The sequence below is a fragment of the Ceratotherium simum genome, chromosome 22 (assembly GCF_057802395.1).
Source record: "Ceratotherium simum simum isolate JZ-2026a chromosome 22, ASM5780239v1, whole genome shotgun sequence".
In the NCBI taxonomy this organism is placed as follows: domain Eukaryota; kingdom Metazoa; phylum Chordata; class Mammalia; order Perissodactyla; family Rhinocerotidae; genus Ceratotherium; species Ceratotherium simum.
In genome coordinates, this window is record NC_141921.1 from 28,944,664 (window position 1) to 29,233,021 (window position 288,358).

The window sequence follows — 288,358 nt, forward strand, 5'->3', positions numbered from 1 at the left end:
GACTTATAGGATATTAACCCAAGCAGGTGAGGCGCCACTGAAGGGCTTTAATTGAGGGAGTGAGTCACATGATCAGCTAACACACAGAAGCTCAGCATGCAGGAAATCCACTAATGTCAAGTTTCTAAATTAGAGAATTTATTCCATAAACTGATTATAGATTCTCAGGCTCCTAACTGGGTGAACTTTTCTCCTTCCAGCCCTTGATTTTTTTTTAACAGCTTTATTAAAGTGTAATTTACATACCATAAAATTCACCCATTTTAAGTGTACAATTCAATGATTTTTAGTAAATTTATAAAGTCGTGCGACCCTCTCCATTATCCAGTTTTAGAGCATTTCCTTCACTCCAAAAAGATCTCTTATGTCTATTTGTAGTCAATCCCTGCTCCCACCTCCAGCCTCATGCAACCAATAATCTGCTTTCTGTCTCTACAGATTTGCCATTTCTGGACATTTCCTATAAAAGGAATCATACGATATGTGGCCTTCTGTGACTGGCTTCTTTGTGAGTCTGACTTTATTTTTCATCATTTGTATTCCAGTCACTATGTGTCCTCATTATTTCTCTAACCTTTTCATGTACTCCATATTTTCTTAGAAAATAGGAAATTATGGGTAAGCAAAAGGAAACAAGCTTCACTTTTCCAATAAATCTTCCCTCTCTGAGAGATTCCACTATAGTTGACCTTCTCTTGGGCATTCTGTGCAGTCAGAGCAACTGATACCTGTCAGAAGACCTGGGTTCACCTCTTGACTCTGCTACTTTTTACTGCGTGATCTGGGCCTCTTGGAGCTTCTGTTTTCTCATCTGTAAAGCAAGCATAATAATACTACCTACCTCATTGGTTTACGTGATAATGAATAAGAGCTAATGCATACTAAGTACTTAATATAGGGCCTGCCACTTGAAAAGTGCTCCATAGAGATGACCCATTATCATAAATGATTTTATTTGAACATTTTAATGAATGCATAGTATTCCATTGTGTGGCTATCTTGGAGTTGGTTTGACCAGGCTCTTATCGCTCTTGAATGTGTAGGCCAGGAGCTGATAAACTATAGCTTCCTGGCTGTTGCCTGGGAACCTAAGATTGGTTTTCACATTTTAAAATGGTTGGGGGGCCGGCCCCATGGCCCACTGGTTAAGTTCAGTGCATTCTGCTTTGGCAGCCGGTTTGGTTCCTGCACGGACCTACACCACTCATTGGCACCCATGCTGTGGTGGTGACCCACATACAAAATAGAGGAAGATCGGCACAGATGTTAGCACAGGATAAATCTTCCTCAAGCAAAAAGAGGAAGATTGGCAACAGATGTTAGCTCAGGGCAAATCTTCATTGGCAAAAAATAAATAAAATGGTGGGCAGAAAAAAAAATCAAAAGAAGAATATTATTTCGTGACATAGGAAAATTATATGAAATTCAAATTTCAGTGTCCATAAATAAAGTTTTATTGGAACACAGTCACACCTATTTGTTTATACAGTGTCTGCTGCTGCTTTGCAACAGCAGAGTTGAGTGGCTAGCAAAGATCGTATGGCCACAAAACCTAAAGTGTGTACTATCTGGCCCTTTGCAGAAAAAGTTGGCTGATAGTTGGTGTAGGTAATTTTTCATTTCTTCTGCTTTACAAAAAACACTGAAGTGGACATCCAAGGCCTGTGAAACCAGATCTCAGCCATCTCTTCAGGCTTCCCTGTGTCCTGCTACCTGGATGGTTTCACTGTGGCCATCTGGTCTTTGAGCAATTGGATTGCAGCACATTCTTTCCACCCTCAAGGCTTTGCCTCTACTTAAACAGCCCTCCCCCCACACTTTGCCTGGTTGTCTTCTATTTATTCTTAAGGTTTCAGCTTCAAAGTCTTTGCCCAGAGCTCCCCCTCCCAGCCAATCTGTTGTGCTCAGGTTGCTATTCTCTCCCCTCACTAAACTGTAAGTCTTGTGAAGTCAGGCATTGGGTCTATTGTGTTTGGTACTATATTGGACCACAGTGTACATTTGTTGTTAGAATTAATAAACCCTTATTGCTAAATCTCTGCTTAAACATAATTTTATATATGAGGATATATTCTTAGGAGATGAATATTTTTGAAAGTTTTAGATTTTTATGTCTTTTGCTGAATTGCTCTCCAGAAAGGTTGTTGCTATCAGTAGTAAGAAAGTGCTACTTAACCGGTGTTTTAAACTATTACCTCTTACCTCTATGTTTTTAAAGGACAAAAGCTATAGAATGAACATCAACGCAGCTTTAGAAAGGTATGTGTGTGCCTGGGTAAAGGGGGGGAGTTTTTACAAAATTAAAGTTTTGCATGATGATTCCATCACTCCTGCAGGCAGGCACTTGGGAGGAGTAGGGATATTCCTTCTAGCTGCATAACTGCAGCGTGCCCTTGGATAAACATATCACTTACTTTACGCTTTGCTTAAATCGCAATTTCCTAATCTGTGAAACCCGGAAAAATAATACCTGCGTTTTCTACTTCGAGAATCAGCTGCTTGACTATGAGAGTAGTATCCTTACATTCACGCAGCTGGGGAAAAGTTTATACCCACATCAGTTCTTTCACGCTTCTCACAAGTAGTTAACTTACTTGGCAAACAGCTTATTATTGCGAGTTTCTTATAAAAACTGGCGTTTCAAACAGTGAATCGCGTTTCAAACACTAAACCGGGTTTCCAACTATTAGGACAACAGCAAGCGCCCACAAAACAGCGCTTAACGTACAGTCGAACACTGACAATTGATCGCTGCACAGTCATCTCTCCTGTAACGAACCAAACCCTTCCTTTCTTTTTAACCAGACTCTGAGTAGGGGCGCCAGGACCAACGATCACTAGCTGCCCGGGTACCAAAAAATTATGCTTCCGAAATCTCTTGATGTCGATTCCGCACGAAGAGCAATTGAGCTGCCCCACGTGTGCCACTCACGACAGAAGCCCTTTTTGCTTTAGCACGTACAAAAGTAGAGTGGCAGTGTTGGCGAATCCCTCTCTTGGTAAAGGTGAAGAAATCTATGCAATTTCCTAGTCTATGTTCCTGACGTTGAGATGGGAATTGCAAGACCTTGTGAGCCAAACGGAAGTCTTCACAAGAAGACTCTATGATTTGTCGTTTCCTTTTTTATTTAGAAATAAAGGCATGGACGTGAGTTGCTATGCAAATATGCGCAGTGCTTGCTGGGAAGCTGCTGGCGGGCGCCGAGGGAGCGGCGGGGACAAGCGGTTGCTGGAGGGAACCGTGGAGCTCTAGCCGCGTGCTGTGGCAGGGCGTCGCTCCTGTGGTCCGCTGATGCGGAAGACCCGCTTCTCGGCGGCTATGGGTACTTATCTGGGGAAGACACGAATCTCACCCTATTAAAATTGAAAATGCACGAACTTGTACCACTCCTAGCCATCCCTGAAGCGGCCCCAGCACGCGAGCACTGTGGGTAGTGGATCACCATAAGAGCGAAAAACTGGGAGCAACCTGATCTTCACCTACACAACGGATTAGCAGAATGTGGTGTGTTCGTAACGTAGAATGCTATCTGCTGCACTTCCAAGGAGTGAATTAGACATCAAAAAAACAGTGATAAGAGTTGCAGAATAAGGTACAGCATGATACCATGAACGTTAAAAAAAAAAAAAAAAGCAATACTGCACTTGGAATGATTGAAGTAGATCTTTATCAACAAATATTTTAAAACGTGAGTGAAGGTGTTGATTAGGGTACCACATGATACCATTAATGTAATAAAGAGCACACAGGTGTGCACATAAAACCCGGTGCTATATATTTTCTACGGCCACATATTTGTATGTCTTAACTTTTTTAAAAAAAGATCTGGAAGAACACACATCAATTATCACCCCGGGAAGGAGGGAGGGGATCAGGATGGGGACCTGACACACACAAGACTTTAGATTTACCTGTATTGTTCTAATTTTTAAAAAGCATAATGGATTATTTTATTTTGTGTAATTTTATTGTGTAATTAAAAATATTTTTAAAATAGAGTCCTTGCTTTCTATATTTTCTCCATATATTTCATTTTTTAAAGTCAGGTTTATTGAGGTATAATTTATGTACAGTAAAATCCCCTTTTTTCAGCCCAGTTCTGTGAGTTTTAACAAACTCATACAGACATGTGTCTGTTACCACAATTCATCAAAATATCAAACATTTCTCTCACCCCAAAAAGTTCCTTTGTCTCCCTTTCTAGTCAACACATCCCCCTATTCCCAATCCTGCCAACCAGTGCTTTTCTCTGGTCCTGTAGTCTTGTCATTTCCAGAATGGCATAAAAATGGAATCATTCACATATACTTCATTTTTAATATAAAAACAATATGTGCTAATTGTAAAGAAATTTGCTTTCCCCAAACTACTATTAACAGGTTAGTGTTTACCTTGCCAGACTGTCTTTTATGTACATATATATTATATACTTAGATTTTTAAAAACAAATATAGACTGTTAGGCATTTTACTTTCCTTAATACATTTTAATAATAAATGGAGGTCCTTGACGTCTACAAAACAGAAGCTGCAAGAGAAGGGAGTCACATACAGTTTACACTATAATAGGAAGCAGAATTGTAGTATAAACTGGTGGGAAGCCTAGATATGAACACTGTCAATCGTGTCTGTTGGGGGCTCCTCCTATAATGCACCAGTCATGTCTTAAAAACAATCATTTCACGCCTCTGCTCAACCCTCCAATGCCTAACCGTGGCATGATAAATAAAATCCCATGTCCCCACCATATACTACAAGATCCTGCCTGCCTCTCCAGCCCCATTGCCTGCTACTCTCATCACCTATTAAGCTCCTGCCTCCTTGGCCATCTTGGTCTTGAGTAATCTCTTTTCTAGCTCAGGGCCCTCCATCACCCAGCTAAATAAGTTATTCAGGTATTCTCTACTTTTACACGTTTGTGTACTTGCTAGTGCTCTGTTTCCCACTCCAGATTGTAAACTCGCTAAGGACAAGGATACTGTCTGTCTTATCTACTAATATATACCTAGCACCTGGCAAAAGGCTTGGCACACAATGAGCACTCTATTTGTTGAATGAATGAATGTACATTTGAACTGGGTCTTAAAAAGACGGACAGGAGTGCAACAAAAAATAGTATGCCAGACCCTTAGGAGCATTGGCAGGGAAAAAAAGACTAGGAAGATGGCTTGGAGCCTCATGGCAAAGGGGCCTCGAATCTGTGAACCTGGAGCTGGCACAGGCAGTCTTAAGAGGGGACTGGTAATTTGGTGGGATGAGGGTGGGAAGATATAAATAGGCAGGACAGGTTGCTGCTCCAATCCAGGTGGGAGGCAGCTCTTCCTGATTCCTGCTGGCAGTTACTGTACGCTTGCTCTGGGCTGTCGCAGCCCTTTGTACATTCCTTTATATTTGTGGGTTCCTCTCCATGGTAATGTGGGGAACTGGGATCCAGATGGGACTTAGGCTGGAACTGAGTCTTGTTTACATGCCTAGCATCTAGCACAGGATAAATACAGTTCTCACCAAGCATTTGATGGATGAAATAACGGAAAGCATCAGTTTAATGGGTACAGGTTCAGGCTTTGGAGTGAGAATTCTGAGTTCAAGTTCAGACTATGCACTTATTAGCTAGAACCTTGCTTAATCTCTCACAGGCTTCCTTTAAATCATTAAATGATTTATCAGAGGTAAGGGGTTAATTACTATTAATTCCGAATTCATAGGCACAACCATCTCTCTTGTCCCCAGGTTCTTGTGATGCCAACTTCCCTGTTGGAGTCCAACAGGATATCTTTGGGGTGCTGCTGTCCCAGGTGATATCCCGGTCTTGAGATCACCACAAAGGCACCAACGAAAAATGGCGACCTCTAAGCAACCGGAGGGCGTCAGTTACCTGTCATGCTAGCGATATATACAACAGGCAGAGTCTGGAAGAAACAGCTAGGGCAGGGTTCGTGACGCCAGGGCAGAAAGCTCAGAGCTCGCCCACGCTGCCAGGCAACCTCAAGCAGAAAAAAACCCCAGCCGCCAGAGCTGAGCGACAGCCCAGGACCCCGACCACGTGTCGGAGGGCAGTCTGCGCCTGCGCAAGCCAGGCGCGCGCCCGCCGGCCGGAAGAGCCGCGCGTTTCCGGGTTGGAGGCGGGGAGCGGTGCCGGAAGTACTCGGGGAGGGCCGAGCAGTCGGACCGGCTGCTGAGACGATCGCTTCACTGGGGCAGTCTCTGCATATCATGGGGAGATAGACGCTGCTGCCTGTGAGTCTTGGGCCCTGGCAGTTGAGGAAGAAGAGCGGGAGGAGGGAGTCAGGACCCAGACCCACAGTGGGTCAGTGTTTGAAGAACCAGGTTGTGGAGGAGACGGGGCTGTGAGGAATCAGGCTCCTGGGACGGGAGTGAGGGGATCGGGGCTCCGAGAAGACGCGGCTGTGGAGACCCGGGCTCCAGACGGGACTTAGGGAACGGGGACGGATGTGAGTTCTCCAGCATTTGAGGGAAAGCGGTCTGAGAGGGACAGGAGTGTGAGGACCCGGCTCCTAAGAGGAGAGGGTCGGAACGGAACGGGGCATGAAGACACGGGCTCCTGAGAGGTAAAAGCGGAGCTGTGAGGACTTGGGCTCCTAAGAGGCAGAAGCGGGACAGTGAAGACCCAGGCTCCTAAGGATTCAGAAACAGAGCAGCGAAGACTTGGGGTCCTGAGGGGCAGGAGCAGTAAGAGAACACTTGGGTTTGGGAAGGAACAGGAGCGGGCAGTGAAGACCGGCTTCTGTGGGGACGGGATCCGGGCTTGGAGACTCCGAAGTACTTGAGGGAACAGGGCTGTGAGGACCCGAGCTCCTAAAAGCGGAGAGTATAAGGGGCCATGACCGTGAGGAGATCCGCCTCCAAGGGAAAGGGAGAGAGTTGGGAAAAGAGATAGTGATCCATTTTTTCTCGTATTCTCTGAACCCGGAGTGGTAAAGGATGTATTCAGGGGAAGACGACTCCTCCTTCGCGCTGCCCACTTGGCTGTTGGCAGGCGTGTCTTGTGTCAGAGACTTAATCTAGGAAGCCCACATGCAAGCATCTTCGTTTTCTGCTTCATTCTTGCGAAGCTGTGACGTGAAGTTGAAGCAGTTTGAACTCAGTTATATACTTGATAAGTGCTTTAAATTCCATTCCACTCAACCGCGATGGAGCACAGATCTCTGCATCTCCAATAAAAGAATGTCAGAAATGGAATGGCCGGAAAAGATAATCTCTTTTAAACTCCTATTTTACACGTAAGGAGGCTAAGGTCTAACGAGGGCTTAGGATCACAGTCTGACAATGATTAGATCATAGTTTTGATACAGCACCCTGCTGTGCCTGGCAAATAGGAGACTCTTGGTTGATATTCCTTGAATTTTTTTATTTTTTTATTTTTCCCCCCAAAGCCCCAGTAGATAGTTGTACGTCATAGCTGCACATCCTTCTAGTTGCTGCATGTGGGACACGGCCTCAGCATGGCCGGAGAAGCAGTGCATCAGTGCGCGCCCGGGACCCGGGCCGCCAGCAGCGGAGCTAGAGCACTTAACCGCTAAGCCACTGGCCGGCCCTGATATTCCTTGAAAACATGCTTCTAGAATCTTTGTTCTAGCTTCAAACTCAAGAAGGAAATGTTCACAGATTCTAGTACTTTATTTTGAGTTGTATTGACATTGATACAGTGAATGTCACTTACCAGTTAGGAAACCTTTAAATGAAGCCCCTTCCCCCCAAAAAATATAGTAAGCGGTTTAGAAAGTTGCCAATGAGTAAGTTGTATCCTTTGTTTTTAGCATAAGCATTTACTGGAGATGGCTGCTTTTAGATAAGGATAAGGATGGCAGGGAGACTTGGACCAGTCATTTCCCTTCTTCAATAATATCTTTTGCTGAAATTTACTCAGACTAACCAGGCACCATCCTAAATACTTTCAAGTATTATATCATTTAATTCTCACTTACAGCCCCACAAGTTAGATACTGTTAATCCTATTGTACAGATAAGGAACTTGGTTCAGAGAGGTTAAGTACCTTGCCTGAAATCACATGGTACTAAGCGGCCCAGCCCCAGTCAAACCCAGTTATATATTTGACTAAAACTTTTTTCTACTTTTCTAAGTGGATTCTTCACCATGTCCCAGTTTGCATATCAGCAAAATAGAAGTAATAGTTATATAAAGCATATCATTGAATGAAACACTCCCTCCTCTTTAAGACTCCTCTTAATGTCAAATACTGTAACTGATTGGGGTACTTATGTTAGTGTGGTATTTGAGGAGAACTAAATTAAATGTGTTTTTAAAGAAGCATATATATTCAAGAAATAAAAACGGGACCTGAGTACAACTTTTCCTCACAATGGAGTAGAATATATTTAATTTTAAATTTAGGAGGCCAAAAAGACAAATTGGAAGCACAAGGACTTAAATTGGATTAACTTTACAATTGATTGTAACATGAACTAGATGCTTGGTGAAATAGGGCTAACTTAGCTGAAACTACTGTTTTTTCCCAATAGGTTAGCCTGTACTATTTGCAAGTGCCTATACTATATGCAAGTGATCAAAACTTACACCAGATTATGAGGTAAAGCCTGCCCATGTCACCATTTCAAAGTACTTGATGGTTCAGTTTATTATAATTTACTCCTGAGTTAACATCCTCATCTACGTTTACAGAATATACGTATTTCACTCATTTGTGGCTCTAGCATTGATTGAGTTATTATAATAGAATTTCAAAGTACCTGATCAGAAAATCATTGTGTTAGAGCAGATATGAACATAAGACATATTACTTTTGACCCAAGGTCTTCATGGAAAGCCCCAAAATACTCTGGAGGCAATACATCAGCAGTGTTTACAGTCTGCACTGTGAAACAGGTGTGTTGGAGGCAGAAGGCAAACTTTAGAATGTGTACATATGGACTTAATTTAAAATCTTACACTAGTTGTTAGAGCTAGAGGGGACTTTAGAATTTGCTTGGTCCCGTTCCTAACTATAGATGTAGAAACTCTGGTCAAAGGGAGCTCACATAACTCAGTGTCAGAAGTAGGATGGCACCCAGCCCTCCTGACTTGGGTCTTCCCTATACCACAGTACCTCTCATCAGCCTCCTGCTGGCCATTTACCACTGCCATTTTTTTTTCAATCCACTGGGGTTTTTGTTTTTTTTTTTTTTTTTTGTGAGGAAGATCAGCCCTGAGCTGACATCCATGCCAATCCTCCTCTTTTTGCTGAGGAAGACTGGCCCTGGGCTAACATCCGTGCCCATCTTCCTCCACTTTATGTGGGACGCCGCCACAGCATGGCCTGACAAGCAGTGCATCAGTGTGCGTCTGGGATCTGAACCTGGGCAGTCAGCAGCGGAGCTCGACCACTTAACCGCTGCACCACGGGGCTGGCCCCCACTGTTCTTTTTTTAATGTCTTTAATCATAAGAATGGTACCATAGGATGCCACCAACACATAGCAGGATAGGTGAAACCTTTTAGTTTTAATACGTTGATTTTTATAACTAAGATTTAGAAGAGGGGAGCATATAAATAATATTAGCAAACATGTTTATTTGTACTTACCATGTACCACACACTCTTCTAAGTGCTTTAGATACATAACTCAGTGAATTGTCACAACAATCCTATGAGGTACACTTTATGATTAACGCCAATTTTCAGATGAGCAAATTGAGGCACAAAGAGATTAGGTAACTTGCTCAAGGACATAAAGCTAATAAGTGGCAGAGTTGGTACTTGAACCCAGACTGCCACCAGAGTCCTTCTGCTTGATACTGTACTACCTTTCTAAGTCAAAACTGCCTAAACAAGATCAAACTAGTCAAAAAACTAGTGGAAAAAATCCCGGGTTTCTGTTGCTCTCAAGTCTCACTGACTGCAATTAATTGATTCTTTTTGGTTTATTTAGGCTGGGAAATATGAACTTATTTAGTTAGATCTGGAAGCCAGTGAGGAGAGAAACAGCCAGGTAGAGAACCCAGTCAAGTCATGCACCACAGTGAGAGGGCTTTTATACCATCAGGCTGGTAGACTCCTTCTCTCTAGTATTTTGTTTAAATAATGAATTCCTAAACATTTCAGAGGTAAAGGGTGTTGAACACAATCTAGTCTTCTATTCCTCTCTTCTCTTCACTTTTAAAATAAATAATCTGTTAATGAAATAGATGCCCAGAGAACGCCAGGGTCTTATAACTACTGCAAGGTCTCCCCCAGTTTCCTACCCTCTGAAAAATCACATCCTCTTAATACAATAATAGGATTGCAAGTGGATATCTGTTTGAGGTACAGGTCGTTAAAAGGAAAAGCAGTTAGGGCTTGTCATCCTCAGCCTATCAACCACAGTTTAAATGTGACAGGTAGAGGAGGAAGGATAGACTTGGTTAATTAATCGAACTCTCAGCCATACACTCTTGTTTTGATGGAATTATTAAGTATTTTTAACTGTAGATCACTGGGGCCTGGACTTTCCGGACTTAACTTTGTGAATCTCATAGCACGTGATTTCCACATAGTAGGTCCTAGTAAGAGTTTACTGTTATAATTGTTGTCTCAAACGGCCCCACAGTTAATGCCACTGTTTTTACACAGTAGTCCATCCCTGTCTCTTGGCATTCTAAGGAAGTGAGAGTTACAAATTTGAGTAGCCCAAAGGCAGCTATGGTCCATTACATAATGGAATTCAGGTTATTTACGGTCACTTCATTTCATTGTGCTTGGTGAGCATCATCCACAATTGGGCTTGATGAAAGTTGTCAGTAAACAGGTGGATGGGGAGTCATTGACCATTCTGATCAGGTTGTGATGTTTCCTTTTTTAAATTTCCATACCATAAAATTCACCTTTTCGGGGGTGCAGTTCTGTGAGTGGTGACAAATGCATACTGTCATGTAAGCACCATAACACTTAGGTTACCTAACAGTTCCACACACTGCCCCCCAACCAGTTTCTCTCTTGCTGCTCCTTTGTAGTCAAACCTCCCCTGCCCCAAACCCCTGGCAACCACTGATCTGTTCTCCATCCATATGGCTTTGCCTTTTCCAGAGTGTCGTGTAAATGGAGTCATACAGTAAGTAGCCTTTTGAGTCTTGCCTCTTTCACTTAGCATGACACATTTGAGATTATCCATGTTGTTGCATGTATCAGTAGTCCTTCCTTTCTGTTACTGAGTAGTATTCCATTGTATGGATAAACCCAGAGTTTGTTTATCCATTCACCAGCTGAAGGACATCTGGATTGTTTCCAGTTTTTGGCAATTATGAATAATGTTGCTATGAACATTCACATACCGATTTTTGTGTGAATATAAGTTTTCATTTCTTTAGGGTAAATACCTAGGAGTGAGGTTGCTGGGTCATATGATAAGTGTATATTTACCTTCATAAGAAACTGCCAAACTGTTTTCCAAAGAGATTGCACCATTTTACATTCACACCAGAAATGTTTGAGGGTTTCAGTTGCTCCACAGTCTCTCCAGCACTTTTTTTTTTTTAGTTTTAGCTGTTTTAATAGTGGTATCTCATTGTGGTTTTAATTTACATTTCCCTAATGACTAACGATATGGAGCATCTTTTCATGTGTTTGTTTGCCATCTATATGTCTTTGGTGAAGGATCTGTTCATATCTTTTGCCCATTTTTTAATTGAGTTGTTTGTTTCCTTATTGTTGAATTTTGAGAGTTCTTTATATATCCTTGATACAAGTTCTTTGTCAGCTATGTGATGTGTAAATATTTTCTCTCAGTCTGTGACTTATCTTTTTATTTTCTTTTGCAGAGCAGAAATTTTACATTTTAGTTTGTCCACTTTATCAGTTTCTTTCTTTTTTTTTTTTTTTGTGAGGGAGATCAGCCCTGAGCTAACATCCATGCCAATCCTCCTCTTTTTGCTGAGGAAGACCGGCTCTGAGCTAACATCCATTGCCAATCCTCCTCCTTTTTTTTTCCCCAAAGCCCCAGCAGATAGTTGTATGTCATAGTTGCACATCCTTCTAGTTGCTGTATGTGGGATGCGGCCTCAGCATGGCCTGAGAAGCGGTGCGTAGGTGCGCCCCCGGGATCCGAAACCCGGCCACCAGTAGCGGAGCGCGTGCACTTAACTGCTAAGCCACGGGCCGGCCCTATCAGTTTCTTTCTTTTATGGATTGTGCTTTTAGTGTTGTATCTGAGAACTCTGCCTGACCCCAAGTCATGAAGATTTTCTCCTAAGTTTCCTTCTAAAAGTTTTATAGTCTTACATTTTTACGTTTAAGTCTATGATCAGTTTTGAATTTATTTTTGTATAAGGTGTGAGATATAGGTCAAGGTTCATTTTTGTTGTTACTGCTATATTTGTTGTTATATTTTAAAGATTTTATTTATTTTATTTTTTCCCCCCCAAAGCTCCAGTGGATAGTTGTTTGTCGTAGCTGCACATCCTTCTAGTTGCTGTATGTGGGACTCGGCCTCAGGATGAACGGAGAAGTGGTGCCTCGATGCGCACCCGGGATCCGAACCCGGGCCGCCAGCATCGCAGCGCGCGCACTTAACCACCAAGCCACAGGGCCGGCCCTGTTGTTATATTTTAAAAACAAGTATCAGTATTACCTATTTCTTCAGAGGAAACAAACCAAATAGTGCTTTAATTTTTTTCATAGGTAACATATGCACATAATACAGAATTTGGGGTACCTAATGAAAAGTCTTCTCCCACCTTCATCCCATAGGCCACCCAGATACCACCGGGGCACCCCCTGTTATCAGTTTCTTATGTATCTTTCCAGGAATAATTTATGCATTTACAATTGTGTGTCTGTGTGTTTTAGTAAATGATAGTAAATTATTCTCGCTTTTCTGTACCTTGCATTTTCACTGAACAATGTCTTGTTCTTGGAGACCATTATATCTCCATTATATCTTGGAGATCATTTCATGAGCTTCCTCTTTTTTAAAACAGCTTTATTGAGATACCGTTTACATATCATAAAATTCACCAATTTAAAGTGTACAATTCAACGTATTTTTATACATTCAGGGTTGTGTAACCATCACCACAATCTAATTTTAGAATTATTTTTGTCCCGCCTAAAAGAAACCCCATACCCATTAGCAGTCAATCTCTATTCCTCTCCCTCACCTCCCAGCCATAGGCAACCACTAATCTACTTTCTGTCTGTGTAGATTTAGAATTACACAATATGTGGTCTTTTGTGACTGGTTTCTTTCCCTTGGCATAATTTCATGAGTCTCATTCTTTTTCAGTGTATTCTGTTATATAATTATACCCTAATTTGTTTAACTCTATCACTTTTGATGGACATTTAGGTTGAAATTCCTTGTATGTATAGTATTCTATTCGCATACAAGATCAACTATAATATAAATTGCTAAAAATGGAACTATGAGATCAAAATAATATATACTTTTCTAATTTGGGTAGATATTGCCAAATAGTCCTTTATAGAGACCTCTAGCTAATTTATATTTTCTCCACCAGAACAACATATGAAATGACTCTTCATAAAATTTTCAAACACAGTATGTAGAAAACTTTTTCATCGTTGCCAAATGGGGAATAAGTAGTAGCTTGTAGTTTTAATTTGCATTTTTATTATGAATGAGAATAAGGATCATTTTATTATTTTAAGAGCCATTTGAATTTCTTTTTCTCGCACTGTCATTTTTTGGAATTTTCTTTTTGGTGGTTGGATGTTTATTGATATGTAGGTATTTTTTATATATATATAGAAGAAATTAGTCCTTTGTCTTTGATATGTAGGGCATATATTTTTGCTAGTTTGTCTTTTGTCCTTTAACTTTTTTATTATGTTTGTTGCCATGCAGACATTTTTATTTTTATGTAATTGAACATATCAGTTTTTTCTTTTATGGCTCCTGAGTTTTGAGTCATCTTTAGAAGGACTTTATTTACTCTTGAGAATTTTTTTTACCAATTTTTAAAAATTGAGATAATTGTAGATTTATATGCAGTTACAAGAAATAATACAGAGAGATCCCTTGTACATTTTGCCCAGTTTTCCCCAGTGGTAACATTTTGTAAAACTATTGTATAAAATGACAACCAGGATATTGACATTGATACAACCCACCAATCTTATTCAGAATTTCCTGGTTTTATTTATACTTGTTTGTGTGTGTGTGTATGTGCATTAAGTCTTATACAATTTCATCATTTTTATGGGTTCATTTATCCATCACCACAGTCAAGATACTGAACAATTCCATCACCTCAAGATTCCCTGGTATTGCTCCTTTATAACCACACCCACCTCCCTCTCACCCAACCCCTGACAACATCACTAATGTGTCCTCTGTTTCTAAAATTTTGTCAATTCAAAAATGTCATATAAATGGACTCATACAATATGTACTCTTTTTGAATTGGCTTTTGCTCAGCATGATTCTCTGGAGGTTCATCCAAGTTGTAGATATCAATAGCTTGTTTCTTCTTATTGCTAAGTAATATTCCATGGTATGAATGTACCACAGTTTATTTAACCATTTACCTGTTGAGAGACATCTGAGCTGATTCCAGTTTTTGGGTGTTACAAATAAAGCTACTATGAGCATGCATGTACAGGTTTTTGTGTGAACCTAAGTTTTCATTTATCTATGATAATTGCCTAGGACTGCAATTGCTGGGTCGTATAGTAGTTGCATGTTTACTTTTTTTTTCAAATCAACTTTATTGAAGAATAATTTGCATACAATAAAATGTACACATTGTAAGTTTATAGTTCTATGGGTTTTGATAAATGTATCCAGCTGTGTAAGCATCACCCCACTCAAAATGTAGAACGTTTACCTCACCTTAGAAACTTCCCTCACACCTTTGTGCAGTCAGTCTTTGCCCCTCTATCACTAGTTTTACTAGTAATAGAATTTCATACAGGGCCCAGCCCTGAGGCTTAGCAGTTAAGTGCGCGCGCTCCGCTGCTGGCGGCCCAGTTTCGGATCCCTGGCGCGCACCAACGCACCGTTTCTCCAGCCACGCTGATGCAGCGTCCCACATACAGCAGCTAGAAGGATGTGCAACACATGTGTGTGGTGATGGGTTGTAATTAGTATTTTGGTGGTGAACATGATGTAGTCCATGCAGAAATAGAAGTACAATGATGTACACCTGAAATTTTTACAATGTTATAAACCAATGTTACTGCAGTAAACAAAAAATTAAAAAAAAAAAAAAAAAAAGAAGGATGTGCAACTATGACATACAACTATCCACTGGGGCTTTGGGGGAAAAAAAAGGAGGAGGATTGGCAATAGATGTTAGCTCAGAGCCAGTCTTCCTCAGCAAAAAGAGGAAGATTGGCATGGGTGTTAGCTCAGGGCTGATCTTCCTCACACACACAAAAAAAGAATTTCATACAAATGTAATTATACAGTATGTATTCTTTTGAGACTGGCTTTTTTTTTTCACTTAAATATTTTAAGATTCAGCCCTATTGTTTTGTGTATTAGTGATTTGTTCTTTTTTTTCTTTTTTCTTTTTTTAATAAACTATTTCTTAGAACAGTTTTAAAGATTTTTTATTTATTTATTTTTCCCCCAAAGCCCCAGCAGATAGTTGTCTGTCATAGCTGCACATCCTTCTAGTTGCCGTATGTGGTACGCGGCCCCAGCATGGCCAGAGGAGCGGTGCGTCGGTGCGCACCCGGGATCCGAACCTGGGCCGCCGGCAGCACAGTGCGCGCACTCAACCGCCAAGCCACGGGGCCGGCCCAGAACAGTTTTAGATTTACAGAAAAATTGTGAAGATAGTACACAGTTCCTATATACCCTATACCCAGTCTCTCCATTATGAACATCTTACATTAGTATGGTACATTTGTTACAATTAATCAACCAATATTGATAAATTAGTATTAACTGAAGTTCATAGTTAATTCAGATCTTAGTTGTCCCCTAATGTCCTTTTCCTGTTCCAGGATCCCATCCAGGATACCACATTACATTTAGTTTTTATGACTCTTTAGGCTCCTCTATGACAGTATATGTTTAGATTTTTAAGAAACTACAGGGGCCAGCCCAGTGGCTTAGTGGTTAGGTTTGTGCATTGTGCTTCAGTGGTGGCCTGGAGTTTGCTAGTTGGGATCCTGGGCATGGACCTACTCACCGGTGGCTCATCAAGCCACGCTGAGGCGGTGTCCTACATAGAGGAACTAGAAGGACTTATAACTAGGATATACAACTATGTACTGGGGCTGTGGGGAGAAAAAAGAAAAAGAGGAAGGTTGGCAATGGATGTTAGCTCAGGGCCAATTTTCCTCAAAAAAAAAAAAAAGAAAAGAAACTGCAAACCGTTTTACAGAGTGGCTGTACCCTTTACATTCCCACTAGCAATATGTGTGTGATCCAGTTTCTCTACATCCTCACCAGCATTTAGTATTGGCACTATTTTTTATTTTAGCCATTCTGGTAGGTATGTAGTTATATCTCATTGTAGTTTTAATTTGCCTTTCTTCAATGACTAATAATGTTGAACATCTTTTCCTGTGCTTATTTGCCATCTATATGTCCTGTTTAGTGAAATGTCTGGTCATATCTTTTCTCCATTTTCTAATTGAATTACTTTTTTTTTTTTAACTGTTGAGTTTTGAGAGTTCTTTGTACATTCTAAATACTAGTCTTTTGTTGGATATGTAGTTTGTAAATATTTTCTCCCAGCTGTAACTTGTCTTTTCATCCTTTCCACATGGGCTTTCACAGAGGGAACTTTTTTAATTTGATGAGGGCCAATTTATCAATTTTTCCTTTTATTGATTATGCTTTTGGCATCAAGTCTAGGTACTCTTTGCCTAGTTAGAAATGTTTTATAGTTGTGCATTTTACATTTAAGTCTATGATCTATTTTGAGTTAATTTTTGTATCAAGTAGGAGGTTTAGGTTTCAGAATATTTTTTAAAACTCATGTATTTTTTTCTAGTATATGATTTTATATTTAAAATATAAATAATTGAGCCATCTGGAATGGAAGAGTATATGAAGGGAGGAAGGTATATACTCTTGCTCATTCGAGATGGATCAAGTATTTAAATTTTAAACATGAAACCAGATGTTTTCCATATGTACTCAGTTATACACCATCATTTATTCAAGAATCTGTCTTTTCCATATTGATATATGCTATGACCATTAGTATACAGGTGTGGGAACATAAGTTTTCATTTTTCTGGGATAAATGCCTAGGAATGCAATGTTTTACCTTTTTGGGGGGGGGATTTGATTTATTGTTCTTAATTGTGGTATAATTTACATACAATAAAATGCACAGATCTTAAATGTTCAGTGTGATGTGTTTGACAGTTGTATAAACTCTTGTAATAATCACCCACCCGAACATGTTATGATGTTTTAAATCCAACCAAATAAAGGATCAGTCTAGGAAACTAAGGGCAGTGTCAGTCTAGTAATGAATGTCTGGTTATCATCTGCTTTGTTTTGTTATTTTAATGAAGAAGTAGCTCACTTACCCAGAATTATTGAAAATTCAGAAGTATTGTTTGCTTCTCAACAAGATCAATGAGTACTGTAGATTGCAGTCTAGTTTCTTAGGGAGAAACTTTGATTTTTCTCACGTTATAGAGATTCCACTTACTTCATCAAAGTGACTTGTTTCATTGCTAGCCATTGGAGGTATTCCTTAAAGTTAATTCCTAATTTTACCTATGATTATTCACATTTGGTACTGGGCAGATAGGCTATATTTTTTGTCTTCAGGTCTTATTACAGAAATCCTCCCCCCCCCCTCAAAAAAAAAGAAAAATCCCAATTATACAGAAATCTCTATTACAAAAAAGTGTCCGTTTATTTTGAGCAATCTTCAGTACTATTTGGAAAGTCCCTTGGAGGTTGTGGGACTGTTATTTGAGGGGTAGAGTATGTTCAGTATGGTGGACATACTTACAATCTTTAATAAGGATTTTTCATAGAACTTGCTCTTGGGGCTGGCCCCGTGGCTTAGCGATTAAGTGCGCGCACTCCGCTACTGGCGGCGGGGGTTGGGATCCCGGGTGCGCACTGAGGTACTGCTGCTCCGGCCATGCTGAGGCCATGTCCCACATACAGCAACTAGAAGGATGTGCAACTATGACGTACAGCTATCTACTGGGGCTTTGGGGGGAAAAAAAAAGGAGGAGGATTGCAATAGATGTTAGCTCAGAGCCGGTCTTCCTCATCAAAAAGAGGAGGATTAGCATGGATGTTAGCTCAGGCCTGATCTTCCTCACAAAAAAAAAAAAAAAAAGAACTTGCTCTTGGAAAATTGTTTGCTTTTATAACCTTAGAACAACTATTACCATGTTAGCAGTTTTCTCCTATCCTGACTCTTCGATTGGTAACATTTGTGGGTAAGGGAGGAGGCATGGACCACATATGGTTAAAAAAACAGAAAAGTGATCCTGATGCTCTACTGTCCCCCTCAGCTGCCTCTTGGCCAACGAGTTTCTCTTGGTCATTTAATCAGAGCACAGTTAGTTGCTTTCATTTAGGGTAAACCAGCAGAAGATGATTTCTTGTATTAGAAAGTTAGACAACGTGTTGGGGAGGAACTCAGCAATAGGGGCAAGAGTAGAGTAGATGCAGATTCTCATTCAGGTTGCTAAGCTTTACCAAGTTCTGAAAACCGTTGCATGATTCCTGGAGGTTAAAATTCCACAATTTTGGCCAATAAAGTGTTTCATATACTGCTAGTTTATCCCTAACAATAGAACATTTATTTTATAGGAAGAGTCTTTGTTTCAATAATTATCATTAATTAATTTTATAAGTTGTATGTGAAAGAGATGGAGATGTTTTTCTTGGCGCCCAGTAGGAATAAGGAGATATGTTTCTCCACAGTTTGCCTGGAGCCTGGTTGGTGAAGATGTGCCAGGCCATGCATCTGAAATGGTTCTCTGGCAAGGGTGGTGCTTGATGCCAGTTGTTCATTTACAGGTAGCTTTTGAAAATGGCTGCCTCTCATTTCCCCGGGCTCACAGCCGTTGCTGATGTAATTAAAGATCTAGACACTCAGATAGCTGTAAGTAAGCTCCTTGAGGCCACTGTGGGCAGAACTTGATGAATGTGCTTTTGATCTTGGTGACACCAAAGCTGACGTCCACAGAGTCAACCTCATGGCTCTAAAATTTAGGAGTCTCAGCTACTCCAGGCTAGGGACTCTGCATGTACTTAAAGATTGCTAACACTCAGAGAAAATTTGCTCTTGATGACAAAGAAGATCTTACATTTAACAATTGCTAAAAATTGTGTTTATTAGGCATAGCCCTGACATAGACTTAAGCATGTTTTGAAGTGCCAAAATGAACTAATCTGTTTTCTGAAGTTTTGTGATTGGGTTTTAAGTATGTGATTGTGCTATAATTTATTTGAATTTAACATTATTTGATGCTCAAAAATAATGCATGTAGTACTTAACCAAGTATTCTATTTTTACAGTCTTCAAAAATGTCTTGCTCATTCTAGTTTATTTTTGTACAAAAGATCCCTCATTTCATTTACTTTCATCCTTATTTCAATTTTGTGAGCTATTTCATTTAGCTTTTGGAAAAGAGATGGTTTCTATATATTAGGTGAGAGCAATGAATATTCTTCATTCCCTCCATTTTTAATGTGCAGGTATCAAATGGTCACTATCCCAGATATACTGAAGACCCTTCAAAGTCAGACAGATCTCAAATAATTTTACTTTATTACAGGTGCTTCTGGAGCTAATTCTCGTGTTTTCCTTCTACAGTTGATTGGCCTTGGTCCTCACAGCTCCAAAAAGAAACAGGATCTCGATAAGCTCTATGAACTGAAGTCCAAAGCTCGGCAGATTATGAACCAGTTTGGCCCCTCAGCCCTAATCAACCTCTCCAATTTCTCATCCATAAAACCGGAACCAGCCAGCACCCCTCCACAAGCCTCCATGGCCAATAGCACTACAGTGGTAAAGATACCAGGCACTCCTGGGACAGGAGGGCGTCTCAGCCCTGAAAACAATCAGGTATCATCCTCTTTTTGTTCTCTGTAGGCGTCTCTTATCTGTTATTTGAACCAGTAATGCTTTGAGAGATGTCTGTCTCATATGCTACCTCTTTCAGCGGAAAAAGAAGGTCTTTTCCCTCATTTGGACTTCTAAAGTTCTTTGTTGAATTATCATGTACAACATTTATCAGTTTTTATCCTGTAGTATTTATGTATGTGTGTATGCACATATACATAGATACACACACACACACACTAACAAACACCTTGCCTATGACAGGTTTTTATATATTTATATATAAATATATATGCTATATAATTGTTAAATAAAATGAAATAGTTAAATAAAATAATAAAATCATTAACGGATTCATTATTCATTATTCCTGTAATAAAAGTACTCTTGCCTCCAGTCTTTTCTCCTTGTAGTTCATCCAGCTGCTGCCATTATTAATTTTCTGCAGTGATTCTAAAATCTACCTCCCTCTTTCTACCCATGATCCTGATTCTGTCCTCCAGAGTCACAAGAAATAAGAAATCAGTATAATCTCTTGACTTGGGCCTTGTAGGCTGGCTAGAATAGGATGAGGAGACAACATTTCAGGAGAATGGGGGAGGGACTAGCAAAGGTGAATGGGGAGAGTTGGGCAGATAGTCAGGAGGCTGACCTATGTTGAATGTGGAGTTTACTGGAGAAGAGCAGGAGATAAAATTATATAGGTAGGATTATGGCAGAACATACTGGGCCTATACTAGTCAGTTCCCATCAGAACTTTTAGTCAATAAATAGTCTGCAAATATTTAATAGAGAAGTAAGAGTAACCTAATAAAAGTAATATTGTCTTAGGGGGACTTACTTGGCAGTAAAGGGACAAAAAAGATAGGAAAGGGAGTAGCCTGGGAGGAAGACCAAGTCTAAGACTTCTGCACTAAATCAAGACATGTGGTGAAGGCTTGAATTAAGTGATAATGGTCAAATGGAGAAGAATGGATAGATCTGAGACACCGTGAACAAATATGTATTTTAAAAATTATTTTTTTCCCTTATTTCCCAAGTTATACATGTTAATCACAAAAACTTTAGAAAAACACAAAAAATAAATAGCCCATAATTCTACTACCACCCAAAAATAACTATGATTAGTATTTTAGTGTATATCTTTTGATCATTTTGTAATGGCATATATATGTGACAGGACATTTCCATTATGAAAGAGTATGTATGTACTCTATGTATAAGTATGTACAACTATGAACATAGTTGTACATACTTATACAAATATTTAGTTATACAGAGATGAACACATGTTCCCTGCCCTCAGGGAGCTTTCAGCCTATTAAGTCAGAAACAGGCAAGTTTATAAATATCCACAATGATAGAAGGGTGCACAGGGTGCAGTAGAGGCTAAAGGAGGAAGTGGTTGCTTTTCCTTGGGTGGGCTAGGGAAAGCATCAGAAAGGAGGCACCATGAGCTGAGCAGGTAGGAAGAAGGGTGGAAGAACATGTCCAAAGGCACAGAGGCACAGTGCAATCTGTAGTGGTCAGAAAATTGAAAATTATTTAATGTACAGGGACGATGAGGCAGTGAGAAAACAGAAGAGGCTGAAATCAACTGCCTGATAGATGTTGGCCTTTTTCCAAACTGCTCTTTTGCCTTTCCCTAGACTAATTCTGTCTTGATAGTGTAGTCTTGTAGCAATACCACCAAGTAGGCCAGACTGTTAACTCCTTGGAAAGTAGAAACTAAACCCAACAAATGACAGCCTTTCTTCATTATAGGGTAATGAGTTGTTTTGTTTCCTTGATACTTGGCTGAAAAATCTTCTCCCAATTAACTTTAGGTATTGACCAAGAAGAAATTACAAGATTTAGTAAGAGAAGTGGATCCTAATGAGCAATTGGATGAAGATGTGGAGGAGGTAAGGTGGGGTTGGGTACCCCTGAGAGCTAGTATAGAACAGCGGTTAAAAGCACATATTATAGGGCCGGCCCCGTGGCTTAGCGGTTGGGTGCGCGCGCTCCGCTGCGGCGGCCCGGGTTCGGATCCCGGGCGCGCACCGACGCACCGCTTCTCCGGCCATGCTGAGGCCGCGTCCCACATACAGCAATTAGAAGGATGTGCAGCTATGACCTACAACAATCTACTGGGGCTTTGGAGGGGAAAAATAAATAAATAAAATATTTAAAAAAAAAAAGCACATACTATAGAAACAGACAAATCTGAATTTGAATCTTGGCTCTGCCACTTGCCAGCTTCATAATTGTGGATGAGTCACTTAAGCTTTCTAAGACTCAGCCCTCCTGTGTTGGTAGGGTATCACATTTATCTGCAGGGTTATTGTGAGGGTCTCATGGAATAACTTATTTCACCTAGGAGAATGCCTACCACTTTATACCGAACAGCTGCTGCTACTTTTGCCTGTCAGAAAGGACATAGTCTGTTGCTCATAGGCAATCACTTTCAACAATTTTAGTTTTTTCTAGAATATTCCTCTGTATTTCTAAGTAATATACTTAAGCAGATATTCTTTGATTCATTAATTTTATAATAGTCTATAGATTTCCTGTTAAAGTAGATGAGAATTTTGTTAAACCACTCATACACATGCCATACACACTTGCTTTTCCCTCATTTTTCTAATAGTTTTGTCACAATTTTAGATAACTCAGAACTCAGTATTTACATTATTCTGAATATATAAATATTGTTCACCACTAAGCCAAGTCATGTCCATGATTACCTTTCCTTTCTTGTACAACTTATTTTCTTGAAGTTGACAATTGACCCAATTTTATTTACTTAGTTTTCTTTGTGCCTTTTTTATTCTGCTTCTGCTATCAGCTCTCTCATATACCTATCAACATTGTTTTCCAAATGGAAAAATAATCTATTGATTTGAGTCATCCCCCCATCCCAGGAGATTTCACTCAGAAACCTCAATCCTGGGGCTGGCCCTGTGGCGTAGGGTTAAGTGCACATGCTCCACTGCTGACGGCCCAGGTTGAGATCCTGGGCGCGCACCGATGCACCGCTTGTCAGGCCATGCTGTGGCGGCGTCCCATATAAAGTGGAGGAAGACAGGCACAGATGTTAGCCCAGGGCCAGTCTTCCTCAGCAAAAAGAGGAGGATTGGCATGGATGTCAGCTCAGGGCTGACTTTCCTCACAAAAAAAAAAAAAAAAGAAACCTCAATCCTCTTGTGGTCTGATTAATTTTAGGTCATTTGTGGGGCCGGCCCAGTGTCGTAGTGGTTAAGTTTGCACACTCCACTTCAGTGGCCTGGGGTTCGTGGGTTCGGATCCCGGGCATGGACCTACACACCACTCGTTAAGCCATGCTCTGGCAGCATCCCACATACAAAATAGAGGAAGATTGGCACAGATGTTAGCTCAGGGACAATCTTCTTCCAGCAAAAAGAGGAAGGTTGGCAACAGATGTTAGCTCAGGGCCAATCCTCCTCTCATACACAAAAAAATTTTAGGTCACTTGCACAAACCCCTCCTGGACCTTCCTTTTGCTCTTTTTCTGTTTGGATCTCTTATTTCCTAGATCTCACATCCTCTTCTTACTTGACTCCCGTTTTGTTAGAGCAGATTTTTTTGTTAGTTCCTATGAAAAGATAGATGAGAGATAAATGTCTGAAAATATCTACATTCTAACCTCACACTTAATTTTCAGTTTGACTGGGTTTAGAATTCTAATTTGGAAATAGTTTTTTCCTTTCAATTGTGAAGGGATTGCTCCATTGTCTTCTAAAATCTCCTATTAAGAAATCTTATGCTATTCTGGTCCCGATCTTTTTAGGGTCTTAACTTTTTCCTGAATTTTCATATGAGCCTCAGTATCTGTCTCTTTTCATTTGTTGTGCTGAGTTCTTGGAGGCTTCTTTTATTCTAGAGGCTTGTATGCCTTGATTCTGGGATGATTTCATATATTTTTGTTTTTCTTTTTTTGCCTTTGCTGAGGAATATGTAATGATAGGGAAAGGAAATGCAGGTTACAAAAAGCAAACTCCACTGTTATTTTTATTTATTTTTTTAACCAGAGGAAAATATTTGCCCTTTTTGTGTATGTGTGGTTTTTTTGGGTAGCAGCTTTATTGAGATATAATTCATGTACCATAAAATTCACCCATTTGAAATATACAGTTCAGTGTTTTTGAGTATATTCACAGAATTGTGCAACTATCAACACAATCAATTTTAGAACATTTTCATCAACCCAAAAAGAAACCCAAACCTATTAGCAGTCATTCCCCATTTCTCCCCAACCTCCACATCCCTAGGCAACCACTAATCTACTTTCTGTCTCTATAGTTTTGCCTATTCTGGACATTTCAAATAAATGGAATCATGTAGTATTTGGTATTTTGTGACTGGCTTCTTTCACTTAGCATAATGTTTTTAAAGTTCATCCATGCTGTAGCAGGTGTCAGTACTTCATTCCTTTTTATGGCGGAATAATATTCCATTGTATGGACATATACATATTATTTATCCAATCAGTTGACGGACGTTTGGGTTGTTCACACTTTTTGACTATTATGAATGATGTTGCCATGAACATTTACATGCAAGTTCTTTTTAGTTTTTTGTTTTTCTTTCTTTTTTTTATTCGTGTACAAGTTTTTGTGTGGACACATGTTTTCATTTCTCTTAGGTGTATACCTAGGAGTGGAACTGCTGAGTCATATGGTAACTGTGTTTTTTCTTTGAGGAAATTCCTGAGTGTTTTTCCCAAGTGCTACACCCTTTTACATTCCCACCAGCAGTGTATGAGGGTTCCATTTTCTTATCTAAGTTTTTTTGTAATTTCTTCTCTGTTTTTGCTCTTTCTTTCTAGAATGACAGTTGGTTAGAAATTGGATCTTCTGCATTGATCCTCTTAGGTTTTTTGGTCTTTTCTCTCCTGTTTTTCATTTCTTTGTAATACTAAGTTCTACTTGCTGGGAAGATTTTCCTAAGTTTATCTTCTAAACCTTCTAACTTTTTTTTTTTAATATAAAATTTTTAATTTCCACAAGCTTTTTCTTGTTGACCGATTGGTTCTTTTTCTTTTTCCCCAAGCCATTCTGTTTTTATTTCATGGTTGTAATATCTTTTCTTATCTTTCTCTCTGAGGATATTAATTAATTTTTTTGACGTTTTCTTCTTTTCCCTGCGTGCCTTTGTTTCCTCTGGGTCCTTTTTTTTCCCTTTGGGTTGTTTATTTTCTTTTCAGTGTTGAAGACTTTCTTCAAATGTCTGTGATCCTGGCTATCTATTCTTAAAGAATGAGCTACTAAAAAGCTAATTTGAAGCAGAACTTCATGACTGATGGGCTTTGCCCAGTAAAGTGCTGGTAAATGTTTAACAACCAACTCTAGAGAAAAAGGCCCTGATTTTCAGCATTTCCTGATTTCTGTGTTGTAAATATTCCCACAGTGCCCTATTTTAAGCTATGAACATACTGACACTGAATGCAAAATTGGGAAGAAATGCATATAACTGGCATTCATGGGCTCATCTCAGCTGGCTCCGGCGTACCACTGGCTTCACTTCAGAATAATTTGTTCACAAGTCAGCCTTCTTATTGGGGGATTCCCTGAATATCAGTATCTGTAAGTCTTTTCTCTGGAGTCATTTAGCATCTCTAGAGAAAAAATCCTCCAGTCTCCGATCTGGAGGGTTTATCCCTAGCTTCTAACATTCTGGAAGCAAGCCAAAAGAAAGAGGCTGTGTCTTTCCCCTACCTCTGCTGTGTCTGGTGTATTCTAATCCAGAGCTCATGCCCATTCACTTTCTCTAGGGAATAAAACTACTATGTTCTGGGTCAGGTATATGTGGGGAGAAGTCACTTGGCTGCTTTGGGAGTGTGGAGGTGGGGAGACTACTCTGTGTATAGACATGTAACAGTTCCCTAGTTTTTAGTTCCATGCCTCAGCCCAATCTCCTATGATAAATGGCACCTCCAAATCCTGGATCTCTTACGAAGAGGAAATCAGTTCAATTCTTATTGATGTCCCCTCTACAGGTACTTGTATTGTACCTTTTGTCAGCTATGTCAGTTCTACTCTTCCTCTATCTCTTTAGCAAAAATTTACTTTAAAAGTTTATTGTGTCCATTAAGGTTTTCTCTCCTGTTCTTGTTGTCTTTGTAGATTTATATGCCTATTTTTCCCCTTGACTGTTACTTTAGTGCATTTAGGGAAGGAGAGGAGGTCATTTTTTGGGGTTCATCTGCCATGTTTAATCAGAAATCTTTCCTTTAGGTGGAATCCATTTGGTTCCATAGGAAAGAGGACAGGGACAGTGTGTTATGGTCCAACAGAACAAGGAATGTCTGTAACTGTGGATTTAATTTTATTTTATTTTTTGGTCAGCAGAGGAAGCCATGGGGAATGTGTGTTTTGTTTTGTTTTGTTTTGTGTGTGTGAGGAAGATCAGCCCTGAGCTAGCATCCGATGCCAATCCTCCTCTTTTTGCTGAGGAAGACTGGCCCTGGGCTAACATCCGTGCCCATCTTCCTCCACTTTATATGGGACGCCGCCACAGCTGACAAGCGGTGCGTCGGTGCGCGCCCGGGATCCGAACCCTGGGCGGTTGCAGCAGAGTGCGCACACTTAGCCGCTATGCTACGGGACCGGCCCCAAGGGAATGTATTAACTGGTTGAATTTTTATCTTCAGAATTCTGATTTTGCTCTTTACACAGTCCAGGAATAATTGATAATCAAGTGGAAAAAACCCAGGATTTGGACTCAGAATCTTGAACTTGAATCCTGGTTTCACTGCTTAGTAGTTACATGGCCATGAGCAAGTTAGTATCCTTGAGTCTTAGCATCCTCCTCTATAGAATGAGAATAATTTGGATGCCCCATTTTTTTCACAGGATTATTATAAGGACTAGGTGAGAAATAAAAATGCTTTAAGAGACTGTGAGTAAGGAATTATACTGATTCACTTTTGTTTTCCTACCTAATTCAGAAGAAAATAAAAGGGTGAGAGATTGGGCTAGTTGATCCCTGATGGGGAAGGTACAGGAGGTCATCCTCAGGTATGAGTTGCACTCTACCTGGTTAAGGAGTTGATATGTTTCTGTTGTCCTCACTCCTCCTCCTCCCAACCTTAGCCCAAATGCTGATTCCAGGCCTTCTAATAGAAAGCCTGACTAAATATGTGACTCGGGCCATCGAGTCGTCTCAGCAATAGGATCCTGCCCTGCCAATGTCATGGTTACTCTCCATTACTTTTGTCTTCCCCAGATGCTGCTGCAGATTGCTGATGATTTTATTGAGAGTGTGGTGACAGCAGCCTGCCAGCTTGCTCGGCATCGCAAATCCAGCACCTTGGAGGTAAAAGATGTCCAGCTGCATCTAGGTATGTGGTCTTGTTTCTCCCTAAGGAATCCCCACAATTGCTCCTTCAGAACTGTCAGGGAAAGTGAGTCAGAGGAACCTTCATGCAGGATCAGACCTCTGGGCTCTGGGATCTATGTATTCATTCAATAGTAGCGTTAAATAGAAAAGAGAAATCCACCCATGGTATGGGGAATGAGCCCAGGCATTGGGTTTGCCACTTTCTAACTGTATCACCTTATCCTTCCTACTTATGTTCTCTTAGAGCCTGTTTCCTCATTTGTAAAGTGGGGATCATAATAGCCTCCATACAGGGTAATTGTGAGAATTATGGATTATGTTTGTAAAGTGACTGGCACCGGACCTGGCACAAAGTAAGAGCTTAGTAAATATAGCTATTATATCTCCACCATTCAAATAATGGTGTTTCCCTTCCAGTTTCTAGTCTGTTTATGCATTTTTCCCAAGAAAATTAGAATCATAATGTACATGTAACTTTTGTATTCTGCTTTTCTACTTAACGAACACTAAATTCGGGTTTAAGTTTTTCTGGGAGATATTCATCTAACATTGATAACAATGATCACTTAGAAATGATAAGCCTGCCCCCCTCTGCATTGGTTACAATGTGATCCAAAGAAAGAGAACAATTCATAACTACAAAGACAGGCAGGCCAAGTGAATGAGGCAGAAGACGTTAAGGGATTCAATGCAGATCAGCCCACGACAGATCACTGAAAGGCTTCCTTCCCAGTGTCAGGAAGATACTGCTTGGGGAGCCACTGGTCATCTAGGTAGAGTAAATAACACACTTCTGGTTAACACTGCTGGTATTAGTAGCAGGGGACAGATATTCCGATGATCTATTATTGCGTTACAAACCACCCCAAAACAGTGGCTTAAAACAATAACAGTTGTTTATTTTGTTCATAAGTCTGGGGTTGACCGGGCTTAGCTAGGCAGTTTTGCTAAGGGTCTCTCGTGTGATTGAAGTCAGGTGGTGGCTGGAGCTGAGATTGTTTTGAACGAAGGTGTTATTAGTCTCCTAGGGCTGCCGTGACCAAGTGCCACAAGCTAGGTAGCTTAAAACAACACAGATTTATTCTCCCACAGTTCTGGAGGCCAGAGGTCTGAAATCAAGGTGTCGGCAGGGCTGTGCTCTCTCCAGTGCCTTAATTGAAGAATCCTTCCTTCTTACCTCTTCCTAGCTTCTGGTGGTGGCCAGCAGTCCTTGCTGGTCGCAATCCTCTGGCTTGCAGCTGCATCACTGCAGTCTCTGCCTCCATCTTCCATGGCCTTCTCCCCGCTGTGTGACTCTGGCTCTGTGGCTCTTCTCTTCTCACACGACACCAGCCATTTTGGATTAAAGGCCTACCCTACTTCAGTATGACCTCATCTTAACGAATTATATGTGTAACAACCCTATTTCCAGTACATTCTGAGGTATTGGGGGTTAGGACTTCAACATTTCTTTTTGGGGACACAGTTTAACCCATAACAGAATTTCATCATGCCCATGTCTGATGCCTGGGCGAGGAACACTCAAAAAGCTGGGACTCTACAGGTCTCTTTCTCTGTCTCTGTGGCCTGTCTACATGGTCTCATTGTAAGCATTCCCAGGAGAGCTGGATTTCTTACATGGCAGCTGAAGGCTCCCAGAATGAGTGTCACATAACCACCGGGCAGAAACTGCATGGCCTTTTTTTTAACCCAGTCTCTGAAGTCACACAGCATCACTTCTGCTGAATTCTGTTTTTTTTTCTTTTCTTTTTTTTTTTTTGTGAGGAAGATCAGCCCTGAGCTAACATCCATGCTAATCCTCCTCTTTTTGCTGAGGAAGCCCAGCCCTGAGCTAACATCTATTGCCAATCCTCCTCTTTTTTTTTTTTCTTTCCCCAAAGCCCCAGTAGATAGTTGTATGTCATAGCTGCACATCCTTCTAGTTGCTGTATGTGGGTCGTGACCTCAGCATGGCCGGACAAGCGGTGCGTCAGTACGCGCCTGGGATCCGACCCCGGGCTGCCAGCAGCAGAGGGCGTGCACTTAACTGCTAAGCCATGGGGCTGGCCCCTGTATTCTGTTCTTTGAGGCAATCACAAAGACTTGTCCAGGTTCAAGGGGAGGGAACAGAGACTCCGCTTCTTGATGGGAGGAGTGTGAAGGAATTTGCAGACATGTTTTAAAATCACCACAACACAAATTCATAGAGACAGAAAGTACAGTTTTATTTTTGGGTTTAGGGGGCCAGGTAACTATGCCAGTTACTGACAAAGTGGAATAAACAAAGGCTCTGCCCTCTGGGATCTTCTAGTGATGGTCTTACAGGGATGATCACATCCAGTGGCACAGGGAGCTGTGGCATGGACATACCTATATCCATAGTTCTACGTATTTATCCCAGGCTCTGGGATTGCATTATGTCATTGAATGCTCTCATCCACCCTTTCAGGTGGTTATTACTGTTGTCACTACCATGTAAAAGATGAGGAAACTGAGGCTGATGTCACACAGCTCCACAGTGAAGCAGGAGAGCTGGGACTTGGCTCTTAACTCCAGAATGCTAGGAATAGAATGCCTTTCTGTTCCTACACTTCCTTTGGGTTTGAGAGGGGTTACTTTGAGCATAGGAGTAAGACAACTGCAGAAACAAATGACTGTCCTTTTCTGTGGAGCTACATGGAAACCTTAGGGCTCAGTGCTCACAGCTTTGACTCATTTACCCCTTTTTTCTTTGCAAGACAGTCTAATGGTGTCCTTTAAAACCTTGGAGGTGTCACATGCAATTCCCCCGTTTGTATAGAATCTTTCTGCAGGATTGGTGTGAGTACAGTTGATTGCTCAGATTAGTCCTCCCTGACCCTTGTCTGAGGTCACCTGCACCCTGACACTGTCCTCTCAGTCCCCTTATCTCTGTGCTGGCCTCTTCCTTGCAGAGCGCCAGTGGAACATGTGGATCCCAGGATTTGGCTCTGAAGAAATCCGACCTTACAAAAAAGCTTGCACCACAGAAGCTCACAAACAGGTGAGGAGCTGTCAGGGCCCCAGGGCAGCCACAGCTGATCCCTTGAGCTTTGTCTCAGAAGGAGTGCACACAGCTACCTTCACTGCAGTTGTCACTTCCCCACACAGCAAGCTTCACTCTCTGGACCAAAAGTCAGAGAGGGCAGAGGCAGGGGGCTCTGTGGGAGATGAGTCAGATATTTCCGTGGTGCTTCGCTATTCCCATGTGGGTTCTCAATTTTTTATCTTACCTCTGATGGGCTTCACATAAAGCTGTTGCTTCTAGGTTCTTCTATTATGGATGGAACTTGCCCCCTGCATATCTGAACATCATATATGGCCCTATGACTAGAGGGCTGGTTAATGAAAGCCGAAATACGCTCTGGTGGGAGGCAGCCCCCAGGCTGCTCTGCCTGGCGTTCTGGCCTCTGTCCCAGCTTAACCTACCTTTGTTCTCTGACCCTCTTACTGTGGAACTGAGGGGTCAGTGTGAGAACCCAACACCACTTCTGCTGTGGAGCAGGTTGTTCCTGTCATTGATCAGTCTGATAACAATGTTGGCCTCCCTTGACAAAGCTGTTATCCCTTCTGTCTTAATTTGACCGGCTACTCTGATTTAAAAAGTGAGCTTTTTCCTTGATGGGCACAACTGGGCAGTCCTGGCTGAGTGGCCCTTACTGTTCCATAGCTTGGGATCTCTGGAGTGGGTGTGTTTACAGAAGTCACAGAGGAAGCCCTACCAGGAAGCTGCCAATAGCTTGAATCAAAGGACCGAAGTGTTCTCCAGAAGGGAGGCCCTCCAGACAATGGATGGTCATTTTGGCTCTGCTCCCAAATTACCCACTTTTCAGCCCTATTTATTTATTTACTTATCAACAAATATCATAATGTTGGGACAATCTCTTGGTCAAAAAGAGTGAGCAGAGCAAGTCAGTAATTTGGCCAGTGGCTGGTAATAGTAAAATTTGAAACCCACAATCTGACTGTTTCCCTGATGGGTTATGGTGGAAGTTGTTAGTGCCACTTTCCTTCATTGCAGGTCATCAAGTGTGAAATGTCCCTTTATGCGGCAAGAGTCTTGAAATAGAGGCCCCATACCTATTTTCTCCATCATCAGAGAGAGACGAGGGGGCAGAGCACCTAGAAAACACATGCTTTGATGGCTTGTCCACTGAGTCCCCAAAAGGCAAGAGCTGGCTGTCACCTTTTCTTGCTTTTAACTTTTTTGCCATCCTGCTAGCCTAGAGCAGTTTGGGTCTTTTGGTCAATGAAATGGATCCACTGGCTTATCTAAACATTCTGGGGCCTGCAGACTGCTCTCGGGTTAGAAGCAGTCTGCTGAGCTGCCCTCTGCCTGTAGCTTCCCAAGGGCACTAGCCTGTGGTATAGACCGTGCTGTACATCCACACATGGATGACCCAGAAAGTTCCTGACTCTAACCTGTGTAACTGCTTATTTCTCTCTCCTTTCAGAGAATGGCATTGATCCGGAAAACAACCAAGAAATAACACATGGAAAGGTCAGGGAATGGACAACAATGTACTTGGAGATACTTGAGCTGAGACCTCAGCCATCTCATCCTTGGATTTTTTTTTTAATGCTTTACAGAGAAGCATATATTTTTTATTAACAGTGCAGCAATATCTATAATGACTGAGAGGATCTGCCAAAAGAATAAAGCCTCCTACCCCAACTTACGGTCCCTTTTCCCTGCCATCTCAAAGAGGAGCGATGTATCTTCCAGAGAAGATTTTATTTGTGGTTTATTATATAAGTGATTGAATATGGGACAAAGCATTATGGTCTTGTTTGGTGAGACAGTATTAGCAGGATTTGTAGAGGTTTTTGTTTCCTTCTCCCTTCCCCTCTTCCCTGTACTTTGTAATGTCAGTGTTTATATGAATATGACTTTCATTTGCTTTTCCAGAATAAAGAAGTTATTAATCGAAAGACAGGGTGCATGGCTTACAGCCTTTAAAATGCCAGAGGGAGTTAGGAAGAGGACAGGCAAGGCTGGATGTAGCTCTCTAGTCAGCAGGTGGCAGCACCATTATTCATTTCTGTGATTGAGAAAAAACCCAGGGATTTTCCATTATTTTACTCCAAGGAAGGCCATACCATCAGTAGAAGTTTGTGTCCAGTTTCTCTGCCATAAGAATTGGGCAGGGTGACCTCTCATGAGCCCCAAACTGAAGAAGCATCCTGGTTTTGGCAAAACCTTTTTTGACCTGCTCTTCTGGAACTCCTGGAGAAAGTTGTGTTCATCCTTGGCCCTAAGAAAGGATGGCAGTAGCCTTGGCAAAGGCCTGTCTGTGCGGTGCCTGTCTGTTCTTAGTCGTTGGTCTCCCTGATCCTGGTATTTTCACCATCGTGCAGAGGAAACAAGGCCCCTTGAGACCTCAGGGTCATGAACTTCAGTGTTACGTAGCGTCATCCTGTCCTGTGCCCAGCATAGCCCTTGTGGATTGTGAGGGTTCTATGGGCTTTGGGGGACATGGCCCTTCCACCCAGGGGTCACCAGCACGGGCACACCCACCCTGCCCTGCTTTGGTCCTCTGCCTCCTGAGGCTTGGCCTGCGATGGGACCCTGCTTTTCACTCCCTCCCACTCTGAGTTTGGCTCCATGACCCCTCTCTTCACAGCCACATAGATCTCCAAGTGAGCAGCTCAAAGGCTGTGTTGATGTTGCTATTGCTCTTGGCCGAGGTCTCAACATAGCAAGCACCCAAAGAGGCAGGCAGCTTCTCTCCTTCCTCCGGCATCACCTGTCGCTCAGCCACCAGGTCACTCTTGTGGCCTACCACCAGGAAGAGGATCTTGAAGGGTTTCACTTTGTCCAGAACCTCCTGATGTCACTGGGTGATGCTCTCAAAGGATGTTCTGTTGGTATCAAACAGCAAAAGGCCTCCTGCCGAGTTCCGATAATAGGAGCAAGTCACTGACCTTGGCAGCCAAGAAGGAATCCAGAATTAGTTTTGAATCCTCCATTGAGGACAGAAGGGGACAGGGCAGCGGGGCCGTTTAATGGGAAGAGTTGGAGTAGAGTCAAAAGACTTCAGTTCTTGATCAGCTGTGTGACAGGTGAGTGGCCTCATCTAGCTGAGTCTTGTCCTAGCTGCACATTGAGGGGCTTGTTCATTCAGTGAGTATTTAGATGCTGTGCCTGTGCTAGGCCGGGGCTACAATGATGAACAGAAACACAGGGAGCAATCCTGCGACCGGATAAATGGAAAACTGCCACCATGAAAGGGCTGCAAAGGAGAGGTTCACAGGACTGGAAGAGGGGGGTCTGACCAGTTGAGCCATAATTTGAGGGGCCCAGGTGAAGGGGAATGGGGATGTGTTGCAAGGAGAGAGAACTGCATGTATGGCAGCCCTGAGGCAGCGTGGTGAGGTGAGTCGGGCCAGGTCAGCCAGTGCCTTGTAAGCCCAGCAAAGAGTGGGCTTTACCCGAAAAGGAACAGGAGCCATTGAAGGATTTGAAGCAGGAGCATGACATGGTCCGATTTGCATTTTGAAAAGATCACTTGGCCAGCAGTGGTGGACAGATAGATTGGAGGGGAAGAGCGAGGGCAATTGTGGCAGCAGAGATTCATTAGAAGACTGCTGCCTGGCTTGAGGTGGTGGTAAAGTGGAGAGAGAAGGTGAACTTGAAAGATGTTGACGTGGTGTGCTCGCAGGCCTTGGTGACTGAATGTAGGGGTACAGGAGAGAAGGGTGTCACCGAGTCATCTGTAAGGGATCCTCTGACAGTGTGTCCCTCTCTGGTGCAACTCAGCCCCACACCTTGGGCACAAGGCACTCTATTTCGCTAAGCTAAGGAACTACATGCACTTGACTTAGATCCCCAGAGCCTAGCACAGGGCTGAGCACGCAGAGGACTTAACACGTGCTGAGCAGCTCGAGGGGTAGCAGGGCTGATGGATTCGAGGGCTCCAGTGTCGGGAGGGTCTTTGTAGAGTGCTTCCTAGGTGCCATGTGCTGTGCTAAGCACCTTCCATGGATAAGCTCATTGTGTTTTCCCAACAAGTATGAAGAAGAAAGAATATGCCTAGTATGTGTCAAGCACTTTCTTTGCAATATCTTGTTTAATCCCATTTTCCAATGAGGAAACTAAGACTTAGAGAATTTAAGTAATTTACTCAAGATCACACAGCAAGTAGTGATGGTGCTGAGATTTCAGCCAAGTCCATCTGACTCCAGAGCCGGCACTCCTTAACTGTGCCCTAAACCGTCTTCCTCAGTCCTGTGGAGACAGAGATGGGAGTGACTAAGGAATGGGAACAGCATATGCAAAGGCCCAAAGGTATAAAGAAGTCCATGCATCAATGTGACTAAAGCACAAGGTGCAACATTAGGAGAGAAGGGCCAGAGATGAGCAGAAAGTGAGCTTGGGGGGTGGACAGCCCTCAGGCTTAATGGTGTGGTCCAGTGCCCATGCTTTGGAGGCTGCCATATGCATGCGCATGTGCATGTGAGTGTGTGTGTCTTGCAGCAATGCCTCCGGGCTTCCCACCCCTCTTTGGCCTGAGCAATATCTCTCTTAATTGTTAGTCATTTTAGGGCTATGAGAAAGTTTCCATCTGACAAGAGGATTCTGATGCTAAAAGCAGGCATATAAACAAGAAATTTGAAAACCACTGTACAGAATTGGGAGCCAGTGAAGTTTTAGAAGGAGGACTGATGTGACTATATTTGCATGTTAAAAGCCTTGCTCTGGCTGCCAGTGTGGAGAGTGGAATTGGAAGCAGGCAGGAGGGGGACCAGCTGGGAAGTTGCTGCAGTTAATTTGGACTAAAAGGAATCAGGCTTGAGAGGTTTTCCTGAGAAAGAATTAACCAAAAGGAAGGGGTAGGGGGTGGTCGCAACAACCGGGGTGTTTTGAGGACAGAGCAGGAGCCATCTGGGACGAGGAGGCCATCCTGTGGCAGGTTCCCTGTGCCTGCGTGAGGTGAAGCCGGGAGGAGAGCAGAGCTGGACTCAGGTCTTACAATTATGTGTAGTTAGAATAGAAAAGTTCCCTAGAGTCACCCAATGGAGCCCCTTATTTTACAGCTAAGAACAGCGGGGTCCAGAGAGGTCATGTGATGTTTCTGAAGTGTGCTCTTGGCCTCCAAGGCCCCTTCTCTTGCCCCTTCTCTTCCTAGGATGTGGGCTCTCCCCCTCGGGGGTGGGTGGTGTAGAAGGCAGGGGGCAGGGGCCAAGCCCAGGGTCCTGCCACTGCCATATTCACCAGAACCTTTCCTGGCCAGCTGTGACCCAGAACTGGAGCTTCACCTGGACCCCAGGCTCTACCTCCACAAAGTGCATGGAGAAGTCCACCCCCAGCATCTGGGTGATGCCCTCAACAAAGATGTCCTCCCATTAGTGACTCAACAAGGATGATATGCCCCCGGTCGAGTCTCCTAGAAGGATGATGTGGAACTGGTACTGCCCGAGAGCGAACAGGGGATGCAGGAGCCCAGCACGGAGCAGTGAGGCCAGAGCTGAGGCACAAAGCATGTGGCCCTGTGGCTGGTTCAGACTTGCAGCGAGAGAGCTCAAGCCAGAACCCAAAGGCGATCAGGGGCTTCTAGGTTTAGGCTCCCCAGGACACGCCCAGACCCAGGCTTAGTGAAGCCTCTGGACACCTCTGCAAGGACATATCATAGAGTGCCATTTGAAACCACCTTGCAGGGCCGGCCCCGTGGCTTAGCGGTTAAGTGCGCGCACTCTGCTGCTGGCGGCCCGGGTTCGGATCCCAGGCGTGCACCGATGCACCGCTTGTCAGGCCATGCTGTGGCGGCGCCCTATATAAAGTAGAGGAAGATGGGCATGGATGTTAGCCCAGGGCCAGTCTTCCTCAGCAAAAAGAGGAGGATTGGCAGATGTCAGCTCAGGGCTGATCTTCCTCACACACACAAAAAAAGAAACCACCTTGCAGAGCTGGTTCCCCTAAAGACAGAAGCAGGGCTTCCCCAAAATAGAAGCCCTGGTCCTATATCCCCAGGTGGCAGCTTGAAAGACTGTGGGCAGCAGGCCACAGCTCCCATATGCTAGGACGTCCCTTCTTCCTCTCTGCTGGCCTGAGTCCCAGCCCTCGGACCTGTACCTGCAAGAATGAGGGTCGTGCAATGCAAAGCTTGCCTTTCCCTACTGAGACGTCACAGAAGTCATCCTAGCCAGGGGCCCTGGAAAGATCCTCCCGCACCTGTCAACAACAGACTGAGCACCTGTTCCCTGCCAGGGCCAGGATCCTAAGAATAAATATTCGTAAAGCGAGGGGGAGAAGTAACACAAGACTGGCCATTCCTCTTGATATTTGTTGAGGCTGAATTAAGGATACAAGGAGTTCCTTATACTATTTTATACTTTATACTAGCTGCTTTATTCTTGGGTATGTTTGAAAATTTCCATAATAGTTTTTTTTTTTTTTTTTTTTTTTTTTTTGCTGAGGAAGATTTGCCCTGAGCTAACATCCATTGCCAGTCTTCCTCTACTTTATATGTGGGACACTGCCACAGCATGGCTGGTGAGTGGGGTAGGTCCGCAACTGGGATCTGAACCCACAAACCCTGGCTGCCAAAGCGGAGCACGTGTAACTTGAACCACTTGGCCACAGGGCCAGGCCCTCTGTAATAGTTTTAAGAAGCCCACTGCTCCCCTGCCCAAGGCAGCCTCCCCAAGAGAATCAGCCCTGGCCTTGAAGAACTACAGTCTAGTGGGGCAAAAAGATAAAGACAATAGAGCCTGAAATCTCCAAAGAAGGGAGCCACTCAAGTGCCTGAAGGCTCAGAGAAGGAACTGATACATTAGGTCGGACCAAGCCTTGAAGGATGAACTGAATTTTGACAGAGATGGAGGAAGGACATTCCAGGCAAAGGAACAACCATGAAAGACACAAAGGGAGCTTGTTGGCAGAAGGAACTTAACATTTATCGGGCAGTTAACATACATCATATTTAATCCTCTAACAAGCCTGTGAGGTGGGAATCGTTCTCATTTTACCATGAAGAGACGGAGGCTCAGAGGTAGAGCGTAGAGGCTGGGTCCCCCCTGGACGCCTTCTGTTCCAGCCTGTGCATGGCGGGCAGCATGGGTCTTCCCTCTTCACCCACTGCTCCCAGAGCAGGCAGGGTCTTCAGAAAGGGTCCCCTGGGTGACAGACTTTGGCTCTGTTCCTTCTCCAGGGCAAAGGGGGTGGATTCAGACCTGGATTGCAAGGTTTTCAGGCTGAGGAAGCAGCTCACAGAAAGGCCTAGAGGCCAAGGAGCCTGACCTGTCAAAGCTGCTGTGGCTGGAGGGTTTGGCCAGGGTGCTGCCTTGGAGAGGGAGCTTTGCTTGCTCAGAATAGCCTAGGGATAGACCTAAAGGGATGATTCTAGAACTTCACCCTTAGCAAGAAAGCAGAGCGCAGTCCACATCTCTAGAAGGGGGTCAGGATTGTAAGAACTTTGTTAGAGTCTGGAATCATTATTTCTCCAAAGTAGTTACTTTGGTAGTGTCTGTTCCGTTACAGTGATTAATAGCAAAACCCTCAGGGGAAGGAGCAGGGGACTCCATTTCGGGAATTCCCACCTTGTGACAAGCACTCCCCTTGATTTCTCATCTGATCCTTTCTACAACCCTTTGAGTTAGATATTAAAGCCCCATTTTATCATTATCATTAGCCCCATTTATCATTAGCCCCATTTTACAGATGAGTCCGCTGAGGCTTAGGATGATGAAGTGAGTTTCCCAAGGTCCCACAGTTATACATAGTGGAGGTGGGATTCAAACCCAGGTCTGACTGCCAAGCCTGCCCTATTTTGGCAGCTGGGATAATGTGATAGTTAAGAGGAGGTGATATCACCGAGAGGCAGGTGGGCTGCGGCTGTCCAGGCAAAGGAAACAGTGCAATGCCCCGGGCTGCAAGTGGTTCGGAATCTGGCTGGGCAAAGTGGGTGGAGATGCAGCAGGCCCCAGATCAGGAAGGGCCTGGCCGGGGTGGTAGGGGGAAGAATCTGGATTTTATCCTGTAGGTGATGGGGAGCCAGAGAAGGATTCTAGCAGGGGAGCAGCCAGGTCAAATCTGTACTTTAAAAAGATCCCGCTGGGGCAATGTGGGTGCTGACACACAGGACACCCTAGAGGCCTGAGACCTCAAGAGGGGTGGCACGATCTGCACTAGAGACCAGGGGCCTGAACTGTGACAGTGATGACAAACTGGGTGTGGGGCCTGCTCCCAGGACAGAGGGCCTGCTTCTGAACAGTGGTGGGAGGTGAGGCTCAGCTCTTAGGTGGGCCTGCCCCTCTCGGCCTCCTCCCCTCGCTCCACTGCTGTCCTCTGCCTTTCCTCTAGCCAGCGGGCTGGGAGGGCTGCAACCTTCGGCTTGTCCAGAATCACACCCTTCAAAGCCACACAGAGTCTCCAGAGGTTTTGCTACACTAAGGGGGCTTGTGAGGGTGGGCTCAGAGCCCTGAGGCAAGGTAGGACCTTCCAGGCCTGGCCCAAGGCTGTGGACGAGGCTAGTGGAGCACTAAACCAGCCTGGGTTCACCAATTCAGCCACCTCAGTTTCCCACCCCTGACGTTAGGTCCCTGTCTGTGAAATGGACAAGATCGGCCGACCTCACACGGTTGCTGCGGGGTTGTTAATAAGCCACTAGCAATAGAGATAGCCACAGTGCGTGAGCCCGTACGTGTGGTAGAGGTTCACATAATGCAGCATTTAATCCTCACAACAACGCTGTGAGACAGAAACTATTATTATCCCCACTTCACAGATGGGAAACTGAGGCTGAGATGGTTAGAGAGATGTGTGACTCCAGCCTGCTGAACATTCCTCAAGGGGGTCAGCTGGGGACAATGGGCATCGTCTCTGCCCTGGAGGTAGACCCTGCCCTGGGTGGGCTGGGCTTCAGGCTGCTTCTCTAGTGCTGGGCCAGAATGCCGGGGGGAAGCTCAGTTTTTATTTCCTCTCTTTCTCTGGGGACTTAGGGGTTTGTTTCGAGCACCTGACGGCCAAGTCCATTCCCAGAACCAGCTGCTCACCTCCCAAACAAGCTTCAGATCAGACCTGTCCTACGGGGAAGCTCCAGAAGATTAGAAGCTACAGGCCCAGCTGAAGGTCACTCCCTGCTTCTTCACTACATTCTAGCTGCTCAGATCTCCAGTAAATCCTAGAGGAGCCCAGCTCTTCCTTGCCTCGGGGTTCCTCCCATTACTGGCTTCACATAACCTCTCTGGGCCTCAGTCTCCACGTCAGTAAAATGGAATAATGATAGTACCTGGTACCTACCTCACTACATAAGAAGTGCTCAGTCAATGCTGGCCCGTTCCTTCTGCCCAGATCTCTGCTCTTAGCTTGGCTTCTCCTCCTCCTCCAGGTCTCAGCTCAAAGGTCATCTCCTGAGAGAGGCCCTCCATGACCACCTGCTCTAAAGAGGCCCCCGTCACTCTCAGTCGCATCTCCCGGATCTGTGGTCTTTATAGCACTGAGAACTGGAAATCATTTCATTCACTTATTGCCTCATTTTTTTCTCTCTTCTACTAGAATGTCAGCCCCAGGAGGGATTTTCTGTCGTATGCACTGATATGAAGACGACACTGATGTGAATATGATACGATTTCCAGAGCCCAGAATAAAGTAGATGCTCATTTAAAATTTGATAAAGGGGCTAGACCAGTGGCATAGTGGTTAAGTTCAGTGTGCTCCGCTTCGGCGGTCTGGGTTTGTGGGTTCAGATCCCGGGCATGGAACTACACCACTCATCATGTCATGCTGTGGCAGCAACCCACGTGTAAAGTGGAGGAAGATTGGCACAGATGTTAGCTCAGGGCTAATCTTCCTCAGCAAAAAATAAAATTAAATTAAAAAATTGATAAAAAAAATTTGGTGAAAGAATGATAACATGCTCTAAAGCAAATCATTTCCGGGGGCCAGCCCCATGGCTTAGCGGTTAAGTGCGTGCACTCCACTACTGGCGGCCTGGGTTTGGATCCCAGGCACGCACCGATGCACCACTTCTCTGGCTATGCTGAGGCCGCGTCCCACATACAGCAACTAGAAGGATGTGCAACTATGACATACAACTATCTACTGGGGCTTCGGGGAGAAAAAGGGGAAAAAAAAAAAGGAGGAGGATTGGCAATAGATGTTAGCTCAGGGCCGGTCTTCCTCAGCAAAAAAAAAAAAAAAAAAAAAGCCAATCATTTCCCTCTCCTGACCCAAGCTTTCCCATCTGTGAAATGGGGATAACTGTGCCGACCTTGCAAGATTGTCATAAGGATGAGTGATGATGTTTTAAAAAGAGGAGGCAGTCAGTGCATAGTGAGACCCACCCGGCCCAGTCACCATGGGAGGAAGCTGAGAAACTCACCCTGACTGAACACCTCCCAAGAACCCTAGGAAGGAAGGACTATCAGTCACTTGTTATTGAGAAGGAATGTGAGACTCAAGGAGGTGGAGTGACCGGCCCCAGGTCACAAAGTGAGTTAAGTGGGTGTACTCTTTTTGCTGTGGCAACTGCCCGTGCCCTTCCCATGCCCAGTGGCACAATGACACCCCAAGCGACACCCTCTACACTTACTGAGATTCTTCCCAACATAAACAACATCTCCTCCATGAAGCTTGCCCTGATTGCTCCCAAACATTCTCTGACTAGCAGTTTCTGTTTCAAGGTAGACTGAGATGGAGATTGTTGTGCAGACATTAGGAGATTCTTGAGATCAATACCTGCTTGGGGGAGGGAAGGAAGGAAGCAGGACTGAGCAGAGGAGGAATTTAGCTGTGATGTTGTCACAACAGTGGCCCCCCCATAGAGAGTGTTAAGCTGGGTTTGACCTTCAGAGTTGTCCAGTGTTGGGATAAGAGGTCTGGGCCTTTGAACAGCTCCCCCCATTACACTGACATTGGAAGTGGGCTGCCCCTGAGGGGGTGGGCACTTCCCAGAAAGGGCTGCAAGTTGAGGACCATCATCAGGCAGCACTCCCAGCAGCCGGGTGGGGCGGCCATAGGTTGGTTCTTCAGCCCTGAAGGGGATCTTGGTGGCTAACCGTGGCATCCACTGTGTGCCCAACACGGGAGCTGCTCATTCACGTTCATCCCTTCTCCCAGATCCAGATGCAGCCCCTGGCCTTGGAGTAGGGGCAGGGGCTGCAACCCTGGGTTTGAGGCCACACTTGAAGACTCATCCAAGCCTCAGCACCCAAGGAGTCTCCGAGGCCGGCTCGCCCTGAAATTCCCTGCACCCATCCTCGCCTGTGCAGCGGCGTCCAGACGCTGAGCATCTCAGCGTCCAGACGCTGAGCATCTCAGCGTCCGAGCCCAGGAACGCTGCCAGAAATGGCCACATCCCGGCCAAGAGAGGAAGGAGTGTTGGTGACAACTCTGGGCATTCACTTCTCCCTGACTGGCAGGCTCTGGCTGAGCATATCCCATCCATTATCTCATTCACACCCACACCTTCCCTGAGAGCTGGGGTCTTTTATAGCCCCATTGACGAACAAGGAAACAGGATCAATGACAGAAGCTGCACACCCGGCCCTAGACATTTCTGGTAGAAAGGGGCTGAGCTCCCGAGACGCCAAAATCCAGGAGGTGTGACTTTGCCAGGATACTGTTTATATTAACCCTTTGGATATATTTCGCCATTTGCCCTCCAGAGGGATGCTAACTCTCCCCTCCCACCAGCTGCTCTGAGGTTGGCACTGCTTTAACCCTTTCCCTCCCAGAGTCAACACTGGCATGGGCCTGGGTGCTGCTTCCTGCTGGGGGGCCTGGCGATTTGGGTCTTGTGGATGAGCCGCACACCCCACCGGTCCTCCTCCAGCTTGATGTCCCCCTGCTGCAGGGCCCGCTGGATGGCGTCAGCGAGGGTGTCGAAGGCCAGATCCACATTGCAGTTGCTTTTGGCTGAGGTCTCCATGAAGGCCATGCCCAGGGAGGCGGCCAGTTCCTCTGCCTCCTGAGCCGAGACACAACGGGTGCTCTGCAGGTCACTCTTGTGGCCAACCAGCAGGAAGATCGCCTTGTCGGGGCCCTGAGTGGCCATGACCTCCTGGTGCCAGTCTGGGATGTGTTCAAAGGACTTCCTGTTTGTCACATCAAAGACCAGCAGGACACCCACCATGTTCCGGTAGAAGGACCTGGTGATGCACCTGATAGGGTTGAAGAGTGAATTGGAAGAAGCTTATGCCTTCAAGACACCCCCAGAGGCTGCACACCCCCCCATCCACTGACTGCCTCATACTCCCCATATAGCTCATTTCACACTGTCCTGCGCCTTTGTTCCCCATATCCGGTGTCTGTGTCTCTTCCAAGAGACTGCGTCCTCCACAGTTAGGAAGCAAGTATAAGGTGGTCTTTGTTTCCCCATTCTTTGCCTGCAAACTCCTACGCATCCTTCAAGGCCAACATAATCTCTCTTCCTTTTATATCTCCTTGACACCTCCCTCTGCGTGCTCCCGTGGGCTCTCTCAGCACCCAGCTCATTCACCCCTCCAGCTTTCAATGTCAGATCTTCCCACCGCTCCCCGCAAACCCTGAATGTTCCTCTAGGGTGGCACCAGGTCTCAGGGGCTTGGCCCCCCGCCAGCTGTATTGGTAGGTTGAATGACTCAGAGAGAAGGACCAGAGACCAGGTTGACCCCTCTGAGGGGCCCCCATGGCCAGGGGGACAGGCATCAACCCCCTCGGTCAGAGGTCCCACCTCCCAGCCCGTGGCCCCCGCGCCCGCACCTGAAGCGCTCCTCGCCCGCGGTGTCCCAGAGCTGCAGCTTGACGCGGGGCCCGGCCGGCAGCTGCAGCGCGCGGCTGTAGAACTCGACGCCGACCGTGGGCGTCGACTCCGCCTCGGGCTCGGGCTCGGGGGTCCGGGGCGCGCCCGCCACGTAGCGCCGCAGCAGCGACGTCTTGCCCACCGCGGCGTCCCCCAGCAGCGCGATCCGGAACTGGTAGCGGCAGCCCCCAGCCTCCATGGCCCCGGCTCGCCTCCCGCCCGCCCCGCGGTCATCGGTCCGGCCCCGCCCCGGGCCCCGGGCCCGCCCCCGCGCCAGGCGGGCCGCTGAGCGGTCACCGCCGCACGGAGGACTGTGGGGCCCGGTGGCGTTTTCAGCACAGGGGTCACCGGACCCCGAGGAAGCTGGCCAAGTCACTTCCTCTCTCGAAGCCTCAGTTTTCTCCCCTGTGAAATAGGATGATGATAACCTCTCCTGCAGAGGACGAAGAGATGCAACTAGACAGCATGGGGAGGAGGACCCTACAGGAGGGGTCGGCAACCAAACGCCCTGGCCCGAGACTACCAGCGCCAGGGCATCCACTTCATTCACTCATGCGTTGGGATTGTTTCTCCCTCCAGCTCCGCTCTCCTGTTAATTCCCCAGTTGGGCCCCTGCTTCGGGACCTGGAGAAAGCTAATGGTGTCTAGGTGCTCTCTCCACACCCAGCTGCCCTTTTCCCGGAGCCCCATGGGCCCTGGCCTGGGGCCTCTTTTTCAACGTTCAGATTCAATGTGCAACAGCCCCCATGGCTTCCTCCGTGCCCGCCGTGGGACTTGGACACTCGGTAGAGGAGGCAGGACAGACAGACAACTGCAATTCCAGAGGGAGTGCAGTTGGCCTGTGTACTGGACAGCTAAAATTTATGAGGCCAGATGGTCAGTTCCCTACGTTCTATGGACAACAACCCTTTGAGAGGGCTGTAGTGAGCCCATTTTAGAGCTGAGGAGACTGAGGCTCAGATGTGTGGCTTGTCTCAGGTCACACAGCAGTCCTAGGACTCACATCCTGGTTTGCCTCACTCTTGGTCACCCCCCATGAGGCCAAAAGAGGTGCCTGCAAATCAAATCCCAAGAGTTGCAGGACATCATGGTCAGCTCCCACTTGGGTTAGGGGCAAGGGCAAGGAAGGCCTGTCTGCTTCCAAGATCCACTCCCCCCTTCGCAGTCTGGCCTCTGGAAACCCAGGGCATCAAGGCTGCAGTTCTGGCTGGTCCCAAACAGCTCGCTCGTCTATTGGTTTAATCCCACTGTTGCGCTGTGGGTGGATTTTACCAGTTTAACTTGTTTTGGGAAATTGGAGGTGGGGGGAAATCCTCACTGCTGCAAACCATCATAACATCACATTTCCTGCTCACACAACCTTGTGAGTAGGTGTTGTTATTCTGCCCATTTTTATAGATGAGAAAACTGAGGCTCAGAGAAGTTAAATAACCAGTCCTAGGTCATTCAGCAAGGAAGACTGAGACTAGCTGCCAAGTCCATCCAAGGCCAAAGCCTTGTTTGCTAATTCTGTTTCTGCCAGACAGGTTGGGGATCTGGGAAGTCCCAGGTTTTCTTCTGGCTGACTCAAAACAAATCAATGAGAAGCCATTTTGTCAGGTCTCCATGTAATCGCTGTCATTGGTCACCTGCATGGTAGAGCCTGAAGGGGCCCAAGTCTCTGCTCGCCTCTACCTCCAGGAGTAGGAGAGAGAGGAGCCTGAGAATCCAGGAACCACGAGGAGCCTCAGGAAGGGTGTGTGTGTTGGGGGAGGAATCTCCCTGCCAGCTCTGCCCAAACCAAGAGAGTTGGCCCCACTCCCACCTGCCCCAATGATTTCTCCGGTGGGATGTTCTCCTCACCTTGCTCAGTTCAGCTGGATAAATATTTTTTGCCTGAGGCCCGGGTGGATGCCCCTAGCCCCTTCTTGACTTCCCACTGCTGCTCTGAGCTCTAACCGTGCTAAGCATCTGTCCTCTTCTCAGCCCTCTGCCAGGAACACTCCTCTTCTGCTCTTCAGACCCCTACTTCAGGCCTCAGGTTAGATCTCCATCCTCAGGAAGTCCCTCACTGACTGGCCAATGAGGTCATAGGCCCTTTGTCCACTGTGATGTCTGTCTCCCTCCTGGGCTCTGGCCCCTTGAGGGCGGGGACCGATGGTTGTATCCTCAGTGCTTGGCACAAAGGAGGAACTCAGTGAATAACGAATGAATGAAAGTGAATAAGTGCTATTAATTCATTCATTCATTCCTTATTCATTCAAATGCAATAGACCTAGGCTCAGGGAGCTACAGGGACAGAGAAGAACTCTTGGAGGAGGTGATGCTGAAGCAGCATCTCAAAGGACAAGTGGGAGCCGGGAGGCCAGGGAGGAAGGGCATTCCAGGCAGAGGCAGCTGGGCAAAGGCAGAGAGGCATGAACCAGCTTGAAATGCAGTTTGAACCCAGCCTTCCCAGAAGCCTCTGTGGTCAGTGCATGTGGGCAGTGTGCATTGTCAGCATCCAGCTCCTTGAACTTCCTCTCCTAGACGCTCCTGCTGTGGGCTGAGGTCACGTGTCTGCCTCTGACTGCACCTGGCACCGGAATCCACATGTCAGCTGACCTTGCCCCAGACTCACTACGTGACCCCGGGGGAGAAGTTATTTCCCCGCCCCAACCCTGCTTTCCCTTCTGCTGAGTGAGGCAAATCACGGAGCCCACTTCACAGGGTGGTTCTGGAGGAACTGTGTAACGCAGCAGGTAAGGTTATGCACATGTGCATTAGACAGATCTGGGGTTTACTGCCACTTACTAGGTATGTGGCCTTGGCCAGATTTTAGTCATTAATTAATTCATTCGCTTAGTAATTATTTCAATAAGTGCTGGCCATCTCATATACCAGGCACTTATATAGCAGTGAAAATGAAGACACAATCCCTGTTCTTGGGGAGCTCACATTGTAATGGAGAAGACAGAAAATGAATACATACCTAATGTGATAACAGGGAGCAGGAAGTGCTATAAATAACAGTCAAGCAGTGCAACGACTTGAAGGGTGGCAGGGTGCTATACAAAATAGGGGGGCGTGAGGAGGTGATGTTTGAACAGAAACCCAGGGGAAGTGAGGGAGTGAGGGAGTGGAGTGGATGCCTGTGATATTCAGGGAGGATAGTTCCAGGCAGGAAGAACAGCAAGTGCACAGGCCCTGAGGTGGGAGCAGGCAAGGGGTTCTCAAGAAGAGCAGAGAGGCCGGGAAGAGGGAGCAGAATGAATGAGGAAGCAAGTGGCAGGCAATGAGAGCAGACAGGAGGAGGAGCCAAATCACACGGGGCTTCAGAGGCCATCATGTGGACTTCAGCTTTTACTCCAAATGTGTTGAGGAGTCAGTGATTTGGGGGCAGGTGAATTACATGATTTAAATTTTTTTCTTGCTTACTTTTTTTTTATATCTTTATTGAGGTATAATTGACACACAAACTACACATATTAAAAACGTACAATATGACGAGCTTTCACATAAGTGTACATCCATGAAACCATTACCACAATCAAGTAATGAACATCCTGGGGCCAGCCCCATGGCCTAGTGGTTAAGTTTGGCATGCTCTGCTTCGGCAACCCGGGTTCAGTTCTCGGGCACAGACCTACACCACTCATCGGCAGCCGTGCTGTGGCGGCATCCCACATACAAAATAGAGGAAGATTGGCACAGATGTTAGCTCAGGATGATTCTTCCTCAAGCAAAAAGAGAAAGATTAGCAACAGGTGTTAGCTCAGAGCTAATCTTCCTCAGGAAAAAAAAAAGATAGTGAACATCTATCACCCCCAAAATTTCCCCATGTCCTTTTCTGAGTCTTCTCTCCTGACCCCCCACTCCCAGGCAACCACTAATCAGCTTTCCATCACTAGAGATTAGTTTGCATTTTCTAGAATTGTATAGAAATGAAATCATACGTATGTAGTCTTCAGCTTCTTTCACTCAACAACATTATTTTAAGATTCTCCATTTTGTTGCATGTATGAGGTTTGTTCCTTTTCATAACTGGGTAGTAGTCCACTGTATGAATCTACCACAATTTGTTTATCCAAGCCCCTGTTGAAGGACATTGGGTTGTTTCCAGTCTGGCTATTACAAATAAAACTGCTATGAACATTCATGTTCAAGTCTTTGCGTGGATGTACGCTTTCCTTTCTCTTGGGAAATACCAAGTAGTGCAATGTTGGGTTATACGGTAGGTGAGTGTTTTACTTTTTAAGAAACTGACAAAGTGTTTTCAAAAGTGATTGTACCATTTTACAATTCTGAACACTGTATGAAAGTTCTAGGGGCTCTACTTTCTTGTTATCACTTGATACTCTCAACCTTTTTAATTTTTAGCCATTCCAATGAGTTGGTAATATTATCTCATTGTAGTTTTAATTTGCATCTCCCGAATGACTGATGATGTTGGTCATCATTTCATGTATTTATTTGTCATCTGTTTATCTTCTTCGGTGAGGTGTCTTTCAAATTTTATGCCCACTTTTTTTAATTGAGTGGTTTCACTTTTTATTATTGAGTTTTAAGAATTCTTTATGTTGTAGATACAAGTCCCTTGTTGGATATATGTTTTGCAAATATTTTCTCCCAGTTTGTCTCTTGCCTTTTTTTTTTTTTTTTGTGAGGAAGATCAGCCCTGAGCTAACATCCACGCCAATCCTCCTCTTTTTGCTGAGGAAGACTGGCCCTGCGCTAACATCAGTGCCCATCTTCCTCCACTTTACATGGGATGCCACCACAGCATGGCCTGACAAACAGTGCATTGGTGTGCACCCGGGATCCGAACCCCAGCTGCCAGCAGCAAAGAACGTGCACTTACCGGCTACACCACAGGGCCAGCCCCTGTCTCTTACTTTTTATTTTCCTAATAATGTCATTTAAGATCAAGAGTTTTTAATTTTGATGAAATGTAACTTATTAATTCAACATTGTATTGGAGGTGCTAGCCAGTACTATAAGACAAGAAAAAGAAATAAAAGGCATCCAGATTAGGAAGGAAGAAGTAAACCTGTCTTTATTCACAGACATGTGAAAAATCCTAAAGAACTTACAAAAAAGCTACTAGAACTAATAAGTGAACTAATAAGAACTAATTAGCAAGGTTGCAGGATACAAATCAATATGCAAAAGTTAATTCTTTATCCATATACTAGCAATGACCATTTGGAATTTGAAATTGACAAAAATAATACCATTTATAATAGCATCAAAAATATGAAAAACTTAGGGATAAATTTGACAAACAGGGCCAGCCCCGTGGCTTAGCGGTTAAGCGCGCGTGCTCCACTGCTGGCGGCCTGGGTTCGGATCCCCGGCGCGCACTGACACACTGCTTGTCTGGCCATGCTGAGGCCGTGTCCCACACACAGCAACTAGAAGGATGTGCAGCTATGACATACAACTATCTACTGGGGCTTTGGGGGAAAAAAATAAATAAATAAAATTAAAAAAAAAAGCTACAGTAATCAAGACAGTGTAGTTTTGAGTACAGAAACAGACCCCTACACATGATTTTGATCAATTGAATTTTTTTTTTTGGTGAGGAAGATCAGCCCTGAGCTAACATCTGATGCCAATCCTCCTTTTTTTTTTTCCCCTGAGGAAGACTGGCCCTGAGCTAACAACCGTGCCCATCTTCCTCTACTTTATATGGGATGCCACCACAGCGTGGCTCCACAAGTGGTGCATTGGTGCATGCCCGGGATCCAAACCAGCGAACCCCGGCCCGTCACAGCAAAGCACGTGCGCTTAACCGCTTGCACCACCAGGCCGGCCTCCAGGATCAATTGATTTTTGGTCAATTGACTTTTAACAAATGGGCCAAAGCAATTAGGTGGAAAAAGATAATCTTTTCAACAAATGAAGATGGAACAATTAGATAGCCATATGCGATAAATAAATAAACCTTGACTCTTATCTCACACCATACATAAAAATTCACTCAAGATGAATCATAGATCTAAATGCAAGAGCTATAACTATTAAACTTCTGGAAGAAAACATAGGAGAAAATCTTAATGTCTCTGAGTTAGGCAAAGATCTTAAAAATAGGGCATAAAAAGCACAAACTACAAAAGAAAAAAATCAATATATTGGACTTCATCAAAATTAAAAACGTTTGCTCTTTACCATCCTGGCTGGTGTGTTGAGACCAGACTATAGGCAGCAATGGCAGAATCAAGGAGACTAGTTAGGAGACTCCTGTGATCCTGTGGTTCAGCGATAATGATGGCATCACTGGAGGTGATAAGGAGATTCTTGACACATCTTAAAGGTGGAGAACACAGGATTTGCTGATGGACTGGATGTGGGATGTTAGAGAAAGAGAGTAGTTCAGGGTCACTCCAAGGACCTACTGAGAAGAGGAAGACCAGGTTTGGAGGAGGAGAGGCTGTGTTCTGAGAAGCCTATTTATTAGCCATCCAAGCGTAGATGTCAAGGAAACAGCAGGATATAAGGTCTGGAGCTCAGAAGAAAAGTGGGGCTGGAGAAACACATTTGGAAGTCATCAGAAAGTTTCTTACCGTCCCAGAGTGTGTCGCCATCTCCATAAAATGGGAATAATAGTAGTACCTACTTTTTAAAGTGTATGTAAGGATAAAAATTAACAGTGAAGCACAGAAGAGGTGCTTAATTTCTGACAAGTACTATTTGTTTTTATATTGACACATTGATTCCATGGACAAAACATACACATGGCACAATGATTATGAGTGTGGTCTCTGGGGTGGGCTCCCGGATTCCAGCTATTATATCGCTTGCTAGCTGTGATCCATTCCTCAGTTTCCTTATATGTAAAAAGGGCATAATTATAATACTTATACACAGGGCTATTATGAAAACTAGCTGAGATAATGGAGCATAGTTTACTTAGTAAGCACTCAATAAAGTTATTTATCGATTAGAAAAGAGACAAGCTTTGAACAAATAACGCATTCATCTCATGTGAGTAATCGATCGCCTCTTCCTAAGAAGCCCTCCCCAGGACCACAGAGCCCCTCCTCGAAACCCACTCAGCCGCTGCTCCTCCGCATGCCCAGGGCGGTCTGGGCGGAGCCCCTTCCCAGCTCACGGATTTAATTTCCCGACTTGGAACGTCTTCCCAGAGCCAGCCTTGATGATTCAGCGGTTAAAGTTCTGCGCGCTCCGCTTCAGCGACCCGCTTGGGTTCCCCGGTGGGGAACCACATCAGTCGTCTGTCAGTACCCATGTGTGGCAGCAGCTCCACAGAAGAACTAGAAGGACTTACAACTAGAATATACAACTATGTATTGGGGCTTTGGGGAGAGAAAAAAATGTCTTCTCAGACTGAACCCCAGAGGGCATGGCGGGTCTGATTCATTTGAGAGCCCAGTGCCCTGTATAGGACATTAACGGAGCGCTGAAAGAAGGCAGATCAGCCTCTTCCGACCCTGAAGAAACTATTTACAGGGTTCCTCCATTGCCTGCGAAAGGGATCCCGCCTTGCACTTGCGTCGGGCTAGGAGCCGGAGGCACCTCCCCTGGACGGAAGGCGAATGGACTACAACTCCCAGCGGGCTGCGCGACACGCTGCTCCAATTGTCAGGCGCGCCGCGAGGGGCGGGGTCTATATAAACCCCCTCCCGGGCCACCGTCGTCCTTTCGCTCTGCCGCCGTGTTCCTGGTGTGTTGTGTTGGAATTGCGGTGTGCTGCGATCCACGACCATCCTCCGCCGTACCCTGCTTTAGCCTCGCTGCCACCGACTCCGCACTCGCAGCTGGGGCTGCCTCCGGAGGCTGCGGGATGTTGAGCGTGGCACGGAGGAGCCGGGCCTACCGGGCTGCTGGGACCGAGGTCCAGAAGGCCACGTCGGCCACATGCGCAGTGAGAGGGGCCGGAACCCACGAGGGCAGCGCCCTTCTCCCACCTCGGCCTGCGCAGCCCTGCACTCAGGTGTGACGGGTAAGTAACGCGGGCAGGTGGCCGGGTGCACGGCAGTGTGAGCCTGAAGTGGCTGAATTTGGGGGGGGCCGCGTGGTGGTGTCACCAGACCTTGAATTGAATCTGCCTGTGACAGCTACCTGCTAGGTCATCTTGGGCAAGTGACTTCACCTAAATTTTCAGGCTGCACAACACGTTAAGGAGGTCACCCTGGTGGATATAAGGACAAGGTTTTCTGGAGGATGGGTTGTATAGTCATTCAGACCCTATTTTGAATCCCAGTTCTGTCACTTTCTATATTGATAGGCGACCTTCAGTAAGGGAACTTAATTGATCTAAACCTTATATCTGTAAAATGGGGATGATAAAATGGTGCTGTGAAGATTAAATGAGACAAAACACTGGCACATAGTAAAATAAAGTGGTAACTGGAATCTGTGGAATGTCTTTGTTCCGTTTTTTGGTCTCCAGAATGTCCCGGAGATGAATTTCAGTAGGCAGTAACGATGTGCACAGAATTTAGGTGAGTCTGGGCGGGCTTCGTGGCTTAGCGGTTAAGTGCGCGCGCTCCGCTACTGGCGGCCCCGGTTCGGATCCCGGGCGCGCACCGATGCACCGCTTCTCCGGCCATGCTGGGGCCGCGTCCCACGTACGGCAACTGGAAGGATGTGCAGCTATGACATACAACTATCCACTGGGGCTTTGGGGGAAAAATAAAGTTATTTAAAAAAAAAAACTTAAAAAAAAAAAAGAATTTAGGTGAGTCTGATGGCTGAACAGCACTTGGGTTGGTCCTGTGACCTAGATTGCCCTGTGGCCCTTATCGAAGCTGCAGCTGCTTCCACGTAGCTGCTGTGGTCAAAAAGGAGCCCAAAGTGACAGTTTTCCTTGACGGTCGCCGTTCTGTTTGCTGTAACTGATCTGCAACATTTCGGGAAAAGACAGTTCCCATTGTACCTGCCATTTCTCAGATATAGACAGACCTTTATTAAAATTCATGTTTCCAGAGGCCGACAGAAATGTTCCGTTGATGGGGTCTTGCATTTAGAGTTAACAGAATAAGGCTTTTGAGAATTAACTTGCCAAGACAGTATGGAAGGGCAGATGGGAATCGGTTGGACATCTGTACTGGGAAAATCCAGTGGCAAGTGGCAGATGCTTTGGGTCATTGCCCTCAAAAGCTTAAGGCATCAGTACCTGGACCAAAGAACAGTCAAACCTTTATGCTTCTGAAGACCAGACAAAAGGAACAATAAGATTACTCAGGACAATTTTGCTCTCATCCTAGCTGTGCCAGATGGAGGCTGCAGGATGACTGAAGTTGCTTTCTGGTTAGTGAGGACTCCGGGGTCATGACAGTGATGGAACACAGCAACCTCAGAACAAGGTAGGTTTCTTATGGAGACTTAATTTGAGAGCTACTTGGTGGGTCAGTACAGCATGTTTCCAAGGGCTGTGGCTGGTTGTAGCCATGGGATCTCCAACTGCATGCGAGAGCAACCTGGAGAGACTTTGACAGCTCAGGTCAGCATAATACCTGCAGCTGCCACTCACCTTTCCTATAATACCTCAGGAGCTGGGCTGGAAGCCTGCTACCCAAGTCCAGGTGTTTCCATTAACTTCCATGTAGATGCATATATTGGATCAACTTTTTGGTTTAGAGCTTTCACACTTTTTTCTGCAGGTTGCCTCAAGTTTCCTGGCAATGTCTGATACTGAAGAATCTGAAGCTACCGGCTTGTTGCTGTTGCTGTGCTTTAGAATAAGGTAAAGTTAGATGTTGAAGACAGCCTGACCCTCCGGTTCCCTTTCCCATCGGATCTGAACACTGGTCTTGGTGGTCGTAAAAGGAGGAAAAGTAATGCTGAACCTGGCCTCACGGCGCTTGTAGTCTGGTATAGGGCATGTGGGCTAGTTTCAAACAAGATTGAATTCTCTTTGAACTTGTTTTCTCCTTCCCTGTAAAACGAGATAATCTTATGTTTAAAGGGAGGATGTACACGAGGCTCTGGGCAGGGGGTATAGTGATTGCTGGTTAATATTTCTGTATTGCGACAGGGTTTATCAGTGGCTTTCTTGCCTCTTGATTGTGTCCTCCTTTTTTAGATGTTACCAGGAAGCTGTGTTCATCTGCAAGTATGGGTCTACAGAGCTGAGTAAGTTCAATGACCCCCTGAAGCTTTATCACAGCCTCCTTGGAGCTTCAGGTAGTGCTTGACTATTGTGAGCTCTAAGCAGTGCAGTAACTAGATATAAGGCTACTTGGGTCTATGTAAAAAATCTTAGCTTTTTAATATATCATTTACATCTGGCCTTCCCTGTGTGCTATATTTGCTAGCTGCTCATGGCCAGAGAACAAAAGTAAATGTTTCCAGTGTGACTTGGTCTATAGATTTGCCCACTGTAAAGGCCAACAGCACATTCTGCTGTGAGAATGTAGCAGAGGGGACAGCCCTGTGCTTTTTGGCAGCAGAGGCTGGTTGTTGTGAATGTGCTGTAATGGCTTGAGCTCATGCTTCATTATTTGGGGTAACCTTAAATCATGGAGTCTTACCCATCCCTCCCCAGGGAGAATGGGAGATGGATTGGGTAGAAACAGTTCCATCTCGCTCAGGGTATTTTTTTTAGGGTGACTGGTCCAGGATGAAACCTAATCTGAGTGGACATCTGTGGATGATAAATGCGGATATGGGACTGAGACCAGCTTTGAGGAAAATGCGTGGGTGGCGTTGACTAACTGGGGCAACACTAACACACTGGCTTATACTTTGTTTTCAGGAGAGAAGTGGTACGAGAAGAGGCAAGCTGAAACACAACATGTTACTTTAGGTGGAAACAGTGACTTGTTTTTTTTTTTGCTAATGCTGTACCTGGAACATAAATGACCAATAAAAGACTGAAAATATGTTTGTGTCAATTTTCTTGATGTCTCTCACATTGTTGGTTTTTCCATATCTAAATACTCCATTAGACCCAAGCTGAATTATAGTCTTAATCTCTTCATTAAAAAGGCTGACCTCTCAAGACAATATGATCAATTCTATAACTGCAATTATATGTATTTCTCCTTTGTTGAGCCTAAGATTGGTGCTTCCTTAAGAATCTTGGAAGGTTTCTTGTGGCATGCCTCAAGCTGTACCCCCCTCTCCATTCCTCTAGCACAAAACATGATCAGATGCAGATTTCTAGCATAGACCCAGTCTTTTCAGGAGGGTACTAGAGATGACAATGTTTAAGTTGGAAAGTGGGATTTCCTGATTTATTTGGAAAATACAGAAGTGATGTGTAGAAGGTTGGCATGGAGGTCTGGTTTAGTAATGATTGACCTTGACTAAGCTCAAGGTATCTTTGTGAGCCATTTGCTATATGTAAATAAATTCATAACTATTCAATGTATTTAGGTAATTAAGGTCAACACAGGTGGGCTTGGCACATAGATGGCACAGTAATGCCCTTCAACAGGTCTGTCCTTAAAACAATCGAGGCCTTTGAAAATCTACCTGGTCTTGGACCAAACTCCAAGTCTTGAGCGTTTTGGTCTAGATTTAGCTGATTCCACTTCCTACTACACACTGAGCCATGCCACTTCCCTCCTGGCTGGAATGCCTAATGAAGTCTTTACCAGCCACCAGACTTGAAGCAAATTTGTTAAGAGGGAAGGGGGTATCTGAAATGGCAGATAAAACTGTCCACCATTTGACATACAGCAGGTAATCCATGCATTCTGACCCCAGAGAACTTTAAGGACTTAACATGCCTAGCACATGAAAAGGGTGGGTTTATAAAGTCACATGATCCACTTTGGTTAATAATTCCAAACTCTCCTTATCTCCAGGAGTGTAGATAACCCTGCCTGGATAAATGATTGTTCAGACAAATTGGAACCTTGTTCAACCCCTCTTCAACAGATGGCCCCTTGGTTTTCATTTAAAATCAAATAGGTCACTATCAAATGAAGGCAAGTGTTGCCGGAATATTCATAATCTCAGGAAACAGCTGATTACTAAAATCTTACAAAATATTCCCAAAAGGGTAAAAGTTCTTGATATATATATATATATATATATATATATGTATGTATTTTAAAAAGGAGTCTCTCGTCTCCCTCACATAGTCCATTCTGGCTTGTCCTTTGTCCTGGCTACATCATGGCGGGGATCTCTGAAGACACTGTGTCCAGGGGCTGCCAATGACATTCCATCAGTGCATCGTACAGCTCCTCGCTCTGCTCCATGAACTCCTTGTTGGCTTCAGTCACATCCAGCTGCGGCATCGGGTCTGGAAGAGAAGCAAGGATGCGTTCGGGGAGCGCCAAGGGGAGAAGCACTCAGCAGCCACAAGAGACTTGGGTTCAGTTCCCTCCTCCCAGGACTTCCTGTTTGCTAGGGCAAGTTCCCTATCCTCTGTGTCACAGTTCCCTCTTTCCTCACAGGGGCTGATTGACCACTGCCTCGCAGGGTTCCTGTGAGGATGGAAATAGGATAATGTGTACTTAGAGAATGTAACATGTAGTCAGTACTCAAGTAACGGCAGCTGTCACTCCACATTTATTAAAAGCTACCCCTGTATCTCTACCAACACGTACCCTGGATTTTCTGGTGTGGTCCTTATTTCAATTTTGGGTTTGGAAAATCTGATCAAAATTACTAAGTCCAAAGCGCTATTCTTAGAATATTAACATAACATTGAAAATGAACCTTGGCTGCACACATCTTGGATGGATCTCACAAATAAAATACTGTGTGAGTGTTAAATGAAAGAAGCAAGACAGTACATAGAGTATGACTGCATTATATAAAGTTCAAAAACAGGCAAAAGAAACCATATTGTTTAGGGATACACATCTAGTGATAAAACTATAACAAGAAGGAAGGAAATGGTTACCACAAAAATACCATAGTACTTTTCCCTAGCAGGGCTATAGTTTGTGATTGGAGGAAGGATGGCTTCTGGAGGCTGGCAATGTTCTACTTGACCTGAATGAAGGTTTCATAGGCAATCGCTTTATAATTACATGTTAACCTATACATTTGTTTTATGTAGTTTTCCATACATGCGTTATATTTCACAATACAAGTTTTAAAAAATACTTAATCACTATGACTGATAACATTTTATACTTTTCCTTTTAGTCTTGTTTGTGTTGGTTTAAAGTGCATACACACAAACACACCATTCATTAAAACACGTATTTTAAAACTCACTGGAAAATTAAAGACCTAAATAAATAGAAAGACATCCCATGTACTTGGATTGGAATACAGTATTGTTAAAATGGCAATACTCCCCAAAGTGATCTATAGATTCAATGCAATCCCCATCAAAATCGCAGCTGCCTTTTTTTTCAGAAAAGGACAAGTGATCATAAAATTTATATGGAAATGCAAAGGACCCAGAACAGCCAAAACCATCTTGAAAAAGAACGAAGTTCAAGGACTCACACTTCCCCATTTCAAAACTTACTGCAAAGCTACAGTAATACAGACTGTGTAGCAGTGGCCTAAGGACAGACATATAGATCAATGGAATAGGATTAAGAGTCCAAAACCAAACCTATACATTTATAGTAATCTGCTTTTCAACAAGGGTACCAAGACAATTCAATGGGTAAAGAACAGTCTTTTCAACAAATGGTGCTGGGACAACTGGATACCCACACACAAAAGAACGAAGCTAGACCCTTACCTCACACCTTACACAAAAATTAACTAAAGATGGATCAAAGACCTAAATGTAATGGCTAAAGCTCTTAAAAGAAAACAGGTGTAAACAGGCAATGGTTTCTTAGATATGACCCCATAAGCACAAGCAACAAAAGAAAAAAAATTGGACATCATATAAATTAAAAACTTTTGTGCTCCAAAGGACATTATCAAGTGAAAAGATAACTAACGAAATGGGAGAAATAATTTGCAAATCCTATATCTGATAAGGGACTAAAATCCAGAATAGAATATAAAGAACTCTTATAATTCAACAATAAAAAGACAACCCAATTTAAAAGTGGGCAAAGGACTTAAATAGACATTTCTCTAAGAAAGATATACACATGGCCAGTAAGTATACGAAAAGATGCTCAAAATCATTACCCAGGGAAATGCAAATCAAAACCACAATGAGACACCACTTCAAACCCACTAGGATGGCTATAATGAAAAAGAGTAACAACTGCTGGTGAGGATGTGGAGAAACTGGAACCCTCATATACTGTTGGTGGGAATGGAAAACACCGCAGCCCTCTTGGAAAAGTGTGGCAGTTCCTCAAATTGTTGAACACAGAGTTTTACCACATGATCCAGCAATTCCACTCCTGGGTATGTACCCAAGAGTAACGAAAATTTTTCCTGTCCACACAAAAACTTATACGAATGTTCATAGTAGCATTATTCATAATACCAAAAGTGGAAACCACCCAAATGTCCAACAACAAAATGGATACTCATACAATGGAATATTATTCTGCCGTAAAAAGATATGAAGTAATGACACCTGCTACAACATGGATGGACCTTGAAAACACTATGCTAAGTGAAAGAAGCCAGTCACAAAGGAACACAGGTTATATATGATTCCATTTATTTAAAACGTCCAGACAGGGTAAATTCAAAGAGACAGAAATAGATGAGTGGTTGCCAGGGGCCGGAGGGAGAGAGCATATGGAGAATAACTGCTAAGAAGAAACAGGGTTTCTTCTGGAACTAGACAGTGGTAATGGCTGCACAACTTTGTGATGATTCCTAAAAACTATTGAATTGTAGACTTTAAAAGGATGAATTTTGTTGTGTGAATTATATCCCCCAAAACAAAAAAAAAAACCTAACTAGGATCTTATCACATATTCTATTTTATATCTGATCTTGTTTCATTCAGAACATTTTCTGTCAATATTCCTAGAAAAAGACATGATTAAAAAAATGACTACTGGGCCGGCCCCATGGCTTAGCGGTTAAGTGCACGCGCTACGATACTGGCGGCTCGGGTTTGGATCCTGGCGCGCACCGACGCACTGCTTCTCCGGCCCTGCTGAGGCCGCGTCCCACATACAGCAACTAGAAGGATGTGCAGCTATGACATACAACTATCTAATGGGGCGTTGGGGGGGAAAATAAAATAAATAAAAAATTTAAAAAAAATAAAGAAAGAAAGAAAGAAAGAAGATTATCCTCAATAACGTGGGTGGGCCTTATCTAATCAATTGAAGGCCTTAAGGCCTAAAACTGAAGTTCCACAAAGAAGGAATTCTGCCTTAAGACTGTAGCATGGAAATCCTGCCTGAGTTTCCAGCATGCTGGCCTGCCTTACAGATTTATATATACAGATATCCTCTTGGCTCTGTTTCTCTGGAGAACCTTGACTGATACAAGTAATAAGTTTAAACTTTTTGTTCTTGTGGTTTATAGGCCATTTGTGTTTCTTTCCAGCTTTTCCACCTACTCTTAAGAGTCTGTTTCCATTTCCAACCCAGCCAGTGCTGAATCTTTTCACATAAGTATGATGCTCATTCCTGCAACCAGAGGGATTTTTCTTTCTCTTGTAATTTTAATCTAAATTATAAGAGTTGAAGCTTTGAGCATTTACAAAGGCTTGATATGGAAACTGTAAGAAAGCAGGACTGGCCTGGTTACTCCACTCAGTGAAGGTAATAGCTTATGGGAACAGACTAGTAAACAGCTTGATCAAGGGCAGGCAATTGCATGTGTTGAAGTCTATGGATACACATACAATAAAAGCACCCTTCCTCACTCTGAAGATGGCCTGGAAGATGGCCTAGTGAAGCCAAGGAATAGATGAAGAATAACAATCGCTGCTGTGCCCCCTTCACTGTATGGTTATTATGTCAAGACAGTAGGCATAACTCAGTGGGGTACAGAGCACAATGTCTGGGGCAAGACTGCAAGAGTTCCATGACTGACTCCACCTCTAGCTACTAAGTTGCAACTTGCAACTATGTTGACCTTGAACAAGTAATTTAACTTTTTTTTTGGTGAGGAAGATCAGCCCTGAGCTAACATCCATGCCAATCCTCCTCTTTTTGCTGAGAGAGACAGGCCATGAGCTAACATCTATTGCCAGTCCTTCCCCTTTTTTAGCCAAAAGAATCAGTAGATAGTTGTATGTCATAGTTGCACATCCTTCTAGTTGCTGTATGTGGGACGCGGCCTTAGCACGGATGGACAAGTGGTGCGTTGGTGCGCGCCTGGGATCGGAACTCGGGCCGCCAGTAGCGGAGTGCGAGCACTTAACAGCTAAGCCACGGGGCCGGCCCCAGTAATTTAACTTTTCTACCTCAGTTTTCTTCTTTTTTTTTTTTTTTTAATTTTTTATTTATTTTATTTTTCCCCCCCAAAGCCCCAGTAGATAGTTGTATGTCATAGCTGCACATTCTTCTAGTTGCTGTATGTGGGACGTGGCCTCAGCATGGCCAGAAAAGCAGTGTGTCGGTGCGCACCCGGGATCCGAACCCGGGCCACCAGCAGCAGAGTGCACGCACTTAACTGCTAAGCCACGGGGCCGGCCCTCTACCTCAGTTTTCTATTCCATAAAATCAGGATAATCGTAGTACTTATTTCAAAACTGTTGTGAAGGTTAAATGAGTTAATACATGTAAAGTGCTTAGAACAGTGCCCTGCACATAGTAAAACCTCAGTAACTATTATCTATTATTAACTAAGCCTGTTTTCCTTTCTTTTTTTTTTTTTTAATTTTTATTTATTTATTTTTTCCCCCAAAGCCCCAGCAGATAGTTGTATGTCATAGCTGCACATCCTTCTAGTTGCTGTATGTGGGACATGGCCTCAGCATGGCCGGAGAAGCGGTGCGTCAGTGTGTGCTCGGGATCCAAACCTGGGCCACCAGCAGCGGAGCGCGCGCACTTAACCGCTAAGCCACTGGGCCAGCCCCTCAGTTTTCCTTTCTGTAGAATGGAGATTAGAATGGTACCTACCCATCACAATGTTGGCAGGTAGCAGCGCTTAGCAAAAAATATGTTGGCTATTATTGTATTACTAACAAGTGAGAGAGAGACTGGAAAATTCTACAGTTATACGCAGATTTTATTATAATCAGGTTAATCATCTCTAAAAAGGAGGCAGTATTTCCTGGAAGGAACCAGAGACTGAGTAAAGAAAGACAGGGACTCCAGGCCTGACTTTGCCCCTAACTCCACTATGTGACCCTGAGCAGACCACTTGGGCCACCAGTTCCCCATGTGTCAACTGGAGCTCCTACGTTCTGTGCCGCCCATCTCCCAAGGTCACTGCTGTTAGAATCAGATGAGAGCACAGATGTGAAATTGCTTTAAAATGCTATGAAGTAGGTAAGTTTGTTCTTTGCCTGAAGGTGGTATGTTTCCTTAAAGGGATATTTTGCTTACAGATCACATTTTCCCTATGACTGTCTCAAAGAATAATCCTTAAAATAGAGTTAGATCTTAAACTTTGAGTCTGGGGCCTGCCCGGTGGCACAGCAGTTAAGTGCGCTCGCTCCGCTTCGGCGGCCCAGGGTTCATAGGTTCGGATCCCGGGTGCACACCAATGTACTGCTTGTCAAGCCATGCTGTGGTGGCGGCCCATATAAAGTAGAGGAAGATGGGCATGGATGTTAGCCCAGGGCCAATCTTCCTCAGCAAAAAGAGGAAGATTGGCATCGGATGTTAGCTCAGGGTTGGTCTTCCTCACAAAAAAAACCCTTTGAATCTTTTTGTACCACATCTGTTCAGAAACAAGTTGAAAAAAAATTTGTTTTTCATAATTTTTTTCAAACCTTAAAAAATCCTATAAGTATTAATATCTCACTTAAAAAATTTTGTTTGGGGGCCAGCTCAGTGGCGTAGCAGTTAAGTGCACGTGCTCCACTTCAGTAGCCCAGGGTTCATAGGTTCGGATCCCAGGTGCGCACCGAGGCACTGCTTGTCAAGGCATGCTGTGGTGGCGTCCCATATAACGTAGAGGAAGATGGGCATGGATGTTAGCCCAAGGCCAATCTTTCTCAGCAAAAAGAGGAGGATTGGCATCGCAAGTTAGCTCAGGGCTTGTCTTCCTCACACACACACAAAAAAATTGTTTGAATGTTAGCAATTCCTTCAGTTTTACTTTCCTTTTTCTTCAGTTAAATTCAATAAAAATGACAACAAATGCTTTTAATTAAAAAAATTAATAATGGCTATTACTATGTAGCAGGAATAGGGGTGATTTTCAGTTACTACATAATACTCTACTGTATTTTCCAAATTTTCAATCATAACTATTACCTGAAAATGAGAAAAACATGCAAAATACATAGAAAAACATTAAAACATGAAATAAAACAATGATTTCTAGAAACTGTCAAACAAATACAAGGTAACAGTACTTTTGCTAGAGACCTACATCCTGGAGCAGAATGCCACTGTCTAGGGGTGACTGGCTCCCTCCCCTGTTGAGCTGCTTCCCCCTGGGCTCTCTCAGATCTGCACTCACACTCTCTCTTACTGTAAATATGTATGTGTACCGGCTCTCTCACTAGAATGTAAGTTCCTCCAGGGCAGAATTGACCTTGCATTCCTTCAGCATCTAGCTGAAGGCACAGTGCCGGCCATAAAGCAGTCATTCCATAAGGGCTGACAGAGGAATGAGTGAATGGACTCCTTTCTTACCTTCCAATGCATCATCTCCAACTTCTTCATATGTCTGCCAAGAGACCAGAGAGATGGGTGAGAAACAGAGTGAAATCCTGGCCCATGATCAGAATGGCTTACTTTTTTTGTGTGTGTGTGAGGAAGATTGGCCCTGAGCTAACATCTGCCAATCCTCCTCTTTTTGCTGAGGAAGACTGGCCCTGGGCTAACATCCAATGCCCATCCTCCTCCACTTTATATGGGACGCCGCCACAGCATGGCTTGCCAAGTGGTGCATCAGTGCGTGCGCGCCCGGGATCCGAACCGGCAAACCCCAGGCTGCCGCGGCAGAGCTCGTGCACTTAACCGCTTGAGCCACCGGGCCGGCCCCCAGAATGGCTTACTTTTAACAAGAGAGACTAGGTTGCTTCATCTTTCCCCATTTTTTCCTGAAGCCCAAGCTCCCGTCCTTACCAATCGCATCCTGGAGAATGACCTATGTCTCTAGAGGATGACATAAGCCAAGAGGGCCATACTTGCCAAATCACGGTTACCTGCATGGTGCTCTGGGTATAGCCATACTGGGGATAACTGTAGCTGTAGCTGCCTGTGTTCTGGTCATAGCCCCACTGGGCATAGTAGTTCTGGTACTGCTGGTAATACTGGTTGTAGCTGTAACTGTACATCTGACTATATTCCACTGGCTTCACACGACTCCTTAAATGAAGAAAGAACCAAAAATAAACAAATGCAAGCAAACATTTCCAAAACACTTATTAAGTGGCCAAGGATTAATTCCCACAACAACCCTATGCAATAAGTATACCATTATTCCTATTTTTTAGATGACGAAACTGAGGTACAGAGAGGTTACATAATTTGTCCAAAGTCACACAGCTAGTAAGAGATTCAAACCCAGGCGGTCTGGCTCCAGAGCCCATGCTTTAAAGCTAGGAGCTTTTTTGTGTGTGTGAGGAAGATCAGCCCTGAGCTAACATCCATGCCAATCCTCCTCTTTTTTGCTGAGGAAGACTGGCCCTGAGCTAACATCGTGCCTATCTTCCTCCACTTTATGTGGTACGCCGCCACAGCATGGCCTGACAAGCAGTGTGTTGGTGCAAGCCCGGGCCACCAGCAGCGGAACGCACTCACTTAACCGCTATGCCACTGGGCCAGCCCCAAAGCTAGGAGCTTTTAATGGTTAGGTTTGTTTCTCTCATCAAACTTCGTCAGTACTGATTTTTCCTCTTCTCAAGATCTTAGGGGCTGCTTTTCTGCTAGCCACAAAGGCTCAGGTAAACATGGCCTGGAGAATCTGGATTTAGGATGATCCAAGATGCATTTCAAACTACAAAATATTTAATCACCTCTTCCCCACAAAAAAATAAAGAGAAGTGTTCCAGCAGCCTTACTGTGATCACTGTAGTCACAGCTACCATTTATGGAGTAGGTACTCAGGATTTGTGCCAATTATTTTTCATATATGGTCTCCTATTTTAAGTCCTGCATAATCCTATGATAGAGCTTTCATTTATTATTTCCATTTTACAGATGAGAACACTGAACCTCTAAAAGGTTAAAGTGATTTACCCAAGGCCACACCTAGGACTGGAGCCAAATTGAACTCCGAGGGTCATGCTCCTAACAGCAGACCATTATACACTGCACCTGCCCTGACCGACTCAAGATGTCTTGCCAGTCTCCTACATCCTGCATCTGCCAATCAGGGCTGAGTCCCAACATCAGTGGAAAACTTTCTTATCCTGATTGCACAGCTGCCCCAGCTGCTGTTGACAGAACGTCAAGCCTGCATGCCACTGCTTTCAAAAACATAAAAAACCATGTGTGTAGGCTTATGAAACAGGCCTGGAGGATGACCAGCAGTCCTAGCTGAGAGGAATCAAAAGAACATAACCCAACCCAACCCAACCCGGACATGACAATGCTTCTCCAGTCATTGCACTCGGAAGGGCCAGTCTCTCGTAGGGGCACACCAAACACGTGCAGGAGGCAGAGGACAACACCACCATGCCCGCTGCTTTATAAGGAGAGTCATAACTGCCACATAGTGTGGAACATACTATGTCCTCGTGATTGGTGCATTCTATCTCCACAATGAAGCCCAAGAGGAAACCAAGTCATAAGCAGGAGCTGAACTACTATACGAATCTCTGTCACAGCAACCACAAATGCTCAAAGTCTGAATGAGCTCTTCCCAAGTCCCTTGCGAGTTCAATGTCTGTTTGGTGAGCAGGACTCAGCCAGAGCAGATAAACAGACTCCACGTCTGAACACCCCCAACAGGGTGGCCTGATGAAGTCCAACTGCAGAAACTCTCTCTCCCTGCGCAGCACCAGGCTGGAAACTGACAATGTTTGCCTCCACGACTCCCCTTCCCTGCTTCCAGGACATCTGCCACCCTCCTGACATGTTCAGGTAACTGAAGGTACAGTCTCCCTGGCCTGGGTCTGTACATTAATGTTCTGTTTCTCCACACTAGGCTCTTACAGTCTAACTCTCAAAGGGAACTCTTATCTCCTTCAATTCCTAGTGCTTGAGGGCACCTCCTCAGAGGCAGGAACCAAATACGACAACATTCAAAGAAGAAACAGATATAACAGAATATAACCTCCTTGCAGAAGGGACTTTGTTTCTCTTGTCTAGGACAAGGCCTACAAAGTTGTAGGGACTCAGTTATTGTTGACTGACTAAATGGTAACATTTCAGAAACAACCAAATAGTCAACACCAGAGGAAGTGCTAGAGAGAACACACAAAAGAATATCCTGCAGCTGTTAAAAATGTTACAGTGATGATGACTGTGCAACTATATGGAAAGGTGACTACCTATACTGAGTAAACTGGGGAAAAAAAAGAATGAGCATTGTTATTACAATTAAAAATGAATAAAGAAGTAAACGTACCACATGTAAAGTGACCCATATATAGTGTGTGTATGTATAGCTATATACCATGGATGCCTACAGAGAAGCCTGGAAAGGAACTCAGAAATTATAATTGTCACTTTAGGATAATGAGGAAATTTTTCTTTTAGTTTCTTTAATGTTTTTATATATATCATAGAGTTTAGAACAAATAACATTTTGGGGGGGAATCACTTAGGCTAATCTTCCATGTGTTAAAAACAGTTAAACTGCAAAGAACCTTTGAATCTTTTGCTGCTTTCAAAAACACGGCCATTTGGAAGTTCTGCCCTAAGAATGCAGCCACTCTTGTACTTTTGGTGGTTTCTCAGCCTTGGCACCACTGTTTTTGGGGGGCGGGCAAAAATTCTTTGTTGTGGCGGCTGTCCTGCACACTGTAGGATGTTTAGTAGCATCTCTGGCCTCTACTCATTAGATGCTAGTAGAACCTCCCCACCCCAAGCTGTGACAATAAAAATTGTCTCCAGATGTTGCCAATGTCCCCCGGGGGGAAAATCACCCCCAGTTGAGAACCACTGCTTTGACCAAAGGATGGAGGATTCGATGCAAAGAATAGTTGTCTTACATCTGAGTGAGAAACCTGCTTGGAGCTCTAAGGGAAGAAAGGTTTTCTGCCTAGCATGACAGGTACAATAGTGACGCATATAATATAAAGTGTTTGGATCATTAATTCTTAGCCATTCCCATAGCAAGGGACATTCACAGGAAGTTTATAGACTTTATTGATATAAATGAGGCTAAAACTGAGTGTAATTTTTTTCCTTCTGTTCAATTCTTATTAATTTCATGGATAAATTTTTTTGGGGGGAGGAAGATTAGCCCTGAGCTAACATCTGTTGTCAATCCTCCTCTTTTTGCTGAGGAAGACTGGCCCTGGGCTAACAGCCATGCCCATCTTCCTCAACTCTTTATCTGTGGGACGCCTGTCACACCATGGGTTGACAAGCAGTGTGTAGGTCCGCGCCCGGGATCTGAACCACTACACCACTGGGCCAGCCCCTCATGGATACATTTCTAAGAGTGGCACTAGTGGGCAAAGAACAGGGACATTAAGCATATACAGCCAAACTGCTTTTCCAGTGCTGCTATCAGCAATGTCTGAATGTACCTGCCTCCCCCAGTCACAGCTCTCTCCTCAACTATAAGCTTCTGGAGGGGCAGGGTTATACTCGTTCATCTCTAACACCCAGCCTAGCAACTATCAGTCATTCATTATTGGTGACCTGAACTGAATCTCCTGCAACCTCCTATCCAGCATGTGGATGCTCCAATTATCAACAAACAGATGAAGAGAATCCAAGTCAGGGTCAGTCCAGAAGCCCTCCACCCTCCCTGCCAGGGCAGGACTCACGCTTTAGGGATTGCCACGCTCAGCCGCACTGGTTTAGACCCTAGTCCTACTGCTCCCTGGCACTCCGTCAGGGCTCGCTTCTGTTCTAGTTCATCTGTGAATTTCACAAAACCATAGCCCCTGCAGGAAAAAAACACACATTATTTAGATCACAAACGTGATGAAGGTCAAGTCCAAAAATGGAAAACGGGCTGAGAAGGGAGACAGAGAGTCCATCAAACTATGTAGGAGGGGATGAGATCCCATCGGTGGAAGTGTGCCACAGAGCAATGTGAGATTTAAGCCTAGGAGGCTCCTGAGTTCTGTAGGGATTTTCACTTTCAGTTCCCCATTCTCCCCCATACCTTCACTTATGAGGCTCCTTCCCTCCCAATCTACTGGGAAGTATTATCATTATCATTACAGTAGTAGCAGTGGTAGGAATAGTCATAGAAGTTCATTCAGTAAATATTTACCAAGTCTGCCCTGTATGCCAGGTACTGTGCCAGGCACTGGGATTGATCAGTCACAAGTGGACAAGGTTCCTACTCTCCTGCACTTATTCTACTTGGAGGAATAAATGAATGCTAATATTTAATGAACACTTATTATTTCCCAGGCACTGTGCTGAACATTTTCCCAGGGTTAGCTCAGACTGTTAGGAACGGTCCAACAATTTCCTAAAGGTAGTATCCACATTTTACTGAAGAGGGAACCAAAGTTCAGAGACGTTTAATAACTTGCCCAAAGTCATAGTAGAAGCAGGATTCAAATCCAGGTCTGTCAGACTCCCAAAGCCTGAGCTTACAATTACTGCTCTGATCAAGAGTGAACCTTTCCCGAGGCTTTCCCACCTCTGAAGTAACAATAATAAATAAAACAGTAAACACCTATAAAGCATTTCTTATTCCTTTATTTATATCATCTAATCCTTATATCACCCCTATGAGCCGATACTATTCATCAGCCCCATTTTACAGACGAGGAAATGGGGTCAGAGGTTCAGTACTTGTCCGCTGCATTATCCCCGGCTAGCGCTGGAGCTGCGATTCAAACCAGGCAGCCTGGCTCCAGAGCTTGTGCTCTGAACCACCATGCTACACGGTCTCTGTATAATACCTCTACCTCTCTATAACACCATTTTTCTACGAGAAGAATGCTGAAACTAACAGGGTAGCATCAATAATAGGTAAGGCCTTACTTAGATACTCCTGTCTGGTCCAAAACAACCTTGCCTCCCCGACAGGAGGGGTAGACTTTGACGAAGAATTCATAGAGCATGCCATCGTCCACATCTGGGGTCAGGTCCCCCACAAAGAGGGAGTACTCAGGGCTGAGAGGAGAGAACAAGATTCAGAGACAAAGACCAAAACCTTTGTTCTGACGGGCTCTTTGGCCCATTCTAGGTAAACCTTTCCTGGGCTTCCTTAGGGAACAACGCACCTGCTGGGTCCTTAACCAGTTCCTAACTTGTTTCATTTGGCAGTCGTGGCACAAGAGTTATGGAAGTAGTCCCCTGCCCCAAGTCCTTCATCCACTGTACAAAGCCTGCCTGGCTTCAAGTTATTACAGGAGTGCAGATGCGGGGATAGGGTCAGAGGTGCTCAAAAGATAAAACTAGACATTCTGTATTTATTGCATATTTTTAATTCAAATGGTGAAAGACAGAGAGAAAATGAGAACTGGACCTTATCTCCTAAAGACCTAAAGAGTAGCTAAAATGAAATCCCCCAACTTGTAGAACAGGGGTTAGTAAACTTTTTCTGTAAAGGGCCAGATAGTAAATATTTAAGGCTTTGTGGGGCACCTATGGTGTCTGCTGATTTTTCTTTGTCTGTTTTCACAATCCTTTAAAAGTGTAAAAACCATTTTTAGCTCGCGGGTGATACAAATCAGCCATAGTTTGCAAACCCCGGTTCTAGAACAATTCTTAAAAAAATAAAAGAATTCATTATTTTCTTATTTCAAGTATGATACATATTCCTTGTATAAATCAGAATACACAAAAGGACAAAAAAAAATTACAAATAACCCAACCACTCAAAGGTAAATCACTAAGAACACATTGATATATGCTTTTGTCTTTTTTCTTTGGCTTCTTCTTTTTAATTTACAAACACTAGATATGATTCATTTGTTTTGTTTCTAGCATTTTTTCTTTTTCTTTTTTTTTTTATTTATTTATTTTTCCACCAAAGCCCCAGTAGATAGTTGTATGTCATAGCTGCACATCCTTCTAGTTGCTGTATGTGGGACGCGGCCTCAGCATGGCCAGAGAAGCGGTGCGTCGGTGCACGCCCGGGATCCGAACCCGGGCTGCCAGTAGTGGAGCGCAAGCACCCAACTGCCAAGCCACGGGGCCAGCCCCATGTTTCTAGCATTTTTTCACCTTTAACATACTGCCAACATCTTGACATGTCAGTATTCTGCTATAACATGACTTATTAATATATAGCATTCCAATTAACGAACATATTGTAATTTAAACCACTTTCCTATTATTAGATTATTTGTTTTTCCCCAAATTTTGCCTATATATGTAATTTTTTTTTGTTGTTGTTGGTGAGGAAGATCAGCCCTGAGCTAACATCCATGCCAATCGTCCTCTTTTTGCTGAGGGAGACTGGCCCTGGGCTAACATCTGTGCCCATCTTCCTCCACTTCATATGGGATGCCGCCACAGCACGGCCTGACAAGCAGTGCATCAGTGCGCGTCCGAGATCTGAACCTGGGCGGCCAGCAGCAGAGCGTGCACAGTTAACCGCTATGCCACGGGGCCAACCCCTATATGTAATATTTCAACGAACACTATCGAGGTTAATCTTTGCTCACAGCCTTGAATAAATTCTGAAAAGTAGAATTATGGGGTCAATGGGTACAAATCTTTCTAAAGCTCCTGACACTGTTCTAAAGATTTCAAACGGCAACGTGAAATGCTGAATCAATTTATGTTGCTACAACAGGTCAATTCTTACTGAATAAAACCACAATCCTGTGGGGAGTTAACAGGGTGGAAGGCTAGGGGAAGGACCACATATTGGGAAGACATGGGCCTCGATACAAAGCATACAGAGAAGATCCAACAATGCGGAATAGGAGAGTATCTTTCTTCAGGAGGGAGGCAAAGTGGAGTCACACTCAGCTCCCCATCCTCCTCTTTGGTTGTGACAGGCACAGTGAGGCATTTTGTCTCTATGTGGACATTTCCTGGGGCTTGAAGCTACCTTGGGACTACTCTGTACTTACCTGTTATCTGGTTGTTTCCCATAAGTGGCATAGTTCAATTTAAAACGTTTTGCCTGGAAATTTAAAAACAAACAAATTAAAACAGAGAAAGGTGTTTCAAGAGTCAAACAATATTTCAAAAAAACTGAAATAAATTACCTTGGCCAAAACATCTCCCCCTCTCTAAGCCTCAGCTTTTTCTCCTGTATAAAATGAGGGGGTTGCACGGATGACCGCTAAGGGCACTGGCAGCTCCACGGTTCTATGAGCCCACAGGTGTGCCAGCTTGGTTCAGCTGTAAGCTAAGTAACTGTGGGAAGAGCAGAATGTAACTCTCTTGAAACCTGTCCTCACTGCTGCCAGCCTGTTCTACTTTCTCAAGCAAGTAAGAGATCTAGAGTTTCAAGTCTTCCACTAAGGGAGGCAGCAGTGCAGAGTGGAAAGGGCACGGATTTTAGAGGCAACCAATCTTCAGTTTGCATCCTGGCTCTGCCACTTACTACTTATGTTCCTTGGGCAAGTTATTTCACGTCCCTGAGCTTCAGTTTCCTGGTCTGTCAAAGATAACAATGCCTACTGCTCAGGGTTGTTATAGGATTAAATAAAATAATATAAGTATACAGTAGGAATTCAATAAATGATAATTATCAATGACAATAAAAATGGTAACATCATCATTATCTAAGTATCCTTACAGGTGTGGCTCCTGGAAGGGGTTTCCCATTAATTTTATGCAAACACTTCTCAGCTGTGGCCAAATCTGCGAATTCTACAAAGCAGTAGCCAGCTGGGATCCTGGAAAGAGAGCAAACAGAGAAAGCGAATGATTAAAGATACAACTCCCAGATGAGAGACTGGGTCTTGGCCTGAAGGGAGGGAGAAATGCTTTTCTAATCAGAGCCCACACTGTTTTTGTTCCCTGCCATATTCCAGTTCAGAACTAACTTACAAACATGACTATAAAGACTGCCAATCTGGGCCAGTCCAGACTTATTTAGTAAACGTTTATTTATGTACTGTTGTATTTATGTACTGTTATGTATTTATGCACCTATGAAGTACTCTTGCCAAAAACGTTTAATGCATTCCAATCAAATCTTCAGATCTAATGTTCAGTTTACAGGAAATATTAGGGATAGAACAAGTAAAACACCACCACAAGGAAACAAATAAATCCAGAATGTAGGACCAGAATCCAGAATGTAGGACCTTATGTAACACAATCAATCTTACCTCTTTATAATTTATTTATTTATTTATTTATTTTCCCCCAAAGCCCCAGTAGATAGCTGTATGTCATAGCTGCACATCCTTCTAGCTGCTGTATGTGGGACGCAGCCTCAGCATGGCCGGAGAAGCGGTGCGTTGGTGCGCGCCCAGGATCCGAACCTGGGCCACCAGTAGCGGAGTGCGTGCACTTAACCGCTAAGCCATGGGGCCAGCCCAATCTTACCTCTTTAAAAAGTCAATGTTATGAGAAAAAAATGAGGTGGCCTTGTCTACATTAAAAAGAGACTTAATAGAAAAACTAAACGCAATGCAGGATCTGATCTTTGATTGGATCCTAATTCATTGAAAACCAAACATACAAAAAGCCATGAAAGATAGTCTGGGGACAATTACAAAAATTTAAATGTAGACTGGCCATTATATGGTGTTAGGAAATTGTTACCTTTGTGAGTGTGAAATGAGCACTGTGGCTATGTAAGAGAATGTACAGTTTTTGGCCATGTTTGCTTAAATATTCAGCTGTGCAGTGTCACAGTGCCTGTAATTTACTTTCATACGGTTCAGCAAAAAGAAATATCAGTCTATCTAAATCTATTTTCAACATGTATATTATTAACTAGAGCTCAATTGTTTACAGTTCTTTTTTTCTTTTTTGGTTTACACGCAGTGATATCTTTAGATAGATTTAGATAGACAGATAAGGAAAACATGGCAACATGTTAAGAACTATTTTTTTTTTTTTTTTTGTGAGGAAGACCAGCCCTGAGCTAACATCCGTGCCCATCTTCCTCTACTTTATATGGGACGCCACCACAGCATGGCTTGACAAGCAGTGCGTTGGTGCGCGCCTGGGATCCGAACCAGCGAACCCCGGGCCGCTGCAGTGGAGTGTGCACACTTAACCGCTTGCACCACCAGGCCAGCCCCAGAACTATTGAGATTAGGTAGTAGCTGTATAAGTGTTCACTGTACTATTTCTTTGCAGTTTTGTCTGAAAATTTTCAAATTAAAAAAAAAGTTTTTTTGGATGACCTACCACAGGCCAGGCTGATACAGAGTTGAAGAACACGGTTTCCGTCCCCAAGAAACTTACAATCTAGTTGGAAAGACCAAGTAAACCCATGGACCTTACCTAATGGGGGATATCTGTGAGATCCCCAGTGTTCTATTTTTGAATGCATCACTAGCAGACATAAGTAGGAGGATGTGACTATACCCTCTGACATCCCTTCCTACTAAGAGATTTATACAGAAAAGTTAATTTTCCTTAATATCATCCTTAAAGCTATCACCAGTGAAATAATCCAAACTTTCCTGGAAATAACTACTTCAGACCTTCATTTCAAATAACCTTATGAACACAAAGCCAAAAAGGAATTGGCAGGGGTGGTACCTGAGTCCAAGGACCACAGGACAGCCTGTATGAGCTCCATTAACATTCATTGATCCTAAGAAGAATGGTGGGCCAAATCCGTGCCTTCTGTCTTGTGTGTGCTAGAATCTTAAGGCTCACAGATGTATAAAGACCACCACCAGTAAGAGCTGACCATTACTGGGCTGGCCCCGTAGCTTAGCGGTTAAGTGCGCGTGCTCCGCTACTGGCGGCCTGGGGTTCGGATCCCAGGTGCGCACCAATGCACCGCTTCTCCGGAGGCCACGTCCCACATACAGCAACTAGAAGGATGTGCAACTATGACATACAACTATCTACTGGGGCTTTGCGGGGGCGGGGGAAGGAGGAGGATTGGCAATAGATGTTAGCTCAGAGCCGGTCTTCCTCAGCAAAAAGAGGAGGATTAGCATGGATGTTAGCTCAGGGCTGATCTTCCTCACCAAAAAAAAAAAAAAAAAAGAGCTGACCATTACCAAGCACTCACTACAGGCCAGGCACTGTGCTAGTCACTTCACATGCACATCTCATCTAATCCTCACATAACTCTATGAGGCGAATGAAACCCATTACTCCTATTTGGATGAGGAGACTGAGACTCAGCAGGATTATGCAATATACCTTAAACCACACAGCTGGTATGTGCCAAAGGTTGAATTTGAATTCGGGACAGTCTGACTATATTCTTTTCCTAACATTATGAAAAATTCCAAAAATAAAAATTGAAAGAATTGTACAGCAAATACCCATATACCCACCACCTATAATTAACATTTTATTATACTTATTTTATCACATAACTGTCCAACTATCCATCCCTCTACCCATTTATCATCCTTCTTATTTTGATACATTTTAAAGTAAGTTGCAGATATTGGTATACTTCCCTCAATTAATTTTTTTTTTTTTTTTTTTTAAAGATTTTATTTATTCAGTTTTTTCCCCCCAAAGCCCCAGTAGATAGTTGTATGTCATAGGTTCACATCCTTCTAGTTGCTGTACGTGGGACTCGGCCTCACGTTGGACGGAGAAGTGGTGCCTCGGGGTGCTCCCGGGATCCGAACCCGGGCCGCCAGCATCAGAGCGCGCACACTTAACCGCTAAGCCACGGAGCCGGCCCTCCCTCAATTACTTTAATATGCATATTAGTAACTAGAGTTCAATTATTGTTTAGTTTTTTTTCTTTTTTGGTTTACATGGAATGAAATGCACAAATCTTCTAGACACTGAGTTATTTCCACCACAGATTAATTCTGTGTAATTTAGAAGTTTATTTTTTTTTTAATAATTTTATTTATTTATTTATTTTCCCCCCAAAGCCCCAGTAGATAGTTGTAGGTCATAGCTGCACATCCTTCTAGTTGCTGTATGTGGGACACGGCCTCAGCATGGCCGGAGAAGCGGTGCGTCAGTGCGAGCCTGGGACCCGAACCCAGGTCGCCAGCAGCAGAGTGTGCACACTTAACCGCTAAGCCACAGGGCCGGCCCTAGAAGTTTAAATAAATGGAATCATAGAGTAACACTTCTTTCATTTAGCATAATACTTTTGAGATTCATTTCTGTGGTTGCTATATAAGCAGTTCCTTTTTATTGCTAAATTATATTCTATTGTATGAATATACCAGTATTTATTTATCTATTTACCTATTCATGGATACCTGGGCTGCTTACAGTTTTTGGCTATTGTCATAAAACTGCTATGAACATTCTTTTTCTTTGTGGATGCATGTTTTCATTTCTCTGGGGTGAATACCTAGGACTGGACTTGCTGGGTCATAGGGTAGATGTATGTATATAAGGCACTGCCAGACACTTGCCCCCAGTGATTGTGCTGTTTTATAGTCCCACCAATGATGACAGACGTGGTTGCTCCACATCTGACTGCATTTTCTTTTTTTAATTTTAAAAATTGTGGTTAAATATACATAAAATATATGATTAACCATTTTTAAGTGTACAGTTTAGTGCTACTAAGTACATTCACATTGTTGTGCAACCACTAACTGCATTCTTTTTTTTCTAATAATTTTATTTATTTATTTTTTCCCCCAAAGCGCCAGTAGACAGTTGTATGTCATAGCTGCACATCCTTCTAGTTGCTGTATGTGGGACGTGGCCTCAGCACCGCCGGAGAAGCGGTGCGTCAGTGCGCGCCCGGGATCCAAACCCGGGCCGCCAGCAGCAGAGCGCGCGCACTTAACCGCTAAGCCACGGGGCCGGCCCATTAACTGCACTCTTAATCATTATGCTCTATTGTATATTATTTTTCCTTGGGTCTTTTTCCCTTATTTTCTCTGGTCTTGTTTTTTCAAATTTACAGTCATTTATTTTACAGTATTCTTATAAGCCATTTCAAAGTCTTTGTCAAATGAGTCAGGATGTAAATGTAACATGTCTCTAAGTACCACCATAAGAAATAGCTAGAGTTTAGTAATCACGGGTAGGGTAGTTCCAAACCTTATTTCAACAAAGATTAAAATGTGAGAACCTATGTCAGTGCTTTAAAAAGTAGAAAGCATTACTGAATGTATTTTCATACTAAGAGCTGATTATCTGGGGTTTTCTGTCCACAAGAGCAAAAAGAAACATATTTAGGCCAGCATGATCTACCAGTCAGAAAATCCATCCCTGGGTATTGGGGTTCTGAAGACACAAAGTACCTGTTCACCAAACAGCCACAGGGTTGGCCACACTTCCTATCTCTCATCTGTATTGTTCAACCATTTGAGGATTTAGCAAGCTGCTTTAGTAGAGTAGCTGGCACAGAGCAGATGTGCAACAAACATTATCAAATTCATAAAGGAATCCTCTCATTTCTAACTAGAACCCTAAGGGAAACTAAGATCCCCAAAGAGAAAGAAGAAATTGGAGGCAATAGAGCACCACCATCTGAAAATATTCTCTGCCTTTTGTTTTGTTTGCTAATTTACTGTCTCATTCCCCCAACACAATGTAGTAAACTCCATGAGCAGAGGGACTAGGTCTGGCTCATTTCAGCCATGTATCCTGAGAATGTAGAACAGTAGCACATAGCAGTGTCTCTACAAATAAATTTTTAAAGGAATGATATGAGTTAAGGGCACTCCTGGCTATGAGGACAGACTTGAATTCCAGTCCTGGCTTGTCATTTATTAGCTGTGTAACTTTAAGACAGTTATTAAGCTTCTCTAATAATAGTACCTAGCACAGAGGTTTTTGTGATTTCCTTTTTTTTTTTGCTAAGGAATTTTAGCCCTGAGCTAACATCTGTTGCCAATCTTCCTCTATATTTTTAAAAACATTTTATTTATTTATTTTTTTGTGAGGAAGATCAGCCCTGAGCTAACATCCATGCCAATCCTCCTCTTTTTGCTGAGACCAGCTGTGAGCTAACATCTATCGCCAATCCTCCTCCTTTTTTTCCCCCAAAGCCCCAGTAGATAGTTCTATGTCACAGTTGCACATCCTTCTAGTTGCTGTATGTGGCACGAGGCCTCAGCATGGCCGGAGAAGTGGTGCGTCAGTGTGCGCCGGGGGTTCCGAAACTGGGCCGCCAAGCGGAGCTCGCTCACTTAACTGCTAAGCCACGGGGTGGGGCCCGCTTCCTCTCTTTATATGTGGGTGGCTGCACAACATGGCTGACCAGTGGTGTAGGTCCGTGCCCAGGATGTGAACCCACAAACCCAGGCTGCCAAAGCAGAGCACCAAACTTAACCACTACACCACCCCACAGCCCCTAGGTTTTTGTGATTTTAAAACGTGACTTTAAAGGGCTTATTACCTAGCAGATCACAATCTGTTTATATTTACTGATCATATACCATATGCCAGGCACTGTTCTAAATGCTGAATGTGAATTAACTCATTTAATCCTCACCATAACTCTATGAGGTAGGTGCCATTGTTACCTCCATTTTTATAGTCAAGGTGAAGGAAACAGCGAGGTTAAGTAACTTGTTCAAGGTCACAGGGCAGACATAACTTTCAAACACCGTCTGGCTCCAGAGTCCATTTCTTCAGCAATACGCTAAACTTCCTCTCAATATGCCTCCAATTGTTAGGTTTTATAACATTATAATAACTATTACTAGGAGTAAGAAGCCGTGACTAAGAAGCCGTGACTCTCCGCGATGTTTACATTCTCCCGAATGACACTTGCAGCATGATGGATTAAGGGAGAACCGAGAAGAGGGAAGGAGAGAACGTACCCAGTGAGGCGGTTTCGGATAATTTTAACGCTCATCACGGTCTCCCCCATGGTGGCAAAGGCTCTGGAGATGAAGTTCTCATCCATGTAGGGCTCCAGCTGCGTAAACACAAGAGCAGAGCGACTCAGGCCAGCATTCCGGCTCCTCATTCCCGGTTCCAGAGACCCTGCCCCTAGGCCCAGGGTGGGCTACACGCCGCGGGCTGGGGCGGGAGATGAAGCGGTTTTCCTCAGCTGAGCGGTTTTAACCCCAACTCCCGCGTTCCCAATCCCTTGCCTCCCTTCCCTTCAAACTTGCTCCCTTTAGGGAGCCTTCCGCTTGGGTGTAGGAACCCCACCCCTCCAGTCCTAGAACCACAGCGCCCTTCAGTCCTTGGGATTCCTTCCATTCTACCCCCACAAAGAACCTCCCTTTCCCTTCCACGAACCCAGGCGGGGCCCCAAGACCCTCCCCCTCAGACTCAGTGTCTTCACCTAGACGTTGGGACCCGCTTCTCCGTCACCCAAAAGGACTCCCCTCTCCACTCACTTCCACCCTTTTGGGATCCAAAGACCCCTTCCCCTCAGACCCTTCCTCCCTCCTGGGACCCGGGCGGCCGCCCTCACTCACGTCGCCCATCCACAGGCTGGCCGCCATGCCCGCAGCCGGGCCGGGACGCCACCGAGCATGCGCCTACGGCGCCTTCTGCGCACGCGCTGAAACTCCGCTCCCAGCGCCTCGCCGGGATATACCGCGCCGGCTTTTCGGGCGAACTGGCTGGGCGCGGGCGGAGTTCAGACTGGAGCACCAGCCCGCGCAGGCCAGTGGGTTACTCGAACAAGAGGCTATCTAGGGTTTCTGACTAAACACACACACATATGTACATCTAAAGTTACAAAAGTAATATATGTTCATTGTAACAAGTTACAAATATAAGCACATTTTTTTAAAAAGTGAAAAGTCCCCTTTGGGAGCCTGGACGATCCAGTTCCACTAACTCTGTGTGCAATGGGGCAAGCCACTGGTCCGCCCCAGCCACGCCTTCACCCTGCGTTGCTCAGTTTGCAAAACACGAGACTTTTGTTGAACCTGGAATGGGATTTTTCCATCATTCCCTTGTATAGCCCTGGGGAGGGGAGAGGGGAGGGTTAAAAAGAGTGGAAATTGGGGCAACCCTATCATCTCAATAACCAATCAGTCCCCAAGTCTTGTCACTCTACTTTCTTGAGTCCCACAACCACTACCCTAATCCAAACTGCCAGGAGCTCCAACCTGTTCCATAGCAGTGACCTGCTCATAGAAGGCCCTCAGTAAACACAACTTTGATGACTAGATAATCCCGACAGTGTGACTCTCCTAGTCTGGGAGTGTCAGTCTCAATTTGGTGCCCATTTCTCAGAACGGGAAGCTTCTGTACGTGGTGATTGTCATCTCTAACAGGGAAGCTCACTTTACCTACCTGAGGAGCACTTCAGGGGCTCCCTCTGGGCTGATGGTCCACTAAGGCCCTTCCTTACCAGTTTATACATCCTAAGCATGGGGTGTTGGGCCCCAATGTCAAGCACTCATCTGTCTGAAAAGTGAGATCCAATCACGAGTTGCCAAATTTCCAGCTTTATCCTACTCACTGCAGTAGTATGTAGTGGTTAGGTGCTTTGGCTATAGATTGAACAAATGGAGTATCAATCCCAGCCCTCTCTCAATAACTATTTTGGCAAGTTCTTCAATCTCTCTGAGGCCAATGTGGATAATAATAGCAGTGCTTACCTCATAGGGTGTTGTGAGGAGAAAACGAAAAGTTGGGAAAGCACGTGGCCCAACGCCTGGCATCCCGTAAATTCTCCAACATGGCAGTTGGAGGTCTTCAAATTATAACCGATAGCTATTTATTTAGTACTATCTGCCAACTCCTGTGCTCTGCTCATTGCTTACTATTTTTAAAATTTATTTTACATGTGGAGGATTTTTAAATATTTACTTTTAATTTAGAATGTAAGCTTCATAAGACAGGGATCTTTGTCCATTTTGTTTCTAATCAAATTCAATTTTGTCTGGAATATGGTAGGCAGTGAAAAAAAAATTGAATTTATGACATAAACAATAAACAGCAGTCCCTTTTCCCATCTATCCCTACCCCCAACTCCCACTCCCTTGAGGCAGCCATTTCCAAATCTTTTCTCTAGAATCTATCTGCATATTTCTAAATAACATACTTTCTCTTTGTTTGTAGTTTCAGATATTTCAACGACTGCCCCTCATATATACACTTCTTCATCTTCTTTTTTTTTTTTTAAAGATTTTATTTATTTAATTTTTTCCCCCCAAAGCCCCAGTAGATAGTTGTATGTCATAGCTGCACATCCTTCTAGTTGCTGTATGTGGGACTCGGCCTCAGGATGGACGGAGAAGTGGTGCCTCGATGCGCACCCGGGATCCGAACCCGGGTCACCAGCATTGCAGCGCGCGCACTTAACCACCAAGCCACAGGGCCGGCCCGTCCATCTTCTGATTATAGTTTTTGTCAAAGCAATGTTGAACATTCACATTATTATGACTTTGTAACTATTATTTATAGCTGAACTATATGGGATACTATGGTTACATTTGTTTTGGGGTAACCAAACAATGGTTGGGGGATGGGGGAAAGATAAAATTGAGAGAACTTAATGTTTGAACCCACAAAAGGCGATTTACACTTCTGTTATAGACATTGGCCCTGAATTAATACTTATACCAAAAAACTAAGCATGTGAAAAACAAGGTAATTATTAACTACAAGGAATAAAAAAATGTACAATAGTCATAATAGCAAACACTTATGGTGTGTTTACTATGTGCCTGACACTGTTCTAATGCATGTAACAAAGCATCTGCAGAGAGCTTTGTAACTCTTACGTGCAAGACAAGGAAAAGGAACTGAGGTTCTGGGCTCAGGTGGAGGCTGATTTAGATTCCAGCCTCGTCTGTGTACTTGGCACCTTCTTAACTTCAAGCAAGTCACTTGAACTCTCAGGGACTGTTTCCTGAGGGACAGCAATTCCTATTTTGCAGGGCTGATGTGAGGATTAAACGAGCTATTAGTGCATGTAAAGTGCTCAGCACAATGCCTGGCCCGTTTTAAGTCCCATCCACAAATGCTGTTATTAAGAACAGGGTACTTTGAGGCCGGCCCCATGGCTTAGCAGTTAAGTGCATGCGCCCCGCTACTGGCAGCCCGGGTTCAGATCCTGGGTGCGCACTGACGCACCGCTTCTCCGGCCATGCTGAGGCCGCGTCCCACATACAGCAACTAGAAGGATGTGCAACTATGACATACAACTATCTACTGGGGCTTTGGGGGGAAAAAAAAAACGAGGAGGATTGGCAATAGATGTTAGCTCAGGGCCAGTCTTCCTCAGCAAAAAGAGGAGGATTAGCATGGATGTTAGCTCAGGGCTGATCTTCCTCAAAGAAAAAAAAAAAAAAAAGAACAGGGTACTTTCAGTCTGCTCTATTGTCAAAAGGGAAAACTCTAGTAAATCTAATCCAAACGGACTTTTTTGGAGGGGGAGAGGGGAAGAGTAGCAGACACACAAGTACTTCTTTACAAAGAAAATATAATCAAAAATGTGATTTTCCCTTCTAAGAAGTCAATTTCTTTTTTTTTTTTTTGTGAAGGAAGATCTGCCCTGAGCTAACATCCGATGCCAATCCTCCTCTTTTTTTCCTGAGGAAGATTGGCCCTGGGCTAACACCCGTACCCATCTTCCTCTACTTTATATGGGACACCGCCACAGCATGGCTTGACAAGCGGTACACTGGTGCGTGCCCGGGATCCGAACCTGTGAACCCCAGGCCTCTGCAGTGGCGTGCGCACACTTAACCAGATGCACCACCAGGCCGGCTCCAAGAAGTCAATTTCTAATCAGTATAGGGCCGGCATCAAAACTAAAAATTCAAGGGGAAAAAAAAAAAATCACAGAATACATTTTAAGTTACTTTACATCATATTCATTTTTCTAAGAAGTCACTAACATCCAAGAAGAATCCTCCTGGCACTAATAAAACTTTCCTGTTACACATATACAGACCTTTTATATCAGCAATGTCCATTGTAACTTTCTGCAATTATAGAAATGTTCTATATATATTTTTCTGTTTGCATAACCCAATACCATAGGCACTAGCTACATAAGCTTACTGAGGACTTGAAAGGTGGTTAGTGCAACCGAGGAATTTTAAATTTTTACAAATTTTAATTGACTTAAATGTAAATAGCCACATGTAGCTAGAAACCACCATATTGGACAGGTCAGCTGGATATGATTTGGGTGCTCAAATGCCTGTGAAAATCTACATTAATATGCATAAGTTGTCTTAAGACTTACTGTGCAGCTAATCATGTTTAATCAATTACATCAGCTGTTGAAAATGATACAAGCTTAGTATAGAGATATACTGTACTTAAAAATCTTGGTTTGGGATTAGGATAGTAAAAGATCCACCCCATGTTTCTCACATTATGCAGCATAATTAAAAAAAAAAACCCAGGGGCCGGCCCCTTGGCGTAGCGGTTAAGTGTGCGCGCTCCGCTGCTGGCAGCCCGGGGTTTGGATCCCGGGTGCACACCTACGCACCGCTTGTCAGGCCATGCTGTGGCGGCGTCCACATAAAGTGGAGGAAGAAAGGCACGGATGTTAGCCCAGGGCCAGACTTCCTCAGCAAAAAGAGGAGGACTGGCATCAGATGTTAGCTCAGGGCTGATCTTCCTCACCGGAAAAAAAAAAAAAAAAATGCAGTGATTCCTGAAACATAAATACCTAAGCAAAAATGAATCAATTTTTCTCTCTTTTTTGATTTGTATGGAACAGCTGAACATCAACAGCTGCCTGGCACACAAACCATTCTTGACATCACTGAAGTCCTAGACTTGACCAGGTTCATTGGCGTAGGTTTAGTCTGTCCTTCCCAACACAGCAGGTGCTCCCTTAAAAGAGCAGGGAGTGTGCAGAAAACAAATGGCCTGTTTTATAAAACTCTAAATTTATTCAAAGTGTTAAAAGATTTCACTCTCCCCTCCAAAATATTTTACATTTAAAAAAATCAAAACTGTTTTCTATTTTGTCAGCCACTGTCCAAGCTGCTGCTTCCCCTCCTGGGGACCAGCCTCTGCCCCTCCAACCCTCTTCCCCTCCCTCCCTTTACTCGCAATATTGCTATAAGTTTGTTTATAAAAATCCCCCTTCTCCACCCCCCTGCCCCCACATGGCCTGCCCTGCAGGTGTAGCTTCCTTTCCAGATTTCAGGCCTTTGGCTGCAGGTGAGGCAGGTTGGATGGGTGGATAGGAAGGCAATACCTGAAGAGCAGAATGCTTTGTGCTTCTGGGAGAAAGGCTGATTGGCTTTATTCTTGATCAAGTGGAGGATCATTGTGTGTTATTTTGCCCCATGGACACCTGTTCAGGGCCAAATATTTGGCTTGGGGTTGCCCATGGCCGAGCAGCCCTGCCCCTTCTCCAGTTTCCCTCAGGCACAGGTCCATGACAGCTGGGTCTGATGACTATACCATGTGTCTGCCTGTGGACTCTGAAGGACAGAAGAGTGGCACATGACTACAGTAGGACTTGATGGAACCCCAATTCTCAGAGTGTGGGCACCACACACCCAGGGGAGAAAGTTTTCGTTTTTGGTAGGCAAACCAGGATTAGCCAGGACCATGGGAGTTAGGGATGAGTGAGAAAGGTCTAACCACATAGCTCTGGGTGAGCAGTGTTCCTTCTGACAAAACCCCTTCCCCTCTTCCATCCCCCCTTCATCCTGTAGGTCCCAGGATGATTCCAGAGAGGAGGAAGAAGAGGGAAAAGATTCTGTTCTGCTGATGGGAAAGAGGCAGGAGATGACAGAGTCCTCGGGCTTGGGAGAGGCCTGCTGGAATCTGGAGCGGTCACGGCTTCCTTGTTCTGGGAGGGAGGGTGGTGAGGCCGGGAGCCAGGCCCTCAAGGCTTCATCAGCTCTGCTCTTTGTCCTTGACTAGTAAGACTGTGTGCTGGCCCCCACTGGACACAGATAAGACCACACGGTTCTCCAGCTGTTTGCCTGTCATCTCCACGGGACTCCAGGCATCCTCCTCCTGTCCCGTGCCCAGCTGGTAGTTGGTGCCCATGCCCCAGGCAAAAACACGACCTACAAGGGAGAGAAATGGAGGCAGCTGTCTCTAGGATTTCTACTCCGCCTCTCTGTAGTGTGAGAAGACTAGGACATGAACGTGAATTCTAGTCTTGGCCTGTAGCAGCCTGGCAATGTCCCAGTCTCTGGGAGTTCAGGGAAGATGGGAGACGCCAAGGAAATGATGGATAAGAAAGAGCTTTGTCAACTAGAGACCACAGTCCTTACACATTGCCAAAGACTTCTCCTTGCTCCTAGGGATGGCATTCAAGGCCCTACATGACTAGCCATTCCCCAAACCCCTACACCCGCCTCCATTCTCAGGACCAGCAGCCTTTGAGATTGCTCTGGATGTTCCTGTGCTTGGGACGCCCTCCTTTGCTTATCATAAAGGATTGAACCTTCAAGGTGTAGTACAAGCCCTACTTCCTCAGGAACTCTCCCCAGATAATCCCAGATCCAGCATCTCCGCCAGCCCCAGACTTCTCAAGGCCTCCATGGCTGTCCCACTCACCCACTCAGGCTTTGGCAACCACTTGTTCACACTCTCCTCTGCTGTGCTTGCCAGGACCCTGACTACTAAGCCTTCTTTCTCCTAATAAAATTCTAAGTACAACTCCCTGGGAAGCTAGCCCATACTAGGTTGTAAATAAAGGGATCACCACAGTGGAAAATGTAAACAGAAGCCTGAGTTAGGAGTCTGGAGACCTGGGGTCAAGTCCTACTGCCTGTCTGGGCCTCAGTGATATATCCCTCTTTGCTGTTTTTCTCCTCTACAGAACAAATCGCCTTATTAAAATAATCTGTTTGCTCATTTTATGTTCATCAAAGCCAGAGCTTCTGACAATCAGGAGAAAAGCAACATCATCAGACACTGCTCTCTGAATCTCAGCTCCATTTGACGATAGACATCAGAGGTGGCTGGGCAGTTTGGTAAGAATCACGACCCCCAAGCCCCAACCAGACTGAGTGTGGGCAGCCCTACTCACCATCCTTGGTCACAGCATACCCCACAGAGGCCCCACAAGCCACTGAGGAGACGGCGGGCAGCCTGGAGATGAGGGTGGGTATGCTCTTCTCCTCAGCACCCTCCCCAAGGCCCAGCCGCCCATACTCAGCCCGGCCCAGGCTGTATGCTTTTCCTGTGGGAGGAGGGAGAGAGATGAGGAGTAGTAGAGGGCGTGTTCCAGGTAGGCCAGGTGAGTTCCTGTATTGGTGGGAGCTGGTCCCCATTCCCAGGGCGGTGAGAAAGACGTTTGCAGTGTCTCTTGCAGTTTCAGGGGAGGCCTGGGACAACCCCCATAGCCCCCACTGAACTCATACCTGGAAGAGCACCAGGACTCTGGGGGAAAGAGGGTGACCCTTATGGACCCATATCTGGCCCAACCTGGAGCAGGCCCAGGTTCCAAGGACCATGGTCTCAGGAATCTGGCCAAGCCTGTGCCCAGGGAACACTCTACCCCCAACCCAGACATCCCACCTTCCGAATCCATGCAGACTGTATGGTGCTGGCCACCAGAGAAGCCCACCCAGGACTTGGTGGAGTTCTTGAAGGATGTCAGGTTCTGCGGTACAAAGCAAGATTCTGTGCCTGGAGTTCCTGGCGGGGGGGGGAAACAGGGATAGAGCTGTCAGGAGTGAAGGTGTCCAAGGAGCTGTCCCTTCATCCCTTCCCACAGTGAGCCCCCCCACCCCGGATATGGATATTCTCACTTTACAGATGACAAAACTGTGCCTCTGAGGGGTTAGGTAACCCCACCAAGGGTACACAACGAATGAGTGGTAGAGCCAGGACTGAAACCCAGGTCACTCTGGGCTATGTTGGATGCTGGGCTTGGGACTCACCAAGCTGATGGTAGTTGGAGAGGCCAAAGCCATATACATGGCCCTCTTGGGAGATGGCAAAGGTGAAGTAAGCGCCACAGAAGGCATCCTGGAATCTCACGTGGCCCCGGCTTCCCCTGGACTTCAGCATCACACACTTGGGGACCAAGAGTCGTTCTGTAGGCAGAGAGGCCAGAGTCAGTGGCAGACACACACAGCCTCTCCTCTCTGCCCTGTGTGTTTTCCTCCATTATTAGAGGCCTTGGAGGGAGGCTAAGCAGGGACTCTTCTCCCTATCATACAGAAGAGGAAACTGAGGCCGAGAGAGTACGAGTGCCTCACTCAGACTCCCATAGCCATAGGAGGTAACATTTACATGGAACTTACCATGTGCCAGTTCTATGTTAACTCATTTAACTTCACAAGAACCCAGTGAGGTAGGTTTAGAGGCAGGTGGGTTTAGAGATGAGGAAACTATGTCCAGATTCCACAGTCAGTAGGTGGAAGAACTAGGATTCAAACCCAGGGTGGTCTGGCTCCAGAGTCAGAGTTCTTAACTATCACCGCAGGTCTACCTGATGCAAGCCTCAACACATACAGAGAATCCCTCCTGCCTTTGACCTTCACCAGCGGGTGGCTTGCCAAGTTGCCCTGCCAGAGGGACCTAAGCCACCTACCAAGGCCCTGCCGGCCACCCCGATTGGCAAATAATTCAGGCACGCGGCCCAGCTGGCCCTGCTCCCCGCAGCCCAAAGTGTAGAGGTCGCCATCAGCTGTCAGCATCACCAAGTGGTCGTTTCCTGAGGGTGAGAGGAAGGCAGGGGATGCAGGGCTTGTCTGTAAGGCCCAAAACAGAGCCAGCCTAGAACAAGGTTCTCCAACTCCTGCCCGGAGTGAGTACCCCCAGGCCAGCCTGGTGGCGCAAGTGGTTAAGCGCGCACGCTCCACTGCGGCGGCCTGGGGTTTGCCAGTTCGGATCCCGGGCGGGCACCGACGCACTGCTTGTTAAGCCATGTAGTGGCGGCGTCCCATATAAAGTAGAGGAAGATGGGCACAGATGTTAGCCCAGGGCCAGTCTTCCTCAGCAAAAAGAGGAGGATTGGCAGATGTTAGCTCAGGGCCGATCTTCCTCACTAAATAAATAAATAAATAAATAAATAAAAAAGAGTGAGTACCCCCAGACTCACCTGAGGCCACCTTCACCACAGGCACACTCAGCTGTACTTGCACGGGCACCATGCTCTTCTTCATAGGCTCCAAGAGCCCGATCACACCATTATTGTCCTGGAAGGGAGGGGCAGAGCACTTATGAGCTGGTCCTGCCTGCCCTACACCAGCCAGATCCAGGCTTGCAGGCAGCCACAGAGCTGTCTTGTGAAGCACTGGTGGCAGATGGGGATAGAGAGGGGGCAGGAGCCAGGCCACACAGTGAAATACTTATGAATGATATTCTATGTGGTCTGTGATTTGCATTAAAATAACAAAGGAGTGGGGGAGTGGATGGGAATAGAGAGGAAACAAGTTTGGCCACAAGTTGACAATTGTTGAGGCAAGTAGATCGGTGTTCAATACATTATTCTGATTATTTTTATGTGTTTAAAATTCTCCATAAAAAAATGTTAAAATAAACCTGATGAGGAAACACCTCATCAGATTCCTTTATTTTTCACATTTCAAAAGAAATCAAATACCAAAGTACCAAAACAATTTTAATGCTGAATCTGCTTTTTAAACTACACTCCCCTGTCTTGGAAATTCTGAGACATGACAATTTACTCCCCTGCCCCAAAACCCCTGAGAAGTGTGGAAGAGGCCTGGGAAGGGGGAGGGGAGGGTTGAAGGCAGGGAGATGGGTGAGGACAGTAGGCTTCCTGGATCAGCCTCAGCCCAAAGACATCCTTGACCCACCTCTTTCTCAAGACACACAACACATTTCATAACATCAGATTCAAGGAAACAGCCAGTGGTGTGGACAGGCCTGGATGAAGAAGCCAGAAACCTGGGTCTCGACCCAAGCTCTGCCTCTGGCCTTGATTTCCCCACCAGTAAGTACAACAGGGGCGTGGAGACGGGTTATCTTTGGCGCCCTACCAGTCAATTCTGCCTGCCAGCTCCCACGCAGTCTTCCAGACCCAGTCTTACCCGGAAGGAGCCCCAGAGGAAGACACGGCCATCCTCGGTGAGGGCTGCTGTGTGACTGTCTCCTGCTGACACCTGTACCACCTTCTCTTGTAGCTCCACTTTCCCGGGGACCATCTCTGAGCCCTCCACTGATGTGTCCCTTCCCAGAGCACCCTCATCATTGCAGCCGAAGGAGTAGACCTGTGCCCAGGATGTCCCCATTAGTGCAAGGTCTGGCCTCTTGGTCCATTCTTGTTTAGGCCACCCCCTGCTCAGCTGGCCACCTCCATCTCCATAGAGAAATGTGTGTGGCTCAAAGCTCCTTTCCTAAGCCCCCCAACCCCAGGCCCTGCCCAATCCTCTGCCCCATCCCCCCAAACCTACCTGGCCACTTTTGCTTAGACACACGGTGTGCATGCCCCCAGCCTCAGCCTGCACAATATCCTCCGGAATGGGCACCAGGGCTGGCTTCTTCCTCTCCATCACATTCTCACCCAGCCCCAGCTGGCCCACGTCGCCCTGGCCCAGTGTCAGCACCAAGCCGGGTTCTGTGCTGTGGGACCTATGTGAGACTGAGGGGTGAAGAAGACAGCCCCTGAGTGTGTAGGATGATGGGAGAGAGAAAGCACTGCATGGGCTCTGGGATCACACAGACCTGGGTTCAAACCCCTGCTCTGCCACAGACCATTAGTATGACCTTTACAAGCCTAAGTTTCCTCACTTGTACAATGAGGATAGCAACAGTACCCATCTCATAGGATTTTTATGGAGACTGAAAACTGAGTACTGTATTAACACGCGAGGGAGGAAATGGAAACAAGGAGACATTCAATCTTGGGAAATGAATCTTGGTGGAGAGTGGAAGAGAACAGTGGGGACACAAGATAGTTTTCCTGATTGGCTGTAAGTTTTTGGTCAGGAGCCATGATGCCAACAGTGAGGGCTCAGGTAGTGTCTACCCTTTACTGACTGCTTACTCTACTAACGTTAAATTGCTTTGTAGTCCCCTAAATTATGCTACAGACCTTCCATATTTAGGATCCCGTTTTACTGGAAAGGGAACAGAGAGGTTAAGCAACTTTCTCGGGGTCATAGAGTAAGTAGTCGAGTTTCCACTGAAACCAAGGGAGCCTACGTGGGTCAGAACACAGCCTCTAGCCTCCCTCCTCAGGCTGTGACTTAACTCCCATACATATTCACACTGACACCCTCCACTCCTATCCCGGAGCAGACAGGCGGCTAAACAGAAGGGGCAGCAGTAGAGCCGACACAGGCTTCGCGGAGAGGTGCGCGCCAACCACTGGGCAGCAGAGGGCCATCTGCTAGCCAAAGGCGACCGCCTGAAGCCCCGGACAGCCAATGGCGTCCAGCCCCACCCCCAGGGGGTGTGGCCACGGCAGCCAGGGCCGCTGCGGCTGCGCAGAGGGTGCGCTGGGCAGGGAGCCACCGGGTCGGGTTTTCTGGTCAGGAGGGCTCGGCCCACAGGCACCTCGGCAGGAGCGGGCGCCCGGAACGCGGCGGGAGGCAACGGCCCTCACTGCCTGGTTACGAGGGTCTGCAAAAGACAGACACTGTCTGAGTGCGGGTCCACAGTCCCCCCGCCCAGACTAGGGGTGGATTTCTCTCCTCCCCGTCTCCCTCCAGGATCCCAAGAGAGGAAACCACAGCCACCTCCCTCAGATGCTACCAGGATTTTATCTCTATTTCCTCACAGCAGCCCAGCAGGTTGGTGCTGTTCTCACTTCTCTTTTATGAATGGGCTAATCCAAGCTCAGCAAGGTTAGTGTGTTGCCCAAAGTTACACAGCTAGAAAGTGGCGGAACCAGGACTTGAACCCACGTCTAGAAGTCAGTGGTCCTAACCATAATGCATTACTGCCTAGGGCAAAGCTCTGGGGTCTAGTTTTCTGCCAGTACTGCTTGAGTGCTTTTAGGATCAAAGGTCTTTGATCCTTTACGATTCCCAGACGGCGGGATTCAAGGAGCTCCAGGAGACTCTCCAGCTGGGTGGAGCGCCTGTACTTCCAGGCCCCTCAGCTTCAAATGTCATGGAGGAAGGAGCCTAGTCCCAGATTCCGGGGGCTCCAAGAGGCCACCCATACCAAGAGAGATGCCCCGGCCAACTTACCCTTCACCTTCTTGCTTTTGGGGGGGGCATCTTCTGGAGGTGACCTTCTCTTAGCTATACGCTTGGGTGGCATGTTCCTGTCCTGAAAAACCCAGGCAAATACTCCATGTCAGAAATGGCAATCATTTTCCTGCTCTATTTAGGCAATATTTATCAAAAACCCTAAAAAATGTGACAGGAATTGCCCAGAAATTCCACTTCTCAGAACTGATCTGAGAAGAACAAGAACAGAATAATGGATACACCCAAAGATTAAGTTCCACAAATATTCTCTACTGTCTTCTTCACAACACTTAAAAAACACAAAACAACAAAAAATGGAGCAACCCATGTGCTCAGGGACTGGCTAGATAATATGTGGTATATTCATATCATAAAAGTGATGCGTTCAGAGATTTATTTATTCAACAGGAAGATGTTCACCATTGCCAAGTAATATAAGCAGACTGAAAAACAGCCCATCACCCCGTTTTTCACACACACACACAAAAAAAGCATACACATGTAAAAATATGTGTAGAGGGGCCGGCCCCGTGGCACAGCGCTTAAGTGTGCGCGGTCTGCTGCTGGCGGCCCAGGGTTCGGACCCCGGGCGCGCACCGACGCACCACTTGTCAGGCCATGCTGTGGCGGCGTCCCATATAAAGTAGAGGAAGGGCACGGATGTTAGCTCAGGGCCAGTCTTCCTCAGCAAAAAGAGGATTGTCATGGATGTTAGCTCAGGGCTGATCTTCCTCACAAAAACAACCAACCAACCAAAAAATATGTGTAGAAAAATATGTGGAAGGAAATACATACAATATTAACAATGGTAACCTCTGGAAAATGGGATTATGGACAATTTTTACTTTTTTTTTGTTACCTTCCTATATTATCTAAGATGTTCAACAAGGAGCATTACACGTATTTTTTATTTTATTATAAAAAATTAAAACATTGAAGAACAACATTAAGTGAAGTATCCTTCATAACTCCCACCTGACCCTGAGATAACCACTAATTACTTTGGTGTTGCATTACTGTTATTATCAGACCAAAAAAAAAAAAAAGAAGCTATTTTCATTAAATAAAACCAAACCAGACCATCTGTGCCCTTTGATCCGAAAGTGCCACTCCTGGGAGGAACCTGACCTTCCTAAACAGTCCAACAAGAGATAAACACTCACACGAACATACAAACACCAGGTGTTACAAAAGGGAGAAAGGAAATCACCTATGGGTGACAAGAAGGGTTGCAGGACCTGGGATGACCCAGGGCAGCTGAAAGCCTCAGCCCTGAGTCCTCCCCTTCCTTTAACTGCAGCCGCCTCCACAAGGTCTCCATGTCTTCCCCAAGGCTACTGAGAACCGAGACGTTCTCCTCAGCTCTCTCAATTCCAATCCAGCCCAAACTGTGTCCAAAGCCTTTTGCCTCCACACATGCAGCTTTGGAAAGAAATCTTTATTGAGCCCTGGTCTTTAAGGTTGTGAAAGACAGTCAAGTTGTCTAAGCCTGGGGCTCCCCAACTCTGGACTGTGAACCCTTTGGAAAGGATGGCTCGGGCCAGGGCACTTTTGAGCTATCCAGATGCAGAAATGGTATAGCACGGGGCAGTTAAGAGCACAGCCTCCAGAGCTAGAATCTGGGCTCAGCTACTTTCTAGCTGTTTGACTTTGGGCAAAGCTATTTAATCCCTTCATGATTCAATTTCCTCATCAGTAAAATGGGGATAATAATAGTTCTTACACCTTTGTGATGTGTAGGATTAAATGAGTTCATACTGTAAAAGTAATTACATAGAAAGTGCTCAATAGGGGCCAGCCCGGTGGCATAGCGGTTAAGTGCGCGTGCTCCACTTCAGCGGCCCAGGGTTCACAGGTTCGGATCCCGGGCACGCACCGATGCACTGCTTATCAAGCCATGCTGTGGCAGCATCCTATATAAAAGTAGAGGAAGATGGGCACGGATGTTAGCCCAGGGCCAATCTTCCTCAGTAAAAAGAGGACGATTGGTATCGGATGTTAGCTCAGGGCTGGTCTTCCTCACAAAAAAAATAAATAAATAAAAGAAAATGCTCAATAAATTAATACTGGTGTTATTATAACACCGAGGGCCTGCACCAGGTAATGCTCAGGTACAGCTCTAAAGTAATCTAACCCACCTCTCCTCCATTTTATAGGTAAGGGACAGAGACTCTACCCAAGCCTACAAATGGAATGAAAACTCCAAGAGCCCTTCTCAGGCTCAGCTGTGGGTATAACCGCCCCCCATTCCTTCCTTCTCTCCTTCCAGTAGATCCTAGAGCCTCAGTCTCTCCAGGTCCCCACTACTCCATGGTCGATGAACACAAGGCCAGTGGCCTCTGAATTTCTGGGCACATTTCTGCTGACTATCCTGAAGGAGGAGAACCAAGTACTGAAGATGGGGAAATAGCCAAAGGCCTAGAATCTGTCACGCCTGTGCAGGTTGATCCTCTGCAAGTTGAACTACAGGTTGTGACTGGCCCAGTTCTGCCTGTGATAAGGTGGCAGTTCTGAGCCTCACCCAACTTTTATTCTCCCAGGGTGGGACTCCTCCCCTCCAACCTGCCTCTTTTTTTTTTGAGGAAGGTTGGCCCTGCACTAACATCTGTTGCCAATCTTCCTCTTTTCTTCTTCCCAAAACCCCAGTACATAGTTGTTTATCACAGTTGTAGAGTTGTAGCTCTTTTATGTGGGACGCTGCCTCAGCATGGCTTGATGAGCAGTGAGTAGGTCCGTCCCCAGGATCTGAACCGGTGAACCCCGGGCTACCGAAGCAGGACACGGGAACTTAACTGCTACGCCACTGGGCCGGCCCCAATCTGCCTCTTTGAGACCCCTCTTTTTTTTTTTTTTTGTGAGGAAGATCAGCCCTGAGCTAACATCCATGCCAATCCTCCTCTTTTTGCTGAGGAAGACTGGCCCTGAGCTAACATCTATTGCCAATCCTCCTCCTTTTTTTCCCTTTTTCTCCCCAAAGCCCCAGTAGATAGTTGTTATGTCATAGTTGCACATCCTTCTAGTTGCTGTATGTGGGACGCTGCCTCAGCATGGCCGGAGAAGCAGTGCATCAGTGCACGCCCGGGATCCAAACCTGGGCCGCCAGTAGCGGAGTGCACACACTTAACCGCCAAGCCATGTGGCCAGCCCCGAGACCCCTCTTTCCACACTAAAAATGCACATTCTGTGGGATTAGAGGGAATTGGATTCACCTGCCAGAGCTGTGGCTCAGTTGTCCCTGCATTTGTGACCACGGTCAGGCAGCAACCTCAACCTCTCTGAGCTGTATCCTCATCTGTAAGAAGGGAGGCCGTGACTACTTCTCAGGGCTGCCGTCAAGACTAAATGAAATGTTTGTACAAGACTTTGCAGTGCCAAGCACACAGTAAAGTACTCAATACACAGCAGCGTTTATCCTTTCATTCCACAAGTATTTATTGAGTGCCTAGTACCACTGCTTGGCTTTGGGCCAGGTGTAGCAAGGAAAAAGGAGACCTCTCCCTGTTCTCATGGAGCTGACATTCTAGTAGGAAAGAAAGAAACCACAAAATTATTATAGATAGTGCTGTGTGAAGGATAGGCAAGGTACTATGATAAGAGAGTAACTTGGGGTCACACAACAACGTGAATGTACTTAATGCCACAGAACTGTACGCTTAGAAAGGGTTAAAATGGTATATTTTATGTTATGTATATTTTAGCACAATAAAAAAATAAATAAAAAGAGAATAACTGGGACGGGAGGAGGAGAGTGGTCAGGGAGGTGACATTTAAGCTAAGACCTGAAATACGAGAGAAAGCCAGCAGGGGAAGACCTGGACAAAAGCAGTCCAGGAAACAGTGTGAAGTGTTTAGGAACCTGGGGAGGCCAGTGCGGCTGCAGCTGGAGGGCGACTGTCAAATGGCACAAGGTGAGCAGGGGCTAGATCATGCCAGGCCTTACAGGGAAAACAGAAAAGTTTTAAGAAGAATGTCTTCATCCGATTTGCATTTTTAAACGACTGTTATTCTGGCTACTGTAAAGAAAATGGGATGGACTGGAAGAGGAAGCCATTGCAGGCATCCAAATGAGAAATGAGAGGGACTTGATTTGGTCTGAGGCAACAGAGAAAAGTAGATAAAACAGATCAACTTAGGAGACAGACTCGATTTGCCAGAGGATTAGATGTGGGGAGTGAGGGGGAAGGAGGAATCAGGATCTCCCTAGGAGCTTGGCCAAACACAAGGACTCCCAGGCTTTGGTTTCAATGACTAGGTGGATGGTAGACTGCCATTTAGTGAGATGAAGAACAGTGTGGGACAAGAGGAGAGGAGGGACCGAGAGCTCCATTTCACCAGGTGTTTTCATTAAGTCTGAAGTGCTTGGCAGCCAACCAAGAAGGGACGTTAAGTAAGCAAAGCTAGGTGGGTTAAGAGGGTGTGGGATATAACAGGCAGCCCTTGTTTCAGGTAGATAGCTTGTACCCCTGGCCACGCTGGCAGCCAGTTCACTGTGTCCAGGGCCCTGTGCTGCCAAAGGCAAACCTCCCGTCAGTTCCTCAGAATGACCTGTAGCAGTCAGCTGTGCCAGGGAGGGAGACTGTGAAGTAGCATGGAAAAGTACTCACAAGAAGAAGTTAAGTGAAAAAACAGGAAACAGAATTGTCAGCACACTGCTACTAACGCTAGGATGACCTGTAGGCAAGGCCTGGAGTGGAGACAGAAAAATAAATATGAGGTGGTTGGTAGCATGGGGCACTAACAAAAAAAATGTGTATTGTGGATTGGAACCAACCCAGTGAACATCTCCTTAGCTACCTGGGTTTTGGCGAACATTCTAGGGCATCTCACTGCACGCTAGCCACATGGATCCCACTTTACAGCTGAGGAAACTGAGGCTCAGAAAGGTGAAGTATCTCACCCAAGATTAGAAGAGGAAATCAAAGCGTCAACCAAGTTGGTCAGACTCAGAGGTGGTGCCCTTGCCTGCTTCCTCCCCATACTCCCCAGTCTCCCAGCCAACCTGGGAACTGCCTCTCACATCCTCTCCCCCAGAAAAGACTGCAACTTGTCTCTGGTCTTCCTGCTCCCCATCCCCATCCCATTCTACAAGTCATTCATGATCTTTCTAAACCTCAAACCTGAAACAAGCTGCTTCCTTGCTCAGACTCCTCAGTGGTTCCCTCTGCCTGGAAGATAAAGCCCACATTTCTTAGCCTGGTATGAAAGGCCTCCAGGGTGCAGTACTGACATAACTTCTGGCCTCATCCCTTATCTGTCACATCCTCCTTTCTCTTCCCACACAATCTGAGACTGTTTACTGTTCTCTCCATACCATTTGCATGTCTGTCTTCCCATCCCTTATCCTACTGGAAGAACTGTTACTTAAAGTCACTTCCACTGGTAAACCACCTCTGATCCCTTTCCCAATCCTAAAGGAATCATTCTCTCCCAGAAATATTAGGACAGACTTCTGGATCATAATTACTGTAATTTACATGGCTATCTACCATATCAATCTACTCCTTAAAATATAAGCCTCTCTGGGGCACCGGCCACTCCTATCTTCTATATGCCAACAACCTTTACTTCTCACAACAAGCTGAAGAAGAAGGCACTATCACTCCCATTTCACAGTTGAGGGAACTGAGGATCAGAGACCTAAATCTACTTGCCTAAATTCACACAGCCAGTAAAGGAGAGCCAGGAACAGAACCCAGGTATACCTGATTGATTAAAAAAAATAATAACAACAGGTCGGCTAAAGGCAGGCCATGATCCAGCAGGGGTCAAGGCAGCCTGGGTGGGCCTCCCCAGGATCCCCCATGAGCTTGGCCAAACAGAAGGAGCACAGGGCAGAAGCCAGCTGAGAGGGAGAGGATGGTGAGACCAGAGAGGAGACACTGAGGCAACTTGAGAGGGTGGGCCAGGTGGGTGATGGACATGGACACTGAAGGACATGGGGACGGACAACCGGCACAACTCCCCGCTGTAGTGCGGAGAGCACTGGCTTCACTGTCTGGCAGACCTGAGTTCTCTTTGAGCCTGAGAATCTTCATCTCTCAAATGGAGAACTCTAGGCACTGCAAAGTGCTATTGTGGGCAATCCCGAAGGCAGGGCAAGGGCTGGGAAGGCACCTTCTAAAAGCTGGAGCCCTGTACCCATTACCTACCTGTGTATCCTCTACTGCACAAATCCGTCCTTCATACAGACTCCCTCTCTCACTGCTCTGGAGGTGTTTTCTTAACCAGACAGTGAGTGTCTAGGCTGAGAATAAATAGTAGTCTTTTGTCCCCACCCCTCACCCCCTAACAGCCAAACATAGCTTCCATCTTTAAGGAGCTTACAGTCTGGGAGAAGAGTGAGACACAGTCACAAATAATTTCAAGTCAGATACAGAGTCAGCTTCCACTAATAGGCACTATGGTGTGCCAGCCTCTCCTAGAATCCTCACACCTGCCCTCTGAGGTAAGCGTGACCACCCTGGTTTTACAGATAAGAAAGGTGAGGCTCAGGGAAGGGTGCCCCAGGCCACACAGGGGTGGTATGAATTCCCAGGTCTGCTGACCACTCCCTACCAGGGCCAGAACTCCCCACTCCCATCTCTCCCTGGGCTTTAGTTTCCTCATTTGGTGAATGAAGGCATATCACACAAGACAGTCTAACAGGGGCCTGGTGTTCCTGCTGTGACCCCCTGTGACCTCATTTGTGCAAAGGAAGACAGAGCCCTCTCTGACCACAGCAGCTGTCTCCTCCCGCCCCCCTACGTCAGGAGGCAGACATTTGCCTGGTAGACGCAAAGGCTGAAGAATCTCTTTGTGAGACAGGTCTCCAGGAGGGATGGGAGGAGAGGGGCTCATCTGTCAACCAACATTTACTGAGCTCCTGCTGTGTGCCAGGCACAGAGCTGGTTACTTCACCCCAGGAGTGACTTCCTGGGGGAATCCCCCGATACACAGAGCTGTGCCTGGGCTTGTGTGTGTTCATTATTCCCAGGCGAAAGGGGCCACAACGTCCACCAGATGTTAGAACCACTGCTTAGGGAATTCATAGGATATTAGTAATCCTCAACACATGCCTCTGTCATTTTACAGGTAAGGAAACCAAGGCTCAGGGAGATTGGATGAGTGGCCCAAGGGCACCCAGTAGGAAGTTGCAAAGCAGAACAGAATTCCTGCTCTTAGGATGTCTTCACAACAGGAGCCTGATGAACTCCTAATTCATCTTTCCAGACGCCATTCCAAGGCCCTTCTTGGGTGAAACCTTGCCTGCCTCCTCCAGCCCCACCCAGTGTTCTTTGGTCTTGCATTCCAGCCCCTGCTGCCTCATCTTGTTACTCCCCTCCTTGTACCCTGTGCTCCAGATGCAAACACCTCTGGTATTCCTCACCACAACACTCACCTAAGCCTTCACACCTTGCATGTGCTGTGCCCCCTGCCTGGACCACCCTTACCCCTCCACCTCCAGTCTGCCTGAATAACTCCACTGTTCCTTCAAAACCCCGTTCAAGAGTCACCTCACCTGAAAAACCATCCCTGACCCGCCTGGGCAGGATTGGGTGACCCCCTCACAGTTCCCCTAACACTCCATACACTCAACTTCCGCTAGGGCACACAAGTCGCACTTGGTTGGAGCACCTCAATTAATATCTGAGGAATGAATGACTTGCCAGCAGCAGCGCCCCTTCTCCACGGGCATACTTCGGTGATCACAGTGGACCGTAACTGTGTCCCCCCATGGGTCTCCCCAAGGAGACGGGGAGCTCCGTAAAGGCCACATGGGGCCGTTCTCACCACTGTTGCCCAGCCCTGCAGGCGCGGCACGGAGGAGACGGCCAGTGAATAATGTGTTGACAGAAGAGTTGATGCGGAGTTCATAGCACACCTCTCCAACGGATCAAGAGTCGTCGTCCTGGCGCATGTGGACGCTGAGATTTGTCCCTGCCGCAGACCCTCACCAGCCTACCCTCGAGCTCCTGAAGCGGACCCTCGCCGGGCAGGATTCCTTCCCCCTCTGCAATCCGCATTCTCCAAACCGATGCTAGACACAATCACTTCTCCCGTTCTGGAAACGCAGTCCCCGGCAGGGCGGCCTGCCCCGGCCCGCCAGGCGCGGGTCTGCGCACCCCGGGCCGGCGAGGTCACCGCGGCCGCGCGCCCCGCAGCCTGCCGCGCTCCAGCCGTTTGAATCTCCCGCCCGCGCGGGCGCCGCGGGCCGGGCATGACAAGCACGGCGGCAGAGGGGCCGCGCGGCCCTCGCTCGGGCGAGGCGGGGCCCGGCCAGCGCCCGGGCGCCCCGCGGGGCCGGGGACACACGCGCCCGCACCCGCGCCTTCCTGCCGCCCGGCTTCACGTGGGGCCGGCCCCGCGCGACGCGGGCACGAGCGGGGGACGGCCCCGGCCACCCGCGGACGCCTGTGCTCCAACTGTGGCCGTCCCGCGCGCTGCCCTCCGCCCGGACCCTCCGCCCGTGACGGGAACGACCTACCTCGGTGCAGGTCGGCCACAAGGAACTCCTCGGCTCGCCTGCCCGGCCGCGAACTGCCCCAGAGCATGCGCTCTGCAGGCCTCCGGCCCCGACCCCGGGCCAGAAAGGAAAACAAAGAGCCCGGCGGCCCCTGGCGGCCGCCCCGGGAAGTGCAAGTGGCGCGCTCTGGCTGGGGAGCTCTTGACTAGGCTCCCTCCATCCTGGCTCGGGTGCAGTGGGTGTGTATTTTGGAGACTCCAAACAGGGACAAGTGGACTGACAACCAGAAAGACTACTTGGAATCAGGGTTTGTTTGGGGAAATCTGGTGTGGAAGGGACTGTACGGAGAAAAGAGATTGATCTTTCCTGCTCTCAAGAGGGTCTTCATCAGAGAAAGATGAGAAATCAGACTATCAGCAACTACACAAGGCTATGACAAAGGTATGCAGAGGAGCGTCTGGCTCAGCCTGGGGCTTAAGGAAGGCTTTCCAAGTTACGTCTAAGAGGGCAGGGCATCCTAGGAGAAGCATCCTTTGCAATGACAGGAAGCAACGAAAGCCTGGGTGGTTGCGTAAAACTGCCAAGGTTTGACTGGAGCAGAGGGTGCCTGTGGGAGTGTCAGGGGAGAGAACTGGAGAGGCAGAGACAGACCATAGATGCAGGGTCTTCTGTGTCTAAGGAGTACAGCCTCTATCCTGAGGCAACCGGAACTATGGAAGGGGTTTGAACATGTGAGTGACATGAGCAGATTTTTGTTAAACAAAAGGGAGAATGGACGGGGGTGGGGAGGGGAAGGGGAACCAAGAGTTGGGAGAACAAGAGGAGTAGGGGAGACTAGGTAAGAAAAGGGTGTGAATTGAGGATGGGAGCTGGAGATGGAAAATAGGCACCAAGCAGACTACCCTCTCTTGTTAACACATTCCTTCTTCAGGATGGATACAAACAGTTCTTCAAAATTTCAGGTGTTCCCTGGGGTGACCTTTCAGGCCATTTGATTGTCTAACGGTTTTCCAGGTCAGGGCAGTAACCTCTGCAGAAGGGTATTTTCTCCATTTCATATTGATTTTGACTCTGAAAGTCATTCTATCATACCTGAACTCTAGATTGACACTTCTGATGACTGTTTACCAACTGAATTTCTTCTACTATGCAGAGCCCACCCCAAAGCACTCCCCATCTTCAGGGTCTCTTACCTCTCCAAGTTTACCTCTGCCTCCATCATGGACTTCTCTTTTGGATGATATACTGTGAAATTTCTCCAAGTTTTAACCCTGGGATCTCTGATCTCTCTCTGCTGTCTTCCTCCAAGATCTTATTCATTCATGTGACTTAATGTAATTATAAAATGATTTATTAGCACCTATTTTGTAAAACTTTTTATTTTAGTAACTACAGAAACATGTCCATCTATGTGCATTAGCTCATTTGTTCCTCACAAAAACCTCATGACAGTTGGAAAATGAGAGAAATGAGGTTCTAAGAGGTTAAGCAAGTTCTCTGGGGTCTTCATGCAAGTGGTAGAAGGGGACCAGAAGTCTTGTGCAGGGCTGAGCCATCACCTTTTAACTGAGAGGGCAGTCCCTCTGGTCTGGTTCTGACTTCCACCCTACCTTTCAGTCTTACATCACCACCCAGAAGACCCAACACCCAAAATAAAACTTGTTTCCCATGATCTAGACTCCAACTTCATCCTTCAAGCCAAGGTTAAGGTACTCTGAGAAGTACAGATTCAAACCTTAAATTTTCTGGTTCTTCCCTCTCCTTTCCTCTTCATGTTTCTATTTCTGCCCCTCTGGTCTAAAGCACCACCCTCTTGGCCTCTGTTCCCACCTCTCATCCCCTCCCTTCCATTTCATTCCACCTAGATCCCCAGGTTAAACTCTCTAAATCATGGCTGTGAGACCTTGTGCTGCTTAGGCATTTCTTCAGTGCTGTGCTTGGAGCACCAGATGGCCAGTGCCCCAGGCTGTTGATTTCCCATTTCCCCCTTATCCTCCTTCCTACCTTCTCACCTTTATCTAGGCAGTTCTCCCTACCAGGTGCCTTCCTTCCTGCCTATCTGAAATCTTGATATATATTAAGGCTCAATTCAGTCCTCATCTCTGTGAAGCCTTCCTTCGCCCCACTTATCTTTTCCTTCTCTGAACCTAAATATCTATTTTAATTTTTTTCATACTCTATTATTGTTTTATTTTTTGAACACAAACCATAGTAAGGCGAACAGTCAATTGAACCTGACCCAGAATGGACACAGATGATAGAGTTAGAAGGACATTAAAAGTTATTAAACTGTATTCCATAAGTTCAAAATTTAAGTAGACACATGGAAGATATAAAAAGACCCAAAGTGAACTTCTTGACAATATCTAAAATGACAAATACACTGGATGGGAATAACAGTAGATTAGATATTGCAAAAGCAATGATTAGTGAACTTAATGGCATAGCAATAGAAACTACCCAAAATGAAACACAGAGAGAAAAAAGAATTTTAAAAAAGTGAAAATGGCATTAGTGAGCTATGGAATAATTTTAATTGGCCAAACATACAGGTAATTGGAGAACTTGAAAACAAGGAGGAGCTGGGGACAGAAAATATATGAAGAAATAATGGCTAACAAATGTCCCAACTGTAAACCTACACATCTGTGATGGTTTATTTGTGTCAACGTGGCTAGGCTATGGTGCCCAGGTGTTTGGTCAAACATCAGTTTAGATGTTGCTGTGAAGGTATTTTTTAGATACAATAACGTTTAAATCAGCAGACTTTGAGGAAAGCAGATTACCTTCTATACTCTAGGTGGGCCTCATCCAGTCAGTCAAAGGCCTTAAGAGAAGGAATTCTGCCAAGACTACCTCTGGGCTCAAGACTGCAACATCAACTCTTGCTGAGATTTCCAGCTTGCCAACCTGCCCTACAGATTTCAGACTTGACAGCCCCTACAACCACATAAGCCAGTTCCTTAAAATAAATCCCTATCTATCTATCTATCTACACACACATCCTGTTGGTTCTGTTTCTCTGGAGAACCCTCACTAATACAAAATCCAAGCTCAAGGAACTCCAAGTGCAAGTACATCAAAATCAAACTGCTTAAAAGCAATGACAGAAAATCTTAAAAGCAGTCAGAAAAAAGATGTTATGTACTGAGGAAGAAGACAAGGATACAATGCAACATGTTATGTACATAGGAACAAAGATAAGGATACAATGCAAACAAGAAGACAATGGCGGGGCCTGCTTGATGGCATAGTGGTTAAGTTCATGTGCTCTGCTTCGGTGACCTGGAGGTTTGTGGGTTCGGATCCCAGGCGTGGACCTTCACACCGCTCATCAAGCCATGCTGTGGTGGTGTCCCACATATAAAATGGAAGAAGACTGGCACAGGGGCCGGCGCAGTGGCGTAACGGTTAAGTGCGTGCGCTCTGCTTTGGCGGCCCAGGGTTCACGGGTTCTGGTCCCAGGCGTGCACTGATGCACCACTTGTCAAGCCATGCTGTGGCGATGTCCCATATAAGGTAGAGGAAGATGGGCACAGATGTTAGCCCAGGGCCACTCTTCCTCAGCAAAAAGAGGAGGATTGGCATTGGATGTTAGCTCAGGGCTACTCTTCCTCACAAAAAAAAAAAAAAAAAAAAAAAGAAGAAGAAGACTGGCACAGATATTAGCTCAGGGACAATCTTCCTCACCAAAAAAAAAAAAAAAAAAAAAAGCCAATGGAGCAACATCTCTAAAGTATTCCAGCAAAACTACAGCTAGTAAAGTATATCCAGCAAAAACATCTTTCAAATTGAAGGTGAAATTAAAGTATTTTCAGACATAAGAAGCCGAAAGAATTAATCACACACACACACAAAAATCACCAACAGACCCATAGTAAAAGAAATGTTAAAGCAAGATTTTTGGGCAGAGGAAAGTGATACCAGATGAGAATCTGAATCTACACAAAGGAATGAAGAGCACTGGAAATGTAACTACATGGGTAAGTATAAAACATTTTTTCTAATTGTCTGTTTAAACAAAAATAATAATGTATTGTGGGTTTTATAACATATAAAAATAAAATACAATAATAAAGACTGTGGGGTGAGAAATATAAGATTGTTATACCATAATAAGTGAAGTGATATAATATCAATTGAATGTAGACTTTGATAAGTTAAAGATGTATACTATAAATCCTAAAGCAACCACAAAAATAACAAAACAAAGTCATGGCTAGTAAGCCAACAAAGACGATAAGACGGAATCAGAAAAAGATACCCAGGGCCGGCCCTGTGGCTTGGTGGTTAAGCGCGCGCTGCGATGCTGGTGGCCCGGGTTCGGAGCCCGGGTGTGCATCGAGGCACCGCTTCTCCGTTCATCCTGAGGCCGAGTCCCACATACAGCAACTAGAAGGATGTGCAGCTATGACATACAACTATCCACTGGGGCTTTGGGGGGAAAAAATAAAATAAATAAAATCTTTAAGAAAAAGATACTCAATTTTTTTTTTTTAAAGGTAGAAGAAGAGGACAAAAGGAACAAAGAATAGATGAGACAAATAGAAAACATGTATCAAGGGGCCAGCCCTGGTGGCCTAGTGGTTAAAGTTCAGTGTACTCCACTTCAGAGGCCCGGGTTTGGTTCCCGGGCGTGGACCTACTCCGCTCTGTTAGCAGCCACACTGTGCTGGCAGCCCACATACTGAAAAATAGAGTAAGACTGGCACAGATGTTAGCTCAGGGTGAATCTTTCTCAGCAAAAAAAAAAAAAGGACAAAAAGAAAAGAAAACATATATCAAGATAAGACTCGGGGCCGGCCCGGTGGTGCAAGCAGTTAAGTGTGCGCGCTCCGCTGCTGCGGCCTGGAGTTCGCCAGGTCGGATCCCGGCTGCGCACTGATGCACTGCTTGGCAAGCCATGCTGTGGCGGTGTCCCATATAAACTGGAGGACGATGGGCACAGATGTTAGCCCAGGGCCAGTCTTCCTCAGCATAAAAAAAAAGAGGAGGATTGGCAGATGTTAGCACAGGGCTGATCTCCTCACAAAAAATAAAAAAAAAAAAATTAAAAAAAATATAAAATAATAAGACTCAAACCTAAGCACATTAATCATATAAAAATAGGGGCCAGCCCAGGGGCGTAGTGGTTAAGTTTGCACACTCCACTTTGTCAGCCTGGGGTTCACAGGTTTGGATCCCTGATGTGGACCTACACATCACTTATCAAGCCGAAGGCCAAACACTTATTGGCCCAGGGCCAATCTTCCTCACAGACATATAAACAAACAAACAAAGATCTAAACACTCCAATTAAGAGGAAGAGATTGTCAAATAAATTTTAAAAAGCATGGGCCGGCCTGGTGGCATAGCAGTTAAGTTTGTACATTCTACTTGGGCAGCCTGGGGTTCGCCAGTTCGGATCCTGGGTGCAGACCTACTCACCACTCATCAAGCCATGCTGAGGCAGCATCCCACACAGAAGAAACTAGAAGCACCTACAACTAGGATATACAACTATGAACTGGGGCTTTGGGGAGAAAAACAAAAAAGAGGAAGATTGGCAACAGATGGTAGCTCAGAGCCCATCTTCTTTCTCTTCTTCAAAAAAGCAAAACCCAACCATACACTACCTACAAGAAGTGCACTTTTATTTTTTTTTTTTACTGAGGAAGATCAGCCCTGAGCTAACATCCATGCCAATCCTCCTCTTTTTCTGCTAAGGAAGACTGGCCCTGGGCTAACATCTGTGCCCATCTTCCTCCACTTTATAATTTTATTTATTTATTTATTTTTCCCCCCAAAGCCCCAGTAGATAGTTGTCATAGCTGCACATCCTTCTAGTTGCTGTATGTGGGACGCGGCCTCAGCATGGCCAGAGAAGCGGTGCGTCGGTGTGTGCCTGGGATCCGAACCCGGGCTGCCAGCATCGGAGTGCGAGCACTTAACCACTAAGCCACGGGGCCGGCCCCTTCCTCCACTTTATATGGGACGCTGCCACAGCATGGCCTGACAAGCAGTGCATCAGTGTGCACCTGGGATCTGAACCTGGGCCGCCAGCAGCGGAGCGCGCGCACTTAACCACTACACCATGGGGCCAGCCCCAAGAAGTGCACTTTAAATATAAATACACAAATGAACAGATAGAAAAAGACATACTGTGGACAATAGTAAAAGAAAGCTGGAGCAGCTATATTAATAGCAGACAAAGTAGCTTTCAGAGCAAAGAATATTACTGAGATGAAGGTAATTTCATAATGATAAAGGAGTCGATCAAAATGCACAATCCTAAACATATATGCAACTAATAACAGAGCTTCAAAATATGTGAAGCAAAAACTGATAGAACTTCTAGAAAAAACAGACAAATCCACAACTATAGCTGGAGATTTCAATACCCTACTCTCAATAATTGATAGAACATGGCAGAAAACCAGCAAGGATATAGTAAACTTGAACAACACTTTCAATCAATTTGAACTAACTGACATTTATAGAACATTTTACCTTGCGTCACACTCCACCTTGCTTTCTTCCAATAATATTAAAACACACATTCTTTTCAAGTGCACATGAAACATTTACCAAAATAGACCATATTCTGGGTCATAGAACAAATCTCAGGAAATTTAAAAGAATTCAAGTCATATGAAGTATATTCTTTGACCACAATGGAATTAAAGTAGAAACCAATGACAGAAAGACCTTTGGAAAACTCCCAAATATTTAAAAACAAACACACTTCTTAAGTAGTCCATAGGTCAAATGTGAAATCAAAAAGGAATTTGAAGAATTTGGAAGTATTTTGAACTGAATTAAAATGAAAACACAACATACGAGAGTTTGTGGGATATTGTTAAAGCAGTATTTGGAGGAAACTTATAGCACTAAATGCCTATATTAGGGGAAAAAAAGTCTCAAATCAATGACCTCAGCTTCTACTTTAGGAAACTAGGAAAAGAAGAGCAAACTAAACTTAAAGTAAAACAGAATAAAATAATAAAGATCAAAGCAGAAATCAAGGTAATAGAACACAGGAAAATAAAGTCGTCAACCCGTGTTTGCAATGTGCCAGGCACAGTACTAGGCACTGAGCTTACATATATGGTCCTACTCCTTGAGGATTGCCCAACTAGTAGGTTAGATGAATATCAACTGAAAAATAATCACATCAGAATGCTAATTATCATGATGGAATGCTCAAGGTGCTGGCTCTGCCTGGGAGAGAAGCCATTCTGGATGCTTAGGGGATGAGGAAGTGAGGACAGAGGTTAAGAGTTCAGGGTCTAGAGACACAGACCTTTAATTCCCACTCTGACCTTGGGCAAATAATCTAACCTTGATTGTCTTCTTTTTCTATAACATGGATTTAATACAAGTCCCTGCACTGCATAGGGCTATTGTAAGGATTAAAGAGTGCCTAGCACATGGCAAATCCTCACCAAATGTCAGGTACTAGCATGAAGATGTGGGTTCCATCCATCTGAGGCAAAGACACACACAAAGACAGAAATGGGTGAAAGAGGGTGGCACAGCCAGGGAAGGGCTCTTGCTCCCTAGGAAACTGTACTTCTCTCTACTTTGGTATTTTCCAGAGTCAAGTAAAGCTAGGCACATAGTAGGTTTATAATTCATTACAACTGAAACTGAGTTTTTATGCTGTAGTGGTTATTCCATTAGCGTAATACAAGAGTTCTGTGGTTTAAACTAATACTTAATATTTTTTCAGGTGTGATATGTGAGTACAGGTTCTGTAGTCAATTGCCTTGCTCAGATGCATGCTCTGCCCCTTACTGGCTGTGTAATTTGGGCAAGTTCCTCAAATCCTCCAACTTCAATTTCCTCATCTGCAAAATGGGCACAAAGAGTACCTACTTGACAGAGGTGCAAGGAATATTAGATGAAATAATGTACATAAAATCTTACCACATGGCCTTGTGCAAAGCTAATAGTGTTATCACATAGTCTTGGAGTTATGTTCAAATACCAGTTCTGTTACTTACTAGTTAGGTGATCTTGGGCAAGTTACTAATCCCTGAATCTTTCCTTTTTTCTCTCCTGGAAAGGTAGGGTGGCTTTCAATGAGATAAGCTTGGTTTAGTAGTGGATAAATGGTGGTAGACTTTACTCATTTAATAATATTGGATACTATATCCCTAGTTGTTTGCTTGAGAAGTCAAAGAATTATATTTAACAAGCTCATTGTACTCATTAAGAGACTGTAAGCAGCTTTTTACAATATCTCATTTAATTCGTACTAGAACCCCAAGAGCTAAGTACTTTTATCATCCCCATTCTATGGATGAGGAAACTGAGGCATCGAGGTTAAGAGGCTTGCCAAAGGTCACACGGACAGCAAGTGGTTGTATCAGAATTCAAACCTACGCAGTCTGACTCCAAGTTTGGCAACAAATGATAGGATTGTTGATATGCAGAAAAAGGACAGAACAGTCTGGAGAAAGTCTACAGGCAGGTAAATTGCAAGCTGAAGTTTAGCAGAAAACAATGGGACCTAGAACACCTGCTGATAGCTGTTTCAGCTACAGTTGGACACTGGGAGAGAGAAATGCATTGATTCCCTGCCCAGCATGTTCTCTACCCTGATCATTTGTATAAAAAAACCCTACAAAGTCTCTGGTTGCTAAGGAAAAAACTAAGCACTATTCAGACAGTTGACTGAGCACCCTCTCCAAAGAGAGTATGTGGTGATACCAAGATGAGAGCCGGACAGAGCTGGTCCTGGGGATACAAAGATAAACAGGATCCTGCCTTGCATCTGGCTCCCTGCCAGCAAGTCAGCAGGGGTTTAATGCATTTGTGCAGAGGCTCTACTTCCTAATTATGGATTTGGGCAATTATTTAGCCTTTCTGTTTCTGGGTTTTCCCATCTGAAATGTATTAGATTAATACCCACCCTAGTTTTAAAGTACATACACAAAACGCTTAGAACAGATAATCATTACAAGTGCTACTTGTTCAGGCAGATGACCTTAGATGTCTCTGTACTCCTGTTTAAGAATCCAACAAGCTCTTCCAGGTTCTTCTCCATAACCAAGTGCTGAATATTCACTAGCTCCCATTCTCACACCTGTCCTCTTGCCCTCAACAGTTAAAAGACTGTCCACTTGGACACTCCACGTGAGTTTGGGCCAAAATCCACCCAACCCCCAAAATACCCACTTCCCTTAAACCCGACCCTACCGGCTTCAGGGCAGGTCCACCTCCCCCTCTTGTTAGGTTCACTCACAGCCTGACTCAGGATCTAGACTCTACCTTTTAGGGGGTTCCCCGCTTGTCTCCATCCTTTGGGGCCTTGATTTCCCTCTAATGCTGGCAGCTTGTACATGGGTTTGGCAAGGGTTCCATTGTGACTCATATCTCAGGCAGGCTGACAAATTTTCAGGCTCAAGTGTACCACTTACAGATAGTAGAGGCTTAAACAGCATTAACAGCTGTGATTTTAACATTTGTACCAATCTTGTAGTTGCTAATGTCATTCTGCCTGTACTACATAGTGGGTAAATTTAAGACCAACACTAGTCTAATTAGGAACCCAGATCTATCATTCAACACCTGTGTCTAGTGGCCCAAGGTATAATCTGAGACCACACCTACATCCATTAGGAGAAAAATGCCTTAAGCGTTCCCCACCTTTGAATTTAACCAGCTGTTGACTATAATGAAAATGAGATTTACCCAGGGAGCCATATTACCTGGGCCCTAAGTAACAATGCGTTGGGAACCAAGATGCATTTTCCAACAGTAAACAAGTACCATTAAGTTAAACACAAGAGAGCGAGAGGATACACAAGACAGACAAGAGCTCAGGGCCTTTAGTTAAGAGCCAATCAGACATTAACTTTTCAGTAGCTTTTCCATCCACAGAATGCTCTTTGGCTGACAGCCATCACACTTCCACATAAAAAAGGAACACACAAATATGCATAATCATCTTTATTATAATTCATAAATACATTAGAAACTGACATGGATTTCTTAAATAATAAAAGACATCTTTCCCATGGGCTTCTGCTTTCTGTTCAGTTATATAGTTATAAAATCCACTTTTCTTGAGAAAGGTAAAAAAGGTCAAGTAATATCTTTATCATTACAAGATTTCAACTCAGGCACTCTGAATGGGTCTTAGGGTCTCCTAGGTCAAAAGACCACAGTCTTAACAGACCTGCCCATACTCAGTGTCTTCTCTAAGTCCTTATAAATTCCAATGGGAACCTGGCCAATGGAACATACTAGTACTCTACCAGTTCTTAAGGTTTGGTTCTGGGGCTACACATTAGAATTTGCCTTTTTAACCTCCTCTTCTCCTCTGATTTACTCTAAAGGGGCAGTTTTTAAAGGAGCCAAACGCTCCCAAACTTAAAAGATTTTCATATTGTCCATGCTTGTCTTCCAAAAATAGTATATTAATCACTTTACCAACTCTCTCTGCCAAATAAAGGATCTAAAAGCATTAAGCATCAACTGCCAAAAAGTTTGACGAGGTTCTTCTCTCCTGAATGAAAATGAAAAAGAAAAAGGGGATTAGACTCATATTTACCATTTTACTTAAAATCTAAACTTTAATATACTAGATGTTTCCTGCATGGTTTGTCTCCTCAGTCATTGTCCGTAGGACTCTGAGAAGCTGTAGGAATATGCAGGCGCAGACTCAAGGCCCGGCTTCATCTCCAACGTTGTGGAAAAGGACTGTACATCATGGGGCAGCGCCCTATGCTCCCCTACGCCACCTGGACAGAGCCCGGGGAGAGTGACCTCCCGGGGTATCCACGTTGGAATGCCTCTGATTAAACAGCATTATAACCCTCAAAACATTTAAGAGATTTCATTTCTCCTCATCCCATACTATACATGTAGATTTGAGGAAAGCCTGTTAAAAGTCCAAACCAGTCACTGCTATTAACTATTTCATGGTTTACCTACTGCATCCCTGTTATTCATTGTTGTAGGAGTATGCATACACATATGCACAGCTTCATCTCCAATATGGTGAAAAGAATTGTACACGATGCCGAACCCTTACCTCCCTTACACAGATTGAGGTATACACAGCGTATGGCTTTTGTGCAAGCTTTGCTAACTGACTTTGGTTATGTCACCCAAACTATCACAATTTTTTCATTTGCAAAATAGAAACCTCTATCACACGAGAATTAGAGATAAATACCTTAGCAGTTTTACTGAACTGAATAAAAAGCCATCTTCCAAGAACACTGAGTATACATCTAAGAAACTGTCAATATGCCCACAAAATTTTAGCAAAGTTTCTATCTGGATGTATTAAACAGCAGCATCTTCATGAAAGGCAACGGAGCTCAGAGTGATTAAATGTTTTATGCAAAATATTGACAGGCAAACACTGATAAGCCAAAAGCAATTTATAGATTTACTTACCCCAAATCAAGTTATTTGGAATCTCCAGCACACACTGCAAAACAAGGTAGGTAAGAGCTTAATCCAGTAGTACCATAACACTGATCAAAGCAAATTTTTTTTCACTCCGGATCTACCTAGATCCAGATACGGTGCTCTAGAGATCTGTTTCCTGCATGGTTTATCTCCTCAGTCATTGTCCACAGGACTCTGAGAAGCTGTAGGAATATGCAGGCGCAGACTCAAGGCCCGGCTTCATCTCCAACGTTGTGGAAAAGGACTGTACATCATGGGGCAGAGCCCTATGCTCCCCTACGCCACCAGGACAGAGCCCGGGGAGAGTGACCTCCCGGGATATCCACGTTGGTTACTGTAGTATTTAGCTTAGACTATTGTGCTAAATTAATTTCACCCAGCTGATAGCGACTTCCCAGAGATACCCATGTCGGGACGGATCCCAAACTCCCAAAGTGTCAACGAAACTCGAGTTCAAGACCGATCAGCAGTCACGTACCAGTAATCTGAACTAACTTTCAGTCAGGTACCCCAGACATATCTAGAAACCCCAACAAGCGATTAGCACGCTGCCAAAAAAAACAGTAAATGCAGAGCCGTTGAGACACCAATTAAAGCTCATGTATCTTTCAACTGATCATCTGGAGTCGAGAAACTGCCCAAATCATAAACCAAGTGACAGCAGAATCAAGAGCCATCCATCTCGAAATCAGAACTCTGAAACTCGCATGGGCGTCAAGAATATCTCCTGCGTGCACCTCCACTGAGGAGACCAACGCGCCTCCTGCGAGGCAGGATAATAAACGGCGTTAACAGGCAACAGTGAGAAGGGGGCTGCGCATTTCGCTGTCGGCACGCTGGATGGCAGTCCTGCAGGCCTGGGAGTTCCCGCGCTAGCGCCCGTCGGTCACGGCCCAGACCCGCGGCTCGCTCGGCCTCGGCCGCCCACATCAGGCCCAGCTCCACTGCAGAGAGAGTTAGTTAGCCTGCTAACTAACTAATTCGCCGCTGAAGCGAATCCCTCTACGTAGTACAAAGGCTGGCTAGCTGGCCCGGGGTAGTGGGTCTAGAGCTGACGAACCAGGGGGGTACAAACACTCACCAAGACCACCACAGCATAGCGACAGTCCTCTCCGAAAAGACTTGGTTGTGCCAAGACATCTCTATTTATACCTTCTGAAACGCGCGGAAGTCAAGGAATGACTATTGCGCCTGCGCCGCGCCATGCGCAGTTAGGGAATCAGAAATACGCTAAGGGTGCTGGGAATCTACTTCAGGTTAAGCCCCACCCCTACCTGGCTCAGAGGTCTCTCGCGACACTAGAGTATTCGGGTGGACCTTGCTGGGGAATGTAAATTACAGAAACTGAGTTTTGTTAAGAAGGTGGGCGGGTGTGGCTGGGCGGCGCCAGCGGTAAAGTGGTGCGTTCTGCTGCCTGCCCGGAGTTGGCTGGTTGGGATCTGTGGGAGCGTCCCATGTAAAGTGGAGGAAGATGGGCACGGATGTTAGCCCAGGGCCAGTCTTCCTCAGCAAAAAAAGAGGAGGATTGGTGGATGTTAGCACAGGGCTGATCTCCTCACAAAAAATAAAAAAAAAAAAGGGCCAGCCCCGTGGCTTAGCGGTTAAGTGTGTGGGGCCCGTTGGGATACCGGCGCACACGGATGCACCGCTTCTCTGGCCATGCTGGGGCAGCGTCCCACATACAGCAACTAGAAGGATGTGCAGCTGTGACATACGACTATCTACTGGGGCTTTGGGGGGAAAAAGGAGGAGGATTGGCAATGGATGTTAGCTCAGAGCTGGTCTTCCCCAGCAAAAAGAGAAGGATTAGCATGGATGTTAGCTCAGGGCTGATCTTCCTCACAAAAAAAAAAAAAAAAAAAGAAGGTGGGCAGATGGGCACCTACCAGATAGCAAATTTACTTCTCTACAATCAGTTCGCCCAATCTGGAGGATATGGGGTTACATAAACTTGCCAAAAAAACCCTGGAGTAATACGTATGCAGGATAGAAAAAGGCATCTAGAGAAATTCATGGTCTCAAAAGGGATTGAATCTACCTTGTCACATGTGAAATAAACGTGATAAATGCCTAAGTAGGGCCGGCTCCGTGGCTTAGCGGTTAAGTGCGCGCGCTCTGATGCTGGCGGCCCGGGTTCGGATCCCGGGCACGCCCCAAGGCACCACTTCTCCGTCCAACGCGAGGCCGAGTCCCACGTACAGCAACTAGAATGATGTGAACCTATGACATACAACTGTCTACTGGGGCTTTGGGGGGAAAAAAATGAATAAATAAAATCTTTAAAAAAAAAAAAATGCCTAAGTAAATAAGAGAAGTGCTTCTACACGAATTGGCTAAAATTAAAAACGTCCTATGCACAACAATGTGAATCTACTTAAGACTACTGAACTGTACATGTTAAAATGGTGAACTTTATGTTAAGTATATTTTAACACACACCTAATATAAAGCAGTGAGCAAGTAAAGAATCCTGAATCTACATATTACATGTGAAATGTTGCAAATGTGATAGAATTTCAAATATGATGTTAAGCGAACAAATGTTAAATTGACATACAGCCATCACAGCTGGGCTATAATGAATAGAAACATTTATGGTGTTCTTCCTATAAGATTTTGTGCTGGGTGCTTTACATAAAATTACTTACTATCACGGCAATCCTAAGACATTGGAATTATTATCCAGATTTCAAGATGTGAAACAGGCCCAGAGCAGTGGTTCTCAAAGTGTAGTTAGCAGATCCTGGGGTCCCTGAGACTCCTTTGGGGGTCCATGAGGTGAGAACTATTTAATAATAATATGTATTAGACTTAGACTTTCTTTGCCTTTTTCACTGTGTTGACTCTGCAATGATGTTGTAAAATGAAATTGTGGGTAAAACTGCTGGTGCCTTGGTACATTTCAAGGCCTCCTCCCTAAACTGTACTGGCAGTCATTGTGCTCTTTATCATCACAAATTTACAGTTTAAAAAAAGTCAGTTTCACCTAAGAATGTCCTTGATGAAGTAAAAAGCATTAATTTTATTAATTCCCAACTTTTGAGTATCCATCTTTTTAATATTCTGTGTGACAAAGTGAGAAGTACACATAAAACACTTTCGCTGCATACAAAAGTACAGTGGTTGTCTCTAGGAAAAGCGCTTATGCAATGGTTTGAGCTGAAATAGCTGCATTTTTTCATAGAATACCATTTTACTTGAAAACAGCTGACATCTTTACTAACTTTATATCTGTGTGAGACTGGATTTTCTTCATTTACTTAAACCAAAACAGCATACAGTAACTGAATGCAGAAGCAGATATGAGAATTGAACTATCTTCTTTATTAAACCAGATATTAAAGAGATTTGCAAAAAATGTAAAAAATGCCACTCTTCTAATTATTTTTGGAAAATAGCTATTCTTCATAAAAATATATTATTAATGTTAACATGTACTAATGGGTTATTATTTGAAATGTATTATAAATATTTTTAAAATTTCTGTTATAATTTTAGTACAATAAATATCAGTAGTATCACCCACAGATATAAAAGTTCTTTGGGATTCTGAAAAAATTTTTAAATTGTAAAGAGGTTACAAAGCCAAAATGTTTGAGAATCAGTAGTTTAGAGGAGGGAAGACAAATAATTCTGCTGTTTCTCTGGCAATATTACCAGTATTCAGTTACTTTTCAATCACTCATTCAACATGTACTTAGTGGATATGACTTATTTGCTAGGCATTGTGCTAGACACTGGGGATTCTGAGATGAAACACTTTTTCTTTCCTTGAGAGCGCACAATGGGGGAAATAGACATGACAGCAAATTATACTAATACTTGATGAGTGCTGTATGGCATGGATAAAGTATTCTGAGAATGCTGGAGGAGAGCAATTAACCAATCCGATAAAGGCTGAGAAGGTTTTCCTGGGGAGTTAAAGTTTGAGCTAAAACTTGAAGGACTAGCAAATGGGGGGGTGTGGATGATGACAGCATTCCAGGATGATTAACTAGCAGGCCTATAGTCTCCCAGGAAGGGTGAGAAGTCAGCTCGATGAGAAACATTAAAGGGAGAACTGCCTAGACTTATGCGTGTGTGTGTGTGTGTGTGAGGAAGATCAGCCCTGAGCTAACATCTGCCAATCCTCCTCTTTTTGCTAAGGAAGACTGGCCCTGAGCTAACATCCGTGTCCATCTTTCTCCACTTTATATGGGACGCCACTGCAGCATGGCTTGACAAGCATTTTAGAAAGGTAACTCTAGTGGCAATATTGGAGGATAGATTGGAGAAACTGGAGATTATAAAGTCCCATTAGGGGCCAGCCTGGTGGCATAGCGGTTAAGTGCATGCATTCCGCTTCAGCTGCCCAGGGTTTGCAGGTTCGGATCCCGGCGCGCACCGAGGCACTGCTTGTCAGGCCATGCTGTGGCAGCCTAGGGCCAATCTTCCTCAGCAAAAAGAGGAGGATTGGCAACAGATGTTAGCTTAGGGCTAATCTTCCTCACAAAAAAATAAATAAGTAAAAAAATAAAGTCCCATTAAATTATATTGACTTTGAACTCAGATGGTAAACAAAGTGAGAAGAGATATAGGAGTCGAGAGATATTTCTGAGGTAGAGATTGCACAGAATTTAGTGTCCCACTGGACTTGCAACGTAAGAGAGGAGCTTGCAGATAATACCAAAGTTTCAGGCTTGGGAGCCTGAACATATGGTGGTCTTTAACTCTGATAAATGAGAAAGTAGGCTGTGAGGTAGAGAGTAAGGTCCACACTGGAGGTTCATATGTTTACCTCAGGAACGTTTGGATGTATATATGTCTAAAGGGCAATTGGATTCAGCAAGAAATCTAAACTGTAGATAAAGATTTAGAAGTTGTCAGAATAAGAGTGGTGGCTGAAGTCACCTTGGGAGAACAGGGAGAGTGATGAGAACATGTGAAAACCCAACATTTAAATGGTGATCAGGGAAGAAGCCAGCAGGACAGAGAAAGCATGATCAGAGGAGAACCAGGAGACAGTGGTGTCTGAGAAGCCAAGGAAGAAGTTTTGAGGACTAGGACATGGCCCAAAGCATCAAATGCTGCAGAATAGTCAAATACATTAAGAGTTGACAACAGGCTTTGGATGTGGCGGTTAACTGAGAAGTCACTTGTAACCTCAGGAAAGCCATTTTATTTCGGATTTAGTTTAGATTTTAACAAGTTGAGTGAACATGGCTTTAGAAATGGAAAACTATGTGCAGACCAGAGGTCATAAACCCGTGTCAAGAAGCCTGTTCAGTTTACATCTCCATCACTTCTTTTTCCTCCACCTGTCATTCATTTAGCTCAACTTCTAGGACTGTACGAGAATCGAAGTTGTTTAAAAGTTAGAATAGATTATGTGAAGGGAGTGTAGGAAAAGCAGGAGATAGGGCAATAGGATGAAGAGAAAATAGGGTAAAGGGAAGATTTTTTTTTGGCAGGGTAGGAGGGAGATAAACATTAAACAAATGAATGAATGAATGAATGGTGTTTTCTCAGTACCAGATGGAGGGAAATTGTGAGTGTTTGTTCCTCTCAGAGGGCTTCTATGCTTCATGAAGGAGGCAGACATTCTTGGGGGAAGAAATTAATGGTATCCACAGAAGAGGCAGATAGAGCAAGTTGTCCAGGTTGCTGGTGGTTCCTGCTTTTCCCTTCATGCTTCCTAGGGCTGGAATTGAAACAGTGGTTTAGATTGTGTTTTGGTTTTAGGGCTTGGCTTTTCCTTGTTGTACATTCTCATCTTTTTTTTTTTTTTTGCTTAAGGAAGATTAGCCCTGAGCTAACATCTGTTGCCAATCTTCCTCTATTTTGTACATGGGTCACCGCCACAGCATAGCTGAGTGGTATAGGTCCGCACCTGGGATTCAAACCCTCGAACCCAGGCCACCAAAGCAGAGCATGCGGAACTCAACCACTACTCCACAGGGCCGGCCCACCATTCTCATTTTTAATATGTACACTTCCTATCCCCTCCACTCCCATTCAGTATCCACTGGACTTGCCCTTTCTGAGTGGTTTTCCAAACTCCTCACTCTCCAACTACAGTCCTTCCTCTCCTGGGGTACAGTTATCTAAACCCATAAGGTCTCTTAAATTCATTCATTGCTTCAGCGAACACTGGGCGATGTGCACCATCAAAACATCCTTCTGGAGACAATGCTTAACGTCAAAAGGGTAATTTGAGGCCTCTTTGGAAGGCCAGTACAAGGAAAATCCGGGGGCAGGTAGAACCCAATGACACGAGCAGTTCTGACTCATGGTTTCTTTTAATCCTTGGTAAAGGGTGGTATGGTAATCAAGGGGAGTCTCTGAAGTGACAAGCAGAAAGTGAGTCATTGGTGAAGCCACCTGGATGGAAACTGGGCGCTTGCCAGAAGGGAGTACATGAGGTATCAACTGCCCTATTGTGATGTCAGCTTGAGGCCTAATTATATGTAGTCCACACACAGTAAATCCTTGTACGGACAACTGATTGGGATGCAATTGCTTGTCCTTGAATATATGCAAAGAGTGACTACATAATTTGCTTTGACCTTGGCGAAGCAACTTCACCTCTCAGGTTCTTCACTGGTAAAATGACTATATTTCCATGTACCTCTCAGACTAGGGGTGGGATAAAGAGCATAAAGGGCCTAGTGCAGAACCTGTTGCAGAGTATGGGGATCACAGTTGCCTTCCCTCTCTGCTGGCTATTCTTTTTCCATATGTGTGTACAGACAGACACGAACATGATGGACCTTCATCTCCGGCTACAGTTAAGGTTCTTACTTTTATTTTTCGCCCCCTGTCTTGACATGAGTACAGCCATGTTTGGCCGCTCCATTGACCTACAGCCACCAGCACAAAAAAGAAATACAAAGCTGCTTTCTGTGTGGTGGGAACTGGCCCTTCTCTCACGGAGGGAGTTGCAAGTTGTAACATTTCAAGGCTCTTGGAGCGTCGTAGCACGGGATGGACTGGCCATCTGTGCCGGGCTGGGACGATAACCAAAGAGAACAATGCACGTACGCAACTACTGGGCTGGGACGTTAGCCAGGGGGCTCAGTGCACGTACGTCACTGATAACCATTTGTGCATGGGAACACTAAATGCTTGCTCTGCAAACTCTGTAATTGCTTACTCTGAAAATTACTGATGGTATAAAAACTGCTGGAAACTGAGACCGGGTGAGAGTTCCACCTAGAGAGAGTTCCACCTGTGGAAGGGACACCTTGCCCAGGACGTGTGATCCTTGCCCAGCCGCGTCGATTGACAGAGCTCTCCCGGCAGTGGGGCGTGGATGTTGTGAGTAACTGATTTGATGTGAAGTAATTGATTTGATATGAAGTAATTGATTTGATGTGTTCTCTTTTCGGTTAACCTGGTGTTTCTCTTTCTGGTTGATTTGTGTCATTTCTCTTCAGCTGATGTGGGTATTTTCCCTTTCCAGTCGGGCTGATGTTTTTCCCCTCTTAATATTTGACCTATTTGGATCTGTTTGCAGACTGTCACCTTTACTATCCTCTATATAATAAAATATACCTTCAGTCCATTTGTTTGGAGTGGAAAGTGTCTTTTACGTCTCCGATCGAATCCCCGAACCTCTCATAACACCCCCACTCATCTATTGCTTATTTAAGGTGTCTAGTAATATTTTAGGTATCATTTATTTTTTCGTGAGGAAGATCAGCCCTGAGCTAACATCCATGCCAATCCTCCTCTTTTTGCTGAGGAGGACCGGCCCTGAGCTAACATCTATTGCTAGTCCTCCTCTTTTTTTTTTTTCCCTTTTTCTCCCCAAAGCCCCAGTGGATAGTTGTATGTCGTAGTTGCACATCCTGCTAGTTGCTGTATGTGGGACGCCACCTCAGCATGGCTGGACAAGCGGTGTGTCTGTGCGCACCGGGATATGAACCCCGGCCGCCAGTAGTGGAGCGCACGCACTTAACCGTGAAGCCATGGGGCCGGCCCCATAGGTTTCATTTTTAAGCTGGCTTAAATCTTTTGGAATAAGGTCGAACATAAAAAAATAAACACTTCACACCAGGATAGTATAGTTTGGTTTTGTTAAATTCTAAAATACTTTAATAATTAATATTGATAGGAAGACTGATATACAATGCAATTATTTATTTTACAAGGAGATTCTGTACATCAGGGAAGTATCTTGAAGTACAATACATGGGGCCTTTTATTTCTTTACATTATGATTGTGAATTGTTACTTACATGGAAAGAGAACACAAAATCCTTTATATATATATATATATATATATATAAAAACACCTGAAAAGACTTGACCCCCAAAGTATCTTGTTTCAAAAGAACATGAATGAGATGAAAGATGAACTAGATTCCTTGGTGGTACATAGAAAGCAGACAAGTAGCTCAGGAAATCAAATCCTGTTTCAAGCTTGGCACATAAAGGGAAAGCAAGGCAGTGAGGGAAGGGTTTGAAAATGTCCTCTCAAGCCACTGAGAATGCTGATATAAGCCAAGTAGTCTCCAAACCAACAAGATAAAAAGGTTAGAAGAAGTCAAGTTAGCAGTTAATGTGTGGCCACCTTATATACAGACCTCTAACAACATGGTAGAAGTGTCACATATTTTCCCTCAGTCATACCAAATGTTAATGAGCTTCAAGGAGATGTGGACCCAGTACATCTCCCCAGCCATAAAGCATTTACGGTCACTGAGAAATCCAAATACCTCCCTATTCCCCATACAGAGAGAAGACACTACCTTTTAAGGTCACTTTAGCTTTTTTGTTTTGAGCTGATATTCTGATTCTTCAGTAAATCTTACATGGACATGAAAAGAGAGAAAGAGAAAAATCTACTGAAAGATTACACACAGAACAACAGGGAGTGCAGAATAAAGCAGAAAAAAAATCTATGAAACCACCACAATTTTCTGAACATCAAAGTAAAGGGAAAAAGCCACATTCATCAGTTAAACAGAAACTATTCTTTTTCTTCCACTTAGTGTGGATAGAAATTAGAGGGAAATAGTGAGGCTGTATAGTTTTCAATAAAAAAGAAAGCAACTGAATCTTCTGTTTTAGAAAATCATATTAATATATATTACAAATACAAAAAGGGGCGGGGCCGTGCCAATGCTCAGGCACTGGGGACAGCTTGGAAAAGGAGGGCTGAGTGAGGTGGAAGCTGCCAGAGAGGGTCAGCAGGAGGATCAGTGCTTGGAGTGAAGAGGGACAGGGCAAACAGCACTGAGGAGAAGAGGGGAGCAGCGGGTCATGATTTTGTCCCTCCCAACTGCTTCTCCAAAGGCCTTTTCCCATCTAGCACCCCACATCCTTAAGACCTTGCCGTGATTCTGGCTGGAAGTGTGGGTGCCGAAAGCACACACTCTGCTCCCACAACTCTGCTTTATGGGGGAGAATACAACTGTTGGTCAGAATGATTGAGTATCATTTGGTACAACAAAGTACAACCGCCTATAAAATTTAAGCCATGAGTTAGTTTTCTGCCAAGTTGGCATTAACATAAAGGCCTTTTTTGGTTTTGTTTTTATGTATATAAAACATATATGCTTTCTCATTTTCCCAACTTGGAATCTGGTTGCAGCTCAGATTGTTTAATAGACAGGAAAAACATAAGTTTCCACCATTTCTTCAAGATTTTTTTTTTTTTAAATAAAAATCAGGATGACTTGTGCCAAAAAGGAAGAACATGTCAGATCCTGAGCTTCTCTCAGGCTGGGCTGCCTGAAGAGGACTATATTGCTGTATTATAAGAGGTATAGTGCAACGCTTTCAACTGACATGCCAGTGTGGTATGAAGGCTTCCCTGGAGTGGGGGCCACTTTGCCAGAAGGTTTTCCCCACCACCAATTGGATTTGATGGCTGGAATTTAGCGCCTACACAAGTGGGTCTCACAACCGGATCAGGGCAGGTAAGGTGAATGGTGCAAACTGTGCCACAGCACAGGCAGTCATCTTGGGGTGAGGGTGTGGTGTAGCCAATAAAACTTGGAACCTGCAAGTGGCCCAGAACGTTGGCGGCTGGTGACGGAAGACCCCCTCAAGTATGCTGCAATATTAAAAAGTACAAAAGCACTGACAAAGTGTTTAGCTTTGCCCAAGGCAACACATGAGAATCTATTCCAGTGAAATGCTACATTCATAGAAGTGCTGTTCACCCCAGAACTAAATCCCAGAGGACTCAATTCTGGCTGTGCTGGGAAGTGCTGAAGTTCCCTCCATGTCACTCTGGAGACTGAAGCAGCAAAGCAGCCCTGTTTTGGGGGGTTGTTTAGTTCCTCTCTCAAACTTTAGCGTCATGGACGATGGTAGCTAAAACAAATGATCAAAAAGAACCAAGTTACTAGATATCGTAGATGGCTTTGCTATTATTATATTAATAGTAATTAAATGTTATGCTCTAATTAAAAAAAAAATAGCCTCTCCTCCACTCTAGTTCTACCTGAGCACCTGATACTCCTGACTGTCTTCCTTCCTTCTTGAAACTCTCTTCTCTTGCTTCTTTTTTTTTTTCTAAAGATTTTTTATTTATTTTATTTTTTTCCCCCCAAAGCCCCAGTAGATAGTTGTATGTCATAGCTGCACATCCTTCTAGTTGCTGTATGTGGGACTCGGCCTCAGGATGGACGGAGAAGTGGTGCCTCGATGCACGCCCGGGATCAGAACCCGGGCCTCCAGCATCGCAGCGCGCGCACTTAACCACCAAGCCACAGGGCCGGCCTCTTCTCTTGCTTCTGTAACACAATCTGTTCCCTAGTTTTCCTTCTTCTTTAATTGCTTTTTCCTCAATATGCTTTCCTTATTCATTTTCCTCTGTCCACCCTTTAAATACAAAACAATTTTCCTCTTAAGAACCACTATCTTTTCTCATAAATTTGTATCTTTAGACCTTGCTTTCTCCCTGGACTCTAGGCTGAATATCCAACTGTCTTCTAGGCACCTCCACCTCAGAGTGTCACAGGCTCGTCAAACTCAATATATTTAATTTATTTTCCAGTTTGTTTATTGTCTGCATGCCTCTTTTACAATAAAAGCTCATTGAGGACAGAGATTTAATCTTGTTCCCTGTTATATCCCAAATACCTAGCACTGTATCTATCATGTAGCACGTGCTCAATAAATATTTACTGAATAAATGTCCTAAACTGTTCACCTGAACTCCTTACGGACTTCACAGACCTCAAAAATCACAAGTTAGGAATCTAAGAGTCATTTTGACTACTTCCTTTAAGTTATCCCTGGAATCAACAGATTGCCAAATATTGTTGATTCCATGCTTGAAATGTCTTTCAAATCTCTTTTGCATTCTCACTATCACTTCCCTGGTTTGAGCTACGAGTACGTTCACTATGACTATTTTAGTGATTTCCTGACTGGTTTCCTTGCTGCTAGTCTCTTCATCCTTCCATATCGCCTTCCACAGCTCCACCAGAGCTTGTTCTGAAATACAGAGAACTCCAATGGTTCCAACATCCTGGCATGATGTCAAAGCTCTTCAAAGTGTGACTGTAACCCATCTCGCAGGTCTCATCTTCACCACACCACCTCATATGTCCTCTGCTCCAACTACATTTTCTGTTACCCAGAACAACATGCACTTTCGTACCTCCCATCGCCTTGCTAAAGCTGGTCTTTCTGCTCAAATGTTCTTTCCTTCCTTCCAGTCCAAATAAATTCTTTTACATACTTTAAGATCCAGCCTAAATGTCACCTTCTTTCTATGACCCTTTTTTTTTTTTCGGTGAGGAAGACTGGCTCTGAGCTAACATCTGTGCCACTCTTCCTCTATCTTGTATGTGGGATGCCGCCACAGCATGGCTTGATGAGTAGTGTGTAGGTCCGTGCCCAGGATCCGAACCCGCAAACCCCAGGCCACTGAACTGGAGCGCACAAACTTAACGACTATGTTACCAGGCCGACCCCTATGACTCTTTCCTTTATTGTTGCTCCCTATACTACTTTATTACTATTACTAATAACAATAAAAAAAAAGCTGACATTGACATAGCTAGGAAATGGAGTTGGGATATGAAAGCTGGCAGATTCAGGACTCAGAATGACTGAGGCATTCATCATATTGATTGTACTATAGTTTAGTAGCACACAGCTCTTTTTCCAGATTAGACCACAATCTCCTTGCTGGCTAGTATGGTTTATCATTTGAGTTCATATTACAGTATCCTGAATAGTTATTGCTGTTCAAAGAATTTGCCTTTTCTACTTCTTTCTTTTTTAATTTTAATTTTATTTATTTTTATTGTTTTCCCCCACAGCCCCAGTAGATAGTTGTATGTCATAGCTGCACATCCTTCTAGTTGCTGTAAGTGGGACGCGGCCTCAGCATGGCCAGAGAAGCGGTGCATTGGTGCGTGCCCGGTATCCGAACCCAGGCCGCCAGCAGCAGAGCGCGGGCACTTAACCGCTAAGCCACGGGGCCGGCCCTCTACTTCTTTCTAATTCTGACTTTTCTACTTCTTTCAGAACAAGAAAATTCTGTAATTAAAATAACCATTTTCCTGTATTGTGGAAAAACGTTAAACGATATTTTATTTTCCAACTTTGCTTGGTCCTTCTTTTTATAGAAAACTGTGATTGTCATTATATCTTCTTTCATTTAGCCTCTTTTTATAAATGTTCTGAGAGTCACCTAGATACTTCCATTGATTCCATTTGTGGCTAGCTGATTCTTTAGGCATTGGGCGGGTCCTTAATCACAACAGGAATTCCAAATCAAAATACTTCTTGGCTTGTTTCATGAAGACAGCTAATTAAAATGAAGTTTATACACTAAATTGGTAAGATCAACTGTGCTAGCAATAACTGAAACCAGAGAGGGCAAGATCTTGTCTAACTCAGCAACAACTTCCTCATACATAACCTGGGACAGTGAGGTGCAGGGAGGAGAGCACTCAGGGGCCTCTTAGTCATTCATTCCTTTCTCCAAATCCTGGTTCTGCAACTTAGCAGGAAGTCAAGCAAGATTCTTAACCCTTCTGAGCCTGTTTCTTCACCAATAAAATGGGGATATTAACACACCTTGCAGGTTTATCGTGAGGATTAAATAAGATAATATACGTAAAACGCCACACTCAGTATAGGCATTTACAACTGCCTCTTAGTTCTCATCCCTTTCTCTTAATGTAGTCTTCTTGCAATCACCACTCACTGAGTGTCTTTCTTTTAACGATGTCATTAGAGTCTTTCCTATCTGAACAACTCTGGTATGTTTGTTTTTTGGTGCAACTCTACTTAGCTCACAGTATTTGAGTCTTTTGGGTCTTACCGTGTAAAATGTTTGCTCTCTTCATGAACCTCCATCTCTGAACTTTTAAATTCATTTAATTCTTTTCTTATGGCAGCCTGTGGAGTAGAAACCAAAATGTTTCAGCATCTTGTGTTTGCTATACTATAGCAGTGAGATCTGCCATCTAGTCTCTATTATGCTTAACCTTATGAGCCACTGCAACCCACGGCTGGCAAGCCAGAGGGAGGAAAGAAACCAGGTCAACGTACTGGGTGAAACTCTGAGCCCGATGAACATCCCCTTCCCTGACACCATTCATCTCATAACAAACCTAAAATCTCCAATTAAATCAAAACACTGGAAAAGCTTAAAAGAGATACTGCAGCTTTTATAGTTTCCACAGTATGTAAAAATGCTTTTCCTGTTATAAAAGTGAAATATGGGGAATTACTAATATATTCCACTCAAACTCCCTCCAACCAAACATTACTGTTAAAAATGTGTTTTATTTCCTTCCATATTTTTGTACTCTGTGATGTAGTATGGATTTTTTTTCAGTTTTGGTGGTATAGTCATTAGCATAAAGTTTTGGTTTGTATGTCTCAGCATTTTGTATCTTGATTAGAAGTTTAATACTATATCAAAAGTAGAAATTTTGTTTATGGTCACCCCTTCTAGTTAGTGTCTTGCATCCTTCAAATAAAGAAAAGAAAGAGAGACAGACAACAGACAGAAACCTTGTCAGCAGGGGTCAGTTTGGTCCAAGGTTTGTCAGCTCGTCGGTCATAATCTTGAGCATCTGTTACCTCCACATATTCGTTAAACCTCAGAATCTTCCTGGCAAGTAGTTCAGCCACAGTCGGCCTTTGACTGAGCTGAAAGAAATGGAGTCTCTTAGTTCACTATGCCAGGAATTAGGCATCAATCATGCATTCAAATTGCTTCTAAACCACTGCTTCAACCTTTGCTGCACACTGGAATTATGTGGGAACCTTTAAACACTACTGATCCCTGGGTCCAACTCCTGTGATTCTGGGTATCAAGATTTCCAGTTTTATTGAGATATAATTGACTGACAGTACTGTATAAGTTTAAGATGTAGAGCATAATGATTTGACTTACATATATTGTGAAATGACTACCACAATAAGTTAACATTCATCATCTCATATAGATACAAAAAAAAAGAAAAAGGAGTTTTTTTTAAGTTCCTTAATGCACAGCTAAGCTTGAGAACCACTGCCATAAACCAGTATAACCAGCACGTCCAGAGTTTCTCAAATTTTAACATGCATACAAATCATTTGGGGATCTGGTTAAAATGTAGGTTCTTTTTGCTCTGCTTCTTTTTTTTTTTGGTGAGATTAGCCCTGAGGTAACATCCGTGTTCATCTTCCTCTACTTTACACGTGGGACACCTGTCACAGCATGGCTTGACAAGCGGTGTGTAGGTCCATGCCCAGGATCCAAACCTGCGAACCCTGGGCTGCCGAAGCAGAGCACATGCACTGGGCAGGCCCCCAAAATGTAGATTATGATTAAGCAGGTCTGAGGTGGGACCTGAGATTCTGCGTCTCTTACAAGCTCCCAGGTGATGCCAATGCTGCTGGTCTGTGGACCACATTTTGGGCCGCAAAAGGGTTAGGGCTATAAATTCATATATAATACATTAGAAAGTGAATGCATTTAATATGAAAGCAATATCTACTAGTGAGTAATATTAAGGGTGAATTTTCTTGGCATATGAATTAATGTCCAAGACAGCGGATTCTGTAATAAATTATGATTTAAGGTTGCACGATCGGCTAACTTGCTGAATCTGAAAGTATTATGTCCAGCCATGGCCTCTAGCTACCCTCTATCTACCAAAGATAATTCCTCTATTCCTGGGGAAGAGAAGTAGGAGAAATCAGGAAGAAAATGTCTACATGCTTCACTCTCCTGGGCACTCTTTTAAGTTTTAAGAAATATCTAGAGAACTCAGACCAGAATCAGAGGCAATTACAGTACAAACCATTATGGTGGGAAGGAAAGGAAAAAGGATTAAACCTAGAGCTTAAAAGCGAACACAGGGGGCCGACCGCGTGGTATAGCGGTTAAATGCGTGCACTCCGCTGCTGGCGGCCCGACATTTGGATCCCGGGCATGCACCGACGCACCGCTTGTCAGGCCATGCTGTGGCGTCATCCCACATAAAGTGGAGGAAGATGGGCACGGATGTTAGCTCAGGGCCAGTCTTCCTCAGCAAAAAGAGGAGGATTGGCATGGATGTTAGCTCAGGGCTGATCTTCCTCACAAAAAAAAAGCAAACACAGGTCTGGTACAGAAAAGAGTCTACCCTAATTGATCTGGGACCAAGTAGAAAATCCCAGTTGGTTTTCATATTTTTCACCTATTATTGAGGGTCAGTTCAGTTCTATCCCTGATTAGAAAACAACCAGTTTGCTTTGCAAAATTGAATGCCACACACTTCTCCTGTTACTGTCTCTATATTTCAACAGGTTTTGGAGTCTACAGCAAAATCCAAGGTCTACTAAATAAGAGGTCAAAATTTATCCAAACATTTTATAATTTTATTTATTTATTTTTTTCCCCCAAAGCCCCAGTAGATAGTTGTATGTCATAGCTGCACATCCTTCTAGTTGCTGTATGTGGGACACAGCCTCAGCATGGCTGGAGAAGCGGTGCGTCGGTGCGCACCCGGGATCGGAACCTGGGCCGCCAGCAGTGGAGCATGAGCACTTAACCGCTAAGCCACGGGGTCGGCCCATATCCAGTCAAACATTTATTGAGCACCTTCTTGTGCCAGGCTTTCTTTAAATAGTAAAAAACAATGCTTTTGATAATGCTGTGTTGTTTTCTTTTTTTTTTTTAAAGATTTTATTTATTCAGTTTTTTCCCCCCAAAGCCCCAGTAGATAGCTGTACGTCATAGGTTCACATCCCTCTAGCTGCTGTACGTGGGACTCGGCCTCGCGTTGGACGGAGAAGTGGTGCCTCGGGGCGCCCCCGGGATCCGAACCCGGGCCGCCAGCATCAGAGCGCGCGCACTTAACCGCTAAGCCACGGAGCCGGCCCATGCTGTGTTGTTTTCTATATTTGTATCGTGTATTATATTTTCATAGCAATCTATGGCAATTCAAGTCAAATTCATTTCTTTCCAAACAAGTTATTCAAATATAAGACATGTAAGACATGTAGTCAGTAGATGTATTAAAACCGAACACTTGGGCAGCATACCTTCCTAGTGAGCCGACGTTTAATCTCTCGTTTTTCTGCTTGACGATCAGCTTCGTTTTTAGCTATAGTTGACAGTCAGAAACAAAGAATATTATGTCAAAATGGCAATTTGCATATCAAACTTTTCAGTAATTACACCCCCATATCTCTTAAAGGCTCCAAGTCAGAATAAAACACTAACTTTGGAGATGGCTAATCAAGACAATTTTCTCGTCAACAGGTGTAGTCAAATACTTAAGAGCAAGAGTCAGTAAACAAACTATGGAACCAAATCTGGCCAGCTGCCTGTATTTGTACTGCCCACGAGCTCTTTACACTTTTATTTTTTATTTTTATTTTTTATTTTTTTAAAGATTTTATTTATTTCTTTATTTCCCCCCCCAAAGCCCGACTAGATAGTTGTATGTCGTAGTTGCACATCCTTCTAGCTGCTGTATGTGGGACGCGGCCTTAGCATGGCCAGAGAAGCGGTGCGTCAGTGCGCGCCCGGGATCCGAACCCCGGCCGCCAGCAGCGGAGCGCGCTCACTTAACCGTTAAGCCACGCGGCTGGCCCTACACTTTTAAACAGTTACATTTTGAATGCTCAAAAGTAACTACTAAGAAGGGAGAAGGGAGATCCCATTAGGCTTCGTGTGATATGTGTAAAAAGGCTCCCACAATTTAAAATTTACTATGTGATTAAGTTGTATATATTCAAATAGTGATGAGAGAACAGGGGATGGATTGGTCAAATTGAGCACGTCCACAAGTAACCCTATGAAGCCTAATCCTCTACAGTGTGGAGGTTTTTAAGCCAAATTTCACCCTATAATCTGGAAAAACTCAAATCAAATCTGTACTAGATTAAAATGCTATTTCAGGAAGTTTATTATATACACAGAAAGCAAATTAAATACATGGTCCTATTTCGTGACTTTAGAGGTATGCAAGTCTTTTTTTTTTTTTGCTGAGGAAGATTCACCCTGAGCTAACATCTGTTGTCAATCTTCCTCTATTTTGAATGTGAGCTGCCATCACAGCACGGCCACTGATAGAGGAGTGGTGTAGGTCTGCGCCCAAGAAGCCAATCTGGGTCGCTGAAGTGGAGCGTGCTGAACTTAATCACTAGGCCACTGCGGCTAGCCCAAAAGTCTTAAGAAGACGAAAAGGGCAGGAAGTCTGCTACACTTGGGACTTGCTTGGGGCCTCAGCCCTCAGATTCCACTAAAACAGGAAGATCTCCTTCAAATGCGCTGCTACTGTCTTACTTCCCTGAAGACAGAGAAAAGTTGGGCAGCATCTACCACACACTGTCAAATCTTTCCAAATGCCCAAGGTAGTCTCAGGATACTGTGAGAACATTAGAACAAAATTTCTGGAGAATCCAGTACACTAAACAATATCATGGTATCTTGTAAAGGAAGTTTAGGGGAACTCTGTTCTCTCAGCAGATAAAATATGACTAGTCCTTCCTTGGCTGGAATACTCTCTCCTTGGCCCTTACAGAAAATGCTTCTCTTCTCTGTTATGTATGTTCAAGTCAGAAATATACAAAGAAAATCTATACAACTTTATAGCTGGACTCACGTTGTAGTATATTTCGTTGTTCTAGTTCCTCTGGTGTTGGTCTCTGACTCAGTCGTCTAAAAAGGAGATAAGTAAGAGTATTGTCGATATTAAACCTTCCAATCTTGTTTATAAAGATTTGTTTCCATCTTAGTTTACATTAGCCCCTACACTAACAAGAAATCAATAAATTTTCAAATTGTTTTCATAGTTCATTTTTTTTTTTTTTAAATTTTTTTTTTTATTTATTTATTTTTCCCCTAAAGCCCCAGGCGATAGTTGTATGTCATAGTTGCACATTCTTCTAGTTGCTGTATGTGGGACGCGGCCTCAGCATGGCCGGAGAAGCAGTGCGTCGGTGCGCGCCCGGGATCCGAACCCGGGCCGCCTGCATCGGAGTGCACGCACTTAACCGCTAAGCCACGGGGCCGGCCCTTCATAGTTCATTTGTTTATCTGATTGTTTATGAAACAATTTTCACGTTGGAAGTATCAATACAGATATTACAACATAAAAAAGAATTGTACATGCAAACAGAGGGACTGTATTCTAGCCCTAGCTCTGATGTCAACAAGCCCTATCGCCACAAAAAAGCTCGGTTAGCCTGTGAGTATACTCCTCTGTAAAATGAAGGTTTGGACTAGTGGCTCCCAAACAGATTTGCTCACATCTTGAGCATCAAACACAGATCCTCAAGGCATATTAATAGAAATTCTGATTCAGGAAACCAGGATGAGGACTAACATTTTATATTTATATATATTTTTACAATGTTTCCCATATGACTCTGATGTCCCTCTTTTGGTTTTTAAACCAGTGGTTTAGGAACCACTGGAATTTGAGGTTGTCTCTTTTGGAGTGATATTCTATAACTCCATGATTTTAATTTCTGTCCTCTCTGTGAAATATTTGATGAAGTTTCTTATATCATCCACAGTTCTGAGATGTTACTCACCAATGACAACTTGTCACTTCTGGAATCAAAAAGTTATTCATCTCTTACCTTTAATTTATACTTCTCAGACAGTATTTGAACTACATGCTAATAATGCTTTAGATGCCTGCAAAGAGAAACTCCAGCCTCATTTTATAAACAATTTACAACTTCTTTATGTATTTCAAAGTTTTTTTTGGTCCTTCTAAACAAGACTTTCCTTTTTAAATGTTCATTAAAAAAATAAAACCAGCTTTTGTAAGGGATAAGTGACATACAATAACCTGCATGATTTGATATTCTAATATACATATACACCCATGAAACCATGACATTCATAATAAGGAACATATCCATCCTTGCATTGGTCTAGGGCTGCTGTAACAAATTACCAGAAATGGAGTGGCTTAAAACAACAAATTTATTCTCTCACAGTTCTGGAGGCCAGAAGTCCAAACTCAAGGTGTTGGTAAGACTGGTTCTTTCTGAAGGCTCTGAGGCAGAATTTGTTCCATGCCTCTCTCCTAGCTTTTGGTGGTGGCCAGCAATCCTTGGTGTTCTTTTGTGTGAAAATGCATCACTCCAATTTCTGCCTCTGTTGTCACACAGTGTTCTCTATTTGTGTGTGTGTCCAAATTTCCTGCTTCTTATGAGGACACCAGTCATTGGATTAGAGCCTACCCTAACCTAGTATGACCTCATCGTAACTTGATTACATCTGCATACACCCTCCTTCCAAATAAGGTCTTATTCATAGGTACAAGAGGTTAGGGCTTTTTAGGGGGGATACAACTCTACCCAGTACATCCTCCGCCACAAAATCTCCTCATTTCCTTTTGTAATTTCAACCTCCCTGCCCCCAGGCAAACACTGGTCTGCTTTATGTAACTATAAATTAGTTTTCATTTTCTAAAATTTTATGTAAAATCATACAGTATGTACTCTTTCTGTCTAGCTTCTTCCACTCAGCATAATTATTGAGATCCACCCAAGTTGTGGCTTTATAAATAGTACATTCTTTTTTATTGCTATGTGGTATTCCATTGCATGACTATACCACGATTTGTTCATCTATTTGCCTTCTGATGGACATTTGGGTTGTTTCTATTTTCTTTTGGCTATTACAAATAATAGCTAACAGAACGGCTGGATCATATGTTTGATTTTTTAAAGAAACTTACAAATTGTTTTCCAAAGTAGTTCTACTATTTTACGTCACCACCACCAGTGTATGAGAATCCAACTGATCCTCGTCCTCAGCAACTCTTGGTATTATCAGTCTTTTAAGTTGTGCAATTTTAGCCATCCTACTGGGCTTACAGTGGTATCTCATTGTGATTTTAATTTGCATTTCCATAATGACTAATGATGTTGAGCATCTTTCCATATGTTTATTTGCTATCTGTATATCTGTTTTGGTGATGTGTCTATTGAAATCTTTTGCCCTTTCCCCTTTAAAATTGGGGTTTTTGTTTTCTTACTGAGTTTGGAGAGTTCTTCATATATTCTAGATATAAAACCTTTATCAGATACATGATTTGCAAATATTTCCTCCCAGTTTGTAGCTTGTTTTTATGTTTTCCTCACAGTGTCTTTCAAAGAACAAAAATTTTAAATTTTGATGAAGTGCAATTTATCAATGTTTTTCTCTTAAGAATCATGCTTTTGAAATCACATCTGAGAAATCTTTGTCAACCCATATTCTTCTAGAAGTTTCATTTAAGTCTATGATCCATTTTGAGTTAATTTTTGCATATGATACAAGGCATCCATTAAAGTTATTTTTGTGCCACCACCATTTGTTGAAAAGACCATCCTTTCTCCATGAAATTGTCTTTGTACCTTTGTCAAAAAATGTGTTGTATATATGGGAGATCTATTTCTGGGCTCTCTCTTTTGTTCCATTGATTTATTTATCTTTATGTCAATACCATACTGTTTAAGTTACTTTAGCTTAATAATATGTCTTAAGATTGTGTTAGTCCTCTAACCTTGTTCTTTTTCATAATTGCTTTGATTATTCTATGTACTTTGTATTTCCATAAGAATTTCAGAATCAGTTTTTCAATTAAAAAAAAAAGCCTACTGGGGGGGTATTTTGATTGGAATTGCACTGATTCTATTGATATCTTTTTATTTATTTATTTATTTATGTATCTATCTATCTATCTATCTATTTATTTATTTCCCCCAAAGCCCCAGTAGATAGTTCTATGTCATAGTTGCACACCCTTCTAGTTGCTGTACGTGGGACGCGGCCTCAGCATGGCCGGAGAAGCGGTGCGTCGGTGCGTGCCTGGGATCCGAACGTGGGCCACCAGCAGCAGAGCACGCGCACTTAACCACTAAGCCATGGGGCCAGCCCTCTATTGATATCTTAATAATACTGAGACTCCTGACCCACGAATATGGTATTTCTCGCCATTTATTTAGGTTTTCTTTACTTTCTTCAATAGTATTTTATACTTTTCAGTGTACTCGTCTTATACAATCTTTTGTCAGATTTATCTATAAATGTTTAAAGATTTTTGATGGTATTATAAATGTTAATTTCTTGTATTTTTAGATTTCAATTTCAGATTGTTCATTGCTAGTGTCCAACAAGCTCTTCTAAGAAGACTATGACCTGTGAAACAACACTCAAAGATGAGCAACTGGCTTTGCAGTAAAGGAAAAAGAAATCTATTATCAAAGATCCCCATTCTTAACTAATTCCTAATCTTGATGCTCTCTTTTTTTTCCCTTTTTCTCCCCAAAGCCCCAGTAGATAGTTGTATGTCATAGTTGCACATCCTTCTAGTTGCTGTATGTGGGACCCCGCCTCAGCACGGCCGGACAAGCAGTGCATCGGTGCACACCCGGGATCCGAACCCAGGCTGCCAGTAGCGGAGCACATGCACTTAACCGCTAAGCCACGAGGCCGGCCCCACTTGATGGTCTCTCGTTGACACTCAGAGGGCCACAGTTCTGCATTAAGATTGCCGTCTTGGCCAACAGCAAAGCCAGGTGTCTGAGGCAGGAGAGGAAAATATATTTTAATTAATGGATATTCTTAGTTGATTATTTTGTAAGGAATATGCCAAGAGTTCCCCCTCCTTTTCCTCACTCCACCAAGAGAAACATCTGAGATGGGCAAACATCTGTGTATATACCTGGTCACTATGTGTATTACATGTGCAGGAAGCTGGCCTGCACTCAGTTTCTCTATCTTTTGGTTCTAGCTGACTTGAAAATTATACTAACACTTTGAAAGGTGGTGGTTACATGGAACAAGTGAAATAGATATAATGAAAAATATGGGTGCGATCTTTAATTGGGTTGGCACCTCATTGCTGAGCAACTGGATAAGTGACAGAGGAGTCTTGCTGTCCTGGAAACCACCTGGATTCTCTAGCAACTTTTAAAAAAACATATTTATGTCTATCTTCTGGTGTAAACTGTGAGATATATCTATCTCATGGCTTAAAGCTCTGAGGGCCATCTAGTTCCTTAATTTCCAAATTCTTAGAGGATACCTGAATGTGTACATGTATCTTTTATAATTTTTATTTCTTTCTTTCTTTTCCCCCAAAGCCCCAGTAGATAGTTGTATGTCATAGTCGCACATCCTTCTAGTTGCTGTATGTGGGACTCAGCCTCAGCATGGCCGGAGAAGCGGTGTGTCGGTGCGCGCCCGGGATCCGAACCCGGGCCGCCAGCAGCGGAGCGCGCGCACTTAACCTCTAAGCCACGGGGCCGGCCCTACATGTATCTTTTAAAATTATGCTATTTCTAAAAACAAAAACAAAAAAAAGGATAAATGAATGCTCCACCACAAAGTCAGTCTCCAACACACATACCAGCATAATCAAATCAAATCAATCTATTCTAAGCAAAGGCCTACCGGATCAGTGTGTTCCCAATCTGATGTCGTATTTCATTCCACTCCTCTTTGCTTTTTCGAGGCCAAGAATTCATGTTCAACTCTGGTTCACTGGGTCTGTGGTTCAACTTCATTGCCAGTGTGTCTTTCCTCTTCACTTTGTTGGCCAGAGCACCTTTATCCACGGGAAAGAAAAAAATGTAGAAGCTTAAGGCTCAACCTTACCTGGAGATAGGCAAGAGTCTCAGCAAACAATATCATAACTCCCAGCTTTCTACTTGGCCTCCAATGATCCAGCTAACGTGGAGGTGGGGGTAAAGCTGAAGACATCTAAAAATCTTTTTAGCCAGATGGATTCAGATGGGCTAAAGACAACTTCTCCCTTCTACTAGTCCTCTATATTTTTCTCCTTACTAAGAGTTGCTTGAGGAGAGATAATCTACACACGGGATAGCCCTCTGGATTACAATATAAAGGCATTTGCACTAGCACACCTCATAAGATTCCTATTCTTAAAGCTGCTTCCCTACCTTTAGGGAATTAGGATTCCCTTATGTGCAGATTTGTGTACATGAACATCTTTTTTTTTTCCTTGTCCCATAAACATAGTAAGTTTATTAGACTGAAGGAGAGCATCACTTTTGTCTTTTTTTGTGAGATCAGCCCTGTGCTAACATCTGCCAATCCTCCTCTTTTTTTGCTGAGGAAGACTGGCCCTGGGCTAACATCCATGCCCATCTTCCTCCACTTTATATGGGACGCCACCACAGTATGGCTTGCCAAGCAGTGCGTCGGTGTGCACCTGGGATCCGAACCAGCGAACCCTGGGCCGCCACAGTGGAGCACGTGCACTTAACCGCTTGCGCCACCGGGCCGGAGCCCACTTTTGTCTTTTAACATAGCCCAAATACCAACTTTCCTCTACTCCACATTCTTTAATACCATCAAGGTAAGTAACTTTTTAAATCAAAAACAAACAGATAAAAACCTGACTGACTCAATCTATTTGGCTCCCTCTCACTGGTTTGTTTTAACAGCAGGCATAGCAGGGACAAGTTTTTCACAGTGGCTTCCAACATCAGTCAGTCAGATGACTCGATGGGAGAGGGTACCTGTTTCCATTCATCTTACACTTGCTAAGACCAGTAAGTAGCTTTATCTGTAAAATAATTTTCTCCTTTGCTTTTCCCTCCCTTACTATGATGGCTTTCATCTTCATCCTCTTCATCTCGGTACTGAATGGGACCTTCTGAATCAGAATCACTCTCCTTCTCCTCCTCCTCCTCTTGCAGACACTGCGGTAGTTTAGGAACCACTGAGGTAGAGGCCGCATCTTCATCGAATTCAGATGGGTGGGTTTGCTCCTCTTCTTCTTCATCGTCTGGACTAACAAATTAACATAATTATATTTTCCTTCCAGAAACTTAAAGGATAAATGATTTGCAAGGCAAAGTATTGAATAACTATGGAAAATTCCATGAATGAAGTAATTTATAATTCCTTCCCTTGACTTTTAGCAAGCTTGCTAAGAAACTTTTTAGCACCTTTAGTCTAAAGGTCTCTGGATCAAATCCCAGCTCTACAAATTTATTTACTAGCTTGTAAGTTAGTTAACTTTTCTGTAAATGGGAATGATACCTACCTCATCGCTTTTTGTGAGAATGAAATAGACAAATTCTAGAATGCACTAGTGTCTGGTACACAGAGCTCTGATGATCTACACGTGAAATGAAAGTTTGCTTTGGTCTGATTAAACGAGAAGACTATGCAGCATCTAACACTGTACCTGGCTCATGTAAGATACTCAATAAAAACAATCCATTTCCCTTTTGTTTAACAATGGAGTAGGACAAAATGATAATCTAATCCAAGGAAGCAAAGAGAAGTAAAGATAAAAACTAACTCCCCCCCTTTACACTCTGGAGGCATAAAACTATGCCTTAGTCTACTTCAAATTCCCAAACTGTCTCTTTCCAGGACATGAAATCAATAATACCAGCAAGCACAAAGATTATGGCAAAACAAATAAATAGGATGCTGCAACAGCTCTAGAACAATTCTATAACAATTAGTAAGGCAAATCTCCAACTTACCAAAAAGTGTTAATCTTCAGTCACAATTTGTCTGAATTTTTAAAAGACGGCCAAAGTAGGTATAAGTACCAATGCTGGTGTGGACAGATTCAGTGTGTGGGGCCAGATGAGGGAGAGAGTAAGATGACTAGTTCTAGTCTATGGGGCTGAAATACTGAGCTGTCTTTCAGAACTCCCTTCTGTTTTTTTTTTTGTGAGGAGATCAGCCCTGTGTTAACATCTGCCAATCCTCCTCTCTCTCTCTCTTTTTTTTCTTTTTTTGTTGAGGAAGACTGGCCCTGGGCTAACATCCGTGCCCATCTTCCTCCACTTTATATGGGATGCTGCCACAGCATGGCTTGCCAAGCAGTGCGTCGGTGCGCGCCCGGAATCCGAACTGGCGAACCCTGGGCTGCCGCAGCTGAGTGCGTGCACTTACCCACTTGTGCCACCGGGCCAGCCCCAGAACTCCCTTCTTTTTCTCTAGACTTCTCTCTGTCCCTCTCTACCAAGTTTATGTGCCAGGCACTAGTGCTTTCAGAATTGTCTAATTTCATTCTCTTAAGCCTATGAGGTAGGTATTATTCCTGTTTACGGATAAGACAACTAAAGAGCAGAAAGGTTAAGTAACATACACGGCTACAAGCTAATAAATAAGAGGTAGAGCTGGGATTTGAACTCAGAGCTATCTTACTCCAAGGTCAATGATTTCAAGCACCATGTTACGCTGCTTCCCTTGTATCACACAAAAAATATAGGGGCTTTAATTTTCAAGTACACAAATTTATAATATTTGTATCATCATGGAAACTTATGCCATGGAAACAATGTTATAGGAATCAAGAGGGTAAATAAAGTCCAAATTCTAGAATGTGTCCTATTTGTTGAGTATTTTTCTTAAATTTATTCACATTTTCTTTTGTAAGTAGTTTTTTTCCAAGAAGGACTACCTAGAGAAAAGAAGAGGAAACAAGAGGCAAGCTTTAAAGGCACTCACACTTTCAGCATTTCAATAGTGATGGGAAGTGACCTGGTCCGACCCAGGGTACTGCTGTCCTCAGAAAAGTTGTCACTGTTCTCGAAGAGCAACGAGTGGGCTCTATGAGAGCCCTCCAAGGGAGGAGTCACGGGAAGTGGGCTGGTCAAGGCCTGCTGGATTCGAATATGCAGTGGGACTGGGGGCAGCCTAGGTGGTACATGGGGCTCCCCAAAGCTGTGGTCCAACATCCTCTTAGGTACTTCCTTTTTCTGATCTTCCGGCTGGGGAACCTCCTGGGGTAGGTCTAAGGAAGGTGGAAACTCAATTTCTGGCACAACTTGAAAAGTCTTAGCAGAGAATGGAGGTGACTGTGGGGGTTCTGGAGGTATATGAGTAGGAAGTGGGGGGGATGGAGAGGGAGGTGGGATCATCAGCAGTGGTTCGGAGCCCACAGAGCACGTGCTCTTCTCTTTCTGATCACTTGGTGATTTTGTGGTGGCAGCGGCAGCGGAAGACTCCAAGGTGGGTACCAAGGTTGATGGAATACCTCTCTTAGGTGGTAAGGGTGGGGATGGTTTTGATAACATCGTACCACTGTTTATTGCTTGGGATAGTTCAGCTGGAAAAGAGAGAGCAACATCTCAATTTAAGATGGTTTTACAATGCTTTGAGGGGCCAGCCCAGGGCCTAGAATTAGAGCTGAGCTCAATCTTAATCTTTCAGGCAAATTATACCATTTCATGGCTTTGCCATTTCCTAGATATCTTGTCCCGAAACAAAATTTATATTTAAATATCTAGAAGGCCTAATAAATGTATAGAGGTGTAGAAAGACTACTACCTTAATATTCTGATGAGAAATTTCTTCTTTGCTGTGATAATAGATACGATAACTTTTTATGACTTGATCTTGGTGTAGATAAAGTTAATATGAATAGAGAGAAAAAATGTGAATAATAAGTTCTTTTGTCTAACAGTAATCCATTAAAATCTAAACATGCAGATGGCAATAAAAAAACAAACACTATCAGGCATTGTTACCATATCTTGATAAAGAATGATATCTGGATATCTCAACTCTATTATGAAACTATCAATAATGACATCTTGGCTTTTTATAGCAAATGCAAAGGCCTTTGAAGAAATCAAAGTGCTTTTCTATCTTTGACTTCATATTCTCCTTATATAAGAGACTATCTTTACTATTTTATAGAAGGAAAAACTGAAGCCACAGAAGTTAGGTGGCTTGCCCAAGATCATACTATAAACTGGCAAGGGCTCAGCTAGTTCCCAGGTCTTGTTATTAGGCTCCATTCCCTGGATCCCACTGTCTTTCATTTTTATTAATGTCCACACCTCTTGTTGTCCTTTATGCCCAACCCCCCAATCTCTGCTTCCCACTACACTATGGGCTCCTTGATGACACGGTAACCCTTGCCTCTATCAGCATACCCACAGGATTGGCACAGTGCCTGGCACATAACGGGTCCTCAATATATGTTTATTAGATGAGAGGCCCCTATCCTATATCATGACAGTATATATCCCTATGTGATCCCCCAAAGCCCACAATGACTCAGGTGTTGATTCAGCAAAGCCCCTTTGGAGTGCTCCAAATGGACTTTAAGAAGTGGATCATTACATCATCCAGGGGACAACCTTGCAAAATAATTAAATAGTAGTTCTCTTGATCACCAGCCTCTAATCCTCTACCCAAATCCCTTATTTTTGTACCACCAACTGTTTTCAAATGGTTCCATGTGTCTTACCTAGTGAGCAGCACCTCGAGGTTCCCTGAAATAAAAATTTATTTGCCCTAAATCTCATTCCAATGGCAGCAAAATAAAAGGCTAGATAATCTGATAATGTTTTAATGTCACTCATCGTTAGCAAATTTTTAAAAGGACTTTCTAGAAAGATATTGCATACACATAGAAAAGAGATTCAAAAAATGTGAATTTTAGGATCAATGAAAGAGATATTTTTGGTAATAAAACAGACTTTCGCTGCCTCTCTAAAAAACAGCAGTTAGCTATTTCATCTACAACAAAACCCACCACCAGCAAGACCAAATTTGAGTATCTTAACGTTTGAATTAATAGGGTAAATTTAAAGGTAATTTAAGGAAAACGTACACCTAAAGATGTTAAGGAAGTGAACGCTGGTACATATACCCTGACAACAGCATCTGGCTGTAGTTCTGTGGGAAAGATGCCAGAATGTTCGTTGGAGGGGTTACAAATTCCCTTCTTCTGTTTGGTTATTTATGGTGGTCCTTCCTTAGTCCTAATATCCCTAATTAGTCTTTAGTCCTAATACTGTTATGCCTATTAGTAGACAGCAATGCCTAAAGCAGTGGTTTCCAAAGTTTGGATTTCAGGGACCAACATAATTAAAAAGAAATTCTCAACCAACCTCAGGTTGTCAATTTTTAATACTCTTAAGTAAGGTTTGATATTTAGTAAACTATTTATGAACATAATCCTTTCATGAAAAAAATAGCCTTTTAACATCAAAGAATTAGGAAGGTCATAATTTCAGAACAAAGGATAGTCCTTTAAATCAAATCTATTTAACCTCAATAAAAACTCTGTGAATGGTCCTATTTTTCTCCTTCTGCTGAGGACTACTCATCCCTCAGTTGGGCTATTCACCTTTGGCCCTCTGCAGGTTAGCCCAGGGTATACTACACATTACCATTTTTTATGTTGTCTTACCCTGAAAGGGTGGAGCACTATTGCTTAGCGCAGTGGTTCTCAATGTGTGGTCCCCACATAGGCAGCATCAGCATCATCTGGGAACTTATGAGAAATGCAAATTCTCAGGCCCTACCCAGACTTACTGAATCAGAAACTCTAAGGGCAGGGCTGAGCAATCTGTATTTTACCAAGCCCTCCGGGTGATCGTGATAACACCTGTTAGACAACAGTTTGAGGACACAGATGTACAGGACAGAGGTCTGCACTCGACAGTTGAAAAGCCTATGTTTGGTTTCTATCTCTCACTAACTGCAGCCTTGAGTGAGTCACAATTTCTTCATGTTCTAATTGCCTTCACTATATAATAGATAAAATCAGTTTCCCACTTCACAAAGAGGTTTGGAAAAATAAGTATATGAAAGCTTCTCAAGTTTCTCAGACATAAGTCAATACGGCACTAACCATCCAAGGTGGTGATAATAATAACCTTCATCCTGCTTTTATCAAGCTACTCCAACCTGTCATGCACACAATGAATTCTAAGCCTGTTTTTCACAGTTCTAGTCACCTCACATGACTTGGTGGTATTAGCCATTTAATGAACATATTTTATTCCTCCATTCGATCATTAAAACGAACTTTAAGCAGTACTAAGCCTACGATCGTTTTTCCTGAAAAACTACCTTCCTTCCTCTCCTCCTTTTCTTGAAAATTCTCTAAGAAGGTGTGCATTTATGTAAAGAAAACAGACCTAAATAGGACTTCATGTAAATATAAAAATTTTCCTAAACCAATAAAAATTTACTGGTTATCTTCCCTGCTTTCTCTCTTCCACCACTTATTCTATTAAGCGTAGCATTCTTAACTCTCCCAAGATAAAACATGATTTTATCAGGACACTTTAAATAATATCTTTTGCAGTTCCGCATGAAGATATTATGCTAGACACTGAATCACAAGTTACACTGGCATCTATACAATCATCTTTTTATCTATTGGGTTTATGCTGAAGGAAGGCATTGGCAGTTTAAAGTAGGTTAAAAAAAAAAAACACTTTTCTCCATGCAGGTCAAACCTGTTGTGGTCTTCACATGTCTAGTCCCCTACCTACCAACAGTATTTCAGAAACACTGCTTTAGGAAAATATATATTAATCTCCCCAAACTTGAAACTATCTTTTGTGACATCTGATCCCAGCCTGTTTCCATTCCTAGCCATCTGCCTCATTTTTAAGTCTTTTCTCTATATTGAGGGCATTCAAAGGGACAAGATATGAACTCTCTCACAGACCAAATCAGTATTGTACCAGTTATCCAATAACACAACCATCCAAAACCAAACCAAATCCAAAACAATGGAAACCTAAAGACTTACTTACCAATGACAGGGTTGCTATTTCTGTGAGCTGGTTTAGGGGGAGGGACAGGGGGCTGCTTGGCAGGGACCGTATGAGTGAGGCTTGGGGTACCAGTAGTGTTAGTGCTGGCAGGAGCAGCAGGTAGAGTCCTGGGTGCTGGGGAAGGGGGGACAGAGGAGTTAACAGTTTTTGCTAGGTTCGTGGCAGCAGGTGCTGTGGCGGTGGTGGCGGAGGAGATGGACCTTGCCGTGCTGCCAGAGGAGGGGGCATCCTCTGCTTGTTCTTCATGTGCTTCGTGAGAAGAGGACAAGGGTCTTTTAGGGGGAAGCAAAGGCTGTTTGGGTGCATTCTCAGGAACGGACTCTGCTTCAGAATTATGTTGGCTTCCAGTTGAGCCTGTGTAATAACAGACGTAAAAGAGAAGAGAGTAACAAGACAAAAAAGCTAATACATCTACAGACTTACAGTCAATTTCATCAATTATTTAATTTATAGATTAGTTTACAGGCAAAGGTTTCCCAACCTCAACATACTTAAGGTATATGACACTTTCTCAATCAGTAAGAGAGGCTCGTTATGGTAGTGATTCTTCATATAAGAGCCAGGCCACTGGAGAGGCACATCAAAATCCCTTGGGTAGAGGAGGAGGAATGTATAGCTTGGCAAAGTCCTACAGGTATCAGATTTTAACATCCTCTTCTGCTCTTGAGAATCACAAATTTAGGTATCTTGTGAATGCAAGAATGAGAGGGGGGAAATTCCACTTAAAGTTGCAACTAGTTGAGAAATTGCTAGAGGAGAAGACAATTCCCTCTGAATTTTACATCTCTGCTGGCTCTCTTGCAAACCCTTGAGATAAAGGAGAATGACTAATCCATGGCTCTTAAACTCAACAATCCAAAGTTTCTTACCTAGTCGCTTCTTTGGGTCCTCTTCTGGAACAGGTTTCCTAAGACTTGCTATTCTTCCTGGCTCTTCCTCTACTTGGACTGGACTAGAAGATCCAGCACTCCCTATGGGAGTGGTATGGCCATTCTTTAACACGGCATGGCTCAACTTCCCTGGATCCTCATCACCTGCGAGATCAAAACAGAAAGAGCAAACTGACGGAACTGGCATGGTCAGACAGGGAGAAGAGCTGGTGATTTCTAACCTCTCTCATCTGCTTTCCACCTCTTCCTGTTTTAGCTTATTATTTAGATCTAGATTATTTAGATCTTTATAGTAGTAATGGAAACAAGTAATTCCTTCTTCCAATAACCATCTGATTGCCTATTATGTGCCAGGTACCTTGCTACATAAATAAGAGAGACTTATTATACATAAGTATTTACAATGTTAAATGTAAAGAGCTATAATGGATGAAGTGATGTGGCAGGAATAAAGATGAAACGACTCTCTTGAGGTGGGAATGGGGTAAGGAAAGCTTCACAGAAAAGTGGTAGCTAAACTGGGCCATAAACGAGGAGTAGGAGCCTACCACACCAATGACAAGATGAGGAAAAACAGTCTATTTAGGAAGAAGGAATAGCATGTATGAAGGGGCGCAATTATTCGACATGTTTGGGAACTGGCAACTAGTTTGGTCTGGCAGAAGAACAGATGCACATAAGAAATAGCTATGGAGGGCTGGCCCCGTGGCTTGGTGGTTAAGTGCGCGCGCTCCGCTGCTGGCAGCCCGGGTTCGGATCCCGGTTGCGCACTGACGCACCGCTTCTCCGGCCATGCTGAGACCACGTCCCACATACGCAACTAGAAGGATGTGCAACTATGACATACAACTATCTACTGGGGCCTTGGGGGGAAAAATAAATAAATAAAATCTTTAAAAAAAAAAAAAGAAATAGCTATGGATAGGACTGGAGAGGCAGGCAAGAGCTGGGCTATGAAGGATACAAATACCATGTAAAAGAGCCTGGACTGAATCTTGTGGGTAATAGGAAGCCAATAAATTAAAGTAGGAGAGAGATCTGATCTGATCTGATCTTTTAGAAGGTTAACTCTGAGAACTGTGAGGAGGATGGGACTCAGGCCCTACGGTGCACCTCTGAGTTTCTTCTTACAGAATAAAGCTTAGGTCAATTCTCTGGTTAGCAGAGTGGCATCTTGTCAAATGGCTGTAACTCCTTTATTAATTGGGCCTTTGAGCTTGTAGGCTAAAAACAACTTGGATCAAGAGCCAATAGGAAGCACAGGACAAAAGAGACTGAACAAGAAAGAAGCGTATGAGGTTTGTGGTGTGTGAGCAAGAAAGGTGAGAGGCAGGAGAGGGCATGGGGTGAGGAATGGCTATACCAAAAACACAAGGGCCAGAGGTGCTGCAGCAGAGGCACTATAATTGTAATTAACCACCTAAATACCTAGGTTTTGTGTCCTACGGTACAAAACAGACTTATGAAAAAACAAAAGTTATACATGCTCATAACTAATCATATAGAAAATTCAGAATAATAGAAAGAAAAAACTCCCCCATATTTCCATCCCAACATCCAGAAGTAACCAATGCTAATAATATTTTACTATTTTTCCTTCAAGCTTGTTTTCTCTGCTTAGTTTTTACACAGTTGAGATAATAAAGCTTCAACATACATAATTTAATTAAATTTTGCAAATAAGCAATACATTCACATGATTTAAAATCTAAGAAGTATAATACTCCATCAGTTTGATTCCTTTCTCCCATTGTCCAAAGGATATATTTTTAAAACTTGGCTTTCAGATTTTGTCTCACACAAAGTAACACTAATGAAGAGAAATGAAATGTAACCAATATACTATAGTCTTACTCTTCTGATAAGCTGCTTCATAAAAGTCACACATTGGAGAAAGTCCTGACATTACTAAACTGGCAATGATTGTTGAAATACCAAAACATGATTTTTATTACAGACAAATAGAAGACTAGGGCAGCAGTACAGGCATGGGGACAAATTTGGTCAAAAAAGAGGAAATGACACACAGCACTGCAGCTAGCACAAAGCTGAAGATGTACAGAGAGACTGAGAATGTCTGCCCCACAGATCCTTCACCAGTCACTCAGTTTCAGAGTTCAAGACCACAGCCAGATACGGCAGAAACTTGGAAGGAAGCGCACAAACAGTTCTCCCCTACCCCCAGCAGGAAAATGGATTTTCATATAGGAAATTAGGAGGTAATTATCAGAAGAAATAAAATCACTTCTTATTTATACCCCTAAGTTTGAGATTCCTTAAAAAAATCAGTTATTTTCACTTATGTTTTAATATTTTTCCTTCGTTAGATATTTTCATTCCCACAAAAATATTTGCCTTCCTTAAATAAATCAAATATAGAGGGTAAGGCATTGAATTCTATAGAAATATCTTATTATTATTTAGTTTTTTCATTGTCAAGTATAACACCAGTAGAGAAAAAAAAATGTTCAAAACATAAATGTAAATTTCAATGAAATATTACAAGAAAATTTGTGTGATCATCATGGACATTAAGAAATAAAATGTCTCCAGACTCCTGAGAAGCCTCCCTCTCTCCCTAGTAACATACCTCTCCTTCCTCAACAAAGCAATCACTTTCCTAACTCTTGTAATAGTCCTTTCTTTGTGTTTTGATTATAGTTTAACCACTTAAGCATGCATCTCCAAACACTGTAGTTCATTACTGCCTGTTTTTCCTTTACATTTATAGAAATGATACAATATATATTCTTTCATGACTGATTTAAATTGCTCAATATTACTTATGAGATTCATATTACAGCAGGTAGGTGTAGTTTGTTTTCACTGCTGTATAATATTTCATTTTAGAAATGTACCACAAGTTATTTATATATTTTACTATTGATGGACATTTGGGTTGTTTGCAGTTTTGCTCCATTGTTAGTAAATACTGCTGCTAGGAGCATACTTGTACATGTCTCGATACATATGTATACACATTTTTGTTGAGTATACACCAAGGACTGGACATACTTGCACATAGGTTTACATATCTCCAGCTTTCAAAGATTATGCTAAACTGTTTTTCAAGGTGATTATTCTATTTTAACACTTCCACTAATAGTTTTATGTGAATACCACTTATTTCACACCATCACCAACTCTTGTTCTTGGTTGTTTGATTAATTTTAGGCTTTCTAGTTTTTATGTAGGGTTATTTTATTTTGGTTTGAATTTGTATTCCTTTATTACTGATTAAGCAGGGCCGGCCCCGTGGCTTAGCGGTTAAGTGCGCGCTCCGCTACTGGCAGCCCGGGTTCTATCCCGGGCGCGCACAGACGCACTGCTTCTCCGGCCATGCTGAGGCCGAGTCCCACATACAGCAACTAGAAGGATGTGCAGCTATGACATACAACTATCTACGGGGGCTTTGGGGGTGGGGGGAATTACTAATTAAGTAAAAAAACATACCTTTTTAATTTGTTTACTGGGCATTTGTTTGTACTCTTTAGTGAACTGTCCAATGTCTTTATAGACTTTTCTATTGAATTTTTTTCTTTTTTTAATATATTCTAGATGCTTGAACAGTTTTTTTTTTTTTTTTGGTGAGGAGGACCAGCCCTGAGCTAACATCCAATGCCAATCCTCCTCTTTTTTGCTGAGGAAGACTGGCCCTGGGCTAACATCCGTGCCCATCTTCCTCTACTTTACATGGGATGCCGCCACGGCATGGCTTGCCAAGCGGTGCATCAGTGCGCGCCCGGGATCCGAACCAGCGAACCCCGGGCTGCCGCAGCGGAGCACGTGCACTTAACCGCTTACGCCACCGGGCTGGCCCCATGAACAGTTTTTTTTAAAAGCTCCCCTTCTTCCCCCAATAACAGCAATAACAAAATGAAGAAAGAAAATTCAAATACCTAGTCAGAACCAAAGACCAAGTATACAGAGACAGGCATGTGCTATTTATTTGCAAACTCACCCTGCTCAGAGTCTTCCAACAGGACCCCTCTTTTAACCAGCTCTTCTCTCGGTTTTCGCATAGATATTTTTCGCTCTAAAACTAACATTAAATTGGAAAACAGCACTTAAACATGTGGCAGTTAAAGGTCAACTTTAAGCATTCTAATTCCACAAGTAAAAGAATAAAGTGGTTCGATTTTCTAGTCTTAGGAAACAAAAGAACAGGAAAACTAAAGTCAAATTAAAACTTAATTTCTTCTTTTTTTTTTATAATTTTATTTCTTTATTTATTTTCCCCCCAAAGCCCCAGTAGGTAGTTGTATGTCATAGCTGCATATCCTTCTAGTTGCTGTATGTGGGACACGGCCTCAGCATGGCTAGAGAGGCGGTGCGTTGGTGTGCGCCCGGGATCCGAACCCGGGTCGCCAGTAGTGGAGCACATGCACTTAACCGCTAAGCCACGGGGCCGGCCCCTAATTTCTTTTATATCTTGGGCTATTGGGAAAGTATCAGTTCCCAAATGAGCTTATATAATTTTAGCTTTCTCTTTTTTAATTGAAATTTCAATAATAAGGTATTTATGGATGACCTTTCTCTAGGAGGAAGTGGCCACAGTAGAAAAAAAGAAGCATCTTAGATTTGCTACAGAGTTCAGGAATTCCATTCACCCCTCAATAGATAAACTTTAATCCCATCAAAACACCAACGTGGAAATGAGGCTATAGAATATAAGGCTTAGTGAATGATCACTTGGTTTTTTAATTCTAAAAGATTTAATTCCCTCTTCAAATAGGGGGCTATAGAAGCTTGGGAAGAGAATGAAAAAGTTAGGTACTTCCAAAATAGTGAACTTTTTAACTCAGAACATATATTTAAATCTTAATATCTCACCTTCTGATGTCTCTTTGAATTTATCACTACTTTTTTTTTTCCGCCATTTCCAGGGCTTGAAGATCTTGCCAAAGCCCGAGAACTTGCTCTTCCTTTTGGTGGGAGGTGTCGTGTCTCCTGCTTCCACACTGTCCATGACCATGCCTGGGTCTGCAGTGGGCTGGCCTGCTTCCTCTGTTGCATGGTGAGACAGAGAGGGAAGAGGAGAGCCAATTTATTATTTCAGCATAATCTCGAAAATGTCCCTTCCCCTCTCTTCCTGTGGTAGTTGGAAAGGATCAGAGCAATGATAAACAATCATGCAGACAGTCAGACCCCTTGACATCACATGGACACATCAAACATCAAAATCTCTAACAGATACTTTACTAAGGAGGAAAAGGAACCAAACCAAGCTGACATCATTTTAGGACAAAAATTCAATGAGATGATCAAAACCAGTTCAAAATTTCTTAAAGGTACACACACACACAAATGTGGATGTTTTTCCAATATGCATGGGATCTTGCCTCAATGCAGGTTACTGCTGTTGCCATTTTCGTCCTCGGGGGAAGGTCTTTCACACCTAACACTACTATCTCCCGTGTCACTGAAGCAGGGAATTCCACCGTTAGTGAGTGAGTCATTATTCTCTGTTAAACATTGCCCTCCTCTTTCGGAATATAAAAAATTCAGGGAGGGGGTTACACCTTAAGTGTTAATATCTTACTTGTATCTGTTTATCAATCATTTTCTCCCTTCACAAAAAAGACCCCAGGTAATTCTGGAGCACTGGAAGGGGCTTGGGGTAGGGGGCATGGACATTAGAAAGAGAGTGCTTTAAAATGGAGGGAAATCTTTTTGGAAAGTAAAGGTGAGATTCCAGTGCCTACCACAATATTGCTTTAGGGACAATTCTGATTTTAAGGATCTGACAAGAAATATAAGTGACATGATAAATGTGCGGGATTGAAATGAAAGGCCATGAGTCCCTCATAATGACCACACATGCAGGGTTTAGTTAGCTTTAGTGGTAGAGAAAGGAGCAGCCAAGACTGGGCCAAAAATAATAAAAAAAAGGCAGGAAGGCAACAAAAAAAGCAGGAAGGCAACACAATACAGCTTTGCACTCCACCTACTGTCCCAGGGTTCTCTGGAGGAGTCTAGAGGAGAAGAAAAAAAGAGTCATGTGGAGTAACAGTCCTGGAATTAAAGTGGAACCTTTACTTTATAGAAATACATCACGGATCACATATTATATAATCGCATGTAATAAGTTAACATGTTTATTGTAAACAATTCACATGTGAGGCAAATAACGCTTTTTGGGGGTGGAGATAAAAGGGTATAATATATGCACTAAAAAAATCTCTTCTTTTGCTATGGTGGATATTTTTTCATAAGAGAAAATACACAATCAACAAGCATCAATTTTTTTTCTTTTTCAGAAATACTTGTCAAATTCAATCTTCTTTCAGTTCATAGACATGTGTCTAGGGAAGTCCATTGATAAAGGTCAGTTTTACACAATCATAATTACCAGAGTGACTGCCGCAATGACTGTTGATGAATTATTATTATTTGCCTATTATTAGGCAAACCACAGGGTCCTGGTGACTGAAGTGTAACAGATCAGGATAACACAGGACAGTGACTCTTTTCTTCCTAGTTGCATGATTTATTCATGGGCATCCTGGGTCTCAGCTGCTTTAATTCTTTATATGAAATGCAACAGAATCTGACTATAACACTGGACCATATATATTTTTTTTTGCTGAGGAAGATTTGCCCTGAGCTAACATCCGCTGCCAATCTTCCTCTTTTGTATGTGAGCTGCCACCACGGCATTGCCACTGACAGATGAGTGGCGTAGGTCCACACCTGGGAACTGAACCCAGGCCACCAAACTGAACCACTAGGCCACTGGGGGTGGCCTTGGACCATATTTTTAAGAGTTTAGTTGCCAGAGACATTAGAAGAACTCCTGCCATAACAATTTCCCCTCAATGGTACCCTGGGATAGACCCCCAAGAGTGGCACTATAGTGAACACATGGTATTGCTTTTAAGAGTTAGTGCTTTAACTAAGACAGTATTCTCCCAACTACAGAATGTCAATGAGACCTGAAGACATTTCAGAGCATTCATAATATCACAATATTTAATACATGTTAATGATAATGCTTTCAGAAATGGAGTCAAGTACAATAAGCTGTTCATTCTCAAATAGTAGCCTTACTTGAAGAGGCAAGGAAGGACTGAAACTTTAAATCTCCTGCTAACCCACCCACTGAGTGAACTTCATTCGGTTCCAAAAGAAACACAGGAAAATGACTTTGTTTAAAAGTAACAGGGAAGATAATATCCAAAAAAAGAAAAAGAAAAAAAAAAAACAATGAAAAACAAAACCAGACTAACAATATGAAAGAAGAGGTATTAGTGCTATGTGATGCTTTTACAAAGAAAAATAGCCAAAAAGCTTTAGGAATGTTAGTTGTTAACATATTCACAGAAAAGCTCCTGTCTGTCAAGTCCTTAAATGAAATATAGCCAATCATGCCTGCTTCCACTATCTTCTCAGATATCTAATCACTTTCTAAAGTAGGACTTAGTTCATCTCTTTTAATTCTTCATTATATTGAACAATACATTTATGTGTCCTCTTTTTCTTATACATTCAAAACAACAAAATCTTGATATCCTTTCAAACATATTTATGCCTGCCAGCATATGAACTCAAAACAAGTTCAGTTTATCTTAAAAAGTTGTGATACACCACGTTAACAAAATGAAGGATAAAAATCACATGATCATCTCAATAGATGCAGAAAAAGCATTTGACAAAATTCAACATTCATTTACAGTAAAAACTCTCAACAAAGCCTGTACAAAGGGACTATACCTCAACATAATACAGGCCATATATGACAAGCCCGTAGCTAACATCACACTCCGTAGTGAAAAGCTGAAAGCTTCTCCTCTAAGATCAGGAACAAGACAAGGATGACCCCTCTTGCCACTTTTATGCAACACAGTATTGGAAGTCCTAGCCAGAGCAACTGGGCAAGAAAAAGAAATAAAAGGCATCCAAATTAGAAAGGAAGAAGTAAAACTGTCACTATTTGCAGATGACGTGATATTATATACAGAAAACCCTAAAGACTCCATCAAAAAAACTCCTAGAACTAATAAACAAATTCAGTAATGTTGCAGGATACAAAATCAATACACAAAACTCTGCTGTGTTTCTATACGTTAATAACGAACTATCAGAAACAGAAATTAAGAAAACAATCCCATTTCCAATTGTATCAAAAAGAATAAAATACCTAGGAATAAATTTAACCAAGGAGGTGAAAGATCTGTATACTGAAAACTACAAGACACTAAGGAAAGAAATTGAAGATGACACAAATAAATGGAAAGATATTCTGTGCTAATGGATTGGAAGAATTAATATGGTTAAAATGTTCATACCACCCAAAGCAATCAGATTCAATGCACTCTCTATCAAAATTCCAATAGTATTTTTCACAGAAATAGAACAAACAATTCTAAAATTTGTATGGAACCACAAAAGACCTCAAATAGCCAAAGCAATCTTGAGGAGGAACAAAGCTGGAGGCATCATGCTCCCTGATTTCAAACTATACTACAAATCTACGGAAATTAAAACAGTGTAGTATTGGCATAAAAACAGACATATAGATCAACGGAAGAGAACAGAAAGCCCAGAAATAAACCCATGCATATACTGTCAATTAATTTATGACAAGGGAGCCAAGGATATACAGTGAGGAAAGGATAGTCTCTTCAATAAACAGTGCTGGGAAAACTAGACATGCAAAAGAATGAAACCAGACCGCTATTCTTACACCATACACAAAAATTAACTCAACATAGATGAACGACTTGAATGTAAGACTTAAAACCATAAAACTCCTAGAAGAAAACATAGCGGTAAGCTCCTTGACATAGGTCTTGGCAATGATTTACAAGTGGAAATAAACAAGTGGGACTACATCAAACTAAAAAGCTTTTCCACAGCAAAGGAAACCATCAGCAAAACAGAAAGGCAATCTACTGAATGGGAAAAAAATATTTGCAAATCATATATCTGATAAGGGGTTAATATCCAAAATATATGAAGAATTCAAACATCTCAATAGCAAAAAAACCAGTTTAAAAAATGGGTAGAATGGGCCGGTCCCGTGGCTTAGTGGTTAAGTGCGTGCGCTCCGCCGGGTTCAGATCCCAGGTGCGCACCTACACACCGCTTCTCCAGCCATGCTGGGGCCGAGTCCCACATACAGCAACTAGAAGGATGTGCAGCTATGACATACAACTATCTACTGGGACTTTGGGGGAACAAATAAATAAATAAAATTAAAAAAAAAATGGGTAAAAGATCTAAATAGACATTTTTCCAAAGAAGACATATAGATGGCCAACACATACATGAAAAGATCCTCAACATCATTAATCCTCAGGGAAATGCAAATCAAAACTGCAATGAGATATCATCTTACACCTGTTAGAATGGCTATTATCAAAAATATATAAGTGTTGGCGAGGATGTGGAGAAAAGGGAACCCTTGTGCACTGCCGGGAGGAATGTAAATTGGTGCAGCCACTACGGAAAACATGGAGGTTCCTCAAAAAATTAAAAATAGAACTACCATATGATCCAGCAATTCCATTTCTGGGTATTTACCTGAAGAAAATGAAAACAATAACTTGAAAAGATATATGCTATGTATACCCATGTTCACTGCAGCATTATTTACAATAGCCTAGATATGGAAACAACCCAAGTGTCCACAGATGGATGAATGCATAAAGAAATGGTATACACACACACACACACACACACACACACACACAGAGTAATATCACTCAGCCATCAAAAGAACGAAATCTTGCCATTTGTGACAACACGGATGGACCTCGAGGGCCTTACGCTAAGTGAAACAATTCAGACAGAGAAAGACATATACTGCAGGATCAATCTCTTATATACGGAATCTTAAAAAAATAAAAAAAAATAACCAAGCTCATAAATACAGAGAAGATTGGTAATTGCCTGAGGTAGGGGGCAGGGAGTGGGAGAAATGGGTGAAGGGGTCAAAAGATAAAAAAAAAAATTTTTTTTAAAGATGCGAGTCATTTATTTAAAAAAAACAGTTATCACACATGGAAAATACCAAGAGCTTATGATAAAAATGAATGTATCTGGGGGCCAGCCTGGTGGTATAGCAGTTAAGTTTGCACACTCTGCTTCGGCGGCCCGGGGTTCTCGGGTTTGGACCATCAAGATCTGATGATGGCTTACACACCGATCATCACGGTGTGCTGTGGCAGTGTCCCATATACAAAACAAAGGAAGATTGGCACAGATGTTAGCTCAAGGCCATTCTTCCTCAATCAAAAAAAAAAAAAAAAAAAAAGAGGAAGATTGGCAGCAGATGCTAGCTCAGAGCCAATCTTCCTCATACACAAAAAAGAATGTATCTGCTAACATATCTATTGCTAAGAATAGCCCTCCTCTTGCTTTATGTAAAGAAAGTCATTGAATACAAAAAGCAAAGACAGCAGCAACTTTTTTCTTTGATGCTTTATGCAGATGTGTTTAATTTTCATGTTTATAAAAGTTTTAGAAGTGGATATGCCTCTTGCCTCATGCAGCGGGGTTCGGCCACACCCAGCCCTGACCCAGTTATTATCCCAAATTCATTCATGTATATTCTTATATTCTCCACACCCCCCATCTCTCCTCCCCACTTTCCATTATAAACAGAACATTATTTCAGTGACTCCCATATCTGTTCAAATCTCTGAAATCAGCCCAGGTGCCTTTTCAAAATACAGAATCTCCAGGAGGCGAGATGTAGGAATCTAGCTTCAAAAATCTTCCCAGGTGATTCTTATGATCAATCAGGTTTGTTAAACCCAACCCGGATTATTATCTGGAAATTTTACGCATGTTAGAAGAGACAGGCAGACATTCTCTGCCTGTAACCTACTTCTTTGCTGAAGAAAAATAAACTAGAAAATCTTGGCATCATTCCAGTGTTTCCTACTCAAGCAAAGTATTCCTAGAGAAGAACTGTGAGGGTCTTGCCTGTGTTTCCTAGTCTCAGATATAGTTTAAATTAAAAATAAACAATAAAGGGGCCAGCCTGGTGGCGTAGTGGTTAAGTTCATGCACTCTGCTTTGGCAGCCCGGGGTCACAGGTTCGAATCCCGGGCTTGGACCTATGCACCGCTCATCAAGCCATCTGTGGCAGCGTCCCATATACAAAGTAGAAGAAGATGGGCACAGATGTTAGCTCAGAGCCAATTTTCCTTAAAAAAAAAAATTAAAAAATAAACAATAAAAAAGTTTGCAGTTATTTTTTCCAGATTTATATTATGTTCCATGTGCTCTTGGAAAGAAAGTGTACTGTGCAGTTGCGTGTAGTGTTCTATACATACCAATTAGGTCAAGTTGGTTAATCAAGTTGTACAAATCATTAACATCCTTTCTGATTTGTTGTCAGCTTGTTCTATCAGTTACTGAGAGAGATATGTAAACATCTCTACCTGTGAAAGTGGATTTGTCTCTTTCTCCTTTTAGTTCTATTAGTTTTTACTTTATATACTTTGAAGCTATGTTATTAGGTATATACGCATTTAGAGTTACTATATCTTCCTGTTGAATTGACCCTTTTATCATGGAATTCCCTCTATCACTCTAGTAACACTTTAGCCTTGATTTTGTTTTTCTATCTAGTTTGACAATTGTCATAATTTAGAGTGTTTATTCCATTTATATTTAATGTTTTTACTGACACAGTGGAGTTTAAATCTACCATTTTGTTATTTATTTTCTACTGGTCTCATTTGTTCTGTGCATCCCTGACTTGTTACAATCTACTTTAGTACTTTTACTATATTCTGAACAATGCAAGAATCTTACATTTTAACTCTATTTACTCTTTGTGTTCTTATCATATTTTCTTCTACAAATACATAACAATAAACCACAGAAAACATTATTGTTGTCTTAACAAGATTTTTTACTATTTCCTAGATATTTGTGTTTTTGGGTATTCTTCATTTCTTCCTGCAATCCTGTGTTTGCAACTAGGATAATTTTATTTCATCATTTTTGAAGGATATTTTCACTGGGTATTGTATTTTCAGTTAGCAGGTGAGTTTTTTTGTTTATTTAATTTCTAAATGTCATTTCATTGGCTTTTTTTTTCCTGTTGGATTGCTTTTGTATATTTCATCCTTTGGATGCTATCTATTGGCTTGCAGCATAAGTGATATAGCTGGGATTCAAATCCAAGTCTCTCTGACTTCAAAGTCTGTGATCCTTTTGACCATGCTGCCTTCAGAATAAAGATTAAGCTGAAATCTTACAACATCTGGTTTCATTCACTAACAAGTTTTTAGAATATAATTTACAAATCTGGCACATTACATGATTTAATTCTTACAACAACCTAGACGATTGGTATTAATCTCTATATAATTTACTTTAACAGTTTGGTATTTATCTCAAATACCACTCAATATCAAAATTTATAAAGAGTACAATACCAAATTTTATAAAGAGTACAAATTCCAAAGTTAGGTTTCTTTTTTTTTTGTGAGGAAGATCAGCCCTGAGCTAACATCCGTCCTAATCCTCCTCTTTTTGCTGAGGAAGACTGGCTCTGAGCTAACATCTATTGCCAATCCTCCTCCTTTTTTTCCCCCAAAGCCCCAGTAGATAGTTGTATGTCATAGTTGCACATCCTTCTAGTTGCTGTATGTGGGACGCAGCCTCAGCATGGCTGGAGAAGCGGTGCGTCAGTGCGCGCCCGGGATCCGAACCCCAGGCCACCAGTAGCGGAGCGCTCGCACTTAACCGCTAAGCCACAGGGCCGGCCCCAAAGTTCGGTTTCTTATTAAACCCTCCTTATAAACTAATTTGCCACTCAGTTATAATTACTTCAAATATCAACAGGTACTTTAGCAATCCTTTGTTCACTTCTCTTAGAAGTTATTACTTTGTATTTAAATTGGATGTAGCAATTAACTTTTATGATTTAGATCAGTATTGTAAATTATTTTTGCATCAGATTATTAATTTTTCTTTTTTATTTGTAAATCATATCCTGTATTTGGAATCTTTCTTCACTGACTGCTGTGCCCCTTATTTCTTTAGATCTTGCTTGAAGCTGAGGCAGATTCCTCATGCTGTTGATAAGACACATGGGAGAGACAGACAGGACTCCAAAGTCATACTCTTAAGCACTTCTGTTGGAGACTAGTCTGGGAGCTCTGGACACTCACTCCACTTTTAGCCATTATTCAAGAGCAACACCTATAACCGATTAAAATAAAGTGTTGATAAAGTTCTTCCTACACATTCTTTGCTTAGGTGCCTGCTGAAAGAAAGAAATTCTGAATCAAGAGAGTGTCCTCACAGATGAAAGATATCAGAAAAAGAAGAGGAAGCAGATTAATCATTCCTAATGAAAAGGGAAAAAGGTAAATCATCTTCTTTTCCCTCCAAACCCATTATTTGACACCAGACGGAAATAACAAAAACTTGATTCCATCAAATGTCCTACATATGAAGGGCGGGACCTTCAAGTAATTAAACGATACTGGGGAGGCAGCCACTCAAGCCTTCCCTATTTAAGTCTAAGAGTATTTTCACGAATGGAAGGTGGCCAACTAAAGACCTACTCTCAATAGTCTGCGTAAATCCAACTCCAAGGAGCCTTTGAAACAGGAACTGGTCTCCCATTATCAAATTCCATTTGGGCACATACTCTTTTATTATCTAACTAGGTATTATTTATAACTAGAATAGTGGCCAGGGGGATGCACATATTTTTCAAATTTTAATTCCAACTTTGTATAAATTATATAAGATCATTTTTTCTAATAAAAGCATAAGTTCTCATAACATTCACACAAAAGTCTAGAAAACTCAGCTTGAGGGCCGGCCCCGTGGCTTGGTGGTTAAGTGAGCGCGCTCCACTGCTGGCGACCCGGGTTCGGATCCCGGGCTCGCACCGACGCGCTGCTTCTCCGGCCATGCTGAGGCCGCGTCCCACATACAGCAGCTGGAAGGATGTGCAGCTATGATACACAACTATCTACTGGGGCTTTGGGGGGAAAAAATAAATAAATAAAATCTTAAAAAAAAAAAAAAAAAAAAAAAAAAAAAACAAAACTCAGCTTGAGAAGATGGAAGCTACCCCAAGATGTTATTTCTGATAGTGTTATTTACGGTGGTAAATAATTAGGAATGTCTTAAATGTACAATAATAGGTATATGAAAAAATAAATTGAAAAATTTATATAAAACACTATACAATCATTAGAACTAAGTTTCTAGAGTAATTAATAATCCTAGGTTAAAAATAGAATAAAGGGCTGTCTGGTGGCGCAAGCAGTTAACTGTTCACGCTCCGCTGTGGCAGCCCGGGGTTCGCCGGTTTGGATCCTGGGTGCACACCGACACACCACACTTCTCAAGTCATGCTGTGGCGGAGTCCCATATAAAGTAGAGGAAGATGGGCATGGATGTTAGCCCAGGGCCAGTCTTCCTCAGCAAAAAAAGAGGAGGATTGGCAGATGTTAGCTCAGGGCCGATCTTCCTCACCAAAAAAAAAAATAAATAAAAATAAAAACAGAATAAAATTTACATGTAAATTATACATATCACATTATCTAAACTCTGCTAAAAGATGTTAAGAAAAACAGAAGGAACTAAATCAAAATGTAAATATATATATATTTTTTTTTGTGAGGAAGATCAGCCCTGTGCTAACATCTGCCACTCCTCCTTTTTTTTATTTTTTGCTAAGGAAGACTGGCCCTGGGCTAACATCTGTGCCCATGTGCCCCCACTTTATATGGGACGCCGCCACAGCATGGTTTGCCAAGAGGTGCGTTAGTGCGTGCCTGGGATCCGAACCGGCGAACCTCGGGCCACCGCGTTGGAACACGTGCACTTAACCGCTTGCGCCACCGGCAGGCCCCAAAACGTAAATATATTTTGATGGTAGGATTATAGGAGACTTGCTTCTTCTTTTTAGCTTGCTATATTTTTTGTGTATTTTTTTTTTTACAATGAACATGTATGGTTTTTACAGTTGGAAAAAAACCAAATTTACTTTTTATAATGCAAGTAGGAGTTTTCAAACCACGACAGTTAATAAATGAAGTCCAGCATATACACAAATGCACAAAAGAAAATAATTCTTCCTAAATATTAGGTTCCCATAAAAACGAATTACTTTCCACATGAAAATCATAGTTTGAAATATTAAGCAAATTACACCACTCAAGGATAATTACTTTGGTTCTGGAGTAGTGACACACATTGAAGTGAGTAGATTTGGATTACCCAAACAACACTTTCTACTCCTACTTTTTTTTAAAGTGTATCACCCTTGTTTGCCATGAGTACAATCTTGTGCTAAAGGAGCTAGAGACCAAATTTAATGGTGATCTGAATTCACTAGGTATAAATTTTTCAGCTGTAGAATGAAGGGTTTTAAAGTATGCATAAATGCTTGATAGCTGACTAGATCTAATTGAAGCCACTAATCTCCATAGCATTCCTGGATCCATTAAAACTGGTACACTAGTTCAGGATTCTTACTATGAATTTTTGTCTGATAGGAAGAAAATTCAATTGCATCCCTCAGAAAACTGCAATGGAAAGAAAGAGAAACAGACAGATGAATAAATTATATGACAAAAAGTATATTCAGGTATCTAGAAATCATCCCTCTTTTGTATTTTTTTTTTTTTTTAAAGATTTTATTTATTTATTTTTTCCCCCCAAAGCCCCAGTAGATAGTTGTCTGTCATAGCTGCACATCCTTCTAGTTGCTGTATGTGGGACGCGGCCTCAGCATGGCCGGAGAAGCAGCGCGTCGGTGCTCGCCCGGGATCCGAACCCGGGTCGCCAGCAGTGGAGCGCGCTCACTCAACCACCAAGCCACGGGGCCGGCCCCTCTCTTTTGTATTTTTAATGATACAATTACACCTCAAATTCCTTCTATACGCATAATTAAAGGGTTGAAAGAGGTGAGTTTGAAACTGTTCATAAGCAAATTTGCACATCAGCCATTTATTCTCAGTAACTCTGATTTTATGACCATCTCCCTTCCACTTCCAATTTGACAGAAGAAACAGACTTGGAGTCACATTTGGATATCCTCCTGCTTCTGTTTAAACTAGTCATGGAATTTAAAATGGCTTTATGGCCCCATTCTGTTTGCCAGGAGCAACAAAACAAGGTAGTTTCCCTTTGTTTGCCAGAAAATGGTATAGGATGCTAGCTATAGTTTTATGATTATGTGTTCCAAAGAAAATGCCTTTTCCTTTGAGGCATGCAGCTGCAGGCCACTAGGAAAGCATGTCACAGAGTTGGAGGTCTTGGTGTTTTTTGGAGGGAGTGGAGGTTGGGAGAGGAAGATAACCAACCAAACTACAGTTTGGAGTTTCTGGTTTGAGTGGTACCCTGAAACTATGCCCTGGTTTTTAAACTCCTTACTTCCTCATTCAAGTTGTAGCACCTTACGTTTCACAGGCTTGTTTCTTATATCACGTATTATGCAGAGTTCTAGCAGTTTCTTTCTTCAACCTCCAGATTTTTCCTGGTCAACATTTAATTCAAGTTTTTTGGTGCAAGTTTAGTTGTTCCAGATGAATTTCTGGGGTGATTTTTAAATAAATGTATATTATTATTAAAAAATTACTTAACACTTTTCATCTTCAGATAAAGTATTCATCAACTATTCACTGTAGATACATATTATACCTACATGACTTGCTAGAGATAAGGGATAAAACAGGGTTTAACAATCAGCCCTAGGTCAAAGACAATGTTCATTTTAGAATCCAATTTACAACCAATTCTTAACCATCCATGTTGAAAGGCAAGGTAGGACACAGACAACTGGAGTCAATAGGAAACTTAGTTTTCAACATATCCTTCACTACACTCTCCCCTTCACTAGGCTTGTGTTGCTTGTAATAAGCAACAAAATTATTGGGTCGGTCTGTCTTACCTCATACCATACTGGGTTTAAAAAAAGGTTCAGATTCAAAGTGTATAAAGTTCTCCCATTTTACCCATAAAACTTTTATAATAGTTATTTGTCCAAAGATTAAAAATCTATAATTTTGTATAAGATACATATTCCATTATCAAGAGGTAACAATTATTTTTTTCCTTAAGTTTAAGGTGTACAGCATAATGACGACATATATTGTGACCAATTATTTTTATAATCTAATGGTTCTCTCTAATTATCTTTTTTTGTGTGTGTGAGGAAGATCAGCCCTGAGCTAACATCCGTGCCCATCTTCCTCTTTTTTTAGCTGAGGAAGACTGGCCCTGAGCTAACATCTGTGCGCATCTTCCTCTACTTTATTTGGGACACCACCACAACATGGCTTGACAAGCAGTGCGTCGGTGCCCGCCCGGGATTGGAACCCGCAAACCCTGGGCCTCCAAAGCGTAGCGCGCGAACTTAACTGCTATACCACTGGGCCGGCCCCTGAAGTAGTTTATTTTTAATTAATCCCTTTATTACTCATTCCTGTGTTAATATTTTCATATAGCCACATTAAATTTTATGCATCCAGTATGAATGAGTTTACCTCCGAATGATGATATATTTCTAAATCACCTTTCCCAAAACCACTCCCATTATCATGTGCATGAGAACCTATAACTACAAATTTCAGAGCAAAATGAATCAAATGGTGATGGAAAAGGAATGTAGGAAAGATGAAATATTACAAAACAGTATCTTTTAAAGCAATATATTCTTATGCAAAGGTATAAAGTGGAAAAAAAAAGAGGCTAATTAGTGAATGAAAGGTATATGAAGGGCAAAAAAGAAAAAAAAAGCTAGAGTAGGGGAATGGAAAAACAGAGAGAAGGAAAGTTCCAGAGTAAAAGTTGGGTGGAGCTTATTAAAATTCTTTGGTCTTGTGCCTAATTTAAGGGCATGTGCTAATTAGCTGGTTGTTTTACTAGGCCACATAGTAAATGATTCTAGTGAACACAGAAACAACTTTTATGTTGATCACGAACTACAAAGTATTATTTGAAAGTTTTATCTGAGTAAATCTACAGGCTTCTCCTATGGACATATTTCACTTAAGGATAAGTTTTTTATATGAACTGCTGAGGATAACTGCTTATTTTCTTGAATGGACACCACAGCATAAATTCCTACTCTGCATTCAAAACTTGATTAGTTCACCAGTTGTTAGAAAGATCCTGGGGCCAGCCCCGTGGCTTAGCGGGTAAGTGCTTGCGCTCCGCTGGCAGCCCGGTTCGGATCCCCGGGCCGGCACCCACGCACTGCTTGTCTGGCCATGCTAAGGCCGCGTCCCACATACAGCAACTAGAAGGATGTGCAGCTGTGACATACAACTATCTACTGGGGCTTTGGGGGGAAAAAGGGAAAAAAAAAAGGAGGAGGACTGGCAATAGATGTTAGCTCAGGGCCAGTCTTCCTCAGCAAAAAGAGGAGGATTGGCATGGATGTTAGCTCAGGGCTGATCTTGCTCACAAAAAAAAAAAACAAAAACAAAATAAAAGAAAGAAAGATCCTGCGGTAAAAACAATAGTTAGATACTGACATAACATCTCATAAATATGCATATGAGTCTTCACGCAAAGATTATTCATTTGAAAGCAGACTCTTCTTGGTTAACAGCTCTGGACTTCCATCGTAAGCCAAGGGAGTCAACAACCTTAAACAAAGGAATACAGTCGGCCCTCTGAATCCACAGTTCAACCAACTGCAGACCCAAAAGCCTACAATGACTGCCTCGATACTTTTTTTCTTGTTATTATTCCCTAAATAATACAGCATAACAACTATTTATATAGCATTTACATTGTATTAGGTATTATAAGTAATCTAGAGATGATTTAAAGTATGCAAGAAGATAATAACAACAACAAACAAACACATGGAGACAGAGATTGGATTGGTGGTTACCAGAGGGGAAGCGGGGAGGGAGGAGGGCAAAAGGGATAATTCGGCACATGTGTGTGGTGATGGGTTGTAATTAGTATTTGGGTGGTGAACATGATGTAATCTATGCAGAAATAGAAGTATAATGCTGTACACCTGAAATTCATACAATGTTATAAACCAATGTTACTGCAACAAACAAAAAATTAAAAAAAAAAACAATAAAAAAAATAAACAACTACAGAGACACAGAAAAAAAAATAAAGTGTACGAGAGAGCATCCCTTGGTTATATGCAAATACTATGCCATTTTACATAAGGGTTTGAGCATCCATGGATTTTGGTACCCGTGGGGGTTCTGGAACCAATCCCCTGCGAGTGCTGAGGGAGAACTATATGTCTTATCTTAAACAAATTTATAAATATTTTGGATTATTTTAATATTTTAAATTCTCAACTAGAAAGTAAACTTAAGGGCAGACAGGAATTCTATACAGGGTCTGCCATGATATTCACAGTGCCTTGAAAATAGTATGAAATCAATTCAATATATTCATTCATTTATTTTATATCACTTGGCTTGCCAAACCTAGTACCATCAATTTTAAAGCTCAAAACTACTATATTACAGGCCTAGAACTGTAAACAAATGATTTAAGTCTTAACTTACTTCGTAAATTTATCCTTCCAAAGAATCTGTTAAGACATTCCAGACACCTACCCATTGAAATGCTTTTTAAATTTCATTAAGAAACTGTTATGTTTGGTAAAAGCCTTTAAAGCAATGGTATAGTCCTCAAAGTTGTCAATGTTAAGCTTTCATGACCTGGTCCTGATTCGCTCAGATAGAATACATCCTGAATTATAAATAATACAATAGAGTCTGTCCATTAAAACAGCTTATAGTCACCTATGGATTATCTAGGTAATAGGAACTAAAACCCAAAAATTAAATCCAGAGAGAATATAACAATCTTAGGTACCTGAGTGATTTCTACTTCTTTTTCATAGGTCTCTTATTAGGGTAATTGGTAGGCATAAAAATTGATGAATTGGACTCACTTTTTTTTCAAAAGTATAAAAAATATCATCAGACTTTATCTACTGAGATGAAATTTTTTGTATAGTATATAGATGTTAGACGGGCATTCTTCATAAAATATCACCACTCATCAGTAAGTTGTACCTGCTTATCCACTTCTTGCTTTTCAAAGACCTTTTATTCTGATCCCATAGATAAATGCCTAGCATGATTTACATCCTTATTATACTTGTTAACCAAGAACTACTCTTTGGAGGAGAAACCACAGGAGAATTTAGTGGCCCAAAGGAGAATTTACCAAATTCAGGAGAGTGGTTACCTCTGGGAGCAAAGAAGCAAAATATCATCATAAGGGAATGTGGGCATAGAGAGAGGAGTGGAGTGGGATATATCTTTTTTTTGTGTGAGCAAGATTAGCCCTGAGCTAACATCTGTTGCCAATCCTCCTCTTTTTGCTGAGGAAGATTGGCCACGGGCTAACATCTGTGCCCATCCTCCTCCACCTTATACGTGGGATGTCTGCCACAGCCTGGCTTGATAAGTGGTGCGCAGGTCTGCGCCTGGGATCTGAACCTGTGAACCCCGGGCCACAGAAGCAGAGTGCGCGAACCCAACCACTATGCCACCGGGCTGCCCCGGGATATATCTGTTTTTAATTTCATTTCTTAAGATGGGTAGTGGCCTGAGAGAGTCTTTTATATTTTTCTCTATATCTTTTTCTATTTATAAAACATTTCATTAAAAGAAAGTGAGTTACTGAATTGATATGGACCCAGCACTGGTGATCAAGGTAAAGTGAGTCAAGTTCTGACTTCAGTCCTAAAAGTCTGTTGCTGAAAGACTCACTTTGCCATCCACATGCCTCAGTTTCAGTAAAACATGAAAAATACTTCATAGGAATTTCATCTGGGAATTTCTCAGGGGAAAATATACCTTTAGAAACTAAATCACATTAAATCATGAGACACATTTGGGAGTGTTACCTACATTCCCACACGTTTATACTTTTTTTTTTTAAAGTCACCAACATTTTTCATTTCTGAAAAAAAAAGCAGCCTAGGACTGAACATGTTTTCTGCTGCTTCATAACTCAAAGAGAAGGTATACACCTTCTTCTTTATTTTTAATAGTATAACGTCAAGAAATGATTCACAGGTTTTCCCCCACTTTGCTTACATTTAGCAACTCTTTAATGAACCATCCACTTAAAACTATTTTTCCCACCTTTCCATCTTCATCTTATACAAAACCCTACAAGGTTGGGAAAATGAGTCTTCAGTGACAATGGACTTTCATTTCACTTACAAGCTTTGAAACTCTGAGCTACACTTACAGTTATCAGCTTGGTCTCCATCTATCTCTGAGACAATAACACTTCAAATGCAGAGCACGGACTTCAGAAATGTTTATACCAAAGTGTTGCCTTATGAGAAATGGAAACAACAGCACAATGGAAGAAGCCTGAGATTTAACTGGAAAATGTATAACTGAGTCTAAAAAATTAAGTCAAATCTTTTTTGTGTGTGTGTGTGTGAGGAAGATCAGCCCTGAGCTAACATCCATGCCAATCCTCCTCTTTTTGCTGAGGAAGACCGACTCTGAGCTAACATCTATTGCCAATCCTCCTTTTTTTCCCCTTTTCTCCCCAAAGCCCCAGTAGATAGCTGTATGTCATAATTGCACATCCTTCTAGTTGCTATATGTGGGACGCCACCTCAGCATGGCCGGACAAGCGGTGCGTCGGTGAGCGCCCGGGATCTGAACCCTGGGCCACCAGTAGCGGAGCGCGAGCACTTAACCACTAAGCCACGGGGCTGGCCCCCTAAGTCAAATCTTAAAAATGGTCCTGTTTATAGAAGTCAACAATACTAGTTCTATACCACATATATATATATACACACATATATATACCCATATCTCAATTGCGCAAGTCCTGCAAAATACTAGTAAAACACCACTGAATTCTAAATATGACCTCCTATAGCACTTACTTATCTTCTGCAAGGGCAAGAAATTAACAGATAGTTTCCTAGCAATATCTTATTAAAAAACCTTGGAAGGGATCAAGTAAAACAAAACTATGAGTGGTAAATTAATGTAAGTGAATGAAAGATAACTCATATGTTTTCATTCATTTTTCACAAAGTTATAAACCTCACAAAATTATAAACATTAAAAGCCTTATGTTCAAATTCCTATAAAATATTCAACTTCACCTGTAGATCTGCCTTGCCTCTGTCAAGATTTTGTTTCTTTGCCTTCTATTACTCACCAACAGCATCTGGATTTACCGGTCTGGAGACGTCAGCTTGCCCCATGATTATATTGTCTGATGTGTCCCACAACAAGAAACTGTCCCGGACCAAAGCAAACTTTTCTTAAAAGATAAATCCACGTAAGGAGAGGACATGCACTCCTCTCTCGGTGTCACTGCCAAACATCAGGAAATGGCATGAGGTCACATAATCTACTCGAGTTTCTGTTTCCCTGTATCCCGGCCTGGGCACTTGTGGTTCTTATGAATATGTCTTCACGCTGGCTCTCTTCGCACAGGAATGCCTGTCATTCCAGAGTGCACACTGTGAAGAGTTGAAATGCAGGAAGGGGAGGAGACTGCCAACCACATTCTAGCTGCTGAGAGGCACAGCCCTAAGACTCCACACCCACTTTTCCTAACAGTGAGCTTGGTTCAACTTCCTAGACTCATAGCCACAGAAGAAAGGGAGCCTGCTCAAGAGTCTACCAAAGAACTTAGAAATTTAATCACGCAAAAAACATCAGGGTTATGCGTAGCAGACAAATGGGAGCAGAAGTCTATTCAAAGGTATGCTTTAGATACAGACTTGCCTCACAAGTACCAGACTGTTCTGACATTTCACTGCTTGCTCTAAATGGTATTTCCTACCTGTGAGTGGCATACCCAAAGCAGGATGAGATCTATGTACTGGGAATTAGTAACATTAGGAATAGTATTTTAAGACTGAATATACCTTTTCTAAAGATAAAAAGAAAATTTTCTGAAATTTTTGCTTACTAAAATAGCAAACTTGAAATAAATATTTGGAAGGTATTATACAACATTTCTCTTTCTGCTAAAGCTCAATAACCACCATATATATGATCTTGGGGAATACAAAATTATAGGGAGTAGCCCTACATGCTAGGTATAATACACATGGAAATATCAGCTAACCACATGCAGCTTGCATACTAATTTTTCTTTTTTATTGAGATATAACTAAGTCACATATAGCCAAACACATAAATATTAAGGATACAGCTCAATCAATTTTTATTTACATACATACCTGTGTATGCAATTTAGAAACTATATTTTCTAAATGTAAAAAAGCCACTCTTTTTTTTTTTTTTTTTTTTTAAAGATTTTATTTATTTATTTATTTTTCCCCCCAAAGCCCCAGCAGATTGTTGTATGTCATAGCTGCACATCCTTCTAGTTGCTGTATGTGGGACGCGGCCTCAGCATGGCCGGAGAAGCGGTGTGTCCGTGTGCGCCTGGGATCCGAACCCAGGCCGCCAGCAGCGGAGCACGCGCACTTAACCGCTGAGCCATGGGGCCGACCCTAAAAAGCCACTCTTAACACAAACTTACCACAGTGTTTGGCCACATACTCTGGATTATTTCACAACCACCTGAAGATAAAATGGAGAACTAACAATTTTGAGCGCTATAGTAAGGAGTTTTACATTGGTTATTTCATTTAATCATCACCACTACCAACCATGCATTGTAAAGGATATGGATATTAATTTACCCTATTATCAGATAAGAAAACTAAGGCTAGTGAAGTCAAATTCTGTGTCTTACGTCACCAAGTTTATAAGTGCCAAAGCCCTAACAGTCCTTCAACAAATGACAGCTACCAAAAAAACAGAGCTTTTAGTGTCAATCTTTTTTCTCCAAACCGAGATCATTGAAAGATTTCTAGTATCTAGACTTTCCCTCTGCCTTTCCTTAACACCTCCTTTTTTCCCATTATCTTATCCCCATTATCTGCTTTTGATACAGGGGGAAAAAAAAAGGAGTAAAGGTAACAAATAAGAAAATGACAATGCTAAAGCATCAGTAAGAAAAAAAGTGTAGAAATACTCAGGCAATATTTAATTGTTAATATTGGCAGTAGTCAGAAAAACATTATGGGAGCTGGCCCGGTGGCGTAGCAGTTAAGTTCGCCTGTTCTGCTTTGGTGGCCCGGGGTTCACCGGTTCGGATCCTGGGCATGGACCTACTCACCGCTCATCAAGCCATGCTGAGGCGGCATCCCACACAGAAGAGTTACAACTCTACAACTACGATACACAACTATGTACTGGGGCTTTGGGGAGAAAAAAGGAAAAAAAAAAAAGAGGAAGATTGGCAACAGATGTTAGCACAGGGCCAATCTTCCTCAAAAAAAAAAAAAAAAGAAAAGAAAAGAAAGAAAAACATTATGATGTTGACCATGAAAGAGAGTAGAAGGAAAAATACGTTGAAAGAATGCTCCAATAATGTCCAACACCTTCGAACCCTGGCACTTAGATTTTTAAAATTTATTTATTTATTTATTTATTCCCCCAAAGCCCCAGTAGATAGTTGTATGTCATAGCTGCACAGCCTTCTAGTTGCTGTATGTGGGACGCGGCCTCAGCATGGCCGGAGAAGCGGTGCGTCGGTGCGCACCCGGGATCCGAACCCGGGCTGCCAGCAGCGGAGCGCATGCACTTAACCGCTAAGCCATGGGGCCGGCCCCCTGGCACTTAGATTTATTAGCCCAAAAGTAGAATATGTGCAATAGCAGTTTCCACTATTGTAAAATGGAGAGGCCAAAGGTGGCAAATGCATTGCCCATCACCCAGTAGGTGCTCAACATACTGTAGTTATCATCATTATCACCATGGAGATAACATAGCATATTGTTTAAGAGGATGAGCTTTGGAGGCAACTGAAATTTTAATTCCAGATCTATCGCCAGGTGTTAACACTGGGCAAGTTACTTCACCTCTCTGAGCCTTGGTTTTCTAACTTATAAAATGGGCACAAAAATATTTACCTGTACTGGGAAGTTGTAGGGATTAAATGACATGAACATAAATAAAGCCCTTTGCAATGTGCTTGGCACACAGAAAGCTCTCAATAAATGCAAGCAATAATTAATCCCAGTTGTTATAGTAAAAAACAAGTCCAGAAAGGAGAGGCCCGGTCAGGAGCAGCCAGACAATAGTGCACGGCAAAAAAACTCAGTCATTACAAAGAGGTGAGTCAGAAACGGAAGAGGATGACATTTCTCTATCATGATTCCAGAGAGTAAACTGGAAGAAGCAGGCCAAGAAGGAAGTCTGTACGCAATCAGGGTTGGTGTACAGAAACATCACGCACGTAGAACAGCTCAGACAGAAGTATTACTGTGAATAAGTTTAAACCAGGCACATTAAACACACACACACACACACACACACACAGAGCCCAGAAACAGTATCGCAGAACTAGTTTATGTTGACAGGACCATACCAGAGTAGAACAGATATGGTTCCTGGGATAGCTGCTGTTTACCGTATGCCAAACTGCCCATCTCGGCTTGGCTCACTGCCGATTCTAGGGTATTGTGAAGGCAGCAATAAAACTTAAAGATAAAAGAAACACAGGATTCTTAGGGATATCTGGCTTAATCTCCTACTCCTTATAGAAAAAGGAAACTGAGGGTCAGAGAGGTTAAATGCCTTGCTCAGGGTCAGGACTAAAACCCAAGTCTTCTGATTCTAACTCCAGGACTGACTTTGGCTCTTGTATAAATGGTCAAGGAAATATTTATTTCCTAAAGATACAGTATTCATTTCCCAAGGAAATCCATACTCTACTACAACAACAAATCCCTCAGAAATGCTAATTCTGTTGCCTATGTACCAAGCCAATACATGTTCCCTCACCAGCATGTTTCAGTTTCATTCTAACAATCAATATTTACTTTGTGCCAAATGGTAAACTGACAAACAGAGAAAGAAGAATATACTGGTCCATTGATGGCTTTAAAATTTAACATTCAAGCCTTGAATTAATTCTAGTTTTCCATGCATTATATTTTAGAAATGCAAAGGGAAGTCTCACTTTAACTTTATAAGAAGTAGACAACTCTCTCTTAACTGTTACCTAATAAAAGATACTTTTCCTCCACAGCTTTCAAGGAACGGGTGAAGTAACAGACTAAAATTTGTGAATATCTTCCTATTTTATTTAGGGAAAGAGCAAGAAAAGCCTTATAAAAATAAAGTTTAATTAATAGGCAAAGGAACCTAAGCTACAGCTTAGACTTAGACAGCACTTGAACCTCTTTAACCAGAGCCTTGTTTCATCAAAGAACTGTTTCTAAATACCGTATGTAACCTACAAAGAGCTGAGCATTCAAAACCTTTAGTGATATTTATAATTCCAAAACTTTTTGTTGGCAAGCACATCATGCCATACACTAATATGAGAACATGCTTTAAATTTTCAATAAACAGTTTACAAGATCAATCACAAGAGTATAATGTTTTCATTTAAATGTACTTTTATGCCGAAGTACCAATATAAATTGGATTACCTAGGAGAGTAAGCTCCTGGCTCTTTTAATTACATCTTCCTCAGCTTAATTCAGCATGCTACTTTCTTACGGCCTGAGATGTCTCAAGCAGGCGAGCTCTAGCGAGAGGTTAGGAAGAAAGTCACTTTCCTCTAGGAAAGGCTGACCAACGGAAATTATTAACAGGTCACACACATACATATTTAAGTAAAAGCCTAATTTTTAACTTTGGATATATAATTGGGGAAGGTAGAGGCTTCCTTTTCTTTACCTCATGATCTAACTCTGATCTAGTCTAGCTGGCTCTGGATAGTTACACGAGATAACATTCTACAATTAATAACCTGTATCTCACACTCCACGAGGAAAGCCTCGCTAGTCACTTGTAAACTCTTTATCGTCTCATCTATTTGTACAAATTGTTCCCTTGGCCTAGAATTTCTTTCCCAGATTCATCTAGGGAACTCCTACTCATCCTTTAAAAACTGGCTCAAATGTTGCTTCCACTATTATGAGCCTTTCCTGAGTTACTCAAGCAGAATGCCAATAAAGATTTACTGATCACTGATTATGTGCCCAGCAATGTGTTGGTGCTAAAAACAATAGTTTTGTCCTTAAGGTGCTTACAGTTCAAGTAAATAGGGTCTACAATAGAGTATGATGAACATTTAGGTACCATGCAAACACATGTTGGTGAGGGTGGGGGTGTCTAGCTTTGTCCTGAGAGATCAGAGAAAATATCTTGAAAGAAGTAACATCTAAAATCTGAAAGAGTCATGGGCCGGCTCCGTGGCTTAGCGGTTAAGTGCGTGCGCTCTGATGCTGGCGGCCCGGGTTCGGATCCCGGGCGCGCCCCAGGGCACCACTTCTCCATCCAACGCGAGGCTGAGTCCCACGTACAGCAACTAGAAGGATGTGAACCTACGACATACAACTATCTGCTGCGGCTTTGGGGGGAAAAACATGAATAAATAAAATCTTTAAAATCTGAAAGAGTCAGTCACAGAAGGGATGACAGAGGTGAGAAAAAAGTACAAGCATCAAGAGGTAAGACTGGAGAGGTAAAGAGCTGATGATGACTGACTGTGCTGGACATATCACCCTAAACTGCAACCATCTTCAGACTTCTCTAATAGGCTGGAAACTTCTTGTGGGCAGGGACCATGAGGTATATTTATCCTTAAACCCTCAACTTTTGGCACAACTTAGCACACAGTGGACATGCAACAAGTATTTATTGACCTTGAGTACAAAGGAAGAAACAGGATTCTTCACTTTTAAGCTTTGCTCATAGAATCTAGTAACAAAAGGCAATTAAGGTGAAAAGTGCTACAGACAGAGGCTGGAAGAAGTGTAGAGACCATGGACTATTTTATCATTCCAAACAATTCCTGAGAATTGCCATGAAACTTTTGCTTTTGTGGGGAAAAAATGGCATATTCATGACAGTTTTTGAGAATTAACTGCTTTGTAAGTAGGAACAACTGTCAAAGGAGACAAACCTGTCAGGTGAATGTTTACATAAAACCTCACAGAGTCACTACTGTTCGGTTCAAGATCTTCAGCAGAAATCATTTGTACTTCCTGTGAACTAGCCTGAAGAATAGGCTGAAAGAGACAGAGAAGGTTAAAGGTAAGGCAGGGCCACTGGTATCACTAGATACTCATACCATTTGCCCCAAATAAAACCAGTTTCTGTCTGTGGCTGGCTCACTGGATGCAAAAAAACAAACACACCTGCTTCCTATTCTACACCAAATACTGTAACTCTTGTTCCCTGCCTACCCCCACTTCCAGAAGACAGCATGGCTTACCCGTGGAAGAAAGCAGAGGCTTTGGAATCACATATAACTATGTAAAATTTCAGCTTTCCCATTTACTGATTAGGTGACTCTGAACAAGTTACTTAACTTATATGAGCCTCAGTTTCCACATTTGTAAAATGGAGATAATTACCCATAGAGTTGTTGTGAAGATTAAATAAGAGAATCGCTAAAAAGGCTGAATATTGAAGGTGCTTAATGTATTTGGCGCTCTCTCCCCTCACTTAGATTCTTTATATAAATGACACCCCCCCATGTTTGAATTGAAACACCATTGTTCTTCAGGAAAAACTGGGGAGATTCTGATATGCTTTTATGTCACAGCAGCTATATATATGGCAGACACGAAGTAATGTATATGTTTATAAGCCTACAATATGTTGGACTATGTTTATGGGAGAAGGAAGCTGAAATTACCCCAGCAGGACTGCTTTCAGCTCCATGGAATTAAAGACCTCAGGCTAGGAAACTGGCACTACGAGATTCTTTTTTGCTTTCTCTTAAAGTTTTTGTTTTGAAGACAATAAATTCTTAAGGATGCACTAGGGGTCAGCAGATGCTTCTAGAACTGAGGAGAAGAATTATAAGAAATTATAGTAGGGGCCGGCCCGGTGGCATAGCAGTTAGGTTCGCGCACTCCTCTTCGGTGGCCCGGGGTTTGCAGTTTCGGATCCCAGGCACGGACCGATGCACTGCTAGTCAAGCCACGCTGTGGCGGCGTCCCATATAAAGTAGAGGAAGATGGGCAAGGTTGTTAGCCCAGGGCCAATCTTCCTCAGCAAAAAGAGAAGGATTGGCAACGGACGTCAGCTCAGGGCTAATCTTCCTCACCAAAAAACAAAAAAGAAAAGAAAAGAAGAAATTAAAGTAAACAGGAAAGTTTTAGTTAAGAAAGACGAAAGAGTTTTTCTATGGTTGGGTTAAGGATCTGGGGAGTTCCTTGGAGTACAGTAGAGTCAGTGGGAAAGGCAGCCTAGATAAAAGTGAGAATTAGATGAATGGAGATGAGAGAATGTGGAAAAAAATAACTGAGCAAAAAGATTTATAGGTTGTGGAGATGAGGGAAAAAGAGAGGTGAGAGGAGGATATAAATGACATTGATGGAACTTTAAACCACTACGTGACTTCGGGCAGTAGAATTAAATTATTGCCAAGCTTCCTTCCAGTTCTGAAATTCTACAAACCAATGATTTAAACAACTCAATGTTCTGTTTCAAATAATGGCTCTAAGAAATGTTTTATTACGGAAAACAACAGCGGCCACGGTGCACTTCATATAACTAATTTAACTCAATGCTTGCCATATAATGCAAAATAGATGTTTAATGAATTGGATTATTATTATTGGGAAACCACAAGCCTCATTTATTCAATCCACAAATATTTCCTATGCACCTCTAAAGTGTCAGGTATTGTTCCAGGTGTTGGGGACACAGCAGTGAATATAATGGGGGAAAAATCCAGGCCCTCTTTCTAGTATGTTACATGGTGATAAGTGCTATAGAGAAAAATTATTCAGGAAAGGGAAATACGGTGGGCTGAGACAGAGTGCTAAATTATAAACTGTACGAGCAGAAGGGCCTCATTGAGAAAATGACATATAAATAAAGACATAAAGTAAATTTAATCCCTCAATCAACTTTCTGTCATCTTCCTAATACTATAGTTCTTTCAGTTCTAACAGAAGCAAAATAAAAAGCAAAATTTCCAAATGTACTAAAAATAAATATTAGTTATAGTATATTTTAGTGACTGGTTACTGAGGTAATGGTTATCGAATGTGCTGCTCAGTTCTCAAATATCTAAGAATGCACTGTCCAATACTGTGGTCACTAGCTACATATGATTATTTATATTTATATTTAATATATTTATATCGGATACAATTTGCACTTCAGGTTCTCAGCTGTACTAGCCACATTTCAGATGCTCAATAGGCACACATGGCTACCACACTGGACACAGATATAGAACATTTCCATCATTGCAGAAAGTTGGATTGGACATGTTGAACCTAAAGGACTTTTAAAGCACACTTAGAAGTCTTCCAGTAATAACAAAACAAAAGAAACATAACTCCACGTTTCATCAGCATGTGGTGTCTATTTTCCATGGCACCAAGTACTAAACGCTAACTACTAAAGGCAGTACACTCTGAAGGAACCTTGACAACTAAAAAAAAAAATGTTTCTTTTTATTCAGTACAAACTACTGAGGTATTTACACTCTTTAGCAACTGAAATACTACTTCTTTTTCTAGTAACACTTCATTAAACTCTTTGACTACTAATAACAATTCAAAGCCTCAAGAAGAAGAATGGTTTTATTTCACTTTAAAGACCTACTGAGAATTATATCCATTTGTTAGCAATTGAAAATTAACAACCTCCATCTTACTAGCCATCCATTTAATATTCCTTCTACTCCAAACAGTACTTCTTCACGAGCTGAAGGTAGATTTTATGTAGTTATAGTAAAAGTGATTGAGGAGTCTTACTCTTAAAGAAAAAAGTACTTAATAAAACCTCATTATATTCATAAAAGTCCCAATTGGCCTCTATTAAGGAACCAGAAGGTATCAATGATGTGTAGAAACTAAGCAGTGAGAAATCAAGAAGCTGCCCATCACAGGGTTTTGAAACACGTGAAATGTTCCCCAGTAAAGTGGCATTCATTGCTGGTGACTCAAGAGAGATGACTATTAGCCACTCTCTCTTTCATAACTCTTTCTAACTCATCTGGCCCTCAACTTCACTTTAAGTGAGTGACAGAGAAATCTAAACATTACTCACATTCAGCCACATATCCAGTGGGAATACAAGAAATTTCTAACAATGAATCTCCTTAAACATTCTTTTCCAGTACATGTACGGGAGAATATAGCCTTCATCTTCTACTAAATAAAAATTCTGAGTAATGAACACCTGGTTACACTATGAGTGAACAGTAATTCCTGCAGAGAAAAAAAGGATGACTATATAAATGGTGTTTCTATCAAACTTGCTGCAGCCAGTAATTCAAATGCACTTTATTCTTTGTTTTCCATGTATGGAAAAAAACCCCAAAAACATAAAGGGCTGAAATGATTCTTCTGGGATTTATTCACTTGGGGCAAAAAGTCTTCTGTATCTTTCAACAATTTTATAAATCTTCCCAGTCTGACAGAATCTGTTTGTGGAACACAGCTTTCAAATTTGATATCCTCCTATTTGTGTTTGGGGCAGTAATAATTTCCTCTTACTTGCCTCCAGTTTTGTCTCTTTCTAATCTATTCTCAACGGTGGTGCCACATGGATCTTTATAACAACACAAATTTAATAGTGTTCCTCACAGCTTACAAAAAATCCTTCAAGACCTGACCTATCTAGTCTTTTCTGTCACCACTTTCCCATGTCTGCTCGTATTTAGACCTATTGAACCACTTGGAGTTCCTAAACTAAGCCCAGGTCTGTCTACCTACGCATTTGCTGTTCTAGTTGCCTGAATGTCCTCTCTCCTCACATTCCCTAATCTGGTTAACTCCTGCTCCTTTAAAATTCAGTTTGTGTGTCACTTCCTCTGGGAAGCCTTCCTTGAACATCTTCCTTTCTACACTTAAGACTGAGTTAGGCACCCCTCTTCTATGCTCCAAAGTCACCTTGAATATACTTCTACATATAGGGGTACATATTACTTTTATTATAATTATCTATTTGCTTACTGTCTCTCTTTTTTTTTTTTTGTGAGGAAGATCAGCCCTGAGCTAACATCCACGCTAATCCTCCTCTTTTTTTGCTGAGGAAGACCAGCTCTGAGCTAACATCTATTGCCAATCCTCCTCCTTTTTTTTTTTTTTCCCCCAAAGCCCCAGTAGATAGTGGTATGTCATAGTTGCACATCCTTCTAGTTGCTGTATGTGGGACACGGCCTCAGCATGGCCAGAGAAGCGGTGTGTCGGTGCGCACCCGGGATCCGAACCCAGGATCCGAACCCGGGCTGCCAGTAGCGGAGCGCGTGCACTTAACCGCTAAGCCACGGGGCTGGCCCACTTACTGTCTCCCCTACATTCTTTGAAAACAGAAATTGTCTTTATATCCTCAACAAGTAACATACTGCTCAGAACATAGTAGGTATTCAATAGATATTTGAAAAAAATGGAAAGAGGCAAAAGGAGAATAGGATTTTTCTCTAATTTAGCCTATAAGTGTCCCTTTCAGGTTATGGTGTATTTATTTATTTTTTTGGTGAGGAAGATTGGCCCTGAGCTAACATCTGCCAATCCTCCTCTTTTTGCTGGGGAAGACTGGCCCTGGGCTAACATCCATGCCCATCTTCCTCCACTTTATATGGGACGCCGTCACAGCATGGCTTGACAAGCGGTGCGTCGGTGCGCGCCGGGGACCCAACCAGCGAACCGTGGGCTGCTGCAGCAAAGTGCGCGCACTTAACCACTTGCGCCACCAGGCCAGCCCCCGGTTATGGTGTATTTATGTTGGGAAACATGCCAGGCCTGTAGGTAATGAACATATAATAAATTACTGAACAGTATCATGACAAAAAGGAAAGAAAAAGACAAACACAATTGAAATTATTTTGCTAGCTATGCATTACATGTTATTATAAATTCACTTCCATAAATGTTTACAGCAACACAATCTTTTAATTATAGCTCCTTTTAGATTTATAAAAAACTAATTTAAAAAAATAGCTCTGCTTTTCTTCTAGTTCCTAAGAAGAATACTTACAGGGATTAAAGTAGCACCATCAGTTTTTAATCACTCAAAGCTAATTTCTGGTCTGTTTCTTCTCCCCTACATTCCTGTTTTCCTGGTTTCTGATCATTTCACTAAATCGTAAAAGTTTCCATCAGAAAAATCAGAACATAAACAAGTAAAATAATACTAAATTCAAAATGATCTACTCTGTTACATATGAACATCTCTAACAAAAAATTTGATGAAAAAGCTAAAATTTAGAAAAAATAAACTAAGTTCAACTTTCCGTATATTCCTCCTCCCCATTCTCTATGACTAATAATAGCTAACATTAATGAACATGTATTATAATGCCAGGGACTATTTTAAGTGTTTTACATGTATTAACTTGTGTAATTCTTACAACAAGCCTCTAAGAAGGATATCATTTATTTTTTTATTTTTTTTTAAAGATTTTATTTATTCATTTTTTTCCCCCCAAAGCCCCAGCAGATAGTTGCATGTCATAGGTTCACATCCTTCCAGTTGCTGTACGTGGGACTCGGCCTCGCGCTGGACGGAGAAGTGGTGCCTTGGGGCGCGCCCGGGATCCGAACCCGGGCCGCCAGCATCAGAGCGCGCGCACCTAACCGCCAAGCCACGGAGCCGGCCCGGATATCATTTATTAACCCCATTTAATGGATGAGGAAACTGACTCACACAGGAGTAAACTTGTCCAAGGAGTTCATAGCTAGTAAATGGCAAAGCTAGGGTTCATATCTAAGTAATCTGGATGTGAATCTCCACTCCTAACTACTACACTATAGACCTAAATATACTTTGAATTCACACAGTACTTCCTACATGTTTAAATAAGGACATTTGTTTTTAACCTTATAAAAATTCTAGGAGGTATTACTTTTAACAAAAGTAAAATTCAGGCACAGAGCACTTATGTGAATTGCCCAAAATGACAATGTGATATTAAAAAAACAAAACTTGGTTCTCTCAGCTCATCCCTGATATTTCCAATATGACCATCAACAAGAATGATGTTTCATAGCACAAAATAAATTATTTATTTACTTATTTTGTGAGAAGATTAGCCCTGAGCTAACATCTGTTGCCAATCCTCCTCTTTTTGCTGAGGAAGAATGGCCCTGGGTTAACATCCATGCCCATCTTCCTCCAATTTATATATGGGATGCTGCCATAGCATGGCTTGATAAGCGGTGCGTTGGTCCGCGCCCATGATCCGAACCTGCAAAACCCAGGCCGCCAAAGCGGAGCGCACAAACTTAACCGCTACGCCACTGGGCCGTCCCCACAAAATAAATTTTTAAAGGAATTTCTTAGAAAATAAATGAAAGGTCTTTAATCAAGAGAAGTTGGCTATTTGGGACAGAAACATTTCTACTACTTCTCAAACTAAATTTACAACGAAAATATTCCAGCCCATGTCTCATGAGAAATCCAAATTACTGAAGCATAGGTTTACAACACCTTTAACCCACGTTTACGCTACTGGGGGCATTATTACTAGCAATATACAAGTAGGTTTCCATCAACCACGTACTGTTGATCTATACTCTCTAAGGTAGTTAGGAAGCCTCTAGTTTTTCCTCTTTCCCCATGTTCACCAATTCTGTTAGATACATGACAAAAACAATAAAACAAAAAACTCTCCTCAAAGAAATCACTACTAAACTGTTCAAAGAATACAGATACAGAAAAGGAAATACAGGTGCTATACAAGCAAGTTTTGTTGTAATAATTTCCTTAAGTACAAGTTATGCTGAATAACATGGCATGAAATCCTAATAACACAACTATTTTTATCCATATAAAAACACTTATTCATTCTGCCTCACATTAATAGTTCTTAACCTCCTGTTTGCGAGCTGAAACTTTATTGTATTCTTTTTTTTCCTTCACGGCAGCTAGAGCAGTATGCCAATAAAAATTTGCTGAATGAGTTAATGAATCAGTCAGCCACCTGATCATCCATCCACCCACCTTTTCACATTTTGGTTGGGGTTATGGTATGTAGTGAGTATGACAATAAATTATCAAGCAGAACTAACTGAACTTCATTGTAACCAATGCTAAGTCATCGGCCCTGTATACATTAGGAGATTATACCCAGAACTAAACAAGCACACACATTTAGTATTAAGTAAGCCAAGCTCCTCATCCTGGCAAGAATGTCTTTTCTGTGGTATCACTTTTTTCTTTTACTATTTAAGACATAATTCTTAAGGGTTCTTGCTATTCAAGCCCTTTGATTATTGAGCTCTAAACTGAAAAGGGAAAAGACTGATCCCTGAGGGAAAAACGGACAAAATAAAGCAGCCAGACCCACCTGTTTTACAGCATTTAAATTCTTTTGGGAGATCAAAGAAAAACAGAAGATACAGATCATTAAAAGAAATTTAAATATGAAATTTTAAAATGTCTTAACAGTCAGGTCAAATGTAGTGTTTAATCTTTTTATGCAGCGGTAAAACGGAAAGCTGTAGCTACAGACTACAATCTGATCTGATGTCATCCTGGCTACCAGTAGATAGATAAACACTGTTTTAACGAGGAAAAAACAAAACACAAATCTTCAGTGAGGAACTGAAGGCCATCAGCATCATTCCACAAGTTGGTCCATTATACTACTAATACCTTCTTTTAATGGAAGCCTCCATTATGGGGGAGGGGTGTGTGTGTGCACGTTTTGGACTCCATTAATGTTTCAAATTGCAATCTTGTAAAAACTATCCTGACTTTGAGACCTTTCACGATAGAGCTTTTGAGCTCTATCGTGAAAGGTCATTTTTAACATGAGTGAACTCTGAGCAGCCACAAGAAGCTAACCAGTGATGCTGTTTTGAAACGAATGGTTCCTTGCCTAAGAGAAATGTTCATACTAGTTTCATTACCAACTTTTAAATTCCATTCACTATACTTAACCTGAATTTGAAACAAAGTTGAGGAAAAACATTTTTTATTTAAAGAAATTTACTTGTCACTTAATATTAAAACAAAAATTACAAGAACTTGGGGTCGGCCCCGTGGCTTAGCGGTTAGGTGCTCACGCTCCACTACTGGCGGCCCAGGTTCGGATCCCAGGTGCACACCGACGCACGGCTTGTCCGGCAATGCTGAGGCGGCATCCCACATACAGCAACTAGAAGGATGTGCAGCTATGACATACAACTATCTACTGGGGCTTTGGGGAGAAAAAGAGGGAAAAAAGGAGGAGGATTGGCAATAGATGTTGGCTCAGGGCCGATCTTCCTTGGCAAAAAGAGGAGGATTGGCACGGATGTTAGCTCAGAGCTGATCTTCCTCACACACACACACAAAAAATACAAGAACTTTAACGTTTTTATTTTAAATAAAAATAATACACGCTTTTAAATAGGAATATGCCATAATCACTGCGTTGTGCATACTGCTCTTTATTAAGGTTATTTTTTAAGGTAAGTAGCCAAGAAAAGTTTGAAAAAGTAGAATAATGAAGGGATAATACTTTAGATTTTAAAATATGACTATAATAATAAACACAATGTGAAACTGATGTAAAAATTGACAGATGTTTCCACAGAACAGAATACATAGACCAAAAACACACTCGAGACCTTACAAAACTTAGCTTGACCAAAATGGCATCATAAATCAATAAAAAGGGCAGTCTATTAATTACTTAACTTTAATTTTTTTCTAAGTTATATTTTATAATCATTTTGTCAAATATCAAAAGCAAATATAAATTCACTTGAATTATTAAAACTGTATTAAACCTATTTTGTAAATTTAGTAATAAATTACTAATAATTTTTCCCATTTCTTGACACATCTATTTACTCATCTACAGCAAACTTCTAGTTTTATCATATAGATTATGTACTTAAGATCATTCCTAGCTATTTTATAATTTTGGTTGTTATTGTAAATGACTTTTAATCCCTTTAGCTTTTTGATAATTTATTATACTTGTATATATACATTTTTAATGATTCATTTTTGAACATTTATTTTGCATTTAGTCACCATTTTACTGAACTCTTTTTCAGTTGATTTTCTTTGGACTATTTTTCTGAAGAGAGACTAATATTGGCCAACAAATATATAATTATCTTGTTCATTATTGGAACCATATTACTAATCAGTGTTTACCTTATTGCACTAAGAACTCCCAAAATAATGTTAAATAAGGGTAACAGTGGGCATTCTTGTCTTGTTCTTGCTCTAGTGGACATTTCTTCAGTATTTCACTGATAAGTGTCGTAGTGTCTGCTGGTTTCAGAGAGCTATTCTTTATCATATTTAAGGAGTACGTAAGTATGTTGTAAAAGAAAAAAATGAACTAAAAGGATATACACAACATTCAGGTTATGGGTCGTCAATGGGCAGTTGTGGTCAAAGAAGATTGTATCTAACTTTTACAAAATATGTCTTAGTGTTACCAATTTTTAAATCAATTTAGTAGAAATGTAGGTGCTTGATATTATTTAAAAATAAAAATGAAATCCTACTCTTAGTATAATAAAAGCTTGTAGCTGGAATAGTTGAATTTCATCAAAAATTTCTGTCATCTACAGAGATGAGCATATCATTTTCCTGCTATTTTTTGACTTATTGATGTACTAATGTATTATTATTTATAGATTCCTTAATATAATATCCTTAGATCCTGAAAGAAATCCTGTTGGTCATATTCTTATAATATACTCAGAGATTTGACATATCAAATGTCAAGAGTTTCTTCTTTATACCACTTTATATTTTCTAATTTTTCTGGAAGAAATATGTATTATTTTTGTAATCAGAAAAAAATATAATGACGATTTGTTGGATTTAATCTGCAAGTACTTTACATAGATGTTTTACAACTATATTAATTAAGTGAGACAGGACAAATGTCAATTTTATTTTTGAACTATCTTTGTTAGCTTCTAGTTATCAAGATTTTGCTAATTTTATAAAATAGATGGGTATATTTTCTATCTTTTTCTCTACTCTACTTTTTTTCTCTGTGGTTGATATAGCATTATAATTATCTGCTTCTTTAAATAATGAATGAAATTACCCATAAAACCCACTGGGCTTAGACACATTTTAACATTTCTTCTATAAATATTAGTCTATATGGGATTTTCATTTCTTGAGTCACTTTGGTAAACTATATTTTCCTAGAAAATTACCCATTTCATCAGGAATTCAATAAAGGTGTCAAAGTAATTCAGTGGACAATAGAGAATATTTTCAACTTCATACTATATCCAAAAATTAACTTGAGAGTAATCATTGCCCTAAATAGAAAACCTAGAATTATAAAGTATCTTGAAGAAAAAATAGAGAAAAATCTTTGTGACCTTGGGGTAAGCAAAGATTTCTTAAAAGACAAAGAGCATTAACCATAAAAGAAAAAATTGGATTTCATCAAATTAAAAACTTCTGCTAATAAGACATGTCACAGGTTGGGAGAAAATATTTGCATAACATGTATCTCAGAAAGAACTTGTATATGGACTATTGTAAAGAACTCTTGCAACACAATAAGAAAATAAGCCAATTTTTAAAAAGAGCAAAAGAATCAACATACAAAAATCAGTTGCATTTCTATACACTAACAACGAAGTAGCAGAAAGAGAAATTAAGAATACAACCCCATTTACAATTGCAACAAAAAGAATAAAATACCTAGGAATAAACTTAACCAAAGAGGTGAAAGATCTGTACACTGAAAACTATAAAACATTGCTGAAAGAAATTGAAGAAGACACAAAGAAACGGAAAGATATTCCATGCTCTTGGATTGGAAGAATTAACATAGTTAAGATGTCCATACTTCTTAAGCCATCTATAGATTCAATGCAATCCCTATTAAAGTTCCAACAACATTTTTCACAGAAATAGAACAAAGAATCCTAAAATTTATATGGAACAACAAAAGACCCCGAATAGCTAAAGGAATCCTGAGAAAAAAGAACAAAGCTGGAGGTATCACACTCCCTGATTTCAAAATATACTACAAAGCTATAGTAACCAAAACAGCATGGTACTGGCACAAAAACAGACACACAGATCAATGGAATAGAATCGAAAGCCCAGAAATAAACCCACACATCTATGGACAGCTAATCTTTGACAAAGGAGCCAAGAACATAAAATGGAGAAAAGAAAGTCTCTTCAACAAATGGTGGTGGGAAAACTGGATAGCCACGTGCAAAAAAATGAAAGTAGACCCTTACCTTACACCATACACAAAAATTAACTCAAAATGGGTTAAAGACTGGAATGTAAGACCTGAAACTATGAAACTTCTAGAAGAAAACATAGGCAGTACGCTCTTCGACATCGGTCTTAGCAACATATTTTCAAGCACCATGTCTGACCGGGCAAGAGAAACAATAGAAAAAATAAACAAATGGGACTACATCAAACTAAAAAGCTTCTGCACAGCAAAGGAAACCATCAACAAAACGAAAAGACAACCTAACAATTGGGAGAAGATATTTGCAAACCATACATCTGATAAGGGGTTAATCTCCAAAATATATAAAGAACTCAAGCATCTCAACAACAAAAAAACTAACAACCCAATTAAAAAATGGGCAAAAGACCTGAACAGACATTTCTCCAAAGAAGATATACAGATGGTCAACAGACACATGAAAAGATGTTCAAAATCATTAACTATCAGGGAAATGCAAATCAAAACTACGATGAGATATCACCTCACGCCCGTCAGAATGGCTATAATTAACAAGACAGGAAACAACGTGTGTTGGAGAGGATGTGGAGAGAAGGGAACTCTCACACACTGCTGGTGGGAGTGCAAACTGGTGCAGCCACTATGGAAAACAGTATGGAGATTCCTCAAAAAATCAAGGATAGAACTACTATATGATCCAGCTATTCCACTGCTGGGTATTTATCCAAAGAACTTGAAAACACCAACGTGTAAAGATACATGCACCCCTGTGTTCATTGCAGCGTTATTCACAATAGCCAAGACTTGGAAGCAACCTAAGTGCCCATCAAGGGACGAATGGATAAAGAAGATGTGGTATATATACACAATGGAATACTACTCAGCCATAAGAAACGATGAAATCCAGCCATTTGTGACAACATGGATGGACATTGAGGGTATTATGCAAAGTGAAATAAGCCAGAGGGAGAAGGTCAAATACCATATGATTTCCTTCATTAAGTAGTAGATAATAACAACAATAAACAAACACATAGGGACAGAGATTGGATTGGTGGTTACCAGAGGGGAAGGGGGGAGGGAGGAGGGCGAAAAGGATAATTCGGCACATGTGTGTGGTGATGGGTTGTAATTGGTATTTGAGTGGTGAACATGATGTAATCTATGCAGAAATAGAAGTATAATGATGTATACCTGAAATTTATACAATGTTATAAACCAATGTTACTGCAATAAACAAAAATTAAAATAAAAAATAAATAAATAAAAAGAGCAAAAGACCTGAACAGACATTTCATCAAGAAAAGATATGGATGGCACATAAACACATGAAAAGTTACTCAACATTGTTAGTCATGAGGGAACTGCATATTAAAACCACAATGAGATACCACTATGCACCTATGAGAAGGGCCAAAATTCAAAACATTGACAACACCAAATGTTAGTGAGGATATGGAGCAACAGCAATTCTCATTCATTGCCAGTGGGAATGCAAAATGGTACAGCCACTTTGGAAGACAATCTGGCAGTTTCTCACAAAACTAAACACAGTCTTACCATACGTTCCAACAATTACACTCCTTGGTATTGACCCAAATAAACGAAAACTGAGGTCCACACAAAAACCTGCACACCCACGTATAGAGCAGCTTTATTCATAATTGCCATAACTTGGAAACAACCAAGACGCCCTTCAGTAGGTGAGTAAGTAAATTGTGGCACATCCACACAATGGAATATTATTCAGCACTAAAAAGAAAGGAGCTATCAAACCATGAAAAACATGGAGGAACCTTAAATGCATATTACCTAGTGCAAGAAGCCAATCTCAAAAGGGTACGTACTGTATAATTCCAACTATATGATATCTGCAAAAGGCATGAAAGGAATGAACTACTAATACATGCCACAATATGTACGGATCTCAACAGCAATATGCTGAGTGAAAAAACCAGACACAAAAGGCTACATATCATACAAATCTTTTTATATAACATTATGGAAAAAGGGACAGAACTCAGATTTAAGTGGTCGCCAGGAGCTAGGGATGGAGGGAGGAGACTGATTATAAAAAGTAAGCAGGGGGGGCCGGTCCCGTGGCATAGTGGTTAAGTTTGGCGTGCTCCACTTCAGCAGCCCGGATTTGTGGGTTTGGATCCTGGGCATGAACGTACACCACTTATCAAGCTATGCTGTGGTGGCGACCCACATACAAAATAGAAGAAGCTTGGCACAGCTGTTAGCTCAGGGCGAATCTTCCTCAAATAAGAAAAAAAAAAAAACCGCTGGCCTGGTAGCATAACGAGTGGCTGGGTTCGCGCATTCCGCTTCGGTGGCCCGGGGTTCACCCCGGTTCGGATCCTGGGTGTGGGCCTGCTCACTACTTGTCAGGCCACGCTGAGGCAGCATCCCACACAGAAGAACTAGAAGGACCTACAACTAAGATATACAACTATGTACTGGGGTTTGGGGAGAAACAAGAAAAAGAGGAAGATTGGCAACAGATGTTAGCTCAGGGTGAATCTTCTTCACACACACAAAAAAGGTAAGCAGGGAACTTTTTGGGGTGAAGGAAATACTCTTCATCTTGATTGTGGTGGTGGCTACACAATCTTATATGTCTGTCAAAAAATAGAACTATATACTTAACAAGGGTAAATTTTTTTGTATATAAATTGTATCTCAATTAACTTGACATTAAAAAAAAAAAGAATCCTAGAGAGCACCTTGTAACTGCTTAACCCAGACTGAAAGCTCCATAAGAACAGGGATCATGTCTTATTCATGTTTACACCCTTAGTGCCTAGGATATTACAGCTATTATGTTTACTACATGCTTGTAATGAATTAATTACAAGCATTAATTCATTTAATTCTTATAGAAACCTTGTGGGAAAGGCAAAATTCATAAGCTTATTTTATTTTATTTTTTATAATTTTATTTATTTATTTATTTTTTCCCCCAAAGCCCCAGTAGATAGTTGTATGTCATAGCTGCACATCCTTCTAGTTGCTGTATGTGGGACATGGCCTCAGCATGGCCGGAGAAGCGGTGCCTCGGTGCACACCTGGGATCCGAACCCGGGCCGCCAGCAGTGGAGCGCGCGCACTTAACCGCTAAGCCACGGGGCCGGCCCTCATAAGCTTATTTTACAGATAAAGTGAAGATCAGAGAGTAACTCTCTTGCCCAAAAGGACATAGTCAAGAAATGGCAGAACTAGGATCTGAACACAAGTTTGTCTGCCTCCAGAGCCTGCAAGCTTAACTGTTATGATATGCTGCCTTGTTGATTTTGCTCATTGCTTACTGAACAAATGAATGGATGAGGAACGAGAGAATTGTGCTGGAGTTTGGTAGGGTAGGTTGAATCTAGTTCGTAAGAAAAATAAAATATGTGTTATATTTTAAAAGGTCACATTATGTAGAGATGCAATGTGGTTATTCTAGGTATAGCAGTTAAGCTGTGCATGTAGAATGACCATTATTTAATTCCTTTTAACAATGTCTTTTTCTTTTGCCTCCTTTAAGAAATTAGTTTTATATATTTTATTTTTAACAATGAGAAATATAAAGAAAAAACAAAAATGTCCTTAACCCTTCAACTCAGATAAAACCCGTTTACATTTTGAAAAATAAAAGTAATACATGTACATAATTAGAAAATGCAAACCATATAGGCAGATATAAAATGATAAGTTAGAGCCATCTATCTCTCCTGTTGCTCCCTTTTAATTTTCATTCTTATAATTTTATAATTTTCATTGACTATGCAGAGATTCATGACACACTGATAAGGGCTTAATATGTAGAAATAAATTTAGATGGAAACCAGTCTACACATTTGGTCAACTTATCACACTTGCTATGATCTTCTAGGGAGTAAGCAGTAGTCAGAAGTGATGAAAAGTGGTGAGAGGATATGGGAGATAGCCCAGAATGTCGGCGTTACTACTTTTCAGGCTTATATTGCTATTATGGCTCGTCGTCTTCTACTGACAAAAAAAAAAAATTATATGACGTCTGTGTTATTAAAGTTTATAGAAACTGGTGTTCTGTGTACTCTGGTTTCCCTTAAGATTGGTAATTCTATCTTATGCAGAAAATTTTAAACCACCGTAAGAAATACATACAAATATGTATTGTGTGCTTACTACTGGGTAGTGGGATATAACAGTAACAAGCTCTCTCCCTCCATAAGTTTATAGACTTATCAAGAAATAAGATGACAGAAGATATTTAATATATATTTGTAATAATGCTATATTAAATTTCTGCCCAAACCACAGGAAAAAAATAGAACTAATATCATTTTTGGCATTGTTTAATTCCAGAGGAATTTATCTCCTACACCCTAAGGATCTCAAAACTAATTAAGTTCATATTCTGTCCTTCATTCTTAAAGAGAAGGGAGGGCAGGACTATATTATTAGCACATTTTGAGCTTCAAGTGGTAACAACAAAACATCACAAAATTTTTTCCCATGAACTGTGATATGAAGTGCATTAGCTTTGAGCATGGCTCCTTAACAAATGTCCTTGAACAGCTAGGAAAAACCCCTTTATAACATATTATGGAATGGTTTACAAATTCAGACACAAGGAGGAAGAAAATAATTGACTTTATTTGTCAATTACAGTCTTCCACTGTAACAAACTGCTTCTCATATTTCCTATATAATACAAATTCAAATCTAAAGGAGACACTATCTTGTAAATTTGTTGCCACAATACCAAGCATCTGAATAAAGCCTTTGCAACTAGTTTCAAATTCAGGATTCATACTAATAACCTACCTCATTAAATAATCATTTCATCAAACACGTAACAAAAAATATTTTTCAACAAATTGTATTCACTTCTGTGGAAGGGAGGGTATGTAGGAACTTAATGAAGTAGTCAGAAGATTTAAAACATTTTGGGAAGGCAATTTAGTATACAGATCCTCTCCTACCCCAACAAACCTTAAGAAGTTTCATACACCAGGGTTTCAGTCCCTTTAAAAGCAGCAGGGTATGAAGCATCACAGTAGCATAAATTGTTCACATATCTTCTCTGGACCCTTCCTTTCCCAGGACTTGTCTACAGTGTAGCAATTACTTTTTTTTTTAAACTGGTAGCATATACCAATGTAGATTAACAATACTTTCACTATATTCTACCATGTCCCTTTGAAAAGGGGGATGAAAAGGAAGGGAATAAAATAAGGAGAAACAGGGTAAAAGCCGTTTGATTCCTTTGTTCACTTTCCCTACTCCATGACCTTGAATGTCTGTCCACATCAACCCTGGCAGAATTCTGGAAGTCTGTTTTCTGGAAGGGATAAAATGAATGGTCTCTGGACTGGAGGACACAAAAGGCAGTTGACGGTGGGAATATAGTACTAAAAACTGAGGGGAATTAAGTGAACACATGCACAATTAATGCTGAATGCAGCAACCCCGTCCCCTCTCCCCCAGTCCTCTCCACTCCTTACAGTCTAAAAAGTAATGAGAAGACTCTGCTCCTTAGACCCTGATACTGATGTGGGGATGTTCCTCAACAGTAGGGACAAGAAGCTCACCCTACAATAAGGCCCAAAGGCAACCAGCTTACGCATTTAAAGCTTCTAATTTAAAGCTTTGCACTCTTAATCACGAGCAGACAGTTAATTATTACTAGACATCAGAGGAAAACTCAAACATAAAAGATATCAAAACAGAGAAAAACAACTTTAGGGGAAAAGAGACTATGTAGGGAAAAGAAAATTTGTTGTAGCAATAAAAGGATACTATGAAATAAACATTCACAGAATAAAAAAGACCTCCTAGAAACTAAAAATAATAGTAGTAGTAGAAAAGAAAATTATAACTAAAGATAAAGATGAAGAACTCTTCCAGGAGGTAGAGCTAAAGGAAAAAGAAGTAAAAATTAGAGAACTATTGCAGGAGGCCCAACATTAAGAAGCTATTGGCAGTCAAGAAAGAGGAAACAAGAGAGCCACCACGGAGAGAAGCAGAGTCCCCAGGTGAATAGAGATATCCCAGGATGACAGCTGTATACTACACAGAGACACATGTCCAGATTGGAGCAGTGTGACTCAAGAGACACACTGAAAGCTGTCATCACCAAGATCTCTGCTGCTGTTTATGCTCTTTTTATTTTAATTTTTTTAATTTTTTTTTGTGTGTGTGAGATCTGCCCTGTGCTAACATCTGCCAATCCTCCTCTCTTTTTTTTTTTTTTGCTGAGAAAGACTGGTCCTGGGCTAACATCCGTGCCCATCTTCCTCTATCCTCTTTTTAAAGATAAGAACATAGTGCCCAGGTGAGCCTGGCCCTCAGCTTGTCTTGACTAAATACTGATGAATTTATTCTCAAAACACTCAGCAGCCTGATAAGCTCTGAACACTCATTTCATCCCACAGAAGTGTTCTTTAACCTACTCCTGAAAGCTGTAGGTAGGTCACGGTCAACTTAGGAGAAACCACAGCGCTGCTCACTCCCTCTGACCATATTTCTGCCAAATCTCCAAGACCTGGTCCACACCCAAGCTCTGCCCAGTACAATTTCCAGGACTAAGTCTTGACTCTGCCCAAAGTTGCTTTACTTCCATAGAAGAGACTTGGTGAACCTCTGGAAACTCAAGCAAGTAGGTTCCATCAATCCCTGGGGATCCCCGAGATCCTTTCAGGAGTCCAAGAGGTACAACTATATACTTAATACTACTAAAGAACTATTTGTCTTTTTCACTGTGTTGACACTTGTGCTGATGGTACAAAAGCAATGGTGAACAAACTGCTGGTACCTAAACACAAATCAAGGCAGTGGCACAAAACTTCCATAGGACTCATGTTCTTCACTACTATATAACTGCAGTTAAAAACAATGCCAATTTTAATTTAAGAAGGTCCTTGATTAGGCAGTAAAATTATTAGTTTTACTAAATCTCAACCCTTCAGTACATGCCTTTTTATTATTATGTATGAGGAAATGGTAAGTATGCATAAAACATATACTTAAGTACAATGATTACCTTCAGGAAAGGCACTTGGTGTGACTGAACTGCAAGCTAAACTAGCCAGTCTTTTTCATGAAATGCCATTTTTTTTTTTTAAAGATTTTATTTATTTATTTTTTCCCCCCAAAGCCCCAGCAGATTGTTGTATGTCATAGTTGCACATCCCTCCAGTCGCTGCATGTGGGACGCGGCCTCAGCATGGCCGGAGAAGCGGTGCGTCCGTGCGCTCCCGGGATCAGAACCCAGGCCGCCAGCAGCGGAGCGCGAGCACTTAACCGCTAAGCCACGGGGCCGGCCCTGAAATGCCATTTTTACTTGAAAGGTTAAATGACAAACTATGTTAATCAAGCTTAGATATTTGACAGATATTTTCTCAAAACTGAATGAAGTAAGCCTGTCACTACAAAGAAAACTGACAGTACTTATTGCCAAGTGATATAAGTTAGGCTTTCAAGAGAAAATTAGAATTTTGGAAAACATATCTACCAGAGTGAGCTTGACAGCTTTTCAATATTTAAAGACTTTTCTGATGAGATCAGTGGTAGTATTAACAAATATGATTTTTAAATATTATATAATGAAATGTGTAAACATCTGTCCATGTAGGAAAAGTCCTAGAGGGCTTATGTCCGTCTGTCCCACTGGAACTTGACGGGTATAAATCCCTCACTTTTATTTTCAGGATGAAACGAATAATTTTTTTTCAACATATCTACATAACTGTTAGCTAACCTAATTGTAACAAAATTCTCAGCCCATCTTACAGGAGCTCCATCTTCTTAGAAACAAACTTATCCTACATTTAGAATTCTTTTCTTTGTCAAATGGCATTGAGTGGACCATAACTCAGTAAACTAAATTCTTATCATATGTATGTTTTATAAGCAATTAAGAAAAAAAATAAGCATAATATTTAGAAGAAAGAATGGAGGACACAAAGAAGGATTCTGGTTGTTAAATATATAACTATAAATCATTCCCATTTTTCTCTAAAATCCACATTATGATATAAATGGTAATCAAGTTACAAATTCCAAGACTTAAAGTAAAAGAGGAAAAAATCTTCTTACTAGCACAAAACAAACTTTTTCTTTCTTTCTTTTTTTTTTTTGTGAGGAAGATCAGCCCTGAGCTAACACCCACGCTAATCCTCCTCTTTTTGCTGAGGAAGACTGGCTCTGAGCTAACATCTATTGCCACTCCTCCTCCTTTTTTTTTTTTTCCCCAAAGCCCCAGTAGAGAGTTGTATGTCATAGCTGCACATCCTTCTAGTTGCTGTATGTGGGACGCGGCCTCAGCAGGGCCGTGCGGTGCGTAGGTGTGCACCTGGGATCCGAACCCGGGCCGCCAGTAGCGGAGCTTGCGCACTTCACCACTAAGCCACGGGGTCGGCCCTATAAATTTAAGTTACGTTTAAATTTAATTAGTTTAAGAATAAATTTAATTAGTTGTATTAAATTAAATTTAAATTATGCTTAAGTTAGGTGAGGTAAGGAGGTCAGTCAGAGAGAAAAAATAAGTTTCTAGTAAAAAGCTTTGGAGTTGTCATACATTTCTCTAGTTTGTCATATGGACATGTTCTTTAGGATTTGTTACCAGGCAACTAAAATCAACTCAATTTACCACATTGTTCATAAATAATCCCCTTAACGAATTGGTAATGAAACTACAGGTTCATGAATAAAGTACTGACTGCCCTCTAGTGTTCAAACTAAAGATTTCACCAATGAACTGGATGTAAAGTACCTTTCAGGAAAAAAAAAGCCAAGGTCCTAAAGAAGCCATTAAGAGTTGTTAAAATCAGAGGAGAAATTTGGATCTTGCAAGGTTTTCAACAGCAGTTTTCTCAAAGCAAGACAATAGCTATTAATCTGAGCTATCTGATTATTTGTACCAGTAGCCCAAAGAGCCTAACCTCAGTCATCTATGGTAACTGGGCATGAGTAGAACATAAACTTAGTAACATTTTTACTTTACTTCTTCAAGTTACACTGGCATGAAACAAGATTCAGAGTTCTTCCCATTTGGTGAAGAATCACAAAATGCCTGAATCGAAATCTTCCTCCAACCTGCTGAGGTTAAACAAGGGAAAATATCTCTGGTTCCTTTTTTTTGCTGATGCATTTTTTAAATGGGAAGTACTTCCTAACAGTCTTTCTAGTCTATAACAGTTTTTTTGTTGTTGTTAATGGATATCCTAGACTGTATCTCTCTTTCAAATTCGAGTCAATAGGAAAACAAGGTTCAATACACAGTAACTGACTTTTTAGTCAAAAAGGCAGAAACTAAATTTTTGTCTATCTAGATTTATATTCCCTTAACCATGTTGTTAGGTAAAATATGACATACAGGCAAACTTACTGGAAACAGTGTACCTCCCTGCTATTATGATTACTTCCAGGGTACCTTTCACTGGCCAAGTACTAATGAAGCACTATAAAACACACTTGTTTTGGAAATATTAGCAGAATAAATTTTCAACCAAATACATAAGTTGCTAAGTGTTCAAGATAGAGAATTTAAAATTTCTTATTTTAACTTGCCAAGTGGTTCTTTGTTTTATTTGAAGTAACTAACATTCTAGAGCAGCAAGCAGCACTCAAAGCATGGTCTAGAGACCACCGGGGATTCCTAAATAGCAAGGTTAGAATTACTTTTTATAATAATACGAAGATGTTATTTGCCTTTTCATTCTCATTATCTTCCAACTGTACTGTCAATTTTCCAAAGTCTAGAGGGTATGTGATACCACAACAGACTGAATGCAGAAGCAGACATTTGAATCCAGCTAGCTTCTATTAAACCACACATTAAAGAGATTTGCAAAAATGTTAATGCCACTCTTCTTGCTATTTTTTTTGGTTTATTTTGGGAGTTATTTTTCACTAAAAATATTATTTATATAACATAATGGGTTTAATGTTATTTTTAAGTGAATTAATATTTTAAAAATTTCTCAGTTTTAATTTCTAATATAGTAAACATCAAACAAAGCTCTCTGGGGCCCTCAATTATATTTAAGAGTATAAAGGGATCCTGAGACTAAAAAGTTTGAGAACCACTAATCTAAAGAGCAGCATACTGAACACGAAAAAAATTAATTTACTCTTAAAGCTTTAACGGAGGTGAGGATGAAACACAAATTATCATTTACTAAGAAAAATGTAGGTGATACTCACCAAATGGATCTTCCATGCCACTATTAACCAGTTTAGGGAGGTGGGGTATAGTTTCTAAAAAGAGAAAAAGGTAAACGATATACTTAAAACATAAAATTCATCACCTTTTATGTTTTTTAAAAAATAAACCCAATTCAGTAACAGTGATGATAGTTTAAAACTAGAGCATTATAGAAATGTACAACTTATTAAGTGAGTATATTGCCAACTGGGGTTTATTTTAAGGGAGCTGAGATATAGATATATAATATAAAAATATCATAAAACACTTAAAGCTAATTTTCATTTTAAAATATATCATTCTCAGTTTCCTCAAATAAGTTCCCTTTCTAATCTCCATCTTGAATTTACTAGTGTAAGGAAAAAGGCAAGTTTTTATGTAAAAACAAAACAAAATAAAACCAACTCCACAAAACTCATATAAACACCTGAGAAAGGAGATGAGGAATATCTTAGAATTGGTTTCGCCTAAAGCAAGTAGAAGTTATTTTAGATACAGGAGGATGGTTCAGTAAGTTGTAAGTTTAGAATGCTCAAGTATGAAAATAAAACAAAAAAAGGTTTTGAAAAAATTTTGTAAGTATAGATATCCAACCCCCCTTACTCTTTAATCAAGACAAGGATCAAATCTGCCCAATCTTGCTTCCTATCTATTTCATGGTTTTGATCCCAAGGGCATTCCCTAATAAACAGTCTGAATACGAAACTCTTAATTCAGAGTCTGCTTCTCAGAGAACACAATCTACTAAAGTTGGTGCCAAGAGTGATCTAAGAAAATTGGGAGTATGAAAGGGTTTCAGAGTTGAATCGCTCACAGCCTAGGGTGATAAGGACCCTATCGCTGGTGGTAGGTGTAACACAGATAATCCCTGGCACAAGGTGCTGGTCCAATTCTTAAACTTTCACCAGTGGTGAACAGTGATGGTGGATCTGCGGAATCTACTTGACTGGATGTATCAGGCACTTGAAGAGCAACGGGAAAACAATAACTATAATGACAATGGAACTGAATGGCTATTGCTAAACTCAAGTGATGCTCTAGAAAAAGATAACAAAAAGCTAAGAGTGATTAACAGTCAACTGCACATCAAATATGAAAGCCACAGGCTTCCTTGGTAACATACAAAGAGGCTCTTTTCTGTGGTGGCAGCAGGACAGAAAAAGCTGAAGACCAGGCCCAGGAGCTAATCATCAGAGTAGGCTAGCTCCAAAGAAGGTTAACACAGCCAAGGGAGGTATGCTATGCCAACGTCAGGTCCCTGACTGGGAAAGAATGAGACCCTAATACATGAGATGGAGACAAGTGAGTTGACAGTCCTCCAAAATCTCAAATGCCCAAATACTCCTTGAGCCCTCGAGACTACAAAAGTGCCCCACCCTCCCTATAAGAGCTAGCACTCTCCTTTCCCTTGAAGAAACTGCAGAGGCCATCACACCCTGCTCAGAAAAAGAATAATGCCCCCTTAGGATCTGCCACCTCCATGCCTCCTTTAACTTGTAGTAGGTCACAGCATAACCCAGCCCAGGTGTGGCTGACAGGTCAGAAAGGAATTCTCACTTAAGGGAGCAGCAAGACTTAGCCAGCATGTACTGGCAGGGGCCAAGGGAGTACACATGGACTGAATTCTGAGGATGCTTGAACGTGAGGACCAGAACATAAGACCGAAAAGGGAGAGGTTATCGATTACTCTCCGGAGATACAAGATTTAACACTCTAGTAAAAACCTCAGGATACGATGTGAACTTACCACTAGAAAGCTTCCCAAAAGCTGAAAACTGATGGCCCATGTTAAGTAAAGTAGCAATGCCAAACTGCAGTGGCAGAGAGTGGAGGAAGGGATTAAAAGGCTCAAGGAAGTAAGCTTGCTGAAACAGTCAGAAAACCCATCAAATTGTTATGTTCTTTGGGGGCCGGGAGGCTGCCGTAAGGAATGTGCTGGTGAGAGGGGCATCAGTGTCATTAAGAAGTTTAACAGCTGTTCTCCATAGAAGAGGCTGTTACAAAACTAACCTCACTGATAGCAATGGTGATGACAAGACCCTGAAACAAAGGAGACCAGGCCATGGTATTAACTGTTAGAAGCCAGATGGACACAATTACCATAAAGCCCAGCAAAGTCAGAGGGGCAGTCAAAGGGACCTGACTCACAGATTTATGGAGATAGTTAATGGAACATGACGTCACTAGAAGCAAAACAGACAAGCAGCCAATAAGAGCACTTCTCTATCTGTAACATCAAAAGAAATCAAGGATGGAAGATCAGGACATTGAGGGCGGTCATCCCAATAAAAAATCAGAATCATGTGCCCAGTTTCTGGACCTGAGCCGGTTTCAGTTCCTGAACCCATTGACTGAAAGAGGCCAGGTACTCAGGAGAAAGGAATCTGCAACACCAAAGCAAGTATGACAATTCCCTGAGAAACCTATGGCTCTAAGAGACCCATATGCTATAGGTCTCAGGGACCCACACTCAGAATGTCCCTGCACTTGAAGTTTAATGCCCTGTAATTGCTATCTTGAAACTCTTAATAATTTTATCTACGAATTTGTGTTCTGTAAGTGAAGTCTGATGGGGAAAATGAAGCACCTGCCAGAGACTTGAAGCTTCAGCACACACACAGTCGACCTCCTCCTGTCTTCCCAGGAGTGGCCCGTTGGCCACACCCTCTGGCCCCATCGGACCATCCTTTCCCTGCCTGGGCTGGCAGTGCCATGGTGCTTTTGGGCAAACCCCCTCACCCACTCTCAATCCAGGTGTACTGGGAATGCAAATTATGTAGTTGGCCCTGCTTATGGCCATTCACTCAGCTAACCATAAACTGGGGAAATGGGAACACTAACGTTTTGAGGACAGGTTGACATTGATACCTGGAGTCATCATAAGTGTCATCATGGACTTACAAGGACCAGGAAATAAACTGAGTCCTGGTCAAGATCTAGCACAAAATGGGCCCACTGGGTCTGTGGACCCTCTTGGTGGTCACTTCCCTGCCCCCTGAATGTATAATTGAAACAGACATACTCGGAAATTAGTGCTACCTCCATTTTGAGTCGATGGCCTATGGGATAAGTTGACACACTGAGGAAGACCAAGTGGAAGGAAGCCTCTAAAGCTGCTCCACCTGCAAACATAATAAATACAAAACAAAACAATACTGTATCACAGGGGTGAGGAGGGGAGATGGCAGAAATTAGTGCTCCACCCCTAAAGGATGCAGGATTCACCAGTGTAGTCCCTGAAGAAACCAGACAAATCCTGGGGGAAGGTAGCAGATCACCACAAACTCAATCTAATAGTAGCCGCAACTGGCGCTGCCATGCCAGATGGGGTATCTTTGCTAGAGCAGATTAACACAGCCCCAGGAGCCCACAGTACGTAGCCAATGAATGGAGGAATAAGCTTTTTTTTTTTCCTTCAATCGCCATAAGAAAATAGGATCAGAAACAATTCACATGGAAGGAATTACAGCATACATTTACAGGACTATGTCAATTCTGCCACCGTCTTGCCTAATACAGTAATCTAAAAGATATAAATCATCTAGACTTCCTGTAGGACATCACACTGACCCACTACATTAATAACATCATGCTAATTGGGTCAAATGATCAAGAGGTGGATAGCACATTGAAGGCCTTGACAGGACACACGCACTCCAGAGGGTGAGAGATAAATGCTACAAAGATTCAGGTACCTATTATATCAGTAAAATTTTTTACAGGCCCAGTAGTCAGGGGCTCGATAAGACATGCCATTCAAGTAAAAGCATCCAAGTAAAGAACTGCATCTTGCATCTCCCACCATTAAGAAGGAAGCACAACACCTGAGAATACTGCTCTGACTTATATAATGGGTGACACAAAAAGTTGCCAGTTTTGAGAGTAGCCCAGAACAGGAAAAAACTCTGCAGGTCTAGGCAGTGGTGCAAACAACCTGGCAGATCCTATGGTATTGTGGCAAATCCCAATGGGAGAATCACTACACAGACTCCTGGGATTCTGGAGCAAGGCCATGCCACTTGCAGTGGAAAATTGTATGCCTTTTGCAAAAAAACTCTAAACATACTAGTAGGAGTTCTAGTAGATATGCAGCACCTGACCATGGGACACCAAGTGACCATTCATCCAGAATCACCCCTCATGACCTGGGTTCTGTGAGACACACCAAGTCGTAAGGTTGGGTGGCTCCAGCAACAATCCAGTGTAAGATGAAAGTGATACATCCAGGATCAAGCACAAGTAGGACCACAAGTCACAAGCATGAGCAGCAGATAGCCCAAACCCTCATATCATCCGCTACTGTTGCACAAGCGCCCCTCCCTCAGCATACACCTTTGGCCATATGGGAGGTCCTTATAGCCAGCTGACAAAGAAAAAACCCTCACCTTTTTCACAGATGGCTGTATGTGGGTACAAGTCAAAAATGGACAGTGGCTGCACTCCAGCCTCACTCGGGGTGACAAGGAAAGACAGTGGTAAAGGAAGACCCTCCCAATGGCCAGAGCTCTAGGTAGGACATGTGATTATCTACTTTGTGTGGACAAAGAAGTGGTTTGAGGGTAGAATATATGCAGACTCATAGGCAAATGTCCTGACATGCTGGTTAGGAGGCATAAATGGAGAAAGATTAGACAATTGGGGGAAGGAGGTCCTAGGGTAGAGGCACATAGGAGGACAAAGGAGTAGACACAACATTTGATGATCTTTGTATCACATGTTAACAGTCACCAGAGAACATCTACCATGAAAGAGGCACTAAACAACCAACTAGACAATGACTCAACCAGTTTATGTCAGCCATCTTTTGTCATGGCCTCCTCAGTGCTGACAAAATGGGCACACGAAAGAAGGTGGTCATGGTGACAGGGATATACACTATGCATGGACAACAGCATTAACTCCCACTTACCAAGGATGCTATCGCTACTGATACTGCCTGAAGTCCAAATGGCCAGCAACAGAGACAAACACTAAGCTCCCAATATGACACCATCTTTTAAGGAAAACAACGGGTCACTGGATGGCAAGTTAACTGTATTTGGCCCCTTTCACTCTGGAGAGGTGAACAATTTATTCTGAAAGGAATAGGGACATATTCTGGGTGTTGGCTTGCCTTTCCTGCCCTCAGGGTTGCAGTGAATACTACATGAAGGTTTAGGAAATGTTTAATCTACCAGTAAGCATCAACCCACATTACATTATTTCATGACAGGGGATCCATTCTGTGGTAAAGTAAGTGAAGGAGAGGGCCCAGGACCATGGGATCTACTGGTGGTATCATATACAGCATCATCTAGAAGCTGCTAACCTAAAAGAGCACTAGAATGGCCTGATACACAACTGAAGCACCAACTCAATGCAATAATTTATGACAAAAGAGCACCACATTCCAGGATGCAATATATATCCCAAATCAAAGACCTTAATATGCTGCTATGTCTTCAACAGGAAGAATACATGGATCTGGAAAATGGAGGGTAGAAACAGCATACTCTGATTATCATCAATCCCAAAGACTCACCTGGGGAATTTGTGCTTCCTATCCCTGCAACTCTGGGTCCTGGAGAGTTAAAGATCTTGGTCACCAAAAGAGAAACACTTCCACAAGAGACAAAAGAGCCCCAACAGACTATAAGCTATGGCTATCACCTGGGCATTTTGGAGTCCTTGTATCCAGGGATCAGCAGGCAAGAAGAGGAATTACCAACTTGGCAGGGGTAACTGATCCTCATTATCAGAAAGAAGTAGGGTTGCTGTTCCACAATGAGGACAGTGACAATGTATTTAGAATCCAGATGATCCACTTGGGTGCCTACTGGTATTCCATTCTGACAGTACAGTAAACAGACAATTTGGACACTCTGGCCTGGGAAAAGCATGGTAACCAGTGGTTCAGATCTCTCAGAAATGAAGGTTTGGGTCACACCACCAAGTAAGCCATCAAGACTGGCAGAGACAGTAGCTGAGGGCAAGAGGAATCTGAAATGGAGAGTAAGGGAGGTAATAATTATCAGTTGTAACCCTGAGACCAGTTGCAGCAGCAGGCCATCAAGTTCACTACACTAATCTTATAAGTATTCCTCAGGAAGAGATGCCCACCAGAATCCTGGAGGAGCTGCTCTCTCAAGATATATATAAAGAAGTAGATGAGGAGGCCAGCCTGGTGGTGCAGCGGGTTAAGTGTGTGCGCTCCGCTCTGGCAGCCCGGGGTTTTGCAGGTTCAGATCCCAGGCGTGCATCCAGCCATTTGTGACAACATGGATGGACATTGAGGGCATGATGCAAAGTGAAATAAGTCAGAGGGAGAAGGTCAAATACCGTATGATTTCCTTCAGTAAGTAGTAGATAATAACAACAATAAACAAACACATAGGGACAGAGATTGGATTGGTGGTTACCAGAGGGGAAGGGGGGAGGGAGGAGGGTGAAAGGGATAATTGGGTACATGTGTGTGGTGATGGGTTGTAATTAGTATTTTGGTGGTGAACATGATGTAATCTATGCAGAAATAGAGGTACAATGATGTACACCTGAAATTTTTACAATGTTATAAACCAATGTTACTGCAATAAACAAAAAATTAAAAAAAAAAAAAAAAAAAAAAAAAAGATCCCAGGCGTGCACTGACACACCACTTGTCAAGCCATGCTGTGGCGGCATCCCATATAAAGTAGAGGAAGATGGGCATGGATGTTAGCCCAGGGCCAATCTTCCTCATTAAAAAAAAAAAAAAAGGAGAAATGGCATCGGATGTTAGCTGAGGGCTGATCTTCCTCACAAAAGAAGTAGATGAGATGAATGAAAATGAAGACACAAAACACCAAAACTTATGGGATGCAGCTAAAGCACTGCTTAGAGGGAAATTTATAGCTGTAAATACCTACATTAAAAAAGAAGAAAGATCTCAAATGAACAACCTAACTTTTACCATAAGACACTGGAGAAAAAAAAAGTAAACCAAAAGGAGGGAGATAATAAGGATTAGAGTGGAAATTAATGAAATGGAAAATGCAAAAATTAACTCAAAATAGATAAAAGACCTAAGTGTAAGAGCTAAAACTATAGAATTCTTAGAGGAAAACATAGGTGTAAATTTATGACCTTGGATTAGGCAACAGTTTCTTAGACATAACACCAAAAGCATAAGCAACAAAATAAAAAACAGATGAACTTATCAAAATTAAAACCAGAAAATAACAAGTGTTGGGAGGATGTGGATAAATTGGAACCCCTGTGCACTGCTGGTGGGAATATAAAACGGTGCAGCCACTGCGAAAACAGTATGGCACTTCCTCAAAAAAATTTAAAAATTAAAAACATAATTACCCCATGATCCAGCAATTCTACTTCTGGGTATATATACCCAAAAGAATTGAAAGCAGGAACTCAAACAGATATTCGTACACTCATGTTCACAGCAGCATTACTGACCACAGCCCAAAAGTGGAAACAACCCAAATATCCACCAATGGATGAATGGATAAACAAAATGTGGTATATATTATTCAGCCTTAATAAGGAATAAAATTCTAACATATGCTACAACATAGATGAATCTTGTGACATTATGCTAAATGAAATAAGCCAGACACAAAAGGAAAAATATTATATGATTCCACTTACATGAAGTACCTAGAGTAGTCAAATTCATGGAGGCAGAAAGTAGAACGGTGGTTGCCAGAGGCTGGGGGTAGCAGGGAATGGAGAGTTACTGTTTAATAGGTAGAGTTTCAGTTTGGGAAGACAAAAAAATTTTGGAGATGGATGGTGGTAACTGCTGCACAACAATGTGAATGTACTTAATGCTACTGAATTGTACCCTTAAAAAATGTTAAAATCGTAAACTTTATATTATGTATATATTACTATAATTAGAAAAAGAAAAACGGCTGAATCTTGGTAAGAACAGTGAGTTTTATGGCATTTTAACTTGCCTGATTCCCATTTCCCTCTTCCCAGCTTTGGAGTAGCCTTGAAAACCAAGAGCCTCACATCTACAGTAGCTATGAAAACCAGCAGCCTAGCAGCCACTGGAGGGAGCAGAACAAATGTGGAGCTCCCTAAAAGCCTCATCCCCAGAGAACTATTACTACTGGATCTGACAGCACCAAGAAGTTCCATTCTCATTTATCTTTATTTGACCTGACTCAGCTTGTTATGTGTGACCAACCCTATCCTAAGGTTATTTTTCAAAAACAATCAGTGGCAATTGTTTAACATCCTACTTGCCTAAGGCAGTGATACCAGTTAGGGGCTAACAGGACACTGACCAAAAAACTTAAATGTTCAGGAATGAGATGTCTATAAGGAGACCTGGAAAGCTCTGACATATTCCTGGATATCTAGAGGGACATATGCATTTGCAGGCTGTGGAAATATGCATTTACTGGCTTAGGGAAAGGCCTGAAAAGGCTGACCTTGAGGTTTTGTGTAAGCAGGAAGTGACGGCTAAGGCAAAGTTGTAAACTGCCTGCAGCAACGCTGAAGGTATACTCCAACATACATACAGAGCACCCTCAGCAAAGGCTGAAAAACTTACTGGTTCAAGGCTTTTAAAGAAATCTCTGTCTAATCATTAGCTAACCACTAAGTCAATCAAGCAGAGACTTCAATGGCTGTACACACAAAGAATACAGGCTCTACAGCTTTAGTCCAGGAAAGTCTCTAAACAAAGAGCAATAAGGAACCCACAGGAGGGAGGTGAATCTGATTTGCAGACTTGTCACATTATTTTAAATGCTCAGTTTTCCAAAACAGTTACGAGACACACAAATAAACAGGAAAGTATGGTGCATATACAGGGGAAAAAAGCAATCAATAAACCTATACCTGAGGAAGCCTAGATGTTGGACTTACTAGACAAAGACTTTAAACTATTATAAATATTTCAAAGAACTAAAGGAAACCATGCCTAAAGAATTAAAGTAAAATATGAGAACAATACCTCATCAAATAGAGACTATCAATAGAGACAGAAATTATTTTAGAAAAAAAGGAATAGATATTCTGGAGTTGAAAAGTACAATAAGTGAAATGAAAAATTCACTAGATAGGCTCAACAGCAGATATGAGCTGACAGAAGAAAGAATCAGCAAACTCAAAGATGGGTTAATTGAGATTATCTGATCTGAGGAACAAAAAGAAAAAAGAATGAAGAAAAATGAATAGAGCCTCAGAGAACAAACCTTCAAACGTATAAACATATGCATAATGGGAGATTGATGAAATAATGGACAAAAATTGCCCAAATATGATGAAAAATACATCCAAGAAACTCAACAAAATCTAAGTAGGATAAACACAAAGAGATCCACACTTAATATTCAAAGCGCTAAAAGAAAAAGACTGTCAAACAAGAATTCTATATCCAGCAAGACTATCCTTCTAAGACAAAAGAGAAATTAAGACATTCCCAAATAAACAAAAACTGAGAGCATTCATCAATAGCAGACCTGTCCTATAAGAAATACTAAAGGGAGACTTTTATGCTGACATGAAAGGAAATTAGATGGTAACTAGAATCCACACAAAGAAATAAAGAGCAAAGTAAAGGTAACTACAGAGGTAAATATAAAAATACAAAAGACAGTATAAATGTATTTTTTATTTCTTCTATCTAATTTAAACAACAATGCATAAAGCAATAATTATAAAACCATGTTAATGGGCTTATAATATATACATATACAGTTTATATGAGAATAATAGCACCAAGAAAGGGAGAAGGAACAGGGCTATACTGAAGAAAAGATTTTGTTTATGTAAGCCTGAAATTAAGTTGGTATTAATCTGAACTAGATTGTTTTAAGGTAAAATGTGAATTGTAATCCCCAGAGCAACCACTAGGAAAACAGACTAGCTAGGAAGTCAAATTAGTCAAGTGTTAACCTTCCAAGAACAAGTATAAAGGATTAATGTGAGCTATGGTCATTAGAAGCCTAAACACAATGTGTTTGTATGTGTAAACAAAGCTCCATTCAACCTCCCATGCTAACAGATCTGAGGTTAGCACTTTGTTTCATACATACATACATGGCATTGAATAAACGTCTGATAAATAAGTGAAATGGCAATAATCATTAATGAAGAATTGAAAATCTGAAAATGGTTAATAAAAATAAAAGAATTGACTGGCAGATTGAGGCAGAATCAATAGTACCTCAAATGTTAATCACATCACTAGATAATCAAGGGTGATGATCCTGGTTAGCTGATGGAAAGTTTCAATTAAAACACCTCTGTCCTTAGAGAATCACAAACAGAAGGGTATCTTGCTGAAAGAATCCTGAGTAGTTAGTCTTTGCGGAATAGGAGACTACTTCGTGTCTCTACCTAAATGAATGCCTATAGAAGACAGAACTATTCCCATGGCTTCTATAACCACCTATGTGCAGAAGATATCCAAACCTATACATATGTTCAGTCCAGATCTCTCTCAGAAGCTCAGGGTAAAAGCCAAAGTACTTTCACAAAATTGTGCCATTTGCAACAACATGGATGGACCTGAGGGTATTATGCTAAGCGAAGTAAGTTAGACAGAGAAAGACAAAAACCATATGATTTCACTCATATGTGGAAGATAAACAAACACATGGATAAGGAGAACAGATTAGTGGTTACCAGAAGGGAATGGGGTCGGGGGGAGGGCGAAAGTGGTAAAGGGGCACATGGAAATGGTGACGGATAAAAACTAGACTATTGGTGGTGAACACAATGCAGTCTATACAGAAACTAATATATAATAACGTACACCTGAAATTACACAATGTTATAAGCCAATATGATCTCAATAAAATAATTAAATTAAAAAAAGCCAAAGTACTTTTAAGAGCTTACAAGGCCCTATGACCATGCTCACATACCCCCATCATGTTCAACTACTCTCCCCCTCCCTCACTAAGTTTCAGGCAGGTGCATCTCCTGCTGTTCCTTGAACCTGCTAGGCATGCTCAGGGCCTTTGCTGTTCACCCTGCCCAGAATGCTCATCTCCCAGATACTCATTCCTCAATTACTTTAGGTCTTCGCTCAAATGCTGCCTTCTCAGTGAAGCCTTCCTTCATCATCCTACTTTAAATTGCAATCATCAGCATCACCCCATCCCACTCCTGCTTTATCGTTTTTCCCAGCTTTATATTCAAAGAGCACATATTCTCTACCATACTATATAAATTTACTTTTTAAATTGGGTTTATCATCTCCTCTTACTAACACTAAGCTCTTTCAGGACAAGTATTTTGCCTAACTTTGTTCACTGCTATATCTCCAATATCTAGACTAGTACCTGGAAAATAGCAAATGCTCAGCAACAGACATTTTTTGAATAAATGAGCTCCAAATTCACATGTCCAACTCACTAAACATCTCCACTTCGATATCCACAAACCTCCATTCAACATGCACAAAACAATTCATTATCTACCTCCCATTCATCCTTACTCCTTCCTCTTCCTGCAGTTTCCTAGCTCACCACCATCTACCTAGTTACCAAACCGGAAATTTCATCCTCCACATCATGAGTTATTTCCAAAACATATCTCACATCCGTCCCTTATCTTCATTGCCTGAAGACAAAATCCAAAATATTCTACTGCCTCTGGACTTTTTTCCCTCTAATCTATGTACCAGAGACCTAGTAACTGTTAAGTGTTCCCAAAACTGGGGTCTATGGAACTCTTAAAAGTCTTTGTTTTCCTCCTAGTTCAACTGAAGTAGTCTCTTGCAGGAATCCCCTCTTCTTCTTCACCTCTAAATGTTGCAAGGCCTCAGGATTTGGCCCTTGAATCTCATCTCTTCACTCTTTTCACTCCCTCCCTCCCTGTAACACCACTGGCATCTTGGCTGGGACAATTCTTTATTGAGTATTCTTTACTGAGTCCCGTACACTGCAGGACATTTAGCAACCCTCACTTAGTATCCCTCACTGCAGTCCATTAAATGCCCACAGCCTCCCTAGTTATTATGACATCCCAAATCAGTCCCCTAAATTTATAAATCCTCCTAGAGAAGTAGCAACACCCCAAATATGAACCCTGACTAGTCATCTCATACAGTTCAATAGCTATAAATACTGTAATACACTGATGACTCTCAAATTTATATTTCCAGACTGAATCTCTCCCCTGAACTTCAGAATGGTATATCCACAGCCTACACAATATCTTTATTTGGAAATGTAATAAGTTTCTCAAACATATTATCTTTTAAAAAACAAACTCTTGATTCCCTCCTCCAACCTGTTCCTCCCTCAGCCTCCTCTATTCAATAACTAGGGCAATAGACATAGAACACTTACAAAAAGAGCTAAAGTGTGTTAGTTGCTATTTTGTATCACCATCATTTCAGTAAAATGGCATCCTAAGTTTTCCAGTTGCTTAGGACATAAATCTTGGTGTCATCCTTGACTTTTCTCTTTCTCTCACACCCACATCTAAATTATTATCAAATTTTATTGCCTCTGGGGCCAGCCCGGTTGCGCAAGAGGTTAAGTGCGCGCACTCCACTGCAGCGGCCCGGGGTTCGTTGGTTCGGATCCCGGTGCGCACCAACGCACCACTTGTCAAGCCATGTTGTGGTGGTGTCCCATACAAAGTGGAGGAAGATGGGCACGGATGTTAGCTCAGGGCCAGTCTTCCTCAGCAAAAAGAGGAGGAATGGTAGATGTTGGCTCAGGGCCGATCTTCCTCACAAAAAACAAAACAAACAAAAAATTTTATTGACTCTGCCTCCCACATAAATCCATAATCTTTTTTTTTTAAATTTTATTTATTTATTTATTTTTCCTCCCAAAGCCCCAGTAGATAGGTGTATGTCATAGCTGCACATCCTTCCAGCTGCTGTATGTGGGACACGGCCGGAGAAGCAGTGCGTTGGTGCGCGCCCGGGATCCGAACCCGGGCGCCAGCAGCGAAGTGCGCGCGCTTAACCGCTAAGCCACGGGGCCGGCCCTAGATCCATAATCTAACCACTTCTCACCACTCTACCACTACATCTTGCCTCAATTCGTGCAATCTACCCCCTAACCAGCCTTCCTTCTTCCACTCTGGCTCCTATATTGTGTTATCCTCAGAGTAGCCTGGGTGATCCTTTTAAAAAGTAATGCAGATCATGTCTCCCTATTACGTGTGAAATTAACTCCAAATATCCTACCATGGCCTATATGACCTGGCTCTGTCTACTTACTGATTTCATTTCCTACCACTCTTGCTCTTGCTCACTCTGTGCCTGCCACACTGACACTACTGCTGTTTCTGTAACTCAACAAGCACATTTTTATCCCAGGGCTTTGCAGTTGCTATTCAGCCAGCCTGGAATGCTCTTTTCCCAGAAATCGCATGATCTGCTCCTTCATTTCAGGTGACAACTCAAATGTGATTCCCTCAGAGGAGCCTTTCCCTGACTACCCTGTCTAAAATAGCACACCTCTTTCTATCACATTCTATCCCTTTACCCTGTTCTATTTTTATTTTTAACGTATCACCACCTGACGGTATATTGTCTAAAATATATATAGATATATTTATCTAATTTCATATTGCGTGCCTCTCCCAATGCCAAAAGTATCATTAGAGCAGTGACTTTACCTGTTTTGTTCACCACTGTATCCCTGTGTTCAAAAAATACTTACTGAATGAATAAATGAACACCAGCACTAAACTGTATGACTTTGCCAGGATCAACAAGAAATGAATAGAATGGACTTAGGTAAGCACCCATGATGCATCTGAGCCAAGAGAAAACCAAAGGAACAAAAATTCTCTGGCAATGTGAATATTGCAAAATAGTGGAAGAAAGAAATCATCTCATATCACTTAATAGCAGAGAAATGCTAACCTCAAAAGGAATTACACACAGCAGAAATTTCATTTCAACACAGAATTATCCATCCTATTAAGTTAATGATAAAAATTTTAACAGTTTTTTTTTTTTTTTTTTTGAGGAACATCAGCCCTGAGCTAACATCCATGTCAATCCTTCTCTTTTTGCTGAGGAAGACTGGCCCTGGGCTAACATCTGTGCCTATCGTCCTCCACTTTATATGGGATGCCGCCACAGGATGGCCTGACAAGCAGTGCGTCAGTGCGCGCCGGGGATCCGAACCCGGGCCACCAGCAGCGGAGCGCGCGCACTTAACCACTACGCCACGGGGCCGGCCCCCTTTAATAGTTTTTAATTGTTGTAAATTAGAAACTTTCTTAGTTTTATAGTCAAGAGCTGTAAGTTTATACCTACTTTTATGTTTGTAATATTAATTTAACAAGATAATGAAAAATTTTAAAGCCAATACTAGGGATTAACAATACAAGCATTATCTGAGTTTAAGAAACTCTGTTCTAGAACAAAAATCCTATCACAACATTGCCCTGCTTTATAACCTTTCATTGCTAAGATAAAGTCCAAACTCCCTAACTTGATAGACATGATACTGTGTGACCTAGCCTATTTACTTTCCTGATCTCATCCTCCTCAGTTCCTTTCCTTTGCCTAGTATATTTTACCCAAATCAAACTATGTTCCATTTCCTGAATGAATCATATTCCTTCTCACCTGAACCTCTGCACATGCTGTTCCCTTTCCCTTAAAAGCTCTTTCTCTCACCTCTTTATAAAGCTAATTTCAATACACCCTTCAGGTCTCAAGTTTAGCAAATACATCCTCCAGGATACCTTCTGTATTAGTCCGAGTTCTTCAGAGAAAAAGAACCAGTAGGACAGATGTATATATACATACATGTACATATGTATATAAAAAGATTTACTTCCAGAAATTGGCTTATGTGATTGTGGGGACAGGCAAATCAGAAATCTGTAGGGCAAGCCACCAGGCCAGAAACTCTCTGGCAGGAGCTAATATTTCAGTCTTGAGGCAAGGAAGACTTTTCTACCTCAGAGAAACCTCTGTTTTGCTTTTAAAGCCTTTAAACTCATACGATGAGGCAGACCCAGATCATTAAGGATAATCTCCTTTACTTAAAAGTCAACTGACTGCAGATGTTAACCACATCAACAAAATACCTTCACAGCAACACTTAGATTAGTATTTGATAGAATAACTGGGTAGTATAGCCTAGCCAAGTTGACACATAAAACTAACCATCATACCTTTACTGTACAAATAAATGCAACCACCCTGCAGATCCTTTGGAGCTGCACCAAAGATCTATAATTTGTTGTTAGTGCCGTGGAGTCGATTCCTACTCCTAGACACCCTGAGTACAGCAGAGCCGAACCTGGCGCAGTCTTTTGTGCCATCCTCTCAACTTTTGGCGCTGTATCAGACAATGCTCCGCTGCTATTCATAGGGTTTTCATATGAATGAAATCTTTTCAGAAGTGGGTGGCCAGGTCCTTCTTCCTAGTCTGTCTTAGCCTGGAAGCTCCACTGAAACCTGTCCCCTGCTGGTATTTGAAGTACTGGTGGCATAGCTTTCGGCATCTCAGCAACACGTAGCCACCACAGTATGACAACTGAAAGATGGGTGGCGTGGTTCCCTGACAGGGAAACGAACCTGGGCTGTGGCAGTGAGAGTGCAGAATCTTAACCACTAAACCAACAGGGCGAGCTTGAAGCTACACCAAAGATCTATAAAGCATGAGCTAAAATACAGAAAAAGCTCTTTTGAAGCAAAAGTTTTATCATTCCAGCAAATGCAAAAATAAATTCTATGTTTATAATTAGAAAAGAATGGCAACTTTTCTAACTCTTACACGCCTTGCACGTCCAGTAAAGTCAAACACTATAAAGTTGGAAATGCTTCTCAAATCCATCCTCTCCTATCCAGCCCCACAGCCACTCTGCCTTTATCCAGACCCTTACCGCATCTCACAATTTGGTGTCCTTGCTACTAATATAATAGCTAACCTTTATTTAGTGCTTACTACACGACAGGTACTGTTTTTAGTATAGTAACTCATTCGATCTTTTAAAAAGTAATGTCATGAAGCAGGTACTATTCTTATCCTCATTTCATAGACAAGGAACCTGAAGCACAGAGATATTAAACAATTTGACCACTACACTCACATTATCTCTATTCTGAGACACCACAATCTGCCTCACAGGGGCTAGGATTATACAACACAATGATGTAGATCAAGTATTTAATGTTGTGCTTGACTTACTGGGTACCTGATAATATGTTTACTGAACCAACGAATGAATGTTCAACAGATATACACTTACTTCTTTCCCCCTTGAGAGCAAGAACTGAACTAAAGAAATACCTTCACATTCATTGTTTCATTTGTGTTATTACTTCCAAGACATGATAAAGACATCTTTTTAAAAACTTAAAACACAAGTGTCACATTTTGTGCAGACAAAAAGACCACAAAGTATCCTGAGAGAATAGGGCAGATTCTATTATTTTTAACATAAACGAAACTTGACATAAAAGCTAGGGCCTTTGGGGATCATCTAAGGCAAAGAGAAGTTATATAATCACATCTGTCTGAGCCAGACAAGATATCTGTTTCAGTAATTCCTGACTTTTTTAACTTCTGAGCCCAATATCAGTCTCACCTACTCTTCTGCTCTTACTGATGGTGTTCTCTCCAGATGTTTCTTCTGTCTGAAGCCACAGATACTCTTTATCAAGCTGAAGAGGAGCCCTTATTTATCACTTCGGAAATACTTTGCATTTAAAACTCCTGATATGAATAATGGCTAAATACTATATAACAGTAAAAATGAACTACAGACACACATATTAACACGGATGAACACACCAACATAATGTCGAGTAAATTAAGTAGAAGAATTCATGCAGCACGAGATCATTTATATAAAGTTTAAAACATGCAAGACAATATATGGTGTTTACGGATACATACATATGTAAAAAAAGTATAAAGACATACACTTGAACGATAAACATCGATTTTAGAGTGTGATTTAATCTAAGTAGGAGAAAGGAAATGCAGTCATCAAGGGGAACATGGGGCTCAACTCTACTGGTGGTGTTTTGAGTCTTAATCTGAGTGCTTAGTATACCAGTTACTTGTTTTACTATTTTTTTATTTAGATTTTAGAAATTTAATAAAACAGTATATATAAAATGTATGTGTACAGTTTAAAAAATTAAATCAAAATTTAGTAAATAGAAGTTGTTTAACTTAGTCAAAATTTCCAAACTTTTTCTTTATAGTCTAGGCTTTTTCTGTTTTAAAAACTCTTTACAAAACCTGAGATAAGACAGATATTTTCTTCTAAGCATTTTAAAGTTTTACCTTTCACATTTAGGTCATTAATGCAACTGGAATTGATTTTTGTGTATGGTATTAGATAGTGATCCGTTTTCTTCTTATGGCTAACAAATGATCTCAGTCCATTACTGAATAATTTATCCCTTCTCCACTGATCTGTAATGCCACCTTTGCCACATATCCAAGTTTCCCTATATTCATAGGTCTCTTTCTCAGTCTCTATTCTTTTTTTTTAATTTTTATTTATTTATTTATTTTTTTGAGGAAGATCAGCCCTGAGCTAACATCCATGCCAATCCTCCTGTTTTTGCTGAAGAAGACTGGCCCTGAGCTAACATCTATTGCCAATCCTCCTCCTTTTATTTTTTCCCTTTTCTCCCCAAAGCCCCAATAGATAGTTGTACGTCATAGCTGCACATCCCTCTAGTTGCTGTATGTGGGACACCGCCTCAGCATGGCCGGACAAGCGGTCCGTCAGTGCGCGCCCGGGATCCAAACCCGGGCCGCCAGTAGCGGAGCGCACACACTTAACCGCTAAGCCACGGGGCTGGCCCCTCAGCGCTCTATTCTATTCTACAGGTCTATTTCTTGATCCCAGGGCCAAAACCACACTGTCTAATAATTACAATTTTACAATAAGTCTTCTAATCAGGTAGGGCAAGTTTCCCCATCTTGTCTTCAAAAGTGTCTTGGCCGCTCCATATACTTTTTTTTGTGTGTGTGAGGAAGACTGGCCCTGAGCTAACACCTGTTGCCAATCTTCCTCTTTTTGCTTGAGGGAGATTGTCCCTGAGCTAACAGCTGTGCAAATCTTCCTCTATTTTTGTATGTGGGACACCACCACAGCATGGCTTGATGTAGGTCCACACCTGGGATCTGAATCCATGAACCCTAGGCTGCCAAAGTGGAGCACGTGAACTTAACCACTATGCCACTGGGTCGGCCACTCCATATACCTTTTAGAATCAACCTGTCAAGTTCCATGAAAAAAACTTGTTCGAATTTTGATTAGAATTACATTCTGGGCCGGCCCTGTGGCTTGGTGGTTAAGTGCGCGCACTGCGATGCTGGTGGCCCGGGTTCGGATCCCGGGTGCGCATGGAGGCACCACTTCTCCGTTCATCCTGAGGCCGAGTCCCGCATACAGCAACTAGAAGGATGTGCAGCTACGACATATAACTATCCACTGGGGCTTTGGGGGGAAAAAATAAAATAAATAAAATCTTTAAAAAAAAAAAAGAATTACATTCAATCTAAAACTCAAAACTTCAGAAAACTGTCATCTTTATAATACTGAGTCTTCCAATCCATGAAGACTATGTGTCTCTCCATTTACTTAGGTCTTCTTTATTACTTCTCTACTTGGATCATCTTTGTCTTTCAAATAGAGTTTTTGGGGAAAACCTAATCTAATTTATTTTTATTGTCATTAAGAGATATTGGTATTCATTTCTACTATCTTATTTTCCATTTTTGATTTCTTCCACTTTTCAGGGTTTTTTTGCCTTGTTAGATTGATTTTTTTCTCATTCCTTTTTCTACTAATTTCTATTTATCTTATTTTTATTCTTTCTATTCTATTTATATTCTTTTATTTTTACCCTTGAAAGGCTAACATGAATATTTTACCTGAAGTCTAAAGTTAATCAATATCTTTACTGTCCTTAATTATACAAGAACTCTTGGAATGCTTTTACTTCAATCTCCTTCCCTATTTATACTTATTTGAGTACTTTCCATTTTTACATCCACAAATAAGACATTGTTTTATTAAGTCAATCCTTCTTGAGATTTTCTTGTTTCCAAGACGCATTTTCCTTCTTCCTGAAGTACATCCTTTAGAAGTTCCTTTGGTGAGGTTCTGTGGGAATATATTCTGTTTCTTTGAAATTTTCTTTCTTTTAGACTTATTTTTGAAATGTAGTTTTACTGGGTATACAGTTCTAGGTTGACAGGTGTTTTCTCTTAGCATTTTGAAAATATTGTTCCACTGTCTTCTTGCTTCCAGTACTGGCTTAACTGAAATACCAAACACTCTCTCAAAAAGTACATATCTTGCTAGAAGAAATTATGTATTCCTGGTATCCATTACAAGACTTTATTCTTGATAATCTGTGCTCTTCAAAAAAGAAAAAGGAAATAAAGAGAAGTAACATAGTCTAACAACCAGGAAAAGGCATTTTAAAGTCAAACTGAAGTGGCTCTCAGACCTTGAATAAGCGACTTGCCTGATCTTTAATCCTCAAAACAACCATAAAGTAGGTATTATTAGCCCCATCTTAAGATGAATTTAGGGTATGTGAGAGGTTAAGTGGCCTATTCAAGGTCAATCGCCTAATAAATAGTGGAGCCAGGATTTTTTAATCCAGGCAGCCTGACTTCTGAGTTTGCATTTAAACCACAATACTATGTTGCCTGATAATAAATCAAGGGATTTTAACTGATCTAAGATCTGTAAGAGGTTTACCCTTCTGTTAAACCAAAGAGCTAAGGAATTCCCTTGTTCAAGAGATTCATATGTTACAAGCCCTGATTAATATAGGTTCCCTCTACCTAAAATTCTAAGATGATTAGAATTATTTAAAGCAACAAAAAAGGTACAGCCACTAGTCTAATATGTTCTTAGAAGATTCTTCACTAGCTAAACTGCCAAGTGGTTTTTAAGACCATGTAATTCAATTAGCAAATTACAAACAAATGGATGCTGACACCAGGGCATTTTTAGAAAAAGCGGCAAACCCTTGATAGGTGAATGGGTACATGTCAGTTTGCAAAAACTAGAAAGTTGCTGCTACCATAAAAAATGGTAGGACAAGAAGGGAGAAAAGGCTGTCAAGACACCACTTCTCTTTTCGCTAAGCCTTGTATGCTCTTCATCCTATTCCCAATACTGTTCCACACCCCACCACCACCACTTCTAAATTCTTCTAACAAATCCCTCCAAAATTCCCTTCTGGCTCTGCAAATTCAGAAAATGGAAAGGCAATATATTGGTGATTTTCTTATTCCATGGAAGCACTAATTACAAATGAAACCAGCCAAACAACAAATCAGCTAAGTTACTTAATTGAATGCTAAAAATCTTGTTTTGCATAAACATTGCTTTTAACTAAACATCAGACATTCATCAATGCAAGGATGTGCTGGGCCACAAAACATAAATAAAAGTGGATTTACAAAGGACAACTGACTATAATGTTTATACTTCCTAACCAAAAGCATCTGGGTTTTTCTTTTTTAATATCAAGTAGATTTAAAAATAAAATTTTAGAGGCATATGAGACATTTACCAGTCTGGTTCACATTTAACTGGTAGCTGTGACAATGTCCATAAAATCTAGGGCAAATAATAAGAAAAATCATTTCAGTTTTATTTTATATCTGCAATACTAAAAGCCTTGGTCTACAGTTTACCTGACACATATTTAATGCTGCTCTTGCTAATGGTAGCCATATGTCCTGGTGTTATTAATATCAGTGTATGATAATTGTGAAATATATCTATCCCCTTCCCAGCTTTAGCAAAACCTTTCATATGTATCAGTTCCTCAACTTTAATAACTGTGGTTAGATCAAGCCAGTGAAAGAAATGCAGAAGTGTGCACTATGGGCTAGTAACTTCTGATATGAAAAGCAAAAATGATTCTTTTGTCTCAATCATCCTAGTAAATAAATAGCCTTTGTTCTTTGTTTCACTTTGAATATCCAAGATAGCCTCAAGTTGTAAACACAGATATAAATGAATCTACCAAGATGTAAACCATCAATGGGCCGGCCCTGTGGCTTGGTGGTTAAGTGCGTGCGCTGCGATGCTGGTGGCCCGGGTTCGGATCCCGGGTGCGCATCGAGGCACCACTTCTCCGTTCATCCTGAGGCCGAGTCCCGCATACAGCAACTAGAAGGATGTGCAGCTACGACATACAACTATCCACTGGGGCTTTGGGGGGAAAAATAAAATAAATAAAATCTTTAAAAAAAAAAAAAAAAAAAAAGAAAAAAGATGTAAACCATCAAGAATGAAAATACTATCCTTCTGCCTTTTCTATTCCTTTCTTTTTTTTTTTTTTTGAGGAAGATTGGCCCTGAGCTAACATCTATTGCCAATCTTCCTCTTTTCCTTTTTCTCCCCAAAGCACCAGTAGATAGTTGTATGTCATAGTTGTACATCCTTCTATGTGGGACGCTGCCTCAGCATGTCTTGACGAGTGGTGTGTAGGTCTGTGCCCAGGATCTGATCCAGTGAACCACAGGCCGCCTAAGTGCAGTGTGCGAACTTAACCACTATGCCACCAGGCCCGCCCCTCTATTCCCTTCTATGCTACTTCCATAACACTAGACCCATGTTATTCAAAATAACCTTCTCCCTCCTGACAAAGCTCAACAAGTGAAGATATTTATTTACTCAGGCAAAAACTAAAGAACAAAAATTTACTGGGTAAATGATTAAGAGAACTCAGATTATCTTTCATTGGACAAATCAGCACAAGTTAGTTTCAAATATCAATCACTCACACAAAACTGATTACTCATTTTGGTCACAAAAGATAATACTGCAGAATAATTTAATCTCCTTATCCTTGTGGCTTCAAATGGGATTAATAAAATCCACCCTCAAAGAATTGCAAGAATTTCATGAAATAATATTTGTTAAAAAATAAAATAGTAAAAAATGGGCTGTGCCTGCATATAGCAGGTACTTAATAACTGTTCAGTTAAGTAAGTAGCTATTAAGAGCCAATTACACGTCAAGTACCATGCTAGGGAGCATACAAAGATGAGTAAGTTTATGGTCTTTACCCTTAAGAAGCAATATTAGCAGAAGAGGAGAGGGTCATGTTAACAAATAGGTATTAATACAATATGATATGTGCAATAATGGAAATACAGGTAGCAAAGGAAGAGTTCCCCTTTCCTTTTTTAACCACATGAGAGGTTGGGCTGGACTTCCAGGTATTGCTAAAGCTCACCCCATTCCTTTATTTTAGTTCTAAAACGAAACTCCAAGTGGATTTTGGCTCTGTCATGATTCTAAGCTTGATCAAAATACATACTGTCTAAAAATGCTATCAAGATAATGAGATCGACTACATTGGCAGAGAAGGAACAATTAAAGTATTATTTCCATTTATTCCTTGGACTTGACTTAAAAGCACATCATTAGAGAAATAAAGAAAATTAAGAAACAAATGGTGTATCATCTGCTCTTCTAGAGTGACCCACGATACAACTGTTCAGACAGATGCTACTACGTTAACATAAGGAGTTAACACTTCAATCTACATGTATCTTTATTACCTGTCACCAGAGAATCTACCCTTTTGACTAGAAATTGGAAAGCGTTAGAAAACCTCTACAGTTCCCTAAAATTACTTTCTTTGCTATTTCTGAACTATTTTTGTTAATACTCTGCACAGAAATTTGGTAGCTACAAACAGAATCAGTTCACAAAGAACTTCGTTTTTGTTGTATCACAAAGAAAATGAAACATTATAAAGAGATTTATAATCATGCTCTCAGTAAATATGGAATTTTACAAATGTCTTTTAAGAAGTCTGTTCCAAAAAAGTTACACTTAAGAAAAGTTTACATTTAAGCACAAATAGGGCCGGCCCCATGGCTTAGCGGTTAAGTGCGCACGCTCCGCTGCTGGCGGCCCGGGGTTCGGATCCCAGGCGCGCACTGATGCACCACTTCTCCGGCGATGCTGAGGCCGCATCCCACATACAGCAACTAGAAGGATGTGCAACTATGACATACAACTATCTACTGGGGCTTTGGGGGAAAAAAAAAAAAGGAGGAGGATTGTCAATAGATGTTAGCTCAGAGCTGGTCTTCCTCAGCAAAAAGAGGAGGATTAGCATGGATGTTAGCTCAGGGCTGATCTTCCTCACAAAAAAAAAAAAAAAAAGCACAAATAATCAACATTTAACATATTACTTAAGGGTAAAGACATAAAAATGGGACTAATTTCCCCTTTCAAGAAAAACTGTGACCTCCTCCTCCTAGTTAAACATGGTCCTTCTGTTACCACTAAGAGGTATGAATCAGCTCTTTAAAATAGAGGTGCGGCTCACTGATAAGCAAAAGTACTCTCAGGATTTACCATTAATGAGTTATAAAGGACATTACTTTCTGGAAAAATACTGACCTCAGCAAGGGCAATACATCATCACTGAGCATGAAAAAATCTAAACCCAGAAAAACGTAGTACTGTTTCTTTCTGGCATTATATACATCACATTTTGAGAAAATCCCACCAAACAAATCATACTTTTAAAAGCTACAGTATTCAGTGATATATCAAATCTTTTTAAAAAATAATTTTGGCAGTAAACATTAGCTATGACGAGAATATTATCTATAAAATCTCCAAATATAATTCTATCCCAAAACTAAAATGTAAAGAAACAAAATTCCCATTTGTTGTCAACTTGACCGTTTAAAATAATTATGTGATGCTGACACATGAACAGATAAATGAGAATGATGAGAGGGAATTCACTGAAGAAACACAAGTGGCTAATAAACATGAAAATATGTTCAACCTGATTACTAATAAAGAAAACATCAATGTAAAATGAGTTTTGTTTGGTTTTTCTTGCCTATCAGAATGGCTAAAAATTTGAAGATTTAAAATATCCAATATGGAGAGAGAGGCAGGGGAAAAAGAGATATTAATCAAACAGTATAAGACGAATAAGTTCTGGAGACCTGATGTACAGCATGATGACTATAGTTAATAATAATGTATTATATACTTGAAATTTGCTGAGAGTAGATCTCAAGTGTTCTCACCACACACACAGACACACATGGTAACTGTGTGAGGTGATGGACACATTAATTAGCTTAATTGTGGTAATCATTTCACAATGTATATATACATCAAAACATCACGTTGCATACCTTAAATACATACAACTTTTGTCAATCATATCTCAATAAAGCTGGAAAAAATATCTATATTGTTAGCATTCAATAAATGAATAAATTATGCTAATGTACACAAAAGTATACTCTCAAATTGAATCAAAAGGTAATTTGGTGTTATCCTTTTGGAGGGCATTTTGGCAGTATCAATCAAATGCAAAATCTGTAACCTTTGACCCAGCAATTCCACTTTTAAACTAGCTCTACTCACAAAGATATTGTGGCAGTATTATGTATAATGGCAAAAACTGGAGATACTTGAAATGTCTGTCAACAGGAAAATGGTTAAAGTATGAAATCTTCATACATAGAATACTATGCAAACATTAAAAAGAATGAAGGATATCTACTATGTTCTGACATAAAAGGATATACTCAACCTACTGTTGAATAAAAAAAAGAAACAAGTTCCATAACGATAGGATACTAACCAAAATTGTTAGTGTTAGGTAACTCTTAGTGGAAGTTTGGAAGATACAGGAGTGGGAATAAGAAAGAAACAGCAGGGTGATGGTAAGGACTTTCAGCTTTTCATTTTATGTATTTCTATACTATCTGAATTTCTATCATATATTTCCTTTGCACTTAAAGATTGTTTTTAAGAATTGCACATCAGAATTAATCATCTTATTTCTTCTTCTGGAATACTTGAGACTAAAGCTGGACTTCAGGCAAGAAAAGTTTCTTTTAATAGATGAAGTTTGATTACATGTACCTATATGGTGTTAGAAATCAAGTAAAGGGGCCGGCTCCGTGGCTTAGCGGTTAAGTGCGAGCGCTCCGCTGCTGGCGGCCGGGTTGCTGCTGGAGGCCGGGTTCGGATCCCTGGCGCGCACGGGCGCACCGCTTCTCCGGCCATGCTGAGGCCACGTCCCACATACAGCAACTAGAAGGATGTGCAACTATGACATACAACTATCTACTGGGGCTTTGGGGAAAAAAAGGAGGAGGATTGGCAACAGATGTTAGCTCAGAGCTGGTCTTCCTTGGCAAGAAGAGGAGGATTAGCATGGATGTTAGCTCAGGGCTGATTTTCCTCACAAAAAAAAAAAAAAGAGAGAAAGAAATCAAGTAAAAATGACCAATCGAAAGACTAACTTAAGTGGACTTTTAAAAAAAAATAGTTTCATGTATGCCTGGATCATAGGGATATCAAGTATAAAGATTTCCTCATGAAATAATATTTAGGCTCACTATTTACAAGAATGTAATATGGCGTAATTGATGTTTAGGAAGTTAACACTTTTAATCTTTTTTAGTTAAAAGAAAGAAGTTGCTCAACAATATCTCTTCAATATTTTTTGTTCTGCCCTCCAAAAGCACTAGCACATACTAAAACACTTTATTTACTAAATCCTCTAAACCTTTTATTAATTCCTTAATATAAGCGCCCTGAAGAGAGTTAAATGCTTGTTTTTCTACTTCATTAAAATGGTGCCTTTCCTCCAGAGAGTTAAGAGGCTAGAAGAGAGCTTCTGCTTTTCTACAAAATAAAACAAATGTAAGCACAAAGAGGAGATAGTTTAAAAATATAAATAAGCCAGACACAAAAGGACAAATATTATATAATTCCACGTACATGAGGCACCTAGAATAGGCAAATTCATAGAGACAGAAAGTAGAACAGAGGTTACCAGGGGCTGAGAGGGAAGGGCAATGGGGAGTTATTATTTAATGGGTACAGAGTTTCTGTTCGGGATGACAAAAAGGTTATGGAAATGGATAGTGGTGATGGATGCACAATGTTGTGAATGTACTTAATGCCAATGAATTGTACACTTAAAAACGGTTAAAATGATAAATATTACCACAATAAAAAAACATAAAGTGTGCAATGATTAATGCAGCAAAAAAACCCAGACTTCTCATTTATCTGATGCCACAGTATGCAGATATATTCATTTAACAGAAAGGTCCTTAGTGGTCTGTGGCTACAGTAGAAGGATGAAACTCCTCTCCCAATTATACAAAGATGTTGTCCCAGATACCAGTTATCTCTTACCTAATTTTACGTAAGCACATAGAATATGTAAAAGACTGTTAGTAAATTTCCCAGTCTTACTGGTATCACCAATAGGTAACAGCCATTGTGCCATCTTTTAATACATACAGTAAAGATGCATCCATATCCTGAACCATAATGCTCTCCCTCAAATTTAACCTCAGAGGAATGGACAGGAGGCAAAGTTGGGGGTGTGCAAGTAAGAGGAAGTTATGACTAGTTCTATACAATTCCTCTTTGGTATCTACTGGCAGCATTTTTAATAGGGATTTATCCACGACAGAGGGGAAGAAGAGGTAAGGCTATCTCCCTTAGGAATCCTCCTCCTTTCTACTGGTCACTCATTGGAGGGGGGAAAGCGTTTCAGGGCTCCACTTTTTAACCTGGTTTAATAAACAATCGACCCACCCAAGCTTCCCAAAGGACAACCATTTCTCTACAAACCCGATTCTGAGGTAAAGAAGAATGAAATAATCATCAATACCAGTGTGAGAAAGAAACTTTTTTTTTAATATTCTTGATCCCTTATAGAGAAGATTTTTAATTTCTAATGACCTAGGTGGATATGAGTATCTCAAGATGAATAAGAACATTTTAATTTAGTGTTTTCCCAAGCTCAAAATGTCCTCACAAAACAATTGCTACTAGGAATACTGGGTAGCATTCTGAAACAAATTAACTTAGAATAACATTTTTATCCCACATATCAAAATTAATTTTTCCAAAAGTAAAAAAAAGTAATAGAAAAAGAAGTTGAGAAATTAATAAAGTATTTACTCCACTTATGGGGAAATAATTTTTTAATGATGGAAGAAATAAAGAAATTACAAAGGAAATAGTGAATAGCTATGGCATGAAATATGTAGGTTTCTGTACAAAACTAAATTAAAATAAAAACGAATACCACAGACTGGGGGAAATCTTTCAATAAACTTGAAAATAAATATTCATAATAAAAGGCTTACAAAAGTATCTAAGACCATAAAGATCTAAACAGTTAAATGAGCAAGAGACAATAACAGAGTTTACATCACATGAAAAAATGTTTGACTTTCTTAATAATTAAAATGTTAAAACAATAATTATGCACCATTTGTAACTATTAAACTGGAAATATATTTATTTTTTTATTTTTATTGAGGTAACTGGTTTATAACATTATATAAATTTCAGGTATACATCACTATATTTCAACTTCTTTAAGACCACATCGTGTTCACCACCAGAAGTCGAGTCGCCATCTGTCACCGTACAAAAGTGCCCTTTTGTCCTCCCCCCTCCCCTTCTGGTAACCACCAATCTATTCTCTGTATCTATATGTTTGTTTGCTGCTGTTGTTTTAAATTCCTTGTATGAGTGAAATCACATGGTATTTGGCTTTCTCCATCTGACTTATTTCGCTTAGTGTAATACCCTCAAGGTGCATCCATGTTGTCATAAATGGCAAGATTTCCTCTTTTTTTAATGGTTGAGTAGTATTCCATTATATATATACCATATCTTCTTTTTTTTTGAGGAAGATTAGCCCTGAGCTAACATCCGATGCCAATCCTCCTCTTTTTGCTGAGGAAGATTGGCCCTGGGCTAACATCCGTGCCCATCTTTCTCTTTATATGGGACTCCACCACAGCATGGCTTGACAAGCGGTGCGTTGGTCTGCGCCCAGGATCCGAACCTGTGAACCCCAGGCCGCAGAAGCAGAGTGTGCGAACTTAACCACTATGCCACCGGGCCGGCCCCATACCATATCTTCTTTATTCATTCATCTGTTGATGGGCACTTAAGTTGTTTCCAAGTCTTGGCTATTGTGAATAACACTGCAATGAACATAGGGGTGCATATACCTCTTCAAATTAATGTTTTCATGTTCTTTGGATAAATACCCAAAAGTGGGATAGCTGGATCATATGGTAGTTCTATTTTTAATTTTTTGAAGAATCTCCATACCGTTTTCCATAGTGGCCGCACCAGTTTGCATTCCCACCAGTAGTTTACGAGTGTTCCCTTTTCTCCACATCCTCTCCAACACTTACTTTTTTTTTTTTTGAGGAAGATTGGCCCTGAGCTAACATCTGTTGCCAATCTTCTTCCTTTTTTCCCTTTTTCTCCCCACAGCCCCAGCAGATAATTGTACATCATAGCTGTACATCCTTCTAGTTGCTCTGTGTGGGACGTGGCCTCAGCATGGCTTGACAAGCAGTGTGTAGGTCTGCACCCAGGATCCGAACCGGTGAATCCTGGGCTGCTGAAGTGGAGCACACAAACTTAACTGCTACGTCACTGGGCCGGCCCCTTCTTGTCTTCTTAATAATAGCCATTCTGATAGGCATGAGGTGGTATCTCATGTGGTTTTGATTTGCATGGAAATATATTTACTTTAAAATATTAAAATCCGGGCTGGCCCCGGCCCCGTGGCTTAGTGGTTAAACGCGCGCGCCCCGCTACTGGCAGCCTGGGTTCGGATCCTGGGTGCGCACCGACGCACTGCTTCTCCAGCCATGCTGAGGCCACATCCCACATACAGCAACTAGAAGGATGTGCAACTATGACATATGACTATCTACTGGGGCCTTGGGGTAAAAAAAAGGAGGAGGATTGGCAATAGATGTTAGCTCAGAGCCAGTCTTCCTTAGCAAAAAAAAAGAGGAGGATTAGCATGGATGTTAGCTCAGGGCTGATCTTTCTCACACACACACACAAAAAATTAAAATGCATTATTAGTAAGGTTGGTTGTGAATAAACAAGTACTGTAAACTGTTAGTAACACTGCAAATTAGAATACTGATGTTGGGGCCTGCCCCAGGGCGTAGCGGTTAAGTGTGCCCGCTCCGCTGCTGGCGGCCCAGGTTCGGATCCCCAGTGTGCACTGACACACCGCTTGTCAGGCCATGCTGTGGCAGCGTCCCATATAAAGTGGAGGAAGATGGGCACAGATGTTAGCCCAGGGCCAGTCTTCCTCGGAAAAAAGAGGAGGATAGGCATGGATGTTAGCTCAGGGCTGATCTTCCTCACAAAAAAAAAAAAAGAAAAAAGAAAAAAGTTACATGCACAAAGACCTATGTGGCAGCATTATTTGTCATGGTTAAATCAATTGAAACCAACAACATAGGAATTCTTAATCCAATTTATTTTCACAAACAGGGACTGTTTAGTGGGGAGAATAAAGAGGTTAACACACTGCAGAGGGAAGGGTGCCCTGCAGAGAGATGGACAAATCTCTGACCTTTGGGATCACTCCAGGTAAGGATGAATCATTAATCTTTTATATCAATTTTTAACACTGTACTTCCAACCAAAGTGTAAAGATGAGAGTAAGCAGCTGGGCAGGGAGAATCAAGTATCCTGGTTATCAACTCAATGGCATGTGCGGGGCAAGGCAGGGTGAGAGAGTTCTCTGTAACAGATTAAATATGTTGAGTTCCACCAGAATCAGCCATCCATAAAGGAAACAAACTAACCAAGCAATGCACTCAAGTTCTGTCAGACAATCATAAAATTGTTATCTACCCTTAAATAAAATACAGTCAACATCCATCTAAAAAATACTCCTGGAAACTTGACTAACAAGTTCACATTTGAGAGAATAAATGTAGAGCATCTTTAACAATTAAGTTTTTAGGGGGCCGGCCGGGTGGCGCAGCGGTCAAGCGCGCGCGCTCTGCGGCGGACCGGGCTTCACAGGTTCGGATCCCAGGTGCGCACTGACGCACCTCTTGTCAAGCCATGCTGTGGCGGTGTCCCATATAAAGTAGAGGAAGATAGGCACAGATGTTAGCCCAGGGTCAATCTTCCTCAGCAAAAAGAGGATTGGCATCGGATATTAGCTCAGGGCTAGTCTTCCTCACACACACACAAATTAAGTTTTTAAGTCACAGGTTTGATTCAAGATTAGATTTGATTTTAAATGTACACCTGAAAAAACACCCAGTACCCTCATATACTACAAATAAATTTCTAAATTCAACACACTGACAGTTCACACCCTGAGAGGCTTCCCTTACCACTGAGTACTCTGGAACAGAAGGAGCCACTTTAAATGAGTGCTTTCTCCCTCGTACAGCACTGATCACAGCACTACCCCCCTTTCCTTTGCCAGATATAATAATATCTTTTCTCATATTTATTAAACATTATACAGTTTACAAAGACCTCTCACATAGATTATCTCATCTGACACCTCTGAAGAAATGGTTACTACTCTTATTCTATAAATGAGGAAACCAAAGTTTAAAGAGGTTAGCTGACTTGGATATTCACAGCAAGTAAGTGATACAGCTGGAACTAGAACCCAGGTCTTCAGACCCCAAAGGTAGTAAATATGCTATATTAAGTAAATATGTCAGAACTTTCAGATGGTCAAAACAAATACCTGGTGCTTTAAATATAATAGAGAACTTAAACTGAAAACCAAGCTTGAATCTGGAAGCTGTATAGTTTCAACCATCTCTTCCTTAAAAATCAAACAGCCACTAAACATACTTCCTCTCCTAAAACCCAGTGGAGTGTTTTTGGTTGTAAATCATAAAATCCCAGAATTTGAGAAATCAACTAATCCAGACTCTTTCAGAGATGAGAAAATTGAAGCACTAGACTTGTGACTTGCTCAGAGACAGTGGCACCAGAGCCTTCCATTACAATATAGTGTCTTCTTCTAAGGCCCACATTAACAGTATTCAAGAAATGTTGTCTTACTGAGAATGTAGGAGACAGAATGGATGGACTATTGGATAAGGTATGTCTGACTTCAGTCAGACTAATTACTGTTCAGCAGCCCTTTTGCTCATCTCTGGTTGGCTCCCCTACTTTTTCCATGACTGCTATTCCAAACTTGAACACTCTGTGAAGTCAGCTAGCCCACTCTATCCTTTTATTATTCTGCAGATAAGTTAACCTATTCCTTCAGAGAGGAAGATAAAAAAAAGAGGTCATCAGATATTAACAGACCCTCTAAGGCAGAAATTATGATGCTGAGCTTTGGTGATGAAATATACCTGGATTCCAGATCGCTTTGCTTACTTATAGGGCGCCTTTGGGAAATTTAGTTGATCTCTCTGAGCCATAATTTCTTCAACTGTCAAATGGGAATTCCCACCCATTCTACAGAATTTTTGTAAAATTAAATGAAATAACACATATAAAAGTACCCAGACCAAAGTCTGGGTACAGAATAAGCAGTTGGTAGCTACTTCAATTTCAACGTCCATCTCCATCACTTCCAAATATATCTTCTCGCATCCTTTCTTCGTATTTCCTTTCCAAGGCTCAGCTCTCTATGAGCTGTAGATTTTATTTCCTCTCAAGTCTTCTTTATTATCTCCTTTTTCTCTTGTGCAGATCTTCAATATCTACCTCTCTGCTGGCTCCTTTTCCTTTACCTTCAAACATGTCAGATCTCTTCTATCCTTTAAAATCAAAACAAAAAAAGGCCCTCAATCCTGCCTCTTTTTAGCATTTACTCTAAATATCTCCTAAACCCTCTAAACTACCCTGAAGATAGCAAACAATTACCTTTCAACACAGATCAGATTATATCAATTACCTGCTTAAAATCCTTAGACGGTTTAGCTATTCCCTAATCATAATCTTTAGCAAAGCATTTTGAATCCTCAGCACCCAGCCATCAACCTTTCCCTTCACCAGCCATTGTACTCCTCAACTCCTCAACCCCAGGGGTCCAGAGACCCCTAAGTATTCCATAACTTTCTAAAATTATATGCATATGTTTGCTTATTTGCAGATTTCTGGGGTGAAAATCTTTTGCTCTTCTCAAATTTTCTAGAGGGGGTATCTAAACCAAAAAACGTTAAAAATCAATGCAATACCCTCTAGCCATACCAGACTACTCACTCTTCCCCAGACGCACACCTTATACTTTCCCATCTCCTTTCCTATGCCCACGCTGCTCCGTCTGGCTGGAATAAGTTTAATAGTAACTGGTCTACCAGGTGAATTCTTATTCATCCCTCAAGAAGAAGCTCCAAAATCACTTCCTCTGTAATGCCTTCCTTCACTGTCTACCAAAACAGAATCCTTCAGTCCCTTACCTATATTATAACACGTCTCTATTTAACACTCACCACACTGTTAGGTGTTGTGATGTGTAAGCTTTTCAAGGCAGAGACTATATACCTTCAGCTTTGTGCTGCCAGAACATAACGAAGATCCTAGCATACAATGGGCAAAACAAAAAATCTGCTGAATAAAAGAACTATTTTGGCATTGCATTTGTGTTCTGGTATTCTCCACAACTGCCCCTGCCCACTTTGTTATTCATTCACTCATTCAACAAACATTTATAAAGTTCCAATGAAATACCTGGAGCTGTGTGCTACGCAGTAAGGATGCAGACTGGGACACAGTCCCAGCCATTAAGACAGTTAACTATGACAATATAGAACAAATAATAATGGTCTTGTTTGATAAGTGCTATAAAAAAGGTCTACACAAAGGATTATGGTAGCACATGTGAAGATGTGACTAACAGTCACAGAAGTTAACATCAGACTCTCTTAGACCAGAGAATCCATCTATTCTCTTTGTCTCTTTCTTTATAAACAATCTTCTTCCAATGCTCCTTTTCCTTTTCTAATAGTAGTTAACAATAATTTACTACAGGAATTTGAAGGGTATAATGCCACCAAATTCTTATCCTACTCACTTCTGGAAACAATTCCACAAGCTAGGTACAGCAGGAATCATTATCCCCATGTTAAAAATGAGAAAACTAAAGTTCAAAGAGGTTACTGCTCAAGGTTGCACAGTAAATAAGAGGGGATTTTATTTATTTAGTACTTATTAACTGTGTGACTCCGCCCTCTTCCCCTCCAACCCCCAAGCAGTCTATAAGCCCCAAGAGGGAGAAGACTTGTTTTCACTCTTTGTCTTCAGGGTCTACAACAGTGCTAGGAACACAATGGATGAATTGGTATGGAATAAAGTAGACCAACAGCAAAAAAACAAGGGAAAAAAGTTCCTTCCCATTATGATGGCATAAGAGATTTAAAAGAGGCTCCTACTAGTTAGGAAGACTAATTGTATTGACTCAATTCTATTGGCATGTTATGCATTTTACCTAAGAAGAATTTAAGTAAGGGAAGTGAAGTAGGTTTCTATTTCTGATGTCACATTCATGGCATGTAGTGACATAAATCCAAGACTTAAACTGCAGGTCTGAAACTGATTAAAAGTTTTTACTAAAAGCAAAAACTAAAGAAAGCATTTTCTTTATGAATCTGGACTGTTTAGCTAGAAAAGTATCTGAATTTCAGTTCTTTCTTCAATGCTAGTTGCAGCAGCCAAAGCTGCTATCTATATATGTCCTCCAACATATTTCTTAATAAAACTTGAAGCAAAGATTAGTCAAAATCTTTTAGTAAAAAATCTTTCAGTAATGATTAGTCAAAACCACAGGCCAGTAACTCATCACCCTTTGACCCCCAGGGCTCCAGAATTTTGCCTAGGCACAAGGTAATCACAGCAAACCATAAGACAAGGTGATGGGACCAATGTTCAGTATGACATGTGATTCAGTATGACATTGTTTATGGTTCTGGAAACTCCAGTTCCTCATAAATCAGTCTGCTCTGATTGGAAAATATTTCCATTAGTTTCTCTAATATTTAAATTTTAGCCAAATCACAGGCTGTTGGTGGTATAACGAGTAACCGCAATAGGTGTGAGGTAATGGAAAGAGCACTGGATTTGAAGTATGGTTTACTCTATAATTTCCTATCTAGGTTAACTATGTGACCTTGGGCAAGTCACCTGACATTTCAGAGGCTGTAAATTTAACATTTAGCAGCCATAAAATGAGAGAACAACCACCTCACAGAATTGTAGTGAGAATTAAAGTACATAATGTATATGAGCTATTTTCAAAAAATAACACTGAAAGCATTGTCATGTTTGAACAAATAAGTAACAGCCTGTCATCAGCAACTGCTGTTCCTCAGATTATTTCTAAAATTTTTAGAGAAATTCTGTGGATGCTTCTTCAAAGCACAGCCAGGAAAACAAACAATCTCCACTCACTGCTGGATTAAAAACTGAAGAACAACTGCATTCAAGACCTCCACCCCTATACAATATAACTGTGCAATATTACCGATACCATCTGGGATTCTCAGAGTAAATCACTTCCATTCTGAGACACCTAATCAAGCACAAAGGGTTTTCTTTGCCTACTTGGCTAGAGTGGGAATTTAACCTATATAACTTCAGTAACTTTCCCTGATTCATGTAAAGGGGTCCTGGTTGTCCTCATTTCAGAGACTTGAAATATTAATCTATTTTTCAAAAGAAATATCTGCAATGGCCCTTAGAAAGCTTTATTTTAAGCTGAATCTAGCAATGCACGCTTCCAAAGGGACATACATAAAGTTACCACTAACTAACAAAATTTGATCAAACCCACACGATTCACCGGTTGCAATAAGGATCAACTATCTCTCCTCCGTCCAACTGGCTTGATTTCTTTTACTTCCGTTGCTTTCTAGAAGCCACTAGGTTTCTGGTTTCTCTATAAAGCAGATCCTTCTATTAATGGACGTTTGCTTTCAACTTTGTTTTAAACAAAAGAAATAAGGAAAGGACTGGGGGGCTCGGGGGGCGAGGAACTGGGCGGCTGGACGAAGCACTGTAGTCTTTTTCTGCACGCAATGAATGGAAAGGCTGCTCGCTGACCCATAAATCACTTTCTCTCCTCGGAGATTCGAGAGGTGCGTGAACTACCATTCTGCCCATCCGCACTGGTTCTCTGGCTCCCCGATCACAGCTGCGACCCACACAGACATCGCAGCAAATTCCATCCCTTCCCGGTTTCCCCGAGAGGGAGGCTCACTTCTTTTCCACAGGCCCATCCCCCTACCGAGAGAGTGGTGCCCCAAAGCCGCCGGGACTGACGTTTAGGAGTTGGACAATAACCTCGAGGTTTTCAACAGAAACTCCGTCTGCCTCTGCCTGGCTCTGAGGCCTCCGCTCTGACCAGCCGGGATACGGAGGTCCAACGGAGGACGGTTTTGAAAAATGGACTTTGACTCGATCCAGTTACCGTAACCGGATCCCCAGGGACAGGTCCCCGTCAGGGACTGGCCGGGCGGGCTCCCCCGAGGAGGCGACTCCACGCACGGGCACAAAGCAACCCAAACAAAAGGGCCCCGCCAAGTCGCAAGGGGCGGAGAGGGCGAGCCTGCGCGGGGCGCGCTGCGAGCGAAGAAGCCACGGCGGGACCGTTGTGGGAGGGCGGAGGAGGAGGAGGCGGCAGCCCCTGCCCGCCCCGCCCTGGCCTGACGCGACCGCCGCCCGGCCGTTACCCCCGCTGGACCGCGACCCCCTCGCGGAGCCAAGAACGCGGCCCGAGCCTAAGAGACGCCCACAACCCGACCCCGCGCACTTCCCGCTCACTTTCTCTTGCTCGCTGAACTCACCGCCGCGGCCTCCTCAGCCTCCACAGTAGTTTTTCCCGGAAATCCTACCTGGCCCGCCGGCCGCCAGAGCCTTCAGCCCCCAGGAGGTGGGAAGAGGGAGCGGGCCGGACAGTGAGGGGTAGGAAGTGCCGCCGCGGGGCCTCACGGGACTTGTAGTCTCCAGCAGAGGCCAGTTGTGTCCCGAGCCGGACAAAATGGCGGGAACCTCTCGCCCTTTGCTCTCCGGGCGCTGGGCCCCACACGGCCTCTCTGGGCATGCGCCACCCGCTGCAGGCGTCCTGCGTGTAAAAGAAGTTGGGAACCTTTCCTGGTACGGACGGGAGCAAAGGTCTTTGGACTTAGGAGGACAGAGTTCAACACTGGGCTCCAGGCAGTGCCTAAGGAGGGAGCTTATGCAAGTGTGCTGTTGTAGGAAAACTGCGTCCAGTCCCTGTCTGGCTAAGTTTCAATTATAATCTCCCCAAAAGGAAAAACTATTTTTCCAGAGGGCCAATCTGAAGTGCAAAAAACTTAGAAGCAAGTTACCCTCAATTTTGTGCATAAGGAAGAAACCCAGGGGGGCCGGCCCGTGGTGTAGCGGTTAAGTGCGTGCACTCTGCTGCTGCGGGCCTGCGTTCAGATCCCGGTGCTCACCAACGCACCGCTTGTTAGGCCATGCTGTGGCGGCGTCCCATATAAAGTGGAGGAAGATCGGCAGGGATGTTAGCTGAGAGCCGGTCTTCCTCAGCAAAAGGAGGAGGATTGGCATGGATGTTAGCTCAGGGCTGATCTTCCTTCACAAAAAAAAAAAAAAAAAGGAAGAAACCCAGGAATCGTTCTTGACACCTCCTTCAGCGCATTAAGTCCAGTTATTCTACATCTCAAATATCTCAGTTCCTTTCCATTTTCTCCACTACCATAGCGGAGAGGAAGCTACCATCACCTCTCTCCAATTCTGGCTAGTTTCATGACTCCAGGTTATCACCCTCCAAGCACCTTCCTTGCTGCTGCTAGAGGATCTTTCTAAATGCCAAACCCATTGTGTCACAACCTAAATTAGACCTAAGTGTACAACCTAAAGCTACAAAACTTCTAGAGGAAAACACAGGAGAAAATCTATCTATGTGACCTTCAAACACACAATCCATAAAAGAAAAAAATTGATAAATTGCACATCATCAACATTAAAAATTTTGCTCTTTTTGACACTTATGAAATGAAAAGGCACGTCATAGACCTGGATGAAATAGCAGCAAAACCTATATCCAACAAAGGATTAGTATTTAGAATATACAAAGAACTCTCAACTCAATAAGACAAACAACCCAGTTTAAAAAATGATTTGAACAGATACTTTACCAAAGGAGATAAACGGATGGCAAATAAACACATGAAAGACGTAAGGGAAATGCAAGTTAAAACCACAATGAGATAACACTACACACCACGACTGGCAATATCAAGTGTTAGCAAGAATGCAGAGCAACAAGAATTCTCATTCACTGCTGGTCGGATTGTAAAATGATACAACCACTATGGAAAACAGTTTGACAGTTTCTTTAAAAATTAAATATACACCTCATATATGTCACAACCATTACACTGTAGGTATTTACCCAAGACAAATGAAAACATACATCTACACAAAGACTTCAACATGAATGTTCATAGCAGCTTTATTTGTAATAGCCAAAGTCTAGAAACAACTTAAACGTCCTTCAAAAGGTGAATGAATATTTATACAATGGAATACTCTTCAGTAATAAAAAGAAATGAACTATTGATACACACAACAACACGATGAATCTTAAAGAGTACATTCTGTATGACTCCAATTATATAAAATTCTAGAAAGGCAAGCTATAGTGACAGAAAGCAGATCAGTGGTTACCTGGGGACCAAGGAGGCAGAGGAATGGCAGGGAGGAATTATAAAGGGGATGGGGGACCGGCCCCATGGCTTAGCGGTTAAGTGCGCGCGCTCCGCTACTGGCGGCCCAGGGTTCGGATCCCCGGCGCGCACCGACGCACCGCTTCTCCGGCCATGCTGAGGCCGCGTCCCACATACAGCAACTAGAAGGATGTGCAACTATGACATACAGCTATCTACTGGGGCTTCAGGGGAAAAAAAAAGGAGGAGGATTGGCAATAGATGTTAGCTCAGAGCCGGTCTTCCTCAGCAAAAAGAGGAGGATTAGCATGGATGTTAGCTCAGGGCTGATCTTCCTCACAAAAAAAAAAGATGGGGAAACTTTTGGGGGTGATGGGTATGTTAATCATCTTGGCCATGGTTGTGGTTTCAAGGGTGTATGATGAATTTTAAATGTATCAAAACTCATCAAACTGTGCACTTTAAATATGTGCAGTTTATCGTTTGTCAATTATACTTCACTAAACCTGAAAAATAATATAGTCGAAAAACTGTAAAAAAAAGAAAGAAAATCCTTCAATGACTTCCCAGTACTCTTAGGAAAAAAACAAAAATGATTGCCATAGAAGCTCTAATTGTGGAGCTTCACTATCTTCCATGGGGAAGGGGACTAATAGGGATGGCAATTGTGAAACCCCAGGTCACTAATAATGGTGGTGACAGTAGTAGTAGTAATAGTAGTAATAATAACACTGCTACTTTTTCTTGAGTATCTATCATGTACCAGGTATTTTCCATATGTCTTAATTAGGATTTGCCCCAGAAAGCAGAACCTGAGAAAAGTACTAGTTGCAAGTAATTTACTTGGAAGGTGATCCCAGGAATTTAAAGTGAAAGTCCACAGTAAAATAGGGAAGGAGGAAAAGCCAAAACAAGGATGCATTACCAAGGTGATCACCGCTGTGGGCACCTGGGCCCAGATCCTACCAAAACCATCTGAGGATTGCCTAGAATGCCTCTCAGTCCACCTAAGGACTGCCACAGAGAAGCATTTACCCATTGGCTCCCGTCCACCATTGGTTAGGATTACCTCAGGGGGCATCAACTCCTCTTGCACTTCTGAGCAGGCTCCCCCCAGTGTCTCACATCCTGGTTTAGGAAAAGCTCCAGGATAGAATGCAGCAAGACACGGGAGAATTGAAGCCCTCACTGAAGTGTTTTCTGGAGCTACAGCTAGAATCTAAGGTAAGGCTGAGAGGCTATGAGGTAAGGCAACAGAGGTCCCAGACCATCCCTTGCAATGCTCAGATTTGCCATGCTGTACATTAGATCCAATCTATCACCTAGTCTTCAATGTAATGGCTGACTACAATCTTGACAAAAGACTCAGTGGCATTCATAATTCTTTGCAAAATGTATGTTGTCCCATATGTCTTTCGTGCCCTATAACACACTATACTCAATCATGTGGATGATTCTCACAAATAATAGTAAGTGAAAGAAGCCAGACCAAATGAGTATATACCGTATGATTTCACATATGTAAACTAAAAAACAGGCAAAAATATTCTGTTGAAAGTCAAGATTGCAGCTGCCCTTCAGCGCGGAAGAGCAGTGTCTAGACGAGCATGAGAAGAGGTTTTCTGGGTGCTGGTAATATTCTGTTTTTTATCTGGATCTGGGTGCTGGTTACAGTGTTAGCTTCAATTTGTAAAATTCCATCAATTGGGATATATATACTTTTCTGCGTATATCTTATACTCCCGATATAATTTTTTCTTTTTGTCTGAGGAAGATTTGCCCTAAGTTAACATCTGTTGCCAATCTTCCTCTTCCTCTTTTTCTTTTTCTTTTTTTTTGCTTTTTTATGTGAGCCGCCGCCACAGCATGGCCACTGACAGATAAGGGTGTAGTTCCGTGCCCGGGAACTGAAGCCAGGCCGCCGAAGCAGAGCACATGTAACTTTAACCACTAGGCCATTGGGACTGGCCCCCGATATAATTGTGTGTGTGTGTGTGAGGAAGATTGGCCCTGAGCTAATATCTGTTGCCAACCTTCCTCTTTTTGCTTGAGGAAGATTGTCCCCGAGCTAACATCTGTGCCAATCTTCCTCTATTTTGTATGTGGGATGCCACCACAGCATGGCTTGATGAGGGGTGTGTAGGTCCACGCCTGGGATCCAAACCTGCAAACCCCAGGCTGCTAAAGCAGAGCATTCAAACTAACCACTATGCCACCAGGCCAGCCCCCAATGTAATTTTTTAAATGGGAAGTGGCTTGGGCCAGGTCTCTCATCTTCTGAGAGACCAGTTAACAGTAAAGACTATCTCTAACCATGAATATTTCTGGATTTGGAGATTATGGGCACTATGGGAGCATAATGTTAAGAGCATGGGCTTTGGCACTAAAAAACTGTTCTGCCACTTTCTATCTGTGTGCCATTGGCTAAGTTATTTAAAGTCGTTAAGATTCAGTTTCCAGGGCCAGCCCCAGTGGCCTAGTGGTTAAGTTTGATGTGCTCCACTTCAGGGGCCCAGGTTCAGTTCCCAGGCGCGGACCTACACCACTCATCAGTGGCCATGCTGTGGCAGCAACCGACATACAAAATAGAGGAAGATTGGCAACAGATGTTAGCTCAGGGTGAATCTTCCTCAGCAAAAAAACCCCACAAAACTTCAGTTTCTTCATTGTGCAATGGGAAGCATAATAGTACCTAATATCTATATATCAGTGTGAGAACTAAATAGAGTAACATACATAAAGTGCCCAGCACTGTACCTGATATCTGTTAAATGCTCAATAAACGATAACTGTTTTGGTGGGTAATATTAGTTTTTGTCTTTCTACTTTTTTAAGCTTCCAAGTTTTCAACATTGAACATGGACACAGGCTGCAGGTGCGAGGATGTTCATTGTAGCACTGTGTGAAATTGCAAACAAATAAACAAAAAATTGGAGACAATCTAAATATCTATCTACTGGAGAATGGGCAGATCAACTGTGATATATTCATAATATAGAATACTACAAAAACAGTTAAAGTGAATAAATTAAAGCTACAGGAATCAACGTGGATAAAACAAAATGTTGAGAGAGAAAAACAAGTTGCCGAAGCTTGTATATAGCTTGATACCATGTATATTAAATTTTAAAACATTCAGGCAAGTGATTACTTCTTGAGGAGAAAGGAAAAGAATGGGTGAAAGGAGGGATACACTGGGGCTTAAAACATAGCTCTGATATTTTATTTCTTAAAAAAACTGTAAGAAAATAAGGTAAAATGTTAAGATTTGACAAAGTTGGTGAAAGGTACTTGGGTGTTTATTATATAAACCTCTCTATTTTTCTATATGCTTGCAATAGTTCTCCATTTTTTAAAAAAAAGGATGGAGAGAGCAGTTTGAGAAATATCCTTCGTTTTTTTTGGTAAGGAAAAAATAATAATTCAATAATTTATTTATATCAACACCTGTTGTTATTGCCAACCTGAAATCAATGGCTTTGGTGGTGGTGGTGGTGAGGGGGAAGTACTGGGTTTTATTTTATTTTGTTTTTTAAACAGCTTTTTTTTCACTTATAGTAAATTTCACTCTTTTTGGTGTTCAGTTCTATGAGTCAAATGCATACACCTGTGTAACCATCACCCTAATAATCTAGGTAAGAACTCTTCCATCACCCCAAAATATTCCCTCGTGCTATTTTTTTTGTCAACCCCTCCCCACTACCCAACCCATGGCATCCACTGATCTGTTTTCTATTCCTTTAATTTGGCTTTTTTCCAGAAAGTCTTATAAGTGGAATAAAAGAGTAGATAGCTTTTTGAGTCTGGCTCCTTTCACTTAGAGTAATGCATATGGGATTCATCCATGTTGTTTGTTTCTTCTTATTGCTGAGATATATTCCATTATATTGAAGTATGGTAGTTTGTTTCTCCATTCACCAGTTTACGACATTGGTATTATTTCCAGTTTTTGTCAACTGTAAACATTGTGTACACATAAGTTGTGTACACATTGTGTAAACATAAGGTTTTATTTCTCTTGGGTAAATACCTAGGAGTGGGATTGCTGAGTTGTATGGTAAGCGTACACCCAACATTATTTGAAAAAAAAAAACTCCAAACTCTTTCCCAAAATGGGTGCACCATTTTGCATTTCCACCAGCAAGAATGAGAGTTCTGGTTGCTCTGCATGCTTATCAGCATTTGGTATTGTCAGCTTTTAAAAATTTTTTGTTTTTAGCCATCCCAGTATGAATGTCGTGGTATCTCAATGAAATCTGCATTTCCCTAATGGCTAATGATATTCAGTCTCTTCTCATGGGCTGATTTGCCATCTGTCTATCTTCTTTAGTGAAGTATCTGTACCAGTGTTATGCCCATCCTTTTACTGAGTTGTTTGTTTTATTTTTATTGAGTTGTGAGCGTTCTTTATATATTCTAGGTACAAGACCTTTATCAGATATGTAATTTGCAAATGTTTTCTCTCAGTCTGTGGTTTGTCTTTCATTCTCTTAGTATCTTTCATAGAGCAGAATTTAAAAATTTTGATTTAAGTCCAATTTGTCTATATTTTTCTCTTGTGAATCATGTTCTATCTAAGAAATCTTTGCCTAACCCAAGATCACAAAAATTTCCCCCTAAATTTTCTTCTAGAAGTTTATAGTTTTGGTGGCTTAGTTGAGTGCACGCGCTCCGCTACTGGCGGCCCGGGTTCAGATCCCGGGCGCACACCGACGCACCGCTTGTCTGGCCATGCTGAGGTGGCGTCCCACATACAGCAACTAGAAGGATGTGCAGCTATGACATACAACTATCTACTGGGGCTTTGGGGAGAAAAAGGGAAAAAAAGGAGGAGGATTGGCAACAGACGTTAGCTCAGGGCTGGTCTTCCTCAGCAAAAAAAAGGAGAATTGGCATGGATGTTAGCTCAGGGCTGATCTTCCTTAAAAAAAAAAAAGTTTATAGTTTTAGGTTATCAGTTTTTTAAAGGATATATGCATGTCAATTATCCCTCAATAAAGCTGGGGGGGGATATATGCATATACTTTTATATCCATAGTGTATACCTGGAAGGATACACAAGCTTTCCTCTGGGGTGGGAAAATAGTGAGATTCAGGGTAAGCGCGATAGAGATGGACTTTACATTGGGTATCCTTTTATGCTATTGAATTTTTCCTTAAATGTATACATTATGGGTACCCTAAAAACAACAACAGCAAAATACGAAATTTTTTTTTTTTAAAGCTAAGAACTCAAAAAGCGTTGGGAGACTACTGAAACACGGTTCCACTGAATACAGTTTAAAATCACCGCGATGGTTGTTGGGCTGGATCACTTCACCATAGTTTCAAATCCTGCGGGCTCTTTCTTCTTTCACAGCTGTGAAGGGCTCTACAAGCCTGGCAGTTCTCACTGGGCTGAGAACCAAGTCCAGTTAACGTGTAAAGAATTAATTGGGCCAATCAGAGAATAATATGCAAATGAGTGAATCTGATTGTGTAGTTTCCTCATTATAGCTTTGAACATTGCAGAATTGAGAGACTGCTAATGTTGCTGCCACCTGCAGGTCACATCTCTCAATAGCAGGTTCATGGAAGTAACCCAGGAGATTTCTGTCTCTATTGAGTCCTCTGTAGGGCTCTGGGTTGGAGAAAGAGTGACTTATAAATTTGTCCCTTTCCCCTGCAGCCCATTACTCTGCCACAAACCCAAATTAGTGATAGGAGTTCCTAAGAGTGGGGACTGTGGCATCAGACTGTCTGGGTTTGAATCCTGACTTTACCTTGGGTAAATCAGATACCTCTTCTATACCTCAGTTTCCTCATCTATAAAATGGGGATGATAACAGTAGCTCCTTTGTATAGATGTGGTGAGGATTGAATCAGATCATGTAAAGTGCTTAGCATAATGCCTGGCACATAGTGAGCATACAACAAATATTAATAGTTGTTGTTAAGCAGAACTTCAGAAGCCTCTCCCATTCTAAACTGACAAATTGTACCTTGACACACAGTAGTCCAGTGAAAAGACCTTTAGCATCTGGCTTGACCACTTACGGCTTGTGACCTTGGGCAACTGTCTTAACCTCTTTGAACCCTAGTTGACCTCACAGGTGGTTTTGGATGTTACATGAAATCATCTACATAAAGCACCAACCAGAGTGCCTGGCATGGAATGGACAGTCAATAAATGGAGTGATGATGGAGTGATGATTAACACAGAAACAGTTACCGAGTATAGCCAAAGGTTGAATAGCTCAGGCTGCAAACAGGCAGGCCACAGGTGGTCACTAACCTACAGTATTTTGTTTTGGCCCTCAGTGTTTTACAATTTTTACATTACTTGCTAGCATTAGAAACAGAAATTTCACGTTTTAGTCCAGATTCTTAACTTCTCTGTTGAAATGTGGAGCTCTGACAATGTATCACACCAGATCTACAAGGAAGATGGCATATAAAGGGAAACCTAATTTCTCCCAAGGGAGCCAAGTAATGCTCCCTGAAGAAGTGACCTTAAAACTGACACATGAATGTTGAGTAAGGGTTAGCCTGATAAAGAGAGTGGGGACAGCACTCCAAGCAGAGGGACTGGCAGGTCCACAGGCCTTGAATCAGAGAGATTAGTGCCTCCAGGAAACTTCAGGAAAGTCTGGTGACTAGAGAACAGTAAGCAAGGGAAAGGTGGGAAGAAGATGAGGCTACAGTTGGCGCAATAAAGTCCAAGGATTTTGGACTTTACTGTGAAGACGGGTGTAGTTCAAGGCTGGAAGCTGGGAGGTAGCCAATTGGTGTTACAAACTGAGGGGCTAGACAGGGTCAGAGTGGAGAAGGGTCGGGGTCAACAATTAGCAGCTGAGAAAGCAGAGAAGTAGAAGGGCAGTATAAGATCTCTATCTAGAAACTCTAGGCACACACAGGGTAGCCTGTCAGGTGTGGTCTAGCAAAGGGCAGACTTTATAAGAACCAAGCTAAGTTGGACACCAGGGTGAATATCTTGTGTTCATTTTAATAGTGGAAAAATGGGCAGAATAAAGATTTGGCCAAGAACATATAACAAACGAGATACAGAGCTAGATTCACAATACCTATCTCTAATTTGTTGCTCCTCTCAATATATTAGTTTTCTCAAGGTGAATAAACTCAGCACCAATACTTTGTTGTTAATAATAATATATCCCATTTATTGAGAGCGTGCTAAATGTTAGGGTCTGTGTTTTTGTTTGTTTGTTTGTTTGTGCAAGGAAGATTGTCCCTGAGCTAACATCTGTGCCAATATTCCTCTACTTTGTATGTGGGATGCTGCCACAGCATGGCTTGATGAACCATGTGTAGGTCTGCACCCAGGATCTGAACCCGTGAACCCCAGGCCACCCAAAGCGGAGCACGCAAACTTAACCACTGTGCCACCGGGCCAGGCCCCAGGCTCTGTGTTTATGTACACTATTATCTCATTATTTCACTCAATTAACAAATATAGTCCACCCAAAATATTATGTACCACAGGACTGTTAGGCACTGGGGACACAGGAATGAATAAGACAGACACATCCCTATCCTGTAGGAGTTCACAATCCAGAAAGGAAGTGAGTAGTTGAAGAAGTAATTGCAAAGGGTAACTGGCAGGTACTATAGGGAGAGTATAACAGTGAACCCAACCTACCATGGGGGGCAAGGAAGGCTTTCTGGAAGAAGTGACAGTCAAGCTGAAAAAAGCATCAGCGAAACATGGGAGAAGACTGTTCCAGGAAAAGAGAACAGCATATAGAAGGCACTATCTCACAATAACCTGATGAGATAGGTGCTATGATTATTATTTCCCCCTTTTCACAGATGGGAAAACTGAGGTTCTCAGAGAGATTAAGTAACTGACCCACTGACAGTACTGGAGCCAGGATTGACCTAGATCAAAGCTCATTCTCTTAGCTGCTAAGCTAGATATTTGTATTAGTTTGTCCTTTCCTTCTAAGGGTCATGTGAGTGGAATGGAATATTCACCGAGATGTCTGCAATGTGGGAAGTTGAAATCATGGCTTACAAACTGTGCAAGCATGTCTGTGTCAGGGTTGGCTGTCAGTTTTGGAATGACAGCTATTTAGTGACACAGCTCTTTTGCTAATGTCTGAATGATGTTCAGTTCAATTGCATATGATTCAACAGCTATGTACTGAGTGCCTACTTTGTGCCAGGAATGGTGCCAGGCACTGTCAGAGTTACAAAGATGATGGGACAAACTCCTAAGTACTAGGCTAAAGATCCGGTTAATCGCTAACAAATTAAAAAATTAAATAACAAAGCCATAATTCTGGCAATTAGAAACTCTAGGTAATTTATGGTAATCGCTACCCAGTTTTGAGCATCAACCATGTGCCAAGCACTGCATGAGGGACCTTAATGAAAATAAAAATGATCATGATCATGACTAAAAAATTAAAAGCATGTACTGTGAGACTGTATTGAGCAGTTTACAGGTATTATCTCTTTCAACCCCATTCTTTTAACCCATGGTCATTCTATATGCTAATATCATAGTTTTAATGATACTAATATTGTCCATGTTACAGATGAGGAAACCGAGCTTCAGAGATTTTTGCCTGAGATCCCAGAGCTAGTAATTAGAAGAGCTAGAATTCAAACCCAGGTCTGCTTGACTCCAAAACTTGGGCTATAGACCATTGCATCATACTCTCTAAGCAAGGAGAATCAGTTTGTAAAAACCCAGGGGAATGTGGTATGATCTGCAGAGCCAGGCACACATCCAGACAGGAGAAATAAGTATCAGTGCTTTTATTTATTTTTTTTAAAAGATTTTATTTATTTTATTTTTTCCCCCCAAAGCCCCAGTAGATAGTTGTGTGTCGTAGCTGCACATCCTGCTAGTTGCTGTATGTGGGACTCGGCCTCAGGATGGACGGAGAAGTGGTGCTTCGATGCGCACCAGGGATCCGAACCCGGGCCACCAGCATTGCAGCGCGCGCACTTAACCACCAAGCCACAGGGCCGGCCCGTATCAGTGCTTTTAAAACCCTCCAGGGAAGTAAAGAAACAGGGGGGAATAAAGTGTGTCCAGTAATTAGATCCTAGTTAATCCCGAAAATAGAGAGTTCACCCCAAATATTTATACTATTCTATCACTTAATTCTGTTTAAATTTGCCTCTAGAATTATCTTTAAATTTAATTACCAACTAAAGCTCAGAATTTTTGGTATCAAGGTACACACTTCCTTTAATTCTTGTTTTATATCTATGTGGGAAAGAAAGGAAACTATTTCACAAAAACCAGTGTCAAGCAAATAAGTGACCCCATTAAGGATGGAGTGCAAGCTGTCCTGAGTAAACTAGGAGAAAAAAATCCCCTGCAGGAGGCAGCCATCAGCCCTGGGCATATGGACATCCTGTCTCCATGATTACTTGTGGCTGTGGGCAGGGAGGTATGCAGCCTCATTCCAGATGTTCAGATATGGCCAGAGGTGAAATCTTGTAGCTAAGGAAGTGCCCAGAATCAGCTCTGTGACACATGGACCAGGAAAATTACTGCTGTGTTCAAACATATGGATGTTTACACTTCCATCTGCTTATTCACCCTTTGTCTCAACATAAAAAGGCAAGAAAAGAAACTAATATTTATCAAGTGCCACTTTATATATGCTGTATTATTATCTCAACAATTCATTTACTACTGTAGAAATGAGTTGAGAGAGGTAGAACTTCTATCACAGCAATCATAACAAATTACTTATTATAGTTATCCTATTACTAAAACAATAATGATAGCTTCCATTTATTGAGTGCATATTATATGCCAGGCACTATGCAGGGCACTCCTCATACGTTATTTCATTTAATCTTCACGACGACCCTCTCGTATAAGGACTATTTCCCGTTTTACAGAAAAAGAAATTGACGTTCAGGAGGTGAAGCAACTTCGCAAACTCACACAGTGAGCAAGTGGCATCTGTTTACCTGTCCGTCTCGCCACCAGTTAGTGTAAACTTCTTGAGGGCAAGGACTGTTCTTATTCATCTCTGTATTCCTAGTCTGTAACACTGGGCCTGGCACAGAGTAGGCAGAATTCAGTATATCTTTTTTTTATGCCAAGGAAGATTGGCCATGAGCTAACGTCTGTTGCCAATCTTCCTCTTTTTGCTTGAGGAAGATTTGCCCTGAGCCAACATCTGTGCCAATCTTCCTCTATTCTATATGTGGGTTGCCGCCACAGCATGGCCGCCGACAAGTGTTGTAGGTCTGCACCTGGGAATCAAACCCTAGCCGCCAAAGCGGAGCACCAAACTTAACCACTAGGCTATGGGGCCGGCCCAGTATACCTTTTTGAATAAATGAAAGAACAAACAATATGTCCCAAGATAAGTAGTAGAGCCGCCACTGGGATTTAGGTCTTCTGTCTTCAAGGCTAGTGTGCTTTCCATAATTACATATTGTCTGCCTAAATCAGGATCCTGATTAATCCCTCACATGCCTCTTTCACTCTGGAAATTTCCTTTAGACATTTTCCATATGAGTGTGATAGAGTGATTCCACTTCTTGGTCTTTATCTTACAGAAATACTAGCACGGGTGTTTAAGGATGTATTACTACGGCATCCACTATTGGTATTTCAGAAAAAAATTTAAATATAAATATCCATCAACAGAGGAATGATTAAATGGTACATCCATTCTGTAGAATATCATATAACTTTAAATAGAGTAAGGTATATCTACTTCTACTGACGTAGAAGAATGGACACAAGATTGTAGTAAGTAGAATAAACAGGTTTCAGAATGTTAATTATAGTTTAGTATGCATAATAATAATCCTGTCTTCAGCATTTATTGCACACCTTATTTCAGGCACTTTTCAAAGTGCATCGTATGTGTACCATATTTCATTGAACCTAAGATATCGTTTATTGAATGCTTACAACATACTTGGACATGTGCTAAACTTTCTGATTTCAGAGATATAAAAATGTGGAAAAAAGTGTTCCTTAAAAATAAGTAACTACGGTATTTTGCTTAATCCTCACAATAGTATAAACTTGGTACCATTGTTTCTCCCATTTTGCTGAGGAGAAAATTGAGGCACAGAGAAATCCAAGTAATTTGCCTGTCTGTAAGTAGTGGAATATAGTGTGATCCCATAAAAAACAACTAAAGAGTTCTGGATAAAGACAGTGGCTTTTTCTCATTTCTCATGCATCTAATTTTCCTATCTACTCCCTTCCCTCCCAATCCTACTAAAACTCCAGTAAAGGATTGTTTTAAAGCATAAGGAAAGGGAGAGGGGGCAGTAAATACAACAGAATTTTGCAGGTGGGAAAGCAGATGAATGAGTGGTTATAGGCTTGGCAGACCCAAGAATGCTGAATCCTCGACGAGAATCTGGAGAAAGCTGAGAAGCAGCCTGATATGTTCAGTAATGAACATATACCACTGGTATCCCTGGAAGTGGAGGTGAAGAGAAGCTAAAACAAGAACTGGTTGAAGGCATAGTTCCCTTCCCTCACTGCACCCTCTAGGTGACTGCCCCTCCTCTGCCTCAGCAGAAGTATGGAGGTTTATTCTCTTGAGACGGTAAAACAAACAATCTCTGGAATCAGGGTCACTGGGCACAGTTAAGGGCATTATACTGAAAAAAGGGGAATCAGTAGACATTTCTCACACTCTGTTCCCAGAATGCTGGTAGCCGACCTTTACCCCCTGGGCAGATGAGTCTTTTTCTTTGGAGAAAATGAAGCCCGATATGAAAGATCTATAGATAATAGTATTGAGGTCTCCCAGCTAATAGTTCCTCATGGTCATTGGTTCATGGACAAATGGTCTCACAGTCAGTGGCTCTCATCTTTGTGCACAGAGCTTGCAAACAGCTCTTAGTCCCCTACATTTATTCATGAGCAGAAAGGCAAGGATTACCAGACATGAGGCTTTCCTCTCACAGGAAACAGACCAAAACAAACAGAAGAAAGAAACTTGGAAGAAATTGAGACAATGCAGAGAAAAGAAAACTTTAAAAACTATCATGCATATCCTCAAAGAGAAGAAAAGATACCTGAATATATGGAACAATAATAAAGAATATTCAGAAGGGAAAAAAAGTTCTCTGAAATGAAAAAATATGAAAGCAGAAGTCATAGCCAATAGAAAGATTGAAAGATAAAGTTGAGGAATGTTGCTATACTCCTAGGAAGTATAGCAAAAAGACACAGATATGGAAAATAGGAGGAAAAAAGATAAGAGAATTAAAGGGCCAGTCAAACAAGTGCAACAGCTGAATAAAAGTTTCATAAAGAGAGAATATATAAAAAAGAGTTGAGGAAATCATAAAATAATTCAAGAACATTTTCCACAAGTTTCCAGACTGAAAGGGTCCATTGCATGCCCAGCACAATGAATGAGAATAGACCCACATCAAGACTCTCCACTGTGAAATGTCCGAACACTGTAGACAAAGACGAGATTCTATAAGCTTCCAAGGATAAATGAAACTGGTCCCATATAGAGGATCAGGGATCAGAATGGCTTCAGAATTCTCTATAGCAACACTAGAAGTAGAAGGGAAGGGAGGAATGCCTTCAAAATTCTGAAAGATGATGATTTTCAACCCAGGATTCTATACCCTGTTAAACCATCAATACCATCATTAAAACATGTGGATAAAACATAATCAGATATACAAGTATACAAGGTGTTAAACATTTTACCTCTAACATGTCCTTTCATAGGAAGCTACTGGCAGATATGGTCCACCAAAACTAGAAGGCAAAGAAAGTTATGGGGTAGATCTTAAAAGTTCTCATCACAAGGAAAAAAAAATTATAACTATATAGGCTGATAGATGTTAACTAGAGTTATTGTGGTGATCATTTAGCAATGTATACATATATCAAATCATGTTGTACACCTGGAATTAATATAATGTTGTATGTCAATTATATCTAAATTAAAAAAAAGAGAGAGAAAGAAAGTTATGGGATTCAGGAAACAGGAGAACCAACACAGGAGAGAAGCAAAGGGAACTCCCAAGAGGCTGGAAGGAACATTCTAGGATGACAACTGTGCTCCAGACATACAGGGCCACCTATCCAGATTGGAGCTGTATGACTTCAGAGAGAGATGTACTGGACACTGTTGCATTCAAGAACTTGGCTGCTCTTGTATCCTCTTTTTAAAGTTAAGACTACAGACCCAGGTGAGTCTGGCCCTGATTCTTACCTTCATTCAGCTTGTCTTGACCAGTTTTGTGATGAGATTCCTGCTCTCACAGAATTGGGCAATAGGGCAAGCAAAAAGGGGATAGTAATACCATAGCTTTGGGGCTGAAGTCACCATCACCATCCCCTGGCCACACCAGTACCCTCCTACTCCCAAGATCATCCTGAGAGGCCAGTAGGGTAGGTCAGGGTCTCCAAAAGGGGATGGGCTTCCTAGCAGCAATCATCAGAGTCCTCAGACAGGAAACAGACAGTCCAAAGGAACTGGGACTGGTTTAAATAACTGTCGAGAGAGTGGTAGTCACCTTTCAGGGCCTTCCTCTCTGAGTTTGTTCTTCTCAGTTGAATCTGAAGGTTCTCGTGGAAGTTCCTGTTGGGTAGGAGTTAAATATTCCCTCTGCCACATGGAGGGATGATCAGAGGTGGACAGGGAGACTTCTCTGTGGGGGACCACCAACTGGAGATGACTGAGCTGTATATTGTAAACCAGATTATCTGGATTCTTGTATTACTTGATATGACTGGCATGGAAAAAAAAGGGAGGAGGGAAATGTTATAGAATAAAAGGAAGCTAAAAGACATAACCAAAGCTAACATGTTGACCTTTTTTGGATCCTGATTCAAACAAACCAACCATAAAAAGACATTTTTGAGACAATGAGGAAAATGTGAATAATAATTGAGTATCATGTGATATGAAGAAACTATTAAGAAGTTAATATCATGTGATATTAAGAGTATCATGTGGTATCAAGTAAACACATAGTTTACTTGAAACTGTTGTTAATTCTGTTTGATGTAACGATGACATTTTTTGTTTAAATCTTTATAAAGTTAGAGATGCATACTAAAGTATTTAAGTATGCAATAACATGATATCAGAGATTTGCTTTAAAATATTCCAGAAAAAAAAGTGTGAGGGGATAGAGAGATGAAACAACATTGGCAAAGTATTGGTAATTGTTGAAACTGGGTGATGGGTGTATGCAGGTTAATTATATGCTTCTTTCTACTTTTGGCTGTGTTTGAAAATTTCCTTAATACAATGTTCTACAAAAAGGGAACACAGGGGCTGGCCCGGTGGCGCAAGTGGTTAAGTGCACGCACTCCAGTGTGGCGGCCCGGGGTTTGCCAGTTCGGATCCCCGGAGCACACCAATGCACTGCTTGGCAAGCCATGCTGTGGCGGCGTCCCATATAAAGTGGAGGAAGATGGGCACGGATGTTAGCCCAGGGAAAGTCTTCCTTAGCAAAAAAAAAAAAAAAGGAGGAGGATTGGCAGATGTTAGCACAGGGCTGATCTTCCTCACACACACAAAAAAGCGGGAACACAATTAGTGCAGAAAATTCATAAATACAGATAAGCAAAAAGGAAAAAAATATTATGCATAATAGTACCATCCAGTAACATTTTGTATCTCTTTCTAGAATACACACATACACACTTACATGTACATATACATTTTATTTATTTATTTGTTTTAAAGTGTTTTATTTATTTATTTATTTATTTATTTATTTATTTATTTATTTATCCCTCCAAAGCCCCAGTAGATAGTTGCATGTCATAGCTGACATCCTTCTAGTTGCTGTATGCAGGATGCGGCCTCAGTGTGGCTGGAGAAGCGGCGCGTCGGTGCGCGCCCAGGATCCGAACCCGGGCCGCCAGCAGCAGAGCACGCGCACCTAACCGCTAAGCCACGGGGCCGGCCTGTACATATACATTTTAAAATTGGGATCATACCAGATATATTGTTTTATATCCCATTTTTCTCACTTTATATATCATGAACTTTTTTCCATGCATTACATTTTTCTACAGCACTCTACATAGTTGCATGGTATTTCACTGTGTAAATTGTTTTCTAGCATTACCATAGGATATCTTGGTTCTTTCTAGGTTTTATTTACGTGTAATCATGAATAATACAGCAAAGGGTATCAGCCTTAATAATTTTCCTGGAATGAGTTCCTAAAAGAGGAATGGTTGTGTCAAATCTTAGTTTATTTGTACAAATTGAAGTTGAAGCACTCACTGGCCTCTCAGCTACCATGTGCTTTCATTCATCCATGTTCTTCTCTTTCTTCATGTTGAAATTGTACTCATCTTTCAAGACCCAATCTTCCAAACCTGAAGTCCTCATGAGATCTGTCCCCACTTCTCTAATTAGATTGCCAGTTCCTAGAAAGCAGTAAAGAGGGGCGTGGTTTTGCTTCCAACCATAAGATCTAATTTCTGAATGCCTGAAAATGATTTGCAGTTCTGGTGAACAGAGTTGCCTGGAACAATGGTTCCTAAACCAGAGATCTTCACATTCACCTAGAGAGATTAAGAAGGGAAAAATACAGATTCCTGAGTCCACATCCCCAAGATTCTAATTGGGTTGACTGGGGAGATTCTGATGATCTTCAGGTTTAGCCAATGTTATTTTAGAAACACTTTTCCCACTTAATGTTACTTCTACATTCCCTTTATTGGATTATTATTTTTTCCCATTTCTTCAAGTGCTATTTACTAGAGTTCCTCCAGTATTTGCATTTCAGGTAACCCATGTCCATAAGGGCTCTGTAAATGCTGCCCAAACTCTTTTTCTGTATAAAGTAGGACTGTAAGTCCTCATCACCTGAGTTTCCTCAGGACTCAGGGAATAAATCTTTCCTTTGCTCCTACCTGCCAAGTCTTATCTGGTTAAATGATAGAGTCCTGGGAGGTATCTCATAAGACTCCAGATATAGACAAGGAGTATCCGTCACACTCATCTGCTCCCACTGTGGCCACCAATGTCACTGCTCAAGGAGCCTCTTGGGGTTCCTGGCCTGGGTTGGGACTCACCAACACAGATGTTCTTGCCAGCTTGTGTCCACCTCAAAGTAACAGGGCAATTCCTCAAAATCCATGTTGCAACAAAGTGGAGCGGATGTCAAAGAAGGGTGGAAGAAATCCTTCTCCTATTTTGTTGTTAGTGCCATGGAGTCAATTCCAACTCCTAGAGACCCTGTGTACAGCAGAGCTGAACCGTGCCTGGTCTTTTTGGTGCCATCCTCTCATCTTCCGCTGCTTTATCAGACAATGCTCCATTGCTATTCATAGGGTTTTCATGGCCATTTTTTTTGGAAATGGGCGGCCAGGTCCTTCTTCCTACCTTCTCCTCTACCTTATCACATTTTGTCACCTTGGCCCCAGAGTAACTCCACTTGAAACTTGGAATGAAACAGGAAAACAGCGTTAACTTGCAGCCCCTCTCTCTACAAGACTCAGATGTAGACCAGTCCTCAAGCCTGGGCAGTGGGACATCAGGCTGTCTTCCCCATGCAGACTTTTCCTCCTCATCAATATAAGCCCCCCAAATAAACTTATGCAAATAGTAAGAGCAGTACAGCACAGCAGTTGAGTCTTAAGGGGATATGTCTGAAGTTAGTCTAGGTTAAAATCTAGTTCTGCTTCTCACAGCTGTGACCTTGGCCACGTTTCTCCAAGAGCCTCAGTTTCCTTACCAGTAAGATGAGGATAATAAATCAATCTCAAAAGACTGTTGTAAGAGTTTAAAATGCAATAGTTTTTGCAAAATTTTTTAGCACAGTGCCCAGAGCATAGTAAGTGCTTAATAAATGGTAACAGTGATTATTACCTGTACCTGTACCTCATCAGGCACATCTAATAAGGACTGAATTTCAGGAATGGGCCCAATTTAAGGTCAGTCTGGGGCTGACCTTAAACACAACAGTATTATAACTGATTTTTTAAAAACAGGACACACCTTATACATACAAATAATTATTGTTTACTTCAAGTTGTCATCACGTTGGAAGGAATGCACTTACTCCAGGGATGTTTCCACTTTCCAGAACATTTTTGGGATACCCAATTCAGAAATGTCTACAGGGTCTATGATACTCTTTTGAACATCCTCATTGGCAGCAAATCTTCATCTTCTATAAGGATAAATTCGATTTTTGAAATAATCAGAAGTTGGTGATAAATAGGGTACAGGGGAAAATGAAATAGGACTGATTTTTATATATGGCTCTTACATAGATTTTATCCTTTTAAAATAAATTAATTTTTAAAGACAAAAGCAATAAAGTCTGATTAAATTAAAACAAAAAAGAAAATTACCCATAAGCCTATCTCTTTAATAAAACCATTATAATTTTGGTGTGTTTTGCTTATCTTTTTTTAATATACAGTTTTAAAAATAGTAGTAATGGTGTACATATAATTTGTAACATGCTAACCTAATTTAATATTATATCATCAGTATATTTTCATGTTGCTACAGAGTCCTCATAATAATAATTTTAATGGCTGCATAATATTTCACCAAATGGATGTGTCAGAATTTCCTTAACTGCTTCTCTTTTGCTGAACATTTAGGTTGTCTCAAGTTTTTTATTATTATGAAATATATGTAGCTTTTTTCATACTTTTGCTTATTTCCTCAGTCTGGATTACCAGAAGTGGGAATGTTGGATCAAAGGGTATGAGGATTTGGTGTTACTTCCAAATTTCTTTCCAGTATGTTTTCACTAATTTATAATGACACTAAAAATAATAGAATGCCCATTTCACTGCAACTAAAAGTAGTTGATATCACAATTTTAATAAATTAGGAGCTAGAAAAATATTTTATGTAATCTAATTTTGAAGTCAATCGCTTTGACTTTCCCCTTCGCCCCCCCAAAAATCCAGAAAATTATTTGAACAATGGCAAAAATTTGCAAATAAGTGTGTTTCTCAAAATAAGTATTTTGAAGGGAGCCACTTATCTAGATGTTTATCTTCTGATATATTTGTTTTTTTAAAAATTAATCTCATCACTTCACACTGACACCTCCAAAGAAAAACATAGAAACAATTAGAGTCAACTTGACAGAAGGCCAGTGTGATGATTCACATCCTGTCCACCTCTAGAGTTCAGTGTTGGTGCTATGTTGTTGGGCCTTAAGCAGCTAAGACCCTGCCACTGCCTCAGGGCATCCTGGGCATGGACTCCTCTCTCCTTTGAGAAGAGGGGAGATCACCTTTTACAGTGACCTCAATAAAATAACAACAAAAAAATTTTTTTTGCTAAAAAATGCTAACCAAAAAAATAAGATAAAATAAAATAAAGTGAATGGAGAAGACTGACCCCTCCTTCACACTCTTACACTGGCCACACCAGCTAAAAAGCAGACAGGTGGAAATTCCTGACACCCTTACTCCCTTACTAAAGCAATGATCTTTTTCCATTTTGTTTTGTTTTTAATTATTGTTATTTTTAAGTTAACACAAGAAATATACATTCATCATAAAAAAAGGCAAAAACAATAAAAAGTACAGCATATTTCCAACACCAAGCAATAACTGTTAACATTTTGAAATATTTATTTTCATACCATTTTCTCTATGTACATTTTTATAAAAAATATCATACCATACACGCTTTTAAACTTTTTTTCACATAATAATAATTATAGCTTCTATCTATAAATGTTTACTATGGGACAGGTATGATTTCAACTATTCTTACACATAATAACTCATTTAATCCTCATGATAATTCTATCAGGAAGGCAATATTCATATTTCCATTTAATGATAAGGAGACTGAGGCAGAGAAGTTAAGTAATTTGCTTAAGGTCACAAAATTAATAACCATCTGGAATATTTTTCCATGTCATTAAATTCATTTCTACAAAATTTTTTGATTGGCTGAAAGGTATCTCATTATATGAATGAAGAATCATTTAATTATTCCCTCTCCTTTTATGAGACCCCTAGATTACTTCCATTTTTTGCTTTTATACACATCACTAAGATGACCAACCTTATACTACATCCTTGTTGTGCACATCGTTAATTATTTCCTTAGGCTACATGCCCTCAAGGACAGTTGCACAGGTTTTTATTTCCTCCAAAAAGGTGTTCCTTTCTCCATGTTCTCCATGACGTTATGTGTTGTCAATTTTAACACTTTTGCCTACAGCAACTTTTAAAAATTCATTTTACCAGTTCTGAGAAATAAATTAGAGCACCAAAGGATGAGTGATTTCTCTAGAGTTAAAGAGCCAGGATCTCAAACTCCCCATTTCCATAATCTTCTCCTGCTGTTGACAGATGCTGAACCTCACGGCTTACAGGCTAACTCATCGCCGAGGAATGAGGAGTGTCAACCTGGGACAAACCAGCTTACACAGGCAAGATTCTTGTGGTTTACAGCTCAGCATTCACTAATTCACTCATTCATTCAATAAATATCTGAAAGCTTATTATATGAGTAGTACTAGGCTAGGCACTGGGGTTATGTGGTTCACAGAAATAAAATATTTAGAATAATGCTAAATAAAACACTTAGCACATTACCTGGCACTTAATAATAGATCAATAAGCCAATATTTATGCCAGGCACTGTGCTAAATGCTAAATGAGAGAATTATCTCATTTAATCCCTGCAACAACCTCTAAGAACTGGGTTCTATTATCATCCCCATTTTGTAGATAAGAAAACTAAGGCCTAGAGAGGTTTACCCAGCTTGAACAACATACCTGTGGTAGAGTTCACATGTGAACTCAAGACTCCAGAGTCTGTGCTCCTAACCATCATGCTATACAACAAAACACAATTCCTCCCTTTAAGAAGCATACAGTCTTGTTAATAACACTAAAATTGAAGACCGCTAGCAAGTATTAAGCACTTATGTGCCAAGCACTCTGCTAGGTCTTTATGCATATTGATCATTTAATTCATATGACAACTCTATGAAGTAGGTATTGTAATTATACTCGTTGTACAGATGAGAAAATAGACGTTCTGAGAGTTTAAATAACTCGCCCAAGACACAAAAAGCTATTAAATGGTAGTGCTAGAAGCCAAGATATACAAAGAATTATTGTATAGGGGACATGATGGAATGTGAAACGAGTGACGCTACTTAGCTGCTGTCAAATGTCAGAGGTCAGAGGAAAGAGACTTCATGAACTTCTCACGGTCCAAGAAAGATCGCAGAAGGACAGAAAGGGAAAATCCTGGTGACTTCTCAGGACCTGTGTTGAACGCCTTCCCCCAGGTTACTTCTTCCTATCCTCTATGTGATGAAGGTATTATTATTATTCTCAATTTGATAGATGAGGAAATAGATTCTCTGGGAGGTGATGTAATATGTCCAAGGTCACATAGCTAGTAAATGACATGGCTAGAATTGGAATCTACGTTTATCTCTCAAGCCTGAGCCCTTAACCACTATGCTTTCTATTACATGCTCTCTATTGTGTGATCTTGCTTTTTCGTTGTGTGGGAGTCATCTAGGCAGAGATGAGTGGAAAACGCAAAGTTGAAAGGGTATAAGAAGATAATACATAAACAAGAGCATTGAGGTATATCCAAGGAAAAGGAAGCAGACCTGCTTGGTCAGCGCTAAAGATTCATTCACTTTGGAAAGGAGACTTTTGTTCGCATAGCTTTTATGACTATACAAACTGTATAGATGTCTGTTTCTGCCATTATAATGGGAGCTATTAAAGACAGCGATTGTATCTTAGCTATTGCTGTAACCCAGCGTTTAGCACAGTGCTTAGATTGTAGTTTCAGCAGAGAGGCTGGAAAAATAGGGAGTAGTCACATTGCACAGATCTCTGGATGGCAATTAAGGTAGTCCACAGTGCACATATCCTAAACAAAATAATAGGTACTCAAATCCAACAGTGTATTTAAAAGATAATATCACAATGCCTAGGAGTTATCTCAGGAGTACAAGGATGGCCCAATAACAGAAAATCTATCAATATAATTCACCACATTAATGGAGCAAAAGGTAAAAATCAGATGATTTTTTTTTTTCACACTTAATAGAGGAACTTGATGCAATAGCATTAAGATCAGAACTAAATTGTGGATGCTTATTATTACCACTAGTGTTACCTAGAGTATTGGAGAGTCTGGCTAATTCTAAACAAGAAAAAGGTGAAAGAGGTATGTTCTCTTTCTGCTTGCCACTCTTGGCAATGATATGATAGTCTATATGGAAAATACAACATAATCAGCAGGCAAACTATCAGAACTATAAAAGAGTTATTAATCAAGTTTGTAGGAATAGAAATCATCTTACAAAAATCAATAGTGTTCTATACCAGGAATAACTGCCTTAAAAATGTAATAAAAAATATAACACAATCTACAATAGCAACTAAACTATAGTCTATAGCAAGGATCAGCAAACTTTTTCTGTAAAGGGCCTGACAGTAAATAGTTTCAGCTTTGCAGGCCATGTGGTCTCTGTTGCAGCCACTCAACTCTGTCATTGTAGTACAAAAGCAGCCATAGACAATATTTAAATGAATCAGTGTGGGGCCGGACCTGTGGCTTAGCGGTTAAGTGCGCGCGCTCCGCTGCTGGCTGCCCGGGTTCAACTCCCGGGTGCGCACTGAGGCACCGCTTCTCCAGCCATGCTGACGCCGCGTCCCACATACAGCAACTAGAAGGATGTGCAGCTGTGACATACAACTATCTACTGGGGCTTTGGGGGGAAAAATAAAAAAATAAATAAAATTAAAAAAAAAATAAATGAATCAATGTGGATGTTCCAATAAAACTTTATTTATGAAAACAGACAGCAGGCTGGCATGCTCAAGGAAAAATTTAAACTCTATTGAGGGACATAAGAAGACCTGAACAAATATCATAACTGGGATAACGTCAGTAGTATAAAGATTTTATTCATTTGTTTAACAAATATTCAGAGTGACTACCATAGGCCAGGTATTGTTTTGGGAGCTAGGGATACAACAGAGAACAAAACGAAGCACATGTCCCCATGAATCTCACATTCTAATAGAGAAGCAGTGAATAAATAATCTAAAGTCAGATAGTAATAAATGCTGTGAAAAAGATTAAATAGATAGAGAGTGATGGGGAGTGAGTGCGCTACTTAATTTAGGATGGTCAGGGAAGGCTTCTCTGACATTTTAGCAATGTGAAGGAGCCTGCCACACTGAATTCTGGGGAGGGAATGTTCCATGCAAAGATGTCAGTTGTCCCCCAAATTAATCTACACATGGTCAATGAAATTCCAATTAAAATTCCAGTAGTAATGTTGAGAAACTAAAACTTACTCTATGAATGTGAAAGAATAAAGGTCTATGAAAGCTAGGTCTATTTTGAGGGGGAAATAAAAGTAGGGATACCTGCCCTGCTGGTAGAACTGGCTCTACCACAAAGTCACAGCAATAAAAATACTGTGTTGCTGGCACTAAAACAAAGAAAAAGACCAGTGGAATAGAATGGAGAGCTTAGAAATAAAGTATGTACCTGGGAACCTCATATGTGATAAAGGTGGCATCACAAAGCACTTGAAATATTGTTTTTCAGATGGTGATAGAAAAACTAATTCACCATATAGAGAAAAAAGCTGGATTTTTAAACAAAGTATTTTATTGAGGTCATATTGGCTTATAACATTGAGTAGATTTCAGTTTCTCTATAGACTGTGGTATGTTCACCACCAAGAGTCTGGTTTTTTTTAAAAATAATTTTATTTATTTATTTTTTCCCCCAAAGCCCCAGTAGATAGTTGTATGTCATAGCTGCACATCCTTCTAGTTGCTGTATGTGGGATGCGGCCTCAGCATGGCCGGAGAAGCGGTGTGTTGGTGCACGACTGGGATCCGAACCCAGGCCGCCAGCAGCGGAGCGCGTGCACCTAACCGCTAAGCCACGGGGCCGGCCCCCAAGAGTCTGGTTTTTATCCATCACCATACATATGTGCCCCTTTACCACTTTCACCCTCCCCCCACCCCCTTCCCCTCTGGTTCTCCTTATCTATGTGTTTGTTTATCTTCCACACTAGTGAAATCACACAGTATTTGTCTTTCTCTGTTTGACTTATTTTGCTTAGCATAATACCCTCAAAGTCTATCCATATTGTTGCAAATGGCACAATTTTGTCTTTTTCTATGACTGAGTAGTATTCCATTGTGTACATATACCACATCTTCTTTATCCATTCATCCATTGATGGGCACTTGGGTTGCTTCCAAGTCTTGGCTATTGTGAATAATGCTGTGATGAACATAGGGGTGCATACATATTTTTGAATTATTGATTTCATGTTCTTTGGATAAATACAAAAAAATAGCTGGATTTTCACTTGAGACTACGTTAAAGGTGGACTCCACATGGATTAAAGACCTAAATGTGAACATTAAAACTATCAGGCTCATATTAGAAAATATAGGAAAATCTGTTACCTAGGGATAAATAAAGACTTCCTAAGTAAGACTCCAAATCATAAGGTCAAAATTTAAGACATCTGCTTAATTAATGACATCACAGACAAAGCTAACAGGAAGTTGACAGACTGGAAGAAGGTATTTGCAACTTTTAAAACAAACAAGGAATAATGTCTAGAATATACGCATAATTCCTATAAAATAACAAAATAGGAAATCAAATAGAAAAATAGGCAAAGGATATAAATAACTTAGTATCACATACTAAGAAGTCTATACAATTTCATATACAAAAAAAGCTTATTACAAAAAGGCGTGGGGCCAGCCTGGTGGTGTAGTGGTTAAGTTCGTGCACTCTGCTTTGGCAGCCTGGGGTTCACCGGTTCGGATCCTGGGCACAGACCTACTCACAGCTCATCAAGCCATGCTGAGGCAGCATCCCACACAGAAGAACTAGAAGGACCTACATCTAGGATATACAACTATGTACTGGAGCTTTGGGGAGAAAAGAGAAAAAAAAAAAAAGAGGAAGATTGGCAACAGATGTTAGCTCAGGGCCAATCTTCCTCAAAAAGAAAAAGTGTAAATTTAATTATAACCAGATAAATGCAAATCAAAACAACCAAGAGCTGTGACTCTACATCCATCAAACTGGCAAAAATTAGAAAGACGGATAACAGCAAAGAGTGGTGAAGATGTGGATATAAGAGTTTTTGTGCACTGGCAACAGGAATGTAAATAGTACAGCCATTCTGAAAAAACAATCTGGCAATATCTGGCAGAATAGAGCATATCCATAGATATATGGTTCAGAGGAATATTCAAATCAATTTACAAATTTGCTTATTTTAGTATTTTTTTCGTGTGTGTGACGAAGATCAGCCCTGAGCTAACATCCAGGCCAATCCTCCTCTTTTTGCTGAGGAAAACTGGCCCTGAGCTAACATCTGCGCCAATCTTCCTCCACTTTATGTGGGACGCTGCCACAGCATGGCCTGACAAGCGGTGTCTTGGTGCGTGCCCGGGGTCCAAACCCGGGCCCCCAGCAGCGGAACGCTCACACTTAACCGCTACACCATGGGGCCAGCCCCTATTTTAGTAATTTTTATGGTAATAGAGAGTCAAAGGCAATCTAGGTTTCTATCATCAAGGGACTGAATGACTAAAACATGGTGGATGCACAATGATTATGTGCCTGGATTCTGGTGTTAGACTGCCTGAGTTGAAATTCAGGCTCCACCACTTAGTAGTTTTGACTCTAAATAATGGAAGTAGAGGGCCGGCCCCATGGCTTAGCGGTTAAGTGCGTGCACTCCGCTGCTGGCGGCCCGGGTTCGGATCCCGGGCGCGCACTGACACACTGCTTCTCCGGCCATGCTGAGGCCACGTCCCACATACAGCAACTAGAAGGATGTGCAACTATGACAAACAACTATCTACGGGGGCTTTGGGGGGAAAAATGTTATTAAATAATGGAAGTAGAAAATCTGAGTAACCTGTGTCTCACTCTCATCTATAAAATGGGAGTAATAATATCTACCTCATATGGTTGTTGTGAGAAGTTTGTGAGTTAAAACATTTAAAGCACCTGCCACAGAGTTAAGCACTATTTAAGTGTTAATATTACTGTTAATATGAAAGCATATGCAAGTTGGATTTATTTATTTATTTTTCCCCCCAAAGCCCCAGTAGATAGTTGTATGTCATAGCTGCACATCCCTCTAGTTGCTGTATGTGGGACGCGGCCTCAGCATGGCCGGAGAAGCGGTGCGTCGGTGCGCGCCCAGGATCCGAACCCCGGCCGCCAGCAGTGGAGCGCGCGCACTTAACTGCTAAGCCACGGGGCTGGCCCTACAAAAGCAATGTTAATTTTTAAAAGTAAGACAAGGAACAACATTTATAGCACAATATCACTTATGGGAATTGAACGTATTCATGTAACTCTACATATAATATGACAGGAACCACAGGGATACATCAAACATATCAGAATCGATGCCTATAGGATAGAGGGAATGAGAGTAGGAGGGAATGAGAGTAGAGTTTAGGAATAAAGGAGAAGACTACAAAACAAGAAAGGGGCCTTGCCTGAATCATTATGCTAATAGGCTGTGAAAGGAGGAACAAGACCACTTATGCTATCTTGAAAACATGCAGGGGAAAGCAAGAAAAGGATCTAGAGCCAGAGAAATAACCAGCTAACCAACTTGGAAGCCACCGCATCTTAGAACTTACTGTTAGATGAGATAATACCATCCTTACTATTTATTTATTTATTTATTTGTGAGGAAGATCATCCCTGAGCTAACATCCACGCTAATCCTCCTCTTTTTGCTGAGGAAGACCAGCTCTGAGCTAACATCTATTGCCAATCCTCCTCCTTCTTATTCCCCAAAGCCCCAGTAGATAGTTGTATGTCACAGTTGCACATCCTTCTAGTTGCTGTATGTGGGACGTGGCCTCAGCATGGCCGGAGAAGTGGTGCCTCGGTGCGCGCCCAGGATCCGAACCTGCACCGCCAGTAGCGGAGCGTGCGCACTTAACCACTAAGCCACCGGGCCGGCCCCATCCTTACTATTTAAAGCAGCTTTGGATAGGTTTTCTGTTACTTGCAGCCCAAAGCATGCTAACAGAGTATTCACATAATCTTTCAAGCGGCAAACTTGACGTCTATAGAGAACTATGATTTGTCCAATGTAGCTCAATTGGGGTATTATCTAAGTGGAGGTTCCAGAAAAAAAGGAAAATTTTGAGTAACCTATGATTTTTAGGAAGCCAAACTCTTCAGTGTGTTAAAAACTCTACAAGTATTAAAATGATCAACATTTATCCCACTAACAACTGTTATTAAAAAAAAATCCATTAAATTAAAAGTCAAATGATAAATGGGAAAAATAATATATAAGCTCTCGACAAATTAATAAAGATGAACAATCAATGAAGAAAGGGGAATTCACATATGAAAAAAATGTCCAATAACATAAAAAATTTAAACCTCACTGTTGAATATTTTTAAAAGAAAATTGAAACTAGTCACCATTTATCATCAAATGGGATGGGAAAAACAAATTTTCCATCAGCGTTGGAAACCTCATTTACAGCTGGTAGGAGTGAAAACTGGGGCATTTCTGGAAGGCATTTGGCAATGCATGGCAGAAGTCTTAAAACAGTGCATACTCTGACTCAGCAGTTCCTTAGAATTTATCCTAAAGAATAATCATAGATGTCAACAAAGATTTAATTAAAAGCACTAGCATTACAGATTGTCTATAAAAGCAAAAAATTAAGATCAAACTAAAAATCCCAAAGTAGGCGAATCAATTAAGTTATGGAAAAATCCATATGATGGGATACAAATAGCAATTATAATTATCAATATTTAAATAACAGCTCTGCTAATTAGTAGCTACATAGCCCAGGAAAAGCTAATTAATCTCTCTCTGCACCTCAATTTCTCTGTTTATAAAATGGGTCTGTTGTGAAGACTAAATTAATTAACATACCTAAAGCACCTAGGATAGCACTGAGACATAAGAAGAATTCAATAATTTTTTTTTTTTTTTAACAGGACACTGTAGACTAATGTCCTGGAAAGATGTTAATGATAAATTAAACAAAAAAAGGAGGTTACAAACCAGTATATACAAAATATTTTCATAAAATAAATATCTCATATATATATAAATTTACAAAACTAAAGACTAGGAAGATATATATCAAAATAGAAATAGTACATCTCTTTGAATAATAGGATTACAGAGTTTTTTCTTATTTTTGTCTGTATTTAAAAATTTTTCAACAATGAATGTGCTACTTTTATGAAAGGTAAAAACTCATCTCTATCAAAAATTAAAACTAAAAACTGTCATTTTTTTGCTCCAACTGGTAATGAATCCACCCCTAGTTAGCAGAGTAATAAAGAATCAGAATTATAGACATTTCTCTTCATAACCTTTATTACCACATAATACAAGCTCACAGTCTCTATTTTACCAACCTTATACACAAATCCCAAAATAATTAAGAGATTTTTCTTTCCAAAAGCTAATTTATTCCAGGTTCCTCTCTTTATGCACAGGGATTAGATAGATTCCGCATGTTATCCTGAGCCTTTAATTTAGAAAGCCTGCACAAAAGTGATCTTGCCACATGAGTACAGCAGTGCAAAGAACCAACTAAGTTCTCACTGTCCTCCTTCCTTCCAGGAAGAATGCCTGGCTGGCAGTGGTGAAATGGGGCATGTGTAACGTCTTCTTCTTTGTAACGGGTGAGGACGGGCCCCAGTAGTGGACAGACTGTCTTAGTCACATGAGCCTTTTGGGGTCTATTTTCTCTAGATGAACCAGAGGTTTCAGCTGCTCAGCAAAGTTCCTCATGTCATCAGAGACCATGTCCTGCCCAGCTGCTGCAACAACACTTAGTTCCACAAGATAGGAGAGTGACAAGGCCTCAGTGCTCTCTGTGTTCCCTGGCACCAGGATGCGGAAGATCTTGTACACCATAATCTTCATGATGCCCTTACGGAACAAGTGTCCCTTTGCGACAAACTCATGGTCCATGCGGAAACCCATTTCCATCAGGAAGTCAGTGAGGTTCTCAGACGTTGCAATGTCCACGCAGTTTCGCACCAGGGCATGGCGGTTCTTGTCTCCCATTTCTGGCTGTCCCAGGTAGCGCAGATGCCAGGGTGCCCCTGGCTTATCCATAGAGCGCCGGGCCCTTAGGACAAATGGACTGGCCTGCTGGCCCTTAAGGAGGAATACCATCTCATGGTCAAGGAATGTCTCAGGTTCCATGTTGTCACACAAACCACGAAGGCGGTGGATAAGGCTTTCCAAGCTGTGATCTAAAACACTTCCTGAGGAAGGAAAAAGCACTATTGAGTCCCATCTTTCATTTGGGTAATGGAATTAGCAAAAGATTGAAAAAACTTAAATGAAAAACCAAAACAGTTTAGTGCAGTGTTTTATAAAGCATAGCCCCAATATATGCAATTTTAGAGAGATCATACTGCCAAGGTACTGCATAAAATTATGAGAAAGTTAATCCCTTTTCAATTTTTTGCACTGTTTTATTTGGTACTAGAAAGTCTTTAGGCCTTCTCTAACAACGCTAACCTCCAGCAGGCTTTGGGCTCAGAGCCTTTAACAGGCAACAGTATCTATCTAGAATAATAATACTGTTTTGCTATCATTTATTTTAAAAATTATCTTCTATTTCCAGCAAACAACAGTTTTCTGTTTATAGAAGAAATATAACATTTCCTTTTTATGTAACATATTTAAGTAAAAGAGAATTAACTGCTTTGTAGAAATATACTAATCTTTGTTCTCATCTTATTCTTCTCCTGGCAGCATTTGACATGGTTGATAGATTACACCCACTTTGAAATCTATTCTTCCCTTGGCCTCTGGGACACAACTCTCACTTGGTTCTTCATCTAACTCACTGACTATTCCTTTTAAGTTTTCTTTGCTGGGTCTTCCGCATCTTCCCTAAATATTGGAGGATCCTAGGACTCAATCCTGGTCCTCTTCTCTATCAACAATCTCTTCCTCTCTAGGTGACCTAATTCGATCCTATGGCTTTAAATATTATTTATGCCCTGAGGACTCCCACATTTATATCTCACGAACTACAGACTCATACATCCAATGGTCTACTCAACTTCTTGGATGCCTAACAGATATTTTCATCTTAACACATTCAATATCAAACTGTCAATTTTTCCTCCACAATCTTATTCCTCCTGCAGTCGTCCCCATCACAGTAAACAACAACACTCTGCTTCTAGTTGCCCATGCCCAAAACTACAGAATCTTTTTTTTTTTTTTTTTGAGGAAGATCAACCCTGAGCTAACATCCAGGCTAATCCTCCTCTTTTTGCTGAGGAAGACCGGCTCTGAGCTAACATCTATTGCCAATCCTCTTCCTTTTTTTCCCCAAAGCCCCAGTAGATAGTTGTATGTCATAGTTGCACATCCTTCTAGTTGCTGTATGTAGCACGTGGCCTCAGCATGGCCGGAGAAGCAGTGCGTCGGTGTGCGCCCGGGATCCGAACCCGGGCCACTCGTAGTGGAGCACACGCACTTAACCGCTAAGCCACGGGGCCCAGAATCATCTTTGACTACCTTCTTTCTCCCACATCCTACATCCAATCCATATATATATTTTGTCTTTTGGTGAGCAAGATTCACCCTGAGCTAACATCTGTTGCCAATCTTCTTCTTTTGTTTGCTTGAGGAAAATTAGCTCTGAGCTAACATGTGTTTCATTCTTGCTCTATTTTGTATGTGGGTTGCCGCCACAGCATGGCTTGATGAGTGGTGTAGGTCTGTGCCCGGGATCTGAACCCGTGAACCGGGCCACCGAAGAGAGCGCACTAGACTTAACCACTATGCCATGGGGCCAGCCCCCAATCCACATTTTTAAAATATATGCACAGGGCCGGCCCTGTGGCTTGGTGGTTAAGTGCGCGCGCTGCAATGCTGGTGACCCGGGTTCGGATCCCGGGTGCGCATCGAGGCACCACTTCTCCGTCCATCCTGAGGCCGAGTCCCACATACAGCAACTAGAAGGATGTGCAGCTATGACATACAACTATCTACTGGGGCTTTGGGGGGAAAAAATAAAATAAATAAAATTAAAAAATAAATAAATAAATAAAATAAAATATATGCACTATCCAACCATTTCTCACTCCCTCAATCACTGCCACCTAGTCCAAGTCTCCTTCATTTCAATAGCCTGCTTCTACCCGTGCCTTCCTCTCTTCTCCACACAACAGCCAAGTCTTTTCAGAATATAAGGCAGATAATGGCACTCCTCTGCTCGGAACTCTCCTACGGCTTCCCATGTCATTCAGGCCCCAAATTGTCCACGAGGCCCCAAATAGTGTGGTCTCTGCTACTCATCCAACATCATTTCCTTCCACTATCCCTCTAGATCACTCTCTCCAGCCACAGTGATCTTCCTGCTATTTCCAGAAAATGCCAATTATCTGACAAAGTATTTCTCTTCAATGTCCCTTCCCTTAGTCCTTATGCTTAGAACCTTCTTCTCTCAGATATCTGCATGTCTCACCCCATCACCTTCTTCAGGTCTTTGCTCAAGTGTCACTTTATCAGAGAGGTCTTGTCTGATCACCCTAAATAAAATCACGTATCTCCCTCCAATCTCTTTCCATTTTCTTGATTTATTTTTCTTTAGCATTCTCACCTCGGTTTTTTAGTCATCTTTCAATATATCAATTGTATATTGATTTTTTAGTCATCTTTTTTCCTCCACTGCTGATACTACAATGCTAGGAACATACTAAACTATTTATTGAATAAATCTGTTAAAGTAAATAAGAGTATATTCTTTTAACTATGGCAAAAATTGATAGTGGGACTCAAATGACTAAATTTTTGGAAAGGGGTAGTGCTGTAGGAAAAGCAACAGATCAGGTCCTAGTAATCATAGGACAGAAGATCAGGGGAGCAGGGAACAGGTCACCACTGTATCCTACGTTCAGGACAGTGTCAGACATGTGTTTGTTCACTCCTCAAACATTTGAGGAGCTTTGTAAGTGTTGCTTCATTCAACATACGCTTATTGCATGCTGTGCCAGGCACTATGCTAGGAAGTAGGGGGCCCTGTCCTCATTGAGATTATAGTTTAGTGGAGGAAACAAAAATAAATAAGTAAACAGATAGAATATAAGAAAATAAAAGGGAGACTGATTAGAGAGCAATTGGTAGGGGGTGGAGAAGAGGAGACCTCTTTGAGGGGTTGGAGTAGTCAGAGAAGGTCTCTTGAAGGGAATGACAACTAAGCTGAGACCTGAAGGATGAAAATGAGATAGTTATTTCAAGGAGGGAGACAGATCATCAAGTGCAAAGGCACGGAGGCAGGAAAAGGCTTAAGGAACTCAAGGAAATGAAAGGATATCAATGTCGCTGAAAGGTAGTGAGCAAGATAGAAGATGGTAACGAAATGAGGATTTGGCATGGGCCAAAGCATGCAGGCCTTATATAGTCTATGGTAAAGGTTGTATTTTATTCTAAGGTCATTGGGCAGCTACTAGCTCCACACTTCATTCTCCACACAACAGGGAAAGACATGACTGCATTTACATTTTAAAAAGATCATTCCAGGAAAATTGGTAGGGACTCTTCAACAAGATATGGTTATGGGGGAGGAAAAAAAGAGGCGAGGGGAGACTGGTCCAATTTAAAAGAGACTTCAGGAAAAGAAAAAAAAAGAGAGACAACTATCAAATGTAATGTATGAAACTTGATTGGATCCTGGTTACAAAACATATTTTTGGGACAATTGGGAAGAAACTTCTGAATATGGACTAGGTAGTAAAAATATATTATTAATTTTTTTTAGATAATAATGACAGTATTGGGGTTATGAAGGAAAATATCCTTGTTTTTTTTTTTTTTTGTGAGGAAGATCAGCCCTGAGCTAACATCCGATGCCAATCCTCCCCTTTTTCTTTTGCTGAGGAAGACTGGCCCTGGGCTAACATCCGTGCCCATCTTCCTCTACTTTATATGGGACACCGCCACAGCACGGCTTGACGAGCGGTGCGTCGGTGCATGCGTGGGACCGAACCTGCGAACCCCAGGCTGCTGAAGCGAAGTGCGCACACTTAACCGCTGTGCCACCAGGCCAGCCCCAAAATATCCTTCTTTTTAGAGATGTATACTGAAGTGTTTAGGGATAAAATGTTAATGAGGTCTAAAATTTTCTTTAAAAACAGCATAAGAAAAAAGATGAAGCAAATATGGCAAAATGATAGAAACTGGTAAATCCAGATGATGGATATGGAGTGTTCAGTATACTAGTCTTGATTTTATGTTTAGATTTTTTAATAATAAAACAATTTTTAAAAAAGATGACTAGGGGCCAGCCTGTGGTACAGCAGGTGGAGAAAAGATATTTAAAATATATTTTGGAAGTAAAATGAATGGTACTTAGAGATGGACTGGATGAGGGAGTAAAGTAAAAAATGGAGATTGACTCCTGAATGCTCGGCTCAAGCGACTGGTGAATGACAGAGGCACTTTCATTTCATTTCATTTCATAGTGAGATGGCAAAGACGAGGAGGGGCAGCTTGAGGGGTGGAAATTAATAACCCTATTTCGTTCGTATTAAGTTACTGAATGAATAATGTGAATTAAAGTCTAAACTCTTCCACTAAACATTATATAACCTTTTGAAAATCATTACCCTCTCTGGGTTTTGCATTTCCTCAATGGGGCAAGTTACTTTACCTCTGTTTCCTGATCTGTAAGTTGGAGCTAATAATAGTATCATAGAATTACCATATAATCCAGGAAACTCACTTCTGGGTATACATCCAAAAGAATTCAAAGCAGGATCTTGAAGAGATATTTGCACACCATGTTCACTGTAGCACTATTCCCAATAACCAAGAGATGGAAACCACCCTGATGTCCACTGACAGAGGAATGGATAAAGAAAATGTGCTATATACATACAACAGAATATTATTCAGCCTTTAAAAAGAGGATCCTGTTACATGCTACAATATGGATGAACCTCAAGGACATTAAGCTAAGTGATATAAGCCAGTCATAAAAAGATAAATACTGCATGATTCCACTCATATGAAGTATCTAAAATATTGAAAATCAGAAACAGAAAGTAGAAAGGTGGTTGCCAAGGGCTGGGGGAAGGGGTTGGGAGAATTAGTGTTTAATGGGTAATTTGTTGTCTAATGGGTGCCAGAAACCACGCAGGCTGCCTTTGTATAGCAGCCTCTCATCTCCACGGAAGCTGAATAGAAAAGAGGAAAACAGGTAATCCAAGCCCCCTGATTCACTTACCCTGCAACAGGTACTCCATCATGTTAATGGTGCCCCCAGTGACAGGCATCATAGTGACTGGAGGTGCCTCCATGGTGTCTGATTAAGTTGAAGACGACAAAAATGGATTCAGAGTCCCAAGTCAAATAAAGCACAGGATACACCTGAAGAAGAGTTACACTTGTTAACATACCACAGTGGAGAGACATCAGATCTGCTCATGTCATTAGCCCTGACATCAAAAGACTTATTCGTCCATTCAAAACTTTCTATGTAACTGCTATATGGCCAGTTTCGGGAACTGATGATACAGAAATATACAAAGGAGAACTGGTCATGGAGTTACAGCATAACCTTCTAGTCTCAAAGTCTGAAACTTCTAGGTTTTTTTGAAAAAAGTGCAATCTTGAGGAAGTCATCAAATCTCTCACTCAATGTCTTCCTGATAAGATGGGGTCAAGGATATTTAACCCCCAAGGCTTTGTGGCTCAGATGACATAATGGACATACAATTACATTCAGAAGAACTGAAAGGTGACTTAAGGGACCTTGTCTACCCTTCAATTTATAGATGAGGATATTGAGACTCGGAGAGGGGCCCAAGGACACATAGCAAGTCGGTGGCAGAGCTTGGACCACACTATAATCTAGGCGTTGCGCCTTTCTGAAAACGCCTTTTAAAGCGAGCGAGGCGGAAGCGAGTTGTTCTTTTAAGATGTTTTAAGTCTTCCTAAGCCAGGATTGAGGACACGTGCCCACTTACATCAGAAACACACCTACGCGCGCGCTCAAGTCTCTTCTCGCAAAGCGGAGAATTATATCCACCCGAGCACCTCGGAGCTATTCAGCGACAATTAGCTCCCAGGCCTAAGGCTCAAGACCCTTGGATAATAAAACCACTCGGCTTTCTCCTCTTCCCACTTCCGCCAAGAACCCGACGTGGCGCAAACGTCTACACACCCGCCCCGCAACGTAAGGGTGCCGAGAGGGCATAAAATCGCCCTCTTTGGTACCTGGCAAGCAGAAGCGCATGCGCAAGAAGCGACGCCGCTGTGTGGAAGATGGCGGCTTCCTTTGGAGCGTTCCCCTGGGAGTTACTGGGGTGGGGCTTGACGTCATAGGCCGTACTCCAGGAAAACATTTTATTTTTTTCAAGCTCGACGACCTGGAGATGGTTTTGCCTAGGAAAAGTCTTGGAACTGACCAGGGGAAAAGAGAGCCTGGGGAAGGGAGCTGCAGGAAAAAGAGAAGGCGAGACTGTTATAAAAGACTTCTTTTTGTTGGGTCCCTGAAGTTGAAAAGGAAAGACCCTTGAGTGCCTAGCATAATGTTCTAAACATCTAGGGAGCTCGGTAATACACTTAATATTTGTTCACTTTACTGTGTATATTTTACTTCAATTAAAAAATGTAGGAAGAGAAGTAAATTCAACAAATATTTGTAAAATTCTGTTTATGTGTCAAGCATATAAGGTGCTAAATGGGGACTGGAGTAAGGTGAATGAGGCACTCTGCTGGAGCGAAAAATTTATGGCGACACCAAAAAACTCAGTAACCAAGATAATATTTTAATGCAATATTTTACAAATTTAGTGCAAAAAATCCTTAATGAACAAAATATTAAATTTTTGAATTTGATTGCCACAGCAGGCCTATGAGCCAAATACAATTATTACTGTAATTTTACAGACAGGGAAATTGAGGAAATGGGCTGTTAAATAACATGCGAGTGGAGAGGCTGGCAATCTAAGCTGCTGACTTCAGAGCCCACCCTCAGTTACTATACTGCCTCTTCTAGCTCTAGTTCCCCTGCTGTAACCTACACTACCTCCCAATCATTCTTTTTTTTTTTTTTTTTGATGAGGCAGATCAGCCCTGAGCTAACATCCGATGCCAGTCCTCCTCTTGTTGTAGAGGAAGATTGGCCCTGGGCTAACATCTGTGCCCGTCTTCCTGTACTTTATATGGGACACTGCCACAGCATGGCTTGACAAGTGGTGCATATGTGCGTGCCGGGGATCTGAACCTGTGAACCCTTGGACTGCCCAAGTGGAGCGTGTGCACGTAGCCGCTATGCCAATGGCTAGCCCCCCAGTCATTCTTTTTATTTAATGGAACATTTCTTGAAAGTGTTTGTGCTCTAGACATTCTGTTAGCTGTTGACTTGATTCAATTTCTGCCCTCAGAAGAGTTTATAGGCAAGTTGTAGGAATCAGTAAACTAAGGAGATGGTACCATGTGATTTGATTCAATAGGATAATGAGATATAAACAGCTCAACTGCTCTGGAAGCAAACAGGACACTTGATCCATCCTGAGGGCGACAGAGAAGGAATCCTGGAAAAAGTAATTAATGCCCAAAGTAACTTGAAGGATCAGTAGGTGTTAGCCAGATAAAGAAGGGAGGAAAGGAAATTCCAGGTAACGGAAACAGCATGTACAAAAGGACATTGAGTTTAGTAGAATTAGGATATAGAATCTGAGGTTAGGAGGGGTAAGAAATGAGTCTGGAGAAAGGATAAGACCCAGATCCTGGAGAACTTTTCGTGCCAGACTAAAGAACAGATGTGTGCTTTAAAAAAAGCTCTGGCTACAATGTGGAGAAAAGCTTGGAGAAGGAGATCCTGGAGAAAGAAGACCAGTTAGGAGCTTTGGCATAACTCCAGCTGGGAGATCATTTTGGGAGAAAAGACAGATTTGAAAAATATAAAAGAGAATGATTTGATGACTAACCAGAGGTAAAGACAGAGAGAGGGAATCACAAATGTCTAGATTTTTACCTTAGGTGGACATGGTACTGTGTTTTTCTGAGCTAGGAAATATAAAGCAGTGTGGGTGAGGCAGGAAAGATGAGTTCATGTGTACTAGATATATTGAGCATGAGGTGTTTATGAAACACGAAAGTGGCAGTGCCCCGCCAGAGTTCAGGGGAGGGAGAGCTAGGCTGGAGGGAGAGATTTCAGAATCAGAGCCTCATAGATGGTGGCTGAAGGCATGAGAATAAATAAGATCACCCTGAAAGAGCATGTAGAATAGGAAGAGAAGACGGCCAAGAATTGGGCTTTGCACAGGACTCCAGCAGTTATTAGAGCTGCATATACCCCAGGGCTTGGGATGTGCCTCCTGATCAACCTGATGATTCACAGTTTTGAGCAGAGTGACAAGCTCTCGGTGCTGTAATGATTGGAGGAGGTTGGCAAATTGCTGGGCTTCTCTTTTCCTATACAGACACTAACTTCAGAATGGTAAGTCCAGTGAATTATGGGTCCTTTGAGGCACCATAGTATTTACCCAAATTTTAGCTGGCATTTTGAAGTAGGGTTAAATTAAAAAAAGAAAAAAAAAGATGGACAGGAAACGAATGAACAATATGGTAAAACTTGGACAAGGCCTAGGAATTATATGGATGGGTTTCTCTGATAAGGATGTGAGGCCTAGAGCTTAGAATGGGGCTCACTTCTGTCCTCTGCACTACCCAGCTGTGCAAGCTTGGGCAATTCACTTCCCCTCTCTGAGCCTCAGCTTCCTTTTTTTGTAAAATAGAGGTAAAAATAGTACTTTCTAAAACAGAGATTGCAAAAATAAAATGAGATGCTTATGAAACACTTAGCATAGTCCCTTGCTTATTGTAAGCAATCAATAAATGGTAGCTATTATTATTATATTTTAAATCACTCATTTTAGCAAGCACATTCTGTCTTATTGAATATATTTTGTGCATGTCTCATCTCCTTGGATAGATTGTAAACATCTTGGAGGGAGGAATCATGTATTTTCTTTGTATATATGTGTCTTTTTTCTATATATATATTTTTTTGTATGTGTGTGTGAGGAAGATTAGCCCTGAGCTAACATCCAGTGCCAATCCTCCTCTTTTTTGGGTGAGGAAGATGGGCCCTGGGCTAAGATCTGTGTCCCTCTTCCTCTACTTTATATGGGATGCCACCACAGCATGGCTTGACAAGCAGTGCATCGGTGCATGCCCGGGATCTGAACCTGCTAACCCTGGGCTGCTGAAGTGAAGTGTGTGAGCTTAACCACTATGCCACCAGGCCAGCCCTTATATATATGTGTCTTAGTCAGCTCGAGCTGCTATAACAAAATAGCATAAACTGGGTGGCTTATAAACAACAGAAATTTATTTTTCACAGTTGTGGAGGGTAGAAGTCTGCAATTAGGGTGCTGGTATGGTCGGGTTCTGGTGAGATCCCTCTTCTAAGTTGCAGATTGCCAACTTCTTGTATCCTCACGTGGTGAAGAACAGAGCAAAGCAAACTCTCTCAGAACTCTTATAAGAGCACTAATCTGGGGCCAGCCCCGCGGCATACTGGTTAAGTTTGCATGCTCTGCTTCAGTGGCCTAGGGTTTGACCTAGGGTTTGGATCCCGGGCGTGGACCTATGCACTGCTGTAGCACTACCAAGCCATGCTGTGGCAGGCCTCCCACATATAAAATGGAGGAAGATGGGCACAGGTGTTAGCTCTGGGCCAACCTTTCTCAGCAAAAAGAGGAGGATGGGCAACAGAGGTTAGCTCAGGGCTAATCTTCCTCACCAAAAAGAAAAAAAAAGCGCTAATCCATTCATGAGGGCACTTCCCTCAGGACCTCATCTAATTCTAATCACCTCCCAAAGGCCGCACCTCCTAATATTATCACATTGGGGAGTAGGGTTTCCACATATAAATTTTGGGGGGGTACACCGACATTCGGTCCATAACAATGTGCTTTACATGTAGTAGGTGTTCAGAAATTTTGTTGAACACATCACAATAGCTACCAATTGAACAGTTGCTACACACCAACAACTTTAACTACCTGTGTGTAAATATGCCAAATACTGCTAAAAGGTAGCTGTTACCATCTCCACTTTACAGAGGAGGAAAAAGAGGTTCAGAGAGGTAAAGTGACTTGCCCAAAGCCAAGCGCCCAGCAAATGGCAGAACTCAGATTCAAATTCAGTGCCTTCTGACACCACGCCTGTCTCTTCACCATGCTTCCTTCTGAATTCGTGGACTCTTTCTCCATGGTGAGTTTCGCCAGTTGTTACAATTAATAGTAGCAAAGGAGGAGAAAATTTCACACGTTAATGCTTCCCAGCCAATCACTAGACTAGGCTCAAAGGCGTAAGACCAGTTCTTGGCCCGTTTTCATCAGGACAGCAGACCATAGACATGGATAGCGAAGCACACATACTCATACACAGTTCCTTCCTCAGCTTTCTAGAATGACCTGATGGGAATTAAGATAGATCTTCCCCCCTGTTATATGCAATGCTAGGCTCTCAACCTTAGTGTTACAAACTACTATCTCCCCAGGAATGAGCTGACATATATTGGCTGCTTCCTATGTGCATAGCCCTATGGAAAAGGTATAACCATGGCTTTTCAACCTAGTTATCTCCAGCATCCTCATCAGTTCATGACATTCCTCCACTCAAGAGTAAAAGCCAAAGTTCTCTTTATGCCTACATGATCTGCCCTCATCACCTGTTACTTCTCTGACCATATTCCAGTGATCCCCGTCTGTGCCTGTCCCCATCCCATCTACTCAGCTCCAGCCACGCTGTTCTCATTGCTCTTGAACATGTCAAGGATGCTCCTATCTTAAGTCTTTTGTAACTGTTGTACAGTCTACCTGGAACTCTCCTTTTCCATTGAACTGCAGGATTCACTCCTTTGCTTTCTTCTGGTCGCTTCTTAAATCTTCCTTAGAGAGGCCTTCTCTGACCACCTGTTTCAAACTGCCATCAACTACCTGTCCTGCCCACCCCATTCCCTGCTGTATTTTTCTTTCTAGTGCATTTGACTAGGTGACACACTGTCTACTTACCGATATATTTATCTCCCCCTCCCCCAAATGAAATCATAAGCTCTATGAAAGCAGGGACTTTGTTTTATTCGCTACAGTATCCTCAGCTCCTGGAGTGATGCCTGCAATGCAGGCACTTCATAAATACTGTTTTTGTTGAGAGAATGATTGGTAAAGAACAGAAGTTAGCAGAGGGGTTATTAGATGATTTTCTTGGTCTCCTATATTTAGTCAGCACTGGATTCTGGAGGGAACCTAAGTCCTTAAACTCCAAGCTGGGGACACTGAAACTTTCCTCTAGGTATATGCTGCCCAATATGGCAGCCATGAGCCACATGTAGTTATTAACCACTTGAAATGTGGCTGGTTCAAATTAATATATGCTATAAGTGTAAGATACACACTGGATTTTGAAGACTTACTACAAAAAAAGAATATGAAATATCTCAGTAATTTTTTATATTGATTACATGTTGAAATGATATTTTGGATATTTGGGGTTTAATAAAATATATTATTAAATTTAATTTCACTTGTTTCTTGTTACTTTTTTTTTAATGTGGCTACTAGAGTATTTAAAATTACATATGTGGCTCACATTGTATTTCTATTGGACAGCACTGCTCTAGGATCTAGATTGGAAGATGTGGCTTTAGAGCCAGACAGATCTAAGTTTGAATCCTGGCCACAGCTTATGTGGCCCTAGGCAAGTTATTTAACTTCTTAGGCTTTCGGCAGTACCTGGCACATACTGTATCTTGTAGGTATGCAATGAATCAGAGTTATTATTAGGAGAATGCTTTAGGAACTGGGGAATGTTTAATTTGGAAAAGACTTGAGAAGGGTGGAACATAAAATGTACCTTCAAGTACGTAAAATTATGACAAAGCCGGCAAGGAGAGGGTGGAAAGGAAGAGGAGGGGAATATCTTACATTTACTGAGCATCAGGTGCCAGATACTTAAACATATTTATTTTGTTTAAATCACACAACAATGGGTACTTTAACCCACTTAATAGATGAGGGAACAAAAGTTAAGTTATTTGCTAATAACTGGTAGAGTCAAGATTTCCCAGATCTGTCTTTCTCCAGAGACTTTGCTTACTGTCCTGAGTCACTCTGTTTCCTAAGGAAAATTTGAGTTATTTTGTGTAATTCCAGAGGACAGGACTAGAAATGCTGGGTGGAAATCACAGGGAGACAGATTTCAGCTTCATATAAGGAACAACTGATCACAGTGATAGAGTCTGATAATGGAAAGGACTGCCTGGGTGAGAAGTAAACTCTCTTCCAGTGAAAATATTGAAGCAGAGACTGGTAGAAAGGATTCTTGCCTGGAGTGGAAGATTGAGCTATTATATTGCCGTGATTCCTAGACGCTATCTACTCTAAGTCACAGCATTTACTTAATAACAGAGTTTCATGCAATTGAGAAACACCTCCATATACATGTCCATAAGTATTATAAGACAAAGCATGATAAACATGGACACAAAGTACATCTTAGAGTTGAAAAAATATGGTAGTTGAACCTTATGATTTCATAATTCATAGAGACACCCAGCCTTAGTAATTCTTCACCTCTGGATTTTTTTCCTATTATGAAAATGGCAGCATCATTGTTAATAATAACCACCAACAGCAAACACCCAATGACAAATAATAAAAGATACAATTCTTGCTCTTAAGGAGTTTGGTTTGCTGAGAGACAGGTAAAACATCCCAGGTTATTTTGTGCCTAATATTCTTCACGGGCTGCTGACTCAAGAGTTCACCTTCCTACCCCACCCCTTGTAGGACAAGCAGCATCAGCCGTTTCATTCTCTTAATCTCAAGGCGGGGACCTAAGAAAGTCTGTTGCAGAAGGGTAATTGGCCTATTTACTTGCTCCTTTCAACTTAGCCCAGCCAACCCAACCCCAGCCTCTGGTTGACCAGGTGTTGAGGTGCCTCGAGGGGCTAGGCTATAATAGTTAATGTATTACACATATCCATAAAAGATTAAAGATTAGCTCTGTTTTAGCTGAACTGTAACTGTCTGTTTGGGTTTCTCCCCTCCCAGGTCTGTCTGGGGAAGTCAGTGTTGTTTTCAATCTGACGATAATTAACCCAGTGGGTCTCGAATTTCCTAGATGGAAGCCCTTTGACAGCTCCTCTTTAGTGCATGCTTACTGGGTACTGTACGAAGCTCTGGGGTAAGCACTTTCTGTGAATCTGGATCACTCATTTGCTCCTCATCGCAGCCTTCTGATGCAGGTGGTGTTCTTCCAGTCTCATAGCTGCAAGAATCATGTGTCTGCCATGTAGTGTCTTTGGAAGCAAAAGGGTTTGTTTCTGGTCCTCTAAGATTTCATCATCATTAACCCCTTCATATGGGGGTCATATGCCATCATCTACACTATCAATTCAAACGTTTCCTGGGGGAGACTCTGTACAGCCCAGAGGAGATAAAGAAGCCCAAGGAGACTCCATGGAGAAACAGAAGGGCATGGGTAAACACACTAGTGCTTAGGTTTAAGACGGGCCCTGGAGTCAGGCTGCTTGGGTTAAAATTCTATCCCTGTCTAGCCATGTAAGCTTGGGCAAGTTACTTTACCTCTGTGAACATCATGTCCTCATCTCTCCAGTGGGGAGAATACTAGTACTTTCCTTTAAGGTTGTTATGAGGATTGACTGATACACTTGGCACATAACAAGTATCAATAAAAATTTTAACTATTCCCAATATTATTGTGGGATTTCAACTCTATTAAACATGGGTTAAAAACAAACAAACATGGGTCACGTCTGGACTGGGCTACATACTGGTGTGTGGCCTTGAGCTAGTCACTTAATTTCTCTGAGTCTGTTTCTTAATCTGTAAAAGAGGGAGATTATCTACTTGATAGAATTGCTGTGAAGAGTATAGATGATACATACAAAGCTTAGCATGTAATGGGTGTTTTCAGACAAGTAGGTTGGTTGAGAAAGCAGGACATAAACATTAAAAACAGAACTAATGAAAAGAAAATTATAAGGAGAATTGGCATGTCTCTATACAGACGTAGCAAGGCAAACTGTGGTGTACAATTGAGTCAACACTTATTGTGTGCCTGCTGTAGGCCAGGCATTGTTCTGGGCTCTTGGAATATAAGAATAAGCAAGACAGCCTAAATCTCTCCCTGACAGAGCCTACATTTTAGCAATAAAATATTATTTACCATTAAAAATAGTTACAAAACAAATAGTGTGAAAAATGCTTACAATATCAACTAGAAAAACTGGTTAAAAAGTCATATGTGAAATATGATTCTAACTATATAGTCTGCAAAATATCTGTGCACAGAGGAAAAACCCGAAACTTTCTAATGCTAGCAATAATTCTTTGGTTAATGAAATCAGAGATTATTTTTCCTCCACTTGTGTCTGTTTTCCAAATTTTTGATGAGCATGTGTTACTTAAAGAGAAAAAAAAACTTAAACCAAATGTCCATCAACAGGTAAATGGATAAACAAATTGTGATATATTTGTACAATGGAATACTACTCAGCAATAAAAAAGAACAAATTACTGATGTATGCAACAAGATAGATGAATCTAAAAACATTCTAAGTGAAAGAAGCCAGACACAAAAGAATATATAATTCATGATTCCATTTGTATGATATTCTAGAACAGACAAAACTAATCTATAGTGAAAAAAATCAAATTTCTGCTTGCCTAGAGTGAGGAATGAGAAGGATTGACTGCAAAGAGATACAGGGGAAACTTTTTGGGAAAATGGAAATATTCTATATCTTGATTGTGGCTATGGTTACTCAGGTGTATATATTTGTCAAAACTTACCAAGCTGTACATTTAAATGGGTGCATTTTAAATGTACGTAAATGTATCTCAATAAAGTTGATTAAAATAATAAAAAAATTCATAGTTTTTTTCTGGTTACAAGAGCATTACATGTTCATTGTAAGAAATTCTAATATTTTAGAAAAGAATTCTGATATTTAGGAAAAATTATTTTCTCCATTTTGAGAAATTGGAAAGTCGCTGCAAGTCTAAGCACAGGGTTTGGTACACAATAAATATTGGTAAATCAAAAAACAGAGTAAGAGAGAGAATTAACCCCATTAGGAAGCAGAGAAGAATGAATAGATTGGAGCACCGGGCAAGAACTACAGAAATCTAGGAGAAGCCCTGCTGGAGGATGAGGCTGTCAGGCATGACAGGACGGGTGTGTGACCTCTCTGAGACTCCAACAGGTGGGGAAAAAGTGAGAATGGAGGTCAGGATAGGTGAACTGATAAGGAATTGCATTTGATTGGCTTTTCCATTTGCTCTTTTTCCTTGGAGAAAGAGTGAGAACGTAGCGATGACAAAAAGCATAATGGCAGAGAAAAGCCAAGAATAAAGGAAGGAGGAAGTAGGCACAGGGTCCTCAGTAATGACCAAGTCAACCAGGGAGCTAATTCCCAGCATTGTTGTCCTTCCTGGTTGGCCAAAATATTGTTGACTGATCCCACCTGTTTGTCCTTACTGAATAGAATTATATCAGTTGGCAATTATGCACCAAGAACCCACAGAAAGTCCCACCTTGGTGTTATTTGCAGATGCAAAAATGGTTGAAGGCTCAGATCCCAGTTCCCACTACAGTGGGAAAAAGAGAACTAGTAATAGCTCTTAATAGTTCACATGTGCACAGCAATCTACAGTTCACCAAGTGCTTTTCATTCGTTTCAGTCCATTCTCCCACCATCAGGAGCAAGAGGGAAGGGGGGGTGGGTAGTGTGGCAAAGGACAAAGAAGCAGACACACCTCACCTAGGCTGAGATGCCAGCTCCACCTCCTATAAGCTGGATGACCTAAAGCAGTGTCATCAGCTCCTTTTGCCATTATGAAAATAAAGGGAAATGTGTGTGACATACCTAGCACAGTGGTACGTACTGTGACTGGATGGCTGCTGTTATGGTCATCCCAATTTTACAGATGTGGACATGGCTCGATGGAAGTCATGAAAAAATTGTAAGCAAGAGCTGAGACTTTTTGACAAATCTCCAAGTGGGAAGAATTCTTCATCACTGTTGTCTGTTCTTCCCCCAGAAGAGGCAAGAATAGGCTGTGCAGGGAATAGAAACCATGACTAAGGGAAAACCTTCTGACGTGACATCATAGGATCATAGACTTAAAAGTGTGCTTTTGGACTCATTAGTCCAGCTCCTTCTCCCCTACCCCACAGAATGGATAGGGAAACCAAGGCCCAAGGAGCAGAAGAGACTTGCCCAAATGACTCGGAATAGAATGGTACGCCCTGAACAGTGGCCAGACTTTTCTCTTGCTATTTCTTTGTGAACCCAAACTCTTTAGTCATACAGTCTTGGAATCGATTCTTCCCAAGAAGAATTTCTTCTTCGAAGAAATCGAAGAAACTTCTGAATGAGAATTGGGTGGGAACAAGGTGAGGCAAGCTCTCTTTGCACCTGTCACTGGGAGCCACCCTTCTGTCCAGGAGCTCAAGAAGACACTAGCTACCCACAGTGACCTTCTCTGCCTCTGCCGCCTTAATGCGCAAATAGGTTGTGAAACAACCTAGGCAGTGACTCAGCCTGGGGGCCTGTTCTGCTGGTCAGTGCAGGCAGGCTGGGGCTGTTTGGTTGAGCCTTGAAAGGACATCGTGTCTTACAAACATGTTGCTTGTCAAAGCCCTGACGGGGGTGCCAAGCACAGTCTGTGAACTCTGGTCCCTGAGGCGTCACCGATGACTGAACTGGGGGGTGCCTAAGTTGTACACAACATCTCCTGATTGTTATTCTCATCTAACAACCATCCAGGGCCAATGTCAGGAAGAGGGGAATGTGTTAGAGGCTGGGGAGCTCCTATTTCTCAAGAGGCAGCTTGATGCGGTGGCCTGGGCTTTTGGAGTCCACATTCTGCAGACTTTAGTTCACATCCTGGCTCTGCTGCTTATTGTCCTTGTGACCTTGGGCAGATGGCTTATCCTTGCTAAGTTTCAGTTTCCTTATTCTATAAAATGCCCACCTTGCAAAACTGTCTTCTAGAGATAAAAGACGTCAATTTCCTGGAACGTGGAAAACTCTCCATAAATTGTTATTAGGATCCTGTGCCAAAATCTGCTTCTTCCTCCATTCCAAACCAGAATTGCCCCTCCTGAGCTAAGAGTTTATATTGTAGTGGCACTTTCCCACTCAGCCAGAAATGGTGAAAAGCAACCAGTGCAACTGTCACAGATACATGCCCCAGGCCAGTTGTATCATTGCTATTCTACTGATTACTAGATTCATTTCCTATTAGAAGAGAAAGAGACATTTTTAATCAAGGGGTATGGCGGGCTGAAAATTGGTCCCCAAACATATCCAGATCTTAATCTCTGGAACCTATGAATGTTACCTTATATGGCAAAAGAGATTTTGTAGATGTGATTAAGTTAAGGATATTGAGATGGAGAAGTTATCCAAGTGTGCCCTAAACGTAATCATAAGCATCCTCATAAAAGGGAGATAGAGGAATATTTGATGACAAAAGAGGAATAGGCAATGTGATGACGAAAGCAGAGATTGGAGTGAAGTGATTGCAAGCCAAGGAATGTGAGCAGCCACCAGAAGCTGGAGGAGACAAGGAATGAATTCTCCCCTGGAGACTCCAGAAGGAACCAGCTCTGCCAACACCTTGATTTTAGCCCCATACGACTCATTTCTGACTTCTGGCCTCAGAACTGTAAGAGAATACATTTTTGTTGTTTTAAGCCACTAAATGTGGTAATTTGTTACAACAACAACAGGAAACTAATCCAGGGCTGTGGTTGTCTTATTAATTATAAAAATTAATACTTGTGGTATATATCCACACAATGGAATATTATTCCATAAAGCGGAATAAAGTATTAACACATGCTGCAATGTGGGTGAACCTTGAAAACATTATGCTAAGTGAAAGAAGCTGATCACAAAGGGCTACACATTGTATGGTTCCATTTATATGAAGTAATCAGAATAGGCGACTCTAGAGGGACAGAAAATATATCAGTGGTTACCTCGGCCTGGGGGATGTGAGGAGTGGCGAGTGGTGGCTAAGAGATGCAAGGTTTCTTTTGGAGGTAACGAAAATGTTCTAAAGTTTATTGTGGTGATGATTGCACAACTCAGTGAATATAATAAAAACCATTGAATTTGTGTGCTTGTATGGTATGTGAATTGTATCTCAATAGAGTTATTAAAAATAATACTAAGAGTTAACATTTACTGAACACTTGCCAGACACTGTGCTATAGTTTAAGTGCTTTCTCATTTAATCCTGGAATAATATTAGTATAATAACAACTAACCTTAGCACTTGCTACATGTCAGGCGCTATTTTTTTTTTTTGAGGAAGATTAGCCCCCAGCTAACATCTGTTGCCAGTCTTCCTCTTTTTTGCTGAGGAAGATTGGCCCTAGGCTAACATCCATGCCCATCTTCCTCTACTTTATGTGGGACGCCACCACAGCATGGCTTGATAAGCAGTGCATAGGTCCGTGCCCAGGATCTGAATCTGTGAACCCCGGGCCGCCGAAGGGGAGTGCGTGAACTTAACCGCTATGCCACCAGTCCGGCCCCCTGGGCACTATTTTAAACCATCTTGCATATATAAACTCCTGTAATCCCTATATCAACCCTATAATGTAGATACTACAATTACCCGTTTTAAGATAAGAAAACTGAGGTACTGAGAGGTCAAATAGCTTGTCCAAGGTCACACAGCTTCTAAGTGGTAGAACCAGGATTTCATCCCAAGTCATCGGACCCCTGAGCCCAAGGTCTTAACCATTTTGTTTGCTTGCAGGCACACTGGCACCGTGGGACTGGCCCCCTTGACTGGCACTTTCCATTCCCTAGCTCCAGTCCTTTGCACTGCTCAGTGGTACTTCCTCTATCTTCCTAATAGATTCCACTTTTTAGCCTAAAGCTTAGCAGGTTTCTGTTACTTACATGCGACAGGGCCCTGATTCAGAAAAGGGCAAATGCCACTCATATCAGGGCAGAGCGGGGGCTTCCTGCTCTCAGGTGGGCACTGAGCATGTTCTACTGACCCTGGCACCTGGGGGTCCCCAGAGACCACATGCTGGAAAGAAGAAGAAGTACTTAGCTTCTCCCAGGGCCAGCAGCTCAGCAGCCCTTGCTGTATGTATTCCAGTGTGTAAAGGCCCTGTGAATATTTTTTTAATTAAAAATAACTCACATTGTGGGGGTTTTAAAAAATGTATTATTACTAACATCTATTCATAGGCAATAGAATATTGTAATTAAAATCCTGGCCTTTGTACTCTGGAAAACAGTTTGGTAGTTTCTTAAAACTAAACACGCAACTACAATACAACCCAGCAATTACAAACCCTGTACATTTATCCCAGAGAAATGAAACTTATGTTTAGACAAAAACCTGTACGTGAATGTTTAGAGCAGCTTTATTGGTAGTAGCTAAAAACTGGAAACAACCCAGATGCCCTTAAATAGGTGAAGAGTTAGTCTATGGTATATCTATGGAATACCACTTAGCATGGAATACTACTCAGCAATTAAAAGGAATGAAATAGTGATACACACAACAATCTGGATGAATTTCCAGAGAATTAGGTCTTATAAGTGAAAAAAGCCAATCTTAAAAGGTTACACTTGGTACAATTCATTTATATAATATTCTGGAAATGACCAAATTATAGAAATGGAGATCAGATTACTAGTGCCAGGGGTTAAGGAGGGAACTGGGTGTGGCTATAAAAGGGCAACGTGAGGGATCCTTGTGGTGATGGAAATATTCTGTATCTTGACTGTATCAACTTTGTAATATTGTACTATAGTTTTGCAAGATGTTACCAGTGGGAGAAACTGGGTAAAGGGTACATAGGATCTCTTTGTATTATATCTTACAACTGCATGTGAATCTATAACTCTCTGAAAATAAAAAATTTAATTTAAAAAATCCTGGGCCCTGCGTTCAAATCATCCCTCCACCATTTATTAGCTCTGTGTCTTAGAGTAGGTTACGTTTCCTGCCTGCCCTCAATTTTTACTCATCTTGTAGATTTCTTGTGAAAAACAAATGATATTATGCATATAAAATGCTAAGTACAGCACCTGGTACATTGTAAGGACTTAATAAATATTAGTCTGATTATAGAAAAATTAGAAAATGTAGATAATCAAAATGAAGAAAATATTTTTTAATAATTTTATTTATTTATTTATTTTTCCCCCAAAGCCCCAGTAGATAGTTGTATGTCATAGCTGCACATCTGAAGAAAATATTTTAAACAACCTCATAATTCCACTACTCTTAACACCTGTATCAATTTCTGTTTTTAGCTGCAAGTGAAATAAAAAACAACTTCAATAAGGTACCACCTCGAATGCACCAGAATGGCTATAAACAAAAAAAAGGAAAATAACAAGCATTGGTGAGGATGTGGAGAAATTGGAAACCCTCATACATTGCTGGTGAGACTGCAATATGGTTTAGTCTCTGTGGAAAACAATTTGGCAGTTCCTCAAAAAGTTAAACATGGAATTACCATATGACCCTGAAATTCCACTCCTAGATATATGCCCAAAATAATTGAAAACAGGCACTCAAACAAGTAAATGTATACACATATTCATAGCAGTGCTATTCACAATAGCCAGAAGGAGGAAATAGCCCAAATTTCCAACAATGGATGACTGGATAAACAAATTGTGGTATATATTACATGCAACAAAATATTATTCAGCTGTAAAAAGGAATAAAGTATTGATACATGCTACAACACGGATGAACCTCGAAAAACATTATGCTAAATGAAAGAAGCCAGTCACAAAAGACTATATATTGTATGATTCCATTTATATGAAACACTCAGAACAGATAAATCCACTGAGACAGAACACAGATTGGTGGTTCCCAGGGGCTAGTGGAAAGGGGGATGGGAGAAATTGCTTGATAAGTAAGGAGTTTTGCTCTGAAGTAATGGAAGTATTTTGGAATTAGAGGTGATGGTTGCACAACATTGTGAATGTACTAAATGCCACTTTACGGCATTTCAAGTGGTTAGTTTTATATTATGTGAATTTCATCTCAATAAATTATTAAAAAACAGAAAACTCTCAGAATTGCTTAAGAAAAATTTATTGTCTCATATTCTGAAGTCCTGAGGTAGAGACTGTTTATTGTTTATTTCAGTAGCTCAAAGAGTTTGTCAAGCACCCGAGTTCTTTCTCTCTGTGTTTTTCTATTCTCAGCATGTTGGCATTTTCCTCTTTCATGGTTGAAAGATGGTTGCCACAGTTCCAAGTACTGCATGCAGACGTAACATCTAGTTCCAACAGACCGTAGTGGAACAAAGAAAGGATACATATTCCTGTAAGTATCTCTCTCTCTTTTTTTTTTTTTTTTTTTTTTTAAGATTTTATTTATTCAGTTTTTTCCCCCCAAAGCCCCAGTAGATAGCCGTATGTCATAGGTTCACATCCTTCCAGTTGCTGTACGTGGGACTCGGCCTCACATTGGACGGAGAAGCGGTGCCTCGGGGCGCTCCCGGGATCCGAACCCGGGCCGCCAGCATCAGAGCGCGCACACTTAACCGCCAAGCCACGGAGCCGGCCCTCTCTCTCTTTTTTTAATAGCAGCTTTATTGAGATATAATTCACATACCAGACAATTCACCCATTTAAAATATACAATTAAATGATTTTTAGTATATTCACAGATTTGTGCAACCATCACCACAATCAATTTTAGAACATCTTGTCACCCAAGAAGAAATTTAGCACCCGTTAGCCATCACTCTCCATTTTCTCCCAACGTACTTCCCACCCCCAACCCTAGGCAACAACTAATCTACTTTCTGTCCCTAAAGATTTGTCTGTTCTGGATGTTTCATGTAAATGGAATCATACAATATGTGGTCTTTTGTGACTGACTTTTTTCACTTAGTGTAATGTTTTCCAGGTTCATTCATGTGGTAAAATGTATCAGTACTTCATTCTTTTATGTTGTTGGATAATCTTCCATTATATGGATTTTCTTTATCCATTCATCAGTTGATGGACATTTGGGTTGCTTCCACTTTTTGATTATTACATATAATGCTGCTGTGAACATTTGTGTATAAGTTTTTGTAGAGAGATGTTTTCGGTTCTCTTGGGTATATACCTAAGAGTAGAATTGCTGGTCATAGGATAACTCTATGTTTTACCTTTTGAGGAACTGCCAGACTGTTTTCCAAAGTGGCTGCACCATTTTACATTCCCGCCAGCAGTATATGAGGGTTCCAGGCAATTTCTCCACATTCTCCTCTGTAAGTCTTTTTTTTTAAACCAGTAAGAAACCTTTCCCAGAAGTCCCCTAGCAGACTCTTCTTTCTGTCTTATTGGCCAGAAGAAGATCACATACATGGCTACCCCTAAAACCATCACTAGCATTACCACAACTGGTTTAGAGTTAAGTCGTCAGCTAAGCTTTGGATATGGACATCTTCCCTAAAAGGTGACTACCTGAACAAACTTGGAGTTCAATGAACAAAGAAGAAAGAGGAAAGAAATTTGGGGTTGGTAACAATATTCTGTTACAACGTCTTTTGGGACTATTTCTTACAAACATTTGAATATATTTTTAAACAACAAAAAAATGAGATCATACTCTACATACTGTTTTGTAACTTGATTTATCATTTAATGATATACTGGATATAACTTCCATGATCATTCATATTCATGTATAACATAATTTTAATGTCTGAATGACATTTGTGAATGTTTTAAGTCCTGTAACATACAGAAGCCTCTAAGTTTGACTTGGCACAGTTAAAATCAGATTCACAGAAGCATTTAAGTGCTGGCTCAGAGAGAAAGAGATGAATGATGGAAGAGACTAATTTCTTGGATCCTTTGTCTCTTTAACTCAAGGCAAAAACTTGGTGCCCTCTTTCCCTGAGAAGAGGGATCCTGTAGGAGCTCCCTTTACTTTCCTACACTTTGACTTCAATTCTCTTTACCTCCTAGGGAGCTTGATTCAGTAATTGTCGCATCTCCTTCTTTTTCCTTCTTGCTGGCTGTTTTTCCCCTCACTTTCACGTCTCTCTAGAGCCTATGCAGAACTCCTTAGAAGCATATATGAGACTCCTCATAATTATATTAGAATTCTTCTAGTTCCAAATGATAAAAAAGCCAATTTCATATAATTGAAGATGATAGGTGAAGACTTCAGGCACATCGGGGTCTAGAGACTCTAAAACAATCATAAAGAATTGGTCTCTCTCTCTCTAACTCTCTCTCTGTCTCTGTCTCTCTCTTTAATCTCTAAACGTGACTTTCTTCTCTCTTAGCTTCCCTGGTGACACAGAGCTTCTTTTTTTCCCAAGAGTTCCAACAAATGTGCTTGGGAGGATTCTCATTGGCCCAGCTTGGGTTCTGTGTCCATCTTTGTGTCTGTCACTGTTGTGTTCTAATTGGCTAGACCAGACTCCATCGTGCACCATCTGGAGATACAAAGATGGGGTCAGGCCCACCAAAACTATACAGAATGAGAGTAGGATAAGTGGATCTCTAAAGCAAAACAGGAGCATGCTGTTTCCAAAAGATGTAAAGGAAGCTGGGTGAGTATTGACATCCTTTCCAAGATGTTCAGCATGGTATTCAGTTTGTCCCCACGAGCATGGCCATGCGGATTGTTTACAACTCAGTATCCATTCTGATCAGTTGGTGCCTATGACTTTCCGATTTTTAACTATTCTAAACATTACCCCGGCCCATTTCCACCAAGCAAATAGTCTTGCCTCAATTTATTAACTTTCTCAGCCAAATCGTCTGTTCCTGCCCCCATAGGCACACATCCTATGGCCCAACCCAGTGGTCTACTTCTCAGGACCTCACTCTGAAGGAAGAGTCTGGTTGTCTACTTTCAAGCCAACCCATCTTCAAAGACCACCAATTCAACTGCCATTTCTTCCATGAGGCCTTCCTGATTGCCCGCATCTGGAATTGACCTCCAACCTGCCCTACTCCACTTGAATGCTCTTTATTGACACCTCTCTCATTGTCTCTTTGCTTGGAATTAGACTTTTACCTGTCTTCACCTCCCTGATGAGACTCTAAGCTTGTTGAAGACAAGGACTGCATCTTACTCACCTTTCTATTTCCCAAAAGTCTGTCACAGTGATCCTCTGTCACTTAACTGTGACACTGGGCAAAACCCTTCACCTCTTTGAGCCTTGGTTTATTCTATTGTAAAATAGGGATAATAGTCCTTACCTCACAGTTTTTTGTGAGGACTGAAACACATACATAATTTATTGAGCATATACTATGTGTGTCAGAGACGTGACATGCCTTACGAAGGGCAAATATCCAGTGCTGGCAGACCTGGGACTCAAATGTCCTTTTCTGAATAGACTATGCTCCTAACCACTATTCCAAATAGTCTTCGACATAGGAGAGGGACACAGCCAGACAGTGCTTGGCACACAGTAGGAGTGCAATGACTGTTGCTAAATGCTTGACTCTATTGAATTGAATCAAATACTTCTTTGGCTGCACTTTCCCCTGGACCATGGTTTGCCTGTCTCCAGTTCATCCTGCCTGTGTCATCAGATCACGTGACACACACACCCCCTGGGGGCCCACTTAATTCTTGCTGACCTGGAATGTGTCTTCCCAGCACTCTTGTAAACTGGGAGGAGCCTATGGGCTCTAAATCTTGGATCTGGGACAGCCCAAAGGTCTTTGTTTGCACTAACCCAGACAACAGCTGGAACTCCAGCCAAAGGAGATGCTGCCTGGCAGGGGAAGGGGAACGTGTGAGCCTTCCCAGCCTCCCCACACAGAGAAGTCCAAGATCCAAGGCTGCAGGCCTCCTGTCTTGAACATATTGCTCACCCTTTGGTTTTGAAGGAATTTGTGGTTATAAAACCAGTTCTTCATTGTGAGCCTCCTCACCTTATAACAGCCTTATGGCTAGATATTTGGGAAAAGGACCATGGGGATCTGGATCCACCAAACTTGTATTCCTGCTCCTGGAAACATTTTTTTCTCCAAAGTTATTTGTTTTCCATTTACCAAGAATTTGATATGTGCCAAGTGTTTTATTGAACATGTTATATGCATTATTTAATTCAGAATTTCTCAACCTCAGGACTATTAACTTTTTAGGCTGGATAGTTCTTCGTTGTAAGGGACTGTCCTGTGCATTGTAGGATGTTTAGCAGCATCCCCGGCCTCTACCCACTAGATACCATTAGCACCCTCCCTTTTGTGACAACCAAAAATTGTCTCCAGACTTTGCCAAGTGTCCTGTGGTGCAAAATTATCCCAGGGTGAGAACCACTGATTTAACTGAATATACTCCACAATATGCCCTTGAGGCAGAAAACAGATTGTAAGACAGACTGTTTAATATGTTACCACTTTGTTAGCATATTTAAGCATGGAAGGAAGATCCAGAAGATAAATTCTACCAAAAATAACAGTAGTACTTTCTAGAGGTGGATTATTAGCAACTTTTATTTTCTTATTTCTGCTTATCTGTATTTTCTGATTTTTCTGTAATGAGTAGAAAACATCTCCTTATTTTTTCCTGTCTGGTTCCACAAAAGAATGGAGTTTACTTACATGAAATACATGTAGTGAAATAGTGAAAAATACATTAAAAATTTAAATATCAGTGCCAGGATAGACATATAAATCAATGAAACAGATTAAAGAAATCAGAAATAGACTCACATGTGCTTAGTCAATTGATTTTCATCAAAGGTAATAAAATAATTAAATGGAGAAAGGATAATCTTTTCAACAGATTGTGCTGGAACAACTGGATATTTGAAGAAAAAAATGAAATATGCACAAAAATTAACATGAAATGAATCATAGATCTAAATGTTAAAGATAAAATTTCTGGGAAGAAAAACACAGGAAAACATATCTGTCACCTTGGGTTAGGCAAAGATTCCTTAGATAGAACACAAAAAGCCCAAGCCATAAAAGAAAAAAAAATGATATATTGAACTCTATCAAAATTAAATTCTACTCATCTAAAGAATGGAAAGGCAAGCCATAGTCTGGTAGAATATATTTGCAATTCATATATCTGACAAAGAATAAATCCAGAATATCAAGACTATATAAAGAACTCTTACTACTTAATCATAAAGAAACAAATAACCCAATAAAGAAAATCAGCAAAAGATTTAAAAATATACTTCAACAGATAGATAAGATATACAAATGGCCAATAAATACATGAAAAGATGCTCAAAATTATTAATCATCACAGAAATATAAATTACAAATACAAATTAAAAATCTTACACATCTGTAAGAATGGCTAAAGTTAAAAAGCCTGAGCATACCAAGTGTTGACAAGGATGCAGAGCAACTGGAACTCTTAGGCATTGCTGGTGGGACTACAAAATGGTCCAGCCCCTTTGGAAAATGATTTGGAAATTTCGTATAAAATTAAATATACACTTACCACATGTCCTAACAATTTCACTTCCATGTTTTTACCCAAGAGAAATGAAAACCTATGACCACACAAATAGCAGCTTTATGCATAATAGCCAAAATTGCAGACAACTCAAATGTCCATCAACTGGTGAATGGGTAAACAAATTGTGATATATCCACTTGGCAATAAAAAGGAATGAACTACCAATACAACAACATGATGAATCTCAAAAGCATTATGTTAACCGAAAAAAGCCAGCCACAAAAGATTACACAATGAATACTTCTATTTATATGAAATTCTAGAAAAGTCAAAACTATAGTGACAAAGCAGATCTGTGGTTGCTAGGGGATGGAGTTAGGGGAAAAGACAAATAGTAAAGGAGCCCAAGGAAATTTTGAGGGGAGATTAAAATATCTCATATCATGATGTGCTGATGGTTACATGACTATATACATTGGTCAAAATTCAATGAACTGTACACTTAAAATGGGTAAATTTTGTTACTGCACAAAATGGGAGTCTCTTTTCTGATGCTCATCAACAAGCCAATTAATTATGGCATCAGCCTTTGAGAAAGAAATCAGCTTTATTCTGTGAGATTGATCTTTAGGGAGATGGGGGCATATGCCCTCAGATCTGTCTCCCTGATTCAGGATTTGGGGTGAAATTTAAGAGGTTAGGGAGAACAGGCTGGCATGCAGAAATGCTGGAGGGATATGTTTTGATAGGTGGGCTTCAAGCATTTATGGTAAGATTCTAAACATTTATGATGAGGTTCTAAACATTTATGGTAAGGTGGGGAAGGAATTTTAATACCAGATCTTCCTGAATGATGGACCTCTCGCTTCTGATAAGAGTCCTACTTTTAAGATCCAGTTACTTCCTGGTCCTTTTGTTCCATGAGGGAGAGAATCTTTGGTTCTGCAGTCATTTCAGGTCAAGATTTCTTCTTCTGTGCATGCTCTGGCTACGTGACTTTGCAAATTTTCTGAAAGATAATTTCTTAATCACTCTGTTGATAAGATGGGGTCAGTTGAACTGGTCCTGGAGGGCCCGAGGTTACAATTTTATTGTATCAAATTATACCTCAATTAGGCTCACTTCAAACATTTTGATACCGTGACAAACCTATTAGAATGGCTAAAATGAAAAAGACTGACCATACCAAGTGTTGAAGAGGATGTGGTGCAACTGATACTCTTGAACATTGTTGGTGAGAGTGTAAAATGGTACAACCAGTTTAGAAAACAGTTCGGCAGTTTTTTGTGAAGGTAAACATACATTTGCCATATAACCCAGCAATTCTACTCCTAGGTATTTACCGAAGAGAAATGTAAATATATGTCTACAAAAAGACTTATAACTAAATATTCATAGCAGCTTAATTTCAATAGCCCCAAACTGGAAACAAGCCAAATGTTCACTAACTGGTGAATAGAGGAACAATTTGTGGTATATTCATACGTTGAAATCAAGCACTCAGCTATAAAAAGGAATGACCTACTGATATAGGAAACTCATGAATAAACTTTAAAAACATCATGCTGAGCAAAAGAAACCATCCATACTGTATAATTCCATTTATATGAAATTATAGAAACCAGTACATACTGTATAATTCCATTTATGTGAAATTATAGAACAGGAAAACTAATCTGTACTTGAATGCAAAACTAAAAAGATGGCAAAATAGATCCACTGATGATGTTTAAGCAGGAGAATTACATATACAAGGCTGTGTTTGAAGAGATGATTTAAAACTTGTTTGACATGATTAGAACAATAAGAAGATAATTTGGTTTTTTTCTCATATAATTTGTTAATTTTTCACATTTCAAAAAGTGTTAAAAAAAAGAGTTGGTATAATTTAGCCAAATAACATGGTCCAGGTATTAAGTTTCAGCATTAACTATCTTAAGTTTAGATTAAACACTTGCTTATTTACTATTTCTTTGTTTGACATAATGATTTTCTTCTTATTCAACAAGAAACCCCAAAACAGAACTTTATCATTGTTGTCCATTTCTTTCTTAAGTTGACATCTCTTTGAAATTTCAGAATCATTCTTAATTTGTGTATCATGAAATTAAAGGAAGAAATCAGAAAAATTGGATAATGGCTATTGACCCTAATTCTTTTAAAATGCCTTTTTTAAAGAAATATTTAAATTTAATTTAAAATATTGCCTTATATATAAGTCATCATCTCTCAAGAAGCAGTCAGGTTATCCACATATCTCTTGTAAATTTGTAGGTATAGTTTTTATCAGTGGTTAAACTCTCTCCACTGAATGGACAAATTATGATTATTTTTAATTCTTTTCTCCCCTTAGTTATTGTCAGTTCATCTAATGACTGCTATATTCATTAGCAAATGCCCTAGAATAAAAATATTGTCTTAAGCCTAGTGAAATAATATGTTTTGTTGCATTTATGTTTCGTTCTAATATTTGAATGCAAAACTTTGTGATTTGCTGATAAAGAAATGAGTGATTAAGAAAAACAAACTAACTTGTAGTGACAGAAAGCAGAGAGTGGTTGTCTGGGGGACACAGAAAGGGGGTTTGGGGATTCACTGCAAAGGGCCACGAGGGAATTTGATTTGGATAGTGATTGCATAGGTGTGTACTTTTGTCAAAACTCATACAGCTGTGTGCATTTACAACGTGTGCATTTTATTGTATGCAAATTATACTTCAATAAGTTTGATTTGAGAGGAAAAATAAATCAGGGTAGGGAAATGCAAATTAGAGGAGAATATCAACCTGGGGTGGGGTGGGGGAGTAAAACTCAGAGAGGCTGGAGGGTCCTGCTTTGGTTGGTCTGACTTTTTTTTTTTTTTTTTTTGTGAGGAAGACCAGCCCTGAGCTAACATCCATGTCAATCCTCCTCTTTTTTTGCTGAGGAAGACTGGCCCTGGGCTAACATCCATGCCCATCTTCCTCTACTTTACATGGGACACCGCCACAGCATGGCCTAACATGTGGTGCGACAGTGTGTGCCGGGATCCGAACCGGTGAACCCCGGGCCCCTGCAGCAAAGCGCGCGCACTTAACCGCTTGCACCACCGGGCCGGCCCCTGGTTGGTCTGACTTTGACTCTGAGCTTTGTTTCCCAAAATCTTACCGATTTATGGGCGAGCTGAAATGCTACCACTTCTAGGAAACTTCCATGGTTTCCCCAGACCACAGTGATTTGTCTCAGAAGTCAAGGTTGGTTCTGCATATTAGTATTAAAAAATCCTCCATAAATGAGTATAGTGCTTTTATTTTATTAAATTCTTCCAGCCCATTACCTCAGCTGATTCTCACCTTAATGACCAGTCAGGGTAAGGATTATTCTCACCATTTTAGAGATGGGGAATCTAAGGCTCAGGGAGGGAAGTAACTTATCTAAATCTTACAAGCCACAAGCCAGAACAGAGCCTGGACTAGTACCTGGGCCTCCAGTGCTCCTTCCCTTGGAAGGCAGTGGAGGGGTGGGTGGAAAGACCACTAGCCAAAGAGTTTAGAACTCCTGCTAATTTGTTGGGGAAATTCCTGGGCAATATTAATATTGCTAGACCTCAGCTTCCACAGCTGTAAAATGGGTAAAATCTCTGCACTGCCTGTGTCCCAGGGCTGTGGTTAGGATGGCCTAGAACAGTCTCTCACTGATAAATAAGTGGTCAATAAATATTTAATGCAATTAACAAACATGTATTGAACACTTACTCTAGCACTGTAGTAGACATTGGGGGTTCAGCAGCGAACAAGGAGACAGGCAAGAAACAATAAAGGTTATGAAAGGTGCAAAGGGAAAAGAAATGGGAGGTAGTGGAGTTAGGCTGAGAAACAGGGATCAGTTCAGATCTCTGATGAAATGATATTGAAGGTGTGAACTGAAGGTTTAGGAGCTAGACCCACACAGGTCTGGGAGAAGAGCCTTCCAGGTTGTAGGAATTCTATATTACCTTGCGTCTCACAACTCCCATTTCACAGATAAGGAAACTGAGGCTATGTGTTTAAGAAAAAGACATTGGCCCAAACCATATCTTTCACTGAAGGGAATAACTAACTAAACAGGCACTCTATAAACATTTTCTCATTTGATCCTGACAACAATAAACTTTTGATGGGAATGTTCGCATTTTATAGATGAGGAAATTAGAGAAAGTTATCAAAGGTCATATAGGTACTTGGTTCTGTTTATTTATACTCTGCCTCATTCCAGATGGACTTGCACTCAGATTGGAGCCTCATCTGTCTGGTTCCAAAGTCCAAGCTCTTGGCCCGACACACTAGACTGATGCTGAGTGTCTGAGAGCTGGCAATGTAACAGACAACCAGCCAGGAAGAGACACCCAGAGCAGAGACCGAGTCTGAAACATGGGGAGGCTATTATGTCTGGAACACCGTCTCCCAGGCCCAGCCCTAGACCAGGCATCCTGGTGGATACAAACATACATTCCACATCTATTTTATTTTATTTATTCAGCCTCTACTACATGCCAGGTCTTGCTCTAGGCTCTGGAGATAAAGCAGTGAACTCGCCAGACAAAAACCTCTACCTGCACGGGGCTTGCAATTGAATGGGGAAATAAGTGAACTACACAAATGATTATAATATTAGACAGGAAAAAATGGAAAAATAGAAGCCCTTGGTAAACTTAGGTCAAAGAAGGAAGATGTGTATTTGGGGTGGGGATGGGAGCCAGAGAAACCTTTTTGGATGAGGGGACTTTTGAGTCTAGGCTCAATTATGCCCATCTGTAAAATGGGGATAATAATAGGCTCCACTATATAGGGCTGTTGTGAGGATTAAATGAGGTCATGCCCGTGAAGTACTTAGTGGAGTACCTAGGAAGTCCTAAATAAGTCTTACTACCTTCTCCACTCCTTCTTCTAATAAATATTATCTCTTGTCTTAGTCATTTGGGACTGCTATAACAAAAATACCTTTGAGTGGCTTAAACAACAGAAATTTATTTCCTCACAGTTCTGGAGGCTGGGAAGTCCAAGATCAAGTTACCAACCAGTTTGGTTCCTGATGAGAGCCCTTGTCCTGGTTATGTCCTCCCATGATGGGGACTGGGAGTGGGAGAGAGAAAGAGAGAGAGAGAGAGGGAGGGAGAGGGAGAGGGAGGGAGGAAGCAAGCTCTCCTTGTCTTTTCTTATAAGGGCACTAATTCCACCATGAGGGCTCCACTCTCAGGACCTAATCACCTCCCAAAGGCCCCGTCTCCTAACACCATCACTCTGGGGATCAGGGTTTCAATATATGAATATGAGGGAGAAACAGTGAGTCCATAGCATCTACTTTGCAATAAACAACAAAATCTCCTTTGAAGACTTCCCGTTGCCCATGGTATAAAGTCCAAAATTCTCAACGTGCCCTGCAAGGCCATGCCAGATCTGCCCTGGGCTTCCTTCTTGGCCTCACCCTTCCTCACATTCTCTCTGCTCCCTCTGGCCCTACCAGGCTACCTTCTCCTTCCTGCTGCAAATCTTCTCCTGTGCTGTTTCCTCTGTCAGAAATCTTCTTTGTTCACACTCCTTTCTCCCCTCCCATCCTTGGCCAGTCCTTTCTTATCCTTCAGGTCCAGGGTCTTCCTCCGGGAACTCCCACATTGAGTGGAGGACTGTCTGAGGGCCAGGACTGTCTGTCTGTCTCATCCACTGCTGTACTGCCAGCATCTAGCAGTGTCTGGGACAAAGTAAGCACCTGATAATGTTGGCACAAACAAAGAAAAGAGGTTCCTCCTTGAAATGTGAGTTGAGATCCTCAGAATTGGGACAGAAGCTCAAGTCTCCCTCCAACAGGAACCACCAGTGAGGTCAGAGGTGATTCAGATGTGAGGGGAAAGAATTTCTGCTGCTATCATCAGCTGTGACATGGTTTTTCTCAGGACCAGGGGCATCGCACACAAGCAGACTTGAGAAAAGGTGGAGCACTCAGGTGGTGAAATTAACCTTCTCCCCAGAGAGGCAGAGTGACTTCCCCAAGGTCTCCAGCCTGGGAGTGGCAATGGGAGTGAGCCCTTTCAGCATGGCAGCTGTTGCCTCCAGCCTCAGGAAGAGAAAGTCGAGACAGGAAGTTGTACGTCTGACACAGGGCGGTGACAAACTACGAAGAGGATCTAAAGGTTCAGGCTTGTGAGACCTCAAGCAAGTCATTTCCCCTCTCTGTTCTTTATTGTCACCGTCTGTAGTAAGAAAGTGTCTTAGGTCATGTACCTTGGTAAGCCATTCTGAGTTGCAAATTTGTAGGCAGGAGGTTTACTGGGGATCAATATCATAGGACAGTGAGAAGCAGGACCGGGCAGAAGAAATTGGGCTGCAATGCTGGCGTCAGCTGATCCTAAAGGGAGTACTATATGGAATAATCCTTCAGAGTTGTTTCAAATGCAGGCAAAGGGGCCAGACAGTCTCCCATCAATCAGTCATTGGAGGCAGACTGCCTGGAGGGGGCATAACCGAGAGCTAGGTAGCTCCCTTCCACCCAGGGCTGTTCCCAGAGAGGGACTCAGCTGAGATCCCTCCCAGTGGAGTGGGGTGTGTGGAAGGAATGAGTGCCACAGTCTGGATTGCACACCACAGCATCCATTACAGAGGAATGTAGATTAGCAGTTTTCTAACTCCGTTCCATGGATCCCCCAGGTTCCTAGAAGGTGCTTCAGGGGGTGAGAGACTGCTCTTCTTGGATATGTTTTAGCTTCTGCAGAAGTCCAACATATTCCTTGGAAGAAAAACCTCCTCTGCTAGGTTGTAAATGCTTACAATTCCTCATGTTTCTCCTTTGAAGTGCCAATCACAATTATAATTTAAATAATTAGTTGTGTAATGATCTGATGTTGTCTCCTCCATTAGACAATAAACCCCAAGAGGGCAGGAACTATGCCTGTCTTGTTCACTGCTCTGTGTCCAGGACGTGTTACATATTAGGTGTACTACATCTGTTGAATGAATGATCTTAGCATCAGAACACCAGGGAAGCTGTTAAAGATGTAAATTTCTGAGCTCTACCTCCAACCACTGGTCCTCAAGGCACAAAGTTTGTGACCCACTTCTCCATTCCACCTGTGCTAGGGCTCTGGCGAGTGTCTGAAACCTGCTGGAGGAGACTCGCCCAGCTCCTGTTTCTACCCACGCAGACCAAGCATGTCCTCAAACCGAGCATGGCTTCAAAAGCTAAAGAAAGAAAGGAATCAAGCCACCAGCAACCTTCCATAAACTCCAACCTGGGGAGATGTGCCCGGGTCCCAGATTGCAGGCTGCAGACGTCTAAAATAGATTCACCAGATCCAATCTCGAGCCAAGAGTTTTCAATTGCACAGGCAAATGGACTTGAACATGATGAAAAAAAAAAAAAGCAGATTGAGAGCAAAGGGAGTTTGGGGACAAAAGCAATGTGATACAAGAGCTCTGGAATTAGATTGACAAGGGTTCAAATCCCACCTCAGTTGCGTTTCCTTGGGCAAGTATCTGAATACTGAATGGTTCACTAGCACCAGGAGCCAGGTACCTCACCTGTGTTAGGTGGTTTTCATGCATTGTTTAATCCACATAACTATCCTGTGACCTATTGCATTATTAAATTATTGTTTTAATTCCATTGCATGGATAAGGAAATCGAGGAGGGAGAATTGAAGTTAACTTCTTTGCGGTCAGACAGTAAATGTCAAAGCTGGCTGGAATTTGAACCTGGGTCTGTCCAACTGTTAAGTCGCTGTTCCCTAGACTCTCTCTTGAGGTTCTTTTTCCACATCTGTGAAATGGGAGCACCACTTGTTTCTCAAAGTGTTGTTGTAAAGATTGATTAAATTTGAAAATATCTGGCAACAGTTACTCAATAATGCTACCTGGAAAAGAAATGAAAACATTTGGCCCCCGTTTTTATGGCAGAGGAAACCTGAGCCACAGTGAAATTAATCACCCCTCCCCACCACCACTGGGATAATAAGTGACTAAGTCAGAACCAGAATCCAAGTTCTGTACTACAAGTCTGATTTACTTCCTCTCACACTCTCTCAAATGACTATAGAAGGAAGAACAAGTGAATAGAACACTGAAAAAGTGAAGAGGGTAAAGAGAAAAGAGGACATGGAGTCAATCAAGGGAGGCTTCCTGGAGGAGACAGATTTTATTTAATGACAGCAGTGTTTAGAGGAAGTGGGAAGCCAGCAAGAGAGGTCTTAGCTCTTAGTCATGATGTGGTTTTCCTGACAAGTGTGCTCCGAGTTCCTGGTGCCCAGAGAAGCTAAGAAGCTTGACCAAGGTCACAGAGCTACTAAACGGCACTGACACAACTTGGAGGTCACATCTAACTCCTTATGCCTGGTTCTGTCTCCTTGGTACTGGAGAAGGATAAGAAGCAGGAAAGTACACTGTGGTGGGGCAGGGGACACAAGTGCTCCCCGCAGAGATTCTCAGTCTCCCTCTGCCA

At 41.7% G+C, this 288,358-nt stretch overlaps 6 protein-coding genes, 3 long non-coding RNA genes and 7 other non-coding genes across 32 annotated transcripts; 7 read left to right on the forward strand and 9 right to left on the reverse strand.

Annotated features, from left to right (window-relative positions):
• Positions 1-445: 445 nt before the first annotated feature.
• LOC147914107 (uncharacterized) lies at positions 446-3,907 on the forward strand. Its single transcript, XR_015555716.1, has 3 exons — positions 446-508; positions 2,219-2,259; positions 2,806-3,907. It is a non-coding gene; the product is annotated as an uncharacterized LOC147914107 (long non-coding RNA).
• On the reverse strand, positions 2,815-2,948 carry LOC147914108 (U11 spliceosomal RNA). Its single transcript, XR_015555915.1, has one exon. It is a non-coding gene; the product is annotated as a U11 spliceosomal RNA (small nuclear RNA).
• Positions 3,908-6,133: 2,226 nt separating the features above from the next.
• Positions 6,134-32,250, forward strand: TAF12 (TATA-box binding protein associated factor 12). Its single transcript, XM_004425840.3, has 6 exons — positions 6,134-6,237; positions 19,732-19,983; positions 21,807-21,884; positions 27,208-27,322; positions 30,234-30,322; positions 31,773-32,250. Exons 2-6 carry the CDS (start codon positions 19,816-19,818, stop codon positions 31,806-31,808), a joined length of 486 nt encoding a protein of 161 aa, XP_004425897.1. The 5' UTR covers positions 6,134-6,237; positions 19,732-19,815; the 3' UTR covers positions 31,809-32,250.
• A 9,341-nt stretch (positions 32,251-41,591) lies between these two features.
• Positions 41,592-43,239, reverse strand: RAB42 (RAB42, member RAS oncogene family). The gene is made up of 2 exons (XM_004425838.3): positions 43,001-43,239; positions 41,592-42,420 (listed from the first exon to the last, which is right to left on the reverse strand). The coding sequence occupies exons 1-2, from the start codon at positions 43,237-43,239 to the stop codon at positions 41,997-41,999; spliced, it is 663 nt and encodes a 220-aa protein (XP_004425895.1). The 3' UTR covers positions 41,592-41,996.
• A 6,960-nt stretch (positions 43,240-50,199) lies between these two features.
• On the forward strand, positions 50,200-53,848 carry LOC106801147 (uncharacterized). Of its 3 annotated transcripts, XR_015555800.1 has the most exons (6): positions 50,200-50,964; positions 51,415-51,466; positions 52,232-52,330; positions 52,628-52,710; positions 53,050-53,099; positions 53,722-53,848. It is a non-coding gene; the product is annotated as an uncharacterized LOC106801147 (long non-coding RNA). The 3 variants fall into 3 exon arrangements; XR_001390492.2 differs by lacking the exon at positions 51,415-51,466 and having other exon boundaries at positions 50,341-50,964; XR_015555799.1 differs by lacking the exon at positions 50,200-50,964 and having other exon boundaries at positions 50,971-51,466.
• Positions 51,756-51,890, forward strand: LOC147914109 (small nucleolar RNA SNORA16B/SNORA16A family). Its single transcript, XR_015555901.1, has one exon. It is a non-coding gene; the product is annotated as a small nucleolar RNA SNORA16B/SNORA16A family (small nucleolar RNA).
• Positions 52,380-52,510, forward strand: LOC147914110 (small nucleolar RNA SNORA44). Its single transcript, XR_015555910.1, has one exon. It is a non-coding gene; the product is annotated as a small nucleolar RNA SNORA44 (small nucleolar RNA).
• On the forward strand, positions 52,738-52,870 carry LOC147914111 (small nucleolar RNA SNORA61). Its single transcript, XR_015555912.1, has one exon. It is a non-coding gene; the product is annotated as a small nucleolar RNA SNORA61 (small nucleolar RNA).
• LOC147914112 (small nucleolar RNA SNORD99) lies at positions 53,576-53,649 on the forward strand. The gene has a single exon (XR_015555894.1). It is a non-coding gene; the product is annotated as a small nucleolar RNA SNORD99 (small nucleolar RNA).
• A 326-nt stretch (positions 53,849-54,174) lies between the features above and the next one.
• TRNAU1AP (tRNA selenocysteine 1 associated protein 1) lies at positions 54,175-76,521 on the reverse strand. 3 transcript variants are annotated; one of them, XM_014784065.2, is made up of 9 exons: positions 76,453-76,521; positions 75,844-75,941; positions 69,732-69,831; positions 69,058-69,110; positions 67,013-67,144; positions 65,833-65,952; positions 62,092-62,251; positions 61,577-61,610; positions 54,175-55,221 (listed from the first exon to the last, which is right to left on the reverse strand). In XM_014784065.2, exons 1-9 carry the CDS (start codon positions 76,477-76,479, stop codon positions 55,085-55,087), a joined length of 861 nt encoding a protein of 286 aa, XP_014639551.1. In that variant the 5' UTR covers positions 76,480-76,521; the 3' UTR covers positions 54,175-55,084. The 3 variants fall into 3 exon arrangements, with proteins under 3 accessions (XP_014639551.1, XP_004425894.1, XP_087302568.1); XM_004425837.3 differs by having other exon boundaries at positions 62,092-62,254; positions 76,453-76,520; XM_087446442.1 differs by lacking the exon at positions 67,013-67,144 and having other exon boundaries at positions 62,092-62,254.
• A 1,691-nt stretch (positions 76,522-78,212) lies between these two features.
• On the reverse strand, positions 78,213-96,591 carry RCC1 (regulator of chromosome condensation 1). Of its 5 annotated transcripts, XM_087446441.1 has the most exons (12): positions 95,698-95,805; positions 89,655-89,665; positions 88,039-88,120; positions 87,401-87,466; positions 86,296-86,483; positions 85,933-86,112; positions 84,978-85,074; positions 84,468-84,590; positions 83,812-83,967; positions 83,447-83,566; positions 82,956-83,108; positions 78,213-81,984 (listed from the first exon to the last, which is right to left on the reverse strand). In XM_087446441.1, exons 1-12 carry the CDS (start codon positions 95,795-95,797, stop codon positions 81,809-81,811), a joined length of 1,452 nt encoding a protein of 483 aa, XP_087302567.1. In that variant the 5' UTR covers positions 95,798-95,805; the 3' UTR covers positions 78,213-81,808. The 5 variants fall into 5 exon arrangements, with proteins under 5 accessions (XP_087302567.1, XP_014639549.1, XP_087302565.1 ...); XM_014784063.2 differs by lacking the exons at positions 89,655-89,665; positions 95,698-95,805 and adding an exon at positions 96,506-96,591; XM_087446439.1 differs by lacking the exons at positions 89,655-89,665; positions 95,698-95,805 and adding an exon at positions 91,251-92,601.
• Positions 96,592-106,405: 9,814 nt separating this feature from the next.
• LOC147914113 (uncharacterized) lies at positions 106,406-108,968 on the reverse strand. The gene is made up of 2 exons (XR_015555801.1): positions 107,879-108,968; positions 106,406-106,979 (listed from the first exon to the last, which is right to left on the reverse strand). It is a non-coding gene; the product is annotated as an uncharacterized LOC147914113 (long non-coding RNA).
• LOC147914114 (small nucleolar RNA SNORA73 family) lies at positions 107,057-107,260 on the reverse strand. Its single transcript, XR_015555900.1, has one exon. It is a non-coding gene; the product is annotated as a small nucleolar RNA SNORA73 family (small nucleolar RNA).
• On the reverse strand, positions 108,021-108,224 carry LOC147914115 (small nucleolar RNA SNORA73 family). The gene has a single exon (XR_015555899.1). It is a non-coding gene; the product is annotated as a small nucleolar RNA SNORA73 family (small nucleolar RNA).
• A 7,031-nt stretch (positions 108,969-115,999) lies between the features above and the next one.
• On the reverse strand, positions 116,000-223,707 carry PHACTR4 (phosphatase and actin regulator 4). 8 transcript variants are annotated; one of them, XM_087446443.1, is made up of 15 exons: positions 223,603-223,688; positions 191,067-191,166; positions 188,044-188,097; positions 143,584-143,757; positions 142,712-142,792; positions 138,730-138,894; positions 137,840-138,214; positions 133,782-134,382; positions 131,911-132,098; positions 130,734-130,887; positions 125,938-125,993; positions 124,370-124,431; positions 121,868-122,005; positions 121,170-121,246; positions 116,000-118,198 (listed from the first exon to the last, which is right to left on the reverse strand). In XM_087446443.1, the coding sequence occupies exons 3-15, from the start codon at positions 188,057-188,059 to the stop codon at positions 118,183-118,185; spliced, it is 2,103 nt and encodes a 700-aa protein (XP_087302569.1). In that variant the 5' UTR covers positions 188,060-188,097; positions 191,067-191,166; positions 223,603-223,688; the 3' UTR covers positions 116,000-118,182. The 8 variants fall into 8 exon arrangements, with proteins under 8 accessions (XP_087302569.1, XP_087302574.1, XP_087302573.1 ...); XM_087446448.1 differs by lacking the exon at positions 223,603-223,688 and adding an exon at positions 144,698-144,725 and having other exon boundaries at positions 191,067-191,158; XM_087446447.1 differs by lacking the exon at positions 223,603-223,688 and adding an exon at positions 166,663-166,768 and having other exon boundaries at positions 191,067-191,158.
• Positions 223,708-252,789: 29,082 nt separating this feature from the next.
• On the reverse strand, positions 252,790-259,616 carry MED18 (mediator complex subunit 18). Of its 2 annotated transcripts, none has more exons than XM_087446450.1 (3): positions 259,459-259,616; positions 258,704-258,846; positions 252,790-253,718 (listed from the first exon to the last, which is right to left on the reverse strand). In XM_087446450.1, the coding sequence occupies exons 2-3, from the start codon at positions 258,774-258,776 to the stop codon at positions 253,165-253,167; spliced, it is 627 nt and encodes a 208-aa protein (XP_087302576.1). In that variant the 5' UTR covers positions 258,777-258,846; positions 259,459-259,616; the 3' UTR covers positions 252,790-253,164. The 2 variants fall into 2 exon arrangements, with proteins under 2 accessions (XP_087302576.1, XP_087302575.1); XM_087446449.1 differs by having other exon boundaries at positions 259,446-259,615.
• Between the last annotated feature and the right edge of the window lie 28,742 nt (positions 259,617-288,358).

Bases quoted from the DNA above. Each gene is read 5' to 3' on its own strand.
- RAB42 (XM_004425838.3), bottom strand. From the start codon at position 43,239: ATGGAGGCTGGGGGCTGCCGCTACCAGTTCCGGATCGCGCTGCTGGGG. The intron at 42,421-43,000 runs GTGCGGGCGCGG...CAACCCTATCAG, and splicing joins GCGGGCGAGGAGCGCTTCAG to GTGCATCACCAGGTCCTTCT.
- MED18 (XM_087446450.1), bottom strand. From the start codon at position 258,776: ATGGAGGCACCTCCAGTCACTATGATGCCTGTCACTGGGGGCACCATT. The intron at 253,719-258,703 runs GTAAGTGAATCA...TTCCTTCCTCAG, and splicing joins GATGGAGTACCTGTTGCAGG to GAAGTGTTTTAGATCACAGC.
- PHACTR4 (XM_087446447.1), bottom strand. From the start codon at position 166,735: ATGATTTCTGCTGAAGATCTTGAACCGAACAGTAGTGACTCTGTGAGG. The intron at 138,215-138,729 runs GTAAGAAACTTT...GTTATTACACAG, and splicing joins GGACCCAAAGAAGCGACTAG to GCTCAACTGGAAGCCAACAT. The intron at 122,006-124,369 runs GTATGCTGCCCA...CATTTCTTTCAG, and splicing joins AACGTCGGCTCACTAGGAAG to CTCAGTCAAAGGCCGACTGT.
- TAF12 (XM_004425840.3), top strand. From the start codon at position 19,816: ATGAACCAGTTTGGCCCCTCAGCCCTAATCAACCTCTCCAATTTCTCA. The intron at 21,885-27,207 runs GTAAGGTGGGGT...TGTCTTCCCCAG, and splicing joins TGGATGAAGATGTGGAGGAG to ATGCTGCTGCAGATTGCTGA. The intron at 30,323-31,772 runs GTGAGGAGCTGT...CTCTCCTTTCAG, and splicing joins CCACAGAAGCTCACAAACAG to AGAATGGCATTGATCCGGAA.
- RCC1 (XM_087446441.1), bottom strand. From the start codon at position 95,797: ATGTGGCCTTTACGGAGCTCCCCGTCTCCTTGGGGAGACCCATGGGGG. The intron at 87,467-88,038 runs GTAAGTTGGCCG...TGTCTTTTGCAG, and splicing joins CAAAAGCAAGAAGGTGAAGG to ACCCTCGTAACCAGGCAGTG. The intron at 83,109-83,446 runs GTGGGATGTCTG...CTCCTCCCACAG, and splicing joins AGTCTGCATGGATTCGGAAG to GAAAAGCATACAGCCTGGGC.
- TRNAU1AP (XM_004425837.3), bottom strand. From the start codon at position 76,479: ATGGCGGCCAGCCTGTGGATGGGCGAC. The intron at 69,111-69,731 runs GTAAGGATACTT...TTAAATTTCCAG, and splicing joins CCCTTCCAGGAGCCACACCT to GCAAAACGTTTTAAATTGAA. The intron at 61,611-62,091 runs GTAACCGTGATT...GTCTCTTGGCAG, and splicing joins ATACCCAGAGCACCATGCAG to ACATATGAAGAAGTTGGAGA.